Below are 288,358 nucleotides of genomic sequence, written 5' to 3' on the forward strand. Positions count from 1 at the left end.
GAAGAATGAACAAGTAGGCAGTCATTTAGCTAAGTATGTATTAAATATATTGAGTGAACTTTTATTTCTATAGCACGTGTTGAACTAAACTGAACATTTTTTTTCTAGAAAATTATATCCTAGTTTGTTTGCTTTTCTGTTTCGGATATCTTTGAATTTTCTAAAAAGCTACACAAGGGATATATACTCGTAACTGTTTCACGTTTTGAGCTCAATGATTAGAGGGAAGGCAGTTATTCAACAACACTTACCGCCAACTCTTTGGCTACTCTAATCGAAAATTTGGATTTGGTCATCATTTTATAAACTCTCCCAAGACAGTAAACTTTGGATCGCGATTTAGCAGCAACGGGACGCGAACATGTATCCCTCGGATTCACAGTCCAGCGCTGACTACTTTTGCTTTATCTTGATCTTATCCTGATTGATGAATCTTCAGTATATTTGCGAACGATGATTTAGATATTTAACTAATTTGATGAAATACAAGATCTATGGAACATAAAATATTTAAATACCAGCCTCGTTTGTTTTTCTCCCTTAGAGAGGGATCAATAATAGCATTGGAAGAACATAATATTATGAGTATCAGTTAATGAAAACTCACAACAGTTATTGTTGTCAATAACAGCAATAAAAGAACACAATATTATGAGAACCAGTTAGTGAAAAAATCACAGTAGGTATTGTTGTTGATAATAGCAATAAAAGAACACAATAGTGTGACTATCAATTAGTGAAAAATCACAATAGGCATTGTTGTCGATAATAGCAATAAAAGAACACAATATTATGAGTATCACTTAGTGAAAAAAATCACAGTAGGTATTGTTGTCAATAACAGCAATAAAAGAATACAATAGTGTGAGTATCAATTAGTGAAAAATCACAATAGGCATTGTTGTCAATAATAGCAATAAAAACACAATATTATGAGAATCAGTTAATGAAAAACCACAACAGGCATTATGCCAATAATAGCAATAAAAGACCAACAGTGAGTTGCTTACAACTGAAAAAAAATAGAATTAGAGGTAAAAAGTCAATGAGGAAAAGTGAACTAAAAACGTATTGTTGAAATAGTAGTCGATTATGATTCATTGTCCGAGGAAGCATTAGGGGAATACTCTAGCGTCCTCACTAGCCAATTAGTGTTGAGTGATAAATATAAGTTAGAAATCCAGTTAAAACTCAAATAGGTTTATTTTGACCGATAGTGTAATTCTATGTATATATTCGACAAACTAAGACAATTATATCTAATTGAGGCATTTAAACGAAGTACAAGTGACGACCTAAAAATTATTTGGATAAAAGAAAGTTGAAATATTATATATAGGAAGCAGCTGCTTTTTTCGATTATTATACTTTGACTCATAAGACCACTTCTATAAAAAGAAGTTCCTGCCATCTCAGCAAAAACCTGTATCTGTTCAATGCACAATTGAGGATTGAGGATTCTTATAAAACTCCAGTTGCACTTGTTCAATATCTTCAGACAGTCAGGATAAAACTTTATTTAAGTAATTAAGACCTGTCTGCTATTTTGTAAAAAATCTGGCCATGTAATGTCCAACTCTTCGAGTTTGAAAAAGAAGAGAAAAGTAGACAACACTTAGCGTGTTTTGTGTCAACTTATAGACGTGATTTTACCAGCTCGACAATGTTATTGATTTCACTACTGATAAAAAGGGTGAGGTAGTTAGGAAGTAGTTTAGATTTTTTTGTGTCTGCTGGTTCTATGCCTTTGACAAGACACTACTAGTCCAATACCCATACGTATTTCATATGATACTGGGATGACTCAATCATTGTTGTTAGAAGATATACTGCCTTTGGATTCTGATTTATACTACTGGTGAGTCTGTTATTGTTCAGGGTAATGAGGGCAGCTTTGTTAATGTTGTTCCTTATAACATTTATTTAACACCAAACTTACTTTCGAGACCAGTTGGAGTTGAAGTAAGACCTACTCTGGCAATTCAGAGCGCAGCATTATTGTTGGAAAACGAGTTGACCGGGGAAAAATTGTTGCCGAATCTAAAATGAGTAGCGAACCGATCACTGTCTTACCTAAGGAAGATATTTTTAGAGAGAATCCAAAAGTGTTTCACTCGTGTGCTGTGACTTGGGCTTAGACTAAGAAATTAAACCAAAAATAAATAACAGACGCGTGTTCAGAGAACGACATTAGATATTTGTCACAGATATTTTTGGGATCCAACAAGGATCTTGTGAATGAGTGTCTACCTGGAAAGCCTTTGATGAGTGACAATGATGGAATTGAGGAATCTAGTTCACCTGGTGAGGTTCCGTTTGCTAAAAACAAACTGATCCATGAGCAAGGAAAGGATCAACATATCCCTTTACTATTTAAATATACACTCTCAAAAGAGGAACTGGAGAAAGTTTCAAATGGTTTAACTGTGCAAAAATGGTGTGCTCATGAGAAAATGGACACCACCAAATGTACCAGCTTCAGATGGCAGGGCTGTAGTTTATCAAATCATTTATCAAACCCTAATTGTTCCAAAAGCATATCATTTGGAAATATTGTAAGCTTCCTTGAACTTTCCATGAGAAGCCATTTAGGTGTTGACAAGACGTGTGATAAAATTATGAGACATTTCCTTTTGGCAAACATTGGGCAAGATGTTTTCCTTTTTTGTAAAACTTGTCGTATATGTAAGTTAGCTAGAAAACCTAATATTAAAATTTATGTTTCTCCTTTAAAACCTATCCCATCGTTGAAAGAATATTTCAGCCATCTAATAGTTGGTCGTGTTAAGCCAAAAAGATAATATGTGTTACGTACTTTCACGTGCTGTACAATTTTGCAGAAGTTTGTTTGTCTGAATTTGCGCAAAGCTACACGAGGGCTCTCTGCGCTAGCCGTCCCTAATTTAGCAGTGCAAGGCTAGAGGAAAAGCAGCTAGTTATCACCACCCACCGCCAACTCTTGAACTACTCTTTTACCAACGAATAATAGGATTGACCAACACATTATAACACTCCCACTGCTGAAAAAACGAGTATGTTTGGTATAGGTAGGATTCGAACCCGCTATCCTTAGATTACGAATTGAGCGCCCTAATCACCATCTCATGCTTGGCCTATGAGTTATTTAAATTGTATAATTCTTTGACATTGTATTGCATTTTATGTAGTGTTATCAATATTTATGTATATATTTATTACGTTAGTTTAAATTTTTCTAACACTAATTTTTAATTCTCTAAAGAAGGGAGGTGTAATGGATTCACAGTTATATGTTTATTTCAATATCTACACTTGTTTGAGTATAGTTTGCGTTTTAGCATGTAAGGTATATTCTTGACTGTGTGTTGCGCAAGTCCCACCTGTTTTCTAAATTTGTAGAACTATTCACTAGAGTTTCACTATAAAATATATGTATAGAATATCAGATGGTGATTACTCAATTAATACAGCATGGCTGATGTTAGTGCATGGAAAACCTGGACCAACAATAGTTTTCACATATGAATGAATGAATGACTGCTAGAAATTCATAAATTCAGATGAAAGGTTTGCAGTCTTTGCTTTTTGAGCTACTGAGTTATTCTTTTTTAAGACAAAACATTTATAACATTTTCTGGTGATCACTTACCTATTCTATCAAGGTGGTGAGAACTCTACCACATGGTTCTGTCTTCATCTTTCCCCATACACTTGAAAAGTGTATAGCTTATCCATGTGTACTGATGAAGATGTGTATCATTCAGTGTATAGTATTATATACACTAGTATTTGTTTTGTTTTTTTTTTATTTCGCGCAAAGCTACTAGAGGGATATCTGCACTAGCCGTCCCTAATTTAGCAGGGTAAGACTCGAGGAAAGGTAGCTAGTTATCACCATCCACCACCAACTCTTGGGCTACTCTTTTATCAACGAATAGTGGGATTGACCATCATAATATAATGCCCCCACAGCTGAAAGGGCGAGCATGTTTGGTGCGACCGGGATTCGAACCCGCGACCCTCTGATTAGAGTCGAACGCCTTAACATACTGTAGTAACAGCACGAATATTAATTCTAATTTACAAAAGAATTTTAGTTTAGGTTAATTCTGTAGACAATTATTTATTTCCTGATGCCTGATTTAAATATCTTGAGATTTATGATTCCTAGATGGCAGCACATTACCATCCTGTCACAACTTTTTTTTTTTTTTTAAACACTGGATATGCAATCCGTGTGGTGTAAAAGGAGAAGGCAACCAAAGTAAATTAATTTCCAGGAACAGTTATTTTAAATTATATGTGGATCTTACAACAAAAGAATAAAAGTACAGGATTTAATCTGGATGCTAAGATATTGTAATATGAAGAACATTACCTGTGGTTACTGACCAGCAATGTATAATATATGTATGTGTATGTTTTTCTTATAGCAAAGCCACATCGGGCTATTCACCAAGTACGCTGAGGGAAATCGAGCTCTTGAATTTAGCGTTATAAATCCGTAGACTTATGCAAGGTATTATTAAGAGATACAATGCATATATATTTATTAACACTAGTGACAGAATATTTTAACTTCTACATTAAAATATTTGACAGGTAGTGAATGTTCTACAATAAGAGTAGCGAGAGACATTATGTTTGAGAGAAAATAATTTTACCTGTTAGTTTTTGAGAAAACTAGTGACAAATATCTCAATTTTATCAAATTGAAACATTCCTGACGGGGTTTAACTATCAGTACTAAATAAAATTAACAAACAGTAACTTTGTTGTCATAACAAACATAGACTTGGTGAACACAAGGATGGAATATTTTCAATCATGCTAGTTGTTGCACTACAACACATAAAACTACAGACTACACTTCATGGACAAGCAGCCCTGTTACATATATTGCTTACTACATGGAATGTCCTGGCATGACCAGGTCATTAGGGCACTCGACTCGCATTCTAATATTACAGTCAATTCTACGATTCGTTGGTAAAAGAATAGCCCAAGAGTTTGCGGTGGATACTGATGACTAGTTGAGACAGCTAGTCATCACTACTCACTGGCAAACCTTTGGCTACTATTTTGCCAACGAATAGTGAGATTAATCGTCACATTATAACGTTTTCACGGCTTAGAGTACAAGCGTATTTGGTGCGATGGGAATTCGAACTCCGATCCTCAGATTACAAGGCAAGAGCCCTAACCACCTAGACATCCGGGCCTGCAAGTATGTAGGGAGAATTCGTGGATGTTCGGTCAAATACAGTATTTTTGTGATGTGTAAATTATACTTAAATAGTTATAGCGCAGTTGCTTATAGTAATTAACATTTTCTACGTAGTTTACATTCCTTAAATGAAGCATTTTTTAACTTGAAATTGTTACAAACAATGGATTTTGTTGACACTTTGTAATTTGAAGTAGAAGACATATTGGTACTATCAGTTTTTATAGTTCAAGTTCTTTACGGTAGGTGTTTGTGATTTGTTAGCGATATTCTAAGTATTAAAAATAGAAAAAGGATGATGCATCAACACCATAAATTCTTTTTACAATCTTAAACACCCCAATCAAATCCCCCTAATTGAATCATTGTGCTGGCTTATAAAAACGACTTAAGAATAAGAGTTACTTCACTAGGCTATTAAAATAATGTACAGACAATGCGAGCGTTATGACACAGAGACGATCAGCAACAATATTCTGATATTTTTTTAGATATTATTCTAAAGAATCGGAAGGCCTAACCCGTGCCAGGACAACGTTCTCCGTGTTATTACACTACTCCAGAAATATCAGCCGTTCTTCTGTAGATGAATCAAGCAGAGTCTCAATAATGAACAAAATATAAATGGGTAGTAACTGAGGACTAATATGCAGAAGTAGAACAAATGGAAAGAATGATGGTTTGAAAGAATTATAACTTTCATCTTCAGGTCAACTTGCACTGGTTTTGTTCCATGTTAAGTATTTTGACTTGGGTAAACCAGCAATGTTCAAAGATCAATCGATCTCTCTTCATCTTGCTCATGGATTTAAAATATTACGGAAGATACTGATTGAAAAAAAATCAAGTAACTTAAATATTGTTTAATTAAAACAACTTCTGCAGAGAAATTAAAAAAAAAAAAAAATGTCGAATATGCCTGGATGCCATGGTTGAAGGAGACAGGATGTGTTTGGTGTTGTGCCTTCCCTGTTGGTTAGCTCTCTTCTAAAAAAAATAATAATATATAAACTAAATTTAAACCTCTTTTCAACAGGGATTGAAGTATCCAACTTAAAAGAAAGGGGATCGAGTGATCCAATACTCAAGAATGTACTGTGGACAAAAAAAAAGTGCTCTAAATAAAACCCACTTTTACTGGGTGGGTTTTAAATGTTCTATCCGACCAGTGCCCGAACTGTAAAGCTGAAATAGAAGAGAACGTTATTGTTAAATATAATTGATATATCACTTAATTACTTAAGCTGCTTACCATTTAAAAGAGATCGGTAAATGCTAGGGAAGGAAAAATAATGCTCATAATTTGAATTTTCATTGTTCCTTAAGACAGTCTTAGATGCCATAAGAGGCCATTGGGTTTAAAACCAACTTATGAATGAACTATCATTGGTACCTTCTGGAAGAAGCTTAGACTCATATGAAACTTCTCAGTCGATAACGTTTCTTGAGGAATTTCCATGAAATTTTGTCCTACATTACAATTTTTGGCTCTGAATTAATCAATCAATCTGAAGGTTTACTTATTTCTGTTTTTTGCCAGTCTAGTGACAGAGGGTTATCAGTGGATGTTCTTGTGTTATGTGTCTTTTGGGCGTTTATCTCTGCCAAACTGTTTGTCATTTATTCTTGTTGATTGTAAGTGTATGTGTGTGTGCTGATTTGCTATTTCTTTAACTTCGTCTGTTAGTATCTGTGTTTGTGGTCGTAATGTTGCTGGTATAAAGTTTTGGTTTTGTGTTTAATACCAGAAGTAATGTGTTGAACTTGTGTATGTAAGTCGTGGATTTCCTCTACTTCTTTATTCTACTTCTTTGAAAATGGTCGTTTAGCACAGAAGTGGAATCATTCCAAGAAACAACCAGACTGAAGTAGTCTGTCTTTTATCGAGCTGTAATTTACCTCTGCCTTTAATTTTGTAGGTTTTCTGCTTGTTCTTGATATTATTTTGTCTACAAAGTGGATATCCGTGAATAGTTCATTTTATAAAGCTTGCTTAAATTTTTCGATTTTGACTGAAAGATCATTTCTTTAAAAAATGTAGAACAAGCTACTGTTGCTGATGGGTTACACCTTACTTCTGGTTGTGAAGACCAGTAAACACAGGTACTTGTAACTGAATGAAAATTGGCTATGATAGTCACTTGATCTCTAAGCTCTTGAACAGGCAGTTGTTAAATAAGTACTGCAAAAGTAATCAGTAAATAAATGGCTATAGCTGAACCACAGTTATAATTTTCTGTTATCATAAAATAGAGACGACGAGACCTAGAATTTACAAACAGTTCATGATATAAAAAGATAATCCTAGAGTCACTAGTTTAAAGACTGGCTAAACAATGTGAAATAATGTTTAAAGCATTAAAGTGTAATTATGGAAAACATTGTAGAAGAATAATACTGAATTGCCTTAAACAATGTTACTGAAATAACACAAACAACAAATGGCTGAAACAAAAAAAAATGCAAATGTAGAGATAAAACATCAAAGTTTGAAAATAATTACAGTTGGTAAAATATAAACTGTTGAACTATATCATTGCTCACTATCTGAAGTTTAATTTTCTAAATTGCTTTAGTGTCATTGTACATCATGTAATAAATACAATTAAACTTCTCTCTCTGTATAGGTATTTGGGTATTGATTTTTATCTAGTCAAGAGGGTCAGGTTTCGTTAACCTCTTCCTCCTTCCTTCAAAGTTTGGTTTTACAACTGTCAGGTGTATTTATGTATTGTACACCAGGGCCAGAGTAACCCGTACTTATTCAGGCCCCTTTCAGGACAATGTCCATGTACAATCTATACACACACTTGGTGCAATTAAGACATTTCTCTTATAGTTCTATAGATTACTTGCACTTTAATCAGTTAGGTATTAACTATAAAATGTTTACATAAAAAACCCTTTCAATGTTTTGTAATTAATCCCTAGTGTAATGTGGGGTCTAGTTTATAGGTGGCCTTTTATTTATTTATTTTAATTTAGAAAATATATATTCATTGGGGAAAGGTGCTTAAGTCTATCATCATCATGTAAACAATACCTGTCAAATTCGCTTAGTAGTTCATTGTTTTTCCAATTTTTGTCAAAATAGTTTATTGTACTATGTAGAAGTCTATCTGCTATTGTTTCCATGTGTGCGTATTTATGCATGAATTCAGATGATGTTGTTCTAGATACTTTATAAGCTATTGTGAGTTGTGTATTTTTATTGTTTGTATTTTTTTGAAGTATTTTTGCTTACATTCATCCATGTAGGGGCTGCATAGTCAATGACGGGTCTAATGTGTGTTTTATATATTTTTATGATGTTGTCTGCCGTAACTTTACTGTTTTTGCCAGTTTAACTCACAGCACAGTTTATGTGGTTTATCCACGTAAGTTTTGAGTCAGATGTAAGTCCTAAAAATTTTGCTGATGTAGCAGTCTGGAGTAGTTCTCCATTAATATAGATCTGTGGTTGTCCTTTTTTATGTTTAGTTAACTTTAGTGAATACGACTAGTTCTATTTATTTTGATTCTATATTTCTGGCAATATTCACTTATTCTATTTAATTATAGTTGTATGTTTGTGGTTGCTATTGCTGGTGTTTGTGCACTTTTCCAGAGTGCTACATCGTCTGCAAACTGTAATGAGTATCCAGAAAGTATTGGGAAAGCAAGTGACAGTGCATTCTCGTTTACTAAAATTATCTAAAATTGCTTCTGTTAATCTGACTAGGTGGTCTGTTGTTTGTCTGAATTTTCTGAAACCATTTCGTTCTTCTGGTAATTTTGATGTTGTCTCCAGGAATTTGAAGAGTCTATTACTGATTACTTTCTCAAGAAGTTTGCCTACACAGCTGGTCAGGCTGATTGGTCAGTAGCTATTTGGGTTATTCGCTGGCTTTCCTTCTTTATGAAGCATTAATACATTTACATGCTTCCAAGAAACCAGGATATAACCAGAATATAATGATAAATTAAGAATTGTTGTAATATGTTCAAATAATTTCGGGGTGCCTTTTATTAGAAGAATTGCTTGTATACCATCTTCTCCTAGTGGCTTACTTTTGGTGTTTGTTATTGTTTCTATGAGTTCTTGTGCTGAAATTGTGTTTGTGTAGTTGATTTGATAGTTATTTAAGTCTCAGTTACACAAGGATTATCTGTCCTAGCCATCCATAATTTGGCAGCGTAGGATTAGAGGGACAGTAGCTAGTCATCACTACCCACCACCAATGACGGATTGACCGTCATTTTAAGGCTTTCATGTTCTGGAGAGGAGGTGATTCGATCCCGTAAACCTCACCACCTGTCCATGCCGGGTTTAGATATTAAAATCATTCTTCATTACTAATACAAATTAAATGAAACTGCAACTAAAAATTTGCAACGGGCCCGGCATAGCCAAGCGTGTTAAGGCGAGTGACTCGTAATCTGAGGGTCGCGGGTTCGCATCCCTGGCGCGCCAAACATGCTTGCCCTTTCAGCCGTGGGGGCGTTATAATGTGACGGTCAATCCCACTATTCGTTGGTAAAAGAGTAGCCCATGAGTTGGCGGTGGGCGGTGATGACTAGTTGTCTTTCCTCTAGTCTTACACTGTTAAATTAGGGACGGCTAGCACAGATAGTCCTCGAGTAGCATTGTGCGAAATTCAAAAACAAAGAAACAAACAAGATTTGCAACGTAAAGGTATTATACTCGCAAAGTGGAATGTATTCTGATTATGAAGCTTATTGTTCTCGTCCCACAAGCACGTTGTGGCATTGAATTAATGCAGGATAACTAGTAATAACTGTGTAGTATTCTCATATGTACTGATTTCCTTTAAAACAATCAGGTTTGTTAGGAAAATCAATTATAAGTTGAATAGGAAATGTATTATGAGAGAAACCCTAGCTTTATGTCTTTGATGAATGAAAGAGGCTTACCTGATGCGTGATAAAATTAAAGAGTCTATTCATAAAGGAAAACAATGAACGTTAGCGAATGCATATAAGAAATAGCACATTTTTTTTCTAAAGAGTCCAGAAATCTCTGTGAAGACTGAGAAAACGAAACATTATATATACATGAAACAATAATGGCATCGAAGTGCATGTATTACCCACAGGACTATTCATCCTCAAGATATCACCTAACCTACCAGTGAAAAATATCACTGTGTTCAACTTTATACAAATCTTTCTCACGAGTAAGTATGCGTGATACCATAAGTGAGTGACCGAACTAAAAAGATAAGTAGGGTAAAAGGCACTTAACTATTTCTCTTGACAACTGCTAAATTTTAAACTGCATGCATTGTACGTACGAAAATTCGGAAATATTTTTTCTTAACCTAACAAGGAATAGAATACACATACTTTACCTGCAAACAACATTGACTCTATACCAGGTTTTTAAAGTGCCAAATATATTAGGTGTCTATGATATGCTGGCTATAAATTCTAACAACAAATGGACAGCACACAATTCATTTGTTTCAAAATGTATATTAAAAACAAGTCAAACGTATGTAAAACAATTCATTACACTATTGGTTATCACAGTTGTATCCAGAGTTTTAAGTAACTGTTTCTTTTTTGTTAAAGTCCATACAGACGGTTTTAGTGACTTCAGAACACCCCTTGAGAAAATGAATAATTATTCTCTATATATGTTATTACAATACAAACTGCAGAACACACTTTAGAAATTGCTCCTTATGGCTGAACTGATAATAAAACACTTTAGCTTTACCATCGCTTCCACTAAACTACTTCTGTATTTGTACATACTTATAACACACAACAAAAATTTAGAAATATCTAGCCCTCTAATAACAATAATATGATACATAAAGAGAAAACTTAGGAAATTCGAGTAAGATTATGTCAACAATATCAGAAAAATACTGGTACAACAATTAAACTACATACACAACAAATGACTCACAAAGAGCTACATAACAAAACCTGTCACTGTTACCACTTTTATAATAATCAACTTTTAACACTCTTATTACGAAAAGTTAATCATTAAAGATTAAATACTAAATAAACTAGATAATGTCTCATAAACCATACAGTCTTGCATATCTAAGAATAAGCTTCTTTCAAAAATATTTACAATATTTATACACTTTATACAAAGATTGTTTTCAGGCTATGCACAAAGTCTACTCCTTCAGACTGAAGTCCCCTTATTGGTTTCAAGCCTCCAGTGGCACAGTAATATATCTGCGGACTTACAACGTAAGAAACTGGATTTCGATACTTGTGTGGGCAGATCACAAATAACCCATTTTGTAGCTTTGTGCTTAACTTCAAAGAAACAAGCGAATGGCTTCATTGCAGAACCGATAGATCTGAAGATACAACACCCACTTCATGTTCCTAGCATTGTCGGTTTTGCACCTCTAAATGTATGACAGGAGCTATTGATCCGTCTGGATGAGTAACTCCTTCACATATAGATAGTTTGGGAAATTGTGGATTGGAAATATGATGGCAAGATACTCTTGTTCGATTACAGAGTAGTCACTACTTGTCAGCTCTTTATTTATGTAAATTACTGGAAACAGTTCATCTCTATGTTCCTGTAAGAATACTGTTCCAATTTCAATATCTGAAGTATTGGCTTGGGCAATGAATAGTGTATTTAAATATGGTTTTTATGAAATTATAAACATCCCAACATGTTTCTTAACTTCTGAAATATCATCTGCTATGGATTTTCCCACTTTATTTTGTTGGATAGGCCTTTCTTGGTCAGTCAGTCAATGGGGCAGCCACTTCAGCATTGTTTTAGATGAAATTCCTAGGGTTTCCCACTGACCCTAAGAAGGAGTTGAATTGCTGCTTAATAGCTGAAGTATGTGTAAGTATCTGTTGGCCACCTATCTTGTGTCCAACAAAGTTCAGCACATAATATCCAAAATAACACTTAGTTGGCCTTATGGCTGAATTTTCGCCCTCACTTGCCTGAAAATCTCTATAAGATTCTTTGAATGGTCTTCCCATCTGGCTGAGCAGGTCAAAATGTCAATTACATAATGCTCAATGTTGGAGGTTCTATGCAACACTCTAGTTTTTGAATACAAATAAATCAATCTGTCTTATAAGAATTAAAATTAAATAAAGTGGAATGTAATTTTGATGTTCTGAACAGAAAGAAATCAAATTATGCTCTCAAATTTAATGTATAATATTTGTATTGTTCATTCATTCACCTGATTGACACCTTACACTTCAAATTTTGAACTGCATATACCAAAGGAAAGGCAATAAGTTGAAAGCATTCACTCGTCAATTTTGAAGGAAGCTACAGAGATCCTTTTTTGACACTCAGTGTAACAGTGCTATGTCTACATATTTACAAAGCTATAAACCGTGTTTTGATATAGAATACAGACAGCCCATTGTGTAGTTTTGTGTACAATTACAAACAAACAACCAATCTTCTTGTTTGAACCTGTATGAGTTTTGTGATATTTTTGTGTTGCCATCCATTTTGAGTTTTATATTAACCTTTCTATACATTTGATTAATTATGGATATATATATATATTTGAACAGAAATATTTTTGTTTTGTCTTTAAAAGAAGAAAAAATAATGTTTACAACTTTTAAAATTTTCCCTCGAAATGTTTTTAATATTGCAGAATTTTTAAATACATTTTATTTCTATTGTTCTCTGTAAAATAATGTTACGTTTAATAAAGCTTTTAAAATTACGCCCAAATTGAGTTATATTACACATACAAGTAATAAGGATAATGTTTAATAAAATGGAAGAAAAAGTGTTCAACTCTGCCTGTTACTGGTGTAAATCCTTCAGTTGCTAATCGTTACAAAAATGTGACTTTTTTTATACAGATTTACACATTTATAAAACTAGTTTGTTTACTTTTAATTATGTACAGCGAAAGACTTCTTCTTCATCCCCGTAATGTCTTGCAATATAGTTACGAAATTTATCTTTGCTATATTCGGGAAGGCTGATGTCTGACAGAAAAGCCTAAAGTATCTGCTAATAAGCAGCCTGTTCGGAATTATTAAACAAAGGATAAATACAGGCTGCAATGGAAAACAACTGAGCTTGAAAATATAAAATTCTTTATTTACATTCAAGTGTTTTTGCTACAAAACTCATAGACTTTCAATGTGTGTGTGTTTTCTTATAGCAAAGCCAAATCGGGCTATCTGCTGAGTCCACCGACGGGAATCAAGCCCTTGATTTTAGCGTTGTAAATCCAAAGACAATCTGTGTAACTACTGTCAGGTTGTTGAGGCTTATGGTAAGAATAAGAGGTGAGCTAGAATTAGACAAAAGACCAAAAAAGCATAAACGAAAGCCCAAATCAAGGGATAGAATTATGGAACTACTACATGTTTGTACTCAGGAATAATATTACCGTATAAAATAAGTCATTACGGTACTTATTTCAACATACAATTCTAAGACACACAAACTAGTTTGTACAAGTTTCTATATACCTCTATTACATACAGAATCACATACGTGTTACTTTGTGACTTAAAAGAATTAACACGTATTCATGACCTTGCGACATCCGCATAATGCGGTTATTATTGACTACGTGCTTAAACGCCAAAGACAGAAAAAATTTCTGAATTTACCGGAACAGAGATATATTCTGAACCAGTTATAAAGTTATTTGTTTCAGTTATATCCTTCATCCTATTATGCCATGTTAAGTGACAATCAAAAACCCCTTAAACCTATATGTTCACGTTTTTCTGTTAAAAACTTGTGATCGGACTTTCAATAATTCCTATCATTTTATTTGACATTAAATAGATGAGTAATGCCATTGTGTATTCAAATAAAGCATGCAAGTGTATCATATCTTATTAACGTATCACATTTTGTTGTAAAATGTCTAAACGTCGGTGGGTTATCTCCTAAACTGATAGCATTACTTGCAAATTTCACGGAATTGTAATAGAATTGCAAAACGTACAAGGAAAACTTTTACAAATACGGATGGGTGTTCACGAATCACACTATTTCTCGTATTTCGTAATTATACGCTTATTTCTTTTGTACAATTATATTTATTGGAAAGATATAAAGTTATCATGAAAACATCCTTTATAAATATTTCGTGAAAGAACAAATGCTACTATTTTAAAAATAACATTCATACAACTTAAACTATAATTTACGGAAGCCCACTTTGCTTTGTCGACAGGTTATGCGTTGAGCATGCGCAATATACATTACTAAAAAATCATAACAAGTTCAGTACCCTTCTGCCTAAGATAAAGTAAGTATTAAGTGGATTAAGAGGTTTTAAATGAAAGTGAGAAAGACAAGGGCGGAGTGAGGCCTTACTTATTTTTACTTGGCCGAATGAAGACATGAAACAAACAAGAACACTTTTAACATACTTCTGGATTTCTCTGTCTTTTATCAGTCCAGGTGAAAATGGTGAGTAATCGGGTTTTTCGTCATAACGATTAATGGTGGCAAAGTTAAGTGTGTTACTGCTGTACTGTTTGTTTTTTATACTTTATAGCTATACTGTTGTCATAAGTCTCAGTAGCAGTAATACAGCTGCCACATAAACAATAATGTTACACTGATTAATAATAATACTACATGTTTTAACAAATATGAACGTTAGGATAATTAATGTATCCGATAGGTAATACTAACTTTCTTAGGCTAAAGCTCTGTCTTTAGTTTAAATTTAATCTGTGTGATTTCATGAACCTCCTTTGTGAGTTTAAAATAAAAGTAATACTAATAAGAATACACACACACACATATACTTTCAGGTTTCATTACATAAATTAATCAAAAATAAATTGAATTATTTTATATTTTCTTATGGATATAAATAAATTATTTGTGAAAGTGTATATATAATTAAACTTCATCTTTACTAGTTTTAGGTTGTTTGCATGTCTAAATTTTAACTTTAGTTATTATGTCCAGTGGTTTGCAATTTCTAATCTTAAATAGTGATATTATAACTGAATAAGTTGGTTGTTTGTGTTGTTTTTTATTGCCAAAAGTTAATGTTATAATAACTTAAGCCTACAAATGTGACAATAACTGAATAAGCAACATTTGGAAGGAGGGAACAGTATTATGATAATGAAATTCAGTTGCATGGGGTGCTGTGCTACAGAGGTAGTAACCCATGGCATAATGTCTCCCACTGGAACAGCAGCAAGTCTTTGTATTTACAATTCTAAAATCAGAGGTTCTATTTCCCTCAGTGGACACAGCAGATAGCCCAATGTGGTTTGCTATAAGAAAAACACACACACATACACTCATGGTATAACTTTGAAAACAGGTGGGTTATTGAGTAATTTAGGTGTGCATCCCCATATATATATATAATTAAACAATGACCTCTTCAGTTAGTTGCAATTTTAATGGCTCAAATCAAGTGTCTCATGTAGGAAGAACTCGTAATGTAAGAGAGCTTGCTTTATGTTATTAAAATTTATGAACTGTGGTGCATAATAATATATTCTTGTTTTAAAGCAATTTTTCTACACACCATACATTTTAAGTTTGTGAAATTCCTTCTGTACCTAATAAAAATGCTTGTGTTTTAGTTATACATCCTTTTATATTTCTTTTAAGTTGTACACAGAGAAAACAAAAAAAACAACAGCTGAGCTAAAAGTTTGTTTGAAAGCAGTAATTGAAAAAAAAAGTATTGTATGCATATTTGATTTCAATTCTACTTTATCTGGAAGAGAATCATTAAAAAAAACACCTCTTCCACACTAATATAAAATATTTTGTGTACACAAAAACATACACGTTCTTAAATTTTTTCATAATAATCTACCAAATATAAATTTGGATTTTTGACTAGAATATTGTGCAAACTGTGAATAAATTGTTGGGAAAACTAAAATAACAAAGTGTATATTCACAATATTCATAAGTCTAATGAGGCTAAAAAAAAATATATTGTCCCTTAGAAACTTGCTTGTTTTTTGACAATTGTTTGTTTGTTAATGTCAAGTTATGGAACTATTTAAACCATGTCAGTAATTATGACATGATTATGACACGTAACCATCTTTTTTCAGGCATCTAAGAACCCTAGATATTGTTAATCTCTTAAATGGTATGTTGACTTTTTGTTCAGTGAAGTTCAAATGTGTTTCGTTCAATGATTCTGTTTTGCACTAATACTGTAGTTTAAATACCTATATTTTCTTAACCTCTTGAGTTGATTTTAAATGATACACTTATGTATTACATTTTAACATTATTTTGAAACTAAAAAAAAAGCTTATTTTTAGATTCATTTACTTTGAAACATGAAATATACCTTTCTTTGAAGTACATTTAATTTTAACAGTCTGGTTATTCCATATTAGAATACATATATTTGTAGGTATCGCCATAAGTCTTTTAAATTATTTTGTTATATATCCTGTTGACCTTCATCAGGATATGGGAGTTGGGTGGGTGGTATTGATGACTCATCAAAGTTAGGTAGTTTCCTGGAAACCAGAATTATGAATTTGTTGAATAAGACCATGTAAGTGGGTATATTATATGCAGTAGTACTCCATAAAAAAAATTGGTTGGATTTTAACCTGTTTTATATTTTATTCTTATTTATATGTATGTGAATGTAAAATAATGCTTCATTGGTCTGATTACTGCATTTAATTTCCATCAAAAGTATCCCTTATGAACACTATACTTTTGTATATTTATTGTACAGTACAAAGTTGATCCATATGAAATCTACACTCACACTGTAAGCATATAAGCATAAAATTAGTATGTTATTAGAACATAATTATTTACATGAAAAACTTCTGGAGATAGTACGTGTACTTATAAAATTTATTCTAGGCTTCAAAGTTCCTTTGGAGGATTAGATTTTCTCTTGTGTAAAAGGAAGGGAGAGTGTAAGAATAATAAATACGAGTGATGTGTAGGCTGTAACAGAATTATACATGTTTATAAATGACTGTTAAATGTGTGAAAATGTTTTTTGAGGTATAATCATTGGGAACTGTAACTTGGTTCATGGTTTGTTTACATTTTCATCATGGCTACTGTGAGAAACCTTGAGTTATTTTATTCATGTGCATGAGAGACCTGATTAAGTGAATAAATCTAAAGCATGTTAGATTAATTGCTATGGGCTTTTGTAAGTTTTAGTGTAAAGTTTGTAAAGGAAACAGGTTTACAGAAACTTTCAGCTTGGTTGTTAGAAATTAGGACTAAGGGATTTAATGTGTCAGAGACTTTGGAAAATAAAATCTGTAATACTATAATGTACAAGTTATGCCTGTAGTTATAAATTGCATGCATGATTTCATACTGATTAAAAGAGCTGAAACATGGAAATTTTGAGACATGTTTGAAGTTTTATTTATCACAAAATCAGCTGTTATGATCATACAGGTTAACTGGCTGAAGTACCCATAATTACAAGTTATGCCTGTAGTTACAAACTGCATGCATGATTTGACACTGATTTATAAGAGCTGAAATGTGGAAATTTTCTGAGATGTTTTGAGTTTAATTTATCACAAAATCAGCAACTGTGTTCATGTAGGTTAACTGGCTGAAGTACCTAATCACAAGTTTGTGTAGGTAAATACACCACTGTGTATTTTTTTTTAAGTTACATGTTATCCAGATTTGTTTGTAAGATTTGTATGTATAAGTGTTCTGGTTTTACCATTGTTCTGGTATTGTGAGAATTCATTGCTAATTTTGTATTTTAGGCATAGATTACACGTATGTGGACATGTGTTATAATGTTGTGGGTATACAGTTACAAGATTATAAGGCAATAAAACATTTTGGAAATGCAAGAACATTGGTGGAATATTCTTGTGTCATTGCTGTTTAACCTTCAACTGTAAGATCACTTATTTGTATAATTTTATTGTATTATTAACCCTTTTGTAGTTCATAGGATTGTCTTAATTTAAGGCTGTTGAGGTAAGAAACAAAATTTTTGTCCTGCACATACAACTGTATTTTAACTCTGAACGTAATGTACTTGTACTCATCATTGTAAGAATGAGTGTGAACTGAATTCAGCTGCTTAGATTTTTTGTGAATGTCAGGATATATTTTTATCTCTTCTTGGTGTGACATAAATTGTTGTCAACTGTTGTCATGACTCGGTTCATACAGTATCTAAAAGTGTAGAATGTTACATGTACATTTCAAGTTGTGCAATATTCTGTAGAATTACTTTATAGAGGTATTCTGTGATTGTGTGCCTACACATTCATACATCTTTGTGTATGCATTGCATATTTTAAGATTAAATATAATTAACTTGTATAGTTTGTTATAAGCTGCACAAATTTCTTAAATTATTTTATGTATCTTGTTAATGTAACCATCTCCAATTGTACAACTTTTGTATAGTACATTTCCAGGAATAAGAGAGAAGGATTATGTATTATATAAAATTTGTACCAATTTAGTAGTTTACAAGTTGTCAATTTGAAAATATTTTAGGAAGAAAATTTAAGATCTTTTGTAGCAATTTGGTTTCATTTTATAAAGAACTTAAGCATTTCATTCTCACTTTATATTGTTTTGTTACACAATAGAATATAAGAACCTGAAATATATTTTGTATATTTAATTGGATTTGTATATATGATTTTTGTGATTCAAAGCAAAAATTAGGAAAAAAGTGTATCTTTGTAAAGAATAATATATTAAGACATTAATATTTTATGAACTTAACTACCTTTTATTTCTAATACTTTTTTGAAACTCAAAACTTCATAAAAACAACTAAAAATTGAAATTTTTTTATTACTTAAGTAGTCATTTCTTAAAGCATCCACTTTATAATTCACATATTAATTCAGGCTTTTATTTGTAATTGTTATTTTTAAATTTGAAATCTTAATTACACTGTTTTGACAAATAATGTCACTGGAGTGTTCTAAAGTATGCAGTTGAATAAAGTAAACTCTTTAAAACCTGTGTTTAATTTCTTTAAGAAGAATAGTTTCATCAAATAATAATAATTTAATATTTTGAAATAATTAATTAAAAATTATCTGAATATACATTTTTATATTCAGTTGTTTTTTTTTGTCATTCAGTGTTTTCTAAACTTAACCTGAGAGCCACAATTGGGTCTTTCTGTAGAAAAGTTTTTATCGGTACACATTTATTTTGGGCCGAAACAAAATATAACTTTGAACATGCGTCTTTCAAAATACATTGCAAAGCTCAGTCAACTATATGTTAATCTCAAATTGTGTTACAATTTTTCTTTCTAACTTTATAATTTTTGCATTTTCAATATTTTTCACTTTATACAAGTCTATTGGTAGAATATCCAATTATGAGTTTGTTTGTTTATGAACTCGTAAAATACATGTAATTTTCATTTTATTTGGAATCTAAAAAGTTTCAGTCATTTAAGTAATTACACAAGTAAATTGTTTAATGTCTTTCTTTTTATATGCAGCTAATCAGCTTAATGAATACATCCAGCACTATGAACCACTTTCCTACAATCCAGAAGAGATACATAGAAATCATCTGCGTGACAAACGCTCTCTCCATAGTTCTCTTGTATCAATACGTTTTCATGCACATGGGAGGTAAGTTCATATATACATATTTGCCAAAAGTAAGTTTGCCTATTTTTAAATATTACAAAAGCTGAGATGTCTTTCATAGATAAGTACTTGAGCAGTGTATGATTTGTATTGACAGTGATGAAGTGTTTCAGCCATGATGTGTAGTTTGTAATTAATATAAATGTTTTGTAAACTGTAAATGTTACAAAACTGTTTTCATTTTTTTTGTAAACATCCTGTTGTAGGAACATATAATCAGCTTTTCATGTTATAAGTAAATATAAGATTATTCTTTATCATAAACTGCACAAGTACTCAAAACTAAAAGTTAAACTCATTGTCATAACTTTTAAAGTTCATTTTGCTTTCATTATGCAACTAATCAGTAGGGCGAGGCTTAATGTTCCTGAAAGGAAATGAGTAGTGTTGACTCATGACCTTTGAGGCAGGTGGGGCAAATGTAAAGTTTAGAGGCTATTTTTAATTTATCATTTTAGAAGTAATATGTATATAGAGTATGTTATATCAGAGATTTTTGCTGTAAATACAATATAACGAAAATTCATAGACCTTATAGACTTGCATATCGGTTTAACTATATTAGGAAAAGATTTTAATGATGTTGACATTTCTGAGTAATGTTATATTGAATATTTGCTTCTAAAAGTATTCTCATGATTTATTATTTTGTGCAGCAGAAAGGTCGATAACCTTAGTGATAATACTCTTGATTAGTTTTTTATGAATGGATAAAATGTCAATTGTATTCAGTACATCTCGAAACATTGAATTCCAAAAAGAAAGTTTAAACTCTCTTGAGAGTGTTGAAGCATTGCTTCAATGCTGCAGTGGCCACTGGAGTTACTGTTTTGATTTGTAACATCTTCGAAGTTTCTGGTTATGTGTTGACTAATCTATTGTTATTCAAAATAAAAACCAAGAGGTCATGAAGGTTCTTGGAGTGCCTGAAGGTTTCATTTATGTTAATAATTTTCAGTTTTGTAACCATGTTGTAATATCCATAAATAGGGCTTACATCTTCCTCTGGATAGTCATCTTTATACAAGCAAAACTTTGAGGAATCAATTAAGGCAAGTTAGAAAACTTGAATTTTAAAAATGGATCTTCATTTGGCTTGAATCTTTAGCATCTTGCTCCAGTTTCTTTCATAGATCACGTCAGGCTCAGTTACTGACCTGAGTATCTGTGCTTCAACTTGAGACAATGAATTTGTAACCTTTATTCTATTTGAGCTTCAAGCCTGTATGTTGTTGTACAATGCATCTGTATGTTTTAACTCATCATAAAAAAACCTAACAAGTAATTGTGTTGTCATAAAGCCAATTTCAAAAGTCACTTGTATCTCTTATGTTGTGATCATTTTTTATTATTCATAATTCCCTCTAATGCATCAGTCAGTTTCTTATTTTCAAAAACAGAGATAACAGTTATTTCATAAATTCTATTTGGTGTCATCTGCACTTTGAATAGTGTGTCCACACGCTTCACATGACTGTCCCTTCATTTAGGTCCCAGTTTGTTGCTATTTTGTACTACATAAAAGAAGGTTAACAGGTTGAAAGGTTCACCTCATTTGTCAAGGTTAGTGACAGAACCAAAACTATGTTATGTACAATCAGGCACAAGCATTTTCAATAGTATAAAGCTGAGGGAAAGCTCATTGCAAGGATGAGTGCCTACTCTTATGACAGAACATTATCTTAATGCAGTTCACGTACACTGTTACGCTCATTAACCAAGCTTATTTTTAAAGAAAGTTTTCTCTTCAATCAAATACAATTTTTATTTGCTAGCATTTCCAAGTTTAGATTTTTTTTGTAAGCTCTCTCAAGTGCAGTAGCATCTGGTGTGAAGCATGTGGACACACTATTTAAAGTGCAGATGACACCAAATAGAATTTATGAATAGTGTGTCCACATGCTTCACACCAGATGCTACTGCACTTGAGAGAACTTACAAAAAAAATCTAAACTTGGAAATGCTAGCAAATAAAAATTGTATTTGATTGAAGAGAAAACTTTCTTTAAAAATAAGCTTGGTTAATGAGCTTATCAGTGGACGTGAACTGCATTAAGATAATGTTCTGTCATAAGAGTAGGCACTCATCCTTGCAATGAGCTTTCCCTCAGCTTTATACTATTGAAAATGCTTGTGCCTGATTGTACATAACATAGTTTTGGTTCTGTCACTAACCTTGACAAATGAGGTGAACCTTTCAACCTGTTAACCTTCTTTTATGTAGCACAAAATAGCAACAAACTGGGACCTAAATGAAGGGACAGTCATTTTATCTGCGTGAACTGATGCGTAACTTACATTAGAAATTCTCTAATTTCATTTGAAGCTTAAACTTTAGTTTCTCATTTTGGATGGTCTTTAATGTGTGTGTTTTCAGTAGAGGCATTTTTTTAAATGGTATTCTAAAAGGCTCTCTAGCTGAGTATTTTTCTCCAACAGCTCTAAGAATATTTTAAGATGATAATTCATCCTTCATAATGCAAGTTCATGTGTCCCACAAAATGATGTTTCACTGATACATTTTAATATGCACCTCTTTTTGTCTACAAATTGATTTTGCTTTAGGACTGACACACAACAGTCTGAGTCTAATTGAGCCAAATATTCACTGAACCAAACGATTTATAAAGAACTGAATTATCAATAAGCTTTCAGCCTTTTACATGTTTGCTGGTTCTGTCTGATAAATGTTTGAGATCCAACAAGTCAGTCTTGGTCCATGAGCTTTTGCCTTCAAAAAACAAGTAATAAAAGCAAAACAGTCTTTTCTTTTTCTTCATTAATAGTAATCTCTAGCTCTATTGAACCAGTAAAGAGCAAATAATCTCTTATTTTGGCTTATGAAGAAATCTCTGGATTTAGAAGAGGCCCTAAATTTTTAACAAGCATCTTCTATTTTATTTTCACTTTAGAAAAGAGAGTTTTGAATATTTTTTTTGCAGTATTCATTATAGTAAGGACAAAGGTTGTCTTTTATCATATTTTGTAGAAATAGGTCTAATGTCTAAATACACAAACTTAGTTACTAGCACACAAAAGTTAGGTTTTGATTATTTTTATTTGTCAAACAATTACACTGTCCATTGTAATATACTTTAATGATTTATCTCAAAACTCTAACAATCACAAAATGCAAGTTACTGCACCTATTCAACTCAGCAATGAAAACAAAATGCACTTTTTGGCATTGCAGCTCTGCCAGTGACTATTTTTTAGAATTGAAGAATTTCAATTTCAATTTAACATTTTATTTTCTTCATTAAATCAAAGTTAATTGGAGAACTAAGATTTTTCAACCACAATTTTTGCTAAACAAGCATAACATCTAAAGTTTAGCAACATTTATTTTAGAAAATGATTTGTTTTTATCTTATTCAGAGTTAAGATATTTTTACTATCCCCTTGTAAAACTGCCCCACTTATAGCAAAGTAGTAGAAAATATTGTATTTTCTATAATGTGATGAACAGGAGTTTGGCATGCATTGTGCTATAAGCTCATAATGGTATTTACTATTTATGTAATTAAGATTTTTTATTTTAAAACATACATTTTAATTGTCATTATAAAATGAGTTCATAGCAATAGCAAAATCAAACATGTTGTCAACATTACAAAAATGGCCAGAGGATTAGAGCACTCAACTCATAATCCCAAGGGTCAGAGGCTCAACTCCTTATCACTACCACACAAAGATGCCTGCCCTTTTTTCTGCTGGGGCATTAAAATGTAACAGCCAACCCTACTAACTGATGGTAAAAGAGTAGCCCAAGAGTTGGCAGTGGGTGGTGATGACTGGTTGCCTTCCCTTTAGTCTTACACTGCTAAATTAGGGATGGCTAGCACAGCTAGACCTCATGTAGCTTTGCATTAATTTCAAAAACAAAAAAAATTGATTAATCCAGTTTTTACAGGTGGGGCACTGCTCCTATGGATGGGCTGCTACTGGAAATGAGTAATTGTCTTTTAATAATATTTTACACCTGATAAATTTTAGGTAATTTTACATGATGTAGTGCATATTAATTATTAACAAAAAATGTGTACAAATTTTAAATGCATACATGAAAGTCGAAATAAACGTCAATGTTTTTAATTATGATGATCATTATTTGTAGTAATTAGAAATACTACTATATCAGAAAGTGAACTAGACAACTCCTAAAAAGGATTTCATTTGACTTTTAGTGTACTATTTATATCTTTTTGTTTTAATTTCATTCTTAACAGCAAGTAGTGGGGATTGACTTACTAGGAACAAATTAGGAAAATAATGGGGTGTAAGTCCATTTTTAGAATTCAGTCAACTCTATGAAATTCACTATAAAAAAACTTGAATATATAAATCTGTATTTATAAGAGAATAAGAGTTTTGGAATTAAAGGGCTGAAACAGGAAGTATACATTTACTAAAGTGCAACTGAACTCATTGTGACTAGCCAGTCTGTCTGAAACAACAACAAAAATATTAAGGCCGTCATACAAGATGCACTTGTATAGTATATTACAAAAGAAACTTTAATGATATTTTTTCAAGGAAGCATTTTGAGAAGAATTGGTAGATAGGTTAATGTTATATATCCAAAGTGGTAGCAGTATTACTATTTACTATTTCCTTACAGACACATGGTTTACTGTTGGAATTTTCAATAATTTTCTTTGTGTTTTATTTCTTGTATGTGTCAATTAATAAAACACACTTATATTGTGTGTTGGCTCTTTAACAACACTTATGAAATGGAACACAGATTCTGTACTATAAATTAGCTTTTCTAAGCTTTGATTCCAATGAGGCTATTTTAAAAATATTTTGTAAACACAGCATATAATAGCATCATATACTATATCTTGATTGATTTCATCAGATAGCTGTCTTTAATTAACAGAATTTGAATTGTAGGCACAAATGTGCATTTGAGGGAAAAATGTAACATATAAATGTTTGTTTGTTTTTTCATGATTAAGGATGGTATATGTAAAGAATTTAATTGTAAAATAACATTGGGAGCATTAACTATGTAATTGTACTTTTAAGCCTGTATGCAAAGGAAAACAAAACAAACAAACAAACCAATAATCAGAGGTGGACTATTATTGAGGCTGAAGCATCAGGCCCAATGCTTGAGGGAGTGTCCCAAGTGAGCCCAGAAAGAAAAAAAAATCAAACTTCTTATAAATATATAGGGAATGTAATATTAAAATATCAAATGTGGAATAATCACAAAAAACATATTCAATATATGTATTACTTTTTATTTTCTAATTTTAAATATTTTATCTCCATATTTGTTCTTATTTCAGCCTGTACACTGTGTTACTGACAAGTAACATCAACACCAGTGTTGAGTTTCTTTTATGTTTGTTTCTCATTTAACCTAAGTATTTTACATGTAAATTGTGTAAATGTACTATGTATTGAAAATGTATTGCTAATGAAAAATATATGAAAAAGAGCCCCAAATAAAATTAGCCTCAGGCCCCAAGTTTAGTTAATCTACCCCTACCATAACCTGAGTGCTTTCAAAAGGTGGGCCTGTTTTCTTCAAGTTATATGGTATTGTATTTTTGTATTAAATTATATTTCTTGAACTTGTGTGTTTTTCTAATATTAATGCAAATGAACAAATTTATTACAAAAACAAAACCTTTATTAATAACTTGATAAATCTATTGTAGCATTTAACTGGAAGTTACAACAGATTACTTTCCTACATTTTTTTTTGTATCAGCTCATACAGTAACATGATAGTGGACAATTCTCCATAACCATCTATATTTACATAAGAATACTATGATTAAGTGTAGAGTAAGATAAAAACCATTACAGCAAAGCAACTTATTGAACAGGGTAGTCCCAAATTATCTCTCCTATCTTAAGATTTAATACTTTGAGTAACTAAGGATATAAAATCATGCAGTTTGGATCATCTTGTACCCCCTCTCAAACAGTTTTTCTGGTCTTTTTTAAAAACATTCCAGTGAGTATTGTCACCCTGTAAAATAGCAACTGGGGTGGATTGGTCAGAGTGAGCCAATTTCATGTTCTCAAAATTTACCAGACATCACTCCACAAAATATTTTATATTGGGGGCATGTTAAGGACATTGTGTATCATCATACTTGTAGCAAACATCACGGAGCTAAAGACCAGGATAACAGATGCCATTGCTACTATAACTGAGGCTATAGAGGTTTTGCGTGAACCTATTAGTGTCACGTGACCACAACGAGGTTTGTAAACATACCGCCATATTGGGTGGCAAGTGTCCCGCATGACTGAACGAGTTAACAACTGCTGTATTCAGTACTATTCACATGTAAATGGCTGCCGCTGACTTTTCATCACTTGTAGCACACCTGACAGGTGCTGAAAAGTCCAGGTATGAGGAAAAGGTGAAGGAACTTGGTGTAGGAGACCCGTATATGCTCCCGCGCCACGTGTATTTACGCCAGTAATATCCAGCCAAGACAAAGGTGCTCAGAGTCAGACTGTTGCCGAAGTAGATCTGCCAAATATTACATATGGTGACATTTATATATATTTGATAAACAGGACTTCCACCTATACAAATGAAAGTCTAAAAGGTTACAAAAGCCTTGATGTGTACAAGTACTTTGTGACAGGATTTGTACAGAATATCCAGATAACCAGGGCAACGCCGGATAAAGTCATCATTACAGCAAAGGTTTGTACATCATGTTATATTACATACATGTATCATGTACTCTGTATGATAGATTTAACTACATTTGAGACGAAGACTAGATACTGAAGTAAAGTAGGGCCCCATTTTAATAAATGGTTCAATATTATTGTACTACATGTGTACTGACTGTTGTCAAAGCTCTAGTCTAGGAGCACTTCTATACATGTTTGTATAATGATATTAAGACACCTAATTGTCTAGGCTGTTTCAAAACTTAATTTTTGATTTATGTCTCAGTTGTATATTGTGATGTACACAAGTCAAAATTATCACATGTAGCTTCAAGTTTATCAGCAATATCAGTACAGCTGCTATCAGTGGCAGCAGTGCCAGCAGATTCTATGAAAGCAAGGCCAAGCAGCCCAGCAGCAGCTTCATGTCTCTTTTGTTGTTCTTTTCTCCTTTTGGTCACTTCTTTCCTGTTTTCATATTTACACAATTCAGCAGCTTTCCTTCTCTTCAGGGGAGAACATGTAAAATGAAATATGGAAGGTACATAGTCAAGTGATAGGGGATCATCACTCTTCGTCCCTGAAACAGAGTACAATAATTTAGTTAAGATATAGATCTACAGGCATCATCAGATAATATTTATATATATAACAGATACACTGTACACTTTTAACTGAATAATATATATATATAACTGAATAAGTTGAACATTGTTTAACAACTGAATGTACAGCCAACAAGGTAATCATTTGCACACTTTTTAATCTTGTGCCAGTTGTGGTTTTCTGATGAATCACTTAAATTGGTCCTTTAAGAGATATTAACATTTTGTCTTAATGTACAAATGGCTATATAAACTATTCATCATGAATGATATTGTTCCTTCAGTAAATTTACTATTCAGTTATTTAAAAGTAAAAGAAAAGTGTGCAAAAAAAATTATTTGACTGGTGCTGCAGTGTGTTCTGCTATACATATATCATGCATGTGAGTTTCAATTTATTCAGCCTGGCTATAGATGAATTATACATACCTGACACAAAATGTTTACTACAAAGTCTGGTGTGCTCTGTGGGTGTCCAGTTTTTTCCTATTGACAGCTGCAATCCATCATCTTCTTTGGTCGGGATCTTTAGGAAATCTGTAGTATGACAAATTTTCCCCCTGTCCATGTCGATTTGAACAGTTAAATGCACAACACGAGTATACCATCGCACACTTTTGACTATGAATCACCCTTGTGTTGGAATATAAACACGCCGAGCGTGCCACCCATCATGGCGGTCAGCAGTAACTAGGCCAAGAGTGACGTCACACGCAAAAACTCTATATTACAATGAATATGGACTGGAAAGGAATATCGGTTAAATGTGCTGAGAGCCACTAATGTGCATATGTAAAGTCTACTGACATGTCAATAAACACTGTTTGAATTATGTTTCAAAATGTTGTAAAATACAAAGTTCTATTTCATTAGTTATTTAATCATCACATTTTAAAATTGGAAAGATAATTTTGGACCATCCTGCATTTCTTATTGTAGTATGTTTACATACCACAGATTTGTTTTTGTCATTTTTGTACTTTCATAAAAATAATTTGTTATTTCTGTGAAAATTTTACTCTTTCTTGTTTGTTTCGGACTCTCTAGAAATAACCTTTTTTTTCTTTGTGTTTTTTTAAGCTAGTTTTTATTGTAGCCCAGAACCAAAATTATTATTATCTTTTATGAAGTTTTTGCATGAGTTCAGTTAACTGTGTAAATTAAATTTACAATATATATTTTATCACCAGGGTGAGTAAGAAGAAAAATATTTTTGGATTTCTGTTTATTTTTATGAATTGTAATTTTTCTTTCAGAAACATCCTCCAAGCAACTTAGTGCTAAAGATGTTTTTCTTCATGTTTCTTTGTGCATAACAACAACAATAATTTTGTTCTGAATATTGTATTGTTATGTGCTGTCTTTTGTATTATTATTACCATTAAAATGTATTATATATCTTTTTATTGTGTGAAATTCATCACTATTCTTTACTCCAGGAATTTTCAGTTGAGATTAAAAAGAGACACTGAAGTGTTTTCACCAGATATTATATTTGAGACAGCAGATGGTAATCATGAAGAATTAGACACATCACATTTGTATAATGGAATCTTGTTTGGTGAGTTATGATTTCATTGTGCTTACAGAAAGAATGCAGAGATTCATCTTTTGTCTTGTTCAGTTCAACTCTTTTTATATATATGTATATTAGAGTACATATACATGTCTGATGAATGTAATTTTTCATACATTTACCATGAGTAATTCAAAAATGGTTTCACACTAGATGTTACTTTGTTTTAAAGCATTTGTAAAGCCACTTGAATGTTCACTTTAGTTGTTAAGTAAATTTTGGATACTTGTTTTGTCAATCAAGAAAGTTCAACTTTAGCTAATTTCATTCATTGGATTCCCAAAAGCAGTCTTAATATATTAAATAGAAGTAGGAGGTAGAATCAAAATAAATGAGAAAGTTCTTTAAAAAGTACATAGAGAAATTGGGAACTTGTGTGAGTAACTAAAAGATGCATATCTGGATAAAACATGTCCAGAAATTGATAAACAATAGATAAAACATAGCATAAAATCAAGAAAAGGACAAAAGTTGAATAGGAGACCTACTCTGTTTTTAGAGAAGCCATCAAAAATAAGGACAACAAAATGCGTTTTGAAATTCGTAATGTTAAAGAAAGACGTGGGAACGAGAGAGAATTGTATAACAATGCCAGGAAGAGGAATCGGCTATAGAAGTGGTAGAAGTAGTTACAAAACTATCCAGCACTTCTGGAAAGTGAAAATGTGGTACTCAAACCAGTTAGTAATTTAGAAATGGAAGAATGTTTGCCACAGGTCAGATTCCAGCAGAATTATTAAAGAAAAGAGACATTTTAAGAATTTAATATGAAAAGGGACAATTTATGGAGAACAGTCCCAACAGACTTTAGAAAACTGTTTTTGTTCCAGTTTCCCCAAAACCAAAAGCTTTGTTGAAGTACAGCCAGTATAGGACAACAGATTGATCAGCCATGCTTGAAAGATCCTCAGTAGAATTAAACATAAGATTTGAAAATCTCAGAAAAATAAAATGAGCTTAAAATATGTTTGAGCATGCAAAAGAGTTTAGTTTGCCTCAGGATGTTTAGTAACAGAATTGCAGAAGGCTATAGAAATATTTGTTTATTGCAGCATTAACCATGAGAAGTTAATGTTTTGTGCACTTGGTTGAAGTAGATTTAACAGATACCAGAATTCTGAAGATTTTATATTGGAGGTAAGAAAGCAGCATTTCAGATGGATTGAGGACTAAACTGTTGATTTGAACTTGCATATAGCAAAGATGTTTGTTCTCATTTTATGAAATGTGTGTAGACTGGTTGATCTGAGAGGTACTGATACAAAAGGGAAGAACAGAGAGAAATAGAACTTTTAAAAGTAGAAATTTTGATCATTAACTCTTATGGATGAATCTTGGAAAGTGATGCACAAGTTACATGCTATGTTTGTTGATAAAGACTGCACTCAGAATAAAACCTCAACAAAATTATGACAGTAGTACTTTCATGACTTGAGAAATCTTCTATAATATGCATCAAAGTAGAAGGTAAAGATTTGGAACAAACAAAGAAGTTTGTTTTTTGGAATAAGGGAAATAACAGTAGTGATGACAAGTGTGAAAAACAGATTAAGTGTAGGATAGGAAAGGCACAAACAACATTTTTCAGTCTCGGAGAATTGTTTTGGAGAACTGAAGGAGAGACAACTACATAGTTGAATATTGTCTGTGTTACTTTAATAGGGTAGATACATGTTATCTGTCTTCTGAAACAAAATTAAAGTTGGAAGCATCTTAAATGTATTGTTATAGATAAATGATAAAGATCACCTCTGTAGAAAGAAAATTTAATGAGTAAATTTTGGTACATGTCAAGGTAAAGACAGTTGCTATATATATGAAGAATGTGTAAAATTCATTACTTTTGGCATGGGATTAGATTTCGAAGAAGGTTAGCAGAGATTCTGATGGATAAAACTGTAGGAAGAAGAGCAAGTTCTTGGCAGGTAGACTAACTTGGTTTGATGATGCTAGAAAACAGGTTGGAAATCAAAAGCTTTTATTAGGGAAGCTGGTTTATAAAGTAAGGAAGAGAAAACAATGGAAAACCGTAGTCACCAAACTGAGTAGAACACCAGGATTAATTAATTATCATTCTTCGTGCTATTTTTGTCTGGACATTAGCATGCATGTGTACATTTGTACTTTATTTATCCATATTTTAAAAAAAACAATATGGGCATAAGGTTTGTATACCAACTGTATTTGGGCAGTTTCTTAACTGTATTAGTTTTGTTTTGAAATAGTTTTTTTGTAACATTTGTAATCTCATGAGAATAACTGTAATATATAAATTGTTTTAATTTATTTGCAATCGCATATATACATTATTTTTTGTGATATTATTTAAAGTTAAAAATATTTTGTGCATTATTCTTTTTAAGGCTGTTAGGAACCTAAAACTAATATTCTGTTAAAACATGAATTGCAAGCTAAGAATTCATGCTACACTAATTAGTATAACATAAACAAAAAGTAATTTAGCAAAGTTTTGAACATGAGGCATTCAAACATTCATTAATACATAGTAAAGGATACCTGTGTTGAAAGAATTAATAGCAATATTTGCATATATGTAACTATTTTTTTACAGTTGATACTGTGGAGTATGTCTATTTCCAACTGGTCATAATAATAAAAAATATGACCACTGCAAAAAATGAAATAACAAATGGAAACAGTCTTAAAGTTTGATTCAAAGTATTTGTGTTGTATTAAGGGTTAAGAACAAAAACATTCCATATTGTGTCCCTGGCTTAGCAGTATTGAAGTCTATGGATGTAAGATACCAAAAAATTGGGTTTTTTACCCTTGTGCAACTTTGTGCTTAACAGCATCCAAATTTAATACTGTATTTCTTGTGTTTTGTTTATTTTTAGGTATTTCAAGGAACCTAAATATATGGAATAAATTAAAAAAACAGGTTTTTTTTTGTCATCTTTGCTCTCTACCAGTTTAGTTTAGTTAATTGTAACTGACATGTTTAGAAAACACAAACATGCAGATAAATAAGATTATTATCTAACCCTGGTATTTTTAAACAAAAAGCAATTACAGTACTGTAGAAAACTGAAAACATTGTATGTTGTAGGTTCTTGCCTCACAGATTTGTTTTAAAACTGAGTGTTATGTGCTGATATCTATACATATTTTTATTGTATATTTAAATACATTTTTGTTCTGTTTCTAATGAACAGGAGAACCTAACACAACTGTATATGGTTCAATAAGAAAAGGAGTATTTGAGGGAAAAATTCACACACGAAATAAAACATATTATGTTGAGCGAGCACATAAATATTTTGGGAACAGCACAAGACCATTTCATTCCATCATTTACACAGCCAATGATGTTAAAGATCCTTTTGCTGCTAAAAGAAAAGGAATTGCTGGTTGTGGTGTTACAGAAAGTGTACTTCAGTGGATGCAAGATGTTAGTAATTCTGCTGATCCAGAAGTAGAAGAAGCTAACTCATTATTAGTAAGTTTGTAAAAAGGAATTATTTAAATTTTAAAATATTTGGTGAATTCTGACACCTATATGTAAGTGTACAAGTTAAATACCTGCTGGAATTACTCTGCCATTTCTTGAACACATATTTTAGTTTGAATGTTTTGTACAGTACCAACAATGAAGAGTTTTTTGTCCTTTATTACTTCTATGTGAACTAGAAATCAGTCCCAAAAATATATATATAAAGCTGAAAATTATGTGAAGAATTGTTGAAGGCTGTGTCATTAAAAGTGTACAAAACTTTTAACATCTTTTTAGGTAATTTGAAGTTGGACTGTTTTTTGCTTATAAGTCAGAAGGTAAAATCACAATCTGGCACAACTTAAGCTGTGCAGGCAAATTTCTTCAGGACTGCAAAGGACACATTAAAATGTCCAACTAATTTTCTTTTCTTAGTATTAATATTTATTTCACAAGTGATTTTGTTAATTTATGTAACAAATATGGTGTTATGTATTTTATAATAGTAAAGGACTATAGTTAGAGAAAGCTGGTTTCTTAGAGAATAATTTTGGTGTTCTTGGGTAAAAATGTATAATAAACTTTCTAAACTGGCAGTTTCAACATTTCACTCACATTGCCAGTTTGTGAGATTATTTTAAATAGAATTGTCACCCTTACTTGTATAATACTTGTTAATTCTCACTAGCTTAGTATGATTTTTTTCCTGCTAGTTTTGAGTGCATTGCATTCTTACAATTTGAATAAATCTTTGTAAATATTTCTGTATCCTGAGGGATGAAGCAATCATTATGTGTGTGATTAAAAATTAAAAGCAAGGATAGATGTGGTATAATGGTTAGCATGTTTAGATTTTTAAACTGGCTTCATGGTTCATGACCTGTTGCCATAAAAACATACTCTATGCTATAACTCTCACAGTAAACTTCCATTGTTTGATCAAACAAGAGCAGTCCAAAATTTATCAATGGGTTCTGTTGACTGACTGCTTTTTTTCTAGTTTATCAGTTCAAAGTTGGGGCTTGCTGTTCACAGATAACCTTTGTATAGCTTTATGTGAAATTTTGAAATATACTAAAAAACCAAATGATGTGTGGAATTTAAAAGCTTGAAAAGGTTTCATCAGTAAAATGTAAATAGGGAGGTAAAATACAATGTAAAATTGAACAGGTGTGAAACTAATCCAGAATGGAGAAACCAGATGAATACTACAATTAACACAGGAAAACCAAGAAAACGTAATTCAGCAAAAATAGAAACACCAGAAATTTGACTTTTGGCTTTTATTAGGAAGATGCTTATTTTGTTATGTATAAGTAGTTTCTACAGTTCTTATGAGAAGTTTTAATCACTGGACTGACTTCTTATTGTAGAAGGAATGTTGACTGTAATTCGAATTTACTTCATGTGTCTGCACATATTGTCTTCATATTTTAGTAAAATACACTTGTCTGTTGTACATAAAAATCAGATGTCACAAAAGTATTTGTACTCAAGATATTTCTGTGAATTAATCAATTTATTCTGATTCAAATTCCCCTTGGTGTGGATTCCTGTACTTGGCAAAGGGACCTCCAAGAGAAGGTTCTGTTCTTTCAGTTTACCTCCTCTGGGATCTAAACATCCACTCATGTTTGCCATGTGTGGTGATCTATGAAGGGCAGGAGAGGATCCTGGTAGTCAATCAGAGAAGCCATTCTCAAGCAACATGTTGTGTTTGTATTCTTTGACCTTGAAGCCTTAAGTACTACATGGAGGTATGGCATTTTGCAAGATCTCCACTCGTATGGACTGGCAATTCTAAGTTTGTGTATGTTCGACACTTTCCAGTTCTTTCCTACAGAAACTGGGAGTCCTCAGTTTTGTGTTTTGTGTTACACTTTTCAGTATAATAGTTAATGCCATCACTGCACAACCCCCTCACTGTTGCAAATGGGCTCTATATCTGGTCAGTCGTTGAACATGAGGTTTATTAAGGGGCAGCTACAGATTGTCCTCAAGCATTTACTTAAATGGACTACAGCAAATGGTTTTACTTTTCTCTCTCTAAAACTGTTTGCATGCACTTTTACCACCAATGAGGAATATCTCCACTCACAAAGTGATGCTGACCAATGTCCTCATTCTGACATTTACATCACTGCCACCAAGGCAGGTTATCTTAATTGCAGAGTATGGCCATACATTCCAGACCCTATCATATGTTTCCAGTGTCAGTGGTGCGGTCACTCGAAGACATCATGTCATGATTTCTTGATGTGTGCTCATTGTGGTGGCAAGGACCATGATGCCTGTGAGCATGAAACTGACCCTTATTGCATCAGTTGCAATGGCTCTCACCCATCCTACTTTCGTTCTTGCTCTAAATGGTTGAAAGGAAAAGAGGTGCAGCATTTGAAAATGATTCAAAATATTTGCCCTGAGGCTCAAAAGTTGCTGTCCACGACTTCATTTTGGAGGCATGCTACTGCACTTCATTCCACTATTATGGTGGGAGTACAGTCAGATCTCTCTGTGCCTCTAAAAGAATTGTTCTCAAACCAAATGAAAAGTCTTTTGATTTCCATCTCTGTTCCTAACATATATTCCAGCAAATCCCAAGATCCACTTCTTTTGGTTTTGGGTATGGGCATTTCTTCAGGTACATCTTTTTTTCCCACCCAATTTCATGTGGGTTTGATACTTTCCCATTCTTTTCTACAGGAACTTGGAGTCCCTCAGGGCAGTGTTTTGAGTGTCACACTTTTCAGTAGAAAGATTAAAGTTATCAATGAACAACTCCCTCCTACTGTTGTAAATGGGCTCTATGTCGATGACTTTCACATCTCATGTCAGTCGTCAAACATGAGGTATATTGAGTAGCAGCTACGGACTACCCTCAGTCGTTTAATGAAGTGGACCACAGCAAATGGCTTTAACTTTTCTCTCTCTAAAACCGTTTTCATGCACTTTTGCTGCTAATGGGGTATTCACCCTGATCCTGAACTCCATATTCATGAAGTTGTGCTGCCTGTGGTCCCTGAGATAAAGTTCTTGAGACTTTGACTGTAAGCTGAACTTTATACCACACATCAAGAAGCTACAGGTCAAATGTGCAAGGCACTGCACTGGGACTTTCTGAACTTCCCCATTTCAGAGCTTATACACATAGTCTCCTGAACTATCTTTGCACCTCCTCCATATGCAACTCTCTTTTTATATGCTTTGAAACTTTGTTCCTTACCAGAGCACCTCACCTGGAATTGTGTTTGCTTTCCTCGGTGGGCCATACTTTTCAGAACAGATGATCTGTCATTGCTCCATTTGGCTTTCATATCCAGATGCATTTGGATGAATTGGATCTGTCCTTGGATAATGTTGCTGTATCCCCTGGTCAGCCCATCCCACCATGGCTTTTTACAGTCCCCAAATGGACCTATCTTTAAGTCATCTGAGAAAAGCAGACACTTCTGATCGAAAATACTGTCTGTTATTTGTTGAACATCTTTCAAACCATCCTTTCATTCCTATTTATATAGATGGTTTGAAATCAGGTGATTGTGTGGGCTCTGCCATGGTCTGTTGTGGTTCAGTGGTTGTTTGCAGAATCCCCTCTACAGCGTCTGTGTTCACTGCTGAACTGTATGCCATTTCTCTTGCCCTGGATCACATAGAAGCTAAGCAGTACTCAAATTGCACTAGTTATACTGACTCACTTAGTTCTCTACTGTCCCTGGAATTGCTTCATGTTAGTTCACACTCTGTTCTCACTGATATTCAAAACCAACTGGCCCATGTCTCTTTAACATCGACTTCTATCCAGTTTTTCTTGATACAGGACCACATTGGTATTCACGGGAACAAGCTTGCCAGACACCGCATCTATTTGCTCTGGCACTATCACTGCTGTGCCTGTTCCATACATGGACTATGGTCCTGTATTTAAGGCTCAGCTCCATGCCAGTTGGCAGTCGACTTGGAGTGAGCAACGTAAAAACAAGCTTTTCCAAATAAAACCCTATATTAAACTGTGGCCATCTTGCTTTCATAAGGATCGGAAAGAGTAAGTTGTTCTCTCTCAACTACATTGGTCACAGTTTTTTTTAACTGATCGTTTTTCTTTTTTCTGAGACTGATGCACCAGTGTGTTGTCTGTGAAACACTTGGGTCACAATGAACCACATTTTACTGTCTTGCTGTCATTATGACTCTCAACGATGGCACCATTTTAAACATGTTTTGACCTAAGGTTTATCTGTAACGTTAGTGTTATTGGCAATGGTGATACTGTCCACCTTAGAAATGTTTTTAGTTTCTTAAAGGCCATTGACTTTTTTAATGTCAGTTAAGTTTTTCAATTTATACATTAGACCTTTTTTAATATGATTCCCTTTTAAGAATCACTGTCCATCTGGTTCAATTTGAAATTAGAAAATGGCAGTAAAATCAAATAACTCGAAACCAGGACTGGAAAGGCCAACTTCAGGTGACTAACACCGCTGTTTGAACTACCCATTCATCATTCTGGCAAGTCAATTAAAATTTTGCGACAAGTCTTCTAAAACTTTTATTACTTTCCAAAAAACAGCCATAATGTCAAATAATTTGGAACCAGGACTGGAAAGGCTAACTTCAAATGACTAATGTTGGTTTTTGAACTTACCTGTTAGTTTTCCTGGTGAGTTATGATAATTACAATTATGCTACAAAAAGTCCTTTACAACTTGTATTACTGTAGTTTTTCTCTTACCACTGTAGACAAGATGTAAACATTGGTTTTAATGCTATTTGCTTTTTAATTCAAATATTAAACTTTGTTTTGCCTTAATTTCCCTTTATGAATTTTACTAATTTTACTTTAATTTTAACTTTTTACTGGATGTTTGGTGCAGATAGCCTAGTTGCTTTGCACCATAAAACATCAAACCAACCAACCAACCAGTCCACCTCATGGGGAGCAGATTGATGTTCTATGCTGAAGATATATTGTGCCTTCATTTGATAAAAACTGGATTGTGGGTCTCTGATCTATGGCTCTGCCAGGACTTCATCCTTGAAGATGCTGGACCCTGTTCACCATTAGGTGCTTTGTCTCTGCATTGGGGCTTTCCTCACTTCCCCAGTCCAGAGTTTCTACACAGTATCATGAACCTCCTCTACCGTCCATCATTTACAGTTGTCTCTACTGTATGCTTCTAAACTTCAATCCTTACCACAGTATCCCAACTAGTGTTGTGTTTTCCTTCCTCAGTGGGCCATGCTTTTCCAGAACAGTTGGTCTGCTATTGGCTTTTTTTGCCTATGTATCCAGGTGCAGTTGGATGAATTGAGTCTTTCCTTGGACAACATTGCTATATCCACTGGTTAGCCCATCCCACCATGGCTTATTACTGTCCTCAAGTGTGACCTTTTTTGAGTCTTCTGAGGAAGGTGGATATTCCCGATTTTGAAGTACTATCTTCTGTTTGCCAAACATCTTTCGAATCATTCTTCCATTCCCATTTATACGGATGGTTCAAAATCAGATAACTCTGTGGGCTATGCCATGGTTTGTTGTGGTTCAGTGGTTGTACACAGAATCTCCTCTACAATTTCTGTATTCACTGCTGAACTGTATGCCATTTTTCTTGCCCTGGATCACAAAGATGTTAAGCAGTACTCAAATTGCCCTATTTATACTAACTTGCTTATTTCTCTACTGGCCCTGGAATTGCTTCATGCTCATTCTCATCCTGTTATCACTGATATTCAAAACCAACTGGTCCATTTCTCTTTAACATCTACTTCTTTCCAGTTTTTCTTAATACCAGGCCATGAAATGGGCTCTTGACACCACAACTAAATCTGTCTGCTCTGGCACTATCACTGCTGTGCCTGTTTCATACATAGTTTTTAACTCTTCATTTTCTTTTATCTGGGAGTGATACATCAATGTGTGACACTCAGATTACAGTAGTTCACATTTTACTGTAATGACTGAATGACGGCACCATTTTGGACATGTTTTTGCCCACAGGTTTACCGCTGATGCTTGACAGCATCATTGGTGATAGTGACACTGTCCACCTTAGTAATGTTTTTTATTTTTTATGACCATTGGCCTTTTTAATGCTATTTACATTTTTGATGCAAAATTTGGATTTTTTCTTAACACAATTCTTTTTTACAAATTTTAATAATTTTACTTTATTTTTAATATTTTACTGGTGTTTGGTACAGATAACTAGTTGCTTTGTGCCAAAAAATGCAACCAACTGATCAAAATTCTGATGCATTAAAGTCAAGATGATGTTAATGTGAGGAATAAAATGTTTTGTTTATTGTACAATGTAAATTGGCAGAACATCTGAGAGGTATACATAGATTTTTTGTTTGTTTTCAGTATCCTTGATTTTTGGTATTTTCTATAACGTGAACAGTTGCAACATGAGTAATGCAAAGTTAAATGAATAGTTAATAACTCTTAAACCAAATATAATACCATGTTGAGTGAGACTCTTGAAAAGGTTATGGCTTGTGCACTTTTTGAATCTTATCTGTCCGCATAAGGTCAGTAAGAATTTTAACAGTATACATACTTATTTTAAAAGTGATTAATCCTACATTTCTGTCATATTTACTTGCAAGTTTATTCTTGGATTTTTGAAACTGGGAGTCATTCTAAGGGTTCCTCAAAAATATATTTTGGGTTTATTTAATTTTGAATTTGTTTCTTTTCAACATGACATTTTATGCTCTAAATATTTAGAGAATTTACACTTTTTTACCTTCTTCAGCATACTGTTAAAGCCAAAGATAACAAAAGACCTAAAAGGTCTGTGTTTGAAGAGAATAATTATCACAACTTGTATACTAGAGAAGTTCAGTGGAGGTCACCTCCTCGTTCCCAGCCCACAAGAACCCCAGATAGAAGAGCGTGTTCTTTGTATATTCAGACAGACTCTTTTCTATGGGAGCACGTGAAACGTCACGAATCAAGTGATACAAAAGTTAAAGAGGAAATTATTTCGCTTGTAGCACAGCACATCAATGCAGTAAATCGTATATATGAAGATACAAATTTTAATGGATATACTGGAATAAAGTTTGTTGTTCAGAGAGTAAAGGTAAGATATGCTTAATTTTCTTAATACAGTCATTTCTGAAAATAAACTAGATAGTTATCAGAAAATTAGTCTTAATTTATTTTTAAATAAATAATTACTGTTTGATGTAGAAACAATTTTACATAAAGTTTGTGAAATAAAAGTTTCAAGTGTGATTAATGACAAAATAATTTTCAATGATAAGAGACATTTGTTCTGTATTTACAAATTTTTACCATGCTTTTATAAGTAGGGCTCTAGTTTTATTGGTTTTAACTTGCAATAAATGCTGAAAATGGCTATTCAATTTCCCTTAACTTCACCCTCTTCTCATTGCAATTGTTTGTCTCTCCTTCTAGACTTACATTTAGCATTGTTTTATTCTGATTAGTTTAAATGCATCATTTTTGTTGCCTGTCAGCACTTATGATGCATTGTTTTATTCTGATTAGTTTAAATGCATCATAAGTGCTGACAGGTAACAAAAATTAATCACACCTGGAGGTAATTTTATACACATAATGAATTATAGCAGACCTTGCACAGAGAACTGTGGGATAAAGCTGAAAAATAACTTATTTTGCAAATCAGGATAAGCTACCTGGTTTTGATAATTAATAAAATGAAAATAACTAAAAATAAATGTCTAAAAGAAAAGATTAATAAACATCATGAAACAAAAAGTTAGTGTAAATCCCATGTCAGGCTCACATTACAATTCTCCACTCAAAAATTGCATAAAATGTTCTTTTACGAGTTGCTCTGATAAAACCACAGTGGCAAAATGTTGGCTAAAATAAAAGTTTAATTTTTATGCAGAAAGTAAAAATGTATTATATATACATCTTTTATTATATTGACTGTATTTTAAGGTATTAATACATCCATTTCAGTGACTTGTTTGATATGCTGTTTATTCTCTTTTTTGTTCAGATATCACTTTAACTTGTCTGAAATAGTCAGTCAATATGTAGAAACTGGTAATTGGTTTAGGTTGGTGTTTTAACATTTATATATTTTCATGTAGGACATTTTATCTGCATTCAGTATTTGCTTGGGAATATGTACTTTTTTATTCTAAATTTATATATTTAGATATTAGTAGAAGTTTTCTGTCAGTTTAAGACTGAGTAGCCTTTAGATATATAAATAAATGAGTTTGCTCTCTGAATATTTTGTAATATTTAGTGTTTATATGTACATATATTTTTAAGTTTGTAGTAATAATTATTTTGCATTTCAGGTGTATAATTTTCCTTTCACAAACACTGAACAGTCATTAATTCTTACACAGTTGTTTCTACTAGAGTAGAGTGAAATGCACAGTGTGACAGTGACTTTTATTTAATTGTCATGTTTATTTTCTTTATTCTAAACTTGTACCTTAGTAAAATAATATTCTATAAATCGTTGTCATTAGTTTGCACTACACTAGTCACCCTATAGAATAATGCTGAGAACACAAAGTAGTCGTAGTAGTACGTTTTGTCCCAGTTATCTTAAATGTGTAAAAATGCTTGTAATTGTAAGGATAAGAAAAAATCAACAAAAATCTTTAGGTGAGAAAAGTGATAAAGGTAACTGTTTCTAGATTTTTGAAATAAATTTATGTTAGCAACTACCCTTTCATTGCTTTATAACAGGAATTAAAATAATAGAAATCAAAATATATGAATATTTGCAACATGTTTTGTTATCTTGGTTTGGTGTTGGGGTAAATCAACTTGCTAATTGCTGCACTAAAACATAACATAGTTTGTTCTTCATATTCTTAAGAAAAAAAAATTCTTGTAGGTAAATAGAGAGTGTCTTGAATTAAAAGATAGAGCACTGGCCTTGTTAGCTAGAGAGTCTGGGATCAAACGTGGTTCCAGTTTCTTTTTAATTAACAGCATTACCTCTCCACCAACAGAAGAGCACTACTATTATGTGACTCCTTCCATGTGCACTACAGAACTATCACTTCTGTGATTTGGCAGCTGACAATTTCAGACATTCTTTTTTACATTGTGCAATTACCTTGGAATGGTTTACTGATAGATTGAGCAGCATGTAGGCCAGCTTCTCTCATGTACTTTTGTCCCACTTCCTCCTGAACCTTTCAGGTTGGGCAAGGCTGAAATCAAATTATTCTGGCCATCTTACCTGAGCTCAATTTTATTGCCCTAGCCTCACCTTCATGACCATATAAAGGTACTTTTCTTCTATTTTCCTTTAGTGGTTCTGCACAGGAGCCCTGAGGAATTTTCTGCTAAAACCCTCTCCATCCTTACTTCTTGTTGGCTTGTCTGTCCTCTTTGGCTCTTACCCTTCAAACATGGTTTCTTTTTAGGCTATTGAAACTTCTTGGGTCTTGACCCATCTCCAGACTCCTCATTTGAGGGACCTCTGCATGGCAGTATTTTGCAGCATTATTGTTGGATTCATTTCCTGAGTCTGTGGGGTTATGGGTGGCATAGCCCATCAACATTTTACCTTTACTAACTTGGTAGCTCATTATTCAGTTAGAACTGAATGCAGCATCAATTCCTGTCCCCCAACTTTTCTCTTTCTGTACTACCCTTCTGTGGTGTTATGGTTCAATGATTATCTCAATGATGCATAATCTACTAACAACAGTACAGCTGACTGTGGTCAGTTCAGTCCCAGGGGTAGGCTCGTTTTTTCAATTTCATACGTCAGTGATGACCTTTTCTTGTTGATGTTAAGGTTCACAATATGCTTTTGGAAGGAAACACTATTTCCTTTCTCTTTTTTCTCCATTATTAGTGTTCCCATTACCTTCTCTTCTCCTCAGTATTTCTTGACACACCAGCATCTGTCAGATGCAGTACAGGACCTTATTACACAACAACCTATTGAGCCTGATTCACTGGGGTTTTACTCCTGCCTGTTTATGGTTCCAAAGAAAATCAGGGACTGATGTTCTGTCACTGATTGATCCTATCTTAGTCAGTATGTTTACACTCCTCACTTTACCATGGAGACATAGCATTTTTTTCAGTAAGCATTTTCTTTAGGTTTTTAGATGATCAAAGTGGATATTTCCAGTGCTTACTTGCAGTTTCCTGTTCTGGAGCATTCACATTCATATATTTGGTTTATCTATCGGGGTTGTGTACCAGTTACACACCTTACTATTGGGCATAGCTTCAGCACCAAATGTATTTTGTTGTGTTGTTCTCTCCTTTGCTCAGTATTTTTTTGCTGTGGGGTTATGCTTCCATGTTTATACCAGACAAGAACTGGCCTGTCTCATCCATGCTCCTGACTAAAGCTGCATGGATGGACTGGTTGTTCCAGTTGGAGAAATATTTCCTTTATCCTACTTAATACCTTATCCATTTGAGTGGTTTCTTCAACACCTGTCTCAGTCAGGCCTAACCTTCTTCTCTCTGGTTCCAATCATTTGAACGGGCCATTCAGAAAGCCCTCATTTACAGCTCACAAGGTTCTATCACTTTTGGAGATGTGATTCTCCATGACCCCTCACATATTCCTGTGTGGGGCCCATATTATTTAGTGGGTCTTTCATGATCAATAATCCCTTGGATATTTCTATACATCCCTTCCTGCATCCCTTATATAAATTCATCATAAGGAAATTTACAATTAAAGTAAAGAGTCTGACTCTGATATTATGATTAAAATAATGAAACTGTTCTAATGCACCATTATTCACAATATTCTGTTACAATCAACTTGTAAAATAACTTGGAATAAATCGACAAACTCTTTCAGTGCAAATAACTAAGCATTCCTCAGTTATGCTTCCAATAACATTAATAAATCATTTATTTTGTATCATTTTCATCATATTTTAACCATGTTATTCAATGCTAGGAAAGATTGCAATAAATTACTTGTAGAAAACTTAAGTGAGAAACAGACAGTTCTATCATAAAGGTAGTAGTGTAACTCCTATAGCCCTTGGAGATTCTGCTGGCAGTGATGGCTGCTTTTTTTTTTTTTTTTTATTGTGTGCTTTCTACTTCTATTGACTTCATTCTTCAGCTGTTGTCTTTTCTTGACTTCTTGATCTCTTTATAGCTTCAAAAATGGATTTTTTTATAGTCTTTCTGGCATTCTTACAATCTTCCAAATGGTGGATACAACTACCCTCAAGTAGATCTGATATTTGATTATTTGTTTTTCTTTGATTGTTTTGTAATTCTCAAAACCATAACAAAAACTTGTTCATTTGTTGCAGATAGTCAGTAAATCATCACTCTTTTTACTTGTATCTGTAAACACCCTTTTGATATAAATGTTGTATCAAAGTTTCAACTTATTACTTTGTTGGAAATTTTGTTTGATATAATGCAAATATTTCCTGTAGCAGTACCAATTCGAAGATAATGATCTAATTTCCAGTCTCTTTAATGGTGCTTTCATAACTTCAGTAGCATCACTTGAAGATAACATAAACAAAATTTTTTTTGACATATTTCCATTCTTGGTCAATGACCATTATATAATAGTTTTTTATGCCTTTGGGAGCTTGTATCACACTTCTCTTTACTTCATATACTTGCTCAATACCTGGAACATTTGAAATGCCCAGAAATGTCACAAAGGCTTTTCTTGCTACCAGTGCTTCATCCTGTGCCATCTGTCCTCTTTCTTCATGTCTGGCTTTTGTCAGATCCTTCGCGAGGAATTCCAGGTTCACTCACAGAGTAGCTTCGCATTTAGTCCATTCCATTCACCCTTCTTCTTTCATTGTCTATGAACACAAATGGAATATTTATCACTTCTTCTACTCTATCCTTTATCTAGATTGTACTTTCCTCCCTGAGACCTCTGTGGCTTGAGAAGATAAGTCCTCCTTGTCCCCTGTTTGCCTATCCTCATCCTGATTCAGATAGACAGGATTCCATCCTGTTCATGCTCACCATTGCTGTATTGCTTGCACAGCTTCCTTCTGGGTCCTTGTTCCCATTTTTTTTATCCTTTGGTAACTTGCATTGTCCCATGATTATTTGCCAATTACCCTAACCAGTTGGGTTTGACATTTCATCCAGTTGGTTTGTTTCTCCTTGTCTCCTTCCCAACCTGATCTTTCATGTTTCATCACACCCAATTCATCACTTTCCCTTCTCCCTTGCATCTCATTTTTGTGAGCCATTGGAAAAGATTCATCTCACACTACATACAATACATAGCTGTTTCTGCTTCCTTCTGGTATTGCCTGCTGCCTGTAGATATTTTACAGGCTTTGGTAACATAAGTCCTTACTAATGTTTTTTTTTTTTTTCCAGGAACCCCTGCTTCAGCATCACATTGGGTCCACACTGTTTGGCAAGTGGTGCCTGACTAAATATTTTGTCTGTACTTGGATTGGGTTCCACTTAGTTTATAACCATTTGGAGACACTGTAAGCCATGTTGATTCATGTACAATTTCCATAGCTAGATACAATCACCCTTGAGATAGGGTGTTTCACAAGATTACTAGAGTGTAAATTCCTTGTGATAATTGCATCGTAACATGCCTTTCCCTGACTATACCACACATGGATGACATGACTAAAGCAAAATGGGACTGCTGTTCTTCCCTGCCATGCCTAGATTGAATAAATTGGTGTGGTCTGTTTGTAAAAACAAGGTTTTGTGATCACCAATTGTACTGTCTCAGATGTTGCAATCCCTCCAGACTCTCCACTGGAATTTTCTCCCCCTTCCTCCCAGTGATGCACAGGAGTTCTTACCACTTACCTGTTTCAAACCAGTGGGGTGGTTATCCATTGAGGCAGTCGGCTGTATGGGTTCTACAAAGATGGCTATAACCATTCAGTTTAGAGTAGGGCAGTGGTGTTATGCTAGTGTTGAGGGAGTTGCAAAATTCTCTGGATTAGTAACTAATTCCCAGAGTTTTGATGCCTAAATGCAGCTCATTTTGATTTGAGTGCTTTTCTCCAACCCTCCTGGAGGGGATGTTTGTACCAAGCAAGAGAAGTTTTGGAGACCAAGTGTGAACCAATCACATAAGCTCTCAACAGGTTTTGGGTTGTTCATCTTCTCAACTTGTGTTGTGGGTCACAAAGTGTCTACATGGCATCTCTTTGCTTCTGTCCTGGATTTCTCATTGTTTGGTATTAAAGTTGTTACTGGTTTGAAGTCACTTTGGCTGAGTACATGTGTTGAACTTCCTTCAAATTCTTGATGACACATTTCTGGATTTAGGCTATCCCATGAATTCTTTGAGTTGAATATTAGGTTCCCTCCTGACTCTTGGACTTGAGGTGAAAAATAGTATGATCCTTGTCCTACCCTTGTGCGTATGTTGAACTCAGTAAGTGAGGTTTTGGATGTAGTTGATTTACTGAGTATGGTCAATCATGATCTAACCAATCTGTACCAAAGGACACTTCCTTGGAAGCCCACTTTTCATCATGGAATTGAGTTATTCTGCTTTATATTTAAGATCATATTGCTAAAATATCCTTTTCCATACATATGTGCTGCCTTCATGTTCCACCATATCTTATTCTCCAAATAGTGTTTATCTTCCTGACAAAGAGATGCGTGGCTCAGGACTCTTTTGGAGGGGATATGCCTGTACTTTTTTCACATAGGTCCCTCCTTCATTTCAATGTGAGATTCAAGTTAATTTTGTGAGTTGAGGGAGTATAGCTTATTCAAAGTTATAATTTTCCTAAATAAAAATATAATTCTGGTAGATACTCCCTCCACTCATATTTCCCACCCATCAACCTCAGAATTTTATGGTACTTGTGTCTTCTACCAAACTTCAAAGTAGTAGTTCAGTAGTGACATGTAGAGGGAGTCACATGCCTTGTGTGACATTAGTACTCTCCTGTTGGTGAAAAGGTGATGCATGATGATTTCCGTGAGAGACATATTGAACCTTTGAATTCCAACAGAGGGATAATGAAGACTTGTGGAATGCATTTCAGAAAACGTTCATGTACAGAGGACAGCAAAAAATGAGAAAAGTTAATTTTTTGAATAAAGTACTGATTAAAAATACATTTTCATTTAGGATAATTTTAACTTTTATGTAAACTTTATTATCAAAAATTAGTTTAAATGTATCCCTTTTTTTAGCTATAGAAAAATCTTGGTTTTTCTACATGTACATTATTTTTCCAATGTTGGAATTTTTTGGCCCTCTTACTATAAGTGAACCATGGCTTATATATATGTAAAAACAGCTCATTTGGGTTGAGAAAATTTATTAAGTAGAGGAGCGAACAACATTTCGACCTTCTTTGGTCATCGTCAGGTTCACAAAGAAAGGAAGAGGTAACTGACCGGAAGCTGATCACATGTTTGAAAGGGGTTGTGTAACTGAATGTCAGAATGTAGAGGGCATGCTTAGATGTTCAAATATATAATTTTATATTATTTATTTTATTATTATTATTTATTATATTTTTAAATAGGTATAAAGGTGTTCCTTTGTATTGGTTTATTTTGGGCTTGAGTTCTATAAGTAAAGCTTTTTCCAATTTTGCATTAGTTTATGTTTGTTTCTTTATTTAGTATTTGGGTGTTTTCTATGGTTGTGTTATGTTTATTTGATTTGCAGTGTTTGAAAACGTGTGAAGGTGACTTTTTTGTGTTTTTTTAATCTGGTTTCCATTTTTCTACTTGTTTCTCCAATATAGAAGTTGTGGCAGTTATCACATTGTATTTTATAAATAATGTTGGTGTGGTGTTTGTCAGTGTAGTTTTTACATAGTATAGACCTCAGTTTTGTGCTTGGTTTTTGAATAAATTTGGTATTAACTGGAATGTCATATGCTGTATACCATATATTCCAGACATCAGCAGAAAAATAACCAACATTTGGCCAAAACTAGTGACAAAATGTGTGGTAAATACATAATTAAACCATCATACAACAATTTAAACATCTATAATATATAATAAAAGTATAAAAAAATTGCAAAACAAATCCATTGAATAACAGTGCTTCACACTGAGTGTTTTAAATGGTGAAAACCTAAATTACTGAATAGTATGAGGCTAAACAGTGATTCCACTGGTACTATGAAAATAAGTCATTCATTTCAAAGGTAATATTGTTTTGTGTAATTACAAGTATAAATATGTGCCTTTTGTTTTTTTTTCATTATAGATTAATGATTCCTCTGCTTGTGATACTTCTATTAAGAGAAGAAGCAATCCCTATTGTGTTCCCAACATTGATGTGTCCAACTTCCTGAATCTAAACTCTCAGACTAATCATGATGAATTCTGCCTTGCATATGTTTTTACATATAGAGATTTTTCTGGAGGTACTCTAGGTTTGGCATGGGTTGCTTCAGCTTCAGGTATGAATGTTCTTACTTTACACGTTTTCTCACAAATATGTTTAATTTTTAACTGTTGAATACATTTCGTTTGCAAGTTCTAAAGAAAAGGAAAAGAACATTAGAACACAAAAGTAATGGGCCCAGCATGGTCAGTTAGTTAAGGCGCTTGACTCGTAATCTAAAGGTCGTGGGTGTAAACCATCGTCACACCAAACATGCTCGCCCTTTCAGCCATGGGGCATTATACTGTGACAGTCAATCCCACTATTCATTGGTAAAAGGGTAGCCTAAAAGTTGGCAATGGGTGGTGTTGACTAGCTGGTTTTCCTCTAGTCTTACACTGCTGAATTAGGGATGGCTAGGTCAGATAGCCCTTGTATAAATTTGAACGAAATTCAAAAAAACAAAGTAATGTATGTATATGTAATTTATTTTGCTAAAACTTCAGTAAGTAATTTACAGTATGTATTTCTTTTCACAAAGATTAACATTAATTCAATTTCTTACTTTTATATTTCCTGGTTTATTCTTACTTTTTATACATGCAGGTATATTTTTTTTTGTTTAACTTAATTGATTGTTAAATTTTTCATAAGTAGACTTACAAAAATATTGGCAAATTCTTATATATTTAATGGAACCTCACAGTGGTATGTTTGTGGACTTGCAATGCTAGAAATTGGGTTTTGATACTACTGGTAGGTAGAGCACAGGAAGCCCATTGTGTAGCTTTGCAAATATTCAATGCTTAACATATATCTTATTTATTGTAACAGTACTATAACATTTAATTTACAACATGTAACATGTAAAGTGTAACTTGTGTTTAATGTATGACATGGAATGTGAAATAAAACAAGTTTAATAATGTCATTTTCTACATTATTCTGATTTAGATATTTATGTAAAATGATATAATTAAATTTTTGTTTAGTTACAGAATTTTTTATTTATTTAAGGTACAATTGTATTTAAATTGTACCTGAAAGAATGTCTTGTTGTTATTAGCTGTGTAATTTTTTCCCAGTTTCTTTACTCTTAGTATAGCTTAATGGTTAGTGTGTGCTGGACTGTGGAGCTAAGGTTTACATCTCATTAGCACCAAAAACAGTCTTAATCTACACTTTGTGGTTATGGATGCACTATAAGAGTGATGGTCAAAACCCACTATTTTCTCTGACAGTATCAGCCCCACAATTGATAGTGGACTAGCTGTCTTCCTCTTTGCCTATAATTTCAAAACTATAACTAGTTAGCACAGGTAGCCCTCGTAGCTTTTAGTAAAGTGTAACAAACACACAACCCGATTTTTCTAGCAACAACAGCTTTAATATTACTTTTGTCTTGAAGTTTCAGTTTATTTCTGATAGTATTACTACATTATTTTAATATTTTTTTATTGTTACAATATCGATTAAGTTTGATTTAATTGACACTATTTGCATTGGTACTTTTTTCCCTGCAAACTGCATTAGCAATATTACATACATATTGTGAAAAATGAAATGGTTCAATTATATACACATAACATGCTCAACCAATGTTTTTATTTGTTCTGAACAGGAGCTTCAGGAGGGATCTGTGAAAAATATAAATCTTATACAGAAAACATTGGAGGCCGACAAGTGCAGAACAAAAGAAGTCTCAACACAGGAGTTATTACATTTGTCAACTACAACAGTAGAGTGCCTCCCAAAGTTTCTGAATTGACTTTAGCACATGAAATAGGGCACAATTTTGGGTCACCAGTAAGTAGTTCATAGGTTTTTTGTTTTGTTTTTCAAATTGACACACACACACACACACACACACACACACACAAATGCCAGTGGTATATATCAGCATTCTGCTTTCTGGGACTTAGAAGGAATATACAATATTTAGAGCAATCTGTGTTATGTTTCAACTTTTATATGAGGCTGTATAACTGGTGCATTTCGATTGTAGACAAAGTTGAAGGAAAATTATTTAATATTTTAGAATTCCTATTAAATGAGTGCATAACATTATTGTGAAGCAACATCTGACTATGTCTTATTGAGCATTGGTCATCACAAATTGTGCTCAGTTAGTTCTTTCTCCCAGGTCCATTCCAACCCACAACAATTGTTAGAAATATACCTGCTCTCAAAACACTAGTCCTGCATAGGTTGTGCTACATATAAATGTACAAAGCAGAAAGCAGTTAACAGATAGACACTGTTGGACACACTCTCTAAGTTTTAGAGGACTGTTCTATTTTCAGATGAATCTCGCATTTAAGAATGCATTTAAGTAGGCACAGTTTGGTGTGGAAGAAAGCTAGGAATGATTTACAGAATTACTAAAAGGCAGTCCCAAAATATAGTCACTGCAGCATCGTGATTTGTAGTGCAGTTTGGTGCAATAGAAATACTAAATTGGGGTCAATTGATTTTCAGTTTGGAGCTTTATAATTTTATTTTTTGAATCAACTTATTTCATTATTCTGCTTAGGATTTGTGTGGTATATATTGCTTTAACTACTGATAGACTGAGCCACATGCCAGACATCTCGAATCACCACTATCTAGAAAAGACATTTGAGGCTTACCACTTCTTCTCTGGATTCCACAGAGTGCTGTCATGAACCTTATTAATTAAACATGCCAGCAAACACTTCAATTCACATTTGTGATGTACTTGATCTCTGCCTGCAAATCTGAATGAGCTGAGGATAAAATATAAAGTCTGGACTAGATTTTAACATAATCTCATTGATTCCATACTTGTATGGGTTAAGGCTCTATGTGTTACAGATGATTAAGCTATCAGATACTGACGAGTGTATCAGCTCAGTTTAGTGCTTAGTTTGTTGAAACTTGTTATAGATGTCATCTTTGTTTCAAAGTGCTCATGTGAGTATGGTAGAGCACTGCACTTTTAATATATAGTATTGTGCAAGAATGTTAGAACAAAGTGAAAAATTAAATTTCTGGCTACTTCCAAAGAATAATGGATAGCAAACCAGAAATGGAATATCAAAACTTTATTAATTTTCATATTTAGTACAACAGGAATTTGATAGAGGTACTTGAGTTCAACAAATAGTTAATATTTTGTATCCTACTCCCTTTTAATTTAATAACTACAGACAGTTTTCTTATTTAATCAAAGTGTCCTTTGGGATTTTACTCAAATAGCTCTTAACACGCTCCCATAAAGTTTTTTTTTTGAAGTAGCTTTTGATTTGTCAAGTTTTTAATCTATCAAATCCCAGATCTGCTTAATTGAGTTGATATCAGAGCTCTGTTAGGGTCATTGCATAATTTGAATGACTCCAGTTGTTTATTTCTTAGCTGTGTAATTTCTGCATAGGCTGGAAGAGATTTTTCTGGTCATTATATTTTTTGGTAGTAGAATCCTTTACCAACAATATGTAAACTACTGGGTATGGCATGATGTATTGGTATCTTATGGTACTTGTGATAGTCTATTGTTCCATCTGTTTTGCAAATATCACCTGTTGCCTTAGCAGAAAAACACCCCAGACTATCACATTGCCTCTTCTGTGCTTCATGGTAAGTGTTATGCTGAATGAAACAAATATATTAAGCTTGGACTCATCTGTTCATAACACCCTTTTTCATCATCAACAATCTAGTTTTTGTACTTTTTAGTTAACTTCAGTTTCTTGGCAACATATGCAGATCAAAATAATGGTTTTCTTAACTGCTTGATGGCTCCATCATCATTGAGTCTTCTTGATAAAGTAGATCTGGACACTTTGATGCCCTTAGGTACATGGTCATTTATGTCATAATTGAGATCAGTGGTAAGCTTCCTTCTGTCCTGAAAGCTTTATAAACAAATATTTTCAAATTTTCTTAACCCTGTCTCACAATCTAGCACGTACTTGATAGCATGTGGGGAATGTTTCAAATCTGTAGCAATTTGTCGGAGAGCCGAAACAGCATCACATAAAGCTTTTATTGGAATTCTCTGCTCTACTGACAATTCATTTACATTTTTTGGACTGTGGCATGAAATCAAAACTTAACATACAGTGTTAAACACTCTTTTTATCAAGGTTTATTTGTGGCATGCTGTTAAATTTATTCCTTCTTGCAAATACCAGTATCATATGCTATCAAGGAATTAGCTTCTTTCGATATAGTTAAGAAAGTGCATGTGGTACCCTAAATTTGTTCAGTTTGTTCACTCATGCTGAACTCTTATGCCATGCTCTTGATATGGGAATTCAGAAGAATGACAAGTATTCTCACTCTGGCTCATTCAGTTGTCAGTGTGGATCAGTGAAGCATTACCATAGTGAAATTTAGATTCTGTAATGGAAAAATTAGCTGTATAAAATGGAAAGAATGGCAAAATATTCTTTTATCCTAACACTTTTGCAAAGTAGTGTATCTTGTAATTTTACAAAATGAAGATGTAACACTTATTACGAGCATCTTTTTCTGTACATGTCATGAAGTATTAATAAGTTAAATTTAAAATTTAATCAAACAGCTTTCTTATCATGATAAATAATTTTGAATAAAATCATGGGTAATAATGCAAATTTTAATATTATATAAAAAAGTTCTTAATTTTATAAGGCAGGTGTCAAAATATCTAGAATTTCCTCTGGTATGAGAATTGTAAAATTGATATTTTTAGGTATCTCATCTTTAGTTTATTTAGCACCTGTCTGAGAAGTATGAGATTTAATGTAAATTGCTTATTATAATGTCACTGTCTCTCAGGCAAAGCATAATTTTTATAGCTTTCAATCATTTTTTTACAGTCATAAACGAAAAACATTGAACACCTCTTGCCGTGCCCACCTGTCACATTTTCTTTTTCAGAAATTACCAGCTCTGTATTAATACTCTATTTATAACAGATAGAAAGCCAAGTCTTAAATCTATTTAATGACATATTATACCACCTTGTTTACCACATAGTGAATTGGTTATTTTGCTTCTAGTTTAAACTATTTTCACAGGAAACGCATCAATGATTTAAGTTGAAATTTAACTTCTTTTGTTGCATTGTTAGAAAACCAAAAGAATTGATAGTTATAGGACATTGTCTGCTTTTCACATGTTATTAGTCAGTGTATTTAGGTGCAGTATTATATTTAATAAAAAAAAAAATATTTACTGCAGTAGTACTATTAGTGTAAAAGAGAAATTAGGGTTAACTATCATTGAAAACGAAAGGAAAGAAGACCTAGCCTGATACTTTATTTCATGTTTTTCATGTGTATTCTTTTTATATTACTCTAAAATATAAAATTAGGAAATTTTTGGTTATATAAGGTTAGATTGGTAAAGTAAATAATTTTTCATGAGATATGCTCTTGAGTAGCCCATTCTTTATGCCAAGTGATGTAATACACTATAGAATAATTTTTTTTTATTTAGAAAAACAGCTGAATTAAGGCAATCCATTCACAACCTGTATAATATGTTAAGTAATTTTTGATGTAGAAGGGTTACAATAATGGATATTGTGGAGACTCCTCCATTGTAAATTTGAACCTGTAATATGAAAATTAATATTTATTTCATCTTATTTAAAACTGTTTTATATTGTGTATGTAATGTAATTTGCAAACTACACTTGAATGTATTTTGAACAACAATAACATTGTGTAGCCTCTATTTTTACCACTGAATGTGATTGAGGTTTAATACATAGGCCTGCAGTGGTTTTATTTTCTTAATTTTTACATGTTCTACAATAATTCCTGAACACTGAATCTGAATATTAATATTCATTTTCCTCTATCACTTACAGAATGTTCCATTTTCTTTTGCATAAATTAATCATCTTTGAGGTCAGGGCACATGTTCTTTTGCTTAAAATGGTGACACCCACTAGCTATTGATTTCACTAGACCAATTGCAATGAGAGAGTCTTATTGATAGTTCTAGAACCCATGAGAAATATAATAATAAAAATTGTTTATGATGATAAAAATAATAGTAACCTGATCTAAGTAACAGTTTTTTCCTTTCCAAGGTGTTAAAAATTGTTACGTGATAGAAAAAAAATATTTATTTTCAATAATCTATGTATCTGAATTATGAAAAATGCCTTCATGAAGTTTAAATTTGCAGGACTGTGTAATTTTAGAATATATAGTTTAAGTTTGATTGATTCACAAGACAACTGCCATACAAATTTATTTGTCAAATATAAGTTGCTAATGTTTGTAGAGATGGATCATTAGTGATATTTGCTAATTAACTGACACAGTGGCTATCATGTTTGAAATATTTTGCATGCTTGGATAGTGGAATAATTGGAAATTATAATTTTATTATTTTTGTAACAATCTTTTGATTCATAATTTTATTTTGTTGGTTATTGGAATAAGGAAAACATAATAAAAACAATAATTCTCATTAGTTGATTACTTTCATGGTAATCATTATAATTAAAACTAATTACTCAGATTTTGGAATACTTAACACTAATTTTGATTAATGGATTTAATCATAATTTCCATTGATTAGTTCTTTAATGACACTAATCAGGATAATCACTTTTCATTTGAATCAACCAGATCAAATGATATAACTATTTTTTGTGAAATAATTTGTAATGATGTTTTTCAAAATATAATTGTGAAGTTATTGATTTTAAAGTGAAATAATTACAATTACAAATTTATCAAAAGTAAGGTTAATGGGTGATTCAGGTGGTATTATATATCCTTCTCTGCGTGATTTTATCTTTTTAAGCATGACTATCCTGAGGAATGTCGCCCTGGTGGTAGTAGAGGGAACTACATCATGTATGCTAGTGCAACATCCGGGGATCGATTCAACAACAATAAATTTTCTCCTTGTAGTGTTAGAAATATCAGTGCTGTTTTGCAAGCTGTTTATACCAATAATGGAAAAGAAAATTGTTTCTTGGGTAAGTTCATTTTTTTCTGATTTATGAATGAATAATTGTAGTTATAAAAATATTTTATAAAATACATATAGGTTATTTTTCATAACTAAAACCAGAATATTTGTATACATGATAGTGGCAAGTACTTCTGGTGTCTGTTTATGAAACAAATGCTATGTACAAGAGTATAACTACAAGCCTAAACTTTATTTTTTCTTGGCATTCTCCTGATTATTTCTCCTCATTTGTTTACAGTTTATGATTGAAATTGCTTAGATTTTAGTTTACCTAAGAGTGATTGGTGTTGTAAAATTCGAACCAACTGTTTATGCTGGCAAAAAATTGTAAGTCAATTATAACTCATTGTTTTGTGTTAACACCCACTTAATTACATATCACTATGAAATCACCTATGGCTGCCTGTTGAGTTTTGTGTAAAACATGAATATATTAATAATAATTAGATTCAAAACTAGGAGAGATAAGCACAGAATTTGGCCAGGTTATTTGTTGATGTCGTCATTTCCTGTAGTTAAAATTAGTTCATTGTGAGCTAATTACTGTTGCTTTCTGCATAAATATTAGGTTGTCTCCATGATCTGTTTAAAATGACTGAATGGTTTTGCTCTATATGCAAAAATACATGAAATAGCATGTTTCAAAATGCTACTTTAATAAAAGGAGCTATTTAATTTTGGGACATCTTTTGATACTATTTTTAAAAACTGAGTACAGGTTTTATGTTCAGTGAGTGTACTTTGGACAAGTGAATTGTTTTAGAAATGTAAACAAAATGCCACGTTGTTTACGGTTTTCACTATGTTAAGTGTAATACATTATCAAGAAATTAAGATAATTTGGAAAAAAAGTATTGTATGAAAAATTTAAACACTAATTTACTTGGTGCATGTAGGTGTTGTTCTCAGCAATAAATATTGCAAACTGCAAAAGTAACAGTGCTAATGTTTCACATGCTTTGTTGCTTTTAGTGCTAATAAGTGTGTGTGTGTGCACATTTTTTGTTTGTTTTTTTAAATCAAAAGCATGGTAACAAAAGTGGAATATATGATAATTACTATTGCTGCCAGAGTAAGCTATAGAAAAATTACAATAATTGTAGAGAGGGCATTAATTAGGGACAGTACAGTACACACATTTTTTAAACTTTTTTTGTTTTGAAAATATCTGACAAAATAAGGAAACTTGTTAAATATAATGGGTGTGATTAAAAAAAAAATTTCCTATGTATGCATCTGGGGCCCAAAGTGTACATACCCTGAGCTTGTATAGTGTCATTCAACATGATATTATGAACTTGGCTTCAAGAATTTTCAGTATTATATGAATTCTACACAGTTGGTTTCCTAAAAGTTTGTGTTGGAGAGTAGAGATATATATATATATATATATATATGGATAATAAGTAAAACTTTAGATATGTCCTTATTAGGCTGTATAGGTTATGTCAATCAGTTTGCTAACTTAACATGAACATCACCTTGCACTTTGATTTGTCTGAATCAGATTAACTTTGGCATTTGACAGACACCTCTTTAGTGCAGAAACTTAAGTAACCATCTGATTTTTTCCAATAAAAACTTGCCATGTTTTGAAGCAGTATTCTTCATAATTTTGGAATTATAGTTTACATTATTTCTATGATACAAGATCAATCCAGTTGACTGATCCTATGCACATTGAGTTAATTACAAGTATGTTTTTAATCCTGTTATCATAAGTACGATACAAGATCAGTCCAGTTGGCTGATCCTATACATGTTTAGTTAACTACAAATATGTTTTTAACACTGTTATATTAATTTACTTTATATTTTTTTCAATGCTACTTTTGTGGGACATGATCTTCATCACATTTGTTTGGTTCAATGTGGTTCCTTAAGTCTTTTAATTATTTTACATTTTGTTTACTAATAGTATTTTGTGAGACTTTTGGTCACCATATATCTGATTTTTATTGTGAATTCTGCTATTGAGCAAAATTCGTGTAAAATGATCATTTTTTTTACACATCTGATATTGCATCTGGATTTCACAGGTGTGTAAAAATAGCATTTTACATGTTCTTTTTCTCAGTTGCAGAATAATATGGTTAAAAATTTCCACTTCAGTAGTGTTTTCATGTTTGTTGGCTTTTTTTGTTTATGTTAGTGCATTTTTGGTTAAAACTAATTATTTGTTATTTGTAAGGATAAGTAAAATTACTGGATTTATTCTGTAATGCTATTTTAAGCTGTGTAAAAAAGTTTTGAAATAACTTCACAAATATTAACTCTGTTTAATGAAAGGAGTGATAGACTGTTTTTTAGTGAAAATTAATTCAGTGCAAATTAAGAATAATTATTTTTATTTTGAAGTTAGATTAGCAGTTTTGATTGGTTTTATAACTTCATCCAAAATATTTCAATAAGATTCTCAATCAGAACACTTCTATTGTAACTTTATATTTAAGGTGATTTGAGAATACAAGATCAAAATTATTTAAACTGTATTTTCATGAGTTGATGGAGATACTGGACAGGAAATTGTTTAAAATCTATCAGGTGTGGAATAAGTAACTTCAAGCCATGTAACCTCAGGAGCTCATTTTGTTTATAAGGTATTGTCAGGTCTTTTATTCATCATAGAAGAGTTATGAAAAGTCTTTTATTCTCACTTGGCAATATGGAAACCTAACTTTTGGTCATCATAGAAATCTCCTCTTATTTATTTATTTAAATACAGAGATGTGGAAAATACCTACAAAAATATTGATTCTTCCATAGCAAGTGGCTGTATATTTCTTTTGGGATTATGTTCTGTATTTTCATTTTGTGACATCACATAAGTTGGTTGTTAGGAAATGAAATACTTTATTAAGCATTATGATACATCCTGTTTATATTCAGTTTAAATGCAAATTAGAATAGCACAAACAATAACTAATAACATTATAGTTTCTGTTGTAGATTATTTCAATTTAGCCTTTTTTTACAGTGACATCATATAACTATTAGGAATTATAATTGCATGAATAAGAACATATCACTATTTAACACTTTGGAGGTACCAAAAGAAATTTTATAAATAAATATCTATATTCCATCGTAAAAATCCTTTAAAAAAGTTTTTAACATTTTATCTTAGTTTTATTTAAATCTCCAAAACTTTTAAGTTGCCAAAACTTTTTCTAAAATTGTCAGTTATCAAAACTGATTTTTTTTCTGTTTTGGTCATAATAACAAGGGCAAGAACAGATTTTAATTTTCCTATTGTGTGATTATGTATGCATATATATCATGACTTTTGCCCTTTGTTTGAAACTTGATTTTGTTTTTGCATAAAACATGTACTACAGTAATTTCTTTCATTCAGTGATGTCGAGAAAACCCACTTGTAGAGAAATATGTATGCAAAAACAGCTCATTTGAGTTGAGAAAATATTTTACGTAGAAAAGCGAACAACGTTTCGACCTTCTACGTAAATTATTTTCTCAACCCAAACAAGCCATTTTTGCATATAAATTTCTTTCATTGTCCATTTGTTAGAGTAATTTTCTCCTTTGTTTTCTGAAGAGGATGGAGGACCTTTCTGTGGTAATAAAATAGTTGAGGAAGGAGAGGAATGTGACTGTGGCTGGGACATCAATGAGTGCAGTGAAATTTGTTGTTATCCAAAAGAAGTGGAACCATACAAAAACCAAGATCCAAGAGCAAAACCTTGTACTCGACGCCCAGGCACTCAGTGCAGGTTAGTTATAATAGGATTGTAACATACATGTACCAAGAAATATATTCATTTAGACATCCTGTTAGTGGATGAAGTTTTTTAAGAGGGGGAGAATTTATTTTAACTGCCTTTGGGTCTTTATTATGTCTCCAGTAATTATCAAGGTATTTTTCTCACTTTAACTGGACAGAAATAATTATAAAAGTGTATGTAAGGATCATACATAATATTTAAATTTCAATAAGTGAAATTGGGCACACTCAGATGATTTCATATATAACAGCTGCTTCAGGTTTTTTTAAATGATATTTGCAGTAACATTTTGGCAGTGTAACAAATGTATTATTTTTGCATCTGTAATTAATTAAACAATTACTATTCTTTTCAATTATTTGGAAAATGTGATATCAAGGTTGAGATAAGTGTTAATGTTCAGTTTACATTTAGCATTTGTAGTCAACGATTTTAGAGAGTAAACAAATATTTTTAACAGGTTGTGTAAACAATAGTTAACTAATTGTATATGGGCTTAAATAACTATGAAAGTACACATACTGTACTTTTTAATATAGTCAGTAAATCTTCATGAAGTGTGAGAAGCTTTTAGTTCACAACAAATGAGATTTTTTTTAATTGAGTGTTTTTTCTAAAGATTTCTCAGTAAATATTTGTAGTCAAAGGCCAACTTGGACTAGTCTTAAGTGCAAGATGATTTTCACATAAAGATTAAATACTCTTTCTGACCTTACAGTTTTCAACTTCCATTTGCCTAATCCTTAGAACCTTGTAAATGAGCATTAAAAGTTTTGTCAATTTGGTAAAACTGTGAACTTGACCCACTTGATTGACCTTTTAACCATCACAAAACACAAAATATGTTACTCCTTTTTTAGTGTAACTGTACATTTCAACTTACACACTATATTTTAACAACTGGAGTTAATAGTTTAATTTATTTTGATTTTTTCACAGTTGCACTTAGATTCTCCAGGACTATAGCTGTTCATTGCACTGAATAGATTTATGTAAATAATTGATACAGATAGTTATCATCATGCCCATGTCAACTACACAACCATTCTTACATGTGCTCCCATTGATCATGAGCATTTTGTTTATTTAATTTCACTTAAGTTTTTTTATTTAACCAAATTTTAATTTTTACACTTAAGTTACTTTTATAACAATGAATAAATGTGCACAAAATTCACGAAATTTAGTACTTATTTCAGATATTTTTTTTCTAAGCTTTTGTACGCATGTGATAAAGTCAATGTCAGAGTTTAACCCTAAATTTTAGTAAGGATAATATGGTTTTATAAATTCATATTTGTAATTTGGAATATAAAACATTTTCACACATATAAAATAGACTATCCTAAAACTAATATAATCCTAGTTTTCTAACTGGTCAAGAAGCACAAGAACAGTGACTGGCAAAGAAAATGACACAAAAATGCTCAGGTTAGTTTATTCCAAGAGCTTAGTGCCCTGTAGCTGTCAGGAACTTGAAGTCTTCACTTTTTGTTGGTTACAAATGATCCAAAAGTTGTCATAAATTCTCACTATCAGTGACATGGCATGTGGCTTTTACTTTAATGCTTGTATTTCCATAAAGCTTGAGAATATACCTGAAAAGTTAGGAGGTCATGTAGGAGGTAGAAGAAAATCAAAAATGGGAAATTGAAAGCAAAAAGTGACATATGGTAACAGACAAGTGAAGATTGAGAACTTATTTAAATATCTTCCTTATAGTAAAATTATTATTGTAAACAATGTTATGGTGCTAAGTTTACTGATATTTATAATACAGTTCTAATAAAGCTGACTAATTAATTTTATATATAAAATTAATGTAAAAATGGCATGAACTTTGACTGCCTCATTTTAGATGGTAAAGCATTGCAGAAAAGTAACACCGTATTTCTTTTTTGAGCTGGGAAGCTTTTAATGTGTGTTTATTTTGAGATAAGTGTTGTTTAAGATTTTTTTTTCATTGATGTTTTTATCATTATTTTGTCTGATGTAAATATATTTTTCATGTTTATAAGAAAATAATCTTTTTAATGGAAGAGATTAACTAATGATGTTGACAATATACTTACAGAAAATGTAAATGTTAACTTGTGTAAATCTTCCTTTCTTTTAGCCCAAGTCAGGGGCCTTGTTGTACAGAGGATTGTCTCTTTGAAAACAGCAAAAAGTTGTGTCGGGAGAACTCTGATTGCAGCTATAAGTCTGTGTGCAAATATCCTTTTCAAATGCTGATGTAGTTGTCGTTTTAAGTACTGCATTGCAAATAAATAATGCACCTTACCAGCACTAGATAACTTTTCTTTATGAAAGAAGTGTAAAGTTTTAATCTTAGAACATTCATGTAGTTTACTGTTATCAAAGTTTTATGATTATGAATAATCGTTCAACTTAATGTTATCACGTTTTCTAGTAAAACAAGAATTCATTATGCAAGTCTAATGTTTTTTTTTTGGTTTTAATAACTATAAAGCATTGTCAGTATTTTTTGTTTACCTTGACTGAGATTTACTGGTGGGAGTGCATTGTGTCCTACACCACCTCCTAAACCAAATAAGACTGAATGTAATGAAGGCACCCAGGTATGTTGGATTGGAGAATGTAGTGGATCTATCTGTGAGAAGTATGATTTGGAAGAATGCTTTCTGTCTAGTGACCATGGAGTAAAACCAGAAAAGATGTGTGAGGTTGCCTGCCAGGAGCACAGTAAGTGTTCAGTATTTGATATTTTTATCAGGATGCATTTTTTTTCAGTACTCAATAAGTCATTGATGGGTAGCTTTAACAAATAGTGGGGTAGCATGGATTTTTGTGTATTTACTTTTCATATTTTAACTAATACATTTAAAAATGTACGTGCAGAATATTCTATTTTTGAAGTAAGAATGACACATAGCTTATGAAAATACATTACCTTGTTTTATTGTGTAAATACATGTTTAAAACATTTTAGTATTTGTGCACACATAAACAGTATTAGAAATTATCATTTAAATAGTGAACAAACAACATATAAAAACCGAATACATAGAGGAATGTCACCCCTTTATTATGTAAAAATTAATTGTACCAGAGTACAGTCACAAGTTCATAGCTCTAGTAAACTGACTTACTTTCATCCAACCAATCGGAAAATAACACACTAGCATAAAACTCTTAAAAGTGTAGGCATTCGTACTATGTCTAATAGTAACAGTGTTAATCCAGTCATGGTTTCCAATTACTGCCATCTACAGTTTATTTGATTTTGTATTTTCTGTGGTAATATTTAAACCATTAATAAATTAACTATCTAGTAGCTGTTGTTTGCAGCTCTATTACATATATGTTGGGCATATTAACTAAATTTTCTTACATGATAATAAAGAAAGAAAGAAAAAAACGTTTACAGAGAATTATAAGAGAACTTGTAACCTGTTTCATCTTTGTGGATTTTTCAGAGCTAGTACATAAATTTTTGGTTTTTTAACTTTTATTATCAAAATATTCTCACATGAGATTAATTTTCATATTTTTAAGCTTCATTTTTTAAAATTACTTTGAACAACTCTATTTAATATGACAGAATTCTTCAAGTATAACAGATATGTATAAGTTGCCTTTTTAATTCTAAACTGTCATACATGAAAATGTATCACTTATACAGCAAGTATGAAACTTGTGACAAGTTGAAAATGTAATTAATACCATTTAATAGTTTTCTCTCTATGAATAATGTAGTACTTTTCTGTCTTTAATGGTTTTCCATCTGAAGAAATCTGGTGGAAGTGTGTAAAATTAAGAAAACAAATGGCATTGGTAGTGTTGTGAAAAAAAAATATCTGTAAACAGGTTGTACACACAGTAGGTATGGAAAACTGACATTCCTAAACAGTGGTTTTAGAATTGTTTGTAACCACTGTCCAAATTATGGAAATAGCAGAAATTTTCATCATAATCACCATATGAAAAACAGCACATTTAATTATTTTCAGCATGACTGAATAACAAACCCTTCCAGGTTCTGAGCCAGCTGTAGGAAGGATAGGCAGAACAGGTCATGTGGCAGACATCGAATTATTAATCTATATGTTGTTAGTGAACACTGTTGTTTACCATGATTTTTTATCATGATTTCTACAAGCGAGTCTTGGAAGACAAAGAAGTACACAGTAAAGGGCACAAGTCAAGGATATATGGAACATATTCTTACTACATGTAGAATTATAGTTACTACTAACTTGTATAACTGGGCTTGCTACTTTTTGGTATTTATCTCTGTTCCCCCTTTCCTGCCTCTGAAGCTGTAACTATCATTGTTAATCCATTTCCATGACTGAATTAAGATGATGAAGCAAGCTTAATTTTTGAATTAAATAAACAAAACATTCTGCTCTAACTGTAAGTGTACAGTAAGTACACTACACTCTTGAGTAAGGAAGCACGTTATGCTAATATAATAATAGGTAGGCAAATGATGTATTTATACCACATGTTGTTTTGACAGAACATTGGTCTCCCTTCTTTAGTTGTAATCATTATTTACATGTCATTACAAAGACAAAAGGCACAAGGTTTAAATGCCATGGAAATGATATCTGCAGGTAACAGGTTATTGGTAGAGACCAAGACTGGCCATATGTACAAACAATGAGAAGACCTTGCCAAGTAAGACTGACCTTTAATTAAACCATGATAATGGCTGTAGCAATATCTGAGAGCGAGTTGTGTTCTATCAATGTCTGCCTTTCAAAATATTGCTAAAAGTCTATGGTTTCTCATTCGTTTGGCAGTCTGTAATTCAGCTGGTTTCTCATTCGTTTGGCAGTCTGTAATTCAGCTGTAATCCAAAAGAGAGAAAATGAGTGATGGTAGAGGCATTATTGAGAGGGAATGCATGTGTGAATCTCCAACATTATTGAGAGGGAATGCATGTGTGAATCTCCAACATGTGTGAATCATGTGTGAATCCAACATTATTGAGAGGGAATGCATGTGTGAATCTCCAACATTATTGAGAGGGAATGCATGTGTGAATCTCCAACATTATTGAGAGGGAATGCATGTGTGAATCTCAACAACATTGAGAGGGAATTGAGAGGAAATGCATGTGTGAATCTCCAACATTATTGAGAGGGAATGCATGTGTGAATCTCCAACATTATTGAGAGGGAATGCATGTGTGAATCTCCAACATTATTGAGAGGGAATGCATGTGTGAATCTCCAACATTATTGAGAGGGAATGCATGTGTGAATCTCCAACATTATTGAGAGGGAATGCATGTGTGAATCTCCAACATTATTGAGAGGGAATGCATGTGTGAATCTCCAACATTATTGAGAGGGAATGCATGTGTGAATCTCAACAACATGTGAATCTTGATTGAGGGAATGCATGTGTGAATCTCCAACATTATTGAGAGGGAATGCATGTGTGAATCTCCAACATTATTGAGAGGGAATGCATGTGTGAATCTCCAACATTATTGAGAGGGAATGCATGTGTGAATCTCAACATTATTGAGAGGGAATGCATGTGTGAATCTCCAACATTATTGAGAGGGAATGCATGTGTGAATCTCCAACATTATTGAGAGGGAATGCATGTGTGAATCTCCAACACCCATCTACCTGATTATCAAAAATTCTGTGTTACAAAAGATTTCTTCAGGTGCCTTTGTCTTGAAATTCCATCTGAACCTCTCAATTATGATGCCACGTCAGAGAAGCTCAGAGAGGACTACAAGGAAGCACTGTAGACAGTTCAACATGTGAATGTGATAAACAACAGTGTTGGAAGATGACAACCTGTAGTTTCCTTGTAGACCACTGAAACTTCTCACCATTTTAATTTATTCCTGAAGTTTAATTCTGGCAGCAAATTGATTAAAATGCTTATTTGAAGCTTAATAATTTTGTAGTAACCATTGAGATGTAAAGTATGAAATATAAAATATTGTACATTCAATTCTCCATTTTCTAGAATTATATTGGTTTTGTTATTGCAGTTACTTAAATCCTGTTCTATTTCAACATATGTAAAAACATTAGATAAAACTAATTTCTGAGTATGATTGATCTCTGCTGTTTTAATCCTTGTCTTCACCAACGGAAAAGAATTTTGTAAACCTTTATATTTGACTTTCAAAAGTATCAGTACTTGTAAATTAATAAATGTTTTTTTGTTATTTTTTTCATCTATATAGATCAACCTCTAACTTGTAAGAGCACATATGAAATTGAAAAAATGAAAGATATTAAGGGAATCAAATTACGACCTGGATCTCCGTGTAATGATTTCAAAGGATACTGTGATGTCTTTCAGAAGTGTCGAGCTGTAGATGCAGAAGGTCCTCTAGCTCGATTAAAAAATCTTCTATTTAACCAAAAGACACTCATGGATATTAGGCAGTGGGTTACGGTAAGCTGTCTTTTTAGAGACATCTAAAATATCACATGGTGAAATAAATATCTATTTGATGTATTTCACCTTTTTTTTCTCCTTTTTATTGCATTTCATACTAGTCGTGGCACAGCCAGGTGGTCAGGTTGCTTGACTCTTAGTCTGAGAGTTATGGGGTTCGTATCCCTATCCCACCAAACATACTTGTCTTTTTAGTCATGAAGACATTGTAAAATGACAGTCAATCCCACTATTCATTGGTAAAAGAGTAGCCTAAGAATTGGCAGTGGGTGGTAATAACTAGCTGTCTTCCTTCTGTTAAATTAGGAATGGCTGGGGCAGATAGCCCTAGTGTAACTTTGCATGAACTTCAAAAAAAAACAAACCCAAACAAAGCATTTGATACTATAAATAAGATTAAAGGCAAACATAGTAAAGATATTGAAAAGCTACAGTTGAACATAGTACATATTGTGATAAGAAGTTAGGAAGCGACATTTTTGGAATAAAATAGAATTTAAAAAAGAATGTTTGGATATAATATTTTGGAACATTTTAGTGGTTAAGTAACTTTGATCATATAGACTAACTTGACTTAGTTATTCCTCTGTATCTAAATTTTATAATTTCTGAAACTCTGAAATCAGGATATTTTATGTAAACCACACTTAAAATCTGTCTGTTTTTTCTTTGTTTCAGAAATGCTGTATAGACATTTTTGTACAGTGTAAAACATTTAACCACAGGACTGTCCCTATTAACATACTGCTTAGTGTTAGGACATTGTTGTTTGTAGTGTCAGTTGTGTTTTAATATTTTGGCCTCAGTGCTATGATAGGCAAATTGAAACCACTTCCATTGTTAATGTCTGTAGACTGCTCAGTTAACTTAAACTATAGTCTGTTATAAGTATTATACTATGCAACAAAATGTTTACTTGTTCCTGGGCAGAAAATGTTATTTCCCAATTGCTTATGCCTAAATTAAATGGAAAAGACCTATTTTTCTTTTCAAACTTTGCTTTTGTGACCTGGGAGCATATAACGAAAACATGATGGGACACTATATTTGGGGGCTGATACGTGAAAGTGATTTATATTACAGTCACAAATCTCAAACTACTCACTTATAAACATTTTTGTATAACTTTGGTGTAAATACATGTAAATCTTGATTCATATGTTGTTTTATTCATACCTTATGTAAACAAAAATGTGTGAATTTGCCTGTTTTTGCGTAGAAAATAAGTTAATTTCTAAACTTCATAATCCAGGTCACAAAAGCAAAGTTTGAAGGGAATAATGGTCATTTTCTGTACTTTTACAACATAATATATATATTTTCCTTCTCTGCTGAAATCAGCATCCTCCATAGAGTATGCATGATCAGTTCTTTACAATACTTGCCAGAATCCTCATCACAACATGGTAGGATGGGAGTTAGAAAACCATTGGTTGAAATGTTATGTTTATATTGAAAAAAAAATATTGTGCTAAATGTATGGCAATGAATACTTTGCATCGAGTCACACTCTAAACTCTCTACAAATAAGTCACTTATATTGTTAACATTACACACTTTTACTTAGTTAAGTACTGATTGCCATCTTTATGTTAACAATTCTAAGAAAAAATGTGAAATAATTCATGAAAATATTTTTAGATAATTTCCTTTTTTGCTGAATCTATGAGAATTTTGAAAACTGTTCATTGAAAAAATATTATGTAAAACTGGTTTTCATAAAATGAACTGTAATGCATGTACACTGAGATGCAAACTACCTCATACTTTGAAATTTATCATTTAAACCTTATAATCACAGAGGTTAGAGTTTCATTGAACCTCTGTTAGTTACAGCAGATAGCATGCTTCATGTATTGAACAGTTGGTAAAGTTGAGTATCAATTAGATATCTGTGTAAACTTACCTGTATCAGGTATCATGTTTATTGAATACTGTTAACCTACTAGCTTGGACAATATTGTTTCTAATAATTAGTTCACAGTTTGTTTTTGTGCATGCATAAAAATTCACATGCTTGGGAGTTTAAGATTAATATAGTTTGTTTACATTCAAGTTATTAACTTGCACATATTTATGTCTGTGGAAATTCTTATCTTAATATTTAATTATATGTACTAACTTGTTCAATCTTATTAAAAGTAATTTGATTTGTCTTAACAATTCCTCCCCCATGTGGTACAATGGTGTATCTGTAGGCTTACAATGCTAAAAATTGAGTTTCAATACTTGCAATACTTTGCTTAACTTCAAGCAAAATTTACTGTTTATGTTTTTAGGGGGTGATATTTTTTAACAGTTCATAAATAACAACATTACCAAAAGTCAAAGTTGCTTTCACCTGCAATAATTTTTGTGAATATGATAGTAAAATTATTTTTAACTTTGTGTGGTTTCATTTATTAGCTTCTTAAATTTATATAAATACAGCTTGAGATAAAAGTTTTTGTTACTAATACTTTTAAGCTGATATTTTACTCTTTACAGACCTATTGGTGGGGTGTTATGATGATGCTGATTGGATTAGCTATCTTCATGGGTCTGTTTATCAAATGTTGTGCTGTTCATACACCAAGCAGTAATCCGAGAAAACCTCCTGCACTTCGTATCACAGACACCCTTAGGAGACCAGCAGACACACTCAGAAGAAAGGTAAGTGTTTAAGTGGTCTTATATAAGTGAAATTGTGCAGTGCAAGTCAAAAGTTTTTACTGGTTTGTTTTTTGGAATAACCTGATAGAAGTAAAAATGATCATTGAAAATGTTTGTAAATTTTAAGTTGGGAGGGTATTAAATTGATAGTTTTTGGTTTTTTTAAATTCTGGAAATAAAGAATATAAATCTAATTTCGTAGTTAATTTGAGAGCATACTATTAACTAAGAAATGTGATTGCTTCTAGTTTGACATGTTAACACAAAATCTTCAATTTGGTTTTCACATAAGTGCACAAACACCTTTAGTCAGTAAGGCTGTTTTGTTCATGATTGTTTTGTTTTTTTATATATTCTCTTTTCACCAGTTGATTTTTATGTTATTGTTACCTTAATTAAGTCTATAAGCAGTAACATTATTTTATATAAAAAAAATTCTTGCAACTGATGGTCAGTAAGTTGTATTATTTAATCAAGTATAATGTATACTGCTGTCTTGTAGTGTCAAATTAATTTTTTTCTCAATGATGAATTCTTCGTCACAAACAAGTATTGCGACTTTTTATCTTGTTCTTATAGACTGTATGTATGACGAACTGCACTAGCACTGGTTTTGTCGGTACTAGTGTGTAAAACAGTAAATAAGCTGTTTAACATCTATTTTAACTGAAAGTAAGTGAAATACCTCATACTTATACAATAAAAGGTGTCATTGAATTTTTTTTTGAATTATCAAAAATGCTTAATGGTAAATACAGACCTGTGTTCACATTTATTGAATAGTGTAGTGCACATGGCATTTAAAAAGGTGGTTACCATAGATTCAGTGTCTATACATGGTTACAGAATAAGCTCAGAATGTTAATATTCCAAGAATGACGAAGTATCTTTAAATTTTCGATTGAGGATATATTATCTGTAGAAAAAATATAATATTTGGATTTACTTGTTTAACTGGTATGATTGATTATCATTTATATAATTTAAAAACCAAATAAATAATTGAAATGAACACTTCACATGAGTTGAGTTAGATATATTTTGAATTTAACAAGTGTATTGAAAACCTCTTTTTGTTGTTGTTGTTTTTTCCAAGTTAACCAAATGTATTACAAACAAAAGAGAAAGATTAACTGTGCATTCCTCCCTGTCATTTCTCTTGTATGACATTTGCAGGGATGTCTTTAAAACTGAATCATTGAGTACAAAGAACTTCAAATAAATATTACAAACATAAAGGTTAATTAAATAATATTGCAACAAGACATGTACAGAAGACGTAACATAATTTATGGGCTAAAACTATAGTTATAAATATTCAAGAATCAATAAGAATAATAAGATTTAAAAAAACTAAAGTAGTATTAGATGGAGATGAATTTCCATCTAGTTATAGTATTAGTATATAGCATGACCATCATAAATTTTGACCAGTAAGATATGATGTAATATTATGACTTGTAACAAGTTTTTAGCTACTGAAACTGTAATTTTGTAGATTAATTCTGAAAATGACAGAAGAATTGCAAAGCATACTGTGGCAGCTACTGACATAATCATTAAATGTATTTTGTGTACATGTAAATGTTGTATTTTTATTATGTAATTAAATTTACTTGATTCATTGTTGCATGTGTGCAAAGTAAGTTTTTGTGAAATTTATTCTTTAGTAAATGCTGTGTATCTATCAGAGGAGTTAGCTAATAGTATCTGTGTTTCAGAGACGTCACTCAGCTCATCAGCCGGGAAGAGCTGCACAGGGTCGATCAGTCACCCAGGCTGCACCTCTTCAACAAGCTCCTCCCAGTGAACCACCACCACCTTACTCTGGACCAAGTCCATCTGCCCCACCTTCGATTCCTGGACCTTCCTGGGGTTATGGAGAAGGAAGAGGCCATTACAATAGAAAAGAAAAAAATTGCCCCAAGCCTAGTGTCCCCAGTACCCACATAGAAGAAAATATGTATGCTCCTGCACGACCTGGACGAAGTAACGTAATGGAGATGAGGTCCAAAAATCGTGCCTGACCTTGGTCAACCCATAGGCGTTAACTTATCATAAAATATCCAAATATTGGAATATGAAAACCAGACAAATTAAGAAGCATGCCTCCAGTTCATGGGTGGAATGCATCTAAAAAGATAACAGGTCCTCACATTTATCCAATGTTGGAGGGAGTGTTTTTACCTGGTATCACCCAACTGCATGGCATTTATGTCACTGTCCATCAACACAGACCTATCCAGCAGACTTGAGTCTTCATTATTGTACATCGACTAACAAAGTTTTATTTTCACACTGATAGAAGAACAGCACCAAGGAGCTTTATGGTTTGTCAGTTTTTCCTTTGCATCAGGTTTCTACACTGAACTTAGCTTACATTTTGGTGATAAGATTGCTTAGTCAAGCTAAAATGCAAATGACTTAGTAAATAATTTATGCTTTACACTTTGGGTGATTTTAACTAAAGTTTCACTGGTTTACAAATACCTAGAACAAAATACAAGTTCCGTGTTTTGGACATTGTATTTTGAACATTTTTTTTTTAGCATTGGATTTTATTGATTACAATTGTGTATTAATTTCATTTTTGTGTATTTGACTGTTTGTATTCACATTTTTTAGGGATCTCGGAAAGTTCAGTAATTTGTGCAATTTTGAGGTATACTTTTGTGAGCTTGGTTTCTAAATTCATCTGGGAACATTTTATCAGTTCATATAGTCCTGATAAAAAGGAAAATTAATTGCATTGTTGTTCAATAGAAATTACTTTTAATAAATTTATTTTAATGTTAAGTTTGGTAAATATAAAGTTGAATACAGTATGTTTAGAAATCTTATTTTGCTCTTTTAAATTTCTGAAGTTAAAAGACATTACTACTTACAACATGTAGCTTAGTTTAATATGATGATTTATCTTCATGGATATTGTGTTGCAGTTTTAAGTGACCATCAATTCTTTCATTTTATTATCTTTATTCTTAGTTTTTGTGTGTATTGGTAATTGAAAAATATAAATAGTTTTTCCCTTTTCATCAGACAGTTTGTGCTATTTGGTGAAAATGCACTTGAAAACAAAATATATAATTTGTCTTGTAGCTTCACTTTACAATGGAATAAATTATCTTTTCTAATCAAATACTGTATTTACACATAGGTGTTTAAGTAATAGAGTATAATTATAATATGTTTCTTAGGATGTTTTGAAATAGTTTTGAGAATCTACATTTTTGGAACATGTAATACCTTCCAATGATGGCTGTATTTTTAAGGTAATGATGGCCATTAAGGGCTTCATTTGAACTGCAAAGAAACTGTTTTGCTTGTCCATATGTGTAATATCCATTTCTTGTACTGTTAAAACATATCCAGACTTTTGTAAAAAGTTTAATAAAATTTTAAAATATCCTAATTTTTCTTGCCATCGTAAAGGGCATACAGATTAATTATATTGGTATTAAACCTATTTTTATTATTGCAAGTCATGGTGTAAAGTGCATGTTGCAAAAATAAACTAAGAGTGAAAAATTAGTGTCTCAGAAGAAAAAATAAATAATTTATCTTATGTGTTTTCTCTGTGCAACTTCTAGTGGTTTTCTGCTTACATGTTGTATGTTACAGGATATTTCTTCCATACATCCAAGCTTTTCAACACATGATAAAGTTAATATTTCTTGTACAGTTAATTTTTCCTTTGATTTTCTTGACCTGTTTAACTATTATGAATCCCTGAGTAATCTATACTGAACTAGTTATGAAGTATAGAAATGGGTGTTATATAAAGTTACATATTAGCTTTAAAGATTTGTTAAGATACAGTATCTGAATATGTTCATAAATAAGCAATGTACATAATGAACATCAAGACTAGTTCATGAAATGATAAATATTGAACAACCTATAATTTTGTCTTTTTTATTTTGTGTAAAAAGAATTTCTAGTTGTCTGTAAGTAGTATTTTTTAACATAGCAACATTGTAAGAAAGCTGGACTATCCATTAACTTTTGCACCTTCTCAGGTGACAATTTGTTTGAGGGTTCTTTCCTATGCTCATCATTCTATTAAAAAAATTATGGAAAGGTGACTTTTTTTCAAAGAGTTAATTTAGAATATTAAGACAATATTTTTCACCAAGTATTTTTATAGGTGGTTATTGTATATGGAATTGACATATGATGAAAATGCACATCAAAGGTTATTTGTAGATGTTTACACTAAAAATAGCTTGTTTAGTGAACCATATTATAGATCCATCTTGTGAAAATGCACTGTTGGTTGGTAGTTAACTGAATATTTCTACATATATCAGTTAAAAATGTGAGTTGTAACATTTTGCTTGAGATTCAAAAATTAAAAATTTCAAATGCATATTTATATTTCTTAATTTAACGTAAGAATGTTTGGTAGTTACTGTAGATTGATATTTTTAAGTCAACTGCATATTATTTTAAAGCATCTTAACTGAGGAAATCATCAAATAATTAGCCCAGAGAAGAATATATAGGGATAAAATTATGCTGTAGTTTTGTAAGTCATCTTCCATCTTGCGTGTTTGTTATTTTTGATATTAACTGTACCAAGAATTGGTATGATTCACATTTTTCAAGTCCACTTGTGTATTAATACTTGTATGTATAACACAAGAGTTTGTAAATGATGCATCAGGTGGGATGGTAAAACATTTTGTGTTTTGGGTTTCTGTGGTTCTCAATAGTGAAGCAAACAGTATTTCTTAAGATACAACTTTATGTGGTACTTTCCTCATTCTCAACAGCTCCATTGTGTTATTCTTCTGAGTAGTGTGAATGTACCACTGACGTCAGTGTAATATAAAAGGTAATTTCTTAGTTGAGAGTGAATGGTAAATATTTTGGGTAAATGTTTTAGCATTAGAAAATAGACTGAGGTTTGAAATGTTTCTTCTTGGTTATGTTACGCAATACACAGCTCTGACACGTATGTTTCTAAACAGTTTTAAATGTAATATTTTCTAGTTTAATAAAAAAATAAATAGTAATCATAAATGTTTCAGAATTTTACAAATATGTTCAATTGTTTATTGTGAATATCCCATATTCTTGATCAAATGGAATTAGACTGAAAGAAATTTAAAGTTACCTGTGATTTTGTCAGCATTATTTATAAAGATAAACCAACTACTTTTACTTTCATTTTTATTTCTTGAACTCGGAGATAAATAATCTACTTTTTTCAAGGAGATATTATTTTTTAAACTTCATTTTTTCTTATTGTTCCATATTGAGATATGGATTAATCAGCTGTTGTTTTCCTTAGAGTTAACATAATGTCAAGTAATATTTTCAAAATAGCTAGTTTATAGTTTTGTGTAATCTAAGTATTAAGAATTCTCTACTTTAAGAATTATATATGTGCAGTCTTTTTTATTAATGTTTTTATTCTCCATTTACAGGATTCACTTTATGTTTTTGTAATAGCATTTTTGTCCCAAGGTCTTAAGGTATCTATAATATTATTCAAATAATTTCTACATTTCTTTATTTTAAGAATCAGTAGGATAAGAAGGATCTCTTTTTAACATACAAAATATAATTATACAGGCTGTTGTACCACACAGGAGCTGTTTTTAATATACAAAATATAATTATACAGGCTGTTGTACCACACAGGAACTGTCTATAACATACAAAATATAATTATAAAATACTGGTTGTTGTACCACGTTGTTCCTCTAAGGCCAACACTCAACTTTTCAGCAGTGTTCCAATTGTCTTTTCAAACAGTTGAATTTAGGAACTTTTTATGAAAAACGAAAATGTACAAGTCACATTTAAAATAACATTTTGTTATTCAAGAAATTAGGGGAGTTTTGTATGTAGGTTTTAAACAACTCTAATCTTCCAAAACCTAAAGATCCTACTTTGTAAATAGTGTTGAAGGCCACTAACTTTAATTAAAATAAAACAAAAGATCACCACTAATCTAGTAGAAAGAATAACATTCAGACATTTTGTTTTATTATTTACAGTATAATAAAGGTTACTTTACAGCACTATGGTTCTGAAGGTTTCATCTTTTTATTTCTAGTTAAATTGTTCAGTCTATTCAATGTAACTCAAGTGTTTTTATATAAATGCTCACAAACTGATGTATAGGTTGCAACAGCTGTATGAAGATTGAAAATTGACAATTGGTATATTAACATGTCTCAGATTTGTACTTTATAGTCCTGTATATTTGTGAGTTTAAACAATAATCATTATAATTTATAAATGTCGAGTAATAAGTGTGCAGATTTAGTGAATTATTTTGTAGTGAGTAGAGTTTTCACAGATTAGGATATGAATGAAAACCTTGTATTCTAAGGATATTGCTGCATGAGTAATATTGTTATTTTTCTCATGTTGTTTGTATTTAAAACTTCCCTGACTTCTCTTGTGGTGCTGATGAAATTATAAACTATGGATAAAAACTTCTTTGCAGAGAAACATCACGTAACAAAGTCTGCAGCACTTTAGTTAGGCCTACATTTCATTGGCTTTAATTTAGTTATAAGATAGTCAAGTTTTGTTTTGTTTTTAAGTGTTAGAATTTTATGCTTTTGATTTAAGTTTTCATTGATTCAAGGGTCTGTCTTATGCTCTCAAATGTCATGTAGTACAATGGCTCCAAACTTTACTCACTCCACAAAAAAAAAAAAACTTGGATCATGAGCCAACCAGCAGTGAGAGTGAAGAGATGTTTGCAGTGTGTGGTTAGAGATCAGTAGAGTTGTTGTTTCCTAATGTAGCTTATTTTACAGTGAACTAAGAAAACTACTTTCCACCTATTCTTCACACATGTAGAATTTGTAAATTTCACAAAAAAAGGGCTAGATGTTCCACAAAAGTTTTTTTTTAAGCTTTGTTTTCATTTTTGAATTAAACGTATTGCTTTTTAGGTTTTGTGAATTGGATTTTAATGAATGTTCCAGCATGGAAACTTCTCAAAGTGGATTGTGTTTTCAATACTTGGTAACATACTCAGACAGGAGTAAGTTTTATGTTCCACATACATACTGCCACACAACTTGCATTGATAAACCTAGTTTTGTGTTGTGCAACAAAACATAATTATTTTCCTTTCTTGTAACATTAAATAAAACATTCTTTAAAAGATTTACAGTAATATTCTTATGCTGATAATTGGATGTTCTCTCTCTGTTTTTAATGTCATCAGTAATACTGTTTTTTCAAGGTATTTTTATGGAGTGAAAATTGATTGTTTTTTCTTGTGCTGTTTGGTTTATACTAAGTGGGATTTCTTTCTTCAAAGATCTGTATTCATAGGAAAATAATTCTTTTTTTGAATTAAAAGTATTGCCTTTTAGGTTTTGTTTTTAACTATAGTTAACAGAACTCTGTGATAACCACTTTCTTTGTAGTATCTTACATATAATGTATGGAAAAGGTATAGTATATTTTTTTCAGTCATATCACTAGGATATGGCATATGTTCATAAAAATGTATCAGCATAAGTATTCTTTGTCATGGTTGTAGAGCCAGGTGGTGATAAGCTAAAATTACTGTGCGAGGTCATGAGTAGCAGTTAAATATTTTATTTCATAATCTGTAATCAGTAATTCATTCTTTTGGGAAACAAATAGTGCATTCATTGTCAGTTTTGCTTGGGCCAGAATGCTGTCTTAGCAAAATAATATTAAACATACCATTTTTATAGCTTTCAGAAGTATTTATATTTTAATATTTAAAAATAAATTATAGAATTTGCTCATAAAAAGAGAAAAATAAGATTTCCTTGTGTTTTGCACAAGCCTAACCTCGTAATTTACAAATACATGTGGACATAAAATATATAAATGTTTGTTACATTCAGATCTACAAATAACACCATAAGTGACCTTTATCTGATGCTGTGTCCACATTCATTTTCCATGTTCTGTATCATAGGACAAAACATTAAAGAGCATACTTCTCTTATGGAGTATGGATTTACTAAAGAAATAAAAACTATGTAGGTGGTATTTTCATTGTTTCCAGACTTGGTAATGCTAAGTCATAACTACATAAAAATATTTTTGTACATTTTCCATAATATAAAACTTGTAGCGATTTCAGATGGGATTATAGAATGTTTAAGTTTCATAAAGTTAGTGTATCTTTGAAAAGTCCTTTGAGACCTTTGTTTTGCTGTTTGTTCTTTGATTTTCAAATTTTTTTATTGAAAATGAAATAGAAACCTTCAGTTTGCTCCTGAATAAGAAAGGTCCACCTTTCGAAAGTGCTCGGATTATATGGTTTATATTTTGTTTTCATCAAGACTTCTTGGACCTATGTATTTTTAGAACATCAAAAACTGTTAGTAATTACTAATTGCTGTATAAATGCCTATTCCATTTTACAGTTCCATCTGTTCCATAGGTTAAAGGTTTTACTCCCACAAAGATGGGAAAGTGTTCACCTTTTTAAGAGCACTTCCAAGCTGGATTTTCTACTGCCAAGTTGAAATCTGATTGGTTTAAGGTACCACTTTGTAAAATATATCCCAAAATACTGATATTCTTATGTTAGGATAATATTGTTATAATGTCAAGAAATTCATGCACAGAAACTAAGCATATGATCATAGTTACAACAGCAGTTGAGTGATATTGTGTTCCATATTTGTTGGTGCTCAACAGTTTGTTGAAATATGGTTAAGTAAGGTACTGTAAGCTCTTCCTTAGATAGTTAACTGGAGACTAAATTCAATGGAAACTAAGTCTCCCAACTGTATGTTGTTTAATGTTTGGGTAGTTCATTTTCAAAATATTAAATATTGTATGCAATCATAAAATTGTACTGGTGTAGACATTTGTTGAATCAGATTTTCATTGAATAAGGTGATGTTATGTAACTTAATATTAATGGTTTGTTTGGTACTAAATCATTATTTTGAAGCCACCTTGGTTTATATCAGGAATTGGCCTATGTAGCTCAGATAATGGTTTTAAATACCAGCTTTCTAATTGGCCAGTAAAGTTGACATTGAAGATTTCTTTGAATTTTATTGTTGGTTATCCAATAGATTTGATGTAATGTTCAATTTACAACTTGATTTTAATAAAGTAAAATCAACAAGCATTTCATTCAATAAAAATTCCTAATGCTAATCCTTAGAAACCTGGCCAGTAGTTAGCTTGATTTGCAATATTTTTGTCTTATTATTAAAATCAACTGACATTTCACCGAGATAGAATTTTCATAAACATGCTTAATATTTAACTTATAATAACTCTTATGAAATTTCTTTTCCCTTCTATACAATTTTTTTACTGAGTACTTGGTTTAAAAAATTTAAATGTAACTTTTTTGTGTGTAAACTTTTATGGGTTTTTAACTGCCACACCTGTATTTTTAAAATGTAGTGGGATATACAGTTGTTGTTGTACAGTTGTTTAGGATGGTAAACTTGTTCTTTTTTAAATGCTAAAAAGAAAAGGTATTTCAGTGACCAATGAGTGGCTCAAAATGGCATTTTAATAAAGATGTTTTTCTATTGGTTTACTTGTTTTTATTTACTTTGTAAAATTATCCACAGTAAAATATCATTTGAAGACTGGTTCAGACAAGAATGTACGAGGCTGGAGGAAGCATTGTAAATGTTATACGTAGTAATTGGAAATGCAATTCTAAAAGGTCCATGAATTTGAAAATATTGATATGTAAACTGACGCAGATGGTGAAAAGTTATTAAATACAAATCAGTATTAATTAGTGTTCAGTTTATTAACTTGCACAAAAGATGTTCAGCTGAAAAATATGTTGTTGCTCCTGAGGGGAGAAAATTACTTGAAAAACTTGTATGTGAATGTTTGGGCCAACAGTAAATCTACATGTTCGTTGTTGCAGTATCACGTTTTGTTAACTGCCATGTTCTTACAGTGACGTTGTTCTGCACCATGAAATCAATATATTCTATCATAAACAGTCCATGTGTGCATAGTTTGAAAAATAAAATTAGATAATATAGTTGCCAGCAATCACATTTAATAAATTTCATTTAAATACGTAATGTTTCAGTCTTAGTCCTGTGTACCATTAACGGAAAGATTAGGCCCTGCACCCGGAGTCATCAGGGGTGCAAAAGCTTGATTAATTGTCTTATTAAAGTGCATTAAAAACTTCCCATGAAAAATTCTATGGAAAGTTGGATGTTATCGTTAACTGGTATTATGGGGCTCCATAGGTACGTAATTACGCTCTGGTTCGGAATTACTCTCAGCCAATCTGTTAGGCTTGCATTAGATGCTATACGCAGAGGTAAGGAAAATACAGTGATAATTTGAAATGACGATGCCGAACATTAATGTCATAAAAGTATGTAAGCCAGTAGGAGGGAAGCCACGCATTACATCCGTTTTATTGGATTCGTGTAGTGGCTAATGGTTTTAGTCTCGGAAAGTGTGATATAAAAGGTTTATGTTAATACATCCAGTTATTACGTCCACAAGTGTATGGGACTTTTCCGTAATAATAGATTTGAGATGAAATTACACAGTTTTAAAGATATTTGTTGTATTTTAAGGTCATCACGAGAGAATGGAGTATTCTCATAAAGTATATGGATACGATAGGATAAGTACAGGAAATTATGGCTGGTGACGTTCCTGAGGTGATTCTGGAGATTTTAGGAGTAACCAGTAATACTTCAGGCCGAATCTATCATCCGTAATGTGTCATAAAGTAACTATGGGTTCTGCTTAACCAGCCTTAAGGGTCTCTGGTACTGCTAGATGCCCTCGGTCACTAAAGATGTTAATGTCTGTTAGCAATAGCCTTTATGGTCCAAGGTAACTTTTTTCAGTTTTATATGTAGCACAAATAAAGTTATTCAAAACCGGATAGCTGAAAAGAAGGGTTAAGAAGTTAATCTAAACTGAAAGTATTGGGATTGAAAGGTAAAGTCAAACTTATAGTTGGCCTAAAATCCTGGTTAAAAATGTGGGCTAAACTTGTAATGTTGTCCCGTTTCTCGGTTCTAAAACAATTACCATGATAAAGTTGCATTTCTATATCATTGCGTATTGGTTGTCCTCGTCAATACAGGTTTCATTTGGTCTCGTATACATATAGAAGCCAGTGCGAGTTGCACATTTATTTTCTTTCATTTGAAAACGGCCCGGCATGGCCAAGCGTGTTAAGGCGTGCGACTCGTAATCTGAGGGTCGCAGGTTCGCATTCCGGTCGCGCCAAACATGCTCCCCTCCCAGCTGTGGGAGCATTATAATGTTACGGTCAATCCCACTATTCGTTGGTAAAAGAGTAGCCCAAGAGTTGGCGGTTGGTGGTGATGACTAGCTGCCTTCCCTCTAGTCTTACACTGTTGAATTAGGGATGGCTAGCACAGATAGCCCTCGAGTAGCTTTGTGCGAAATTCAAAACAAACAAAATTACATGTGTATGTATATAGATACTGAAGAGAGGGTACATCTTTATATCGTAAAAAACAGAGGGGTTGGTGTCAAGATTGTTGTCAAATGCAACGAAAATCCGACAAACGTAAATTATGTCCGTCTGTTATCATTTTCATTAAATACATGAGAAGAGTTTAGCTCATACAACTTATAAATACCCCTGTACCGCTCTTTCACTTGGTAAAGATATAGTGAACTGAACAAAATTCTGATCCAAAGTTTAAAGACTTGACAGCAAAAATATCAAGAAAACTCATGTTCATCACACAAATAAGGTTGTAAAGCACATTTTGAAATATTTTTAAAAGAAGTTATGTCGTCCGCATACATTAGCACTTTGTTAGCATCGGGTACATGACACACGAACAAAAATAAAACTGTAGTGTTCAGTGCATACAAAAACACTGAAGAGGGTAAGTAAAACCTACACTGTTAATAATGAAACAGGTATAGGTAGAAAACTGAAATTATCCATTAGTGATTCCAAATGTCTCAGGAGTGAGTCTTTATGAGATAGAGAAAAATCAGGAGCAGATCTTGTCAATGATTATGCTGTAAATATAGGTATGGATGGCATCAACAGAATAAACAGTTAGAACAAAAAATCATTTAGTTGCTCAATATCCCCTGCTTAGAGGAGGTAAGTAAACCATAAAGTTGGTAGACATCACGAAGTTGAATTATTTAACAATATTCAACAATAAGTTGTTCGTCAGATAAATGGTTTGTTTACTTATTTTGAATTTCGCGCAAAGCGAAATGAGGGCTATCTGCGCAAGCCATCCTTAATTTAGCAGTGTAAGACTAGAAGGAAGGCAGCTAGTCATCATTACCCACCGCCAACTCTTGGGCTACTCTTTTACCAACGAATAGTTGGATTGATTGTAACATTATAACGCCATCACGGCTGAAAGGGTGTGCATGTTTGGTGCAACGGGGATTCGAACCCGCGATCCTCGGATTACGAGTCCAGTGCCTTTATTACCTGACCACGCCGGGCCCAGAGGAATGGACACATACACACAGAGATGCTACAATAATGTTCAAACACATGACATAACGTCTATTTCACCTTTAGAACGTATAAGTGATGTTGTTTTGATCAATTTATCTTACATATATTGTGATCCGTGGTTTCTGTCTGAGCGTCCACTGTCTGTCGTTTATGACACCCGCTTCCCTCAGTGTGTTTGGAATGTTGCACACCCAGACAAAACTCAACATTCACTTTAGAAGTAGGAGGAGAAGAGGAATGAATAATGTTAATGATAAATTTTAATTTGTTTGTTTGTTTTGGAATTTCGCACAAAGCTACTCGAGGGCTATCTGTGCTAGCCGTCCCTAATTTAGCAGTGTAAGACTAGAGGGAAGGCAGCTAGTCATCACCACCCACCGCCAACTCTTGGGCTACTCTTTACCAACGAATAGTGGGATTGACCGTCACATTATACACCCCCACGGCTGGGAGGGCGAGCATGTTTAGCGCGACGGGGGCGCGAACCCGCGACCCTCGGATTACGAGTCGCACGCCTTACGCGCTAGGCCATGCCGGGCCATAATAAATTTTTTTTTTTTTTTAATTCAATAAATATTCTACACTAAACTGTTAATAATTAATCACACTGTTATTCACATTTCTAAATCTGATATAACTCAGATATTAGAAATGTTGATTTACCATATGTCATTGTTAAATGGCTCTTAGCATGACCGAATTGTTTAATAATTACTTTACGCGGTCAGCGGTATAAGCAGGTCAGAGCTTTAGATCTGAGTGAAACCAAGAGTGCAACACAGTTAACCTTTTTAAAGTTCGGGAAATAATTTAAATTGATAGATCAGCTTAAACATTTCTTGTCACTGGGGTGGATACCTAGGCTAGAGTAACTTACAGTTTCTCTTCACTACATATTTTTTCTTCCAATTTATAATTCCGTCAAAAACACCTCGTTTATTCTGCCATTTTGACCTGATAATCAGTGTTGACACATATGAATGGTTGGACTAAAGACCAGTAAGTTGAGATACTTTGTTAAAATAAACTGTGTAATTAAAAAACAAAACAAAACTGTATTTAATATGAATAAATAGCATTTATCTTAATTTACTTTATGCATAAAATGTTATCATGCGTACAGTACTACCCAAAAGTGTTAAAACAAGATATGGGCTAATTCTCACATGCCATTACACAATATAAATTTCAACACTATGGTAATTCTTCGCTCATCCCTATTGACAATTGAATGAGCCAGGGTGAGAATACTTATCAATTTTGGCATTCTCATATACTTGTACCAAGGGCTTATCATAAGGGTTTAGCTTGAATGAACATACTGATCAATTTTAGGGTCTCAAATAGCTATCATGGTACCCTATGCAGTGTCTTAACTATACAGAAAGAAGCTACTATTATAGTAGTATATACTAAATGAAATCAATTTAATAGCACTCCACAAATAAACCTTGGTAAAAACAATGTTTAACATTATTTATTAATTTCTGTTGGTATACCACGACCCGAAAAACGAAGATTATTCTCAGTGGAGCAGAAAGTTGCCATAAAAGCTTTACGTGATGTTAGTTGGACTCTTTGATAAATTACTGCAGACTTGAAATGCTCTCAAAACACTCGAGATCGAGATAGGTTAGTTTGAAAATAGGAAAGGAAGAGGTAGAACACCTAAAGTTAATGATACTGATGTTAAGCTCCTTCGTTTATGCAGCCTTCAGAACAGAAGGAAGACTGCTACTGATCTCAGGCAAGAGATATACGACCCAATGAGAGAGAAGTGCCCAGATCTACAGTATCAAGAAAACTCAACGAAAATGGAATATTTGGTCTGTATCAGTTAAAAAAAAACACTTTTACTTCGATTTCTAAATAGCGCCAATAACGCTAAAACGTTTAACAACTGTACTGTTGATGACTGTAAAACATTTGGTTCAAAAAGTAGATTGTACATCCAGCAAGAGAAAGTTGAAAAATACTCACCTCAATGCATAGCACTTAACATGAAGCATGGGGAAGGCATTGTGATGGTTTGTGGGTATTTTTCTGCTGACGCAACAGAAGATATTTGCAAAAGAGATGGAACAATGGACCAGAGCAAGTACCATCAGACACTTATCCCAGTAGTTTGGGTATTATTAATAAAAGATTCTACTACCAAGAAGATAATATCCCCAAACACTCAACCAATCTATGCAGAAATAACGTGACTAATAAAGAACCTACTGATGTAATCAAAATGATAAAATGATCCCCACAGAACCTTGATCTCAAGCCAATTAAGCAGATATGGATTTAATGGACCAAAACCTAACACGTCGAAAGTTATTTCCAAAGAAGCTTTATGGAAGTGTATTAGAGAAGACATTTAGAGTAACATCCCAAAGGGAACTTGATTAAATATGTTAAAACAATGCCTGTAGTTATTAAAACAAAAGGGGGAACACACAAAATATTAACTGTTTATTCAACTGAAGCGCTTCCACCGAGCTTCTGTTGTATTAAACATGAAGATGAATAAAACTTTGATGTTTCATGTCTGGTTCCATTATTTTTTTAAAGTAGTCTGAAATCAAATTATTGACTTTCTTTTGACACTTTTGCACAGTGCTTGCTGTACATATCTAATACGTTTTCCAGCTGTTGTTCAAAAATTGTAACGAAGCCGTTTAAGTTACGTTTATAAGAATGTTCACACAATATTGCCGCCAATCAAAATGAATGGATATAACCAGCTTCCGGTGACATCAGTTAGGAACTTCCTATTGCAGTTAATTTTTGATTACTTGAAATTTGGTCATTTTCATTATGTAAATACTTGATGCAATGTCTGGTGATCAGAACACTCAACTTGCAACCTAAGGGTTGCGGGATCGATACCCGTAACCAAACATGTTTACCCTGTCACCTGTGAAAGAGCATAATGTGATAATTGTTCCCATCATTCGTTGATAAAGAGCTGTCCAAGAGTTGGCCGTAGGTTACGTACAGTATTTGCCTTTTCTTTAGCCCATCACGTCCAAATTATATACGGTCAACGCAGACAGCCGTCGACTAGTTTTACGCGAAATTCAAGAAACAATCAAATTATAACAACACGGATAGATAGCGAGATAGGCAGACGGAAAGAAGCGTTTACATTTAGATTTTTGCCTAATTTTCAAAACCACGAAAACTGAAAGCTATACATTAAACAAATACACACATGCATCTATATATATATATATATTGTATTACTCATTGTATTCACTGGGACACCGAGCTAAAATTCTTGCGTTACAGGTTCTGTTGCTAGGAAAATATTCGGTGACCTAGCTTTATCATGTAGAAATATACAGGAACTTTTCTTTACTTTAAAATATTTTTATTTGCGAAAAGAGGCCGTGTATAATTCTACATATTAATTTACGTACATTATGAGTCTTAACACGCCCCTTCCCCAGAGGCACAGCGGCATATCTGCGGACTCACACTGCTAAAATCCGGGTTCCGATACGCGTGGTGGGCAGAACACAGATAGCCCATTGCGTAGCTTTGTACTTAATTTAAAGCAATCAATAAAGTTAAACAACAATTAAATTCAGTCCCCTGCTGGTACAACGGTACGTCTACGGATTTACAGCGCTAAAATCAGTGGTTCGATTCTCCTTGTTGGACCCAGCAGATACATCGATGTGGCTTTGTTGTAAGAAAACACACCTTCATTCATTAAATTCACCATGTTATTAACGAAAATAAACGAATACTAGATTAAGGTACTCGATTCGTAATATGAGCGTCGCGGGTTCGAAACCCTGTCACACCAAACATGCTTGCATTTTCAGTTGTGGAGGCATTATAATGAAACTGTCAATCCCACTATTCGTTGGTAAAAGAGTAGCTCAAGACTAGCTGCCTTCCCTCTAGTATTACACTGCTAAATTAGGGACGGCTAGCGCAGATAATCTAGCTTTGCGCGAAATTAAATAAAACAAACCTATAATAGGAGGTTGCATAAACATAAGTAAGAAATAAAGAAAAAACAATAACTAGAGATCAACATGAAATATAAAACAATGCAAATATATATATAGAATTTAAAATGAATTAAATTGTCCATGTCTTTTGTATGATGAACAATTGTTGTTATTGATCCCTTAAGAACATAATTAAAAAATATTTACAAGAGAATTTACATAAACCACTTAATTTTTAGACTTTTTATTTTAACTTTTGGCTCGACATGGCCAGGTTGTCAAGGAACTTGAGTCGTAATTTGAGGGTCGCGAGTCCGAATCCTCGTCACACCAAATATGTTCGCTCTTTCAACCATGGGGGAGTTATAATGTGATGGTCAATCCCATTATTCGTTGGTAAAAGAGTAGCATAAGAGCTATCGATGAGTTGTGATGACTAGCTGCCTTCCCTCTAGTCTTACCCTGCTAAATTAAGGACGGCTAGCGCAGATAGCCCTCGTGTAGCTCTGCGTGAAATTTAAAACAAACCAAACTTATTAGGCATCAGACTGTGTCTCAATAAATCAATTATTTCAACACCTTCAACCAATAGGAAAGCATACATTGTTAAAATTGTCACATGACGGCAACGAACAGCGCAAGTGTTAGCTCTCAAGTAAGAAAGAGTGGTTTCACGTTTAGAACATAAACTGTATGCAATGAATGGTGGAGTGTATGTGTTATAATAAGTACATAACATCTCGTACTTTATGTAATGATAGTAGAATGAAACATGGAGAGAGCCACACGTGGTTTCGACGACACAGTAATGAAATAAATGGTGAAAAGTTCACAAAACAAAGTGAGACAAAATTTTAAATCGGTTTTTTACCACTGTCTGTTCGCCCTTTCAAATACAAAGAATGACGAATTGATAAACTCTCCTTGACTCGAACATCCAACCATATTGTACATGAATCTAATGTTCCAATGGACGTACAGGTAAGAATATTCCAAAGCCTAAAGTAATTACTACTAATAATGTTAAACATACTATTAAGTTAATTTTACTGGCATTTTTAAGTTCTAAGCGACTCTGGTTACTGTGCTAGAAAACATTCAGTAAGGAATTTTCCCTAAGTGGCAATCTAATTTAGTTATCCCGCTCTGATATGATTTGATGACTGGTTAACGTTCTCGTTTTACGGTTTAGTATAGGCACTATCGACCAGGAAAGTAACATCAGATGAACAATTTTTGTTTACTTCAGATAATCGAGTAAAGCTACACGAGGACTATCTGCACCAGCCGTCCTGAATTTTGCACTGATACGCTAGAGGGAAAGCACTTAATCAACAACATCTATCGAATAGTGGATGTTGTTCACTGTCATTCTTATAACGTGACCACGATTCCAAAGTGCAGAACGTGGTATATGTATGTACTTTTTTTTTTTCTATAACAGGGAGCGAACCATAAACTACTGTGCTGCAGCAAAATAAATAAACCACGATCATCAGATTAAATACATTTATGTTTTTCGTCATCAGAAAAAGTTTAAAGCTCAACCCTTTCTCTTCTATTAAGTATCATATATACTCACACTTGTACTATAGACATTTATGTAATTGAAAGGGAGCACTTTTTTATCCGTTCTGTAAAACAAAAATAAAGTTTCTTATTTACTTTAAGTGTCCAGGCGCGGTCTACTGGTTAGTATGTTTGGTCAGTTGACATACACACACAAAAGGACGTTTTGGGTGGCTCTGTTGATTAGTTAGTTGCTTTATCTGCAGACTGTCAATTTAAAAGTAAGGAATGCTATGCGTCGGCACGTGTTTATATGGTTTTTGCTCAACAATTCTGAAGCAAAATAAAAAAACAAAAACACCATGCACACTTCCTCATAAAAGACTATCTAAACTTGGAAATAAAACGAATTATATGTTACTATTTAGAGAGTTCCAAACGACGCTTGTTATAACTTCTTTTTTGTCTAGCTTTATACGTTTAGTTAGTGACACCTCTACCTGAGGACTGCAAACAGACTTACAAAAATCGATATATATCTGTCTAGCTTTATACGTTTAGTTAGTGACACCTCTACCTGAGGACTGCAAACAGACTTACAAAAATCGATATATATCTGTCTAGCTTTATACGTTTAGTTAGTGACACCTCTACCTGAGGACTGCAAACAGACTTACAAAAATCGATATATATCTGTCTAGCTTTATACGTTTAGTTAGTGACACCTCTACCTGAGGACTGCAAACAGACTTACAAAAATCGATATATATCTTACAAGTACACATATTACCAGCAATTGATAAGTTTTGTTTATCTTGATTTCCAGTGGATTTTAGGGTAAAAAGTTAAATAAGCAACTTCTAAGTATTAATTTTTAACAAAACTAGTACTTAATATTATATGTTCCTGATTTTAACAATATGTGAGAAAAATATTCACGTTCGGCATGATTAGACAATCAATGTTCGTTCTGAGGTTAAGAAAGAGAATATTTAAATAGACTGATCTGAACAATTTAAACTAAATACTGATGAACATTTCCAAACATAACCAAATTGGCCCGGCATGGCTAGGTGTAGAGGCACTGATTCGTAATCAGAGGGTCGCGGGTTCAAATCCCCGCCACAGCAAACATGCTCACCCTTTCAGCCGTGGAGGCGTTATAATGTTACGGTCAATCCCACTATTCGTTGGTAAAAGAGTAGCCCAAGGTGGCGGGTGGTGATGACTAGCTGCCTTCCCTCTAGTCTTTCACTGCTAAATTAGGGATGGCTAGCGCAGATAGCCCTCGAGTAGCTTTGCGTGAAATTCATAATAAACCAAACATAACCTAGTTACTTACACAATGCGATTTAAACGCTTTCCAAACGTAACATTGTTCTTACTTTGTTTTTTTATTAGGTTTACTATTTCAATTTGTTCAGTGTGTGTAACATGAAACGAACGTTACCCAATGGGATCTTTTACAGAGTGTGTTGGTCTCGAAAGTAATTTATCAGGGAAAAACCCCAGTGCTGCTGCGCGCCAATTTTAATAACCTCTGCGGCATTCTCGAACATCCAGATAACACTTTTTGTATTTGTGACGTAGATTGAAAAAAAGATAAAAGATAATTAGCTTTCGAAATTAAGTACATTTGCGAATAATACATATCACAGTTGTGCCGTATACTGTTTATAATTTAATTAGACTTTAAAAAAGAAAACATCTTTAGAAAAAATAATTGCTGACTAATGAAAAAAAAATCATATTTTCCAGATGTACATGATCTGTGATGAAATTTGTTTTTTGTTTATTTCGCATATTCGCACAACAACTATCTGCAAGTCTACCACTGGATCAGCAGTGATTTGACGAACTTACAGCTCTAAAATAAGAGGTTCGATTCATCGCAATGGACATTTACAATTGGACTATTTTCATCAAATAGCGAGGTCTGATCACCATTCTTTTAATGTGTCGGAGAGAGGAACGGACCAACAGGACGTGAACTATGAGTCCTCAGATCCACAGCCCGGTACGCTAACAACTATCCAGTGTGATATAGCGAGTTATTAATTATAGTAAAACAATTTAAAATTTCCATTATTTTGATAAATATATATATTTTTTACAGAACAGCTTAATACATTATTTACTCGTTGAAGGAATGGAACATGACGCACAAACAAAATCGACCTACTTAGAAGATAATATATACATAATAGAAATGTGGATCTTAAGGCTCAAGGTTCGAGTCCGCGGTATACAGCTGGGTAGAATCAAATACCTTCATTTGTGAGCGCACTATGAAAACATTGCAGCATAGATAATGGGTATTGTGGCTGTGTCTCTTCTCAATATCAGTAATTCTAACTTGAAGACAGTTATGACCAGACCTTAGGGTTTTTGATATGATTGTTTAATCCATATGTCAAATAAACAAGGTACCATTGAGAAACATGAAAATAACAAGTACTTTCAGCTCAGAGCCTCAGAATATACTGTGCAAAATAATAACTAACTCATCTAAAATAATGTATTTATTCTTGCAATTACCTTTCCAAACTTAAATAAAATATGAAAAAAAAACCTTTTACAGCGAATGAAAACGTTGTACCTGATAGGAAGAAGCAAATAAAATTATATTTTGGATGACGAATGTCAGTCAATAAGTCTGACAGAAAACTGTAATTACAGCTCACAAGACTCGACGCAGTAGATAAAAAAGGAATGATTTTTAGTACTCTTTTTTATTATTTAAATAACAAATAAGCTATTCACCTATATAGATGACTCACAAACTGTGTCATGTTGTAAAGGTGGGTTCTCCCCATTCATTATGATTTCGCCAACTCATCTGTTTCTGAGAAAGAGATTCAAGCCATGTTTAGGTTTAATACATTCACTTTGAGCTGAGAAAATTGGATATTTTTTTCGGTTCGTATTACAGGTAGACATTTTTTTAAATTATTACACATAGTCATGCTAAATCCGAAAACTTGGCCACGAAACAACACGGTTGATATGCTTATATATTTTTTTGTTTTATAGAAAAGCGTTTTGTTATATGCTTATTTTTTATATATTACGGAACTGTGACGTGAGGAAATTATTATTAGTTATGATTACCGTTCTGTGTCATACGAATGCAAGCTTACGATTTTACTGCATATCTAGTTAAGACATTAAAACTTGATTGCCTTATTAGAGTTTGCCATGGTTGTTACATTTAAAATACAGTAGGTCATTTCTCGGCAGTGGTCGTGGTTATGTCATTCGAAATTGACTGCACAGTTGTTATGGCCACGACATGTAAGACTGGCTGTTTCTTAACATGAATAAATCATAAACATCAATGACTTTTTAAGTTCCAATATAGGTATTAGGTGTGAGCAGAATATATCTCAACACACGAGACAAATGAAAGAAACGTTACAGAAATTCAGAGCTTAATATATAGCAACGTTCAACTCCTTAATACAGGATAGAGTTTAATATTTTAATAGCGTTTGTTTTAATATTAGCGTCTATTACCTGTTGTTTTATAGTGTGTGAACTGTGTTTATAGAGATTCCTTTAAAGAAGCACTGATACAAGACATGTCTTGCCTTAAATGGACTATTAAAGTGGAGTGACTTACACTGAAACTTTAAATTGACGCTTCACTGACTGTTTGTTTTGTTGTTAAACACAAAGATACATAACAGACTATCTATGTTTTGCTCACAACTGTATCAAAACTCTAACGTTATGAGCCTTCAGATCTACCACTGAGCTGCTAGATGGCTCTTTATTAATAACTGATCTATTGTGATTTTCATTCCTGATTGCCAACGTGTTTCACTAGACCATTAGTGAAAGGCGTGGCTGAAAATTCCTTACGTGAAACTAGCAATATTAACAACCTTGCTCACTGGAACAGGTGAAAAAAAAGAAAAAAGCTAACAGTACGACCGGTTCTTTATTATTAATTTTCAGTTGTTTCCAAATTTCTCGGAAATCTGCACAAGCATTACATGCGCGTAACCGTCCCTACGTTTGTACCGATACACTATAGTGAACGTAACTAGCCAATCATCAACTCGTGAGCCGCTCTGTCTTTAAATCAGCCACAGCCTCAAAGTGTTGAATGAGTGTGTATTCGCGGAAACTGAACTGCGAACCAGTGAATCGTCGGATTCATCGTCTAGAGACGCTTAGCCACTCCTGGCCCTTTTATTGAAAATGCAACTAACGCTATGTATTTAGTACATTTTGTTTAACAGAATCCTTATGCGTTTGAATTAAATCTGATACAAAGTTTAAGTATGTCACATTAAATGTATTTTGAAGCCTGCCTTGTGTAGTTACAGTCCTTGTCGCAACAGCCGATCATAATCTATCTCGGAACAATGCATCTTGACGGGCCCGGCATGGCCAAGCGCGTAAGGCGTGCGACTCGTAATCCGAGGGTCGAGGGTTCGTGTCGCGCCAAACATGCTCGCCCTCCCAGCCGTGGGGGCGTTATAATGTGACGGTCAATCCCACTATTCGTTGGTAAAAGAGTAGCCCAAGAGTTGGCGGTGGGTGGTGATGACTAGCTGCCTTCCCTCTAGTCTTACACTGCTAAATTAGGGACAGCTAGCCCTCGAGTAGCTTTGTGCGAAATTCAAAAACAAACAAAGCATCTTGACAATATTTTTAATTGTAAAAGACTTTATCCTAGGGCAGTCATGTTCAAAGAACACCATAGTTCCATGAAGCTTTCCATAATTCATGCAGTTTTAACGTTCCGATTGCACAGAAGGCGCTGTCTTGCGGTGTGATCAGTATGTCTTCACATGGAATTGCATGAATTACCGATTCAGTCTCAAGCTGAATTTACACGTGACTTGTCTCTGCGGAGAAATTTCTCAATTATATTGCGTACTTTTGCCTGTGGCATGTGGACAGCTTTTGCTATTGATATTTATATCATCGATTTGAACATACCTTTACGAACTCAGTGTAAGAACATGTCACGTTGAATAGTGCTGTTATATACACTTTCCCGAATCGATCAGTTTTTGTGATATCACACTACCTACAAAATGTCAATTGATGTCAAAATGTAGTTCTCATACATACTATTCCACCTTGATTTTTGTACCGGCTATGGTTTTCACATTACTTACCGATTTGATAATTGCACATCGTTTTAATTTAGTGTATTCAATTTTTTCTAGGCTTTATTTTTCACATTTTAATAATGGTGAGATTTTTAACTGCTTTAAATTATGTGATTGAATGTTATTAAAGATGCCCACCATTTTGGGATTTCCACTAACACAGTGCGATTTTTTTAAAATGTTGCTTTTTTACTAAAATTTCGCTCTACACTTTCGAGAAAAACTAAGGTTTATAATACTTGTTTTTATGCTTACACAAATATTGTAAGTCAGTTTTAGTTTCTTGTTACCTTATATTTGTAGTTTATGTTTTGCTGACTTGTGTTTTTATGAATAACTAAAACATCGCTGGGTCGTGTTTAATATTTGGACTCATGTCAGAAATAAATTGGGTGATAAAAAATTAACATCTTACTTTTATGCACAAACTGCAAACATAAGAAATAAGAAAGCTAATGTAATGGTTTATTTTATAACTTTTCATATAACAAGGGCTACTTGCTGAAGCTTGTTTGTTTGTTTTTGAATTTTGCGCAAAGCCACACGAGGGCTATCTGCGCTAGCCGTCCCTAATTTAGCAGTGTAAGACTAGAGGGAAGGCAACTAGTCATCACCACCCACCGCCAACTCTTGGGCTACTCGTTTACCAACGAATAGTGGTATTGATTGCACTTATAACGCCACCACGGCTGAAAGGGCGAGCATGTTTACACTACTAAATTAGGAACGACTAGCACAGATCGCCCTCGAGTAGCTTTGTGCGAAATTCAAAAAACAAACAAACGTATACTTTAACATCGCCCTCTATCTGAGATAGTAGTCACGCCCTGCAATAAAGTTTTAAAGACATGAATTTGTAAGCAGGACATCAAGTTGTGACCTAAAATAACTAAATAGGAATACAATGTTTCACAAATAAGCTTTCTGTTTGTTTGTAGTTAAGCATAAAGCTACACAATGGGTTACTGGTGACATGCCGCTGTATCACTGTTTGTTTGTAGTTAAGCATAAAGCTACACAATGGGTTACTGATGTCATGCCGCTGTGCCACTGTGGAGGGAGGACAAAGTCAGCTCTAGGAATCACTTTTAAAAATAGAAATAATTTTTAAAATTTAAATTCGAGCAACAAGTGTCAGCACGTTCAACTGAACACGCGGAACTGAGCTAATTTGATTTACAATTAACCTTAGTTTCAATTGTACCTAAAAGACAAGCACAGGTGTTTAAAATTAAAGATATATCTTACTAAAACGAGCTGTCAAAATAAGTGAGTAATTTAACAAGACTCGAATGTTAGCAGCTTTGGTTGAAGATCCGAATATTCACTGGATTTGTCTGATGATAATATGATTTGTTTGTTTTTGAATTTCGCGCAAAGCCACACAAAGGCAATCTGCGTTAGACTAATTTAGCAGTGTAAGACTAGAGGGAAGGCAGCTAGTCATCACCACCCACCGCCAACTCTTGGGCTACTCTTTTACCAACTAATAGTGGGATTGACCGTCAAATTATAACGCCCCTACGGCTGAAAGGGCGAGCATATTTGGTGCGAGTAGGATTCGAACCCGCGACTCTCAGATTACGAGTCGAACGCCTTAACCCAGCTGGTCATGCCGGGCCGACAAGAGGTTTAAATATAAACCTGAAAACTGGCTAATGCTTTCTGCTTTGTTGAAAGGTAAGAGAGCAACAGATAAGAGCTTCATGCTTAATGATTTTACTGTGAAATTAGCCAACAAGAATCCAACCACATGAGTTTGTTTATTTGTTGTTAAATATCAAGTTACACAATGGGGCATCAGTGCTGTGCTTTCTGCTGGATTAAACTCTGAAATTTGACGTTATGAACAATCATCACACTCGTCGTTGTCCTACGGGCAAACGATCAATCAATATGATTTCTTAAACATCCGAAAGAGAGTCGAAAGAGACCATGTGTTTTCAGCATACTGTTAAATGTATTGTGATTGCAGTTATGTGAAGGTGAACCATCCATGCCAAAGTAAGTTCATGTAAAAAAAATATTTAACTTACCACATTTAGATTTAAGGATAATAATGGCACTTGGTGTTTTAGAGTACGTTTATATATATGTATATATATGATAACTTATTATGTTAAGTACAACTTCTAACTGACCATGGTAAGTACAAGTGAAAACAAATAAGTACAAGTAAGTTGAAAACACTTTTAGAAATATCCTTACTAATGATACGAAATTTGAGAGTTACTTATGACAAATTCCAACTGCAATCTGTCAGACTAAAAGTATAACTTAGAGGCCTTAATAACTTTCTTAAACTAATGGAAATTTGACATTTCCTTAGAATTACATCTATTCAATTTTTTTTCTTCACATAATAACAAAACAAAATGTACTGTTTTTCTGAGTTGTATTGTTTTGGTACAATTCTGAACATGTTGTAGTCCACAATTTGATTTTAATATACATATTTTAAACACATTTTAAACAATTATCTTGTTAATGCAGTAGGAATACTGTGGGGAAAAAATCGAAATGCTACCTTCCTAGATATCATGTCGCGCATATAAAGAATCTTATTTACATGCAATTTATTTGCAATTATTCAGAATTTAATTATAACAAAAACTTAAATAATTCATTCAATCATCATATTAACTGTGGTCAAAATAAGAAAAAAAATACTAGTTAATACAATTTAAATTGGTTTATATGAAATTAATTTCTTTTTGTAATTCATTGACGCATAATGTTTTAAACGTAAGTAGAATCTGTCTTGTTGCAGTACCAGTATTTAAGTGATGTCTGTAATATTCATGTGATATTTGCCCAACAACTTCTAAATGTTAGGGAATTGCTAAGCCTTGCGCTGGCGCAGAGACAACAATCTGCATCTCCAAGCGTATTATCGAAGAAGCAGCACTTTATACGTAGGTTGACGTGAATCACGAAGCCGTTGCGTCCAGCCGGCGACAGCACGGCATTTTTTATAGGATGATATAACGTTGATTTAGTACCATAGGCAAATGAACTTCAGTTATTTAATATTGTAGCGTAAGATTCGCCATATAAAGTTACATGAATATCTGCACATCCTTCTGTCCTCGTAAGTTATCATAATATTCAACTGATTAAACTCATGTTTTCTGTGCCGAGGAATCTCCAGAGACATGTGTGGATTTTACAAAGATTTGAGGTACAACGACAGAAACTGGTATGTTTTAAGTCATCCATCAGAAAATTAATTAGAAAAATAAGAGACAGTATGATAAGAAAAGAAAAATCCTTAAAATATGTGCAAGGAAAATACTGCATTAGACTTATTGACCGAAAGAAAGAGTTGTTATAAGAAATAAATATAAGCGAAACAAGATCCTGGAATAAGAAATACAAGATCAAAAGTACAAATCATTTAGTTTTGGCGAGAAAATCTTGGCCTGATATACACGTATTACAAATGTAAGTATTATACAGTAGAATGTATTAAAAATTGTGCTTAACCAGAATATGATTGGTAAGATAAATTCAACATACTTTTTACCACAATGATATACTTTAACACGTGGAAAATATCTTGTTACTTCTGTGTCATGATGACTGAATAATACCGACGCCTTATCAATAGCTTTGAGTCAACATAAAGAAATTTATCGTTTTTTGTGGGTTTTTTACAGGTAGATGCAAAAAATTGTTTGTTTGTAAGAGCTTTCGTGTAAAGCCACATAAAGGGCTATTTACACATATCTCCAACGTTAAACTTATGTATAAGACAGGAGGTAGCTAGTCAAGAGCACCCTCCGCCAACTCTTGAGTTAGTCTTGTTTGGTCAAATGATGGGATTCGTACATTATTTTTTATAGAGCACTAACTACTTCAGAGATCAGAATCTGAGCAACTTAAGCACTTGTTCGCGCCTAACCCTAAAAGTGAATTGTTTCTTTTTACAAATCTATTGTGTTGAAGTATCTCAGTGAAAAACAGATTAATAATAGATTTAGCAAGATCAGTCAACACGAGAACGTTCAATAAATTATTATACACAGCATTTCTTTAATAATTAATTTATTTTAGCGAGTGTCTCATTCCAGTCAACATTTTTTTTAACTTTCAAAATCGGAAGAACAAATATTTGCATTTGAGACGAATTTTGAGAGCATTTAAAACATGGTTTTCGTCGCAGTAACTGATAATATTAATAATGTTTAATATTCTCAAAGTAGTAACAAATATAAGTTTATTGATATAAATCGTTTTAATCAACAAATACATATATTGCGCAAGTAAATATTTTATTATTTGTATTATTTCGTTATTTGATCCAAGTAATTCGTCCCGGCATGGCCAGGTGGCTAAGGCACTCGACTCATACCGTAACCCTCGGGTTACGGTTTCGAGTCACGGTTACACCAGATATGCAGGTGATGACTACCTGCCTTCCCTCTAGACTTACACTGCTACATTAAGGGACGCCTAGCGCAGATAGCCCTCGTGTAGCTTTGTGCGAAATTCAAAACAAACTAAACCAAGTAATTCTCACATAACGAATTTTGTATGTGTTTTTTTTGTCTTGTTCAGCATCCTAGTAGCTCAGCGATACATTTTCAGACTTATCCTAAAAATCTGGTTTCGATACCCTTTGTGGGTAGAGTACGGATAGCCCATTGCGCAGCATAGTGATTAACAACAATCAAATTTAAATTTTTGTTTCAACTTATTGTTTTCTCTGTTTATTTGTCCTTAAAAGAAGGCATACTAAAAGTAACTTTCTGGATTTATTTTTTCTGTAAATAAACGACCCTTATTTCAAGATTTATTTTACTAACACCCAGACGTTTCGTTTTTAATTTTTTATCAAAATTACTGCTGCTGACGAGGAGCGTGAATCTTTCGTTTCGGCATTTTACACTGTCGCATAGTTAGTTATCACCATTAGATTCCATCTAGGAACATAGGGCCGCAATCGCTTGCGGATTCTTCAACAACTATTTAACTGAGTAGGTTGTTAGCCCACTGCACCGAGCCGTCCCTAATTTAGCTGTGTAAGACTAGAGGGACGGCATCTAGTCATCACCACCTACCGCCAACTCTGTGGCTACTTTTTTTGCCAACGAATAGTGGGATTGACTGTTACATTATAACGCCCCCACGGCTGGGAGGGCTAGCATGTTTGGCGCGACGCGGGCGCGAACCCGCGATCCTCGGATTACGAGTCACACGCCTTACGCGCTTGGCCATGCCGGGCCACTATTGCATAAGATGAATAATATTTTTGGGTATACTGCTCTGTCGTATGTACTGTATAATATTTTTGAATAGTCTAATCTGTCATATATGATGTATTAAATTTTGGGGTATGCTACTCTGTCTAATATGCTGTATAATACTTTTGGGTAGTTTAATCTGTCACGCATACTGTATAAAGTTTTGGTTAGTGTAATCTGCCACATATAATGTATAATATTTTGGAATAGTTTAATTTGTTACATATGATGTATAATATTTTTTTGACAGGTTACACTGCAATGCATGCTGTATAATATTTTTGGGCATGTTACTCTGTCACATGTGCTGTATAATATTTTCGAGTAGTTTAATCTGTCACATATGATGTATGACATTGTATGGTAGTCTGACCTGTCACATATGATGTATAATATTTTTTGATAGGTTACACTGTAAAACATGCTGTATAATATTTTTGGGTATGCTACTCTGTCACTTATGACGTATAATATTTTTTGATAGGTTACACTGTAAAACATGCTGTATAATATTTTTGGGTATGCTACTCTGTCACTTATGACGTATAATATTTTCAAGTAGTCTAATCTGTCACATATGATATACAATATTTTGGTGTATGTTACTCTGTAATATATGCTGAATAATATTTTTGGGTAATCTAATCTGTCACACATGCTGTATAATATTTTTGGGTAGGTTACACTGTTGCACATGCTGTATAATATTTTTGGGTATACTACTCTATCATATGTACTATGTAATATTTTTGAGTAGTCTTATCTGTCACATATAATGTATAATATTTTTGGGTAGTTTAATCTGTCACATATGATGTATAATATTTTTTGATAGATTACACTGTAATACATTCTGTATAATATTTTTTGATAGATTACACTGTAATACATTCTGTATAATATTTTTGGGTATGTTACTCTGTCACATATGCTGTATAATATTTTCGAGTAGTTTAACCTGTCACATATGATGTATAATATTTTGGGGTATGTTACTCTGTCATATATGCTGTATAATATTTTGGGGTAGATTACACTGATACACATGCTGTATAATATTTCTGAGTTGGTAAAAATAAGAATCACTCTGTAAGGAATATTTATTTGGAAAGACTGTTTGGTTGTTTACAACAGACGTTCAATGGGGTTGCTCCTTGGGGTGGGATCATGGACGAACTATCTTTCTTCACCCATTTGGGGAGGCTGAGCTTTCCCAAGCTTTTTGTATGCACCAACCTGTGTTCAGTTAACATCACTGTGGACTTCGTTTTGTTTTGTCATCTTCACATATGATAGACAAACACACATACACTAAATGAAGAACCCATTTGCAGCACATGAAGTCCAAAGGGACCCATGGGGGGTTGGGGGTAATATAGAGGATCAGATCAAAATGCCGACCTACTATGTCACTCCTCCGAGAGGCCCTGAGAGTACGTACAATGTTTAGTGGAATAAATGTGCTACATTCTCTAAAATTTAGGACTTACAAGTAATGTCTAATGGTGCAAGAACGGCCCAATGTTAGAATCCTGAACTGTGTGAAAAAAATCTCACTTCGGACATTGTGTTTATTATAAGAGTGACTTTGAAATCCTATTACTCGGTAAGAGTAAAGATGCTGACCAGCTACCTTCCATATAGTCTATCACTACAACATTAGGGACGGCGAGCACATATGATTTTCTATTAGCTTTGTGCGAAAACATTCAACAAAACAAACATATTTTCCTGTATATAACCCCTTATAAAAAACAACTGTAATAAGTTATTAACTACAAATATTAACAACTGTAATAAGTTATTAACTACAAATATTAACAACTGTAATAAGTTATTAACTACAAATATTAACAACTGTAATGAGTTATTAACTACAAATATTAACAACTGTAACGAGTTATTAACTAAAATATTAACAACTGTAATAAGTTATTAACTACAACTATTAACAACTGTGATAAGTTATTAACTGCAAATATTAACAACTGTAATAAGTTATTAACTACAAAAATTAACTGTAATATGTTATTAACTACAAATATTAACAACTGTAATAAGTTATTAACTAGAAATATTAACAACTGTAATAAGTTATTAACTAGAAATATTAACAACTGTAATATGTTATTAACTACAAATATTAACAACTGTAATAAGTTATTAACTAGAAATATTAACAATTGTAATAAGTTATTAACTAGAAATATTAACAACTGTAATAAGTTATTAACTAGAAATATTAACAACTGTAATAAGTTATTAACTACAAATATTAACAACTGTAATAAGTTATTAACTACAAATATTAACAACTGTAATAAGTTATTAACTACAAATATTAACAACTGTAATGAGTTATTAACTACAAATATTAACAACTGTAACGAGTTATTAACTAAAATATTAACAACTGTAATGAGTTATTAACTTCAAATATTAACAACTGTAATAAGTTATTAACTACAACTATTAACAACTGTGATAAGTTATTAACTGCAAATATTAACAACTGTAATAAGTTATTAACTACCAAAATTAACTGTAATAAGTTATTAACTAGAAATATTAACAATTGTAATAAGTTATTAACTAGAAATATTAACAACTGTAATATGTTATTAACTACAAATATTAACAACTGTAATAAGTTATTAACTAGAAATATTAACAATTGTAATAAGTTATTAACTAGAAATATTAACAACTGTAATAAGTTATTAACTAGAAATATTAACAACTGTAATAAGTTATTAACTGCAAATATTACCGTTCATGTTATTCTTCACATTTTCCATCTGTTCATAATAAATTTTTAAATATATTACAAATTAACATTTATAACATACATGATAAAGCTGAGTTAGACACTGAGCACACAATACAGAACTATACATTTTATAAAATAAACATCAATATCAAATGGTACTTTGTTTTGTGGCCACAAAAAAAACATTCTACAGGACAATCTGTATGTTTTTACAGAGTGATAGTTCAGTGAGTTCCCTCATTCTGTATCTCGGACTGTGGAGATCCAAACTATTACGTGCTATACTGAAACATTCTACAGGACAATCTGTATGTTTTTACAGAGTGATAGTTCAGTGAGTTCCCTCATTCTGTACCTCGGACTGTGGAGATCCAAACTATTACGTGCTATACTGGACTCTCACTTATCTTCCTTTCTTTATTTTTTTTTGCACTAAAACTACAGAACTAACTTTATATGATGGTAAAATATAACTTTCTGTGTGCGTTTTGTTTTTCAAATTTTGTGCACTCACAGACCTTTATAAACTCCAATATAAGCCATAGGTGGGTGTAAAGTTATTTAAAACATGTTTTTTGCACATGCCTGTGGAAGAAGTCACGTGAGGTATCAGTCTAACGTTTTTAATACAGTTTAACCTAAGAGTAAAAATGAACGTTTTCAGTTTTGTCATTCGGATTAAGAACGGCTGGTTTAGAGCAACAAAACTATAAAATGAAGGACGTACGGATACATAAGTAGTGATTAGGCCGAGCAAACTACATTAGCAGTTTCAAGTCTTCAAAAATAATCGTAAGAGTTGATTGTTATCATTTGCTATTCATTGCTAATTTGTGATACGTATTTACAGATTTTATGAAATTCTTATAATTAAATAGTGTTTAAAGCCGCGTGATATAAGCTTAAATCAATTAGAGTAAATAATGATGCTTTACACGGCTCTATCTCTTGCATGAGGCGATAACAAGAAACTGTTAGATTAAATTCCAAGGCGTTACTATAAAGAAAGTTATTATGACTGTTTTAGATAGGAAAACTACCATAATGTATTTTAAAGAATCTGGTTGATCGTGTGAAGTTATGTCTGTTCCGCATACCAGGGCGGCGAACCTAAAGCTATGGCTGGCTGCTATTGAGTATCACTTTCTTACTTGGTGTGTACTGACAAAACGTCGTGAATTCTAACGAAAAACATCTTATGTTTAGAAAGAAGGTGCGGACAAAAGGATTTAGTGTGCGACTTAAAGAAATGAAATCAAAACTGTCAGCCAAACTAGTAGCTATAAATATTAATTCATTACTTATCGAGCCCGTGTATTTTATTTTACCCTTCATCATGCCTAAAGTTGAACAAACAATGTAGTCTGACTAACTAATAAATGAATATTTACTGTAAATGTAACATCAGTCTTATAAGTGTAGCTGTCAGTTTAGCCGCCAACTTTGATTTAATTTTTTTAAGTCGCGGCCCCGCATGGGCAGGTGGTTAAGGTACTCTGCTCCTAATGCGAGGGTCGCGGGTTTGAATCCTTGTGGCATCAAACATGCTCGCCCTTTCAGCCGTAGGGGCGTTATAATGTGACGGTCAATTCCACTATTCGTTGGTAAAAGAGTAGCCTAAAAGTTGGCGGTGGGTGGTGATGACTAGCTGACTTCCTTCCCTTTAGGTTTACACTGCTAAATTGGTGACGGCTAGCGCAGATAGCCCTTGAGTAGCTTTGCACGAAAAAAAACAAAACACAATGCGTTTGTTGTTCCATCTAGAGGCAAAAGAAGCAACTATTTTTATGAGAAATCAATAAGTCTGCGTGCGGAAAGAATAGGTCTAAGAACATCAAACAAACTTACAGACGTAGGTTTTGAAATACCTTTGTTTAATTTTAATTTTCTTAGTCTCTGTCAATTAGACATTACGTGAAATAAAATAGTTGTTAGTAATCATCTGGTATTTTAGGACTACTAATCTTTTGTTTAAAATTTTCCAAAAAAGTGCCATTTGTTGTGTGTTATTTCTTCCTGTTCTCCTTCGAAAATATTGTCTCTATAATATTTCTACTCATACCGAACTCTTATTTTCGGTTGTTCTGACATTACAATAAGTTATCTTAAAGTCAAAGATTCATGCTTAAATTTTCTGAAATAAATAGCGAAGGCTTCTTAAAGTTATATAGCTTTAAAATATGTGTGGAGTATAACGTTTTTTTTTCCTTTTTTTGTTAAGATTTACTTAATTCAACCTCATGTCTGTACCCTACTTTTGCGATTTGAGTGACTTCGATGTTTTTGTTAGAAAGACAATCAAAAGCACTCTTTTACGTCAGACAGAGAATTATTCATTATGAAAACAAATATGAACCTGAAGTGGCTACAAGTGGTTAAATGTGCTTCAAATTTCGTTAAAACTACAGCTATCAGGTATTGTTGAAGCTTCTATTATCAGTTATTGTTGAAACTGCATTTGTCAGATATTGTTGAAATTGACGACTATCAATTATTGTTGAAATTGACAATTATCAATTATTGTTAAAACTGCATTTGTCAGTTATTGTTGAAATTGACAATTATCAATTATTGTTGAAACTACAGTTACCCCTTATTGTTTGGAGTTTTAACTTCCGATGGACAACTGAAACTTTATTATCTATTCAAAAATAGAAGTAACAGAAATAAACTTTGTGTTATAGAATGTTTTTGTACATAATTATACGACAGTGTCATAACCCTCTTGTTTTTCTTTAAATTCACTGTTATCCTTACAACGAAAGTGTAAGCTCGACCAAAACTACCACATTTTTCTTCCACTTCAAGGCTATTCAGTTTTGTGAAGTGTGTGTGTATGTTTTCTTACAGCAAAGCCACATCGGGCTATCTGCTGAGTCCACCGGTTATGTGAGGAGATTGATTGCTTCTTCATTCATTAAAGTTCATTCTAGGGAAACAAATGAAAGGAAACTGGTTAACCTTCTTCTACGTAAATTTATTTTAAAGCATTGTTACTTTCACATATTACATTTATTGTCACCATACTGCATTATATTTCAGCTTGAAGCAGGGATAATCATATATTAAGTGCTGGATAAAACCATATTTATGTTTCAGTACTGGGGTGTATATTATAGACGAATCTGTTTCGGTGGTTTTTCTTTGGAATTTCGAACAAAGTTGCACAAGGGCTAACTGCGTTAGTCGTCCCTAATTTAGCAGTGTAAGACTAGAGGGAAGGCAGCTAGTCATCAACACCCACCGCCAACTCTTGGGTTACTATTTTACCAACGAATAGTGGGATTGACCGTCACATTATAACCCCCCCACACGGCTGAAAGTGCGAGCATGTTTGGTGCGACGGGGATTCGAACCCACGACCTTCAGATTAGAGTCGAACGCCTTAACCTACCGGGCCTAGTGTAGTTTTGCGCGAAATTCCAAACAAACCGATCGAAAATAGTATGCCTCAGTGATTAGTGTGCTGAATTATGGACATGAGAATCCGATGCTCGCGTCTCGTTATCTCCCCAGAAACGAATTCGTGTTCCACACTTTGAAGATGTGGGTGCATTATAAGAGTGACGGTCAAACTCCACTATTCCATTGGAGTAACCTACGAATCGGCTAGCTCTCGTCTCTCTAATTTATCACTTTACAATTACGTGCGGATAACGTAGATAGTTCTCGTTAATTTGCCCTACCAGCAAATACCGCACAGCGGTATGTCTGCGGGCCACAGCACGCATAGCCCTCTGTGTAGCTTTGTGCTTAATAACAAACAAGAACTTTCTCATTAATTTTGTACGAATTAAAATAAACAACAAATAAGCGTTTAAGATTCATTTTCTCAAAAGGATAGTAGATGTTTTGTATTAAACAAATTTAGCGTCAAAAGATAGAAGAAAGACATAATGATTTTATATAACTTTGCTATTGATTTTAAAGATAGAAGAAATACATAATGATTTTATATTACTTTGCTATTGATTTTAAAGATAGAAGAAATACATAATGATTTTATATAACTTTGCTATTGATTTTAAAGATAGAAGAAATACATAATGATTTTATATAACTTTGCTATTGATTTTAAAGATAGAAGAAAGACATAATGATTTTATATTACTTTGCTATTGATTTTAAAGATAGAAGAAATACATAATGATTTTATATAACTTTGCTATTGATTTTAAAGATAGAAGAAATGCATAATGATTTTATATAACTTTGCTATTGATTTTAAGTACCCATTTTAATGTCACGAGTTCTTCCAACCTTTTTCAAGCTGTAAATTTGTAGTTGATTCTGAAGGTAGGATTTTGTTCATAATATTTTGCAAAGCTATTTCAATAATTTGTTTATATGTAACTTGTAGAACTTAAGTACATTTTTAAACAAGTATCTTTTTTTTTTCTCACAGCCTACTTCTTCTTTGCTCATCAGCGACCTCTTTCAGAAAAAAAATCAGTATTTTTGACAAATGTTATATTTTAGAATAGCTGTTAAACGAGTTCAAAATGCCAGATAAAATTGCTTTGTTTAGTCTACTTGCTCTTACAATTGTGTGCGTACAAAGCTACAGTGAGGAATTTCGCTGTGATTATCCTATTCCTCTGGTAGCCTATGTAGCCTTTCAAAACAGAGGTAAAACTGGCCTAACTTTACGAGGCACCACCACCAGAATGTCTCTCACTCTTGGACAAACTGTATGCTTTAGCTTATCGACTCGCAATACATCCGATCATTCTAATTCAGTTGAGGCAGAATTCCGGAAAAATATATTTTACGTTTTCCGCCTAGAAGAAGTGAGAAACGAGTATCCTGTACAAAACAGTTATACATTCACCCAGGCAGATCTTGAAGTATCCTGTCTATGTGACTGTCCAGGGGGAGCTGACAGATGTGCCCCTGAATATGAAAATTCCGACTGTGATAACTCAGAAGATTCGGCTGCTTGCTATACGTTTTATCAGAGAACCTCTTCCACCGGTTGTTTTCTGAGCATTTTTGATTCTACTGCTGAAATATGTTGTAAAGGCTGGATAATGCCACATATGAAAAACGGGATATACGTGGCCCTTCAACTCGGCACACCAAGCACAAAGCTACGAGTAAGAAAAATGTCATTTAACGACAAAGGGGAGCCAGTGGGACCGTCAGATGTACTTGAAACTGATAGTAAAGAAGGCCGATTTTCTTCAGAGACGTTCGAAGTGGAACTTACAAGTACGATCCAGAAAGAATTTTTAAGACCAGGTATGTACTTTGTAAACTCGGCTGGAGATCTGTTTCAGCCCTCCCATGTTTCTTTGAACTATCCTGGAACATACGAGATGGAGAGACTCGGTTGGCTCAAACATCAAAATAAATGGTACATCCCCGCTAAAAGTACAGTAAAATCAAAATTAGAAATAAGGACCCGAAGTTGTGCTGAAGAGAATTTCGACATGATCCATTCTTACACCACAGATAGACCAGAAGATGTGTCGTCTCGTGTGATGGATCTGTACTCAGGTAAAATCCAGAAGATGTTCTATAATAGAAAGGAGCGACGTGTGGAAGAGATATTATCAGCCATACATCGTATGGATTTCACTTTTCATATTCAGGAGGACGTTGATGTCTTGTTTTATTATCAACCGTCAACCCTGTACGACTTTAATGCTGAAATATTATTGGATAGATACTCGAACGAGTTCTTGAATATCTCTTTGAAGGGAGTGTCTGGTAATATTTTTTGAATGTTTCGAGTAAGAATATTTGTAAATTGTGAAATTAAATAACAAAACACATTTTCATAGTTCTCTCCAAAAATCATCATGTGTACTCGTATGCTGCATAACACTTGAAAATAACTTACCGAATGAGATATTAAAAAAAAATGAAAATATAATGTAGATAGTAATTAATGGTTTACTTTGTTAATTTTCCAGTCCTTGAATATAACAACGAATTACATTTTTTTAAGCTTAAGTTGAAAACTATTTAATATGCAACCCATAATATGTTTCTGTTTTGTGTTATCTTTCTTCTCTTTATTGCAGGAACTGTACTCGGGTGGGTGAGGCATCAGAGCCGAAAGTTTGCTTTTTCAATCATTAGTAAGTCTATGGAACCAACTACGAAAACGGTTTACAAACCAACCAGTTTTTGCGCAAACGACACCCAAATTTGTCTACGACCAGTTTCCACAAAACAACCTATCTGCAAAATCATTTCATGCAGGAAAGAATCGCTAGAGGGAGTAATTAGGGAAGATGGAACATTTTTAGAGGTTGGAGAGTTGGAAGAAGAAACGTGGAGTGAGAAAGTGTACAGCGTTTTGTGGGATCTTCTAAATCCAAAAAATTGGTTCGAAAGTTGGACTGGGTTAGCTGCAGTTGTGTTCTATGCTATTATAGCAATTTTCACACTAATGGTTGCCAGTCAGCTGTTTGTTTGTGTGAACTCCGTGGCAAAGCTCGGTAGAAACTGCAGAAGACAGGCTAATGATGAAACTACTACTAGACGTGTGACATCCTGTAAGTGTGACAAGAGTAAGTCGTTGCAGGATGGTACTGCAGTCTGAAAAGAAAAACGTGAAACACGCACTAAAACATTGCAGGATAGTGCTGAAATCTGAAAACAAAAACATGTAACACATACTGATTTTATTTTGCAATTTTCATGTTCCCCAAGTCAATTTTACTCTACAAAAAGTAAAAGTCTTTAGTATTCTTGTCGAGATAGTACAGTTAATGTTCTTACTGAGTTATCAGAATATACTGTAGCGTTCCGTTAATGTTCCCACTGAGTTATCAGAATATACTATGGAATTCCGTTTTATTTTATGTAAAACATTGAAAAAAGAGTTAACGAGGCGTACACAAGCAATTCCGTTAGAGTTTGGTTAACTAAATATCGGTTTTAAAATATTGTTTTACTTGTTTGTTTTTCAGGGGAATTTAAAGTACAAAAACTCATGTTTACTTATATCACAGGCCCGGCATGGCCAGCTGGTTAAGATGCTCGACTCGTAACCCGAGGGTCGCGGGTTCGAATCCCCGTCACAACAAACATTCTCGCCTTTCCAGCCGTGAGGGCGTTATAATGTTACGGTCAATCCAACTATTCGTTGGTAAAAGAGTAGCCCAAGAGTGCTAAATTAGGGACGGCTAGCGCAGATAGCTCTCGTAGCTTTGCGCGAAATTTAAAACAAACCAAACCACTTATATCACACATGTTATTGTTATAAATGTGCAAAGTCTTACCCGTTAATGGAGGGATTTTGTAGAAATAGCGTTTTCTGGTTCGTTCTTCTAGTAACATTTGGATTGAGCATTATAACCTTTTTTCAATTCGTTCATTTAAAGATACAGAATAACTTAAACTTATAATTACTTGTGTTATCGTATAACAACTGTTGTTTTGCTTCAGCTAGTCTTAACTGCCTTTAGAGTGTTACTTCTGCAAAAAATTCTTAAAAGTCCTTAAATATAACCAGCCTACGTCATTTTAACATTTCTCCTTTTGGAGTATACAAACACATATTTCCTATAGATCTTTAACGCAATCCAAAACATAATGATCCACACGTAACGTAACAAGTGATTTGAAAACTTAATTTCGGAAATAGTTCGTCACGTTACTGTATAGTTAGTTTTTCCTTCTTGTAAAATAATTATATTTGAAGATTTTGATGCTTGACTAAATATCAGAGATTCATGGGATGAATCAGTTTCATGTGTTAGGGATAATTCTATTATAAACAGACAATATTTGTTAAAAACATTGGGTGATGCAACTTCTCTCGATAACATTAAATCAAATTGTTGACATCCAAACTAATTTTCTTTATTTTTAGTGGGCCAGACATGGCCAGGTGTCTAAGGCACTCGACTCGTGATCCGAGGGTTGCTGGTTCGAATCCCCGTCACATCAAATATACTCGCTTTTTTAGCCGTTGGGGCATTATAATGTAAGAGTCAATCCTTCTATTCGTTGGTAAAAGAGTAGCCCAAGAGTTTGGCGGTGATGACTAGCTGCCTTCCCTCTAGTCTTACACTGCTAAATTAGGGACGGCTAGCGCAGATAGCCCTCGTGTAGCTCTGCGCGAAATTAAAAAAAGCAACAATTATTTTTGGTTTTCATTGAAACGTATCTTGAAAAAACGATTGGCAATAATTCTTTTAGTAGAATCAAAATCAAACCTTGACATCAAAATCAAAGTTCTATTCGATTCTTATTGTTGAATCTTTCTCTCGTTTTATTGGTTAGAAATTGTTTTTGATCTTTCAAAATTGTTTAATCTAAAGTTTTAATTGAAATTACACTGAAGTGTAATAAATTCGTTTTTCAATCCAAGGTATAAACGAATTTCACCTACTAACACCAAGACGACTTCATGGAGTTTTCTTTAGTTGTTTTGATTTTAGAAACGTTCTATAAAAAAATTAGTGAAATGGAATCTTGGATACTCGCGCTGGAACACACACACACACACACATTTGTATTTCAGATTCTTTTTGTTCGTATTTTTAGCATAAAGCACACATTTGTTTGAAATTTGGAATGTTGGACTCGATTTAAGTATTTACAGATAATATTTATTTAGAAAAACCAAAACATTTTGATTGTGCGTATGCACAGTCGTGTTTTCTCATGTTTGTATGTTGACCAGATAATACAATTTTGTGCATGGTATATCCCTATTATGTTAACAGTAGAGCCGGACTAAGCAATAACAGAAGCAGTGTGTCGATTCCTTATGAAAATCGATACCACTGTTAGGTAAATTAATATATGATTTTTTTATAACAAAACAAATGCTATACTATATATTTTAATAAGATACTTGTACTAGGGTTAGCACGGAAGTGTGATTTGTTTGTTTGTTTGTTTTTTGAATTTCGCACAAAGCTACTTGAGGGCTATCTGTGCTAGCCATCCCTAATTTAGCAGTGTAAGACAAGAGGGAAGGCAGCTAGTCATCACCACCCACCGCCAACTTTTGGGCTACTCTTTTACCAACGAATAGTGGGATTGACCGTAAGTTTATAACGCCCCCACGGCTTAAAGGACGAGCATGTTTGGCGCGAAGGGGATTACGAGTCGCGCGCCTTAACACGCTTGGCCATGCCGGGCCCGGAAGTGTGAAGCAACAGTATAATTCCTGATAGTACCAGTTAATAAGATGATTATAACATAAACATGGTGATCAAACTGAAAGATTTATGGGCTTTTAAAATCAGTTGTTAGGTTATCTTATACAATAATATGGCTTTTAAATATCTTAATAATTCGTGTTATCATATAACTTTTTGACAAGCGTTTCAATCAGTATCATTACAGAAATGCTTAAATGTTATCTCGATCTCGTAACATCATAACGAGAGTCTTTCGAGTTAACATACATGTACACATTTGTAAAATTGAATTCACACAAAACCACACAGATAGTTCAGAGAAATTATGCTGGTTGCAAAACACTAAGAAAGAGTATAATTCCAGAAGTGTAACAACAGGTGGTGACAGCACTAGAAAGATCGTTGGGAGTCCTCACTTCTCTCGTTGTGTCTCAAATTTACGTGAGAAATTAATCGCGAAAAAACATCTAAATATTTAAGTCCATAAAGTTCTAGATTTTGGCTACCATATACTTTTTGCGACCAAGTTTGGGTATGTTAAAAATTTCATTTTTAGAATTGCAAAAATCAATATTTAGCACTATGGTGTGCGTGTGTGTTTCCTTATATCAAAGCCACATCGAGCTATTTGCGTGTCCATAAAGGGAAATCAAATGCCTGATTTTAGCGTTCTAAATCCGTTGACTTACCGCTGTCCCAGCGGCGGCAGCACTATAATAATAATCTTTCTGTGTAAAATACGATGAAATTCAGTAAATTTTCCCATCTATAACCAGTAAATATCTTATATTTCTCAGACTTGTATATTTACATTGGAAAAAAATTTAAAGAAATAAAACTGTGTTAGACTTATATATATTTACACATGATTCGCTGAAATGCAGGGTAATCAACCAACCACCATTCTTAAAAGTTACCTACTTGGTTCAAGTTGCAAAATAACCAATGTTTAAAAATAAGTCGAGCAAACTAAGACTAGCTTAGATACTTGGTGTTTGATTTCTTCCTTCAACAGTAATATCTGTTTGTAGTAATCTGCGGTACCTATTATAAAAAGTATGGATTTAGTGAACTTTGCACGATACTCTATAATAGAGAATCATATAGTGGAGTTTTGAGCTTTTTAGTCAATTCTAAAACAAAATGGTAGGATATAGGAATATTACCATCATTTCCATTACCTCTTATATGGTAGTTAAAACCTTTGACATTACAGATACAAGTATCTATGTCTCCCTCTTATTCTCCTGTTGTTGTTTTTGTCATACCAAATTTTTAATCTGCCTTTGAGAGATAATTTGGGAGACGGATATCCGCAACGGTTTGGTGTTTCTATTACTGCAAATATTTTTCTCGAAGAACACTCTTCCTGAAGTTTTACAATTGGTGTAACATCTATTTGTATCTATTTGAGTTTTGTTGAAGGAACACGGGTCAAGTCTATTTTTCTTCATCGATTTTTGACGTTGAAAGTTAATGATAATTTATTTTGTGTTTTTTACATTTAAAGTTTATCTGGTTAACACGTGTTTGTACAGAGATACTGATTTATATATATATAATGACAATATATATGCATATAGAACATTTTTACACGTAATGTTACGTGTATACTTTCCTCTAAATAGTAGAACTGCTTGGTTGACCATTTTGTGAAGTGTATTTAAAAGAGCTTAAGAATAGAAAGGGCTAAAATAAGACACAGTATTCGGGAATCCACAATACTGGGAAACTTGAGACCAAGTTGATAACAAGTTTTATAACTAGTGTATACAGATATGCAGTAGGAATGTTTCTATTTACCAGAAATTATGATATTTGAGGATTTATATGAGCACATCATTCAAACTGCCTGTAAAAAACGTGTACTTATCTCTTAATTCAGGGATTTTAAATTTAACACTCCTACGAAAAGACGTTTCTAGTCCTGATTTCTCCAAGCCCGTTCCCCTGGCTGTGGTTTCGCTAGATAGTAGATAGGGACAGTGGGAATCTCGTTAATCCATTCATTAATGGATTTAAATGGCAATTTCATTTAAATACAAAATTATTAGCTTAATATTAATAACCTTTCAAGTTGCTCTAGGGCCTATTAGGCCCCACTTTTCGTAGGAGTGTTAATAAAACTATATGTCTCAGATTATTGAGTTTGTATATTGCTTTAAGAAACATATTTTAAACCAGTTTGAGTTTTATATTTATAATATTTATATTCATTAAAACGTAGACTCCATTAAGAAGTGTGTCATTGTGATTTAAACTTAAAACATTTAGTTATAGAACTTGCGAGTAGATGGCGCGTAATTATGTTGTCTATTTAATTAAAGGTCTAAAAGATGTTAAAAGTTTTTTTTTTTAAGACAGCTTTAAACATGTTATAAAATAATCGACTGCCAGAACATTCAAAACAAAATAATAAGAAAATGTGTGTAAATATGATGAAACTAATCAATAACATTTGGAATATATGACCCCCCTAAAGAAAAACAAACAAACAACATTATTTGTTAGGAGATTGCAAATTTAAGTATCTCATATCTATACATGTCATAGGGTAATACCAATAAAACATATTTACGATTTTAAAAACAAGGGTCAATAATGAGGAAAATATTTCCAATCAATATTTATATATAAAACATTACACATAATTTAAAAACAGACGCATAAACACTTATGTGTAGGAAAAGCATCATAATATTATTAGAAATTGAACTGTTATTTTATATAAGTATATAAGTACAAACATTTAAACGTTTTACTCAATAGGAATGAATAAAAACGTTTTGTTATGTCTAGAAACAAAAGTGTATCTTTATATTTAGAAATACAAAATATATCTATGTCTGTCTATTTAACATCGAGGTCAATAGTGAAAGGCAATTTTTGGATAAGCTTCAAATGAATTGAAAATAACTGCAAAAATATAACCATGAAATTCTGTTGTCAGTAAATAAAGATCTTTCATGCTTGCTTTTTTGAACTACAAGTCTTGGTTTTGAATGAATATTTTTACCAAAGGGTAATGTCAGTGCTACGGTTACATGGCTATTATACAATAATCAGGTCGGGCACAGGCTAGTTGATGTCAGGCTTAAACTATGGATCCAAGGGTTCAAAGTTCGCGACCAATTGCTATGGGTGAAACACGTTCCGCACTTAGAGACCATGGGTGCGCTACAAGAGTGACAGCAAAATCCCACAATTTGGCCAGAGTAGTCCAAGTGTTGAGGTTGAGAGGGTACTGTTGAATAGCTGTCTTTCTTTTAGTCTGTCAGTTCAAATTAGAGACCTATATGCAAAGATGACCTTTATGTAGCTTTACGCTAAATTCTGAAACAAACGAGGAGATCATAATAATATATGAAAAGGCATCATCTCTCACGTGACTTACATTTTCTACTGGGTTTCTACTAGGGAGAGAGTGTACATTTTATTTGCTTGGATTCACAGCTACTAGGTTTTCTTTTGCTCAATGCCAAAGATTATCACTCTATCTAAGTTTTAATAGTTATCTTGAGTTTAAGCAGTTTTTAGATCAGTTTTTTTTTAATGTATAGTAATAAATGTTTTAACTAATACTTGTTACCTGTATCTTATCCAGCTACATAAGCTTTGGCATTATGCAAAAGACCTCTTCGGCAGCGACCTGCAATATAATGTGTTAACATTGTGTAATATTCTCACATTTATAAAAAAAATTATTTAAAACAAAGCATTACGAAGAGGGAGATATGGTGTTTATTATGTAATGTTCTATGTATATACCATACATTTAACAAGATATTATAATCTTCCTAAACCACAAACAAACTGGATGCCATTAATAGAATTTAAACGTTGATTACGTTCATTGGAAATTATTGGAATTGCAATAAAATAATAGTACTCATCTAATAGATAAATTATTTTAAGTAAGATGTCATTTCGCTCAGTTTGACCACGTGGAACTATTTGATAGAGTTCTCAAAGACGAAAGTTAAAAAAGTGAATGATAAAAGGAAAAAACAAACAAACGAAAAATTGAAAATAAAACAGAAGTTAGCGGAATGAAAAGCAACAACGTTTAGCATCTTGAAGTTCGGTCAGAAACATGAGTCAATTCAATGTATAGAACGAACGTGACTTTTTTATTAGTGAAATAAAACCAATATCAAGTATTGCGTTTGATAAAATAATGATATCTTGTCTGCACTTACTCTATTTTAAACTGTAAGCATTATTTACACACCACATAACAACGACTACAGATTACTGATGTGTTAGACCTTCAAACCTAGAGCTTTGTAAGCCTTTATTGTATATTCTATCCCATACGGCAAACGATGCCTCAGGACAAAAAAATAACTGTAGATAAACAAACGGAGAAAAGCCTTGAACTTAGCTAGAGCAGTATAAAAATTCACAGTAAACGCAATCTCTTACAGTGTTGCCTCAGGAGTACAAAAATAACACACTCTCTCTACTTCCCAGTCCTACAGGTGGCTGTGTGTAAAACTGTATATTTACACGTAGAGTATTTAGAAATGACGCAAAACAACATAGCGACCTTTTAGTTTTGGTTTTGTTGAGTAAAACTGCTCTCTTTGAGAATGAGAAATGCGATTTTGCTCATGAAATCCTGTTCTCCATGATTTAACTAAGATAGATAAACATGTGATTCAAGACTCAGTGGATTGCAGTAACCAAGTATGACACAAGACACAAAACTGTTTATGTTACAGTAACTGAGTATTATAGTTAAACCTAAGATGTAAAGCTGTCTGGATTATGGTAACTCAACATGAGGATTAAACATAAAATTCAAATATGTCTGAATTACAGTATATGGTTAACACAGTTTGGATTATTGTAATTAGAAATCACATTTAAACATAATACACAAGACTGTCTGGACTACATTAATTAGGTATGACTGTTAAACGTAAGATACGAGACAGTTTGGATTATAGTAATCGGACATGACATTTAAACATAATACACAAGACTGTCTGGACTACATTAATTGGGTATGACTGTTAAACTAAGATATAAGACAGTTTGGATTATAGTTACTGGAGATGACATTTAAACATAAGAAAAATGATTGAAGTAAGTACTAAGAATTTTACACCAACAATTGAACCCATAAACAGTATAAAACAAATTAAACAACACGCTTCTCGAACTAAGAAACATACTGTAAGTTACATAATATTTACCAAGATATTGAAGTGTTAGATAAAATTAATTTTAATTTTTGTTAGGTAGTTTGGTTTTAGTTATTGTTTACCAGTGAACCGTCATTTGTTATTTCCTTGTAGTTTTTATTTTGTACCTGAAAGATATAACACATCGGGTTCTTACTGTAACTACCTGAGATTTTACACTATTATTGTGAAGGTTTATCATGATACATCACATGAATCAAAGAGCAAACTGTGTGATCTTAATATCGGAGAGTCGAAGAAATGATGTTGATTTATGTTAGCACATTTTGTGGTTCAAGTCCAAACTGGAAGATGATGACTATTTTGCGTATATTTTGGTGAGAACCAGAGCCGACCTTAGTGCGAGGCCACTGAGGTACCCTCTCAGTAGTCGAGCCGATTTTATACTACTAGTATCCAAACTCGAGAACTCTGAATACTCGCCTCAGGCCTCTCACTCTCCTGAGGCTGTCCCTGGTGAGAGTTAGACAAATTTTAATTTAACATTCCTACGAAAAGACGTTTCTAGTCCTGATTTCTCCAAGCCCGTTCCCCTGGCTGTGGTTTCGCTAGATAGTAGATAGGGACAGTGGGAATCTCGTTAATCCATTCATTAATGGATTTAAATGGCAATTTCATTTAAATACAAAATTATTAGCCTAATATTAATAACTTTTCAAGTTGCTCTGGGGCCTATTAGGCCCCACTTTTCGTAGGAGTGTTAAAGGTCATAGGTGGTTATTTATCTGAAACGACACAAAAGTTTATTATTTTTAATAGCTGAATCATGTTGACAATTTTCTGATTAAGTACGATGATACAACTGAGAACCTTTCAGTCCAGCAAACGAAAACACATACATCGTACATAAGAAGCATGTCTCACTTATTAAATAGTTGTCTAATAAGTACTAGAACGTCAGTATTTTGTAATTTGATGCAAGAATTATCAGAAAATAATCATACAGTTAACCGAGCTAGACACAATTTAGCTAGTAAGATGCTTATAGTACATACAATACATTTACACCTTTTAAAATTAGTTATCTCTCAGACAAAGTCAAAAATCTATCTGTTAAGACTAAGTCGGAAGTAATACAGTTCCTTATTAAATTTGAGCTTTGAATTAGATAATAAAATATTAACTTATTTATAAACAAGGTAACGATGATGATTCATTCTTTCATCATATTCGTCATCCATATGCTTGAAAGTTAACAAGCATACGCTATGTCTTCAGGATGTAAGTAGAGAAACCTTATAATTGGAACATCGGAGCATCAGGAAACTGACGAAGACGATGGATCCTGGTATTCATTTTAACTTTATACTTTTAACCACTAGATGGTGCTTACCTCTCCACATTGAAACTTTTCAGTTGATCGACCAACCAAACTTTTGACACATTTTTCAAGAATAACATTATTGTACTGGTTTGACACCTTTCTCCAACAATTACGGTATTAAAATGGCTTACAGCGAAATATTTTGTTTGAACCTTTAGAGTGACAACATATTTTACATCCTTTAGTGTAAGGTATTCAAATCCAAGGTTTACAGTCTTGCTTCTGGAAAATAGAAATTTGGCGGTGCAACTGGAAGTGTGAACTTTAACTTCAAGAGGTAAACGTTCTAAAGTTGCAAGTTACAATAATGTAAGACCCACCACACCAAAATCCAAATATTCTCCGGGGTTGTTGATATAGCGCTGCTTGAATTTGCTGTAAAAAGAAAAGTAGCTAATTGGAGTTTTTACAGACTTTTATACTTACGTGAAAACATGTTTTCAAAAGCTGTGAAAAGTAAAAATAATATTTTGAGAAATAGAAAAGAAAGAGATTCAAGCTGAAAGTTTTAAAACGAAAAAAATCAGACATTTTTAATCAACCCATGGAGAACATTTAACCAGAAGTTGTAAATACGATAATAGATACGTTTCGCTCAGTATCTCCTCTCTTTAGCTGCGGAGTCCTATCGCAGTACGTTTGTTAGTGCGTAGTCCAAGTGTTCAATGCAGAATGTATGCTTAAATATTTTTATCTTAGTAAAAAATGGTTATGAAATCTCTAAACAGTTTTAATTAAACTGTTAAAAACGTTTTATCTTTCGACTAGAACAATTCTTGCGCAAACTCAACGGCCACAAAAAGCTCACATTTTGTGCTCCACCAAAGGCCAAATATCCAAATGAACTACATGAATAGTTTTGTTTACTGTGATCCAAATATTTATATGTATAGATATATTTATACCATTGTTTGTATACCATCAATAATCCAAAAAATTACTAATTTTACTACAGCCAATTTTACTATTATATCCACTCAACATAGTATATTAAATGTCAAAATAAACAAGAACTTTTATTATTAACAGAGGAACAAAACCTAAATACAAATACAATTGTTGCATGTGCTCGTCACTAATCGCATGACGTGTTTCAAGGTGATCTAGTTTCAGTACATCAGATTAGATAAACTTGCACACAGTGTTGATAGTTACAATATATCGGATCAGATAAACTTGCAAACGGTGATGATAATTTCAGCAATTCAGATTAAATAAACTTGCACACGGTGTTCATAGTTTTAGTATATCAGATTGGATAAACTTGCACACGGTGTTCATAGTTTCAGTGTATCAGATTAGATAAACTTGAAAACGGTGTTCATAGTTTCAGTGTATCAGATTAGATAAACTTGAAAACGGTGTTGTTAGTTTCAGTATATCTGATTAGATAAACTTGCACACGGTGTTCATAGTTTCAGTGTATCAGATTAGATAAACTTGAACACGGTGTTCATAGTTTCAGTGTATCAGATTAGATAAACTTGAAAACGGTGTTGTTAGTTTCAGTATATAAGATTAGATAAACTTGCACACGATGTTCATAGTTTCAGTACATCAGATTAGATAAAGTTGAAAACGGTGTTCATAGTTTCAGTATATCAGATTAGATAAACTTGCACACGGTATCGGTGTTCATAGTTTGAGTATATCAGATTAGATAAACTTCCACACGGTGTTCATAGTTTCAGTATATCAGATTAGATAAACTTGCACACGATGTTCATAGTTTCACTGTATCAGATTAGATAAACATATGAGAGAAGGAAAATAAACTATTATATTTGTATTTTTACAGTGATTTCTAATATTGTATGTGTTTAATATACTTACAACTGTTAAGCGCAACGTCAGATAGTTGAGTTGTTTTTCCATCTTCAACACCCTTAGTCATCTTAACTGACCCTTCGAGACTGTCCGCACTTCCTTTCACCTCTGTAAGTAAAAATATTAAGAAAGATATTTGATGGTTCTCTATGAAAATTTGAGATGACACTAATTTATTCCATTTAATCGTTTTCCTCTTAATTTTTTAACCACAAATAATATAAGAATAAGATGTTCTCGTAGTTAAAACAGTAAACTAAAAAGTAAGTGTATTCTTTCCAATGCTAAACTTGCCTGCCACACTGACAATAATAATAGCACATTCACATCTTAATCAATATTAACAATGTTTCCTGAAACATTTCAAGTCATTTTACTCTGAGTGTGAGGAAATACTTGCGAAAAATTTAGTCTCGAACATTAAACTTTTTGTACCTTTGACTTTTGTAGCTTTCATATTTATCTGCACGTTATTTTTTGATGGAGGTTGAAAGGTGTGTTAAAAATAAAAAGTCGTCTTGTTTGTTTTTGAATTTCGCGCAAAGCTACACGAGGACTATCTGCGCTAGCCGTCCCTAATTTAGCAGCGTAAGACTAGAGAAAAGGCAGCTAGTCATCAACACCTACCGCCAACTCTTGGATTACTCTTTTACCAACAAATTGTGGAATTGATCATTACATTACAAAGCTCTAACGGCTGAAAGGGCAAGCATGTTTGATGTGACGGAGATTCAAACCCGCGACCTTGGGGTTACCAGTCGAGTGCCTTAACCACCTAGCCATTCCGGGCCGTAAATATTGAAGTAGATATCTTGTTTTAAGAAAAGGTTTAGATGGAGGATTGTAGATCACCAGGAAGACAGTCTGTGATGAAGCCTTGTCCAAATAGGAAAAAAAAAGTTGTACAACAGTGAAGTACATTAAAACTTTTCACGGTGTTAGAAAAACACAAAGATTCAGGAAGTCTTGATAGAAATGAATAAAAACCGTGTAATAACCCGAGCACTTTTGAAAGGTTGTCTTTTCTTCTTCATTTCGAAAGCTATCGAGTTGTATCTTAAAAGTTCCTCGCTGGTACAGCGGTACGTCTTTGGATTTACAACGCTAAAATTAGGGGTTCGATTTCCCTCGGTGGACTAAGCAGATAGTCCAATGTGGCTTTGCTATAAAAAAAAAACACACACACACAGTATATCTTAAAAAAACTTTCAAAATTGTTAGGTATCACTTTTTGTTTCGATACCCGTAGTGGGCAGAGCACAGATAGCCCATTCTGTAGTTTTGTGCTTAACTTCAAACAAACAATAAAACAGTACATTTTAGCTTACATTTTTACAGTGTATTCATTCATTGATTTTAATTTTGAAAATACGGTGTAAAAATAGAATGAAATCAACCTTTGTCTGACGAAAACAAACGAGATTTGTCTGTCAAAGAGTTGGTTGTTGGCACGTTCGGAATCATCTGGCTGGGCAAGCTGTCTTTCTTCGGTCCGTGTAAATCTGCAAGAGACAAAAGTAATGTAGTCCATGAAGCCAACATATTGGACATATGTGATATGTTCTTAGATGAAGTTAATTGTTATGTTATAAACACTGTTAAAATTAAGTGAAAGACGCTTTCTAAACAGACATGTTACATGTAAAAGTTGATACATAAGGGGTTACTTTAGGATCAGGACCTGAACCGTGGTCTAGGAGGCAAAAAATGGTCATATAAATATCAAAAGGGGAGAAGGTAAAGCTAAGCACGCGCTCTTTGAAGGCTCCAATATATATTTGCTTAGTTTTTTATATAAGAACTCTATTTAAAATGATACAGGTATCACTGAAGTTGTCAGTGGTTTACCAGGAATATTCCTCTTCAGGAATATCCTCTGATGTTGTCTGTATGGAAGAAAACCAAGGGAGTTTTGTTTTTGCTAATAGTTGAGGCAACTAGTTTGTCTTTTTGTTTATATAAGTAAAATTTTAAATTCTGCTGGGATAAGAGAAGTAACTCTTTTAAACTTAAAATGTCACCTACAAAAGCCGATCTGAGAAAGATAACTGTAGGACAGAAACATGAATCCAGGATCTCTAAATAACAGGCACGGTGCTCTGTCGCGTGAAATCTTTAGACAACTTCAGCTATGGGTTAGTTGATCCCCTCAGTGGCACCGCGGTATAACTGAGAACTTACAACGCTAGAAAAAGGGTTTCGATGCCCATAGTGGATAGCCCATTCTGTAGTTTTGTGCTTAATTTTAAACAAACAAACAAACAAGTTCAGTGATGAAGCATCAGCTGTGCTAACTACCGACTATAGGTAGTTTCGACATTAAACAAACCATTTTTTATTTAAAAAATAAAATTATTTGTTTCAAAAGCGGCACATTATGATTCACACAGCTAATAGTTTCAAGTAATTCAACTTATAATTAACACTTCCAGAATTTAGGTACAACATTATTAATAAAGCCAGAAGTTTAAACTAATTTAAATCACTATTTACTATGAAACATTTTCACCGCGGGGAATCGAACCTTGAATTTTATCGACGTGTGTCCGAAAACATATTATCATCAGGTGGTTAGGTTAGGGCGCTGCACTTGTAACCTGCGAGTCAGGACCCGGCATCGCCAAGTATGTTAAGGCGTTCGACTCGTAATCTGAGGGTCGCGGGTTTGAATCCCGGTCGCACCAAACATGCTCGCCCTTTTAGCCGTGGGAGCGTTATAATGTTACGATCAATCCCACTATTCGTTGGTAAAGTAGTAGCCCAAAAGTTGGCGGTGGGTGGTGATGACTAGCTGCTTTCACTCTAGTCTTACACTGCTAAATTATGGACGGCCAACGCAGATATTCCTCGAGTATCTTTGTGCAAAATTCAAAACAAACCAAACCAAACCAAACCTGCGGGAAGCGTGTGAAAATCCCCATCACTAAATATACACGCCTTGGTAAAAAGAGTAGCGCAAGAGTTGGCGGTGGGTAGTGTTGATAGCTCCTTTCCATTTATCCTATAGTTGCAAAATTAAGGATAGCTAGCGCAGATAGCCCTCAAGTAGCTTTGCGCGAAATGCAAAATAAAACCTACCTTATCGCCGATTTAATATGGGTCTGTTGAATTTATTGATGAATATTGTACATGCATAATTTGGGTTTTCCAATGTTTATTATTAAATTACCAAAACAAGGTTTGTTTTTTTTTCTATTGAAATACTTACTTGAATGAAAGTTACTAGAACACTCCGAGCATGTTGTCTAATTTAAATCAATATAAACTATTGTCCTAAACCAGGTACTTACTTTTATCGGCTAAACTGAAACACGTGTTGTTTTTCTCAGAAGTATGCCTTTTGCTAATAATAAATTATGTATACAGTTTCTTTGACAAATAGTGACCATAGACAACTAAGCATACGTTTAAAATAGTTTAATAACGGTATGCATTATTTTTACGTGTTATCAAGTGAAATAACATTAATCGAAGCTTCTGAAAATATAAAATAATACAAAAAATTAGGTTTAGTTATGCCTTTAAGTTCTTATTATTATTAAGTTTTCATATAAACAATATTATATGCCATGAGTTTATAGAAATTTTCTGAACAGAAAATATAGGAAGACACTCTGATGTTAATAATTCAGCTGTTTTGTACAGGGCTGTAGTTGTGAGAGAAACAACTTTGAAAGTATCGTTGACGTAAATGGATAAACATTTAATTAGAAACTGCACACACCATATCTGTGTAGACAGTACGCTTATATTAAAGTCTGAAAGGGCATTTGGACAGTGTGTACGACGAATTGTGAGAATTTGTTTGCGTGTGCGTGTAGATCGAATCATCAAAATTACATGCTTCTGTCTTCGTGAAATAACGTTTGGGGCGCCACTATAGTGCCTGTTCATTACTGTCACCTTTATATTATATTACTGCCTCCATCTTAATACTCCTATTGTATATCATAACAGTTTGACTCCTCCATCTTGATACTCTTATTGTATACTGTAACAGTATGACTGCCTCCAATTTTGATACTATTATTGTATACTATAACGGTATGACTGCCCCCATTTTGATACTCTTATTGTATACTGTAACGGTATGACTGCCTCCAATTTTGATACTATTATTGTATATTGTAACGGTATGACTGCCCCCATTTTGATACTCTTATTGTATACTGTAACGGTATGACTGCCTCCAATTTTGATACTATTATTGTATATTGTAACGGTATGACTGCCTCCCATTTTGATACTCTTACTGTATACTGTAACGGTATGAGTTCTTCCATCTTGTTGTTCATATTGTATATTGTAACGGTATGGCTCAGTACAAAGTGTCTTAATGATAGCTGTGTTACTTGTCAAACCAGTGAACCATGACGAGAAGCTCTTTGCAGAAAAAGGGGAATAACACTAAAACAAGATAAGATAATTTAATCTCTCATTCACTAAAATAATAATCTGGAACAATAATTTATTCTTCTTTCCAAATCAGTTCTCAAAACTATAATGTCCTGAGAAGTGCAATACTTTTTAAATTTTGTATTAGGCTAATTAGAAGGATACAATGGTTCTTACGATTTTGGACTGAACTAATTAAAAAATTCAGTAAAGCTTACCTTTTGGACTGAGTTACGTAATTTTCTTTAGTAAACCTTACCTTCTGCACTGAGCGGATGAGAATTATACCCATCTGTGTCTTTCCTCGTGTTCTGTACAGGTGCCAAAGCTGCGGAAATATATTCATATGAAACTAACCTTATAGTTTTAATTTAAGTTATCTTGAATAATATACATGCTATTTTCGAAAACGTCTCTCATTTAAGCCCCTTTAGTGATGACAAATTGGACGAAACAATTCATTGCTTCCTTTAGAGCTTAGAATTTATGTATATATATATATATATACATAAATATTTGCTGTAATTCTCATTGTAAGGCACAAATAATTCCAAAAAACTAGTACTGGTTAAATAGAAATTTGAAACACCAGAAGGATATACAGAAGGACAGGTACAGAGCGTTGAGTAGTTTTGTTAAAACGAATTTGAAGCCCCATCACGTCTTTATAGTCTGTGTCACAGTTTTCGGTTATTATTTCACTATAATTTTGTTGCTTTCACAAAAGCTTCCATCATAAGGTTGTTTACATGTTCAAATACACATGCTCTTCCATTTGCTTTTCATAATTCAATTCATGTGCAAAGAAGACGGTTTCTCAACTCCCATTTCAACAATCGGATCGCACAGAAATCTATAGACGGTGTGTTCTATTACCGGTATGTCTTCGTATGGAACAACATGAATGCTCTCAAGATCTTTAAAGTATGCAACATTTCAGCTGGAGGTATGACTGGAAGCCTCATCTTGACGAACCAGTTCTTGTTGGCCTCATCACTAAAACAATGATCCTTCTTGATTATGCTGAAAACTTTTGACTGGAATATTCGAATGGTCTTTGCCACTGACATTAGTATGCACGGATATTCATCTGTTACAGGACGTCTGACTTTGATTAACATGGCTGTGTACGACTTGTTGCAGGTGTCTTTCTGGGTGGTACTTCTTTCCCAAATTGATTCGCATTTCTTTGTTTTCTAATACCATTAAGTAAAATAGATATTTCCGTCCTGGAAATCTTAAATATTCAATTCGAATATATGTTTTTAATTTGAGTGTATGAAGATATTGCGGTGTAAAGAGTTTTGATTCAACAAATTGTTTATTAAAATGATAAACTTTCCTGTAGCATCACACCCAAGCAATTTCATGTTTTGTAATTTTGACCAAGACATTTTATAATATGTGATTGTCACGTGACTTGATAAGTTGCTTATTAGAAACCACTTTGACATAACGTACACAAACCTGTAGGACGCAATTCAGAAATATATTAAAATTTTGTCATACTCGCTGTGCATCCTAAAGAGGCCAGAGCATGCATGGCCAGGTGATTAAGGCGCTCGATTCGTAATCCGAGGGGCGCGGGTTCGAATCCCTGTCACACCAAACATGGTTACGGTCAATCCCACTATTCGTTGGTAAAAGAGTAGTTCAAGAGTTTGCGGTAGGTGGTGATGACTAGCTACTTTCCCTTTAGTCTTACACTGCTAAATTGGGGACGGCTAGTGCAAACAGCCCTTGTGTAGTTTTGTGCGAAATTAAAAGAAACAAACATCTTAAAGGAATTAGTCGTAGTTACTACAATGCAGACATTTTACTTTTGATTTTCACATACCCAAGAAGAGAAGTGTCTAAACGTTTTTAAATAAACGTATCCAATTTTTTTGTTTAATGAAACCTAATTTATTACAAGAAATAGTAATTGTTCTCCAGGATACAGATTCAAGGTGTTTCATAATTAAGTTACTAGACGTAGTAGAGACCGACAAATTATTTACATTCTTTACAAATAATGTTTTTAAAACAACAATCGTCGTTTACGAACAATATTTTCAACAATTACATATCTTTTTAATCTAAGTGGGATACGATTAGCTGTATATTTCTCCAAATGGAATTATTATACGAGATAAACTAATAGGAATTGCAGATTAAAACATTTAAATATGTAAATATATATATCCTGTTATTACTACACCTGTACGTTATTCAGTCCGATCTACCCCCATACTCCACGTGTACAAACCGTTGTTGTTACTGTAGTTTTAGAACTCAACTGTTGGAAAATACTTTTTACAATAAAGGCGCTGGTGCCATTTGTTGTACATTACAACGCTAGAACCCGGGTTTCGATACCCGTGGTGCACAAAACCAAGCTAGCTAATTATGTAGCTTCGCGCTTATTTTCAAACAAACCAATCGAAGCGGGGATGTTTTTATTACATTTCCAGCTGATAGTGTCTAATAAAGTTTTAAAAACGTATCATAATTTGAATTTTTGGAACCGACTGTAAATTTTATCAAAAGAGATCTTTCGGCTTGCTCTTTGTCAGCGACAGCCTATATCCACATCAATAACTTTCAATTGATTGAGCCAAGCTGGAAGTATTTGAACTAGTTAGATTCTAGAAAAAAAAAACACATAAAGCTGGTAGAAACTATTTAATTAAATCTCCAATGAACGTTCTGACAATAGAGCCTTAGTAAATATCTCTACAACGGAGCCATAGTGATAGCTCTTCATGTTATAAGCAGTCAATGCTGTTAGCTGTATACTCTGTATCAAAGTATAAACTACAAAGATTCAAGGAAAAAGATTGTATTTTTCAGCAAAAAAATATATTAGTAGTAGCCTTCGTTGGTGTTACAATAACCTGTTTCTCGTGACGAAAAACCCAAAGTTAAAGTGTATCTCAGGACGGCTGTATCCTGAGGATGACCTTAGGAGATCGAAACGTTGCTCTCTGCTTTAATTTGGAAAAGTGTTAATAACCATACCAGTCGTCCTGAGATACACTGATCTATTTCTGGTAAGACAAAATATGTTAAATAACTTTATTATCTCCTGTTTTGATCTATACCGGTTCTAAATATTATTATACTTTTTGGGAAATCCAGAGATTAAAAATAATCCATAATTTCAGGATTTAGGGTAAAATAACTTAATAAATCATCAACTCGATAAATTTTATAACTTGTGTAGCTTTATGGTAATCAAGCTTGTAAAAGCCGCCAATGAAAATGTATTGAAACAGATAATATATTTACACAGTTCAATAACTTATAAAAATATGTTACTAAATTTAATATATAGTTCAAAAATAAAGTTTTAGTACACGCATCTGTTATATAAAGTGTTGTGTGAAACTTCAAATTTAATGCTCGTTAGATGTATAATACTAACTGTGTTTTCCACGCCTATCAAAATATTTCATTAAAACATGTTTCACATCTGATTTATGAAGAATATTTGTGTTAATATATCCTGCCATGTATTAAATTCTATAGAAAATTAATTTAAGAAACATAAATACATACGTTTTTCCTTCCCTCTCTCTTTCGTAACTATGGAAACAAATATATCTTAAGTCTCCCTAATGTAACTACTGTATAACATATTAAAACGATTTCTAAACCCCTAAACTGTTTCTTTTGACTATAGAGCAATATATTTCTACAAACTTGTTTAATTTACTTGAATTCAGAATTTTTAGCATAAGTTCAAAGTTAAATTGCTAAGTCAATTTCAAACTACGATAAAAAAAGAGAAATATGTAATGATTTGTGAGCCTTCTACAAACTGGCGAAGAATTAATACAGCTACTGTATACTTATCGTAAGACATTAGTACTAGGCCTATTAGATTTTTTAAAACTGCATTCTTTATTTAGTCTCTTAGATATTTTCAAGAATTAGAAGCTTATATAATAGTATCAAATAGCTTACATAAATAGTGGTGTGGTTTCTTTTACTGTGTTTATTGTATCCCAGACGTCTCAAGAGGCTTTTGATTGAGTGAAATGTGTTGTTTGCAATAAATACGAAAAATATTGTTTGGTTGGAATATTATTATCATATACTCTTCTAATTTTTGAAAATTACCAAAAGAGTAGATAAAACAGGTAGTGTTTTAAAATGTAGTAGGCCTAAGACTAATGTCTTATGATAAGTGTAATAGAAACACAAACTTGCTTCAAAGTTAACTACACTAAAAACACTAATTAATGTTTTGATGTTTAAGCAACTAAAACTAGAAAAATGATTTCTTCGTATATATGCAACATCACAATTTTCTAAATAACAAATTTATCCTATTTGTTTGTTTTAAATTTTGCGCAAAGCCACACAGTTCTATCTGCGCTAGCCGTCCCTAATTTAGCAGTCTAAGACTAGAGGAAAGGCATCTAGTCATCACCACCCACCGCCAACTCTTGGGCTACTTTTTTACCAACGAATAGTGGGATTGACCGTCACATTATAACATCCTCACAACTGTAAGGGCGAGCATGTTTCGTGTGACGGGAATTCGAACCCGCGATTCCCATATTACAAACCGAGTGCCTTAACCACCTGGCCATGCCGAGCCTAGTCGTTTCGTAGTTAGCATTTAAAAAATACTTATAAATCATAAGTTTCACGAAATTTCACAAAACTTACTCACGCGCTCACATGAGAAAATTGTGTTAGAAGATGTTTTAAAAAATCTCACAAATTCATAAATATGTGAGATATAATAGGGGATTAATATTAATATTCCACAGAATTATTTTTATTTTGGGTAACCTAGATAACCTGTGCCAGCGTCATGTCAAGTACTGTATATTATTTTCCGAGGAAATGATTGATTTCTTTCCACTCTCTCTCTTTATCTTTTTTTTTTTCCTTTTGCAGTTCTTTACGATAGTGTAAAAGGCAGTGTTCCAAAATTTTGAGTAACAACTATTCACAGGATCATTTTTATTATATTTTTAAGTTTGAATATACTGATATAATAACAAATAAACTATATAAACAATTGAGAGTAATGTTACTTGGAAAATTCAGAGTGCATGTTGAATACCATGAAGTATTTTCCCACCCTAAGTTGTTTGTCAATATAATATTGTGTCAAAAGTTGTAAACCCAGATAAATACGTGTGTACCTTATTTATCCAAATATGAAGACGATTTGCAAAGCATTTTTACAATTGTTCAGTAAGAAGAAATACTCTTTAATAACGAATACGTTCACTGATGCCTTGAAAATGTATGAAACATATCAACTTTCATCTGTAATTATGGTTGTATTTTCATTTCATTTGATTACACTCCCTTTGTGTAATCGAAGACAAACTTATTAAAGAAAAAATACTATTTTTATATATGCGAAAGACCGACATGTTAAGCATCAAAGTCGAAATGGTTAAACGTGTTACACACACTTGTTTTCTTTAACTGTTTCCAGTAGTAGATTTCGTTTCTTTTGCACGTCTTCCGAACATAATATTATTTAAAAAAATCAAGATATTTGAATAAAATGCTTATGTATATTTATAGTGGTCAAATACATTCAAATCACTTTTTATACTGATTTTATTTGCATATCCAAAAATCGTTCTTGGACAAAATCTAAATTTATACTATTTAGTTTTTGTTGACTCCGTTAACCAGAAACTGGTTGAACATTCTGTCTGTAATAAGATAATATTTACTCTGGTACTGACGTTTGGCCATTAATGCTGCCAGTTTTCCTGGGTGGTGTCAGTGATAAATACAAGTTACTTTAAATAATTCGAAGTATTATTGTATCACATTCAGAACAACTAGGTTTAGCGAGAACATTAAAGATTAAGAGAACTCACCGTGCAGACGAATGAACCCTTCTTTTTCACCAAACGAATTTTTGGCTCCACATTTGTAAGAACTAAAATCTTCTCTTTGAAGATTATTTATTTTTAACTTCATTTCGACATTATATGAATCGTACACTTCAGTAAGTTGATATTTCTTGCTCGCTAGTAAAAGAGTGTCTTCGTTTCTCACCCAAGAGGTCATAGGTCGTGGCCAGGCTTGAACTTTACATTGCAATATTACGTCGTTTCCTGGAATGGCTCCTATAACTTGATTGGGCACCCGGATTTGAGGAGGAACTGGGTAAAGTATGTCAGACATTATTCACACATATTACACTTTATAGAACTTTACATTTATTTGGCCTGAAACCTGCTGCTCTCAATCATAAATACACATTCTATAAAATAGTTAGAAGTGTGAAATATTGTAATATCACACAAGATAGATTACGTATTGCAAATTTTATAGAATTTTATAAATTGACATGATTGACAATAAGAGTTTAATTCATATCACTTTACTTGGAAAGAACTTAAATCAATTATTATGATACTCACTGTAAATTCATCAAGTTATACGTTCTTGTGCTATCGATATGTAAGTTGACTTATGAACACCTAGGCATTTGAAATTGAATGTAATTTTACTTTCTGGAGAATCATTCCCAGTAACAGCTAAATACATACTAAGATACGAATGCGGGTTCACAAAGCAGGTAATATACGTTTACACTAACACACGAGTCATGTGTAACTGGAAACATCACACATTCTGTATAGGTTATAGTTTCTCACTAATGGACATTCAAACACTAAAAAAAAATCAAAGGCTCGATTATCGATGTTAAGGTTCTATTTTTTTTTAAAATCCCTTTTTCCTTATTTCCAAGAAGCAGATTAAGGAAATGTTAATTGATATCGATGCATAAAGATAAATGATATACCATTATTACCACTACGGATTCGAATGTATTTACTCACTATCGTATCTTTTTATAGGAACATAATTCTTCAGTTATCTATTATTACAGACGCCACTTATAAAGTATGTTTTTGAAGTGGGTAAAACGACTGTTCATTGAATGTCAAATTTTAACGTTGTAAAGGTGTAATACTTAACGCTGTACCTTAAGGAATGGGTTGACGCAACCTTAGAAATTACGTTTTGTAATACCGTATAGCGTAAAAATGGTGAGTATAAAAAAGTCGACCAATAACAGAATTATATTCCTCTTTCATAAAATTGACCTATCTTTTACGACTGGTTTCTAGATAACCAAACACAGACATTTACATATAGATGTACACAGAGAACGTGACGGCTATACTTACAATTTACATCCAGTATAATACGCTTGCTTACTGAAGGAGGGATTCCATTGGAGGCAATACACAAGTAAGCTCCCATATGTATCCTGATAACATGAGTCAAGTTCAAGAAGTTCCCTTTAACCTTGGCCGCTGAATAAAGTATAAGACTCCAATATCAGTAACAACAAAATAAAAAGATAAGTAGTCAGAGTTAAGGAACACGTTATTTAGTGATACGATGATATAAAAAATGTTTACACATCACTGCACTGTAGCAAGAAAAATAATAGTAAAATGAATTCGATGTAAAATAATTTCTATTTTGGTTTGAATTTCGCGCAAAGCTACTCAAGGGCTATATGCGTTAGCCGTCCCTAATTTAGCAGTGTAAGACTAGAGGGAAGGCAGCTAGTCACCACCACCACCCGCCTACTCTTAGGCTACTCTTTTACCAACGAATAGTAGGGTTAACCGTCACATTATAACGCCCCCACGGCTGAAAGGGTGAGCATGTTTGGTGCGACTGGGATTCGAACCCGCGTCCCTCAGATTACGAGTCGAACGCCTTACCCACCTGACCATGCCGAGCCTTTCTATTTTGAATCTTATGAATGTTTGTTTTGTAATTATTTTAGAAATTTATAGGATTCTAAACATTCTGTTGAGTTTTGGAGAAAACAGATGGCAAAACATAAGATGAAAACAAGGAAATAAACAGTGCGAATAAACTATTTTAACCGAAGAATTTGGTTAAGCTTGAAATAGTAGTCCATTCGTAGTTGACTGAATTGTTTTAAAATTTGCTAAATTTATATAGGGTTACAATACTTAACTAAGGTGTTTTGTTGCAATACCATATAAAGATCTTTTTGTTGAATAACGCCCAAATATACACGATGAGTACCTGCGAAAGCAAACCAATCCTAATTTAGAAGTGATAGACAAGAGGAATGACAACTAGTCAGTATCACCTTCCGCCAACTATTGGGTTACACTACCGAATAGTGGGATTGACTGTAACATTATAGCGCCGCAGCGGTGTTGAAGAGATTCGAACTCACGACCCACAGAGTGCGAGTACCCTAAGCACCAGGCCATGTCAAGTTCACTATGAATAAAAATAGTTTATTATTTTTACATTATTCAAAAGTATATTAATTTGCCACTAGAAGATAAAACACTGGGTAAAAAGTTCTTGATTGTATAAATAGTTATAAAAACACAAGCGATTTTCAATATTTTGTGGTGCTTTGGTTTAGAATTCTTGTTCAGTTCGATTCAGAGGATTTGTTCCATAAGTATATCACGAAAAAGTAGTTTAACTGTGAACGTTGGTAGTAATATTTAATTAATTAAAGTATTTAAGTTACGTAAACATTGTGTTTCTACTCTACTCTTTGTTTTTCTTCGTGTGTTTTTTATACTTCATGGAGAAAACCCATAACTCGAATCAACGAAAGAAGCGTTTTTGCAGTTTTGGAGACTTTAAGGACGGATACCATCCAGTGAATTGGAGAGAGCTAGAAAATTTTGAAAAGAAAGAAAATGCACGAATCCTAACCTAGTATTTTAAAAAGTAACCAATGATATGGCTTGTTCTGTTTCTAATTTCGCGCAAAGCTGCTCGAGAGTTTCTAAGCTAGCAGTGATAGACCAGGGGAAAGACAGCTAGTCATCAACACCCACTGTCAACTCTTGGGTTACTTTTTTAGCAACGAATACTGGGATTACCCTTGAAATTAGAACGTCTCCACAGCTAAGAGGGCAAGCATATTCGAGCTCGCGACCAGCAGGTAACTGTCATGTCTCAACGCAATTAAAACACAGAAAATGTAAAGTAACTGTCATGTTTCGACGCGATATAAAACACGGTAATTCCAAAGTTGGACAATAAATTATGGAAGTTTTAACATAGATCCTCTGTCACGGTTAAATACTCCTCTTGTTGCATGCACGTTACTGTTAAATGGTGTGTGTAGCATCCGTGTGTGTAATTCTGATGTCTTCTTGGGGTAGTAATTTTAATATTATGGAAAGTGATGTGAGAAGTCTGGAAATTTATGGAATTTCACAGTTTTCCCATATTTCCTTTAGTTGTCACCTTTGCTCGTTTACTTGCCTGAATATGATTTTGTGCCGAACGATCCTAGGTTGATATCTCTCCCATCTTCCCGCCTCCAAAATATTTTAGGTTGGGGATAACCAGAAGCAGTGCAGTGAAGACTGACCGATGACCTTTCGTTCACCATAACATCGGAACTTGTTCCATTTTCTTGGATTGTCGGTGGAACTAAAAATAAAATAATAACGTTGGAGAAATAAATGTAATAATATTCGAAATATTAGGCATAATTACACGTGCTAAAAGATAAATCCTAAACAACCAAAGGCGATGTCAGTAATTGGTGGAAAAAATCTTTGGTTTTCAGCTAATTGTCTCAATTTTACACACACACACACACAAAATCGTCAAGGCTGTTTACAATTAGTGTTTCGGAGTTGTTGTTTTTTTAAAGTACGAAGAAGGTACATGAACTAGAAAAATAATCGTATTATTGTACTAAATTAGTCGTTAAAAGATATCTTAGGAACAAGAGAATTGATGCTATGGAATAGCCAGATCATTCATCTGATATCAATCAGATTTAAAATTTATGGGCTGATTTAAATAGATTAACGAAAAATCACAAGGCAAACACGGAAGATGAACTTTTTGAAGTACTCAAAGAAGGATGGCAGTCCATAATTCAGAAATATCTGTACAAACTTATTTAAATCCATAATTGAGGAACATCTTTACAAACTCATTGAAAGCAGACCACGTCGATGTGAAGCAGCACTGAAATCCTAGGGAATGTTGACAAAATATTAACTTGTTAAAGTTGTTTGTGTTATTTTGAGTTTCAACTTTACGTTCGATTATTGCAGAGAAACTTGTTTGATCATTTGTAGGCTAATTGAAATAAGAAGATCTAAAAACCTACATCAGTTGCACAACACTTTTTATGAGAATATGTAACTAAAATAATGAAAAGTTCAGGCACTTACGAAAGCCAGTGTTAAAATTAGTATTTGAGATCATACTTCAACAGATCTTGTCAAATGCGTTCTAAAAAACATATGGTTATAAATATTTTACTGTTACCTAATAAGATATATAATAAATTAACAACATTTTCAAAGGGGTGGAACTTTTTGTTCTCCCTCTGTGAATCTACGTTCCGTTAAAAATAAACGTGTGATGAACCTGCTATTAGGTCATTATGCTCAAGAAAGTTCTGTACTTAAATTATGGTAAATTATGTACGGTGGTAATGAAATCAACCGAAAAAAACACACAACATTCCTTGTATAATATGATTGGAAAAGTGGAGTAAAGTATATTTAAATTGACATATTTACAGCTTGTTTTTAAGTTTTTCGATTATTTCTAATTTAAAATTTCACAGTGCCATTACGAAAATAAATATCTTTTTTATTTGAAAAAAATCGTATAACATTTTACTCTTATAGATTATTGCTTTTAAGTTTTTTCTGTATGCTGTTAATTTGTTTTGGAATTTCATGGGAAGCTACATGAGGGCTATCTGTTCTAGCCGTCCCTAATTTAGTGTAAGGCTAGAGGGAAGGTAGTTAATCATCACCACCCGCTGTCAACCCTTGAGCTATTCTTTTACCAGACAATATTAGGATTGACTGCACTTTATAACTCCCCCACGACTGAGCATGTTTGGTGTGACGGGGATTCAAACCCGCAAACCTCAGATTACGAGTCGAGCATCTTAACCACCTTGCCATTCCAGGGCCTCTGTATGCTCTTATAAAAATATAATTCTGACATGCATTGTAGTTATAATCACCTTAAAGCTTATATAGTCAGCTTGCACATATGATACACGAAATAAATGACATGTATATAAACAAAATTTAGAATAGATTCGCAACAACAACAAAATACTGAAGTTACATATTACGTAAAACAATATTCTAAAAAATAGTGACACTTTGTTAAAAATACAAACGGTTATAATAGACAATTTAATCTATATGCTAAAAAAGAAAAATTGTCGATACGTTTTATACAAGACATAAGAAAGACTCATGACTAAAATGTCATGAACGGAAAACTAAATCTCACACAGCACATCAAGGAATCCTCTCACGCTTATCATGGGTTCAGTGTTGATTTGACACATGTAATACCCACGGTCGTCCTCCTGGACGTCACGGATATGTAAATACCACTGGCGGAAGTTGTTGTTAGTAGAACGGATCCGGTTATCTCGAGTGATCACCTTTGTGTCGATCGTCAGTAAGGTCTGGGTATCCAGTTTAATCCAGGCAACCTACATGGTGTCACAAATATGAGACAAACTTATTCATTCACGTAATAGCTCCATATTTTACCCGCCAAACGTCAATTCGTGACATTTCGTTTCTCACTTCGTCACGCAAGTGACTTTAAATGGAGACATCATATCCACTTTACAGAATCAATAATCCCTTTTCTGGTTGGTGGAACTCAATAAGAAGTAAAACTACTATTCACACACACACACATATATATACTTTACATGGAGTAAAATGCTCTATGCAGTTAATTCTATCATTCGGCATCCAAGAGACGTAGTTATGAGCTCAGAGTAACCAGTTTTTACTCTTACTAAAGTGTTGTTACTAATATAAATAATCTCATTATTTATCTTGGTCACATTAGCGATTGGATTTATTTGGTAATGAAATATATATTTACTCAAACAAAATGATACTCTCCACGTAATCAGTTAAAGTCAGTAATTCAATCAATTTTTGCTAATCCAGTTGTGAAATGATGGAACTTTAATTACCAGTCTAAAATCAACATCTGAAACCGTTGGTACTTAGTGAGGCTCCATAAAGGTAATATGGAACACTATACAATTGCACAACTATTTCATTATTACGATCACGGTTTCTCCAGTAAAGGCATTATCAGGTACAGATGGAAACAACGTGTAAATAGGTAGGAGTATACTTGTGTATGGAAGCACATTATGCTAATATAATAGTAAATTGACAAACAAAGATTTGTTTAAATAATGAACTAGAAGTAACTTGTTTATTTGGCTTTTATAGCCACATTAGGGTAATTGCTGTGATTATCGCGAGGAATCGAACCCCAGGTTTAAGGGTTATAGTTCTGTAAACTTACTGCTGTTCTCTCGACGAACCCTGGAAGTAACTCTGACAGTAGTCCCTGAGCCAAGTAGGATGAGAAGGTAAAGAAGTGAAGTTGGTCATTTAAAACTTTGTTTGGGTTCGTTTTTATACTTCTATTATTATTTTTTTAATTTCCAGTTTATTTAGCTTATCTTTGTTTTTATTATATTCTTCACAGACATGTAGAATGCTTCATTGTTTTCCGTTTGAAAATTGTGTTCCACAACAAAATTCAGCCACAGTAGTGTTTACCAATTTGCGCGTCAAAACCGAAATAATGTATATATATATATAGGTCAGCCATGACGTTCCATAGATATAAGAGTTAAATAATATTTAAGAAGCTAAAAATTTGGGGAAATGGACACAACTTATGCACTCTCACGTTATCAAAATTAAACACCAATTTTGTGTGAAAAAATGAAACCATTTATTTGGGAATTGGGAAAAACGGACTCAACTTGTGGATCCCACCTCATGGAAGCTAAACACCTACCTTATGCGGAAAAAAATGGAGTGTGTGTGCGTTTTCTTATAGCAAAGTCACATCGGGCTATCTGCTGAGCCAACAGAAGGGAAAGAAACCTCTGATTTTATCACTGTAAATCCGTTGACTAACTGCTGTACCAGCAGGATACAGGAAACAAATAGAAATTCCAAGTGTTTGTGGAGATGGTAAAAAAACAGTTAACCTGGATGTTTCAACTTAAATTCCTTCCCATGTGCCTCAGAGTAAATACCAAGGTTATTTCCGTTTCTTTGGTTAAACATCTATTTGTATACATATATATCAGTCTAGCACTAATAATGTTTTTGCTAGCAGTATCACGAAATATTTGGGAAACATAGTGCCTTTGTTTTTGTCCATTATTTAATTCTGCAACAAAAAAATGTCTAACGTTAGACTGTAAATTAGCAGTAAATCTGTAAGTCTAATAAATTTCTCGAGGGTATGTGCGATACATGTCTCTAATTTTAACGTGATAAACTAGGGAAAGATAACTAATTACATCATCAACTGCCCAATGTCATAAATGAAGTGTAGAATTGATTGTTACACTATGAAGTATCCCACAACTAAGAAGATGGGCGTATTCGGCGATGGAATTTTATCCTTTGATTCGAGCGCTCTAAATATAAGGTCATTTAGGTCAACAGAAAATAAATGTACGTACAGAATTAGGGCATTTTAATGATTTGGTGTGGAAACGAAAAACTAGCTGCAGGGCAATACAAAAAAAAAACATAAGTTACAAAGTCTCTTTTAGAAAGTCACTGATTTAAGAAACTAGCTATAGGACGATACAGGTGGCGTTAGGTTTGTTTGTTTGGTTTTTGAATTTCGCGCAAAGCTACTCAAAGGCTATCTGCGCTAGCCGTCCATAATTTAGTAGTGTAAGACTAGAGAGAAGGAAGCTAGTCATCACCACCCACCGCCAACTCTTGAGCTACTCCTTTATCAACGAATAGTGGGATTGTCTGTAACTTATAACGCTCAGACAGCTGAAAGGGCGAGCATGTTTGGTGCGAGCGGGATTCGAACCCGCGACACTCAGATTACGATTCGAACGCTTTAACACGCTTGGCCATGCCGGGCCTATGGCGTTAAGTAAAATATATCTTTGAAATTCAATGATCTAAGAAACCGGCTCTAAATGAACACAGACGAACCGCATAAAATCAAAAGAATATTCTGTTGAACTGTCTTGAAAGAAACTGACTACAGATCAAAGCATATAGATCTTGCAAACTGAAAAGTCTTTTGTATTTCAATTCATTGATCTGAGAGAAGTATACATCAATTATTCTGATATATACTTGATGAACGAGCCAGAAATCATTTGTATAGAATTCGTTAAAAGAAATACTGACGGACTGTTGCTTGTTTGTTTTGTAAAACACACCAAAAGTAAAACATTCACATTTACAGTTATATTACGTCTGAGCTACTCTGTAAGGACAAAGAAAAGTTCGTTAGAATAATGTTTTACTGGCAGTTCGTAAACGCAGTACCGCGCAGACACCAAAATGTTCTAACAAGGTTTTGCATCATTATGATGGGAAAGGAAAGCTTTGCCCATTACTTATACACCAAAATTCAACCAGTCCCAAACCACACGTAAAACTAATTACGCAGAACAATAATGAAATATATAAAAATGTCATATTTCAATAGCTGTTTAGAGAATAATTCATTATTAGCTCTAATATTTAATATATTTCAACTGAGCGAACCTAAAATAACTGTTGTTTTGTTAACAGGTTATTGGTTGTAATAGACTACTCTCTTTGTGAATTACAGACACCAAGAAAAGAAAAACGTATCTCTATAATATCAAACCATTAAGTGAGTTGAGTACAAACTCTTACCTTGTAATTTCCTAGATTATCCACGGTACATACCAAGCAAGCTTCGCGTCCAACCGGTACCGTAACATTCGGCACACTGTCAGCAAACTGTGGTGTCTTTTCTGTAAAGAAAGAATAACGGGAAGAGTATATACTTGTTTGTATTTCTTATATAAACCAGTGTATTGTATCTAACACAATACCCTTCCTTATGTAATAAAGTAGTAACTCATGATGTTAACTGATTTGTCTATTAAGACCTATAAAACCGACGCACTCTGTTGCGCATTTTTCGTAAGATGTTTATAAATTCCACTACATTTTGGGCTGGCTACATCTTTAGACTTTGTGTCATGGATTACGTATTATGGTTCAACAACTTTGGTGATATTTTAAAAAATAAACACCACTTCTTGACCTCATGTGTTCTTAATTGAGCAACAGCATTATAAACCTACATAGTGAACTAAAGTTACCAATATATTCTATGTGGTTTTAGGTCTTGGCCATCCTAGTCACTTATTCGTACTTTCAAAGAAACATATATATATATATACAGGTCTCCTCTGTTGAATACGTATCCGTTGTTCTTCGTTACTTTTGGTTATTATATTTTGAACTTGGACAAGATTACCATGCCTTACAGCTGTAAGAAAAATTGCATCTTATCAAACATTCTTCCTAACAATGACGTTTGTCCTCTGATGTATAACTGTGTTAAGAATGTTTGCACTGCTCTTTTGTTTTCTAGTTTTTTTATGTTTCCCCTAAGAGTTGTCTCGAACTGTCTCTATTTCAGCTTGTTGATTATATTACAATTGCGGTGATCGTGGTGTCTGAGGTTTTTCATCACAGAGGTAGAGCTCTGCCCTTCAATTATACCTTGATTGATATTTCACATCTCACTGTATGGAGGTTCTATGTGTAGTTTTTCTCCATAACCCATCTGCAAAGTTTTGCGTCATCTTTTAAACGGGTTTGTGTGTTTGTATTGGCTCAGTATTTCAAGAACAAGTGGCATAAGTAAATTTGTTTTATAGCTTCTTACCTGTATGATATATTTATTGGTACGAGTCATTCCTGATTGTTCTGGTAGCCTAAAGAGTTGTTGTCAAGTTTTCTTGCTAGGTTTATTACAGTTTTATTTTTCTAGAGTGTAAATGGTTAAGCATAATCCAGCTTGTAAAGTGATTGTGATTAAAATAGTGAACTATAGTGCTGATTTTCTGATTGGTATACACTGCTTTTTTGGTTTTCCTGATTATTCGTTGCTGGACTCCAGAGATGCCATGAAATTCCCAGAGCTTCGGTGTGAAGATCTTATAATTTTATACATTCCATGTTATTTGAAGTATAATAAAATACACGTGCTATGCTGAGAAGCTCAAAAGCCCCCTCCTGGTTCACAAAGGCTCCGATGTACTGAACAAGTTACTCTATTGTTCACAATTACGTCCATATCCGAAAAAAACACAACTGTTGGAACGCACAAAGGTGATATTTAAGGATATGTACCACGTTTGACCTCGCTAGCTTGTGAGAAATAACACATTTTCAAAAATTGTATACACAGGATCCAGAGGAGATCCACTAACACAAAATGTTATGTCATACTTGGGCTTAGCGATCATGAAAACGTAATGTCAGATGTCAACCATTCTTTAGTAATCATCTGAGCTTTTTTTGTAACCCAAGTTTATGCCTTCTTGGTATATAAATAAAAACATTCCACTGGTCACTGCTTGCCAAGTTTAATCGTACTAGTTCCAAAATAACTTTATAAAAACACAAACACACAACGTGAATTACTATAAAATGTGGGCATTCGAAAAAAAAGATGTTCCTCATACATACCATCCAATTTCTTGATTAAACAACAAATTCGATGGGTAGTTATCTGAGAAAATATCTAAGCACTTAAGCAAGATTTTAAATCTAACTAGAGTTCACTCTATTATAGTTGAAGTGAGCGTCAGTGAATCGATTTGAATGTTCAGTTGCAAAAACACTTCGAAAGTCACACTACATCGGGTGATTACACATCTAGATGATATCATATCTGAAGATAAGAAACAAAAGGAGATTTTGTTTACTGCATTGTGCTGTCTCATAATGTTTTGGACTGGCTAATCAACATTTTGTTTCGTACACGAAATTGTCAACAATGTTTTATTTCGTACAACTTAAGTAATCATTGAAAAAAAAAATTAAAACCGCAATCATTTTCTGTTATACTATACTACCATTAAATACAAGTGTTTGATTTTGTCATATTTACTATCAAATCTTGGTTTAAAAAGGGGCACAAGTGACTTTATTTTGACTTGTTTACTAACAAATCGTTGGTAAAAAAATGAACAAATTATTGACTTTGTTTTGTCTTATTTGCTATTAAATCGTGGCTTAAAAAGGCACATAGAAGTGACTTTTTATTTTGTCTAGTTTGTTATAAAATCGTGGTTTGGAAAAAGACAGGTTATTGCATTTTTATTTTCTACAGTAAACTGATAATTCTTATTAAATAAAATCTCCAACAGTAATATAGAAATAATTAAACAAAACTCCAAGGAATGCTACTGCCAATAAATTTCTTCAACCTCTTAACATCACATTAAATTACAAGCAAATCTATTCGTTTTCCTTTTTAAATTTCTCATGAAAGAGAGAGTATTAGATGTCTCGGATAAAATGTAGTTTCAAGTTATTGGTTCAAACAGGAATACCTGAGTGAAAAACCAACATAACAGAAGTTTGTGAATAGAACCCGAAGTTATAACTTAACTTCATAGATGTCATATAAACAGGACCCCAATAGTTCCTCTAAATCAGTATTTTATTAATAAATACATATATTGTAAGAGTATGGAAATTACTGTCTACTTGTAGTTATCTTACGGATACAGTGTACATATTATGAATGTAGTTATAACGATAGATCGATTCAGTTTTTCAGTTTATTACATACGTGTGTGGTTTACAGCTTTTGTTTACTAACTTTCTTTTTTTTTCATACTTATATATGAATCTCTAATTTGTTTGTTTGGTAAAAATAAAAGTAAAACATAAAGTATGTTTGTTCACTTTATTTTTTCTCCCTTAATCTATCTTAGTTCGTGTTCAATAAATTTATGCATAACTATTCTACCATGACAAGAGCTGGTGATGTATACGTGTGTGTATTAGTACACTTGGCCCAGACACTTCCGATACATGTATTAGTACACTTGGTCCAGACACTTTCGATACATGTATTAGTACACTTGGTCCAGACACTTTCGATACATGTATTAGTACACTTGGCCCAGACACTTCCCATACACGTATTAGTACACTTGGCCCAGACACTTCCGATACATGTATTAGTACACTTGGTCCAGACACTTCTGATACATGTATTAGTACACTTGGTCCAGACTCTTCCCATACACATATTAGTACACTTGGTCCAGACACTTCCGATACATGTATTAGTACACTTGGTCCAGACTCTTCCCATACACATATTAGTACACTTGGTCCAGACACTTCCGATACATGTATTAGTATACTTGGTCCAGACTCTTCCCATACACATATTAATACACTTGGTCCAGACACTTCCGATACATGTATTAGTACACTTGGTCCAGACTCTTCCCATACACATATTAGTACACTTGGTCCAGACACTTTCGATACATGTATTAGTACACTTGGTCCAGACACTTCCCATACATGTATTAGTATACTTGGTCCGGGCACTTCCGATACATGTATTAGTACACTTTGCCCAGACACTTTCGATACATGTATTAGTACACTTGGCCCAGACACTTCCCATACACGTATTAGTACACTTGGCCCAGACACTTCCGATACATGTATTAGTACACTTGGTCCAGACACTTCTGATACATGTATTAGTACACTTGGTCCAGACTCTTCCCATACACATATTAGTACACTTGGTCCAGACACTTCCGATACATGTATTAGTATACTTGGTCCAGACTCTTCCCATACACATATTAATACACTTGGTCCAGACACTTCCGATACATGTATTAGTACACTTGGTCCAGACTCTTCCCATACACATATTAGTACACTTGGTCCAGACACTTTCGATACATGTATTAGTACACTTGGTCCAGACACTTTCCATACATGTATTAGTATACTTGGTCCGGACACTTCCGATACATGTATTAGTACACTTTGCCCAGACACTTTCGATACATGTATTAGTACACTTGGTCCAGACACTTTCGATACATGTATTAGTACACTTGGTCCAGACACTTCCAATACATGTATTAGTATACTTGGTCCAGACTCTCCCCATACACATATTAGTACACTTGGTCCAGACGCTTCTTCCTGTAGAACTAGCAATGAATGTCTCGAGTCCACGAATCCTATCAGCAGGAAACTCGGTATCGAAAATCGTATAACTGAATACAACGGTAGTGAGATAGAATGTATAGTTCTGACTTCTAAAGGGAACAACAAAACCATTTTAATGTGTCTGCCAATTCTCCATTCGACATAAGCATAAACTAACATTTAACAGGATTAACCTAAAGGCCGCTGTCTTTGTTAAACATCTATTCTGATCATCTGTTTTAATACTTTTATTCCAAACCTGGCCAGAAAAATAACAATTTTTCGACTACCGTGGATTATCTAAGTTTTAAAATCGGTTAAAAAAGCAATTATAAAGAACATTAAGAATTGCACTAACTTACTTTCTGAATAGAAACTCAGTTTGCATGTTTTCATTTCGAAAGGTTCATGTGATAGTTCCTACTACCAGTGTTTAAAATTGTTCTGTAACAGAAGCAAAATAACGCCTCTTTCGCTTGATAGTTCTACACTGCACAGTGGTATGTCTGTGGACTTATTCTGCTAGAAACCGGGTTTCAATACCCATGATGGGCAGAACACAGAAATTCCTATGTGTAAGTTTATGTTTAATAACCGATAACACCTTTCTTGATTTATACTATAACCTTTAATGTTAGCCTATAGAATGTTTTGTGTTCTGTTACAGAGGGTTAATCGTCTTTCGTGTCGACTGGTGGTGTGGACATCGCTGCAGCTTTTGGACCACTATCTTTGTGTCGCGGCAAATATTAGGCTTCGTAAACAATGTGATGATGAACACAATATATTAAAGAAGGAAAGCTTCAGTGCTTCCCGAGAAAACAGATCACATCCGTTTTCCTTGCCTGATATACACGTTGTTGTGTTCACATAAAAGAGAATCTTCCAGCCCCTTAAACTAAATTTCTATATATATATATATTACGATGAAAGTAAAATATCTCCTGTTACCATTAACTACATAATAAAAATTATGGAGTGAATTAAGAACTACAAGCTAACAGTTCCAGCCACACTTCCAGTTCAGTAGTTGTTTTCTGAAGGAAAACTACTGAAGAAACTGTAATCACAGAAATCATTTATTCTGGTCGAATTTGTTCTTAGAAACCACATACAGTGAATAGGCTATAGAAAGTATGTCAAGGTGTGTGGTTAAGATTGATCATGTCATTTTTTGCAGAAACGTATTAAAAAGGAAATTACTACACTAGGCAATAGCATGTAATCATGGTTATCAGAATAATTTTGACTGAATACAAAAGCGTATGTGTGTGTTTTCTCATAGTAAAGCTTGAATGGGCAATCTGCTGAGTCCATTGAGGGGAATCTAACCCCTGATTTTAGCGTTGTAAATCCGTAGACTTACCGCTGTATCAGAGGGAGACAAGACGAAAGAAGTAACTCCAAGGAAAGCACGAATTACGTAATCTCATTTCCGTAAGAAGCTATTAACCCTCAGTAAATTAGTTGTTTTAGAAATATCTGTATATATTTGACATAAAAGTTAACTTGATAGTAAGTCTAATTTGAGATAGATTTGTTCATATCCGGATTACTTGCAATTGAAGTGCCTAAGAATTGAAGTGAACGATATCAAACAATTTTATAAGATATTTTTGTCAGCTATAAGAAAATAGTAACACAACAGGGAAAAAAAAAAGAGATGAAATAAACTAAGACGAAAATGCGATAAAATCGAGACGTTTGTACAGGAAACAAAAAAAATTAATATATTTTTTTTAAGTTTTGTTGTGGGTTACTGATAACAGAGCAATATTCACTACCCTTGAGGAAAGATAAAAGAAAAATATATGTGCTGAGAACCAAGAACCACTGACAAGTAAATTGTTACATACAAGTTATTGCAGAATTACGCCTAAAATAGAGCATATATAAATTATTTCTCAAACTATCAAATCACGAGCCTTCCAGTTGTACAGCGGAATGTCTGTAGACTTCAAACGCTAGAAGGCGAGTATTGATACCTTTGGTAGGCAAACCACAGGTATCACATTGTTTTTAACTTCAACATAGAAATCAAACCACGATTAGTATAATTTACGAAACACAAAGTAAAATAGAAACATATAATTAAAAACACAATTTAAGGTTGAAAATATTACATGTTTCGGACAACCAACCAGTCTTCTTTAGACGTTGGACTTCATCAATGATTTTTTTCTTTTTATATTAATTCTGTTAAAACCTACCCTTCTCTATAAAACACCTTATAAATTACCCTACTTTAAAGAAATTATTTCTATATATTCTCCAGTTTTCCAGAAAGGAAGCAAAACACCTCCTGGAGGGTCACACGTTTTAACCCCTCGTACCACTACACAGTAATGTATTATCTGTTACTTAACCAATAGACACTACAATAGTGTTACATAAGGCGCTAACGTTGCAATTTGTACTGTCGTAGCGTCAGTAGAACGTGCACTTATCATGAATCACGAGAAGCATTATGCACTCTGTAAGCTACAACACAGCATGACTTAAGAACTTCAAGAGCAAGATATAAAAGTATTTGTTACACTTAATTTTGCTTTTATTCACTCTTGAAACAGAGAGCAATTTCCGGACCATAACAAGTACATCTACCATGTTTCTTTGTTTATGTTTCTGAGGTTAAGCAATAATTTAACGCTTATACTAAAGCATTTTATGGAATATTTCAAATACGTATTTTATAGTATCTGGTTTTTTGCAAGTTTGTCTTCTAGCGTTTTATATTAATAACAGTTATTTTGAATTTAAGGAAACCTTTACGAAGAAAAACATGGATTGAGTGTGGTTAACCATATATTCCCTGTCCTAGCAGATATGTTCATATAGAATCATCAGAGAAAGACATATTAGAAAGATGTAAAATTAAATCATCAGGGTATGACAGATACATAGACTGTTTGCTTATGTTCTTACCGGATGAAGAAATATGCTATTTTTATGCTATATGAAACATGAAGTTCACTCAAGAAGTTTAACTACCTTTATCCTCGATGAAAATGTTTATAGAATTTCTTGTTTGTTTGTTTTTTGAATTTCGCACACAGCTACTCGAGGGTTATCTACGCTAGCCGTCCCTAATTTAGCAGTGTAAGACTAGAGGGAAGGCAGATAGTCATCACCACCCACCGCCAAATCTTGGGCTACTCTTTTACCAACGAATAGTGGGATTGACCGTCAAATTATAACGCCCCCACGGCTGGGAGGGCAAGCATGTTTGGCGCGAAGGGGATGCGAACCAGTGACCCTCATATTACGAGTCGCACGCCTCAACACGCTTGGCCATGTCGGGCGGACAATTCTGATAGAATACACAATATACAATAAAATACTTTGATATAATCTAAAACTAGTAAATGTTAGATCATCTATAGAAATAATTAAGAAACGTAAAAAATAACGCAAGTCACGAGAATTGAATTTATGTGAATAAGAATATCAGTAGCAATAAGTACAATTTGATATTCTTAGAGCAGAATGACTCAGCTGTTAAAAATAGGTATGAGTGGAACCACTATTTTTGTGATCTAAAAAAATTATGTTTATATAGTTATAGTAGAGTGGAGTTAGTTGTGGTGGTTAACGCTTCCTACATTCTCTACGTTGTTGTGATGTAACATTTAGCTTTTTTGTTTTGGTTATTTTGGAAGATATTCAACGCAGTGACGCTTTGTAAATGGAAGCGAAAACCGTATTCCTACTGTCAGGTTTAGTAGGCCGAATTCTTTACAGTAGGTGTCTGTGATTTGTTGGTGAAAAATCTCAGCAATAAACAAACAACAATGCAGTTCACGTGTTTTAAAACAATGTATTGAATTACTTCAACCGTATATACAAATGCTGATCGCACTGTTGGTTATTATTCTTGTATCCAGAGGTTTAAATAATTTAATTCTAAAGATAGCCTGAAGATTTCTTAAAAGATACAAGATGTTGTTCTGTACTTTACTTTAATTAAAGTTTTAATATCCATACCATTCGTCTTTAGAATACATTTTTACTTCAAGTATGTTTCTTGTTTAAATAATTGTCTCTTTTATCGTCAAAGCTGACGTAGGCTGGTTCAATTACTTTAGAACAGAATTGATAATACGAATTATTCTTTTCTCCTCTGTTATTTGTAATACAGTCTGTGACAATTTCACATTGAAAATCGCCGTTATACTGATTCACATTACCTAGTCTACATCTAAATAATAATCTTTCGACGAGTATATTTATACCCGACAGAAGCCTAGAACATTCCACATAATATCAGGTATTTTGTGGCAATAATGACCAATTAAAGATCAATGCTATAACTTATTTAAAAATACTCGAATCATTTCAATTCATTGTTTTTTGTTAACAACTTCACAACGCTCCCATTACTATTTGAAAGAAACGTCCATAAATATAAAATGTCCAAACCAAGACATTGTTTCTGTTGTTTCCCTAATGTAAACTTACTTCACTAAGGATGAACGTTATTTACGTCGTATCTGCAAGCACAGCAGTAATATTGCAAGTAAATCTAACATTAATGTTAACATGCCACGAGCTAGACAACGACAGGCCCAATGTTCAAATGTAGAATATAGTTCCGTGGAGGGTTACTTTAATGAAACAGTGACAATTCTTTTCTTTTAACCACATTACCGGTAATCTTTCCTCCATATTTGACGGACATGTAAAGCAAACAGCATCAGATCAAGATCTTATGCCATCAAAACTCACACGAGAGTTTCCTGTCTATGATATCACATAGGTTATAGATTTATACAGCGATAGATTTGTCAAATGCTGATATTTTTGACGAATAATTTCGTTAATGGAAGACCAGATGTCTTCCTGTACCTCTCCAGGAAAACCAGATATTTTTCTTCACCTCTGAAGGAATACCAGATGTCTTTCTGTACCTCTTCAGGAAAACCAAATACCTTTCTGTGCCTCTCCAGGAAAACTAGATGTTTTTCTTTACCTCTGAAGGAATACCAGATGTCTTTTTGTACCTCTCCAGGAAGACCAAATACCTTTCTGTGCCTCTCCAGGAAACCCAGATGTTTTTCTTTACCTCTGAAGGAATACCAGATGTCTTTCTGTACCTCTTCAGGAAGACCAAATACCTTTCTGTGCCTCTCCAGGAAAACTAGATGTTTTCTTTACCTCTGAAGGAATACCAGATGTCTTTCTGTACCTCTTCAGGAAGACCAAATACCTTTCTGTGCCTCCAGGAAAACTAGATGTTTTTCTTTACCTCTGAAGGAATACCAGATGTCTTTCTGTACTTCTTCAGGAAGACCAAATACCTTTCTGTGCCTCTCCAGGAAAACTATATGTTTTTCTTTACCTCTGAAGGAATACCAGATGTCTTTCTGTACCTCTTCAGGAAGACCAAATACCTTTCTGTGCCTCTCCAGGAAAACTAGATGTTTTTCTTTACCTCTGAAGGAATACCAGATGTCTTTCTGTACCTCTTCAGGAAGACCAAATACCTTTCTGTGCCTCTCCAGGAAACCCAGATGTTTTTCTTTACCTCTGAAGGAATACCAGATGTCTTTCTGTACCTCTTCAGGAAGACCAAATACCTTTCTGTGCCTCTCCAGGAAAACTATATGTTTTTCTTTACCTCTGAAGGAATACCAGATGTCTTTCTGTACCTCTCCAGGAAGACCAAATACCTTTCTGTGCCTCTCCAGGAAACCCAGATGTTTTTCTTTACCTCTGAAGGAATACCAGATGTCTTTCTGTACCTTTCCAGAACAGATACTGGCTGATTGCTGAAAATTGTGTTTCAGTGTGCACAGTATTTTTGTGTTTCTGATAATTTTTGTCACACTGGCACTACGTTCAGGTTCATGTGAACATCTAGCAACTGCTCTCTACCCATTGATTAATTACCTGAGTTGTACATAAACTGAAGAAAGACTGAATGTTATAGCTTTCACAGTTGTTATGACACTACATCAAAGCTGAAACTGTACGTAAATTATTTATGGAAAAGTACCCTGAAAGAATGAAGTGCACTAACTTGTTATTTCAATAGTGCATGCATATGCATATATGATAGTCAATGAGTGAAATAGCTAATATACTATAGTTGTAGAGAGTTATTTAAATTAATAACATAATTTCATAATTAATAACTATTCTGTATGGAAGTATTACAGTACTTTACTATAACAAAACATACATATTTATGTTAATTGAGCTCTAGTTCTTCACGTGGTGTTTTACAACATAATTATGATTTGTTGACTTTTTCACTGGATGTTTGTGGATTTTATCTGAACGATCATGCTATTGTTTAAGTTATATTTCGTGTGAACTTGCTTCCAGATTTCATTTCTTAGTGCCCCGGCATGGCCAGGTGGTTAAGGCACTCGATTCGTAATCTGAGGGTTACGGGTTCAAATCCCTGTCACACCAAACATGCTTGCTCTTTTATCTGTGGGGAGGTTATAAAGTTACGGTCAATCTCATTATTCGTTGGTAAAACAGTAGCTTAAGAGTTGGCGGCCCGGCATGGCCAAGCGCGTTAAGGCGTGCGAGTCGTAATCTGAGGGTCGCGGGTTCGCGTCCGCGTCGCGCCAAACATGCTCGCCCTCCCAGCCGTGGGGCGTTAGATGACGGTCAATCCCACTATTCGTTGGTAAGAGTAGCCAAGAGTTGGCGGTGGGTGATGATGACTAGCTGCCTTCCCTCTAGTCTTACACTGCTAAATTAGGGACGGCTAGCACAGATAGCTCTCGTGTAGCTTTGCGCAAAATTCAAAACAAACGAATTCAAATCTTCTGGCAACAGAAAGCGTTGGGCTACTCTTTTAACAACGAATAGTGGGATTGACCGTCACATTATAACGCCCCCACGGCTGAAAGGGCGAGCATGTTTGGCGCGACGGGGATGTGAACCCGCGACCCTCAAATTACGAGTCGCACGCCTTAACACGCTTGGCCATGCCGGGCCGATGAGAAATCTAGTCTGGTAGAGTCGACCTCATTCTATTAACTATGTAGTGATTGGTTTGGTTTGTTTTGAATTTCGCGCAAAGCTACACGAGAGCTATCTGCGCTAGCCGTCCCTAATTTAGCAGTGTAAGACTAGAGGGAGGGCAGTTAGTCATCACCACCTACCGCCAGCTCTTGGGCTAGTCTTTAACCCACGAATAGTGAGATTGACCGTACATTACAACGCCCCATTGGTGTTGAAGTCACTACGATATAAAATTTTGTTATGTGTACTCACCCTTCATGTGCATAATTGGATATTTGCTTTATACTATAAAGGTATTTGCTTTCCATATTGTTTCCGAACCCATTCCTCCAACTCATTTAAGTTAGAATATCTTTTAACCTCCCAATATTCATTCTTCCGGATAGTCAGTTAAAACGGTCACTATTTGTCCCCGAAGTTGATTACGTCTCACAATTTCAAACATTTTTCTATTATTTCTTGTTGAATGTTTAATCAGCATAGATCCATATTTTATAATGACGATGATGTACCAATAGTTTGGTGCCCCCTGGTAAGACAGGATAAGTTTCCACATTTACAATGCTAAAATCCGGGATTTGATTCCCTGTGGTGGACATAGAAGATATTGCAATTTGTTGATGACGAGAAACCCATTTGAAATAAAAATGTATCTCAAAACGGCTGGCTTGTATGAGTATTAACATTTTTACTTTGTTAACCTGAAGATGACCTAGGAAGGTCGAACCGTTGTTTTCTGCTTTATTAGTAAAGGTGTTAATATATATACCAACCAATTTGAGACACATAGTCCAGTTTGGTTTCGTAGTATTATCATAAAACAAAGAGACCAACAGTTTAAGTAAGAAAGCGAAAGTACATTTGATAAAAATAACTAAGAAACACTTTCTGAATATAGATAAATGCAAAATAATTACCTCAAGTCTGTTTCGCTTTCTGTGAGCCATTAAACCATTAAAGTTAGTTTCTGGTCACTAGTTTCTTTATATCGTTTGAGTACAAATAGCGGAAGTTAAGAAGAAAAAAGTAATTTATTCGTCTTTGTGTCAAAATATTTATTGTATCTTGAATAACACAAGACTTAATGCAGTCACTTGCCCAGAAATTAGTTTTCATTATCTACCTAAACTCTCAACGGGACTTTCTCAGAAGAGATTTTTTTCATGATTTATAAATTAGTAGAATATTAATGCTTAAACTAAAGAAATGAACTCCACAGATATTCCATTATTTTTCTAAGAGGCTCTACAAAATACTGTTATAACGAATAATTATTTATACTGAAGTATTCCCTCGGAATCAATAATGTTATATACATATTTTGTAACTTAAAAACTCGTTTGTACGTTCCATTTCTATGTTCTAGACAAGCTTGGTAAAATTATATATCTTAATTATACAAATCCAGAATAAAATTTGTTCTTTTCGCGAATGCAAAGTGGATAATAAAAGTTATGTATCCTTTTGCTGTTAATATTTTCAAACTTGCAACTTTTACGATTCCAGTTTTTTCCTAATAGTACATTATTACTTTATCTTTCCCATTTCATCTTGTTTTTATGTTAATAGGGCAAAGTGATCGTAATAGAAGAAGATTACAGCTACAGCTATAAGAATCTACTTTGTCAGAAATATCTCACATATTTTTAATTTACTATCAGTATAATTAACAAAAGATAAAGTAGAATAAAAATAAAACTATAGATTCAGGCCTATACACAGAATGTTTGAAAAGGGGGTTCTAACTTGTGAGATCAAAAGCCAAGACATATTGTACAAATCAAAATCAACATGCAATATATACTAATGCTACAGGGGTTTGGAGGAATGCCCCCTTTCGAAACTTTGTAATAAATAGGTGCTATGAAATAATTTGTTTTATTTTAATTTCGTGCAAAGCTACACGAGAGCTCTCTGCGCTAGCTGTCCCTAATTTAGCAGTGTAAGACTCGAGAGAAGGCTCCTAGTCATCACCACCCACGGCCAACTCTTGGTCTACACTTTTACCAACAAATATTGGGATTGATCGTCACATTATAAAGCCTTCACGGCTGAAAGGGCATTCATATGGATGTGCATAATAGTTTATATCACCACATTATATATACAAGCAGTTTTCTTTTATTCCTACCTGTAGTTCTGTACACATGAATGCCTTTTACTATATAGAAAGTTTGTGTTTAAATCGAAAATTAGTGTTTGATATATAATATATTAACTTTTAAAACTAATCGTAATAGTATTTTATAGGCTCGTTCTATAATTTTCCTGCAGATCCACGAAAAAAATACCTATACGTAATTTTTAAATAATACTATCTGGAAATACGGTTCATGACCAACACTCACCATGAATTCTTGATACTGGTATTTTATTTACTAGTTGGAATTGAACGTCTGTCTTTTAGCGCACTCACATACCCAAACTGTGAAGCGCATTTTTACAGTCACGGAAGAACGGGGAGTGTGAATTTTGGGTTTCACGCTCCTTGCGTGTTAACCACATGGTCACGCTCAAACATACCATGAGTAAGTCATTTTAATTTATTTCTTCTGAGAAATGTATTCTCTGTGAAAATTAGTCGTCTCACAAACCTGGTATATTAATGGAATACAATCCAGATAAAATGGGGAATAGGTACAATATGTCCTTTTTAACCATCCAAAGAAAATTATTTGTAAAAGTTATGAAACTAGAGATATTAAACCTGTTTTAATCATTGTTAAATTCAATGATTAGATTTAGTGATGTATGACTACACTTTCTGTTGAATTTATGTGAGTTTTAGTTGAATATAAACAAATATATACGTATTAAAGGTAAGCACGGACTACCTGATAAATATTCGAGAAAAACTACCACACACAAAAAACTAAAAAATTAGAACATTAAGGTTAGCTGTGGAAAATCTAAAAACAAATGATCATAATGTAGAACATGTTTGAAGCGTATTGCCAAGTTAAATAAAACTACACGATTTATTTACCTTTATTGTGAACTAGTTTTTTTCATAAGTTGTTACAAAAGAGATCAGTAGTTTATAGTGGGCGGTAATGACTAGCGCCCTTCCCTCTAGCTTCTCAGTGCTAAATTAGGGATGGCTAGTGTAAATAGTCTTTATGTAGCTTTGCGCGAAAGTCAAACAATCAAGCGATGGAAGAGAGACTATATTTCTCACTTTCGAGACTTATTCTGTAAATGTCTCTTACAGTTTTATACCTCTCACAGGAGCAACTGTTGTTTATTATATATATATATATATATAAAGGTATTTGGTCTGAATATTTCTGTTCTCATTCACACTTCTCAATATGTTTATGTTATTTTATGTGTACGATGGAAACAGATGGAAGATACATAGTTGATCACAGACAAACACTGTATTAAGAGGGTAACATCAGTGTTTCAGTGTGACACTAATTTTTAAAATTCCCAATCTAGAAGTAGGGAAATAAAATGGTTTAAATAATCTCCTTGAGAAACAAAAGTTAGACTGTGATAGTCTTACAACCTTTATTAATAGCTAGGCTGTGATAGTCTTACAACCTTTATTAATAGCTAGGCTGTGATAGTCTTACAACCTTTATTAATAGCTAGACTCTTGATGATAAGAAACCCACTTTGTTAACCTGAAAATGACCTAAGTAGGTCGAAATGTTATTCTCTGCTTTATTAGTAAAATTATTAATACCCATACCAGCCGTTCTGAGATACATTAATAGCTAGACTGTGATAGGGTTACATCGTTTGTTAACAGGTAGACTGCGATAGGATTCATTTATTAATACCTAGACTGTGATAAGGTTACAACGTCTATTAACAGCAACGCTGTGATAAGGTTACAACGTTTATTAATAGTTCTTTTCATGAGCCAATTGTAGGTTTGCGGACTTCCAACGGTAAGATACTGAGTTCGATTCCTCATGATAGATAAGATATATTTAGCCAACTATGTAACGTTGCTCTAAAAATAACAATTACATCATAAGTATTCCACAACTATTCGTTATTCTAATTTATCAACATTTTTGCTCTGTCGTTACTTCAGTTTGTGAATATCCTTTCCAATTTCGTTATTACTATATGTCGATCCTCTTCGCGATCCCTTTCATAAGTCACCAATGTTTTCATTTTGTTAGCTTGATGTATTTTTTTACTTGAATGTAAAATTATATATTGATGCAGTTAGATATAAATCCACAATTGTCTGATCTAAGCCCATGAAATTTAGTAAACACTAATGTACACAGTCGTTTTAAATTTTCAGCTTTGTTGTTGTTGTTTGTATTTAAGAACAAAGTTACACAATGGGCTATTTGTGCTCCGCCCACCACGGGTATCGAAATCCGGTTAGTAGCATTGTAAATACATGTACAATCCTCTGTGCAACTAGGGGAGACTTTTAGTTTTGAATTTTATACCAAAAGACTCGACAGGCAAAATTGATAGACTTAACTGTTTAGATACGCCAGAAACTTGAAAACTATAATAATTTCAAGAATTAGAAGAAATTCCATTGAAAAATACTTTCTCGGCGCACCACAAATAAAAAAAAAAAAGTCATAGACGTTCTAAATTGATTATTTGAATTTACAGACAAAGCATCCTAAACAAATATGCCAACGATAACTCGAAAAGATTACATGGAAATGTTTTGATCACGAGAGGATATAAGCATTAAAATCATTTAAATAAACTAACTTCCACTGTAGGACGTTGGACTCACTTCCATATTTAAAAACAAATTCGAAATATTCAAAGGTATGTTTTGAGATTCTTCGGTCCAACAACTAGCGACGCGTACCGAAGACGCTAAAAATTCTTACATGATAAGAAACGTTGAGTTTGTGTGAGTGTGTGAATTTATTTAGAGCGTATAGTGTATGACATAATACAAATGATTGTTAAGAATGTTTTCTTTTGTTTTCAGTGCAAATAGTTCAGAAAAGTATACACTAATTCTAAGCAGCACAAGACCTCAGCTCATTATTTTTATAGCATCTAGATTAACTATCGCAACCGACAGATTTTATGTATATAGATATATTATTTACATATGATAAGAAAATTCCGAGACTAAAACATCTCATTTGTGCATAGTAGCGGGTTAAAATACATAATTTATTTACGAATCAGAACAAAGTATTTGTAACACCAGTATTTTTAAGTGTAGGCTTTGTCTACGTGCACTTGAATCTAATAGTAAGAAATGAATTATTTCACGCATTTATAGAAACACGTGGCTTATAAAAATTCAAACACTACGTGCCAAAGTAAGGCGGCATTTAATCACATTTCATGTTTCTATTACAGTTACAAGTGGAGAAATCTTCGATTTTTAACTGGTAGTAAAACAATAGAACAGGTAATAAAAGGATATATGGTTCTGGATTATTGTATGTCGAACAACCATTGAACAGGTAAAAATATAAAAAAGATATCTTGGACTGTGTAGAGTAAAGCTAATCAAACTGCCAAGAATAATACGCCTTCTCAGCGTTTTTGTTTGATTAGGAGCAAATACCTTTTCCACAACCAGTCGCTGAATGTTGTTTCTAAACATGGAACATTGTGATCTTTCAACACATTTTACTACTCTTAATTATCTTAGTTCTAATTTTATTTCAGACGTAAGATAAAGGTTAAATAAATCAAATAAACTTTATAGTTTCTACACTTTCATATATACCCTAATTTTATTTTTTACATAAATGAGCAAATTATATGGTACATCTTACCGTTTCCACACTTTTATATACACCCTAACATTAATGTTTACACAAATGAGCGAATATATGGTACATTTTACCGTTTCCAAACTGTGGTATACATACCACTTTCATTTTTTACATATATAAATGAATACATTTAGGTTTACATGTCTGCGTGGTGATAGTGAACCCCAACTTGAATTTATGCGTGATGTTAGTACCGAAACTAAAAGAAAAATGGGATACATACGAAAGCGCTTAGGGTTAGCGAAACCTTATTTTTTACTGTTAAAAATAAATATGATAACAATATCTTCTGTATAAATTAATTATTTCTTCTTGAACGTTTTAAGTTCTTGGTAAAGCCATTTCTTCAAGTTTACCGCCAAATAATTCGAAATGATCGTTAAATATCTGGGTATATCTGTAGAGATGACCTCTAGTTTTGAAACAAACGTATAATTCTGTATTTTTAAAGCTGCCGTGAATCATTTAAACTGAAATTGTAGTAGATAATATGAAAAAATACTGAACAGAGATATTTCCCAGTTGAAAGCTTAAGAATATAAAGCAATGTGACGCTTTGTTGACAGGGTAATACACATTATACGAAGAAATATTTGAATCACGTGGCAACAAAATAGATTCAAACTACTTATTGTTTCTTTTTGTACTCGTGAGTGTCTTGTTTAAGAAGGTTATGAATTTTTGGTGCTTTCCAGAACACAGGAGCAGTTCCTTTCCCTCTAAACATTTCCCTTGAAACTCCTTTAATGAATAGAAACACTGCTTTCCAGAAGCTAGTCTCAACAAACCAAAATATAAACATCTAGTGTTGGTAAAGTTAAAGACATCACGAATTAATTATCGTTGAATTTATGTTACGTAATTCTTGTACTTCTGTGTGAAGCCAGTAGTTAACATAGTAATATTTCATATCGTTCGTGACTTATCTGTATAAACCATATCTGTACAATGTTATTAATTAATTATTACATGATTTATTTTTGTATTTATTTTCCTATTTAACATAATTTTCCAACTACATGATTCCGGTTCATTTTTCTGCTTAAACAACCATTTGATAATGACAATTTTTGATGTGCAAATCCAATAACAGGTGGCCATGATATTTATTCGTCTGATTGTTTGTTTTTTTTATTTCGCGCAAAGCTATTCGAGGGCTATCTGCACTAGCCGTCCCTAATTTTGCAGTGTAAGACTAGAGGGATGGCAGCTAGTCTTTACCACCCACCGCCAACTCTTGGGCTACTCTTTCACCAACGAATAGTGAGATTGACCGTCACATTACAACGCCAGCACGGCTGAGAGGGAGAGTATGTTTGGTGCGACCGGGATTCGAACCCCGACCCTCAGATTGCGAGTCGAACGCCTTAACCCACCTGGCCATGCTGGGCCTTATTCGTCTGAATAAGACGTCCTTCTGTTCTTGTTTGAATTTTGCGCAAAGCTACACGAGAGTTATTTGCGTTATCCGTCCCTAATTTTGCAGTGTAAGACTAGAGGGAAGGCAGCTAGTCGTCACCGCCCACCGCCAACTCTTGGGCTACTTTTTTACAAACGAATAGTGGGATTGATCGTCACATGACAACGTCCCCATGGCTGAAAGAACGAGTACGTGTGACGGTGATTCGAACCCGCGACCCTCAGATTACGAGTCGAGTGCCTCAACCATCTCGCCATGCCGGGCTTCCTTCTGTTCTTGCTTTTAGTATCTTTCAAGTAAAATATATTTAGAAGGCAGCCTCTGAACTTGACTATTGTTATTTTTTTCTTATTAGGACTCCTTTGCGGTTATTTTACTTATGGTATTTGATAATCATTTGAATACATCATATTTATTGTTTTAGAATATAAGTAACGTTCTTCGTCTACACACAAACATCAAAAAATTGAATTACAGCAACTAGGATATCCGAAAATAAAAATTGTTTACAAAATCGAAGAGGAAGAAAACTTGGTTGTCAGTTTTCTCGAATGTTCTCTTAATGCTTTAAGAAAAAAAGGAGCGAAATGTGAATTGGCGATAAGCTAACTGGATTTTAGTGAAATAAAAAGAGATCTGAGTGGAATCGTATCTGTAACAGATATGAGAAGACAGAAAGAGAATTTTGTTGTTGTTAGCAAGAAATCAATAATAAGTGAAGTGAATAAATAAGAACTAAATTATATGAAAAAATAACAAGTAAAGAAAAGAGGTAAATAGACATGACTGAAAAATAAAAAAGTGAACTAGTTTGTTTTTGAATTTCGCGCAAATCTGCACGAGGGATATCTGTGCTAGCCGTCCCTAATTTAGCAGTGTATGGCTAGAGGAAAAGCAGCTAGTCATCACCACTCACCGCCAACTCTTGGGCTACTCTTTTAACAACGAATAGTGGGATTGACCGTAACATTACAACGCCCTCACGGCTGAGGACGACATTTTCGGTGCGACAGTGATTCGGACCCGCGACCCTCCGATTACGAGTCGATCGCATCAACCAACCCGGCCATGTGAGGCCAAAAGTGAAATAACTAGTATATAAAAAGGATTCAGGATTTCAAACGAAATGCTTTCTATTGTGTAAAGAGTGACTTCCATGGGAGAAAGCATTTTTACCTTCTCGCTGAAAGCTATATTGTCTATCATTTATCAGAGTACAATCTCATATATATATACAAGCGGTGGGCAAATAGAAGTGGTCTCCATGAAAAAGTTGTTTTAATTTCTTATATTATTAATTGGATAACAAAAAATATGTTTTTAGAACGAACTCGATGTGATCTGTTCAAATATTATATTAAATCCAAATTTTAACACTGACTTTCGTAAATACCTGGATGTATCAGCGGTGTGTCAACGGATAATTGGATAACAAAAAATATGTTTTTAGAACGAACTCGATGTGATCTGTTCAAATATTATATTAAATCCAAATTTTAACACTGACTTTCGTAAATACCTGGATGTATCAGCGGTGTGTCAGCGGATAATTGGATAACAAAAAATATGTTTTTAGAACGAACTCGATGTGATCTGTTCAAATATTATATTAAATCCAAATTTTAACACTGACTTTCGTAAATACCTGGATGTATCAGCGGTGTGTCAGCGGATAATTGGATAACAAAAAATATGTTTTTAGAACGAACTCGATGTGATCTGTTCAAATATTATATTAAATCCAAATTTTAACACTGACTTTCGTAAATACCTGGATGTATCAGCGGTGTGTCAGCGGATAATTGGATAACAAAAAATATGTTTCAGAACGAACTCGATGTGATCTGTTCAAATATTATATTAAATCCAAATTTTAACATTGACTTTCGTAAATACCTGGATGTATCAGCGGTGTGTCAGCGGATAATTGGATAACAAAAAATATGTTTTTAGAACGAACTCGATGTGATCTGTTCAAATATTATATTAAATCCAAATTTTAACACTGACTTTCGTAAATACCTGGATGTATCAGCGGTGTGTCAGCGGATAATTGGATAACAAAAAATATGTTTTTAGAACGAACTCGATGTGATCTGTTCAAATATTATATTAAATCCAAATTTTAACACTGACTTTCGTGAATACCTGTACTTTTATTATTTTTGTTACATTTTTTTTCATGAAACGTGTTAAGCACTTGTTGCAGTTCCTAAGATTTCTTACTTCGTGGGTGACCCGGCATGGCCAGTTGGGTTAAGGCGTTCGACACGTAATCTGAGGGTCGCAGGTTCAAATCCCGATCGCACCAAATTTGCTCGCCCTTTCAACCGTGGGGGCGTTGTAAAGTTACGGTCAATCCTATTATTTGTTGGTAAAAGAGTAGCCCAAGAGCTGGCGGTGAATGGTGATGACTAGCAGCCTTCCTTTTAGTCTTACACTGATAAATTAGGGACGGCTAGCTCAGATAGCCCTCGAGTAGCTTTGCGCGAAATTCTAAAAAAACAAGCAAACTAACTGAACTAAATCACCCACCCCAGTTACAAAGCGGTGTGTCAGCGGACTCACATAGCTAGAAACCGGGTTTTGATACTCGTGGTGTGCAGAGCACAAATAGCCCGTTGTTTTTTTTATATTTTTGGTTCGTTTTAAATTTCGCGCAAAGATACAAGAGAGCTATCTGCACTAGCCTTCTGTAATTTAGCAACGCAAGACCGGAGGGAAAGTAGCTAGTCATCACCACCCACTGCTAATTATCGAGCTACTTTTTTACCAGCGAATAGTGGGATTGACCGTAAAAGCCTATCAAGATATCAAGAGGTTTAAACTGTTACACAAAGGACAATACTGCTCAGAAAAGAATGATAGGAAGTGCATATCGTATGAGGAATGTGTGCCAGATCACAACTTATGGAAAAACATGTATAAGGATAAGTTGTTAGTCACAAGAGAAAATGAGGTGTAATGAGCCTCGAAAAAAATGAACACGTTTTTAAATGAAGCCTTAGTTGTTTCGTTGACATACTGTAGAGGAAGAGGACAACAGTTATTAATTATAGTACACTGACATCTGAATGGAGCAAACAGGTTATTCTGCCTGCGGTTTACTCTTACAAATACTGTTTTTAATGCATTAAATACAATAATCTTACAGGGTAAGACGGAGAAAATCAACGACATTGTTAAATATTTTATGACTTCAGGCGAGTGCAGACCGATAAAATGACAACTTCAGCTTATCAATATTTAAGTGAATTGTAATATGCGAAATGTTAAAGACAACACAGTACTGGGCTTATATGATGGATTCCGATAAAAAAGGTCATTATTTCGTTTTTTTAAAGCAAGCTGGATCAGAAAATGCAAGTTGAAGGAAGTAGAATATTAGATATAACGTTAACTCAGAACTTTTACCTAAAGTAGACGAGTTTTATATTAGATATAGATCGGTGATAGAAGTCGCAACCGTCAAATATAAAATTTCGACTAAAGAAAGGTTGGAAGTCCCTAATTAAGCAGAGACAAGTAATAAAAATATTTTGTAAATATAAAATGATGTAGCAATGGCAGTGCCAAAAATAATACAAACAAGAATATAAGGATGATACAGCTACAATAGATCATTCCTACCTTAACTTTCAGCATTAAAATATATGAGTGCTAAATGGTTATGAGGTCGTTCAATTCAACCGACCCCAAAGTAAGGAATTGTAATTGTCTTGTTTTTCCTTGTACATAAGTCCTATACTTTTAGTTACAACACATTGATGTATTACCTGACATGACCATGACATTATGATAAACAAACTACATGCTGATAGGGCAAGCGTGCTCACTGACTGGATTTCAAACCAGTAATTGCAAGTCGAGTGCCTTAGCCACCAGACCATGCCAGGCCTCAAATAATGGGAGTTTCCACATTTACGTCAGAAGCTTAATAAATCTCATTGTAAAAGAAATATTTAAAAGAGGAGTCTTAATGATGTCAGATAACATTTATAAGAAGCAGAGTTAACAGCTAGATTACTTGAAAGATAGATTTGTAATCCTCTTTTATTGTCCTTAAAATATGGGTGATCCTTTCATCTGACAATAAAAATGACCAATTTGTTTTTTATATATATGTATGTGTGTGTGTTATATAGAGAATCCGCAGAAAACTTGTTAGAAGCTCTTGTTTGTTTTGAACTTCGCGCAAAGCTATACAAGAGCTAACTGCGCCAACCATCTCTAATTTAGCAGTGTAAGACCAGAAGAAAGACAGCTAGTCATCATCATCAATCGCCAGCTCCCGGGCTACTCATTTTGTCGTTACATTTGTACGGTTGAAAGGGCGAGCATGTTTTGTGTGACGGGGATTCGAACCTGCGACTCTCGGATTACGAGTAGAGTGCCTTAATCACCTGGCAATACCGGGCCCTACATAGATTCAAAAAGGTAGAATAACCATTTAATTTTTCTTACTTTTAATGCACAGTTCAGAATGGAATAAAATCGATAATTTATTTTTTCTGTAAACTCAAAATGAAATTGTGACGAGAGTAGTGGCTGTGAGTGACATCTCTTGAGCGAGAATGCAGAATTGCTTTTAGTTTTTAAAGTACTAATCGAATCGAGATTTTGGTATTAAATAATAGTATAAATTACATTTCAATGATTATTTTGATAATCGGAAATTCCATTGACAATTCATCTATCTCTGATTGGTGTATAAACGGTATTAACGAAACAAGCTGAAATGGTTAAAGAGAGACGTTTTCAGGTGCTTTAATATCTACAGTTGGATTTAGCTTTAAGTGTGCCTAGTACTGTCTCAAAATTTTAAGATATATCTAGTAGCATTTTCTGTTATTCTTCGAAATCAACTAAACTATGTTAGTTTGTTTTTGAATTTCGCACAAATCTACTCGAGGGCTATCTACGCTAGCCGTCCCTAATTTAGCAGTGTAAGACTAGAGGGAAGGCAGCTAGTCATCACCACCCACCGCCAACTCTTGGGCTACTATTTTACCAACGAATAGTGGGATTGACCGTCACATTATAACGCCCCCACGGCTGAAAGGGCAAGCATGTTTGACACGACGGGGATGCGAACCTGCGACCCTCAGATTACGAGTCGCACGCCTTAACACGCTTGGCCATGCCGGGCCATGTATTTGAGAAATATCTTCACAACTTATATGAGATTCGCGCTTTTACATTAAAAAAATTAGGACGTTTTTTGCAGAAAATTTTTGTTTCGCTGATCACGGATAACGACTTAAATTGTCACATGAAGAGAAGGTTTGTCAATTAGTAATCTGGGTCTTACGAAACCATAATGAATGAAGCTCAAAATTATAGTGACCCAGTCTTTACTCTGAGACCGCATATTAAACTATCCAAAGATCAATGTAAGGTTTTTTTTCTTGTTTTCCGTTTATTGTGAAGCACAAGAAGCTAGTTTTGCTTAACAACAGCGGGTGTCGAAAACCGATTTTTATCCTTATTAGTCCTTTAACTTACCCCTCTGCCGATGGGGTAACTGTTTATGTAAATAACTGGTATAATCTTTGTTTGTTTGTTGCAAAGCTACTCACGGGAAACTAAACATCAGGTTTTAGCGTTGGAAAGTCTGTTGATTTCCTGCTGCTAGAGAACCTGATAGAGTTACCCTCTGATAATTATTTAAAACAAACAGAATAAATGTGCGTAATGGTAAACAGCAGGCCAAATAAGTCTAAATACTGAATGTTTACGTTTTATTAATGTTTAGTCATAAGATAGTCCTTGATCTGTTCAAGATATACTAAAATAACAATCAGATGAGTTATCGTATATGTTTGTGAAAATATAAATAATAATCAGAATAATGTTTCATCGTGTAGTTGTTAGATGAAACTTCATCAGAATAAGGATCAAATGCAAGGTATTAACAAAAACGTTGGGAAATGTGGTTCAAACCAGAAGATGAACGATACGTAACATTAGGACAGACATCACAAAATTTGTCTTTCTTGATCAGTCATGGTAGGTTTTGTCCTCTCAGAAGATCTAAAAGTATTTGAAAAGAAAGAGTCAATTAAATTAAACCATACTGACGACAAAAATTAAAAATCGCGAGCTCATTTACAGCCAATTGAGTAGCATTACTATACTTTGAATCCGTTAATTCAAGTTCGTCATAAAAATACAAAAAACAAAAAAATACGCTTTTCAATTCGGAATCGTGGTTAGTCTGTAGAAGATTGTCAAACTCCACTATATGACTGTTGGTGGATGCTGTAGACTAGAATTAAGGCAGCCGGTCTACAATACCTACCAACAATGTAAAATTAAGGACGGATGGCGCAGGTATCCATTGTGTAGCTAGTGTTGTAAGCTAGATTCCTAGCGTTGTAAGTCCACAGACTTACCATTTTGCCACTGTGGGGCAATTAATTAATTAGTAACATACACGATTATGTACATAATAGGGGTAGGTTGATGCCGTTAAGTTAGTCCCCGTGGTCAGTGGTTCGAAACTGTGATAGCATACTGACAGACGTGGTGAAATAGTGACCCATGATTTATGAGAGGAGAGCCAGTTTAAAAAAATCTTCTGACGTGTAATCATGCCCAAAACCATTCAGTAAACAAATAAACTATGTAAGACTTTATTGAATATTAATATACATAGGTTTGCCCTAAACGACATAACAAATCGAAATACAATAAAACATTGGTTCTCAGTTTGTGAAGTGGCCCATTCTTGGTTCGAGGAAGAGCTGCACTGTTACAGAAAAGAAACGGTGGAACAACGTACGTACATTCCACTATGATCAGCAGAGAGGAAAAATTATATATTTCGCAAACAATAACAATCAACAGAAAGAAAACAAAGTTTGATAATCATTACATTATTTAGAGTTTTGTTTTAAGTCTGAAACTTTTCAATGACAGGCGAAACAATCGAGAAAGATTAAAAATCTATGATAAGTATACTTTAAAGATCTTGAAAGAAATTTTACAAATTTTATGAACTACAAAAAAAAAAAATAAACCTGATAGTCCGAGCGCTTCCGGTAGATCGAATTTTGAGATCCTAGGCTTTGGCTAGCATGGTATAATGGTTAAGACACTTGATTCGAAACCTGACAGCAGGTTCCAATCACCAATTCTATCACCGAAATGTGCTTGTTCTTTCAGCTGTAGGTGTGTTATAATGTGACGTTAAATCCTACTATTAGGATACACTAGCCTCACACGTGGCGATTGGTGTGGTTAATTAACTTCTCTTTAGTTTATTATTTTTATGTCAGATAGGGTCAGTTAGAAGCTAACACGAGAACAGTACAAGACGATTTCTGTCGAATAGGCCCGGCATGGCCAGGAGGCTAGAACGCTGAATTCATAATCTAAGGGTCGTGGGTTCGATTCCCCTCACACTCAACATGCTCGCCCTTTCACCCGTACAAAGGCAACTAATTATCATCACCCACCGCCAACTCTTGGACTACTCTTTTACAAACAAATAGTAGGATTTATCATCACCTTATTACGGCTGAAAGGGCGAACATTTTGGGTGTTACAGAGATTTGAACCCTCACCCATCGTTTACGAGTCGAGCACCCCTACCACCTGGTCATGCTGGGCCAATTTGTACAGACATATAAATAAATGTACACACAAACTGTTTCGAAATAAAGTTAAAAAAGACATTATTTTTTAACTTTTTAATAAAAAATCTCCGCTTCAGATACCTATTCTTTTTAGTGAGTTAATGGACACCACGTCAACTGTTATTAACTGTTATTTCTTGTATTATTTGTGGGGTTAACGAACACCACGTCAACTGTTGTTAACTATTCTTTCATGTGTTATCTACTGAGTTAATGACTACAAAGTTGGTTATTAAAATGTTTATTATTTCTCTGTCTTTTGTCCAACTGCTTTGTGTTTTCTAAAAATAATTGAACTAGAATAACAGACAGTCATAAAAGGAATTATTTTCAAATGTCGAATGGACAATCGAATCCACTTGCAAAGTTAATAATTGCGGCAGTACTTTAAACCGAAATCTTTCCTACATTTATATCATAAATAAAATCTATACAATTGTTGTTTTTTTCTCACAATCAAATTAATTGTGTATCATAATTCTGACACTTCCACCCAAAATTCATGATAAGGTGTTAAAATTTACATTTATTATGCAGCTACTATGATTTACCAACTGCCACCCACAAGACTATTCTGAACGAAACAGAGAGGTCAATTCTTATTTTTATAACAAGGCCACATCTGAAAGTGAGGAACGTGTTCAGTATAACACGGAATCAATTCTTGGGCTTACAATCCGCAGCCCGACACGTTAACTACCAGGCAACCACTCGGCCTACTATAATTAATAAGAAGAGTGATATTTTAAAGAGATATAACATTTTTTATTCATAGTAACGATTTGCTTCTAAGATAAAGTGTAATTACAAAATAGTTCAATAACAAATTGGAAATTTATTTGATTACTTTTAAGATTTGATTTTACTTTTGGGTTATATTGGAATTTTACTAGAATAAAAAAAAATAATCTTTTTTTTGATTGATGTTCCTAATCAACATTTTCTTTCTAAACAGTAGTCATTGTTGTCAAAACGACCAAAAACTGATTGATTATAAGGGTTTTTAGATAACATACTAGGGAAGCAATGAATTTAGATGAAAACCGCACTTCAAAATTATAATGAGAAATCAATGCTTTTATTAAAATAGTTTTAGTTTTTAAAAGAATTCATTTTACGTTATTATGACCAAAAATTAAGTATTGTATAAGGAGATAGACAGAAATTGTAAGCATGCGGAGTTACGCCACTAAAATCCGAGTTTCGATACCCGTAGTGAACACAGCGCAGATAACCCATTGTGTAGCTTTGTGTATAATTATGAACAAACATAAGGAAGTGTAAGTGACAGAGTAGTGAACTGACTGATTATGAAACGGTTTTGTACCAAAAACGAACCTGACGACTTCTTATCAATTTTTAAAGAAGATAAAAAACTATTGATATGAAATTCTGTACATAAAACGTACCTTGTGAGAAACGAGATATAAAACACTGTATAACAAGTATTAACAAATAATACGACAGAAATCGCAACAAGACTTTTGACGCATGCGTACTCTTATAATTTAGAGGTCTGATGGACGACAGTTCCTATGTTCGAAATAACGATGAATACAAAGTGTTGTCTCGAGCTAGGACAGCGGTAAATCTTCGGATTTACAACGCTAAAATCAGGGTTTCAGTTCCACTCGATAGACACAGCAGATCACGTGATGTAGCTTTGGTATGAGGAAGCACACACACAGACACACACAAGTAAAAATTTGTATTTTTGAAACTGTGCTTTCCTGTCTAAACAGCTCATTGAGCACCTAAACTAATGTTTTCAACGTATGCATTAATATTCTCTTATATTTGGAATATTGTGAAGGAACGGTGGTGACATACATCATAATAACGTGGTGATGAAGGCTTTTCCTGTTTCACATATTTATTAAAAATGATAAAAAAACGTATCTTTTGGTTTAAAAATTCTAGGTTCTTTAAACATAACTCTAATGCGAGACTATTTTAGCTGTTTTTATTGTTTTTTCGCGAGAACCCTAAGCTCCGCTTTTGGAGGCAGCTGAAAAATTCTTACAATAATATAATTTAGAAAAACTAGTGTATGACCGTTAGGGCTGCGCTTAGCTGAACCAATTTTTTTTCTTACTGTCAGGTCCACATAACTGTCTATCCAGGGTAACTGTCTCTCGGTCAGTTAAAAATTTGTGGCCCTGAAACTGTCAATATTAAAAATATTGTTTGCAGTAAAATCCTGTAAGCAACTTTTCAAATATGAACTCGATCGCTTTTAGTTTTAAACAGTGGTGGTTTCAAAAATTAGAGCTATGTATAATTATGTCGAATTTTGACGAGTTCTACAAGCAGAACAATATAATTTGGGAAAACAGTTGTCTTTCCGTCTGTTGTGCATGAATACAATTTGTTTGTTTGTTTTAGAGCAAAGCCACATTGGGCTATCTCCTATTTCCATCCGTTGGGAATGGAACCCCAGATTTTAGTATTGTAAATCCGTATACTCATGCGGATAAACATAAAAAATAATAATATCCAAAACAATTATATGTACAGGTGTAAGGCCTACCAAGAGTGACTCTTGGTAGGGTCATACATTTTTATATGTATGCGTTGCTAAAATTTAGCAAAAAATAATTTTTTTTCTGTTCCAACATTCTTAACTTCAACGTTTCATGTAATAGCCTCCCTGGCACAGCGGAATATGTGCAGATTCACACCGCAAAAACCAGGTTTCGATACCCTTGGTAGGCAGAGCACAGATATTCCTTTGTGTAACAGTGCTTAATTCCAAACTATCAATCAAGTCAAGCAATACTGAAACTTCAGTTTTAAAGCCAGTTTTCAGAGTGTTGTTTACGTAGTTTTATGCTAATGAATGTGTTGCTTTTTTATATCCTAAAGAAATCCACGTGCATGTATAGTACAACACCAAGCGAAACGTTTAACAAGTAAGGAAACTTACGCACTATATTAAACATTCATAACAACTTTCTAGTATAAGTAGGGTCATATATGGGCTTTTGTTCAATTATTCTACATTCTATCTTTAATTTTACCCTAAAATTATGTTTAACATATCCCACTGTAGTTGCATCACGTAACCCAGTTCTCTTGAACAAAAAAGGAGCAGTTAGATAGCTGCAAAGGTTGGCATCTGTTATCAAGCGCAATGCTATTATATAATAGACTATCCTTGCTCTGCATACTACAGGTATCGAAACCAATATTTTGCCGTTATTAGCTCCCATGCTTACTGTCGAGCTATTGGAGGGGGTGTTGATATTTCTTCTTTACTATAGCCTTTAGTAGTGAGTACTCAATAATTAACCTGCAAGAAAAAATGATTCGTCTAAATTGCGTGCCGACCCACACTTTCTTGTAATCACTGAATTAAATACAATTGGTCTCAGTGAAGGTGTCGATGAAATCAATAAACCAGTGTGAACGTGGCTTTCTGTTGTCGTCACAGTCTAGCAACTTTAATAAATGATTCTTGTCAGTGTAGATAATTACTCGTGGTAACAGCTTGTAATTTGAGCCACAAATTTAATTGGACTTTAGATAACACCAGGAGACAGTCATGTCTGTCGGATACTAAACAGAGAATGTAAGCTGAGGATGTAATGGTTATCAACTTGTCACACATTAAATGGGTGTTCCGATACCACTTGGTTATTTTATAATCAGTAAACGAATTGTACCTTGTTCTGTTATAATCTATTAAGTTATTGTATCTGGTTATAAGTTATTAATAGAATTACAATTATTATAAGTTATCTAATTTTAGAGTATCTTATTATACTATAGTTAAATATTATTCGATATTTTCATATTAATTAATTATTATTAAATAAATAATTTATATTGGAGAGATAACAAAAACGGTGATTTTTTCCCATTTATGTAACAGAATGCTTTATGTAACAGAATGCTAAGCTTTATTATAAACCCTGGAACAAAAACAACCACTACCTTGTAAACTACAAATCCATAAGGTAGAATTCCGAATTAAAAACTATATATATATATAAATAAGGCGGATATATTTAACGCTATAAACAGCTGATACAGATCGGAAAACAACAAAACCACATATGATGTATTTTTTTTTAAATGTAACTCTTTAATCATAAACACAGCTATTTGTAATCTCGGAATAAAAATGAGTTTTCCGATGAAAAATATCGATACGAAATATATAAATAAGAATGTGCGACAGACATACATAACATATGAAACTCACCAGATGTTTTTCCAGCATACTTAACGTTTATTAAACTGATAATTTGCATCTATATTATGTGGAATGATGTGTGGGTGTCGGAATTCCAGAAGAAGGCTATTTTACTTATATAATAACGTTCAGAACATGCTATACCCTCTTTGCACTATAGCTGACAATATTAATGATCTTATGGTTCATCTGACCACGAGTTTATTTGGAACCAAATGTATCCGATAATATCAATGAGTCGCTTTTTGTTCTTCCAAGAGTAATTTTTTTTGTTTACTATTTTTATGAAACATTTACACAATGTTTACACTGCGCTCTTTTCACTGCAGGGTTCAAACCTCAGGTTACAATTCTACAAGCTTTTAATCACTTAGCCACCGGGATCGCAAATATTTTAATAAACAAATCACTTTCGTAATCTTTTTTTATGATCACTGATTTAAAAAGGACAATTATAGTCGTCCTAATCTATAGTTTCCATGGCTGATAATTATTATCGTCCTAATCTATAGTTTCCATGGAAAGACATTAAATTGTTGGAAATGATTCAGAAAAGGGTTACTATAATGGTGTTTGGGATAAACGGGTTGTCATATGAGGAAAGGCTGAAATATCTGGTTAAAACTGTGTCAAGAATTCGGTTTTATAAAGGGGTGAACATAGGTTTCACAAACTCCTTTTAACCGGAAGTGCTGGGGAACATCTGTTCCTGCTCAAATCTCTCGATATAGAATAGTGAGGTCTGATTGAAGTGTTTAAAATTGTAAAGGGAGTTAATAATATTGAAAAAATCATCCTTTTCATATTTAACAGTGATAATAGTAGGACTAAGGAACACAACTATAAATTTTGGTAGGGCAGAAGCCATCTTCGGCTAAGACAGTTTTAATTTTCTAACAAAATGATTGGTCTTTGGAATGGGTATTCTTCGGATGTTATAGAGGAAGTAAATTTAAATCAGTTTAATAAAAAGCTTATGAATGATAAGGACTAGTTTTAGGATTTTTTAATCTACCTTTTTAATTATTTTACTTTGATTTAGAGGATGGAAAAGCCACGATGGACCAAAAGGTCTTATGTTGTTTGTTCTCTTATATAGTCTAATAATACGATAACTGAACGATTTATACAGAGTTGTTTAAAACTGATGAAACGGCAGAAACGAAACTTTTTCCACTCCTGTTGTGTTTCTTATTATTTTTACTCTATGTTATTGATTTGTAAATGTTGTTCGGTTTATTTCAATCAAAATGATGCTTATAATAAAAATGAAAATAAAACCGAAGCTCAAATATTATAACTTCTTACTTTATTTACACAACCCCTGTACCTTTTGGCGAACTCTAATAAATCAACACATTCCCCATGCGTATGTAATTTTTTCTTACGTCTGGTACGTACATACATATGTATGTAAGGTTTGCATTCAGTCTTTAGTAGCCATATCGTTTCATTTACTCCACAAAAGACAAAAAAAGGAGAAAAAAGCTACAACACCATGTAACACAAACGTTGTTCCTGGATAGTATGTGTTATTTCTTAATTGCTTATGTTGTAAAAGTACAGAAAATGGACATTATTCCCTCCAAACTTTGCTTTTGTAACCTGGATAATGAAATTTAGAAATTAGCCTATTTTCTATGTAAAAAGGGCAAATTTGCACATTTTAATTTACATAAGGTCTGAGTAAAACAACATATGAATCAAGATTTATACCAAAGTTATACAAAAATGTTTAGAAGTGAGTAGTTTATCGAGATAAGCGACTGTAATGTAAATCACTTTCACGTATTAGCCTCCAAACACAGTTTCCCATGTTTTCGTTATACGCTCTCAGGTCACAAAAGCAAAGTTTGAAGAGAAAAATAGGTCTTTTCCATTTACTTTAGGCATAAGTAATTTGGAAATAACACTTTCTGCCCAGGAACAAGAAAAAATAAAAGTTTTGTTACATAGTGTGATTGACGGAGATGGATTCACTGTATTGACGAGAAAAATATAACAAATAATGGATTAGTTTAATATTCACATTTTGTGGAACACTTTCGAAAGCTAAGCATTGTAATAATGCATTACTTTGTAGTTAGAAAAGTGTTCATGGTTGTTAGAAACGCTACAGTCTATGAATCATTAAATAATATAATATATCACTAGACGATGTAAAAAACAAAAAAACACCAATTGTGTGCATTTTTTTACTGCAGAAATTGTGCCTAACAAAATTACAGATACCTAAGTGCAAATTAAACACAAAACAAACTTTAAATGTAAACTCGAGTAAAAAACCTTACCATAGTTTTGGTTATGCTTTGACTAACTTTCACGTAGACCGGACAATAACATGTTTCACTCATTGCTGTTTTAGGGTCGATACTGTGGGACTAGTGGGACGTAATTAGCTTTAAGCGCAATATTTCTGTGCAGCAGTGTCACGTTTGAAAGGCAAAGTCCATAACTAATTTAGTTATGTGCCAACATGCGAATACTATATTTTCCCAAAGTAAAACTATGAAGCAAATTTCTTCCTTCCCCTCACGCGATGTTCCAAACCCCAAAGTGTGTTACTGCATGAAGAATGTCTTTGTTATTCTTCACACTCTAATAAAATAACTTTGTAATCCTCTTGACAACAACGCCCAGAACCTTCTGTAAACAACAAAGGTGTAACAATAAATGTTTATAGGTAAAGTGAAAATAAAAGACAAACAAAGATATTAAAATATAAGTATCTAACAAACAGTAAAGTTCAATATTCTTTAGGTAGAGGCATTCGTTTTCTAGTCAAGGAAATTCAGTTTTGTCAACTTGGAAAATCTGATGACGGAAATATGCCTTAATGATATGGAATCTCGATATATTTTATTGTGATGATCGCAATAAAAACGTATGTATTACAACGGGTTTTACAGTTGATTGAGCAAATGTTATTTCAGTTATATAATATTGGTAATAAAAATAAACTGTACAGCGCAATTAACCATAGAGTTTATGCCGCGAGACTATAGTTGAAAGCTAGCTTCCGTATTGGGCCCGGCGTTCGACTCGTAATCCGAGGGTCGCGGGTTCGAATCCCAGTCGCACCAAACATGCTCGCACTTTCAGCTGTGGGGGCGTTATAATGTGACGGTCAATCCCACTATTCGTTGGTATAAATGTAACTCAAGAGTTGGCGGTGGGTGATGATGACTAGCTGCCTTCCCTCTAATCTTACAATACTAAATTATGGACAGCTAGCGCAGATAGCCCTCGAGTAGCTTTGCGCGAAATTCAAAACAAACAAGCATCCGTATCTGATGACAGTTATTATAGCGAACAGCTGTCAATTACGTAATTAGCACAAAAATTCAATAATTCAGGAGTCACAAGTCATAAAACTTTGTTCGAATGTTCATTGCGTTGAAGAGAATGTGGCGAACATTATCAGTGAGATTATCTTCAGCTTAAGTGATGCCAGAGTCTCTGATATTTTTAATACTAACGCGATCGAATTCATTGACTGGTGCAGCATTATGTATCTCAATAACAGCAGTTTGCGTTTGATAATTTATTTCATTTGTTTCCTAGTGACTGCTTCTCTGTTCACGCTATGCATCTACCTTATATATATCTTGTAATATAGACATAGTGAATATTTACACTTGTAGAAGTGCCTTCCTAAAGAACATTAATGACCACAATTTCTGATACAATTTCCGATTCGACTAAAACATGTTTTTTTTTGTCTTCAGTTATATCATGAAGCTATGCTGTTCGCGGTGACCATATTTCACATTACAGCAAAATGTTATGACTGTAAATATTTTATACCATTTTTATTGAAAGAATAACTAATCGTTTGCATATTACATCATAAAATGGACCACGATTTGTGTAATGAAAGGGTAGATAATAGATACATTAATTTATGATATTGGTTAAAACACTGTAAATTTCAATTATTCGCAGTAGTTTTGTGTGATACATTCTTTGACCCAAACTATATTTTATATAGAACTATACTTATGCCACCGTTTTTGGAATGAAACAATATTGATCTTTAATCACAAGGGTGACATCAAATGGAGATTCACAGATCCTTTGTCTCTTTAATTTCCAAAAAAATGGTGGTCTGTCTGTACTCGTCTTCCCTAATTAGTCAATACCATCCATCGCCACCTCTGGGGCTAGTCTTTACCAACAAATAGTGAGATTAGCCGTCACATAATAATGCATCTACGGCTGAAAGGGAGAGCATATTCGATGAGAGAATTTGGTCCCAGGAATCGCACATTGCAAGTAGAGCATCCTAACCACAAGGCCATACCAAGTCAAAGTTCTACAGACAGAAACGTATTTTCTAAGAAAAGCCTAATTTTTTCAAAACTATGACTGAACTAATAATTAGTACTTTATCGTATTCGACCCTCGGTGGTACAGCGGTAAGTCTTCGGATTTATAATGCTAAAATCAGGGGCTCGCTTTCCCTCAGTAGATACAGCAAATATCCCGATGTAGTTTCGCTATAAAAACACTGTTGTATTCAGTAAGTGTATGAAACCACAACAAGATTATTAATATTATTATGAAAACGAGACTTGTCTAATAATAAAATAAGAGTGTTAAGGTTATGCATGCACGTTAGTTCAAACTATCATTCATGTGTAACAATACGCAGGTAACAACTCAAAAAGCAGCTTGCGTATTGTTACATAATATTATTATTATAAAAACGAGACTTGCCTAATAATAAAATAAAAGTGTTAAGTTTGTACATGCACGTTAATTCAAACTATCATTTATGTGTAACATTACACAAGCAACAGCTTTCCAAGCACCTTATATTTAATGTTCTGCTATCAGTACAGAAAGCAAATTATTATTATATGTCACCCAACATCATTGAAACATAAGCAGTGAAACATGTTTTAATGGGTTTAAGTTGTTGAAATGTTGTCAGGGAAACTGGTTCAAACAATATTTTGAACACGAAAAGCAAAAAACAAGTTTTATATGAATCGCTTTTAAAACAAAAACTAAACAGATGCTATTAATTTTCATCAACTTGAACACAAACATGCTTGTACGATTTTCAAATAACAGGCGAACAATTAATTATATTTCAAACTGATTTTTAAATAGACTTAATAGAACTACTCGTACTTTTATAGTGATGTTGTTGTTAATCAAATTGTTTTATTTGATTGCAGCACAAGATATGTTAAATACAGTAAACCCTCATATTATCACTAGACATACGAATTTGGTAGTTTTGAAAAAAACAACAACCTGAAAATATGTTTGTTTTATCGTGTTTATATCTTACAATAAATATGTTTGTTTTATCGTGTTTATATCTTACAATCAAACTAATTTGTTTTATTATTTTATATTTTGGCCTCAGCGACACAGTGGTATATCTGCGAGCCTACGATACTAGAAACCGGGTTTCGATACCCGTAGTGAGCATAGCACAGATAGCCCATTGTGTAGCTTTGTGCTTAACTACAAACAAATTTTTACTTTTTTAATCATTTAAAAGGCAATTAGATTAAAATAATTTTTATGAGATTTTGTAAGTATTATAAGATCAGTTAAAAAGACCTTTATTTCTTTATGAGAAACAGTATTTAATCTCGAATTGCAAAATAATGATTTTATATGAGAAAAATAAAAAAGGGGACCTACTTCGTTTAAAAATAAAGTATAATTTCTTCACTCCTAGTTGTTTATAATTTATTTGAAACAATTTCGTTTCTAACATTTATAAAAATGACCTGGCATGGCCTAGCGCGTTAAGGCGTGCGCTTCGTAATCTGAGGGTCGCGGGTTCGCGCCCGAGTCGCGCCAAACATGCTCGCCCTCTCAGCCGTGGGGGCGTTATAATGTGACGGTTAATCCCACTTTTTGTTGGTAAAAGAGTAGCCCAAGAGTTGGCGGGGGGTGGTGATGACTAGCTGCCTTCTCTCTAGTCTTACACTGCTGAATTAGGGACGGCTAGCAGACATAGCCCTCGAGTAGCTTTGTGCGAAATTCCAAAACAAACATTTATAAAATATAAACGTATGTATAATCCCCTATTGAAAGGAATTGTTGAAGCTTACATTCCAATGGGAACAACCAAAGTCGCTCGCCACCCAGGAATTCCCGCTTTTATATCATCATTAACTTTATAAACTCGAAGTTTCAAGTACATCCACGTCGTATTTAAAACAGTTAAAAAGCAGACATGATTATAAATATTCACTAAGTCTTTGTATACGAGCAGACATAACGGTAAAAGTATGATAAGTATTCAGGATTTATTAAGTAACATATTGAACAATATTCAATAAATTAGGCCCACAATTTTGGTAAAATTAGATAATTACAAGGTTGAAAGCTTTTTTTTTTTTTTAAACACTCACTAATGACTCCCACGGAGCGAAACGTTTAAAACGCAGGTACACCATTTTTTTATTTTAACAATATACCGAAACCCGAACTCCCAAATCTTATTTTTAGAACTGTTCTAATGACAGAATATTAAACACTCAGACGTAAAAAATTCCACAATCTGAATGACGATCAGATAAGACCTGAAAATACTTATTCAACGTTTAATGGTTTTGTACAATAAATTTTGCTCAAAGCTATCTTCACATGGTCGTCCCTAATTTTGAAATAATAAACCTGAAGGAAAGCAGCTAATCAATAGCCCTGCACCATCAACCACACACTGACCAAGTAGCGGAAGTTGGCGGTAGTTCTCACGGTGCATCGATAACCCTTAGATGCGCGTACTTGAGGCTTACACTATGAATTCCATTTCAATAAGAATATTTTCTCACCATGTAGGTGACGATTACTTTGAAAAAGAGCTGTTTTAAGATCAACTGTACGCCTCTTAACGCTTACCTAGTTACACATTACTTGCTAGTGATGTCTTTTCCTAGTTTTCCTGCAACGCTTCTATTTTGAGTTTTATTCTATAATTAAAATTCCGTATCACAATTTCAAATCATTGTTTCATCCTCGATTAATAAGTTGAAATAAAGGATTTTTTAAAAAAAGAACTACTTTATAATTATTGGAATACCCCAGGCCCAACATAAAAAATCGTGTCAGAAATGAGCTGACGAATTTTTTACGTAGCTCTTTTGTAACAAACATATGAATAAACATGTCTTTCTTCGTAGTAATTTCGTCAGGAAAAATTAAATAAAGAAAGCCTGTTGAAAATAGAAAATGTCAAAGTCCATATCACTTGATAGACATTGAGAAGTAATAAAAGACATCAGTATTACAAAATAATAATAATAACGGCTTAACAAAATGTTTCATATTTCAGCTGAAATTACATGTACTCGTGTAACTTTTGTTTATGTTTGTTTGTTTGAATTTCGCGCAAAGCCTACATGAAGGCTTTCTGCGCTTTCTGTAAGGCCAGAGGGAATACAGCTAATCATCACCACCCTCCGCCAACTTTTGGGCTACTCTTTCACCAACGAATAGTGGAATTGACCATTACATTACAACGCGCCCACGGCTGAAAGGGCGAGCATGTTTGGTGTACCGGAGATTCGAACCCGCGACCCTCAGATTACGAGTCGAGTGCCTTAGCCATCTGGCCGTACTGGACCTGAATGTTCATCTTATTTATTTGGTTAAAAATCAAATCTATACTCTATTTATTGGGTAACGAAAGAAAATGCCTTACACTGAAAGTACAGGAGAAACCAATGATTCGACATCTACTAAAAATGTTAGAAACAAAATTGTTTCAATAAGATTACCTAATTATAACAACTAGGGTTAAATAAATTAATTTTAAGTTAAGCACAAAGCAACACAATGGGCTATCTATGCTCATCGCGGGTATCGAAATTCTGATTCTAACGTTGTAAGTCCGCAGACATACTGCTGTGCCACTGGGAGGCCGATATAAAGTGACATTTTCTTAAATACTGTCATCTGAACAAGTTAAAATATTTAATCAGATGCAAATTACTTTGAGCATAGCTTGATTTTAGTCGCGTGAGTTTATAAATAAATCATATATCTCATCTGAACAAAAATTCTCGGGAAAAAAGTCATGTAGAAGCATATCCAACCATCAAAGAACCAAATACATTTGTCATCGTAGCTTGAAAGAACACAGCGGATAATAGAGTTAAAATAAAACAGTTATTTTAGTTTAATACAGCCAGTTCATTTTTATTCACGTTATCGTACCTGATTAAAAAGATATATAGCCATCTTCAGAACTAAACCTCAGCTGGATAGCATTCAGTTCGAAATATCCAACTCAAAAGGGCACATGCAGTCGTTGTATGCCACAATTACACGTTTCCTAAAGAAACTGGCTGGTGTAAGACACTAATTACGTGTAAACAATGTACTAGTAGACAAAGAACATGCCAGTTTTCAATATCATTAAATAAAAACTCCGAATGGAGTCAAAGAATCGGGCTTTCTACTCTTCACAAATTATGATAATTATAAGGTTGAAATATTTAATAAAGAGCTTCGGATGTTTGCTACAGAGCGAAGATTGTAATATTTAGTTACATTTTAAATGTTGTTACAGTGTGTGTGTGTGTTTTAAATAATTGGCAACACGTTGTGAAGCGTATCGAAATCTGATCTTCAGGTCTATTCTTCTAGTGACAAAATAAAAGTTATGTTAAACGTACAGATGTAAAAATGCTAACTTGCAGCCCTAATCTACGACAATTTATTTGTTGGTTTATATTCCATCTTGTCACACTTCTTTCGCGTACTGTACTTGATGAAACACAGTATTACTTCCACGTGTAATAATTATTAATCCAACAGTTATCCAGCCTTCGTGTTGCTATTAATATGGTTTTATTAGTCCTGGAAACCAGAATAAATTAAAAAAAAACAGGAATTTGTTTCACCTTATTTCTAAGTTTTCCTTCTAACCGTTTATATAACTAGACGAAGAAAGACATTTTTGTATGTTTGTTCAGCTGGAGAAGAGTTACGCTATTTTTAACATGTTTTAAATCACCGCTGAACCTCGATACTATAGTAGGCCTAACAACTATCGGCAAACTGTGCTATCAGTTGTATTGTACATAAATATGTATCTTACATTTAGTACAAATTGTTCTACTATTTCTAAGTTTGGGTAATGACTACTAGTCATGAAAACTTATATTGTAAATGTTTATAATACAAACCTGAAGCATGAAGTTTCTCACAATGCACTATGATCCACTAAATTAGCATTTAAGTTTTATATAATCACTTTGAAATGCATTTCAAGACCTCTAGGTATGAATGTAACGACGAGATATACGATGGTCGACGAAAATTCAATAACCCTGCTTAAGTGATATCTATATATTTATTTGATTAGTTTTGTTAAGCTTTGGGAATTTCGAAACCCGATTTTTTAAATTTACAAGCTATCCAACACACTGCTGAGCTACAAGAATGAGGGTAAATATTTCTACATAAACCCAATCATTTTAATATATGGTATTTCGGTAATTATAAATATTTTAATAATTCTAAGTGAACTCACTTTGTGATTAGTACTTTGCTTCATACCTTTGAAATAGGGGATAAAAAATATTTAGTCTCTGTTCAGTGCACATAGAGACTACTTTTCTAAAGATTGTATGTATTTGCGGCTTAATTATATGGCGATCTAATTGTCGATTTGCAAAACAAATGTAAACTTTATTATAGTTAAAGCATCTTTCACTTCATCAGTGGGTTGTTTCGAATATGTACTAATATGTAAGGTGCTTATAACGTTATTAGATATTATTATTATTTTCAGTTTGACGATAAAATGGATTTACGTCAATGCCAGTCAAAGCATCAACCATGGTTATGTTTTTTACGTATGACATCATTACCTCTAAACTCTAAAACGCGGAGACTTGAACTATTTTCTTGTTACAAAAAAATATGTTATAATAGTGTGGAATATCATAATTATGTACAGTTTGAAATTACGTACAAAGCCACACAATGGGCAATATTTTCTCTGCCCACCACGGGTATCGAAATTCGGTTTTTTAGAGTTGTACGCCCGCAGACATACTGCTGTGCCACAGGGGGAAGCGTTATTTAAAGTATTGTTTAGAAAAATAGAGCATTTTCGAATTTTTAGAAGACATTCCAATCATAATGTCATCCGGTAACTTGGTTGTACACAGAGGGATTAAAATACTAAAATAATTAGGTGTTTGGCACTGGACTCATAATCTATTGTTCAAATTTGCACTTAAAAACTAATTAATGATATAGAAATGAATATTTTTTAATGTTTTGAGATTTTGCAGTAATTTCTTTCATTTTTAATATCACTACAAATTATTATCAAAATATATATTGTTCGGAATACGCTTGAAAAACCTATAACGACGCACATGGATGCTAAATACCCCAGTAATGATTTTTGTGTGGTCATTCAAAAATGTATTTGCAAACAGCTGCAAAAAACTGGTTTCTGTAAGGTGATAGATTCGTGGACACACTGTTCAGTAGGAGAGATACAGTGATTTGTGACACGTGGGAGACATGAGGCCTAGTAACGAGTTCGGTCAATACATTATGACCATAATGCGTCCTTGACATCATGTGATTTAAAACTATATTGTAAGTAATTGACTTGTTAGGCAAAGTATTGCACCAGTATATTATGGCCTGCCACAAGCAGCACTTTATACATACATGGGCCGAAAGACCAGGTCAGAGAGACTAAGGTGACGGTGTAGTTATTCTTAATTTTGAGTTACTAACCATATAGAAGGTAGCTAGACAAAATATCACATGTTTAGTTTTGAACCTAATGTAGTACTGACTGTCTCTCTTATAACATACTCCCAGTTGAATGTTCGGAGCGTTTTAAGCAGCAGTCCTAAACAATCCAATCAGTAGAAATATAACCATTAAACCATGCTCGCCCCACGTTGTAATTAAAATTTTATATTTAATGGTTAGTTGTTTTGCACGAATACCTGTGAATCATAAATTTTGAAAGAAATTCGACTTCATACAATTAGATTTTTTGTTGGTTAATATCAGTAATTCAGTATATTCGCTACTTCTGTTACGAAGGTATTAAGTGATTAAAACAAACCTTTTGAACTGTCTCTACTTAGAAGTTATTCTTAATTTCCATATATTATTATTTAATTATTGAAACCTACTTCAAATATTGTTAGAGGTCAATGTGAGGTAGTCTTGACCCAAACTACTCTTTTAGAACTGAAAATAAGCATTGCGTGTTTAAATTCCTGAGTAAGTTATTGTACGTGGTACATGATAATGAGGTAGTCTTGACCCAAACTACTCTTTTAGAACTGAAAATAAGCATTGCCTGTTTAAATTCCTGAGTAAGTTATTGTACGTGGTACATGATAATGACGGAATCAGTAATGATGTAAAATGGGAAGAAATGCCTAAAAAATGATAAATATACATATTTTTCTTGTCTTCCCTTTTGCAAAAAAATTGTGTTACTTTTAGAGTGCGCGTTTTAGATTCTGAGTTCTTGGCTTGTTTGTTTTGAATTTCGCGCAAAGCTACACGAGAGCTATCTACGCTAGCCGTCCCTAATTTAGTAGTGTAAGGCAGCTAGCTAGTCATCACCACTCGCCACCAACTCTTGGGCTACTCTCTTACCAACGAATAGTGGGATTGACTGTCACATTATAACGCTCCCAAGTCTGAAAGAGCGTGCATGTTTGGTGCGACCGGGATTCGAACCTGCGACCCTCAGATTACGAGTCGAATGTCTTAACCACGTGGCCATGCCGGGCCCTGAGTTCTTACTGGTGCCATTTTTGCATATATTCATTACACAGAGTTCAAACACATCAAATGGTGTCAACAGCACTGTTTAATATTGAGGATTGAAAGTTATACATTTTGATTTTTCTATATCAATTTATCGTTAAAAATGTCAAGTAGTACTAATAAAAATTTACAAAGAAAATTGAAAAAAATGGAATTATTTGAACGATTGTTTTGAGTCCTTTTGTCATTTTTTCTGAAACACTTCATGATTTCTATTTAATACCCTAAGAGAAAGAACTGACAGAAACACTTTCTGTGATTACACAATACGTCTAAGATTTATAGAATCAGTTCTACAGTAATTCTTTTCTGACAGCTTTTCAGAGTCCATTATGTTCCGTAATCACCCTTTTCTCAAAGAACTGTCAAGCAACTGAAAACCATGTTAGTCCACAAATGATACATCAGGTTAGTCATTACACAAAAACCAAAGGAAGCAAAAGTTTGATTCTAGTCTGATCTTTACGAAGATTGGGATATGAAGACTGAATGTGGTGTTTCAACGCTGTTGCAGATGTAAAAAAACTATTGGTGTATAAAATGTGTTCCTCTTCCAAGAAAACTAAATTCAATTTATTTCATGATGGTACTAAATTTTGACGCTGACAGTTGAAGAACGTTTCTCATTTCCAACATTTTAACAAATCCTAAATATTGTAAACGCGTTTAAAAAAATAAAGTATTTTTTTTAATCAGATAGTTGTTTTTTGTAATGATTTGTATTTAGTGATGTGAGAGCGAGACTTTCATGAAACATTTTAAAGACCTTCTGAAGTGGCACTGAATTTATATAGTTTTTCATGAAATCTTCAATATATTTATGTCCCTATTTCCTTAAAGAACATCTTTTCGGTTGTTTATAATGAACAATATTGTTTAGTTGTATGTGCGTCAACTCTCAGTTGACCATTTATCGTTTTTTTGGGGGGGAGGGATTCGCTTTTGAACTTTAATAAAGGTGGTCAGTTTTTGAGAGGAATACGACAGTTTCATCCCTTGACATTTTATTCTATCTTTTACTGACACATGGATTTTAGTAACATATTATTATTGTGTATGGAAAATACTTCATGGTACTCGTTATGAATTAACAACGTAATTTAACACATAACAACAATCTTAAAATGACCGTCCCTACTAGCACAGTGTTATGACTGTGGTCTTATGCTGCTAGGGTTTCAATACCTGTGATGGGCAGAGCACAGATAGCCCGTTGTGTAGCTTTGCGCTTGATTTCTAACAAACTAAACTAACTTAAAATGTCTGCGACAATGACAAAGTACATGAATCATAAGACACACAAAACATCGAATATATGATGAATTTATGTTTGCACTGAAATTTTGCAGGTTATCAAAACCTTTCCATATTTTCACTCTAGTCCTTGTCAGATCCTTTTCGAAGTTGTCCTTTCTGTATCAATAAGTGTGTATTTATGTTTGAATGATAAATTTATCAGACGGAAATTGATTTTCCTATTCTCGTGTGTTATGTTAGAATACGTTATTTGAATAATTTTTTTAAAATAAATTGTCTGTCACTGCTCGTTTGAAATCAAACATCCTTCATAATTTATCATCCTTAGAAGAGAATTAACAAAAAATGACCTTTGCCTTTTCAAAGATCGATTAGAAATTAAAGAAATTACACACTTTTGAAGACGGTAACAAAACTTAAAAGAAGTAATGAGACAGATGTAATGAATAACATTAAAACGAGAAAACGTTTTATTACAGATTTTGAGGGATAATACTCCAGACTGACAGTTAAAATTCGACAGATTACTAAAACAAATAACAGAAAAATTGGTGGGTTTAAAGAAGTGTCTTGCAATCAACATAAACACATTCATGAATGCTATTCGTATGTTTCTCTTGTGAGAAGTAACAGCATTACATAGGAGACGCGGTCGACTTGTTCTGTTTTTTCATTGTAGCAATTATACGAGCCACAAAAACTGAGTGAATGAAGGTGAAAGGTTAAACGTGGCTTGAATGACCGTGTTATGATTGTTCGTTTTTGATCTACCGATCCACTAAATACGAGCTTGTTTACTGAAAAAATAGTTAATATATCCTACTTTTAATTTAGATTATATATACATACACCGTTTGTTTGCTTGGAACTAAGCACAAAAAGATACACAATGGGGTGCTTGTGCTGTACTCACTACGGGTACCGAAACCGTCTTTTGAACCTTAGAAGATGTACGGTGTTATTTATTATAATTTATCTCAGTCTAGTTTCCGATTTATTATGTTAGTTATTACAATTTGAATTAGCCTGAAACTGATGTATCTTGTAATTTAAATTCAAAAGTAAAATAAATGTCAGTATGTATGAAATTTATGGTATTTGCCAACAAAGTTTGATACACACAATTTTCTTTCTTAACACAAACATGTTTCAATATACAAACAACAATACAATGAATAATAAAGGTTATTACAAATAGCTATTAAAAATAACGGTTTATATACAAGAAGTTTAAAATTTACAAACAATACTGAGTCTTCTATCTGGTCTGAACTGAATCTTTTATCGATGGTTCATGAGAAGCGAGTTACTTCTACGTTGATGCACAGATACACTTCACATGGCGGGAATACTAGCTAGCTCTATTCTTGGCTGGCCTCACGTGGTTTACAAGCTTACTTTTCACCGTGAGTTTGTTTTTTTTTCTTTTTGAATTTCGTGTAAAGCTATATGAGCGCTAGAGTGAAAGCAGTTAGTCATCACTATCCACCATCAACTCTTGGGCTACTCTTTTACCAACGAATAGTCTGATTCACCGTCATATTGTAATGCTCCCACGGCTGAAAGAGCGAGCATGTTTGGTGTGACGGGGATTCGAACCCTCGAACCACGGATTACGAGTCGAGTACCTTAACCACCTGGCCATGCAGAGCCCTTCACCAAGAGAGATATATCTTGTCCTCATAGAAATACTAAAGTCCAAAGTTAATTCTCTGAAACTGAATGGTTTGTAATGTTTAAACTCTATAAATGTTCCTGGTCAAATATCTGTAGTTTTCGAATTAATAAGCGTTTATCGCAGTTATGGCTTCCGAAGATTATAGTACACTGACTGCAACAAACCAACAATATTATACTGCCTTACCGTGTGATGCTATTTATAAATTTTAAGGCTAGGTTCTCAAAGTTCAGTTTGCAAAAATAATGGCATTTTACATACACACACATAGTGCATTCTTGATTTTTACGTTCGAGAATCCTCTATAAATCTATAGAATAGGTGGGACTTTCGCAATACTTACTTGACAATATAAGTTACGTGCATTTCACAATGGATTTTAAATAAATATATATTATTGAATCCGTTAGACCTTCCTCCTTAGAGAATTAAAAAACTGGTGTTAGACAATGCTTAACTATACATCGATAACAATACCTTCAAATTAATACATTCTCAAAGAATTATAACTTCAAAAATAGTGATAGTATATGGCATAATCAGTACAAATAATATCACGATCATAAGGTTACACAGCACATAAAAGTGTGTAAACATAAGTAACATATTTTAGGCTTAACAAAGTAAATAATCACAAGACTGAAGAGTTCTCCAAAAGTTTCGATGGACTTCTAAGGAGTTAACAGAAATTTTCTGGGTTACCATGCTTCCCAGCAAATTTCAATATTTCAGAACGATATGCCTTTGGAACAACGATTTAACAAATTACACTCCATTTCTTTGAAGTTGACACATTTGGTGGTCTCAATTTTCCCATGAGACAGTATTTTTGAGAAAAAAAATAACCATATGCTACTTTCTTCATATCATCTTTTGAGAGTGTATATTTAAATAGTGAAGAGATCAGTGGATTCTTTTCTTGCTCGGTGATCACTTTAATTTTAACAAATGAAATTTCACTGGATGAACCAGATCCCTCACGCTCATCATTGTTCAATGAATTGTCAGTAAGACAAGATTCACAAGGTATTTATTGAATAAAAAAAAAATGTCTGAGTTTAATTTATAATATTACCCTCTGAATACGTGTCCATCTTTTCCTTTTGGCGAAATTTCTTAACCTGAACTCGAGTCACAGGACACTAGGAAATATATAGAGATTCTAAGGTTTTACTATACATGTAGCTGTAGGATCACAGTGTAAACACATTTCAATGTTTTACTGTACACACAGCTTGTAAACACATTTGAATGTTTTACTGTACACACAGCTTGTAAACACATTTGAATGTTTTACTGTGCATATAGCCATAGGAACACAATGTGAACACATTTGAATGTTTTGCTGTTCATATAGTTATAGGAACACAACGTAAACACGTTTCAATGTTTTACTGTTCATATACCTATAGGAACACAACGTAAACACATTTCAATGTTTTACTGTACATACAGCTATAGGAACACAATGTAAACACATATCAATGTTTTACTGTGCATATAGCCATAGGAACACAATGTGAACACATTTGAATGTTTTGCTGTTCATATAGTTATAGGAACACAACGTAAACACGTTTCAATGTATTACTGTTCATATACCTATAGGAACACAACGTAAACACATTTCAATGTTTTACTGTACATACAGCTATAGGAACACAATGTAAACACATTTCAATGTTTTACTGTACATACAGCTATAGGAACACAATGTAAACACATTTCAATGTTTTACTGTACATACAGCTATAGGAACACAATGTAAACACATATCAATGTTTTACTGTACATACAGCTATAGGAACACAATGTAAACACATATCAATGTTTTATTGTACATACAGCTATAGGAACACAATGTAAATTCATTTCCCAGCTTTTAGATCTTCCTATCACTTTGTGTTTATGTTTTTCCCGCAATCCCGGCCTTTACGTAACTTCGGTCATACTTGTGCCATGCAACAATGGAAAGTGTTGTCGAAACAGCAGAACTTTTATACACAGGACAGTGTTATCTGATTTCATGTTATTTTTTTGCGCAGAAAATTATTAAAGTTGTTAGGGAAAACTTATTATAAGTTTAAGTGTACAAGGCCACTCACAAGTCACTAGTAAGTAAAACATGTAATTTAGATTTTTATTTTAATTATGCGAGCACAATCATTCATAAGACGAAATTTCTAGGAACAGTTTATTAACGTTAAAACTGACTATCATGTCCATTAACGACTAATTAATAGAAAATACTTGAAACTGACCAGGTCTGCGAAATGCAGTAAAATCGTATTAAGGAGATTCGGTTTTAATTTAGAAAAGATGTTTTTGAATGTCCGTGTTAATTGTGAAGTAGTTAGTAAAAGTACAATTAAAACAGCGATTTTATTCTTGAAGTAAAATACTGACCACATTACAAAAAACATATGAATATCCATATTTTTGAAGGAAATAAACAATGCAAATAAGTTAATAGTTTTATCTTTACATAGAAACACATCATAAAGGATCTTATCTCTATTTACAAACACCACGTGATAAGTGATATTCTAAAATGAAAAATACGGTTTAAATTAAAGCATATGTTTCCATAGATGGAAACAACAACATATGTTTACGTTTCTTGAGGAACTTCCGTACACGTGCTGTTGTTTTTTGCTTTCATGTTCCAACTGGTTGTCATGGTCTGAGGGTGAGGTTACTAGAAAGCATTAACAATATTTCCAGATCCAAACACTGTTACACTTTAAAATATGTAAATCACATATTGATAAGTAGTTTAGTTTAAAATTCCTTCTTTACATATACATCCCTATAAATCATAAGATGCTAATTTGTCTCCAAGAGGTATGCCATCCGCTAATACAGCGTTAAGTCTAGAAATTTAAACGCTAAAATCAGGGATTCGATTCCCCTCGGTAGTCTCAGCAGATAGCCCGATGTGGCTTTGCTATAAGAAAACACAAACACACCCAAGAGATGTGGTTTGAAAGCTTATAATACACTCTCGGGAGTCGATCCCTGTGATCAACAACTTACAGGCAGCTAATTGTATAGTTTCGTGTTCAAACACAAACAGAAAAAGTGTTTAACCTATTCTAAATCAAGAAATATATTTTATAGTTATTTTTAATCATTTCAACTGTTGCTTTGGAAAACAGAAAAATTTTAATATCTTGTCATCGAAGACATCTTTTGTGGTCTTTTTGACCAAGTTTTTAAAATGATTTGTTGACTTTTCCGAAGCTTCTTTTTGCTGTTTAAAATAATAAAACGGCCCAGCATGGCCAGGTGGGTTAAGGCGTTCGACTCGCAATCTGAGGGTCGTTGGTTTGAATCTCCATCCCATCAAACATATTCGACCTTTCAACCGTTACAGTGTTGTGGACAGTACTACTATTCGTTGATAAAAAAAAATATCCCAAGAGTTGGCGGTGGATAGTGGTGACTAATTACCTACCCTACTAACTACTACATGCGGAATTGTGGAGAGCGGAGACAGCTCTCGTGCAACTGTGTCACGAGTTCAAAACAAACCAAACCTCTATACTGAAAAGAAGTTCACGTTTCTTTGAGTAAAGAGATAAGTGAGCTGCAAACCAGAAATGGTTACACATGTAATACTCGATGTATGTCTTGGAAAATATGAAGTTTACAATTGAAAGTGAACTTGATGGACTATGGACTTTATATATATATAAAGATTTTTGTATATCAGGAAGCAAGTTAAGTTTAGGTTAAGTTCAAAACATACCAAAGAGATAATGTTAGGAATTAGGTGACAAGAGATACGTTATCATAACAAACATAGCCCAAAAAATAATCTCAATAAACTACACTAAAACGGAGAAACCGAGTTCTTGATAGAAATGACTAATACAAGCTTGAAGCAACAACAGACGCAATGCACTTAAACTAAACGCTGTTTATGTGAAGGATGAATCTATTACATAAAGTGAGGACATCATCGAATCAAGTATATGGCCAGTACCAGAATACATATGTTTTGTTTTTTTTATATTTTAGCCTTGGTAAACGTTGAAAGAGCAAATACCATTCTAATAAATAATGTTATATTATTGAAGATACTGGCAAGTTTGGTATCAAACACGGATGTAGTGTTGAATCAGCTTCGTTTCAATTTCTTAATTCGAACAACGATATTAGATTAATCTGTTTAAAAGCTAAAAGTTTGCTTTGGGTTGTATGGCTTCTTTATTATTGCTCCAATTAAACTAATGCATTACTTTATTATAAAACATAGTACGTTATCTGTTGCGCCTTGTTTTATTTTAATCGTATTTTTACACTTCTTTGTGATTGCACAATTGGTAACTCTTTTTAATATTATTGAGAATTATAGCCGAAAACACCGGTGAAAAACTAAAAGTCAAGACTATGGTTGGTTTAGTTTACTGTTAGGGATAAAACTACACATTGAGCTGTCGGGTTTTGCCGCCAGGGGCATCAAAACCCGATTTTAAGAGGCAATGAACTTATTTGTTGTTTCCATTACAAGTTTTTAACACACCAAATGACTCATGCTGTAATCATATGGGCGTTACATTCATTTTTATTTTGACTTTGATCATTTACCTTTAAAGTATTCAAATAACGTATTAAGTATTAGCTAACTACTCTATTATGAGAGTATCTTATTTAAGCTAATTTAATCAGTTTTTTTTTAAATATAGTTTTGCACCGAAGCATTTATACGGTCAACACAAATCAATTTTAATTTTGGTTTTGTCTTCTTGAAGCAACTTGCTAAAAATTACACGTAGCGCAACTCAAACGTTGGTGTCAGGTCAGGGTTCACCAACTTATTCTGTCTACTCTTCCAACAGTTTACATAATATCTGTTCACACAGAACGCCCATCTGTCGGGTTTTATCATATATAATTACAATAGAAAATCATTGTACTCAAAGATAATTGTCAAATAAACAAACAAGGGATAATAAAGATTTTAGTTTAGGTTTGTACAATCCATAACATGACTAACACACGTCGACATTTATCAGCCCACCACTGATTATATAATTAAGTCTTAAAGGATATCTATAGGTCCTATAGATCTGAGGGAGCATTTAATTAACATAAAAATAATATGACTGAAAAGAAACAATGGAGTACGAATTTCTGTTTATTATGACGGAAGGGGCGTTCGTGAAAATAAATTTACTGCATACTTTGATTTGAAACAGAGAAGACTATACTGGAATATATATATAATAAACAAGCAAATTAAAAGGGCATAGAAAGCTTAAGTACTCTAGAAGGAAAACAAATTGTGATAGAGTAGTGCTGTCTCATAATAGTACCATAATGTTACCAGCTAAAATAAGCAAATGAGAATCGATCGTCCTCATGAGTTTTAATATTAAGTCTCTATTAAACAGTTAGCAATATTTCGTAATTTTAAACTAACAACCGCAGTGTTTTAAAACTATTTTAATGCTTTACAACAAATAATGCCGATTTCAACTGATAGAAGCTGTTAATCTGCCAAATCAGTTTTGAATGTGGTATAAAAGAGTTAAATATGGTAGTTAAAAATATTTATTTTTTTTATAGAGAAACTTAGATCTAATTCGAGTGTTTCATTGTTCGATTTTTTTTCGTTACAATAATATAGCACTTAGCAATGAATTTCTTCTAAAAACAACAAAGAAATAGATGTGAAAGAGATTTCATTTCAACACATCTAAACGTGACAAAGTGAAACAAGTCTCCACACAATAAGCTGGAAAATAATCACAGTACGAACACTTGCATGGTACTGGATACTTCTGCTATTAATCCGAGGGTCGGGGGGAACGGTTTTTTTTTAATGTCAAGCAAAGATACACGAGAGCTGTCTACACCACCCGTTCCTACTTTAGAAGTGTAAGACTAGAGGGAAGGCAGCTAGTCATCACCACCCACCGCCAACTCTTGGGCTACTCTTTTACCAACGAATAGTGGGATTGACCGTCACATTATAACGCCCCCACGGTTGAAAGGGCGAGCATGTTTAGTGTGACGGGGATTCGAACCCGCGACCCTCAGATTATGCCTCGAACGCCTTAACCACCTCGCCATGTCGGGCCGGATGCTTAGGCATAAAGTTTTATAAAACACAATATCTGAAATTGTTTAAGTTTATCATAATTTAGCAAGCTTACAAACGATAAAATTATTTGTTGGAAACGTTAAATTTGGAAATTGAAAATGTTTCGTTTATCAAAATAACAAATAATTTCCCATTTACAATTTAAAATATTTATATCTAAATAATTAAACTCCAATATAATCATTATTACATATCTTACACGTTCAGTTAAAGCTATCAACTACACGACCACCAAATCTGTCAGATTCCTTGGGAGATTAGTAATATAATATTTAAAACGAAATTAAATCTTTAACGTTCGAAATTGCACATATGATAGACTGATGTTATGCAGAATTCCAGGATTTATGTATATGTGTGTGTGTGTGTATATATATATATATATACTGTAATCATCTTTTAAATTGGCTAAATCGTTTAAATTATGTAAATAGAGTAGTTTCTAAGATGCCTGTTCAAATGATAACATAACGTATGTTTATGTTAGAGATTAGCTGGAGTACTTAATTTGTTCATTTTGATAAACAGTAATTGTTATTGTAGTTCATACAAACGAAAGAAATTCGTACCTTTTGTAACCACAGAGCGTAAATGTACAATATAAAGCTTATTGTAAAATGCGTTTACTCAAATGCGTACTTTTCCAGGTTTTGATAATTGAACTCGCAAACCTACAATTCGCAACGGTTTTTGTTTGTTTTGAATTTTGCGCACAATTACAAGAGGGATATCTGCGTTAACCGTCCCTAATTTAGTAGTGTAAGGCTAGAGGGAAGGCAGCTAGTCATCACCAGCCACCTCTAACTCTTGGACTACTCCATTACCAACGAATAGTAAGATTTTCCGAATATTATAATGTCCTTACGGCTGAAAGGGCGAGCATTTTGGTGTGACCGGGATTCGAACCCTCAGGTTACGTATCGAGTGCCTTAGCCACCTGATCATACATGACAGTATCATTACTGAAACGTTAGTCACGAAAACTATAGTCAAGACAGGTTTGCTGGGCTTAGCAGTCTTTTAAGAGGCAAAAAAACAAAACAAAATATAAGCTCTTTAAGAATTCGTTATAAATCTTTAACAAAACTTCATAACTGTTATTAACTGACACAGTTTTGTTCGAAAAAAAACCCTGTTATTTTCTGCTTACGGAAAGAAACGTGTAATCACAGTTTTATGTCTGTTCGTTAGGATAAGCGGACATATTTACAAGACCAGGAATTACAACTTGTAGGTCACCAGGGTTATGAGAGTTTGTAGCTGCCAGCGAAAAGAATCTAATAATTACTAATGGATTTCTCTCTCTCTCTCTCTCTCTGTGTGTGTTTTCTTATAGCAAAGTCACATCGAGCTATCTACTGAGCCCACTGAGGGGAATCAAACCCCTGATTTTAGCGTTGTAAATTCGGAGACTTAACGCTGTACTAGCGGGGGACAATGGATTTCTACTTGCCATTGTTTCGTCACTCTAAAAGCTTGTTTCGTTTTCATTGTTATGTATAGTGTTCAGCATATTTTTCGTATCGTCTTATCATTGTAATGAACATAATTAATAGTCTTTATTTTAGGAGCAAAGTATTATATGTTTAAAATCACCCGTTTTTAATGGCAGACAAACATTTAAACAATAAATTGAAATCAATTCTACCACTTTTCAAATTCAAATAACAATAACTGATAATACAGCTTTCGCCTCAGAAATAACATGGAATTAGCTCCTTGAAAATTTGTCCCGACATGGGCAGCTGGCTGAGGCACTCGACTCGTAATCTTAGGATTGCAGGTTCGAATCTCCGTCACACCAAACATGCTCGCCCTTTCAGTCGCTGGGGCGTTATAAAGTGACGGCCAATCCCACTATTCATTAGTAAAAGGGTAGCCCAAGAGTTTGCGGTGGGTGGTGAAACCTAGCTGCCTTCCTTCTAGTCTTACGCTACTAAATTAGGGACAGCTTGCGCAGATAGCCCTCGTGTAGCTTTGCGCAAAATTCTAAGACAAAAACAGTAATGATACGTTCGTATACATGATATTTGCGTCATTTTCTTACACCTTAACCTTATCGTTTGGAGCTGAAAATGACCTACCTGGTGGCTAGACTATTGAAGCTAGGGTCTAAAATTCAGGACATTTGGCTACCAAACATTTAGTACTGTCAGTACTTTCAGCTGGGGTTGCGTTATGAGAAATGCAGCCAGTCCTGCTACTTAGATAAGCGTTTCTAGCTGTTTTTCTACCTAGCGTCTGATTCAAAATTAAGGACAACTACGTCTGGACCCGACGGGTCTCTGACATAGCTTTAGCCCATCAGGTATCGTATAATTGAATAAACAAGATTTGTCATAAACGTAAAAAATATTATGCTATAATTGTTGATAACCTTTATTTTTGTCTAAAATTAGTTGAATACTAAAGAATACCGAACACAATAATGCAGGACAGTGTCTACAATAATGCAGGACAGTGTCTAGAGACTCATAGTAAAGAATACCGAACACAATAATGCAGGACAGTGTCTACAATAATGCAGGACAGTGTCTAGAGACTCATAGTAAAGAATACCGAACACAATAATGCAGGACAGTGTCTAGAGACTCATAGTAAAGAATACCGAACACAATAATGCAGGACAGTGTCTACAATAATGCAGGACAGTGTCTAGAGACTCATAGTAAAGAATACCGAACACAATAATGCAGGACAGTGTCTAGAGACTCATAGTAAAGAATACCGAACACAATAATGCAGGACAGTGTCTACAATAATGCAGGACAGTGTCTAGAGACTCATAGTAAAGAATACCGAACACAATAATGCAGGACAGTGTCTAGAGACTCATAGTTTTGAGAGGCGTAATGTAACAGAATTATTTCATATTCAATACTTAAAAATCTTCCCGAACAAAAACCAAATGTAATATAAAGCTTCACATCAGTTTTGTTATAAATTTGTCCGAGATAAAGCAACAACAGCTAGAAGCAATATAATACTTCACATCAATTATGTTGTTAATCTGTCCGAGGAAAAGCAACAACAACTAGAAGCAATATAATGCTTCACATCAATTATGTTGTTAATCTGTCCGAAATAAAGCAACAACAACTAGAAGTAATATAATGCTTCACATCCATTATGTTGTTAATCTGTCCGAGGAAAAGCAACAACAACTAGAAGCAATATAATGCTTCACATCAATTATGTTGTTAATCTGTCCGAGGAAAAGCAACAGCAACTAGAAGCAATATAATGTTTCACATCAATTATGTTGTTAATCTGTCCGAGGGAAAGCAACAACAACTAGAAGCAATATAATGCTTCACATCAATTATGTTGTTAATCTGTCCGAAATAAAGCAACAACAACTAGAAGTAATATAATGCTTCACATCAATTATGTTGTTAATCTGTCCGAGGAAAAGCAACAACAACTAGAAGCAATATAATGCTTCACATCAATTATGTTGTTAATCTGTCCGAGGAAAAGCAACAACAACTAGAAGCAATATAATGTTTCACATCAATTATGTTGTTAATCTGTCCGAGGAAAAGCAACAACAACTAGAAGCAATATAATGTTTCACATCAATTATGTTGTTAATCTGTCCGAGGGAAAGCAACAACAACTAGAAGCAATATAATGCTTCACATCAATTATGTTGTTAATATGTCCGAGGAAAAGCAACAACAACTAGAAGCAATATAATGCTTCACATCAATTATGTTGTTAATCTGTCCGAGGAAAAGCAACAACAACTAGAAGCAATATAATGCTTCACATCAATTATGTTGTTAATCTGTCCGAAATAAAGCAACAACAACTAGAAGTAATATAATGCTTCACATCAATTATGTTGTTAATCTGTCCAAGGAAAAGCAACAACAACTAGAAGCAATATAATGCTTTACATCAATTATGTTGTTAATCTGTCCGAGGAAAAGCAACAACAACTAGAAGCAATATAATGCTTCACATCAATTATGTTGTTAATCTGTCCGAGGAAAAGCAACAACAACTAGAAGCAATATAATGCTTCACATCAATTATGTTGTTAATCTGTCCGAGGAAAAGCAACAACAACTAGAAGCAATATAATGCTTCACATCAATTATGTTGTTAATCTGTCCGAGGAAAAGCAACAACAACTAGAAGCAATATAATGCTTCACATCAATTATGTTGTTAATCTGTCCGAAATAAAGCAACAACAACTAGAAGTAATATAATGCTTCACATCAATTATGTTGTTAATCTGTCCGAAATAAAGCAACAACAACTAGAAGTAATATAATGCTTCACATCAATTATGTTGTTAATCTGTCCAAGGAAAAGCAACAACAACTAGAAGCAATATAATGCTTTACATCAATTATGTTGTTAATCTGTCCGAGGAAAAGCAACAACAACTAGAAGCAATATAATGCTTCACATCAATTATGTTGTTAATCTGTCCGAGGAAAAGCAACAACAACTAGAAGCAATATAATGCTTCACATCAATTATGTTGTTAATCTGTCCGAGGAAAAGCAACAACAACTAGAAGCAATATAATGCTTCACATCAATTATGTTGTTAATCTGTCCGAGGAAAAGCAACAACAACTAGAAGCAATATAATGCTTCACATCAATTATGTTGTTAATCTGTCCGAAATAAAGCAACAACAACTAGAAGTAATATAATGCTTCACATCAATTATGTTGTTAATCTGTCCGAGGAAAAGCAACAACAACTAGAAGCAATATAATGCTTTACATCAATTATGTTGTTAATCTGTCCGAGGAAAAGCAACAACAACTAGAAGCAATATAATGCTTCACATCAATTATGTTGTTAATCTGTCCGAGGAAAAGCAACAACAACTAGAAGCAATATAATGCTTCACATCAATTATGTTGTTAATCTGTCCGAGGAAAAGCAACAACAACTAGAAGCAATATAATGCTTCACATCAATTATGTTGTTAATCTGTCCGAGGAAAAGCAACAACAACTAGAAGTAATATAATGCTTCATATAAATTTTGTTCTAAATTTTCCTAAGGAAAAGCAGCAACAGCAAAGCGCAACAGAATTCTTTTTATTTGATTTTTTTAATAGCTTTCTGGTAAAAAGCAACAACTCTGAGCTCTGCGAGGTCGGTGTGGATATCAAATACGTCACGTCGCTGTCTTGCCAGTCTTTTCCCCTGAATTCGAGTTGTTTCACGATCCATCGCTCAGCCATAGATACGTTCGTACCTTCTTCAAGCTCCTTTATCTTGAATCAGCCAAATGGAAAATAGACATTCACCAAACACCAGACATAATCTGGTTTGTTTGTTTTTTGAATTTCGCGCAAAGCTACTCGAGGGCTATTTTCGTTAGCCGTCCCTAATTTAGCAGTGCAAGACTAGAGGGAAGGCAGCTAGTCATCACCACCCACCGCCAACTCTTGGGCTACTCTTGGGCTACTCTTTTACCAACGAATAATGGAATTGACCGTCACATTATAACGCCCCCACGGCTGAAAAGGCGAGCATATTTGGTGCGAAGGGGATGCGAACCCGCGACCCTCAGATTACAAGTCGAATGCCTTAACCCACCTGGCCATGCCGGACCACTATAATCTGGTACTTTTGTGATTTAGTTTATGAAGCGAAGAAGTAGATGAACTAAAACTTACTAAAGAGTTTAGTTTTACAGTCATAATCCTTTTGTCCTTTGCTTATTTATGCAAAATAGTGTTAATAAGAACTGCAATAGAAATACGTTGCTTTCATTATTTTCCAAAAACTCGACGTAAACGCTGATGTGAACCCTGTTTTACATTCCTGTACCACTGAAACTAGAACCTGTTTTATGGAAAATTAATAGCACAAAAGTAACAGTATATGATAGTAACTAGATACATTTACGATGTGAGAAAAATGCGTAGGTTAAAGAAGTCTTAATACAAAACAATTAAAACCCTACGATCCAAACACTTTCGAAACGTAGGTTTTTCCTTTTCATTCCTGGTGATTCTCTGTTTACTCCTCAAAATGAAAGATCCACCTTTCGAAAGTGCTCGGATTACAGATTTTGATCGTTTTATAGTAATTGAATACGTACAGTAAAAAACTGATTGATACTATTTTTAAATAATTATTATCTTTATATTCAGGTGAAGATGGCCTAAGAAAATCGAAACATTGTTCTGTACTTTAATTTATTTAAAGTTTTAATACCCATACCCGTCTTGTGAATATATTTTAGCTTCAAGTGGGTTTCTCGTCATCAACAAAATTTATCTTTAATTAAAGCAAGCAGTGAAACTTAACTTTGTAAGCAAACTTCAATCACTTAGAAAAAGAAGGGCCTAAAACGCAACTAAACACAAAACTAAATTTCTCTAAAAACACTAAATAACTCTAAACTGATTACTAAGGCATCTTAGAAAGGAAGATGATATGAAACCGGATCTAATGTTCATTATTCTTTATTCAACTTCTACTTACAAATCTAGGTTTAGCAGCTACGCAAAAAGGTGTTCACGACATAAGACAGTTATTAAAGAACGAATTCCAAGAACTGTCATTTTATTGGCCCGCAACCGATGCTGTTCTATGTGATAACCCTAGTTAAGAACTTTTTATTTCAACGAAATTCCTACATGTCTTTTTAAAAGGTTAGCTTCAGTTAAAATTACATTGAATAAAACAGAGAAAAGTGTTGAAACAATGATGTACTGATTGAATGACAAGTTTTAATCACTTTGAAACATTTTAATAACACGGTGGTTAAGGAATATGACACAAATATCGTTTAGAAAGCATTCTTCAAGATATTTGTTTAATAAATTTGGAGAAAACTAATTTCATACTGATAGAAGATATATATTATTAATACTTATGAAAGCAAATATGTTAAATTTCGAACAGAATAATTTTCATTATAATAAAAAAGAAACTAAAATAACTACTGAAAAAACAAGTAAGTTATTATATCTAATTTTGATTTTGAATGCTTGGAGAAGAAAATCTAATACTAAGTTACTTCTTTCTTTGTTTAATATCGTAAAATTATAAATCAATGGTGGTTGATGTTGTTCACTTGCTTTCTTCTGATACTCGGGTATTTCTCGTTCAATCAAATATTTTCTTTCTTTTTCTGATAGTATTTTTTTTACGCCCAAAAACGTTTCTAGTAAGAAAGTGTAATCTGTAAATATTTTAATGAATTCTTGTTGAGGTAAATATTAGAAAACGTAAGAATGCTTGAGCCGTTACGGGCTGCATTTACTCTTGCGTGATCCAAGCGCCTCCGCATTCAAATTAATGGAAGGAACAATTTCTGTAAACATCGCAATTCCATACAATATGCACTTTTCTATTCTATTCTATTCTATTCTATTCTATTCTATTCTATTCTATTCTATTATATGGTGTTTTAAGAAAACGTTAAGTTCGCTGTAACTTTACATTCGACCACTTAAGTTTATTTCAGAATCGAGCTTTCCATTTTTAAGAACATCTTGAAGCAAAAATACATTTATTTATATTATTGATAATGTTCGATATTGTTATTGTTTTTCTCGAATTCCTGTCGCAGTATAATGAACTGTGATTTAGATAGGATTTAAAAATTAATTAAATAATTAGTCTTCACGCTTTATATTTTATATCGTGTTTATCACGAAGCGACAAAACCTATTTGTCCCAGTCCCTAATTTTACCTACTGTAACAAATCTAATAACGTATATTTATTTTTAATGTTCATGTTCGTTTCAGCTAAGTGCGTAGTCAGAAACGTAAAGAACTTATATTCTTAAATATGTGTTATGAAAGTCCTCAGTGGACTCAGCCTGATGTAGCTTTGCTACAAGAAACACCCACACACACATAAAAACCAACACTGTACTATGTGTATATATAAAATACTAGTGATTGTCAGTATTGTTACCAGTTGAACTTTGTAGAATTTTGCCTTAAAGTTTATAATTTACTATACACGGAGAGAGTGTAATATTGTTGGTCTACTATTTGTAGATTTCGAACATTATAAACCGTTCAAATTCAGAGGATTAAGTTCAGTCGTTAGAATTTCACCGAAAACATTAGATATCTTCCTCGGCAAAAAACGAGCTTATGAACCGCGTGAGGCCAGCCAAGAATAGAGTTAGTTCGCTTTTCCATCAAGAGAAGTGTACCTATGTATAAACATAGATTTAACTAGCTCTCTGTGAACAATTGATAAAAGATTCAGTTCCACCTCAAATAGAAGACTCAGTATTGTTTTCAAGTTTCTAAATTGATTGCATATTAACTACTATTTGTAATAACCGTTATTGTAAATTGTATTGTTGTTTGTATATTAAAGTGTGTTTCCGTTAAATAAAAAAAAATGTATCAATCTCTTTGACAAATATCACAAATGTGATACGTATTGACATTCAATTAACTTTTAAATTAAAATAAAAATTTCCGGCTATTTGAAATTATAATACTTACCTCTATTGACTAGAGAAAAGACAGATAGTTAACTGTGCCCTACCATCCACCATCCACCCTGAGGATGTCACTCTTATAACGCCACCACAGTTTAAAATACCGGAAATTTTTAAGGCATCGCACATATTTATATCCGGCTAGCCAGCTCCGAAATAAAGAGCTCCGTGTGATGTATAACCCGCGCCCCCTCTTTACGACGGGTTTCGATACCACGATAGGTTGAATGTAGTGCTTGAGCCATCAAACCATTGTTTAAATTAAAAGATGTAATAACTTTCCTAACTGCTTGTTTAAATAAGATGTGATAATTGTTTTATTCAAATATCAAAAAAGAACTCAAAACTGTATTCATTTGTTTGCATATTTATTTAAAACGTAATATTTAATAAATATTTTCATCAAGCCAAAAGAGTGAAGTATGAGGTTTTATGCTAAGTTTTGACTAGGTATGGCTATTCTAATACAATATATAAACCCAAAGTAATTTACAATGCAGGAATGTTTTGTTATGTTGCACACAAAGTATTTGCAGGTATTCATACAAAGGGTTTGTTTGTTTTGTTTTTGAATTTCGCGCAAAGTTACACGAGGGCTATCTGCTCTCGCCGTCCCTAAGTTAACAGTGTAAGACTAGAGGAAAAGCATCTAATCATCACCACCCACCGTCAACACTTGGGCTACTGTTTACCAAAGACTAGTGGGACATACCATAACGTAATAACACACGCATGGTTGAAAGGGTGAGCATGTTTGGTGTGATGGGGATTCGCGTACAAAGGAAATGGATAGTGTCTGTGGGTGGACCTAACAAAAAGTGATAAAGTCTAAATAGCAGTGTAAAAAATGTTAATTGCCGAATACACTAAACTTATATCTTATCATAAAGAATGGTTTGAGAAGTTACACCAATAAGACAAAATAGGTGTCGGAATAGAAGACCTTCATTATTCACTGCTGGCCAAATCTTAAGGCCAATGAACATAAAGAAAAAAATATGAATTTTGCGTTGTTAGACTCAACCACTTATTTGAGTAGATCTTCGAAAGATGAAAATAAGAAAAGAGAAAATAAAAATAAAAAACGTTTTTAGGATTTAATAGGGAAAACGTGAACACAATGAAATTACCAGCTGGTCAAAAGTTTAAGACAGTACTGAAACGAAGTGTTAATCGGTAAATACGTAATGAAATTTAGTCATTTTTGTTCAAGCATTAGCGTTGTCAACATCTCCCACTGACATCTCCTGTGTTGCATTGGGTAAAAACATGGCAAAGGCAAAAAAGTTGACAGAGTTGGAACGTGTCAGAATTTTCGAGCTGCAAAAGCAACGTCTCTCTCAACGTGCCATCGCTGGTGAGATTGGGCCTAGTAAAACTGCTGTTGCAAATTTTTAAAAGACCCTGAGGGATACGGAACGAGAATTTCAAATGGTCGGCCCAAGAAATTTTTGCTGGCGTTGAACAAAAGGATTCGACCGGTCATCCAGCAAGACATCAGCCGATCATCGAACCACATTAAGGCCCTTACGGACGGAGAATGCAGCTCAAGAACAATAAGACAGCATCTACGAGATTAAGGCTTTAAAAACCGTAAACGTCTTCAAATGCCACACCTCCTTCCACACCACGAAACAGCTTGGTTAAACTTTGCTGAGAAGCATTAAACATGGGACGTAAAAAATGGGATGAAGGTTTTGTTCTCTGATGAGAAAAAATTAACCTGGATGGTCCAGATAGCTTCCAACGTTACTGGCACGATAAGATATCACACCGAAGACATTTTCTACACGACACAATGGAAGAGGTTCCATCATGATCTGAGGTGCTTTCTCCTTCCACGGAACAATGGAGCTTCAGGTTATACAGGCGCGTCAAACAGCAGCTGGCTTTATTGGCATGTTGGAGAGAGCATCTTTATTGACTGAAGGCCCTCGTTTGTGTGGAAATGACTGGATCTTTCAGCAAGACAACGTTGAAATCCACAATGCCCGCAGAACAAAGGACTTTTTCATGGCGAAAACGTGATTCTTTTGGACCATCCAGCGTGTTCGCTCGAACTGAACCCCATTGAAAATGTTTAGGGGTGGATGGCAAGGGAAGTCTATAGAAATGGACATCAGTTCCAAACAGTGCATGATCTTCGTGAAGCCATCTTCACCACTTGGAATAACATTCCATCCAGCCTTCTGTAAACGCTTATATCGATCATGCCAAAGCGAATGTTTGCAATTTTTCGCAATGACGGCCGTGCAACTCACTACTGAGACCTCTTGTTGGGCATTTCCTACCCTGTTTAGGACTTCTTTTTGGTACGGACTTAAAATTTTGACCAGCTAGTATTTAGGCTAATTTTATAGTGTTCACATTTTCACTATTAAATGATAAAAAAGGTTTTTATTTTTATTTTCCCTTTTCTTATTTTCATCCTTCGAAGCTCTACTCAAATAAGTGGTTGAGTCTAACAACGCAAAATGCATATTTTTTCTTTATGTTCATTGGCCTTAAGATTTTGGCCAGCAGAGTATATATAATCTACATTAAAAATAAAACCTAATAATTATTGTATGAATAAACAAACCCTCATATTTAATGATTCGGTAGCTAAAAAATTCTGGTGACACGATGATTCAAGCTATCAATCTTTCAGTTACTGTAACTCGTATAATCTGACCTATATAAAAGCCAATGTGTGTCACGTCACGTCACATTTGCTTTCACGAAATAGAAGGAGTCATAAAAACTAAATGCATTTATTCAGATGGAATAGTTTGATTACTGTCTGTTATTTACCATGTCAGTGGTGGGGGCATGATTGTGTGTGTGTGTGTGTGTGCAGTGAACCAACGTTATACATGCCGTGAGAATTGGTATCATAAGCCAAAAATAAGCACGTAGTTTTCGATCACCTTGTCTAGATCCAAGTGTATATACGTTACCCTAAAAGTTAAAACATCAATTTGATTTTAAGCCTAAATCACTTCTGAATTAAACTATTTTCTGTTATATTACGAAAAAGTTTAATAAAAAACAAATCTCTTTGATCAATGGAGATACTAACTTAAGAAATCAACGAATATTTTCTTCTAATTTTGATGTCTATTTATTTCATTTTATTTTTTCAGTCTGTAGATTAACGAAAACATTAGGCTGTAACTTTCTTGCTAATTAATGAGACATAAAAGTCGTGGAACGTAGAGTCACCAAAACACACTGAATTGGCTATGTATTAAAAGTTGTTAATCTAACAGGCATGACCAGGTGATTAAGGCACTCGACTCGTAATCTGAGGATTACAGGTTCGAATCCCCGTCGCACCAAACATGCCTGCCCTTTCAGCCGTAGAGACGTTATTATGTGACGGTCAATCCCACTATTCGTTGGTAACAAAGTAGCCCAAGAGTTTGCATTGGGGGCGATGACTAGCTGCCTTCCCTCTAGTCTTCCACTGCTAAATTAGGGACGGCTAGCATAGATAGCCCTCGAGTAGCTTTGTGCGAAATTCAAAACCAAACAAACAAAAAAGCTACTTACTGCATTAAAGAACAGAGAAGGTTGATCGTGTCTCCTATGTACTGCTCGAGGTCCCAACATCAAAATATATGACGTAAAATTCATGGATTAATCTTTATCTGTTACAGTTATCTGTCTCCCAGTTTCTTTGTGTTTTCCAAGTTATCACATATCACTCTTTGCAGTAGTATTATCTAAGAAATGTTATAAAACGATATTATTGTGTTTTTTTCATTCATAAAATCCCTATTTTTGTTTTAATTTCGCACAAAGTTACTCGAGGGCTATCTGTGCTAGCCGCCCCTAATATGGTAGAGTAAGACTAGAGGGAAAGCAGCTAGTCATCACCACCTACCTCCAACGAATAGTGGTATTGACCGTCACATTATAACACCCCCACGGCTGAAAGGACGAACATGTGTGGTGCGACGGGAATTCGAACCCGCGATCCTCAAATCGAATGCCTTAAACAACCTGGCGATGCCGAGCCCATTAAAATGTGCTTTAATTTGTTATTTTTCGCTTTCAATTGATCGATTAAAGTGTCTTTTGTGTTTTTTAAAACCAGTTCGATAATGAAAGTCCCCCGCTGGTACAGCGTTAAGTCTAGGGATTTACGACAGTAAAATCAGGGGTTCGACTTCTCTCGGTGGATTCAGCAAATAGCCTTTGTGGCTTTACTGTAAGAAAACACCAAACATCACTAAGAATGAAAAACTATAAACAATATTCCTCTTAAAATAAACAGCGACATAGAAATTATTCTTAAATTTTTTTTATACAAATAACATATTCCAGCATGTCACACGGTATTAGGTTAATCTATTTCTATCTGATAACTGCGTTATTTTAAATACAAATACAAGGATATCGATTCCGACGTGGACCAGAGTTCATGGTTCTCGTCTAGACTCCGTACTTTGGATTTGGATGGTCAAATCTTATTATTTGGTCACAAAAGAGCAGTCTAAGAGGAAAGTGTAGTTGCACATTTTCCATTTTGACTATTCAATAAAATTTTCAACTTTGTTAAGTGGCTCTGCAAACATCTTTTGTCGTCATGTCTACACCTTTTTCCACACATGTTGCTAAACTTTTAGGTCTATAATTAGTGGGTGATGATATATTGTAAATGGTAGCTATTGGCTTCAACGTTATGTTATCACAATGATTCCTTAAAGTTAACTTAAAATTGCAATTTTTTTTTCTATAATTCAACATAGCAAAGTAATTTGAATGTATGCAGATGATTATTTTAGTACCTTCACCATGTCTTGCCAAGTAGTGTTCTAATGTATTAAATATTTGTACTCTGTTTATCACAAATACCGAAGGCCCGGCATGGCTAAGCGCGTTAAGGCGTGCGACTTGTAATCTAAGGGTCGCGGGTTCGCATCCGCGTCGCGCCAAACATGCTCGCCCTCCCAGCCGTGGGGGCGTTATAATGTGCCGGTCAATCCCACTATTCGTTGGTAAAAGAGTAGCCCAAGAGTTGGCGGTGGGTGGTGATGACTAGCTGCCTTCCCTCTAGTCTTACACTGCTAAATTAGGGATGGCTAGCACAGATAGCCTTCGAGTAGCTTTGTGCGAAATTCAAAAACAAACAAACAAAACAAATACCGAAAACGAGATTCTAACAGTGTGGGTCATCAAATGTAACTATGAGCCACAGGAGACCTCTATAAAGACTGTCATTTTATTAATTAAACAAACATGAAACAGAAGGTATAATATCCATCAGCATGTAGAGGAGCTGCCATTTGCAATATTTATGGCAAAAACGTCCAACCTATTCATCGTATTTACAAAGTCTGAAATTTCATCGTGTAGAATTCTTGTGAAAATCTTGGTTATTGGTGTCCATAGATGTTGATTGTTTGGATCGCTTGCACAAAAAACGATCAAGAATAAACACGCATGCTCAATATGGTTCACATCCGGAGAATGGGCTAGTAATGGGAGAGCACTCTGACATGTCTGGTAAGCTGGTAAATGTGGTATGCAGATAAAAGGTTTCTGATCGAGAACTATAATGTATCGATTAACAGTGATCCTCACCTCGCATACTATCATCTGTGCTCTTACTGTTTCAAGCATAACTAAACAATGAAACAGCAATACATCTGTATTTTGTCTTGTCATGTAGACGATTCAAAGAAATCTCCTGTTTGAACATTTGTCAAATATAATGGTGTCCACTGAACGAGAGAAGACTGATGTAGCATATCTTATACCATCTCTTCTCGATTTACCATATTTTCTGGCATGAAGGGTTATGAAAATAACTTCTGGTGGTACTGGGGCATATTTTCACTCGCCCTGCTACAGTAGAAACTGTTCAACGTGGGCACTTTTTCAACACTTCTCCTTAAAGAGTCTATTCTGTTGGTTTCAAACACGTTGCTTGGACAAAACCTATTGTTATCCGACGTGGCTGGAGCAGCAATGACCTTCTGTTTACTGTGAATAAAGGTACTACAATTGACCTGGCAACCTATTGCGTATTTTGACCGCCTTCTTGTCATCCTCGCGAAGATACTGTTATTTAAGGAATAAATTTGTTTGTGGCGTGGCCGTTTGTATTCTGTATCTATACGTTAGGACTGCTTGTATCTGACATTATGGAGATGGTGGACTTGTGTTATGAGGTGTCTCAGTGTTAAGCTTCAGGGTTTATAATGGTAAAATTTCGGTTCAATCCTTTTGGCGGATACAGTCCAGATAACCTCAAATGTAGGTTTGGGCTGAAATAAAAACCAATATAAATCTTTTCGGATTTGTAATTCTTGCAAAACTATATAGTTTGTGGATTTTTAACTTAACGCTGTTCTGGATGACTAGGATTATTATAATTGCTTTCTGCAGTTTGTATGCTACAGCCTACCTGACAAGACCTGTGCAGAATTCAATAGAAACATTCTTGTTTAATATACATTTGCTTATAATTTATAGCTTTAAGCAAATGAGAGAATATTCAGATTTACAAAAATAGTAAGGAACTATTTGCATAATAAACGTCAATTAATTTCCGGATTTAATGAACTTCAACGGAAGTGGAACGAAAATTGGTCGTTGCTATAAAATATGTTGTTAAACTTCTATGGGGAAGAACGTAAGTACAAGGAGAAGTTTATTAATAGATCCTTCTTAATTTATGTCTCTGTCTGTCCATATTTTGAACTTGTAATACATACTTCATACGTATGCTGCTTACCTGGTTAAAGTGATTGTGTTGTATCTATATTAGCTTTCTTGTAGTCAAGTGCTGTAAACTGAAATACCTTGTTAGATAATAATCTGTTCGTATAAATTAGAAAAACGTACGAGGTTCATGCGTGTAAGCACCTAACCATTAAAATCGAATGTGGGAAGTCTTTTAGATGTCGCGAAAGAAACGACTCTGGTCGAAAATGAGTTTGTGCTACACGATACGACCACAAATAGGGCATACTGTAAACTTATAATCGATTGTTTCTTTCCATGTAGAATATGTTTAAAATATACCAGTTATGTCGTATTTTATAATATTTTTATTCACTTCCTGAAAACAACAGTGGAAGAGAAAAAAAAGTAAGCTAAGAAATATTAGGTGTTGTACACATAATTCTTAAAGCGAATAACGAATACACGGCCGTTTCAGTTCTCTGCACTGAACGTTTTTGTTGTTGTTTTTTTAGCCATTTTCAGATATTTCTATGCATGTATGTCCATCGATGTTTTCCGGATAGCTGCTTTGAAAGCTAAGATAAGACGAGACACGTAAACTGCCAGGAAGTTCACTATAAGTATGTCCTTTTACGGCAAGCATGCGAGGGTGAAGACTGTTTCACGAAGATATAAAACGGTATAAACTATTGTGAAACCTTGGGACTTGGAGCAAAAACACACGCGAGGAAAAAAAGGAAAAAAGTCATAAAAATAAGTATGAAACCGTAAGTGGTTGTAAAACATTCTTACGTCAGAGGTTATTTAAGAACCGTGTGAATATTGAAGGATGCAAGATAATTTTTGATAACGATGTCGACTTTATCGTGTTGATGTCTGAGGTGAACTGTTTACGTATCTCACTTACTTCTTGAAATAAAACAGAATTTAGCCTTTCTTTTAAAATATAGAAACCCCTGAATGATTTACAGCAGTAATTTAATGTAAGTATGTTTAAGTATAGATGAGAGATACTGCATGTTTGTTTGTTTAGAATTAAGCACAAAGCTACACAATGGGCTATCTTTGCTCTGACGGTTTCTAGCGGTGAGTCCGTAGACGTACAGCTGTGCCAGTGGAGGATTGAGAAACATTGATTAATATAATACTATGTACCAGTGGAGGGCTGAAAAACTTTGATAAATATAATACTCTGTGCCAGTGGGGGGCTGAGAAACATTGATTAATATAATACTCTGTACCAGTGGAGGGCTGAGAAACATTGATTAGTGTAATACTCTCTACCAGTGGGAGGCTGAGAAACATTGATTAGTGTAATACTCTCTACCAGTGGGAGGCTGAGAAACATTGATTAATATCATACTCTGTGCCAGTGGAGGGCTGGGAAACATTGATTAATATAATACTCTGTATCAGTGGAGGGCTGAGAAACATTGATTAATATAATACTCTGTACCAGTGGAGAGCTGAGAAACATTGATTAATATAATACTCTGTATCAGTGGAGGGCTGATAAACATTGATTAATATAATACTCTCTAAAACATCTGTTGCTCGTTTGTTTTTATAAATTTTACTCAAATCTTCTCGAGGACCCGCATTCGCTGCATATGTTGGTAAATCCTACACTATTTGTCAAACAAGTTTCCCAGGAATTGGCGGTGGGTACAACCTTATCTAAAGTCTGTCAGTTCAAAATAGTTGTATAAATGTGTATGAAAATTCTGAGACATGCAAATCAATTTCACTTTATTTGGTGCAATTTTTTTTTTGTAATCAGCGGAGTATCCCTAAGGGACAGCGGTATATCTTTGTATTTCCAGTGTTAAAATCCACGATTCCATTCTCCGCTACCAACAAAACAAATAAAAACAACGCCAAAGCCAGCAGAAAAAAAAAAACAGCGTTGTTAAGGTACTGTTTAAAATAATCTAGTAAGGTAATGTCACTAAAACTATAAGTGATGTAATGTCACTAAAACTATAAGTGATGTAATGTTACTAAAACTATAAGTGATGTAATGTCACTAAAACTATAAGTGATGTAATGTAACTAAAACTATAAGTGATGTAATGTCACTAAAACTATAAGTGATGTAATGTCACTTAAACTATAAGTGATGTAATGTCACTAAAACTATAAGTGATGTAATGTCACTAAAACTATAAGTGATGTAATGTTACTAAAACTATAAGTGATGTAATGTCACTAAAACTATAAGTGATGTAATGTTACTAAAACTATAAGTGATGTAATGTCACTAAAACTATAAGTGATGTAATGTCACTAAAACTATAAGTGATGTAATGTCACTAAAACTATACGTGATGTAATGTCACTAAAACTATAAGTGATGTAATGTTACTAAAACTATAAGTGATGTAATGTCACTAAAACTATACGTGATGTAATGTCACTAAAACTATACGTGATGTAATGTCACTTAAACTATAAGTGATGTAATGTCACTAAAACTATAAGTGATGTAATGTCACTAAAACTATACGTGATGTAATGTCACTAAAACTATACGTGATGTAATGTTACATCTTTATTAATCACTAAAGGATTGCATAGTCTAAATTATGTGTGTGTGTGTGTATATATATATAAACGTAAACTGAACATCGATTTATCTTCACAAAAAAAAATCAACATTTTTTCCTGGCATGTTTAACAAAGTAAGTATTTAAGACACTACATCTTATATTTGTCTTTACAAATTTGTATTTATATTTATTGTATACTTTCGTGTGTTATATACGTGTATGTGTCTTATGCATATATCTCTTTACACATCGATGTTCCAAATACAAACATCAGAAGAAACCTTAAAGCGGTTGATATACAATAACAAATGTGAATTAAGACGATCACAACACAAATAACAACAGAAATATAATTGAAACTGCGTGTTTGCAGAAAATCAAAGAAAGTGAACCGGCTTTAATCTGTTCGTACGCCGTGAGCGTGTTTTGTGCTTAGTTACACAGCGGAAAACCCAATGAAAAGAGAAATTGCGTTTAGTCAAGAACCGTTTACACATCTTCATAACATTCTTCTATTTACATAAAAAGGTCGTCAAAACCTGCAGTGACCAAAGTGTATCCTACTCAGACTGTGCATTGCAGACTTCCCCACTGAGTAATTTAACATTCTCTGATGTGCGTAGTGACTTTTAACTTATGCATTTACAGTACACAATATTTATATGTGAGTAATACATACATGTCTATTTTATTATACACACATGGCAGGTCGTTTAGTAAATATTGGTTAAAACGGTTTTTCAACGTCTAAATATGTGTTTTTAAACATTGTCCAAATGGTCATTTACACGTGCATTTTTGTTCTCTTTGAAAGAAAGATTAATCGCGTTTATTTCAAAAAACAGTATAAGTTTCAATTTTAGAACCAGTTGACTGTATGGTGGTTATTCCCATTAGCAGTGAGGCTGTTAATAATTTTGTTTACTTTCTTCTAGCTTATTGATATGCCATAGAGAGTGTAGTGAAAGATTGGATACATTAAATGGAACACTATTAATCAGTACTCAGAATAAATAATTGAGAGTTAGAGTGTCATGCAGTGGAAATTATGCACATAAACCAATTTTAGTACGTATTATAAACTATATGTATCAATGTTCAGGTACCTTAGAATCATGAACAAGTAAGAGTAAGTCAGATCTTGGCTTACGTGTCACGTCATTTTGCTCACCCGAGTTGCTACGAAACTCTGTCCTAAGCCTATTCAATTCTTATTATTTTACTTTGCACCTTTATAATGATCATAGAAACTTTGATCAGTTATGAAATAGTCTTATAGAAGATTCGACTATTAATTGATATTTGACAATTTCCTGACGTATTTAAGACATAACCTGATTAGTTAAACGCTTCGTCAAGAAGAAAAAATCAAGTAATTTTCTTCGTTATGATATTCTAGGATATTGTAATAATTCTCTTTGTTCATACTTACTTTTTACTTAACTTGCTTAAATCAATAATTAATGAACTATTCGATGCGTTTCGTATTGTATGTCTGACGCAAACATACAAGAATCAATTTCAAAGACATTAACACTGTGTGAAGATTAAATTACATGTAAATAATAGATATTTATATTGTTCAGACGCATTCAAATCTCAAATAAGAGGCTGAACAGGTTTCATCTCTTGTTTATTTAGGCTTAACATATAGTTACTAATTACAATTAGTCTTATTTAAATCCACACCTTCACATTTTCAACACACATCGTGTACAGTTATTCATTACGGCTACTCGATTAATAATAACATTAATAATATTTTAAGTTTCCACAAAATGTATACATCATTCTAGAATTGATGAAATTGTTTACCATAAAATTTAAGTGTTTAATACATCCAAAACTATTATGTTTGTTTGTTTGTCTTTTGAATTTCGCGCAAAGCTACTCGAGAGCTATCTGCGTTAGCCTTCCCTAATTTAGCAGTGTAAGACTAGAGGGAAGGCAGCTAGTCATCACCACCCACCGCCAACTCTTGTGCCACTCTTTTACCAACGAATAGTGGGATTGACCGTAATATTATAACGCCTTCACGGCTGAAAGGGCGAGCATGTTTGATGCGATCAGGATTCGAACCTGTGACCCTCAGATTACGATCCGAACGCCTTAACCAACTTATCCATGCCGGGCCTGCTTGTTTGTAATAAGGTAACTTTCCTGAAAAAGAAGCGAAAAGGCTTCCTGTAGGGTGCATATGTTTCAGCTATTTGCATCAATGTACAGTAGTGTGTTGTTTGCAGTCAATAAGTATACACTAAAATGACCTCGCATAAGGGACATTTAAATTCCATTTTGTACCGTAGTAACGTCAATAATTCTTGCGCATGCCACGAATCACGAAAATAACTATGTATTCGGTAGGAAACAACACAGCATGACGTATGAACTTCAAAAGCAAGAAATAAAAATATTTGTTACTCCTAATTTTATTTTTAATTTCCTCTTGAAACAAAACACATTTGTGGACCCTGTGGAAGTACATGTAGTACATTACGGTACACACAAGTTTTTCTTGTCCATAAATTGCTTCAATTATACTCCCAACAAAATTAAAAACCAAAGAGGAGAAAAACTAAACTGAAAAGTTTTACTTGTAACATTTAAATTATCGGTGTCCAACCACGTTTTTGTTTCTACTCAAAAACACTCTATTTGTCACATGTAGTTATTTCTTGGTCAATTTTTTTTTTCTGTTACGACCTCAATTTCAACCTAGACTGAAATCGGCCGGTAGTTGATGAAAGAGAGTCAGCCTAATTTATGGTAAAATATGCACGTGCAACATACTTTTTATTGTTTAATTAATTTAATACGTTAAAATAAAAGTGTGTACAATATCAAGAGGTTACAGAGCGGCATTATAATCACAAGGACAAATTAACAACAAGTGTTTAGTAGCACTTGTAACACTATCTTATAACGTTTGCCGAGTTTGCCTCTGAATAAGAAAGGCCCACCTTTCGAAAGCACTTGGGTGTAGGGTTTTTATCTTTTTATAATATTAATTCATCTTTTAATTTACCTGCTGGTGTTAATATCGAAAGTCTCGAGGAAATCTATTACCTCTAAGATGGTTTGTTTGTTTACCTTTATCTTCATTCTGTCCACCACGGATAATTGAACGCCGGATCTTAGTGTTGTAAGTCCGTAAACGTGTCATTGATCCAGTAGGGTGTCTAATTCTTATAAAATATTCTATATTGTGTTTTTAAAAGAAAAAGTTATAATAACTACAACAAGTTTTAACACATAGACTTAATTACAGTTTAATATAAATTACACTATGAGTTTCTTTGTTTTTTTTAATTTCGCGCAAAGCTACACGAGGGCTATTTGACATAGCCGTCCCAAATTTAGCAGTGTAAGGCTAGAGAGAAGGCACTTAGTCATCACCACCAACAACCAACTCTTTGGTCATTCTTTTACCAACGAATAGTGGGATTGACCGTCATTTATAACGCCCTCACGGCTTAAAGGGCGAGAATGTTTGGTGCTACGGGGATTCAAGTCTGCGACCTTCAGATTACGAGTCGAGTACCTTAACCACTTGACCATGCCGGGTCCTATGGGCTTGTATACTAAAATACTGTATTATCGCTAAGTACATTCAACAGAGAAAATGTGAACACTAATTACTATACCTTCTACTTATGTACAAACTTTACCGTGACAACTTTGGTGTCATTCTCTTCACAAACTGTAAATACACCTTTAGTCCACAGTACCATTGTAAAATATATTAATTTCTACTTCTTCCACTTGCTTTATTGTAGTTATTTCTGAAAATATATCATCCAATATAATAATTTTTCTGTAAAGATATGACTCAATAACGTGAAGTTTACAAAACAGCTTCCCAAAGGAAATATCATAGCAAAATTAGAAAACAAATCAAGAACTATTTGCAGGTAAATAGGTCAAAGCTGTTTACATTGTACGAATCAAAATATCCAAACAGTATTTTTCTCTATTCATATCAGTTTCTTCATGATTTCCAACCAGTATCATTAACATATTTTTTAGACTAGAAAACAGATTCCAACATTATATTTGGAAATGCGTTACAAAAGCATCACTTCTGCCATATTTATTTCTGCCATATTTATTTATCAGGGGTGAGAAAGAAGTAAACTTTATACAAATTTGGTTTGATAAATCGACCAATGTAAACTCTTTTAACTTTCTTGACACAAAATGTCTATGGTATATACAACTGAAGCCTCTTCAATTTCAGAACGATAACTTCAACATCCCCTGATAGGACAGTGACTACCGCTTCCCGTTATGATGAGAAGTTTCTAAGAAATCATTAATCACTAGAGGCAGCACAGTATCCGTTCAGAATACCGCGTTATTATTAAACATCTGAATTACATGAAATCTGCTCGCAGTCTTCAATACCAGTTTAAAATGTTGTGTTCGTACTAAACATTAATTCTTTATGGTGACACTTGGCGTTCCTTTAACAATAATTAAGAAACACTACGGTTTCTATATGCTTTCAGTTGAAAAGTGATTTATCTTCTTAAATATCGTTGACTTCCGAACAAATTTCGCAGACTTTCATATTCTTAAGAAAAAAGCACTCCTCGAATTAGAAAATAAATTGTGCTATAAAAGAACAAAAATTAACAGTTATTGTTTTGTTTTCAACGTGGCTGATAGAGAACAAAGTAAAACACCCGTGATGTACATGGAACAGATTTTTAACGCTATTAACGTTTTTATTTTGTTACGGAAAATGTTGACACTATAGTAATTATGTGTCTCCTGTGTTGTCTGAATAGTTTGAATATTAGAGAAATGTCATACGTGAACCTGCAAAGGCGTATTGATAGTTTATCTAGCTGTATTTCTTATGATTTACTTTCTCTTTATTTAAATTCTACACCTTTTCAAATAAAATTTAATTTATTACAGTTGGATTATTAGTTCCTATTCCATATTTTATGTTAATAATATTTCTCTATCGAAGTTTGACAATATCTTAATACGAGTGAGCTTTAAGATATATATACTCTTCAAAAAAAGAAACGCAAAAGGCAAAATATGAGACAAATTGTTAACAAGTTTATTCCGGGTAGTTCTGTATGACATGTGTGAAACTTTGCACATTCACTGCTGAACATCCAAAGTCTGCAAAGGCGAAGTCCACGCGCACTAGGTGAAGTTTAACGTCACTCAACGTCAATAACTAGTATGCCCCCCGTGAGCATCAATAACTGCTTGGCGTCTCCTCCCCATGGAAGCGATGAGATGACGAATCACATCCTGTGGAATGGCTGTCCACTCAGCCGGCAAAGCTGCTGCAAGCTGAGGTAGAGTCTGCGGTTGAGGTTGTTGCCGTCGCAGACGTCGGTCCAACTCGTTCCAAAGATGTTCGATGGGGGTTAAATCTGATGATCTGGAGGGCCAGGGAAAAACGTTGATGTTGTGGTGTCTCAAGAAGACAGTGGTGAGTCGGGCTGTGTGAGGACGGGCGTTGTCATGTTGAAAACGTCATTGACGTTCACCATGATGGGTTGCACATGGGGCCTAAGAATCTCATCGACGTATCGTTGAGCCGTAAGATTCCCTCGAATGTGCAAAAGGTCTGTTCTGGCATTGTAGGTGATGGCAGCCCACATCTTGACGCTGCCACCACCAAATCTGTCAACATCCTGCACACAGTTTGCTGCAAAACGTTCACCTCGGCGACGGTAAACACGGGTCCTTCCATCCTGCCTACGAAGCATAAAACGTGATTCATCGCTGAACCAAACATGCCTCTATCGTCGATGAGGCCATACCCGATGAGCCCGAGTCCACTACAGCCGTGCTTGACGATGTTGCTGGACGTCGAGGTCGGATTCCTGCATCTCGTAGACAGTTGCGTACGGTCTGATCGGAAATCCTACGCAGCCCTGGTATGGTTGAGGCAGTAGACGTCGCATTGGTGGTCCTATACCGAAGGTGACGTAACCGGATGTAGCGATCTTGTGCGGGCGTGGTCACACGAGATCTGCCAGATCGTGGACGGTCACGAGTTGATCCATGTTGTTGGTGACGATTCCATAGCCTTGTGATGGTGCTTGGGTGGACATTCACAGCTCTGGCAATATCTAATTGAGATTCGCCTGCTTCCAAGCGACCAATGGCGTTGTTAGGTTGTGCTTCAGTCAGTCCTGGCGTAACTGTATTGCGTGTCGGTGGCTTAACACTGAGCCATGGAAACCGAGAACCCGTCACTTTTATAGGGATTTTGCACATGTAGCACTTGCAGAACATGCAGATCTCTCAAACAATTGGACACGCATGCGTTTTGGAGAAAAATCTGATGTTTTCCGCCGTTTTCAAAGTGCACAACTTTTATTGTCATTTTGGTCTGACAATCAGTGCCTTAACATGTGTAACATCACATACTCTGAGCTTGTAACGTTATTACATATATTTCTCTTTAAAATAACAAAAATATCCCTTTTGCATTTCTTGTTTTGAAGAGTATATTTTGAAGTAGTACATATTTTCCACAAGTATGAATTTAACCTCATTTAAGTGTTAAAACTAAATACAAAAGATTGTAAAAATTGTTTATTTGAATATTTGCATTATTAAGGTATTAGACATGAAGCATATTACTGGTTTTAAATATTATTTAAAGAAAATACATACGTTGCTTGTATAAATCTGTCTTGCTACATAGAATTTGCAGTACAAGCAATAAAAGCTTCTTTAGTGTTAACTTTCCAAAAAGCTTTAGTCACTAGAGCATGTCTACCATTTCCCAGCGATTCGTTACAATATTCATACACAAAGTATACGTTCTATACTGAATAACACTCTTGAATTAAATAAGTATGAATTTTCTATTTAATATAATTTTTTATTTTCACTTTCGCATTTTACATCTAGCGTCAAATTCTCGTCTGCTTATACATTTTAATTAATATTCACTGATACAAAGCAGTGTAGGAATAAAGAAACACTTGACAGTTAGGCTTAATCGAGAAAGCATGGGGGACAATCTAAAAATTGTCAAGGGAGATGTTTCCAGAAACATGTTATTAAAAACATCTTACTTTGCTACACAGGATGAATGGTAAATGATAAAACATTATCCATTTCGAACTAAAGCTTCTTAAGCAGCAAACGTAAACAAGAAATATTTTATTAGTATAAACGCAGTCTTGATACCATCCCACACGCACAAAAGCAATTCGTTTGTTCTTTAATGATAAAAGTATGCTGAGAAGAAGAACAGTGGCCTGTTCGAAATGATGTAATTTTCTGCTGTTGTCATTTTTCGACTTAGCATCCAATGTTTAATAAAAGTAATTTTAAATCACTTTTACTACATACCAAAGCTTGTCAGAAATAAGTAAAGACTAACAACCCTCAGATGTTCTAAACTATATTTATTACAATTTTGTCGTAAAGTCTCGGTGCCAGTAATAAAGCTAACCGTAGTATACTTTTAATATTGTCTCTCTGCTCGTACTTTGGTTACAGACGTAATGGGTTCTTGCAGTACGGCGTGTGTTAGCTCTAAAACCTAATGAAGGCGTGGAACTAAATCATCGAGCTAATAAGTGTTACATTATGGACTTGACAAACATTCCGGCACATTTTCTCTTTCATGACTTTCGCGATCCTTTAAAAAGAATCATTAACGTAATTTTGTAGCTGAGAGGTAATGTGTTTCTGGAGAAGCAACTAAAAAAGGGTGTGATTTTTAAATACGGTTTTTTAAAGCTCTTGAACAATTGAAGAAATAATTAATTATGGTGTTAATATGTTAACTAGTTTGTGAAATTTATGGGTTAACCTAGGTAATATTTCTTAAGTGTCTAGATTAAAGATTCGATTTGTTCTAATCAGGAAGGTCTCTCACTATTCAGTTAGGACCAACAACAAACCTTAGGCATTAACGATTAAACTTTGAAAATCACAAAAAAAGCAGGCCCGGCATGGTCAGGTGGCTAAGATATTCGACTCTTAAATTACGGTCGCGGGTTCGAATCCCCATCACACCAAACATGCTCGCCCTCCCAGCCGTGGGGGCGTTCTAATGTAACGATCAATCCCACTTTTCGTTGGTAAAAGAGTAACCCAAGAGTTGGCGGTTGGTGGTGCTAACTAGCTGCCTTCCCATCTTACACTGCTAAATTAGGGACGGCTAGCACAGATAGCCCTCGAGCAGCTTTGTGCGAAATTCAAAAACAAACTAACAAACTAACTAAATTACCCAAAAATAACAAAATTCGTATTACTTATGGGAACTCCATTTTGTCCTGCTTATCTATGATTTAATTCACTTCGATGCTATCACGCATTCTTTAAGATTAAATATCTTCCTATCATAACCAAGAATAAGTATTGTTTAGTTACATTCTTCTCTATACAAGAAATACGACACTAAGTGATTGTAGGTAAAACATCCTAGGCAGTCGAATTTAGATTAACTTTTTATTGTGATAAAAAAGTAATTATCGTTTTTTTCCTCTTGAGATGCCTGCTATGGTTCGTGAATAAATCTAGTGGACGGCTTAGAGTTCCACATTATATTTAAATATAAATGGCTTCTACATTCTTTTAAGTTTTTATAGTTTATTTCAACGTGGGTTTCCAACAGAATCAAAAGTTCCAGCTAACGGGCAACATAATAGAAATGATTAAAAAAAAAGCCTGGATAAAAATTCTTTTCATGCACGCAAAAGATACTGAACGTGCCATGTTTTTCGTCGATTATTTTCATGACCTTACACGGGAAGAGAGAAAAACGTGTGTTTGCTGTTTTCATGAACTTTCACAGTCACCTACCACAACTGAACTAAAAATACATGTTGCACCAAATGTATTCAAGCATACTGTTTAAAGAACTTAAAGCATGGCATTCTATGAGGCACGATATGCATATATGTATATCTTGTAAAGCAATTTGCAAATAAATATCTATTCACTTCGTATGTATCTAGCTTCCTACTTGTGGATTTTTTATCAACCTAGATGGTAACGTAAATGGTTGGTTCTGATTCTACGTACAACAAAATTCAAACATAAAAATACGGTTTTCAGTGAGATGTCAAAACTAATTCATTACATGATTTTGAAACGTAATAAACTATATAAAGCTTCATTTTTCAAGTTAAAGAAAAAAAAGAGGCCTAATCAAGAGTGGATTATAAAGGTAATGTGTTACGAAACATATGTCAAGTGTATTGTCTTTTTGGAAAACCTGTGTAATTTGTTAATGTATTACGTTGTGTAATTGGTTACGCCTGTATAATTTATATAGATCTAGTTATCACAGACAAAGCTCTCTAAGCACTAATAGTAAACTCTCTAAGATACGTTCGCGTCAAGAATACATTAATTAAGCAATGTCTCGATCATATTCATTGGGTACAATGAATATTATGAATATTTATGTCATAAAAAAAGGTAAAACCATTAAGCTAGGGTATCATGTAACATTATCAGTTACTTTTTATTAAGTGAATAATGAATAAATTAAATATATTAACAGACGATGACAAATGTGTATTAGATTGTTTATGGGATTTTCAGTCTGGTTTACTTCACCACATAATAACTTAAATTAATTTAGGTGTGTGAATAATGTTATCACTTTTTGTATAATAAATTGTCTATGAGATTTTGAGTCCATTTTGCCTCACCCTATGATAAACTAAATTTATTTAGGTATGTGACTAATATTATGTGTAATAAATTACTGGTTATATTGTTTACACACGGTTTTGAGTAAATACTGAACATATTAATTAGAATGTAAGTAACTAGTGAATTTAAACAATTTCATTATATATTTATATAAGTCATGAACTAAACAATTTTTACTTGTATAGCTATGTTTTATTTACAAACACGTGAGCTTGCATACAGCTCCAAGAATGCCAGCAATCTCTTTTTTTTTTCTATCATTCTAAAGTTAATAGCGAATAGAATTGCTAAGACATTCACCAGCCTTTCTGACATAACCCGGGCAAAAATGATAAAAATATTTACTCTTGATATATTTCTTAACATGAGCAAAACCACATTTTGTTGTCAACAATATTTTCGGTCGTAAACCCAATAATATCCCATGACGTTCGGCGGCAAACGTTGGAGATTTAGGCTAAATATGCACATTTCTACAATAAAAGTTTAATAATAATTAAAACAAATAAAATTTTAAATGAATTTGACATTATGATTCATAATGTTGTTATGTCCTTCACTTAATGAATTATTGGATACAGATATTAACGTTTTGGGATCGAACACCCTCAACTGCTCTTAATCATTACGTAGTAATGAGGTTTTCTAATAGATGTTACACCTGCTGTGTGGCACTTCTTTTTACTAAACCTATAAAACTGAGGAACGTAATATGAATATTAAGTTATGGATTTTATTTCTTTTTATTGCGAGTTCACGTTTACTACCGTTTCATCAAAGGTTTATATATATATATCAATGTGTGATATTAAGAGCTTATTTTTTCCCAAAAACATTTGGATTTTTTCGTATTTTCATTTTTATGAAAAGTGTATAAACCGAATTGCAAGTATCAGCCCATCAACAAACATCGTGTCAATCTTTGATGTTCAATAACAAACCTATATATATTTTTCGCAATAATATTTACTATCTTATTTATGGTACTCTCAGAATTATGATGCCACCTGTTGCTCTGTGGGAACCTTGAGAGCTTATAGTGCTAACATTCAGAGTTTGGTCCTGGTTTTAAACACAGCACAAAGTCCATTGTGCAACATTGCACTTAAACCAAAAAACAGAATAACTATCAATTACAACATATATTATAACAAATATCTAGTTAACCATTATCAAACATAGTTGATAGCAACTGTTACATTTGTTCAAACACTAAACCCGTAAAATATTTACTAATGGTTTTCAATAGTCTATAAAGTATAATATCTGAACCATAACAATGTTTTTCAGTTTGTATGATAATTATATTATTGGTTTTTTATTGTTTTTAGCTATAATAGTTGCAATTTACATCACACTTAAGGATATTTCAAGTCTTTAATAACGTATCTTAAATTCAAAAGATAAAATCAATGATAGTCTTTTATAGTACTCCGATGGGCTAGAAGCAAGCTTGCTGACATGCAACTCCTAGATCTGAGTTTCCAGTCCCCACGGTGGATAGAGCGCAGATAGCCCATTGTATAGCTCTGCTCTAAAAATGCAACGACATTAAAATTATGAAGTTGAAATCTTTAATTAAGCATTGTTTATTTCAATATAAGTACAAAGGCACACTGACTGTGTTCTGCCCAACACGGGTATCGAAACCCGGTTTCTATCAGCATAAGACCACGGACATACCGCTGTGCCATTGGAAGGCACTAATTAAACACTTTTACTTTGTAATATCGCACAAGTAATTGGAATAAAGTGTCAAATGAACCCCAAAAGCATATATACATAAACACATACACTAATGTATGTGAGAAGGTTCGCTTGTTGAACAGCAACAATGATAATTCGTCAGGTATGCTGTTAAAGGAACAATTACCAGACATAATAAAAATACAGGCAGAATAGAACATTCATAACAATAATAATAATACATGTAGACAAGGAATGTCTAGTGTTTTTTCTTGTTAGATACACTGTTAACAACTTATTACTAAACGTGTAGTTAAAAATACGCACAGGTAGAAGCATACATTTATAGCAATATACCTTTATAACAGTAACAGTCCATACAGACAAAGATTATCTATGAGTCGACAATGATTTTCACATATTCTAACATAAAATTCGTTCTCAAATTGTTCAAAATATGTTTCACATGCTGACTATTGAATTGTGCTTGTTAAATATTGTAACGGATTTACTATTATATATTTATTTTAATACTCGTGTTTCTTTCAGTTCAATATATATTTAGAATTGTGTGTAACTTATATTGCTAAATGTGTATTGCGAAAGACCCGCCTGTTCCATAAATTTATAAAAGATTCTCGAGCATAAGTATCAAAAATTTGTGTTTTATTGTTGCCAACTGAACTTTCCAGAATCTCGCCTAAAGTTCATAAACCGATGGTCCAAAAGGTAATTTCCAGAATTATGTTGGTTTGGCATACTTAGTACACCATAAATCTCAAAAGATATAACTGTGATAAGCGCTAATCAATCGGGAAATTACAGATATTTGACTATGAATGTTTATAGATTTTGAAGACTATAAACCGTTTAGCTTCAGTGAATTAATTTCAGACGTTAGTATTTCTACAAAGACATTGAATAACTTCGGCGGTGAAATATTCAAATGAACCAGTCTAAAATAGATAACCAGCTGCTACCCGTTAAGTGAACTGTACTAATGCCAACTCGAAATTAATTTGTTCTTCGTGAACCGTAGATAAAATATTCAGTTCCAGAAGAGATAGAAGACACTACATTGTTTGTAAGTTTGTAAAACTTTTGCAAATAAATCATTATTTGTAATAACAATTTGTATAATAATAGTTACTGCAAATTATACTATTATTTGTATATTAAAATACATTTGTGTTAAGAAAGAAAACTCTATGTATCAATCATGTTGGCATATATCATAAATTAGATGCATATTAAGATTTAATTAACTTCTAAAATAAAATTTCCGATTATTTAAAATATTAATACGTAACAATACCAAAAAATGTTATTCGTCTAAAGAGGAACGTCTTATTAGGTACTTATGAATGTTTACTTTTCTAGCCACCAGTCGATGTTACTTGCCAATGAATAGTGGGATTGACCGTGACATTATAATGCCTTCACGGCTAAAAGGGCGAGCATGTTTGGTGCGACGGGGATTCGAATCCGTGACCCTCAAATTACGAGTTGAGTGCCTTAACCACCTGGCCATGCTGGGGCCTATCTTGTTTTGTGGGAATAGATAGTCTCTAATAACTGCAAATTAACGTACTATTCCTCTTAGATTATCTTATTATTTTGTCTGCATGTAAATTCATCATCAAAATGCGTTGTAATACGAAACGAATATATATACTGTATAAACATATTTTATTTTTATGATATTCGTTACTTTGAATGTTGTTTCTTTACAGCAAAATGTTTGTAAAAATACTTACAAAAAACAGAAAACAGCAAAATACGTTCAGATGTAAATGTTCTTTCTTAACAATAGAAAGAGGATATACTAAAATAAATGTACCAAGTGAGTGTATTTAAACCAGTTTTTTGTGTCATCCTGTTAAAAACAATCAAAACCGGCAGGTTAGATAATAATTTGATTTAAAATTCTTCTGAGCTTCATGCGTCTATTGTCATAATTAAAAAGCTTTGTAAAAAGCAGTGTAATAAAAATTAATATTGGTGACAGTAGCTAAACGTGTTAAAGTAACTACCGAAAACATTACGGTTCTCACTTGTAACTTTTTTTACGAAAAAGTTCTCAAAAATATTTTTGCACAATTGACGATCAGTCTCAGTTCCACTATTTCAGAAACATTTCTTGAAAATGTAGAATTTGCACAACAATAAGTGAAAATGCATCGCAAAAAGGCCTCAAATTACATATGAAGATCTGGTATTGTATATTGTGTGTTAAACTGAAAAGAAACGTTTCAAGCATATGATAAACAACGTTTAGTTGATTGCCTCAGAAATTCGTAAAAAGAAATCTGCAAAAATTTGATCATATACTTTTTTCAGCCAAGGTTGGTTTAATGTTCAGTTATTTGTGACATAGTTAATTATCCAGTTATTGTTGTCAAATAAAACATGTGCGAATACGCACAAATGAAAAATGAAACTGTTACAGGGTTTGAATTGAAATCTGAATTAGTTCAGAACAGTAAAGGCAAAAAAATTAAAAAAACAATATGTGTGTGTGTATGTATGTATACAGAATTGGTAAAAAAATTATTTAAAATTGGAAACGTGTGTGTTTTTCTTATAGCAAAACCACATCGGGCTATCTGCTCAGCCCACCGAGGGAAATCGAATCCCTGATTTTAGCGTTGTAAATCCGGAGACATACCGCTGTAATAGCGGGGAGCCTGAAAGGGCGTGTATGTTTGGCGCGACCCGGATGCGAACCCGCGACCCTTAGATTACGAGACGCACGCCTTAACACGGTTGGCCATGCCGGGCCGAATATTGGAAACAGGAGTCGTCAACAAATTACAGAAACAAATTGAATCAAAATGCAAATATTATATTTTCAAGCCTTCAATTAGATTTCATAAGAAAGTAAGCAAGAAAAGCTAGAAATAGTTTGCTTATTATCTCTTTATTGACTCCACTAAAATTTATAAGTACAATGGACATGGAGTGAAAATACAGATTTTTAGGTTGCGAAAATAATGTAAACATTATATATATATATATATATATATATTTCAGTCTTGTTTATTTATTTTTTATATTGTCTAGTCGTAGACTCAAAAATGTAGTCTTTGCATTTTAATACAACTTGTTTCTGTACTTTTGATGATTCCTGTTTCTAATGTCTAAGTGCACAATTTTTACTAATTTCCTTATGTTTTATGCCAATTTATGGAGAATAAACAATTTTAAGTTATATATGTGCATATAAATTCAGTTGAATGTTATGTTTCTCAACTTACTGCCGGATTGACGTTTTATCCATCAAGCCACCAAATTGAATTTATTCAAAATAAATAATAAATGTACAAGAACGAAAAATGATGTTACGTACTGCAATTACTACAGATATGATTGTATAGTTGTTTTCAAAGTACATTCTTGAAAGTTAAGATAGTATCATTCAGATTAAATGACTGGCTTTTGTCAATGTCACAGTATAATGTAACATAAGGTGAGCAGCAACACAACAAACTCATGAGAACGAGATAATGTTCCTTCTAAGGTAGTCCAACACACATTAGTGCAGCGTAAACAGACGCAATAACATGCTTATTTTGTTAAGTCAACATAAAACGTGTATGTTTTGCAACAGCCTGCAATGCACAAATGTTTGCTACGATATGGCAACTCAAATAATGCATGCAAAATTGACAACAGCAAAACACTTAGCGCAAGTTGCAAATTATCAACAGCATTTACAACATTATCCTAACACCAACTATGTAAAACTAGCAATAGGTATATGAAATAGTGCAGTGGCGATAAACACTGAATACGTACTCACTATTTCAATTAAGTATAAGAAACAGTTGAACATTCTTTTGAACATCTATTACGGTAATCGTCCACTGTTAAGAGCTTGCTGAAATATAGCCACAGAAATCCATGTATAGACAGTAAACTCGAGTAAAGACGGACAATAAAAATTCGAGTAACGATACGAAACTTTTCACTTTGATAGTTTCTAATGAAAGCACTAGAAACTGCATCAGTTATAGTTTCCAGCTGATGAGCACGCTAGAAAAACACTGGACTTAGAAAATTTTACAAAATTCCTGTGCGATCATACACAATCGTAGATATCACTTTTAATAATTTTATATTGGAGTCATAATAGGGATTTGCAGCTTGAGCAAATTGTCAAAAATAAATCTTCAGTCTTGTGTAATTACTTTTCTTGCAATTCCGATTTTTAAATTTTAAGTTCTTGATTTTCAGTTATCTTGCACATTGGCTTTGTTAATGTGCCGCAATGGAAAAATGTGTGCCTAGAGTAAGACAGACTCCATTTTAAGCGCGTATAATATTTCATTAGTAGAAAAGTAGCCTTTTCAAATAGAACAAATATGTTTAAAAGGTCGCTTTAAATAGGACTTTCATGTTTCTTCAAGCAGTTAGTTACTGAATCAGGTGTCTTTATGTTCGAGGTTTCGTTTAAACAAGAGTATAACACGAGTAGAGTAAAAAAACAGCTGCTAAGAACAACATCGCATCTTTTATATACTTATAATCACGCAAATCGAAATTCAATGAAAAATAATCAGCTTTTAAATAAGGAATGAGCATTTGCAGCGTTTAATATGATATGTCTCTTTAGGGTTTGGTTAAAAATATCTAGTCGATTTTGCTGTATGCTTGTGTAATAATAATATTAACAGATGGGTATATTTTGATTTTGTCTATAATCGCGAAATAACTTATTTACTTATCATCAATGTTTAGGTAATCTTAACCTTTGAAAAGAAAGGTTCTAAGTGTTGTTTAGGTAATCTTAACCTTAGAAAAGGAAGGTTCTAAGTGTTATTTAGGTAATCTTAACCTTTCAAAAAGGAAGGTTCTAAATGTAGTTTAGATAATCTTAACCTTAAAAAAAGAAGGTTCTAAGTGTTGTTTAGATAATCTTAACCTTAGAAAAGGCAGGTTCTAAGTGTTGTTTAGGTAATTGTAACCTTTGAAAAGGCAGGTTCTAAGTAATGTTTAGGTAATCTTAACCTTAGAAAAAGGAGGTTCTAAGTGTTGTTTAGATAATCTTAACCTTAGAAAAGGCAGGTTCTAAGTGTTGTTTAGGTAATCTTAACTTTAGAAAAGGAAGGTTCTAAGTGTTATTTAGGTAATCTTGACCTTTTAAAAAGGAAGGTTCTAAGTGTAGTTTAGATAATCTTAACCTTAAAAAAGAAGGTTCTAAGTGTTGTTTAGGTAATCGTAACCTCAGAAAAGGAAGGTTCTAAGTGTTGTTTAGGTAATCTTAACCTTTGAAAAGGCAGGTTCTAAGTGTTGTTTAGGTAATCTTAACCTTAGAAAAGTAAGGTTCTAAGTGTTGTTTAGGTAATCTTAACCTTAGAAAAGGAAGGTTCTAAATGTAGTTTAGATAATCTTAACCTTAAAAAAAGAAGGTTCTAAGTGCTGTTTAGATAATCTTAACCTTAGAAAAGGCAGGTTCTAAGTGTTGTTTAGGTAATCGTAACCTTTGAAAAGGCAGGTTCTAAGTAATGTTTAGGTAATCTTAACCTTAGAAAAGGAGGTTCAAAGTGTTGTTTAGGTAATCTTAACTTTAGAAAAGGAAGGTTCTAAGTGTTATTTAGGTAATCTTGACCTTTTAAAAAGGAAGGTTCTAAGTGTAGTTTAGATAATCTTAACCTTAAAAAAGAAGGTTCTAAGTGTTGTTTAGGTAATCGTAACCTTAGAAAAGGAAGGTTCTAAGTGTTGTTTAGGTAATCTTAACCTTTGAAAAGGCAGGTTCTAAGTGTTGTTTAGGTAAACTTAACCTTAGAAAAGTAAGGTTCTAAGTGTTGTTTAGGTAATCTTAACCTTAGAAAAGGAAGGTTCTAAGTATTGTTTAGGTAATCTTAACCTTTGAAAAGGAAGGTTCTAAGTGTTGTTTAGGTAATCTTAACCTTTGAAAAGGAAGGTTCTAAGTGTTGTTTAGGTAATCTTAACCTTTGAAAAGGAAAATTCTAAGTGTTGTTTCAAAGCAGGTTTTACCCGAATGTTCGCAGATTTTTCTGTGATCCCTATTATTATTGAGGATTGTTTGTTTGTTTTGAATTTCGCGCAAAGCAACACGAGAATTATCTGCGCTAGCCATCTCTAATTTAACAGTGTAAGACAAGATGGAAGGCAGCTAGTCATCACCACCCACCGCCAACTCTTGGGCTACTCTTTTACCAACGAATAGTTGGACTGACCATAACATTATAATGCCCTCAACGCTGAAAGGGCAAACATGTTTAGTGCAACGGGAATCGAACACGCGACCCTCGGATTACAAGTCGAGCGCCTTAGTCAAGTGGGCAATTATCGAGATTCGTGAGAAATACTTCTTTACATCTGTCTTCCTGCTGATAATTGTTTTATTCTGGAGTCCCCTACATGTTTTTATTTCAAGAGTGTACCACAAATGCTTGTATGTCTATATATATATATATAAAGACTGAATATTAGAGCAATACACATTTTTACTTTTAATAAAAAATATGGTGTTTGGCATGCTCATTCATGAAGTGTATTTTATTTAATACTAATGAATGAGAAGGGTTCTCATTATACGTAATAACTAAGGCAGTGAATTCTTCCTTTACCCTCACAACGTCTGAGGCCTCGTTAGAAGCACGTGTAAGTTTTGATTGTGTTTCCTAGTCTAGTTTGTTTCTCTCTTATTTGTTTTTCTTTTTGTAACGTAAGAAGTTTAATTATCAGGCGAAGAACTATTTCTCTTCACAGAACACTAGCTTTGAAAAGATTAATCTTCTGTGCAATTCAGTATCTTTCACTTTTTTTTTGTTCGTAGAAAAACTGAAAAGAAAGAAGAAGGTATAGATTATCTCACTTCTTATGTCTGTAATCATGATATCGCATCATATGGGTTACAGTTGACTGAAAAGCAATATTGTCAGTAACCATTAGATAAAGTGGGAGTTGGGAATTAGTTCTGACAGCCTTTTCTATATCAGCGTGACTGTAACAGTGAACTTCGGTGCTGTTCTCGTTACATCTCCCTTTTATTCCACGTATAAATCTAAACTCACAACTAGTTTAAAATTAATATTTACAGTTGATTCTAATGTTAATGAGTTGTTATAAACTATGCAGTTTTCTTCAGTTTATTGTTAGTTCTTAATGTAAAAGTAAAGCTGTCTTTTGATAATCAAATAATTTTCTGAGAAGTTGTTAGGAAATGAGCAGCGTAAGCACTAGATGAACGATTCGTGTGCGTCGGTTCAGTCCAGTGAGAGAGGATGATAACCCATGCCGCTATGGTAACCCATGCCCCTATGATAACCCACGCCCCTATGATAACACATGCTCCTATTTACAACATTATTTTTTAATCCATTCGTTGCCAGCCTATACCTTTGCAGAGAGAGTAAACAGTGACACTGCTCTCTCGACATCGGCCCGTCATGGCCAGTTGGGTTAAGGCAGTGGTTCCCAACCTTTTTTATGCCCCGCACCCCTTAAAAAATTTAATATGTTCTCGCACTTCTCACAGTAATTATTTATTTAAGAATAAAGGTGAAGGTGGCCAAAACAAATTTTTATAATTAGTTTTTAATGATGTATAAACAAAAACTAAACATTCGGAAAAGAAAAAATATTACAACAAGCTAAAAGTTGCATAAACCCTACATGGTCCATTAAAAATAAATTTTCATCCATGTATGAAATGAAATCTTGCACCCCCTGGAACGCTATCTCGCACCCCTGGTTAGGAACCACTGGGGTAAGGCGTTCGAGTCGTAATCGGAAGGTCGCGGGTTCAAATACCCGTCGTAACAAACATGCTTACCCTTTCAGCCGTGGGGGCGTTATAATTTAACTATCAATCCCACTATTCATTGGTATAAGTGTAGCTCAAGAGTTGGCGGTGGGTGGTGATGACTAGCTGCTTTCCTTCTAGTCTTACACTGCTAAATTATGGACGGCTAGCGCAGATAGTCCTCGAGAAGTTTTGCGAAATTCAAAAACAAACAAACTGTCGACATTATTTGGTGTAACGAACGTAAGGCGGCTGTTGTTTTGTTTAGTGAAGAATAAAGAAAGTGCTACTATACATTTAGGAGATTCGATCCGTATATCTCGATAACTTGCGTTTCTAGTACTAAAAAGTTTTCCACGACAATTTTTGACTCAATTAATTTTTAAGTGATATCTCTTATGACTCAGACGTATCTCATTTACTTGAAAGTAATTCGATGGTGTATAAGTAAAAAATAGATTTTCGTTCCTTAGTACTCCTAAAATGAAGCTTTGTCTTCTTAATATATTGGTACTTCGATTTCAGGCCCGACATGGCCAGGTGGGTTAAGGCGTTCGATTCGTAATCTGAGGGTCGCGGGTTAGAATCCCTGTCGCATCAAACATGCTTGCCCTTTCAGCCGTGGGGGTGTTATAATGTGACGGTCAATCCCACTATTCATTAGTAAAAGAGTAGCCCAAGAGTTGGCGGTGGGTGGGGATGACTAGCTGCCTTCCCTCTAGTCTAAATTAGGGACGGATAGTGCAGATAGCCCTCGTGTGACTTTGCGCGAAATTCAAGAAACAAACAAACATACGTTGGGCTCAGTAGTTAGATTAGAATGAAGAAGTCACATGAAAATTTTTATAAACCCACTGAAGGCTCCCTAATCCAGGTTTTAATTTATTCCAAGGTAGTTCAAGAACCGACAGCTTTCATTAGCAAAACTGAAATAAGAACACATAATGATAGCCAAAATGTTTAAATTTCTTTTACCCAAATGAATTTTCCTATTTTTCTTTCCTGGTTATGTTCGTTAGGATTTATAACAATGTCTGTGATCACATATAAGATTCAAGCACACTAAATATAGTTTACTGTTTATGAGATGTAATGAAAGCAACAAGGCGTGTCCCCGGCTGTACAGACCAGGGTTGGGAGTTCAAATCCCCTTCCTCCCAAGCATACATTTTCTCTCTTTCAGCCTTGTTGATGTTATAATGTGACCGACATATTTATAAACCCATTACATTGAGCACTAACATCAAGGTTGTGGCGATGGAATATTAACCGTTGTCATATTCACCATCTTCTATTAAAACCTATGAAATAAATAATAATTTTTAATCCATTTTTTTTTTTTTCATATAACGAACCATCTTCGCATCACCGTACTATTTCTCCCTTTCATGTATGGAGGGCATTAATCTAAGTATTCGTTAATAAAAAAAAGTATCCCAAGATTTGGCGTTGTTGGTTATATTTTTTTCATCTGGTCTTTAACTGCAAAATTAGGGACGGCAAACGCAAAAAGTTCTCATGTAGCTTTGCGCGAAATTCAAAATAATCCGAATTTACAGCAAAATATGGCGCGTTTGGGCTTCGGGGATGATCGTTGTAAAATTTCTCCTTGCTGTTTGTTTTCATTATGACACTTCTATTTATGTTTCCACACTACATATGCTGAATTGTTCATTTCTTTGTTTGAGCAATTCTATAAAAGTAACGTGGATGCGACGTCGTTTAACTTCCTGCGTCACATGTAAACGTGTAGCATCCCTGACACGTTATCAATCTAAGATCTATATACACCTTCTAAATATATTCAGAGAACCACTTTGATGTCCATACACCAGTTTTGTTTTTGTCTCCGAATAAATGTATTACATTTACCAAAAGAAAAGAAAATATACCAGCATCTTCTGTATTTCCCGATAGGTGGCGTACAGTACCATTACAAAATGACCACTCTAAACGATCCTGGTCTTAAACAACGAGTTGTAATCAAGTTATTGATTAAAGAATGTTTATAGACTTGTCTTTATACGTCTGTTTATATCATTTTATCAAAGGTGTTTTGGGTGAACAGTATTTGAACATTAATTATTTTCTTAAAGTATTTCTACGAAATTGGTTACATAGCGTAATATATGCATTTTACTGAACACCATGTTGAATCTTGTATGGCAATGTGAAGAAAAAATGCACTGTTTTAACAAAGACTATGGTGAGAGATAGTTTTTTGCTGTTCACACAGAGAACATCGTAAGTGTACAATAAATAGAATCCCGTGTGCCACTAAACGCTGAGGTTTTCTTCAGAACATACGACTTATCGTCTTCTTTAAAAAAAAATAACAGTTGTCGCAGTACCAAACTTACGGATATTCGTTGAGTGAGAAGCATGTATACATACATACAGTCATGCGAAAAAGTTAGGACATCCTATGAAAGCCTGATTATTTTTGTAACATTTTTGGATATATAGATATTTAATCTCAATTTTAACAATACTGAGAGATTATAGGAATATAACTAAACAATTAAAACTGAAGAAAAGACTTTTTAAGATCTTCTGTAAATGTAATTCTACAAAAATGCATATTCTAACTGAGGAAAAAGTTAGGACACCCTCACATTTATTCCCACTTAAAATGGCTCAACTCACACACAGATGTATCACACCAGGTGCACATGATTAGAAGATCGTTACTCAGCATTGTGAATGAGGCTTACCCTATTTAAACCTCAGACATTTAGTTTGGTGTGCTCATGACTGTTGAAGTGAGAGTGAGCACCATGGTAAGAGCAAAAGAGCTGTTTGAGGCCTTCAGAAAGAAAATTATAGCAGCTTATGAGTCTGGTAAGGAATTTAAAAAGATCCCAAAAAATTTGAAATCAGCCATTCCACTGTCCGGAAAATAGTCAACAAGTAAAGGGTTTTCAAAACAACTGTCAATAAGCCCAGGTCTGGTCGTCCAAGCAAGTTCACTTCGAAAGCAGATCGCAAAATGCTTAAAGAGGTCTACAAACGCCCTACCAAGTCATCACGGGACCTACAGCAGGCTCTGGCTACTGTTGATGTGAAAGTGCATGCCTCTACAATCAGAAAGAGACTGCACAAGTTTAACTTGCATGGGAGGTGTGCAAGGAGAAAACCTTTGTTCTCTAAGAGAAACATCCAGACCAGACTGAAGTTTGCTATAGAGAATGTAGACAAAGACCAGGACTTCTGGAATAATATTCTTTGGACAGATGAGTCCAACATTGAATTATTTGGACACCAGAACAGAGGACATGTTTGGCGTAAACCAAATACAGCATTCCAGGAAAAGAACCTCATACCAACTGTGAAGCATGGAGGTGGAAGTGTCATGGTTTGGAGCTACTTTACTGCAGCAGGACCTGGACAGCTCACAATCATAGAATCCACCATGAATTCTACTGTGTATCAGAGGGTGCTTGAGGATCATGTGAAACCATCTGTACGAAAATTAAAGCTGAAGCGGAACTGGACCCTGCAACACGACAATGACCCAAAACATACCAGTAAATCCATCAAGGACTGGCTGAAAACTAAGAAATGGAGAGTCCTGGAATAACCGAGTCAAAGCCCAGATCGTAATCCCATTGAGATGCTGTGGGATGACTTCAAACGGGCTGTACATGCAAAAAAACCCTCAAACATCTCACAGCTGACAGAATTCTGCATTGAGGAGTGGGGCAAACTTTCTTCAGACTGATGTCAGAGACTGGTGGATGGCTACAAGAAGCGTCTCACTGCAGTTATTTCAGCCAAAGAGGGTAACACTTGTTATTATGGGGTAGGGTGTCCTAACTTTTTCCTCAGTTAGAATATGCATTTTTGTAGCATGACATTTACAGAAGATCTTGAAAAGTCTTTTCTTCAGTTTTAATTGTTTAGTTATATTCTTATAATCTCTCAGTATTGTTAAAATTGAGATTAAATATCTAATATCCAAAAATGTTACACAAATACACAGGCTTTCACAGGGTGTCCAAACTTTTTCACATGACTGTATATTCTTCTTTTTTATCAAAGTTATTTCACTTTTTAATGTAGCCAAAGGTACCTTAAAAATTTCTGTCGTCTCTTCTGCTAAACGAAATTCCAATTTTAATTTCTTATTATTGTAATATTTTTGAACACAGAACGTAAAATATAAAAAGAAAGAAACATTCATGTTGCAAAATGAAAACGTGTTTATTGAACTTTGTTAAGGTTGTGGCTCAAAATGTTTACTGTTTTTTCTGTTTTAACCTTATTTTTAATTTTTGCAATGCTAATTTATTATTTTTATCAGCTCATATATTTTTCCCCCATGGATATAGTTTCTCGATTTTAACTTTAAACAAAATAAATTTAGACCTAAAGAGTCACCGACATTAGTGATATACGAGGACTGTTCAAAAAATACGCGGACTGTTTGAATTGCGCGGCTCCAGTTGGTTCCAGGGGAATCCGCTTGGTGTCGCTAGGTTTGCACAGATCAGCTGATTACGACGCCATTTCCCGATTGCAAATATTTTCATTTGTGTATCAGCTACGCGGTTTTAAGTGAAGTGCGATTTTTTTCGTTTGGCGGATTTCAGAATGAATGACCTGAAGAAGCAACGACTTGCTGTGAAATTTTGTGTTAAACTTGGAAAATCTGCGACTGAAACTTTTGCTATGCTTAACACGGCTTACGGTGATGTTGCTATGAAGCGTACGGCATGTTTCAAGTGGCATGAACGTTTTAAGGATGGTCGACAGTCCATTGAAGATGATGAGCGTCCTAGACGTCCTTCCACGTCAACTGACGACCCACACGTCGACAAAATCAACACCCTGGTGCGGGAAAATCGACGTCTGACTGTCACGGAGCTTGCTGAAGAGGGTGGGATATCAGTTGGATCTTGTTAAGAGATTTTGACCGAAAAAATTGAAGATGCACCGCGTTGCTGAGAAATTCAGCCCTCAGAACTCGTGAGTTTTTGGACAAACACTCAATCACTGTTCTTCCCCACCCCCCCTACTCACCTGACCTTGCTCCTTGCGATTTTTTCTTGTTCCCCAAACTCAAAAGACCTTTGAAAGGAAGAAGATTTGAGACGATTCCCGAGATTAAGGCAAATGCGACGAAGGAGCTGGAGGACATTACAAAAGAAGCGTACCAGGACTGTTTCAACAAGTGGAAACACCGTTGGGATAAGTGTATGCGTTGGGGAGGAGAGTACTTTGAAGGGATCCCAGACCTGTAACTTCTAAATAAAGTACATTTTGTTTTATGACGTCAGTCCACGTATTTTTTGAACAGACCTCGTAGACAGCAGTAATAACTTTAATCGAAATCGGAAACTTCCAAGGAATCTTCTTAAGTTATGTTAAAAAGTTACTACTTCATAAATTAATTTAACTTTTCCTGAAATTTTGCAGTTCCGTGCGAATTGATTACTTCTTACCTCTTTCATTATCCCCCTGTACGACAGCGATAAGCCTTCGGATTTATAATACTAAAATTACAGGTTCGATTCCCTTTGGTAGAAACAGCAGATATCTCATGTGGTCTTGTGTTACTGCTTTACAGTTGCGCAATCCATTAAGTTCACTATACAGAGAACAGCCAGCACACGTGCTAGTTACACGAGTCTGATAATAAGGAGTTGGATTGACGATCGTTTTAGTTTTTTAAATTTTCTTTTGTAATGCCTTCAAAGTGCGTTTGCGTAGAAAATGCAGTGCTTTGTAACAAGAACATACATAACTGCAGTAATTATGCTTTACTAGCTACTCTTGAGAGACAGAGTGAACACATTTTTCAACATTACAGGACTATTCCCACAAACTGTTCTTTTGGAAAACACTGAATTGGCCGAGCGAATGAAAGCTTAGAGGCTCACGTGAAAGCAATTAACTCAATTTCAGCTATTGCGTTTTGCAACTAAAAAAGAGAAAAAAAAAACGAACAAAGAACCAAAGTTCCGGTTAAGAGAACGGCTATAGAGAAAAACGAAATTTGATAATGTTTATTCGATAAATTAGGAGTGAAAAAATTCCATCACTTTGTCAAATAAAAAAAAGATGTTTCAAAGTAATTATACGGTATTCATTTAAAAGTCGATTTTAACGGTGTTAGAGTAAAAAAGCTGTAATCCATTCGCTAGAGTAAAAAGCTGTAATCTATTCTAATACGTATACACAATTAACTCGTAGTTTATATTGATATTTCCATTCTTCACTTCAAAAAGAAACCTCAAGCTTCAGGTTTCAATTACCCTTCGTTGTCTAGTGATTAGCGCACTCAGACTACGAACTCGAGAGATCGTGGTTTGAAACTCATTGCCGCAAAACTGCTGTCGCAATATGGGTCCTTATCAGCGCCATAAAAGAAACGGCAAAACCCAATTATTCTGTGAGCCAAGTGTGGGGTTGGTGGTGAAAAGTTATGTATTCGATCAAACAGGAATGGAGTTGACTGTAGGTGTAACAGGAATGGAGTTGACTGTAGGTGTTGTAGATTAAGCTGCCTTCCTTCAAGTTGATTAAATGAAAATTAGGAGTATTTATGCATAGATAGCTCTTTGCATAACTTATATGCCAAAACACGAAACAAGTCTAAACCTGTAAACTTTGAGTTTGATGTCGATAGATTTCAGGAAATGTTTGATATGTAGTCTCAAAATTAATGATTTTTGGTTGGAGAATTGTTTCTGGAACTTTTATGAAAATTAAAGATTTGTAGCGCTTTTTTCTTGTAATTTATTGATTTGAGTCAAAACGTAACCTCAACTTACAGTTATTTCCAATGGATTTACTGTTATACATTTATTTTAATATTCGTTTTAGTCCGATGCATGTGGCGTATACTGTTCGATGTGTATTGCGCAAGTCTCGCCTGTTCTCTAAATTTGTAAAAGATTCTCGAGAGCAAGAATATATGGTTTATGAAAACACTAGCGTGTCTCGGAACATTGTTGAACGTTCGAGAATCTTGCCTAGTTAATATATACAATCAAGCCGTCACAAGACGCCAAGAGATTATAAACCTCGAAAAACATAATCGTGGTCAATGTTTATTAATCTGAGAATTACAGATTTTGAAAAAGGAACGTTTATAGATTTCGAACATTACAAATCGTTAAACTTCAGTATATTAACTTTGGACGTTAGTGTTTGTACAAGAACATTGAATATCTTTGTCGGTAAAACATCCAGCTTATAATGTCGTGAGGTTAACCAGAAAGCAGGCTTAAGCGATGGGAAATCTATTATCTCATGCCGAAAAAACACAGTTTTCTTACGTAAGACCTCACAATATGATGCATATTTATATTATTTAGTAAGACAAAATGTGTTAACGTTTTCGGAAAGTACATATTCGACAGAAAAGATGTTGCCTTTTGCGATATATCTGCTTAGTAGTTTTTAGTACATAATATTAACGAGCTAATAATGTATTGTTGTTGTTTTACAAACATTTTGAATATACGAGCGTTATCTTACCATGTAAGTATTGATTAAGCTTTCAGTTGCAGCCAGAATTCAAACTTAATTGTATCTCTAAAGCATTTTAAGATGACCCTCTGAGACATTTTTATCAAGAAATTACAAACATACTATATAATACCTTACATGCTGAATTTGTACAAACATACGATATAATACCTTTCATGTTGAATCAAATTCATTTATTGCCCCAAGTATATTATTTTTATATCTTTGCCGTAAAGTGTTTTCATATACTTGGTATTATGTAACAATACTTACGGACTAACATGCATCCACAGAGTTACAAAATAATTAAAAATAAAATTCCAAACGCCACTTGATCTTCCTTGTTTATTTTTTAAATACTTACTCTTGGCTTAATAAAACACGTGTATTACAATATTAATATTATTCTTCAAGGAACGCACAAACCAAAATTATGACGTACGAAAAAATTTAGCACTATTTTTTTCACACGTTGGGTTTCATAAAGAGATAGACGACGTAACTCTGTGATACGCATATAAACTTTGTAATAAATTATTATTCAAGACCTCTGAAAAAAAACATCATTTAAACTAAGTTGTTAGACACACGTTTAACTACATGGTTAAACCTGCTCACCTGGTGTCGAAATACTTGATGCTTTAGATAAACACAAGTAGGTTATTAGTGTAGCAAGCCAAGATGTTACGGTCATCTTCCAACTTTTGGTCAGTTTTCATGAGACAAGTGAACAGTTGTTGGTCACATAAACCAGTCAGTTTTTTTTTTTTTTTTCGTGGCAACAGCTTGGGTGAGCAAGAACTGAAAATAAAGTTACCTAAGGGTATCGTTGTAGTTGATTTCTTTTTTTTTAAATAAAGTGATCGTTTGAAACAGATATTAAGCGAGTCTCATGGAGGGAGAAATGAAGTATTACAAGGTAAAGTAATTCTGAGATACCTGCTGTATCATCGCTTCCAGAACTAGTGAAGAACTATTCTGTGCTGAGCACATTTAATAGGGCTGATTCTCAAAGACTACCGCGCGTGATCTCGAGCTATACAATCACACTCAAGGTTCGTGATCTATCATTTTGCGCATGCGCAGCACACAGTATCTTGTTTTAAATCATTAAACACCAAAATTACTATTTGTAAATTTCAAGCTACTTGGCAAAACATTATATTATTAGAAAAACAAGGCAAATTTCCTGTTTGGCCATTTACTGCGAACTTGATCTTGTACTGCAAAATATGTATGATGTGGAAGTCATAACGTAGCAAGACTGTGTGATCGTGTAAACTAGAAGGGATAGTTTACTGATAACAACGAAATAGCAAGTGCTGATGATGTTTATCACCACAAAACACGAAACACCTGTTTCCGTATTATAACATTAACATATGTTTTAAGTCGTTTCCGGCGTCGATAATCATTACAACAAAACCCAAGTCTCTGGATAATATATATATTACAAACATTCACTGAAGTATAACGTAGTCAGGCTAAACGACTTATTATAATTGAAACGCTTTGTTCTGTGGCTAATTATTTAATATAATGGAATGCGAGATGGCTTCAACCATAATGTGCTGTTTCACAGTGTAAATATCTGTGTTTTAAAACTTTATTAAAAAAACTTAGAAGGTAATGTGAGAAAATTGGTGCTGAGAGGTGTAAGGATTTGTGAATATTCTGAAGAACAGAATAAAATATTATTAGTGCGCAAACAACCATGGTTGTAAAGCCATACGTGTATTAGCTCACCAAAACTAAGTTAGAAGTGAAACATCATCAGATCTCTTCGAAACTAGCAAGATTAAACTGCGATACTGAACTGCTAGCAAATAAAACAGTTCTGGGCTGTTTAGTGGAAATTTCCACACAAAAGACACGAACTTTACTTTTCTTAGTAAGGATTGTAGCTTGATACGTGAAGCATGATGGAATTTGGAATCAAAGAAAGTTTATTCCTGCAAATAAAACCACGTGACATTGGGTTTCTTTCAGTCTATCTTTTTCTATACTGATTTGACAAAATTTAAAGTCTGAAGTCTATTTCAATGTTTTTTTTTAATATGTAGTCGTTGTACTGGCATAAAGTGGGTCACCATGTTTTGGTTTTGTTTAAGCGCAAAGCTACAGAAAATAAAATTATTGCATTATTTTTGCCTGGGGTATAGAACCCCGAATTTTGACGATTAGTCACCGGGCGAGGGAGATAGGCTAATTTTAACGTAAAATTTTCAAAAAAGTTTTGATATTTTTAGTACTATTTCAGTGAGGAATATATTATTGTAATGTATGATAACATTAACAACACCAGAAAGGAGTTAGATGCATATGTACATATAAATAAGCCCTCCAGTAGCAGACTTACAACGCTATAAACCGGATTTCAATACCCGTGATAAGCAGAACACAAATAGCCTATTGAGTGGCTCTGTGCACAACTTCAAAAACAGACAAAACGTATGCATGTTACTTAAATATATACTTCTTGAAGGAATATTTGTAAGCAATCTACAGGCTAGTAGAAAGTACATACAGTTTGTATAAAATATTTGAATTTTACAGGTTGCGGTTGTATCATTGTTAGATGTTGTTGTTGTTCTTTCGAATTAAGTACAAATCTACATAATGGGCTATCTATGCTGTGCCCACCACGGGTATCGAAACCCGGTTTTTAGCCCGCAGACATACCGCTGAGCCACTGGGGTGCGTTATTGTTAGAAAGGTAATAATAAAAAGTAAATTAGCTATGATTTTATTCTGTTATGTTTTCTGAATCTAATCTTAATGTGGAACGTGAAACGTACCAGGTGTTTGTTTTTGTTTATAAAAGGTGAACATTTATTACTCATCCAGATTTTCTTACCTTTCTGGTTCATATTTTGAGCGTATAGCATGGAAGTACCCACTTTTGGAGTGTGATGACCTTACTCTTTTACTATTAACACATTGTCAAAAATAATTCCCACTTTGGTATTTCTGAACTTTCCACAGGAGGTGACACCAAAGAATTCTTCAGGCTTGTACGAATGTGTTTTATTTCGTATCGATGGTCGTACAGAGGCTTAGAAATACCATTTAGATTAAGTTTACAGTGGTTGGCTTTTTTTCAGATCGTCTTTCGTCCCTGTACACACACACATAAACTGAACCGTATTTATTTGTCATCTTTAATTGTGTTATTTGAAACTTATGTTTCAAGTTCCTTTCCTGAGTTCAGTTTGATCAGAAATTCAGTTTAATCATTTCATGCATTTTTCTGCCGAATCTTTAAGAATTTGCCGTCTTAAAAAATTTCACAGCAATTAGATTGTCAAAATTTATTGTAGATTCCAAATAGGGTTTTGATACCTTCGATCGCTAAGTACAAATAGCCCATAGTGTAGCTTTGTACTTTACAATAAAGAAACCTTCATATTAAAAATATTTTCATATTTTTGCATATTTATTTTATAATCTGATGTTATATTCCATGTAATAATATAGTTTAAGAATACTGCTAGAAGAAAATGTTCTTGTACTGCAAAAATTTATTTCCACCCAAATATTAAACTTTCCTTTAAACATAATCCAAATACTTCTTGGACAGGTTAAAAATAGATGTACTTATAGAAAGAATTTCAAAAAAGCGTATTAGAAGATTCTTAATACCAAATAATGACTTTGGTTGACGTATGATGTGTTAAGACTCATATGTTATTATTCAATAACTTTTCTGTGATTCATTCAACTTAGAATATTCGTAATGAAAAGACTGGAAAGTTTATAAATAAGTAAAAAGGGTTTGTTTGTTTTTTATTTTGCCAACAATATGAAGTGAATTAAAAAATACATACCACAAATATTTTAAAAAATTGAAACCTTGGACTCAGACTGTGGTCGCAGAAATATTATGAGGGTAGCGCTTAACTACCAGTAAAAACGAAGTTTTTATATTTCAGTTTGATAGGTAAACATTTGTAAATTGGATTACGTCGGACATAATTTGTTCAGTCCACAAAATAATAGATTATCTATTGAACCCAGAAATAAAATTAAAATATTAGAAATTGACTTCCTTATCTGTTAATTAAAAAGCTTTGCTTTTGGTTTAGAACAGTACAGTGTTTATGTGTTGATAAAATAGGGAGTTTTTTTCATTTCCGATAGTTCTATTTTTGTGTTATATATAAATTTTAGAAACAACTAGTTGTGTTTATAAAGTATACTGAATTAGAAGTTAAAAAAATCGCTTGCATAGTTTACTTTTTCAGTTTCTTTGTGAACACATAAGGAACAAAAGATGTTTAAAAATGTTAAAGGTTATTCCTCACTAAATTTAGGATTGCGAACATTTCTTTATTGAATAGCTTTTAAACCTATAAAATATTCATATAAATCTCACAAAATTATTTTTCCAGTGCTGTGTCTCATAATATCTACTGAAACGCAATATATGAGTTTTAATAAAATATCATTCAATAAAAATATTTCTAAATTTTGTTCACATTACTTGTATTATCAATGGGAAACCACTCGATAGTATTGCTTATGAACTAAGTAAACATCACCTGTGAAAGCCAGAACTCCACGAATTTGCATTTGAGAAAAATATATTACTGTTTTGGAGCAAAGCTATACAATGAGCTAGCTATGTCTTATCTACCGTAGGGAATTTAACCTCGGATTTTAGCGTTTGTAAATTCGTAATCTTACTGGTGATTCATCAGGGGACAGAAAAATATTGGTTGAAAAGTATTCAATACATGTGGAAAAAAATATTTAAAAAATATTAAGATGACTTTAAACTGGTAGTTTTAAAAGCTTCTTAACGCCTAATGTCTCACACACAGTTTGTCTTGTGTGCTTAAATCATATCCAAACACTCCGATGTTGGAAGTACACAACACCAGATATTAAATTTCTTATAAATAAAACTTAAGCGGTAGGAAATAAAAGAACAATAAATTTAATTTATCTTTAATAACTAAATGAAAAGTAAATTGGCAGGTTTACAGTAAAATGTAGTATTATATCCTATCCCACTAATCATTTAGCAGCGAAAGTCATAGTCGAATGCTGAAGGTATACCTTGTTAGTTCATAATTACAACAAAAATTAAAGTTGGTTACATAATTTCTTCTATAAACCCTGGTTCTTAAGACCATATCTTATCCTGATTTAAAACTTCATTCACCGAATCTGATTTTATAAAGTTTTGCCCAGTTTAAAAAAGTTAAACGAAATTTCTTGAAATCGCTTTAACAGAAAAATAGAAATTCAATTAATTGGAAAAATATTACCTCAATGAGGTGAGAATCGAAACTTTCTTAATAAAATGTACCTTTTGACCTAGTCGAATCTCTAAAGCTAAAATGTTGGTATGTCTCTTAGCAGGAAATAACTCAAGAACGTGTTGACAGCTGAAAATGGAACAAAGTATACAATAGATACAACACTGTAAGATCCAAACAAAAAGTACTTGTAGCATATTTTTAATTATTTGTAATAAAAATATATTTGTTTCTAGGGCGTATATTTTCCGGAAGAAAATAATTTTAAAATAATATTTAAGTTGATTTAAGACATAACTACGAAATATGACATATAAAGAATAGGACAGAAAAGTATTCGTTCCCCGCTGGTCCAGAGGTAAGTCTAAGGATTTACAACGCTAATATCAGGGGGTTCGATTCCTCTCGGTGGACTCAGCAGATTGCCCCACGTGCATTTGATATAAGAAAAACATACATACATAAACATACATAGAAGAAATATTCTGTTTCTAAAATGTATTGTACTGTGTATGTTTCCTCATAGCAAAACCACATCGGGTTGTCTGCTGAGTCCACCGAAGGGAATCGAACCACTGATTTTAGCGTTGTAACTCCGTAGACTTACCGATGTATAAGCGGGAAACAGAAATAATTTCTATGTAAAACGTAGGAGCTTGGATTACAAAAGCACAAATTTTAAAATCACAAAGATAAAGTATTTTCCTTTGTACAACTATTATTACCTATTGTTAACTATGTTATTATGGAGATTTTATTATAAACATTAATGGTACGCATACCATGCGCATAAAAAATGTGTTGTGGATAATGTTTTTCGTTTACTTCTGTTTACAGGTAGAAAAGTATTTCTTTCCAACATTCTAATGTTTATCTCCATTACTTTTATGATCGTATTAAATTATTTTGCAGTTTATTTTTATTTTGCTTCATTTGAAACTACTATGAACACAGGTTACATAACATTTATGTATTTTGTTATGAATGTACTAAGTGATTTTGGCATGATGCACATTCGTCATATTGCATTATTCATTTGACTGTGCATACTGCACATTTCGAAGAAGCCAGTTCCTTAATTCTTAGGCCCGACATGGCCAGGTGGTTAAGGTACTCGCCACGTAATCCAAGGGTTTTGGGTTCGAATCCCCGTCACACCAAATATGTTCGACTACTCATTTACCAACGAATAGTAGAAATGATAGTCACGCTATAACGCTTCCACGGCTGAAATTGTGAGCACATTTGGTGTGACGGGTATTCGAACCGGGAAGCCTCAGACTGCGAGTCGAGCACGGTAATCACAAGGCTATGACAGGCCTAGGGCTTAGTGATTAGTGTATCAGATTCGGGATTCGAGAGTGTTAGGTTCGAAACATGGTGGTACTAAGGTACTGTCAGATTGCTGCGTTATAAGAGTAACATTAAACCAGCTCTTCGGTTAATGAATGAACCACAGGACTCCTTTATTTGGGGTTTTTATATTTGAAATATTTGAAAGTAATAGATAATTATGAATTTTTCCACAACGCTGCGCGAAAAAGGATATTGGCACAAAGCTGTCGTTATTTATAAATTGACAGAACTAAACGGAAGAAAAAATGAGCCAACATCCCTCTTTGTCAACAGAAAGTTTATCACCGCCATTCTTATAACACGCGCACACATGCACTGCCCCAAACTACGAAGCGCGTTTTTACGGATTCATAGTTCAGCACGTTAAACTCTTAGACACACTGAAACAAAGAAACAAATACTCACTGTAGTAACCAATAAAAATATGATTATATTCCCATCACTTCTTTAGTGAATAATGTTAACAAAACTTAGTAAAATATTGTGTTGAAACTTCTGTTTCTAATTAACGACTGCAAAATGCTCCTAAGTATGTTATATTGCTATTTATAGTTAATTTTTCAACAACATTCTTATTTAGCATTATTTTACTTAGTTTACGCTGATAGAACAATTATATGGAAAACAAGAAACTACTACGCATATACTAATATACATAACTTTGAAAATGGCGTCATAAATTAAAAAAACAACAACATATAAATTTAGACAGGTAAACCTGTTGTGGCATAATAGTTAACGTGCCGGGCTGTAGATCGAAATTGTGCAGGTTTCAGTAGTGATGTTGTTGAATATCACCATACTTTATATGATTTCGTTTGTTTGTTTTGAATTTTGTGCAAAACTACACGAGGACTAGCTACGCTAGCCGTCCCTCGATTCATAATAACATTAATAATATTTTATGTTTTCTCAAAATGTATACATAATTCTAGAACTGATAGAATTGTTTACTACACAATTTGAATATTTAACACATCCAAAACTATTATGTTTTTTTTAATTTTACGTAAAGCTACACGAGGGCTATCTTCGCTAGCCGTCCCTAATTTAGCAGCGTAAGATTAGAGGGAAAGTAGCTAGTCATCACAACCCACTGCCAACTCTTGAGCTACTCTTTTACTAACTAATAAAGGGATTGACCTTCACATTATAACGCCTCCACGGCTTTAAGGACGAGCATGTTTGGTGTGACGAGGATTGGAACTCGCGGTTTTCAATTACGAGTCGAGCGCACTAACCACCTGACCATGCAAAGCCACTTTTATCTAAGGAAGCATTATAAAAGTAAAACTCTATTCTGTTATCAAATCGAATTCTCGGTATACCAAACATGCTTGCCCCTTTAGCCGTGAGGGCATTATAATGCAACAGTTAAATCCACTATTCGTTGTTGAAAGAGTAACCAAGGAGTTGGCGGTGGGTGGTGATGATCAGCTCACTTTCCTCTAGCCTTACACTGCTAAATTCGGAATGGTTAGCGCAGACAGCTTTCGAACTTTGTCTCTTTACTCGAAATTCCAAAACACATAAACAAACTCTCCACAGTTTTAGATTGAATCGAAAACAGCGAGAACTTGCAGCGTAAAAACTGATAATAACGACCTGAGGTTTCTAGTAATGAAATTTTACTTTGTTCTATAACACATTTTAAATTACTATAGAGATAAAATATGCTAATTCAACTCCTTCTGTTTTCTGAAATAAGCTTCCATGAATAAATGTCTGTCCTTCATTGTGTCTCAGACTTGTTGTTCTTCTATTTATATCTTATAAAGAAAGCATGTTTCTCGTAAAACATCCACACTTGTTGTCTTTCGAAGTGCTCTTAACAACTCGAATCTAAGGTTACCTGTATTTTCTATTACAAACAAAGCATTTTTTCGTAAAAGATCCACACTTGTTGTTATCTTTCCAAATGAACTTAGCAACTCGAATCTAAGATGTACTTCTTTGTGAAAAAAAAACTAGACACTATTTCGAGGATCTTAACTCCGAAGCCAATTCTCGCTACCGCATTTCAACTCATATAATCACTTTCTGAAATCTCATTAATCACCCAAAAGAATTTTTCTGCATAATGATCAACCACCTGACTTGGGTAATGGAACTTGACAGGCTCCATTAAGTAAGAAAACGTTCTTTCGAGAAAGTTTTCACCTGATGTTATAACCACTGCATGCAACCACCTGAAATACTACATATAAGCTGAGGCAGTTGGATGTGTGCACATTATAAAGACTGTCTAAGCTTTTTATCTTTTACCTCCAAAACACGTGGGGAATTCATTGAAAAGGTTAGTGTGTTTGACTCTATTTCTGCTGCTAGACTAGACGCAAAACATCCAGACATTTTTATTTCATTTAACTTTTTTTTTGCAAGACTCAGCTGAGCACTACCTCGTTTATTAGGTCAAGTATGTTTCGGATTCTTATAAAACATAACTGTAATAAAACTGCAGAAATGTTTCTGTTTTCACGGTACTTATTACTCAACTATGTATGTTTCAAAAAGATGTCTATTTTTTAATATTTTCAATGGATGTATTTTCGTTTGAAGGGTGGAATTTGTGTGCAAATGATAGGCAAATTAGTTTTTAAAATTTTGAATCGAATTTTAAAGAAATGTAAATATTTAAGGCATAAAATTCATCAACTTGTATGCAAATGAGATTTATTTTAATGAGATACTTACATCACATTTTGCACATTCTTATTACAAATGTGCAGCGTTTCGAGTAGGATTTGACTGAAGATGTGCTGGATATGTTTATAATTAATTGGGATGTTTCTAAATAGATAAGAAACTACGATTGGTCAAACGTTTTAAAACTTTTCAGAAGTTACCATGAAAACGTTGCGACAGCTATCGCTGTAACCTATATGTGTTATCTACGTTTGGCGACGTAATAAAAAATATTTATACAAGCAATTTAGCTATCGAAATTGTACCAAACAACGCTTAAGAGTTAAAAATAGATTATTGATAATTTATGTTAAATATTGATAACATACATAACAATAGCAACTGTAAATGTTCTTAATTATAGTTTGATTAGTTTAGAATTTCGCGCAAAATTACTTGAGAGCTATCTTCGTTAGCTGCCCCTAATTTAGCAGTAACTGTAAAGGTAGAGAAGGCAGTAAACACCACACACCGCCAACCCTTGGGCTATTCTTTTACTAACGAAAAGTCCACCGCTGTTACAGCGGTAACTCTACAGAATTACCACGCTAAAATCAGGGGGTTCAATCCTCCTCGGTGGACTCAGCAGATAGCCCGATGTGGCTTTGCTATAAGAAAACAAACAAACTAACGAATACTGAGACTGATCGTAATATTATAACGCCGCCACAGCTGAAAGAGCAAACATTTCCGGAGACAAGGCTATGTCAAGATGTTCAGGCTCCACGTCTTTACTGGATGTTAGTATTATAAGTCTGTATACTATAGGACTTTAATTATAGAACCAATATTCTTCTTGTGAAGCGTTTTAAAATTATTAGCAAATCTTACATTTCTATGTCTATTATTATCAGTAGTTTATTACATGTTGGTTTCATACAAAGCAAAATTAGCTTACACAGCAGCTGTCTGTTTATTTTTTGTATTTCGCGCAAAGCTACTCGAGAGCTATCTGCGCTAGCCGTCCCTAATTTAGCAGTGTAAGACTAGAGGGAAGGCAACTAGTCATCACCACCCACCGCTGACTCTTGGGCTACTCTTTCACCAACAAATAATGGGATTGACCGTAACATTATAACGCCCCCACGGCTGAAAGGGCGAGCATGTTTGATGCGACCGGGAGTCGAACTTCTTAACACACTAGGCCATGCCGAACTAGCAGCAGTCAGTGACTAATTAGTTTTGACCTTTGAAAACCGTTCATAATGGTCAGAAATAATACCGTGTGAATGTTCTAACGCAGAATTTGTATGGACTTCCATGTTACCCGGACCAATATCTCTTTAGTCATAGCAGTCAATCTCATTCATTCAATTACTACGTTTGATTTTCATTGATATATGTTATTCCTTTTTTTTACTACATTTTTATTTTTAGATTTTCTGCTCTCGTAAACGAACGGTACTTCAAGCGATCACGATTTAAGAAAATTAATGTTATCTCGGGAATCGTATTCTGTAGAAGGTTTAATACTATCAATTCTTAAGCAATATGTGCTGTTTGATAAAACGTAAGAATAAAAATCCAAACTTGAAAGGAATTAATGAATTACTTTTCTAGAAAAAAAAAGCACGAATACAAACCTATACTTTTTAGCCCAAAGTTATAACAAAACGGTTCTTTGTAACCGTCAGACTTTAACATTCACAGGTTTTTAGACGAAATACATATGTATATTTACAAGACAAATGTTTCTTCTCTGTCAGAATATTCTTTAAGAGTCATAAGAAAAGAAGACGAAATAGTTAAGTTCTTATTATGTTATTATTACTTACATGACGAGCAACGTTTCGGAAATACCACAGAGTAATACATTAGAAACTAACGTTTCTCTTATTCATTTTAATACACTTCTTCTTCGATAACTAAGTTTTTATTTGTTCTTTAGATCAAAGCCACAAAGAGTTATCTGCTATGTCATCTGCGGGGAATCGAGCCCTGAATTTTAGCACAGTAAATCCGTACACTTACCGCTGTTCCATGGGGGAGTCGATAGCTAAGAATTCTTGTACAGTGACGAATAATGTGCCCAGAATTATTCTGTTCTGAAAAGAATGTTCAAGCAGATCTACATAGCATTTTCTTAACAGATTGAATGATAACAAATAATTGTTTCAAATCAAGGGAAGTAACAGAATACGTGGCATTTAGATTACGTCACACGTAAATAAAATTATTCAACAACTTTGTAGTTTGTATGAATAATAGTTAAAATAAAAGTAAACATAAATAACTGTTCTCAGGCTTTTAAATCGTATCATATTTCCATTTACATATCCCAGAATTTATACACATTCTTGTAATGAAGGCAGAGAAGTCAGTTGTATGTTTTCACTGGAATTCGATTGGCTTATAGTAAAGGCAGAGAAGTCAGTAGTATGTTTCTGGTGTTGCTTGTGTTTTTACTAAAGAAACTCGATTGGCTGGAGTAACACTACTTATAGAGCTCAAATTAATTCAGCAAATATTTCTGATCAGTTTCAGCTAATTGCAAAGGCTGTACAAACATATACATATTTGACAATTAGGTTTTTGGAAGTGTCATGGGAAAAATATTAATTTCGCTACTGGTATGCAACTTTCTCTCATATAATATAACAACTATTTTATATATATATAGTTAACGTACAGTTACTTATAAACTTCCTTCACTTTTACACTTCAACAGAAACAGAATAACAACTTGGGCACAGCTCGCCTTTTCTACACTATCTAATTATGATTTTTTTTGTAGAGTTTATCCTACGTGCTAATACACTGTATATTGTTTTAGTTTGTGTCTTTCTTCCTATCCTGTAGTCTTCAAGAAACCTCGACATGGCCAGGTGGTTAGGGAGGTCGACTCGTAATCTTAAGGTCGTGGGTTCTAATCTCCGTCACACTATATATGCTCGCTCTTTCAGCCGTGTGGGCGTTATAATATTTGATCAATCTCACTATTTGTTCGTAAAAGAATAGCCCACGGGTTGGCGTTGGGTGGTGATGACTAGTTACCTTCCCTCTGGTCTTATACTGCCAACTTAGAAACGGCTAGCGCAGATAGCCCTCGTGTAGCTTTGGGCTAAATTAGAAAACAAACAAACAATCTTTAACAATGGCTACTTCGATTATGGTTTCTTCGTATTTTTCTAATTAATTACCCCGCTGTGACGACCCCATAAATTATGAAGCTAGCGATACGACAAAGTATTCCCCCCATACTTTTAGCTATGGTAAGTTATAAGAATAATAAACTGGTGGGTAGTGGGTAATAAGGTGCTGTTTATTGTGTTCAGTAGTTTAGAATTAGGGATAACAACAGATAATCCTAGTAGTTTTGTCCTGTATACACAATATAACACATATAATTCTAACTGGTTATCCTGTTATTACGATAAAGAAACAAAAAATCCCATTTCTAAACTTTTTTTTCTAATGTGAATAATATATACATATGTACTTTCAGTTTCTATTATAGTATTTTTAGCTTATTACGATTGTGTATATTATAGTAAACAAATTATTAAAAATGTATATTCCACTAGAAATACTTCTTGTTTCATTATGTACTTCATGTACTTTATGATTTATATTTTTTGTCTTCAGTTTTAGAGAAGAAATAAACAGAATAAATACATTTTTTTGTTGTCAGTACAGATAATTTTAATTCGTTTTCTAATTAACTAAATATCTGACGGTTATTAAAGAAAGTTAATGCTTAAGTACTAAAGTGTTCTAAACTCTCCGGCGAAACGATGATAATTCATGTTACAGGCTAAATTTATACATATATAATAAAAGTAATATATATGCAAACCCCATATTTACAAAAATGTATAGGTGCTATTAACGTTATACTAAAACGATTTTCAATATGCCAACTAGCAAGCGCTATGATAGCCACAGATGATATACAGTCCCATTGGGACAAAATGTATCAGGACTATATTCTGACATCGACTGACGAAACGTAATTAATGTAGTACCACAGAAAATTGATTGCTTTTTAGAAAGATGTGTAAAAGCTTTTTCCGAACTGACATATTCGTGTACTTTGATGAAATTGATACGTTAAAATAACGGATTTAAAACTTTGAAGATAGAGTTATTCCATTGTTTTACAATGCTATTAAGCACAATGGACAGCCCTATCTTCAACCTTATGCAACTTTAGCTGTGGTAATCAAAGTACAGCCTCTCGTAAGGGGTGAGAAACTACGAGCAAAGGCGGTCCATTTGCTCTATGCAACATAATCAAAACAGATCCCTGTACAAAAAAGCGATACAAGTCACGTGTACAGGAGATTCTTCCATGGTGTATCACTTCAACGATCTCATAACTCAATCTAAAAAAAATGTAACTCGTGTTCATGCTATTGTATATCAAAGACATATTTTTCAAGTCACCAGTCCCATTACCGATAGAAGTTTGTACGATCGTATTGTTGAAATAGGTTCTACAGAGCTATTTTCAAGGTGTAAGATCGTCAGATAGGATGTCATCGAAAAAGGAGACACGGACTGTAACGACGTGGTAAGATCCAAAAATCGTTTTATTATAACGCACTCAATCTCTGTACAACGCAACTTATTAAACTTACATTTAACTTTAGTTTTATACACAGGATACATTTTAATTTTACAGCTTCTGTTATACTTATGACAGGGCAAGGTTAGTTGGTTAACAAGCCCGGAATGTGAGACGGGTGTGTATGTTTCGTGTATTGTAGCCCCAAAAATGCGCTCCGCACTTTGGGGCCGTGACTGCGCCATAAGGGAAATGGTCAATTCCGACATTTCGATCATACAAAAGTAGCCTAAAAGTGGCGGCAAGTGCTCTTAACTATCTGCCTTCTTTCTATTACATCAATTCAAATTTACTGACGGCTATACCTAGATAGTTCTCTGTGTAGGTCTGGGGAACAATAAACAAACAAACAGATTTGCTGACGTCAAGAATAGTAGAAACGTCCTCGTCACGTTTCTCAAATTATTATTATTATTCTCTTACTTTTCGTATATCTGCTAATTGTTACAGCTGCTTAGTTACGACTCTTTTACCGAAGAATTATCTGTACAAGACAGTCATCTGCAATAGTCTGTTTAAAAGACAACAGCAGACGACATTAACAAAGTTTTGGTGTAAATCTTCAGGTGAAAATTAACTATACACTTGCAAGAAATGTTGAAGTTAATAGCATAAAAACCAAATGAGGTCGCTATTTTTCTGAAACATAAAATCCATCTCTTCAATTTTTTTTTTTAGTTTAATCCACTTTTCTCTCCAATGTATCTATCGTATTGAAACGATAGCGTATATAGTACGAATACAGTCTTTACTTTCACACGTAAGGTCTTATAATTATTAATACTGTTTTCTTTACTTTCCACATAAGGCCTTACAAATGATGTTTGTTTGTTTTTTTAAATTTCGCGCAAAGCTACACGATGGCTATCTGCGCTAGCCGTCCCTAATTTAGTAGTGTAAGACTAGAGAGAAGGCAACTAGTCATCACCACCCACCGCCAACGCTTGGGCTACTCTTTTACCAACGAATAGTGGGATTGACCGTAAAATTATAACGCCCCTAGGACTAAAATGACGAACATGTTTGGTGCGACCGGAACTCGAACCCGCGATCCTCGGATTACAAGTCGAACGCCTTAACACACTTGGCCATGCCGGGCCCTACAAACGCCCCTCCAGTCTTCTTTACTTTCACACGTAAGGACTTAGAATTGTTAATGCAGTCTTCGCTTTCACACACAAGGTCTTAGAATTATTGATACGGTATTCTTTACTTTCACACATAAAGTCTTGGAAATACTAATACAGTTTTCTCCTGGGAACAAGATCGACTAGTTTACTGGTTTACAAATTCTTCTGATTGATTTATCAAGCTAATTCAAACAAAAATAAATCATAATAATACATAAATAATTTATGTTATATGAATAATGTTATGTTATTAAACTTAACCTAATAGTGATTTTTAAATGAATACATTAAACTTAATAAAAAGTACTCTTCGCCAACTTATTCCAGTTCTTAATATAACAGTCATTTTTTCGTATAATAACACAAATACTGTCTGGTGTATCCTACTTATACATTTCGTGCCCTGATGATTCCCGTATTGAGCGAAACATTTGGTAGGCATTAGTTGCACAACGTGATTGTTTTACTTATTTTTACATGTTCTTTTTTACTTGTTCTCACAGTTTTCTTTCCAGATTTTGTAGTTAATAGAACACTTATATCGAGTGTGAGAGAAATGCGGTGAAGGAAAGGGTTAGCAAAATAAATTATTTTCATTTAACAGTTTAACAAAAATTGTACTCAACAGTTTGTCTACGGCCTTACAACGCTAAAATCCGGGTTTCGGTACTTGTGGTGGGCAGAGCACAGACAGCCTATCGTGTAGCTTTGTGCTTAATTCTAAACAACAACATTAACAAAAAATTAGCTCCAGATGTAAGCTGAGAAGTGATTTTGAAACAGACGTTTAAAGATTGGTTTTCAGAGCTGATGACATTCTAGAGCGCACTGATTACTTGAACTTATGTAACAAAGGACGTGTTAATAAAAGAAACATTAAAAAAGTTTATTACGAAAGAGACTGAAGCACCTTCGAAATTAATAACAAAAGTGATGGATGTCCTCCTGTGCGGCAGGTTTGTTGATCAGCGTTATCGTATATCAACTACCACGAATTATTCTGCATCATATTAGCTGTATTACGAATCAACTATAACAGAAGGAATCGGTTTAATTTAGTAAAACGAAGCGATAATACAAAAGATGGTGGTAAACCCAGATAGTTGACTACACAAGTATCCTTGAGTTAGACAAATCTCTGTGGGACTACATCCATTATAAATCAATATTTAATCCTACTGTAAATGGTATTCTTACCAACTAATAACACAAGTAAAAAATTAACTTAAGTGTGTTTGTAGGTAGTTTAATCAATTAAGTAAAGGCAATAAACTTAGTTTTTAAGAAAATATTTTTTAATATTGGTAAGGTACAGAAATGTTAACTGTGTCCAAATACTGAATGGAATATAAGACAACACACCAAATTTTAGTGTCAGTATTAGTTACTTTTGGAAGCTAATCTAGAAAGTATTTTTCAAAAGTTATTATTGACTTGGAAAAGTAAATAAATTTGTTCTGTTTTTGTTTTCTTGTGACTTAGTCTCTTTACATCTCAACTGAACTTTCTCAGGTTGGCTGTCTATTTTAAAAGACTGTATCGTCTTGGTCTTATAAACAAATATTATACGTAAATGATTTGTTACTCTGCAGTGAAACAACTTGTTCCAGTATACAATTTAAGAATGTAAATTAATTCTAAGAACTTATGAGTGAAAACAAAACCGAATGTATAGTATCATGTCAATTAAGTATTCATTTGGTGTTCATGTTACGCATGCTCACGTAAAATGTGTCGTGAAAAGGAAAAATACAAGACATTTGTGATAAAAGAAGAAACTAAACACACATTTCTCAACCGTTTATGTTTGTGTACGTAATATTTTTATACAAAAAGACTATGTACTTTCTGGAAGATTGAATATATATATATATATACTTGTATGCACATGTGTGTGTGTATATATATACAGTTCTTCAAATATCCATTTGTCCATTCCTTACATGCCTCACCATTCATTCAACAAATACCCATTTGTCCATTTGTACATTACAAATACCCATTTGTCCATTCTTTCCATGTCTCAACATTACAATTATCCATTTGTCCATTCCTTCCATGCCTTTATAATCGGAAACTAGGGAAACAACTTTACTTCCAAAAGTCCTATATTTTATGAAAATCTCCAGAAAAGACTGATTCTAGTCGCCATTTATTCTTTCAAACCAAAGCTTCAACTAATTTGCAACAAGAAAATTGGAACTTTTAATCTTTCTAATAATTAATTATGATCATTTGTAAGAGACAAGTTGATTGAATATGCAAAACGTTTAGTCAAGATTCTAGACATCTCCATAGAGAGTGGCCCAAAAGTAATAAATAGTAGTTGTAAAGGAGCACAGGAGAAACGCGTTTCCTGAAACAAACTCGAAATAATGTTTTGTAAACACGCAGTTTAGAATTGAATAGCGCAATTAAAGAGGTTTATTTCACTCTTCCTGTACACATTCAAAGAGACACGTGATGTTTGTGATGCATCAGAATCCTGTTAATTTTTGATCATCCTCTAAGTTGGACATTGATCATCTTTGAACCCTCTAGTACTTAGAATAGCTGTTCTCAGATAAATGAGTACAGGCATACGTGGCTTATAATTGTGTTATATGATAAATGGCAAATATAATCGAAAAATACGATCCCATAAGATATTCCAATACCTTTAAGTACGAAATGCGCATTCTGGATAGAATCAGGAACTCTGTAATAAATTATGTTAATATTGGTAATTAAATTACAATTCAACCGAGCTGTAAGTTTATAGACATTCCACTTTAATTCACTGTATTTAACTTAGAATGTCCAACGGCTACTATCAACGTATCCATTTTAAGTTTGTTCGGATGAGATATATTCTCTTCCTAGTCTTGAATACTTGTGCTGCTAAAGTCATGTAAAACTTTACTCCCACTCTTTATCCAAAAATAAATAAAATGACGCCACCACTATTTTTTTTTAGTGGTATGAATATGAAGAGTTTGTTTGTTTAGAATTTTGTGCAGAGCTATACAAGGGCTATCTGCGCTAGCCATCCTTAGTTTAGCAGTGAAAGACAAGGTGAAAGGCTGCTAACTAGTCATCACCACCCACCACCCACTCTTTGGCTACTCTCTTAACAACAAGTAGTGGGATTGAGCGTTACATTACAACATCCCTCGGCTGAAAAAGCGAGGTGGATGTGGCGGAGATTCAAACCCGCGACCCGTAGATTACGAGCCAAACGCCCTAACTATCTGGTCATGCCGGGCCTGAATATGAAGAGAAAAATTATGTATGAATATTATTGAAAATTTTGATTGTCCAAATTGTAAATTGTAATTGTCTTCTTGAAAATGGCTTTTGAAGTAGCCTGCGTTATTCACCGCTGAAGGAAGAAGCTTTAAAAGTAAACAAACCAAGTTTTTTAGCGAACTTTAGACTGCGCAGTTACAATACAAACAACGTAGCGACTGCGACCACACATCCTCACGTTATCTCTAATAAATTTGCAAATTTTATGATATCGAATAACCTTAAAGCAATGAATCCAATTTGCGTCTGCCTTATCCTGTTTATAAGATTTCTTTCATTGTTTGAGCTAATTTAGAATTTTGACTTTTGTTTTGTTCAAATGTCTTTGGGTGGATACACCGATGAGTTTAAAGCCGATGATAAAAACATAAAAAAAGACTGCGTTATAATGTAACGGTCAATCCCACTGTTCGTTGGTAAAAGAGTAGCCCAAGAGTTGGCGGTGGATGGTGATGATTAGCTGCCTTCCCTCTAGTCTCCCACTGCTAAATTAGATGACTAGCGCAGATAGCCCTCGTGTAACTTTACGCGAAATTTAAAACAAACCAAACCAGACTACAGTGGTGACTCGGGGTAGAGGCCCTCGGTTCTGACTCTACTAATCGATATGGCAAGTTAGTTGTTTGAAAATCGAGGAGGCGTAGTTTAACTCATCTTATTAAGCCTCAGCAGACTCTATTTCCCAATCCCACTTCATTATACAGTCGTTTCATAAATTGTATTGATTTGAGAAAAACCTACATTAACAGGTCAAAATGTCATATATAAAACGTGCTGGGTGTGACATGATTGGGGGTTACCGAATTTAAATTGTTAATACAAAAAATTTCTGATCGGTGAACCGTGACCAAAAAAGCTCATCCTGAAACTTGAAAGCATGAATGCGCTAAACGAGTGATGCTTCAATCTATCCCACTGATCGATTGAACACAACAAAACTCAACCGGTGGGTGGTAATAATTGGCTACTTTCCCTCAGTTCATTATTTGGAACGGTTCTGAACAGAAAGCCCACGTGTAAATTTGCACGAAAATGCGAAATAAACCAGATAAGTTAAAACCAATGGAAGAAGGAAGCCCTTTGAACTTTTCTATAGCATATCCTTAGAATCCATTATATCCCCACGAACATTCTGTTCCTCCAAAAAAGACAAATCGTTAAAAAAAATTGATATACAACTCAAAATAATATTTTCACTATCGGGGTGGTTTCTAAAAGATATCTTACTAACAGTCAATAAAAAATTTACCAATAAACGTTTTGATGCTTACTGGACGATTAAAACAATTCTGCAGAAAAACTATGTGCACAAACAACCTTTGAAAACTTTACTGATTCAAAAGAAAACTACCAATAAATACCATACTAATCAATTGTATTTTACAAACACTTCATAGCTATAGAAAGTTTGTTTGTTTTTGAAATTCGCACAAAGCTACTCGAGGGCTATTTGTGCTAGCCGTCCCTAATTTAGCAGTGTAAGACTAGAGGGAAGGCAACTCTTGAGCTACTCTTTTACAAACGAATAGTGGGATTGACCGTCACATTATAGCGCCCCCACGGCTGAAAGGACGAGCATGTTTGGCGCGACGATTACGAGTCGCACGCCTAAATACGCTTGGCCATCCCGGGCCAGCTGTAAAAAGATCTCTGTGATCAGTAATATATTGAAGTTTGATGACAACTTTTATATTTTCCTAATAAATATTTTCTATAACTAGTGTTTATTGTTTGTTTTTTTTACCAACTTTTACCAATAAATTGGGCCCGGCATGGACAAGCGCGTTAAGGCGTGCGACTCGTAATCCGAGGGTCGCGGGTTCGCGCCCGCGTTGCGTTAAACATGTTCGCCCTCCCAGCCGTAGGGGCGTATAATGTGACGGTCAATCCAACTATTCGTTGGTACAAGAGTAGCCCAAGAGTTGGCGGTGGGTGGTGATGACTAGCTGCCTTTCCTCTAGTCTTACACTGCTAAATTAGGGACGGCTAGCACATATAACCCTCGAGTAGCTTTGTGCGAAATTCCAAAACAAACATATTACCAATAATTTATTAATCCATACTTTCCGTTTACTACAAATTTTAATAATTTTTTTTCAATTATTCAAATTTTGTCGTCACGATGTCTGTAACAATAAGTTTTGTTCAACAAATTGTGCTAACCTCTCATTCACATGAAATTTCACATGAGTTGTCGTTTTGCGAAAACAAATAAGCTTATAACTACAGTGAAAAAATAATTATTGTGGGGAAATAAGCTAAGGGAAAATTGTATGCACACAGTAACAACTTGCGATCAGAGTAAACAATGTATTAGAACAAGGCTAAGAATTAATGTGACAATGAATATAGTTAATTAATTACACTTTTCTCACGTTTTTAATTATAAAGTTTACAATGCATTTTTTATCAGTTACATACCCTCGCTTTTAAACATATTTTCGGTCGTAAATCCAGTAAGAACTTAAGAGATTTGGCCATCCCAAGAGAACTATGTTAGTCCTAAATATATATATGTATATATACCAAACTACCAGCCCGGCATGGCCAGGTGGTTAAAGCACTCTACTCGTAATATGAGGGTCGTGGGTTTGAATTCCCGTCACAACAAACATGCTCGCCCTTTCAGCCGTGGGGCGTAATAATGTGACGGTGAATCCCACTATTCGTTGGTAAAAGAGTAGCCCAAGAGTTGGCGGTGGTTGGTGATGACTAGTTGCCCTGCCTCTAGTCTTTTACCTCTAAATTTGGGATAGCCCTCTTGTAGCTTTGCTCGAAATTCAAAACAAACAAACTAACAATGCAAAACAGTCTTAATAACTAATACTGTTAAAAATAAAGCTAAAAAAGCATAGATATTAAGCATTTCATTTAATACTGTTGATAAAGTAACTACAAAGAAATAACATAGTTTATATTTTCTAAAGAAAAAAAACACTGCATTCAGCCCATGGTAGTGCCGATGTCTACAGACGTCTACACCTGTAAAGATAACTACAAAAATTACCTGTTACTATGGCTCCTTTTCCTTATCCCCTGATTCATCAGACATGTTTTAAGCAGGACTTTAATCACAGTTTTGATCGTTCAGGCTAACAGCACTAGTATTCTCTCAATATTTTATCGTGATGAAAGGGTGCAAGTAAGAAAACCATCTTGTATTTCTACTTATTCATTGATCACGAAAAGTATTTATTACGAGTAAAATTAGGCGCGATGAAATTGAGGATTTAAGTATTTCTAAATTTGTATTTCTCGATGTATTCCTGGTATAGTCCTGGTAATAAATATGAACGTAATTATCACTACGAAATGTTCTCCATATGAAAAGTTGTTTAGATAATGCTAAAGGCCAGGTGATTAGGGCGCTCAACACGCAATCTGAGAGTAACGAAATTCAAAACACACCAGGCCTCAGAGTCTCTAAATGCCGCGCCTTTGTGGTAAAATAGATCTTCACAATTTGGGACCGGAATGCCTCATAAGTGTTATAAGCTACAAAAGTACTAATGTGTAAGTAATCTTTAATTAACTATCGCTTCACCAGGTTGAGCAAAACTGTGTAATTTCGCAATTAATATGTTACTTCATCTGGTTCAGAATATATCAAACACTTGATTGATTATCTGGACAGTCTGTATCAAAACCAGATTTCTAGTAGTGTGAGTCCATAGACATTCGCTATGTTGCTGGGGTAGGGGGACATTTCACACAATTATCCATGTTGGAATATGCAAACATAAAAATAGAACTTGTTATAGCTCCGAATCATTATAGATTATTCACATGTACAAAATATTATTATTATTTCAATATTTCACCAGTTACGTTGAACTTACCAAGAAGTAAGTCTATTAATTCACTGAACTTTGCTACAAATGATTGTACATACACAGAAATTGACTGATGTTTGTACTAGTTGAAAACATACATTAACATGCCTCATTTGTTTTAATAAAGATAATCCTGTAATACAAAGTAATTATTAATCTCTATTTTCTCTCGGCTAATCAGCGTTATATTTTTAGGAATTACAACCCTAAATTCCGAAGTTCGATCCCCAGCGCTAGATGAATAGCAGATAGACTGTTTTATAGCTTTACACTATGACAGCAACTTTACCTGAATATTATCTTTGAGTTGAAAAAGAATGGTGTTTATTTTAATGAGCGAAAAGGAAGTTGTTATAAATATTTTAATAATTTATATTTTTTTATTTTACTAGACGAATAAGGGTCCATTACCTCGTGTTTTGGGAAATGAAACATTTATTAAATCATATTTCATCTTTACCAATAATCTTATGAGACTATGAATATCAGAGTGAACCTCCAGAAACAAAAACAATGAAGAAAGATGCGAATGTGTTCATGGAGGTGAATTCCCCATAAGGACGAAATGAGTTTTGTTCAAACAGTAATGGTGAGGGTATGATCTTTCGATGAAATAAATTATTTGCAGTGATTTCGAAGTTTACTAGTAGTGTTAATACGTGAAACAGTATCATACTCTAAGCCTATATAAGTACTAGAGAACGTTTTTCACAACATAATTTCAAACCACCTGTTATTTATATAAAAGATGTAATCATACTCTTTAAGAAGAAACTGAGAAATCTCCTTTTTCTCCTGCAACATATAGTTTTCTTTAAATGCACGGAATTAACTGGAAAATCTTTACACTTGTCATACATCTACAAGCGATACAATACAGGAACACTTTAAAATACATAAGCCATTATACTATAATGGAAATCCTGCTCATATGATACAAGAAAAGTGTTTTTATTACGCGATGTTCAATTACCAACTTCGAGAATTTTTTTATCCTGGGTGCATGTAGATTTGCAATAAGGGTCACGACTTTCTCGTTTCTCCTCTGTTTCCCTTCACGGAGAGTTTTATTTTCCCCCATTCTCAGAGTGCAAATATGATGTCATGAATACGTCACACGCGGATCTAATGCACTAACGCCATTTATTTAAATATAATAGTACTGTCTGTTGTATGTTCATGTAAGTACTTCGCAGGGTGTAAATGGATCTTCACGAAAGCTGGTATGGAAGTTGATTACGTCCATGGGAATATACACACAAATTTTTAATTTTGCATTTTGCAGTTTTTATGAGTGCTTTTGCGTTTTTTTACCACTACTTCGCCCCTCTTTGTGGATTTAAACCAAATTTGGCAAGAAGGTTTGTTAGGGCAATGAGAAAGTACATGCAAATTTGCAGTTTCACATTTTATGTTTTTATGGGCGTTTTAGTTGTTTTTTATTATACATGTTCATCTCTTAAGATAACCTTTTATTAATTATGAATTTACTAATATCCATCCAGGGTATGGGTGCCCCAGCTAGTTTAGGATAATTTAATTTAACTAATTTAATTTGCAGTTTCACATTTTATGTTTTTATGGGCGTTTTAGTTGTTTTTTATTATACATGTTCATCTCTTAAGATAACCTTTTATTAATTATGAATTTACTAATATCTATCTAGGGTATGGGTGCCCCAGCTAGTTTAGGATAATTTAATTTAACTAAAACGAAAATTTCGAATAAAACTGAAAGCAAAAATCGACAAAAAATAAAACAATCGAGTAATCATAACTACAAAGTATCTCTACAAACTATTACAGCCATGGGGTCATGTTGACATCACATTTTTGGCGACTGATATTCCAAAGTAGATATATAATAAACCTATAATCATATCCTTTTTCTATTTAATGCTAATGTTGAAGGTGTTATTCTAAGAGGATCAAGTATCATAACAACAACCGTAATGTAATGAACGTACATCTAATATCATCAAGAAAAACCCCTTCCTTTTAGCCCCTCCAGAGTATGGATAGTACATGGCGAAGCTTTGTGTCTAATTCCACACAAAACTAATCTGTCTAAAAAAGTGCTCAGGACGAAAACCAATCTTCTTTCGTAATTTATTTTTAAGATTAGTGACACCTTGTATGTGCATTCAATACATATTTGTTTGTAGTAGTATCTGATGAAAACTTTAATTGGGAATACATCGAATACATTAAAAACTGAGATCCATTTCACACGACTGAGATAAAAATCAATAGAGTGCGTGATAGAACGACAGAAGGGATTATTTCTAGTAATCATAAACTTCATATACTGTGTGATATTGAGCCTATTTAAAGGAATTAACAGATAAAATTGGAATTTCTTGGAATATTAATCTTATAACGAGAGTAAAAAATATTTCGATTCCGATATTATTGTAATAAGGTTTACATTTGGGGTCAACAAATACTCGTACATCCAGTTCATTTTAGGATTGTCGTGGCAATTACCTTTGGGGACCAAATAATAATTACGTACCCAGTTAGCCTCAGGATTGTTATGGCAGGATTAATTCTCGGAATAGCTTAGTAGTTATTCAGAGATTGAGTACGTTATGCTAAAAGTGTTTTGGAGCCTCACATAGTCTTTACAGTTCATGTCACTACGTCCAAATTATGCAATTTCTCTATGATATTTCCTATCTATTGTACCAATACAACGGCCTTTCAGTGCCTGTTTCAAGCAGTGTGTTTTTATATGGAATATCACAAATATCCCTTCCACTCTCTAGATACTTGAAGTATGCAAGGTGAACACATACTATACTGCCATCGTTTCTAGGGAGACATCATTCTTGGTTGTGTTGCATACTTTGCCAATGGTCTTTTTTATTCGTGAATTATTGTGTATTTCAAGATATAGCACTTTGTTTACCACAGTTGGGGTACTATTTCTAGATTGTCCTAAAGGCATAAATTGATCCATATTATTTTGTTTCCATTGTCGTTAAGTAAAATGAATATTCCTCTCTTAATATTTCTAGATAGCCGATTTGAACATATTTTTATGACCATAGTGTGTGAATATATTGTGTCGGGAAAAGCCGTTAAAATACCTTTCCTAAATCAGTTCTTGGTGCCATCACACTACCTATAAAACGCCAAGTAATGTCAAAAAGTAGTTTTGATACATTCCATTTTATTGTAACATTATATTGGTTACAGTCGTCTCATGACTTAAGATTCTATATTCCAAATCAGTTTAATGTACCCAACTCAACTCTAAGTACACATAGTTCGTCTTACAATTATTTTAGTTGAAACCCCCAGCGGTACACTGGTATGTCTGTGGACTTACAACACAATCAACCGGTTTCCTGCCTGTTACTTGCTTTGTGCTTCACAACAGGCAACAACCTGTAACAAAATTATCTTTAAAAATTAATTAATAGTTATATGCCCAGTTAATCCAAAAGTGATTCATGTGTGAGAATATTGAGTACTCGAAATCTTGTTTAAGCCTTTTGTCAATTAATTATCTGACAAAACAGCTTAATTAATCCAAAAATTACACATATGAGTAATGAATATATAAGGTGCTGTTCTTATTGTTATTTTATAAATTTGTTTTATTTTCTTCTAAGAACGAATAACCAATTTTGAAGAAATAAGTCTTATTAAAAAATTTAGCATACTTGTAACATATCATGTTAATCATAATTTAAGAGAAACAAAAAATTAAAATTGTGAGAGTAATATAATATACTGAGCGAACAAATGCATTCCTACTGATTGAAACTTAACATTTTTTCAAAGCGTCTTTTAATTGCATTTCTTTGAACATGTTTCCTTATCAAATAAAATGCTTTCTTTGCAACATTTCGCTGATTTCTCTAGTTTATCTTAAAAATGCAAGACTACATTTTTTCTTTTCTTTTAAGCTGTTACGTATTACAATTTCAAATAGTCAGAAGTGTCAGTTTGCGTTTAGAAATTAATTTAATGTAAGGATGTGTCAAATTTATATTTGCCAAAAAGATTGATATACACAATTTTAATATAATACAAACAATAATACAATTAATAAAAACGATTATTGCAAATAATGATTACAAATAATAATTTATATAAAACAGTTTTACAAAGTATACTAAGTCTTACAATTGGTTTAAAACTGAATATTTTATTGACGGTTTACGATGAGCGAATTAATTCTATGTTGATACACGGGTACACTCCATTTGACGAGAAGCTAGCGAGCTTCTTCACAGGTGAGTTTTTTTCCCTATGAAAATATCTATTGTCCTCGAAGAAATACTAACGTCCGAAGTTAATTTACTAAAAATAAACGGTTTGTAATGTTCGAAACCTATAAACGTTCCTGATCAAATATCTGTAGTTTTCCAATTAATAAGCATTTACCACAGTTATAGTTTCCCGCATTTATAGTATACTAATTGTAGCAAGCCAACAATGTACAAAACTGTCTCTTGGCACTTTGATTTGCAAAATTTAGGCGAGGTTCTTAAAAGTTCAGTGGACTAAAATATTTTACTTCCACACATGCTACATTGTTGATTGTTACACTCGAGAATCTTCTGCAGATTCAGAAAACAGGCGGGAATTTCGCAGCTCATATTTAACAATATAAGTTGCATGCACTTCTAAATATATATTAAACTAAAACAATTTTTGTTGTTGTTTTGAATTAGGCACAAAGCTACACAATAGGCTATCTCCGCTCTGCCCCCTACGGGTATCCAAACCCGGTTTTTAGCGTTGTAAGTCCGCAGACATACCGCTGAGCCACTGGGGGCAACTGAAACAAACATCTATATTATACTAAATAGATAATAGTAAATCCGTTATAAAGGACAATTCAAGACAACAAGCTGTCCAGTTTTTAGCTTTATAAACCCGCAGACATAACGACGAGCTGCAAGAGAGTCTGGATTTTTCAAACATTTTCAACTCGGCAGATATGCTCGACATATAACCACTTGTTTAGCAACTACAAATATCTTATTTCTTCACAGTGCCTAACTGCTATCTAACAACTGAAATGTCGTTTACGTCTCTAAGCGAGATATATTTAATTTCACTTCATTGGAATGAATGATTTAAAACGAACACAACTATATTTGACAGGTCGCTTCACTCACAATTAATCATTTATCGTTTCTGCTCCGTTTATTCGTTTAATTTTTACTTGTACACTTTTCGGAATTACTTTGTATTTTTACTGCATGTATTAACCTTACCTATAAGTTTACATGGACGGCTAACTACATAAGCTCAAAAGTTTGCCTTAGGGACAAACTCCGCAGCCATAACGGTAAGCTGTGGTTTCTCGTGGTTTGTAGCTCATTCATCTTGACCAAACAGTCTAAAACAACAATATTACTGGAGAGGCGTATTACAGCCCAGTAGGACGTGCAAGAAATAAAACCCAAATTAGAGTGATGCACAAAATGAGGTCGTTTATAGACAAACCATCGAAAAGGTTACATCACAATAGAAAACATAGAGAATATGACTGTTCCTACATTTACTAAACATCATCGAGTGATAAAAAGTTACAAGGCTTACAAATATACAACAATAAGACATTATCGAATTGAAATATGTATCTTATTCAAGGCAACTGTGACCAAAGTTAAAATAAATTCTTTTTTTAATATAACAAAAAAGGGAAAGAAACTATAAAGTTTGTACAAACAAATGTTAGAAATTATTAAAAACTATCTTCATATTCAAGTTAAAAAGTACTTGAAAGGCGCCAAAACATCATATATGATATATTTTCATCAACACCGTGAACTGTAAAAGTAGGTACAAAATAAAATATTATCAAAGTAAAAAGCCTTATTTTCCTTTACTAGGCGGATATAGCTTCAACTGAAATCACATTATTACCTCAAATAATCCTGTTGTATTACATTAATATATCATATAGTCCAACTATGCATAAACTTTTTACGATATATATTAACTGAATAAATTTTCAAACTGCTATCTTCCCTTACTGCTATCCTTACAAATGTTTTCTGCTATTCTTGTTGTACTTGTTTACTTCTCAATGGAAACTACAAAATTACTCTTTGTTAGTTCTTAGTGAAATTAAGAACTGTTTTGTTATAATGTCATCTGTAAACACATTTATATAACTAGACAATTAAAAATTCTGTGCAAACAACAACAGTTATTCTGAACTGACACAATCTTATCTGAAAGAGCTGAGACATTGTTCGTGAAGATGACAAATAACTTGAAATATCATTTAGTAAAATAACTTTTATCTCAGCTCCAGTTAAATTATTACCAGTTAACTAATGTAAATTTAAGGCAGTAGACATATTCCAATATTTAAAGGAAATCATTGATTTGAAATAGGCATCTATAATTATTGGATAAATATAGCTTCACTTTTTCTTGCATAACTATTGTTTTGTACGAATTCAACTGTATTTGAGTGTTTTTTTTAAATAAGAAAGATCAAGCACTATAACCATAGGAAACGAAGTTTTTTATGATTTTTATCACATAAATTATACCTTTTTCTTTTGAATAGTATAAAATAAAATGTTACGATTGCCTCGACAGGGGCTGAATGCCGCCTAGAGAGGTCATCTGTTTTAACCATTCGCACCATTTACGGTAATGTGTAGTCTGTCTGTCAGACAGTCAGTTGACACGAAAATGACTTCACATTTTGGATGCTTAACGTTGCAAAGTTTTCTGTCGTGACATAAATAAAATGAGAGTTTGCCATGAATCATGAGAAGAATTATGCGCTCTGTAAGCTACAACTCAGCATGACATATTAACTTCAAAATAAAATAAGAACATATTTGTTACTTTTAAGTTTGGTTTTATTTACTCTTAAAGCAAAACACTTTCGGGGATAATGCGGAGGTTCCTCATGTATATTTTGCCTCGTTTTCATAATTAGTAGGCCCAGCATGGCCAGGTAGGTTAAAGCGTTCGTCGCGGGTTCGAATCCCCGTCGCACCGAACATGCTCGCCCTTTCAGCCGTGAGGCGTTATAATTTTCGGTCAATCCCACAATTCGTTGGTAAAAGAGTAGCCCAAGAGTTGGCGGTGGGTGGTGATACTCTAGCATTACACTGCTAAATTAGGGACGGCTAGCAGAGAAGGCCTCGTGTAGCTTTGCGCGAAATTTGAAAGAAAGAAACAAATCATAACAAGTATATAATTGAAATTTTCAAATAATAAAAATCGTACTTTGAAAATTAGAGCAAAACAAATTACTGTGAAAGTTATTCCTGTTCGTTAACAAAACATGTGATTCAGTTAGGACTGTTTGGAAAAGATGCACAGAAAAAAGTAATTTGGCTGCCAATCGAAACGTATCGACATTGCCGTATTGTCAGATCTGAGCCGAATAGCTAAGACGTACTATAAAGTACATCATAAAAAATATACATTAAGTACATTCAGTTTTCCGTGGACTTCATTAACGTGTCTGTATTATTGACTTGTTTGTTTTGGGACAAATGCACAAAATAGACTACCAGTACTGAGTCAACCACGTAGTATCGAATCTTGAGTTTTAGTTTAAACAACCCACTACATGATACATTGTGTTTATATCTATATACAACAATAAGACATTATCGAATTGAAATATGTATCTTATTCAAGGCAACTGTGACCAAAGTTATCAGAAGTTCCATCAGGAAGTAGACTATGTAACAGATGTACAAGTGCCGAACACTGAAACTAATGTATTTTTGCAAATTTTCACCTTTGGGAACGTTATTGCTTTGACAGTCAATATCGCTATTCGGTTAAGAGAAGCTTCACAAGTGCTGGATGCTACTGGCTAATTACTCTCCGTCTGAGTAATAGTCCTAAATTAAAGTTGGCTATGCTTCAGCCCTAGAGATCATTCGCCCGTTAATTTTATCCATGTGTCTCATAAGGTGCTGTTCAAGTTAAAATATCTGACATCTGGTATCTATACCAGGGTCGTAGAACCTGGGGAGATACATCCCCCCTTCATTTTAGGTGGGGGGTATAGTGCATACAATCATCCCCCCTACAGTTTGGTCTGTTGAATTGTTTTATTGCATCACAGGCCTACAAATTGTGTGTTTGTTCTTGTGATTCTCGTGTTCTTACCAATCGAATTACATAATTAGGCCTAGATGTACGCTTTTTCAGTAGCCGAAATGTACATCTTTAATATAGGCGTGCTTCTAAGCTTTTCGATCTAAGCGATAGTTCGTAAGTATTAGTCAGTAGGTCTAATTATACATGCAAGGCTTGCAAGCACTATCACAGAATCTACTTACGTCTTGTACATAGTGTAAGATTAAGTAAAATTTTCATCACAACAGATTGAACAGAGCAAGAAATTCGAAAATATTACTCCCAAGCGTAAACTCCTGTGATCTAGATCTGGCGTGTTATTTGTAGCTTGTAGCTGCATCAATCTTATATGTATATTGTGCGGTTTTTCTACGCCATTTGTTCTTATGCATGTCTAGCCGGTTTTATTGTGAAACACCTTACTCTTCTCAGCTACCGAAGCCGATTACCATAGTGTACAGTGAACGACAGGTTCGAGCCGCTCGGATCCAGACGCGCCCTACATCACCCCTCCGCTCCCTTTAGACTGAGCCTCGATTTTACAACATGGCTCATTAGACCAGTGTTTGTGGCCCTCATTAATCCATGAAATTTCAGATTATCACCGCCCTCTAATAAAGTGCTGGTGCTTTATGGTAAAAGAACAATATATTCTCTTATTATAGATAGTAAAAATATTGTATTTTCTTGTATAATTAGAACACAAAAGGAGCGATTTCAACGGCCTGAAGCCTCTACTCGAATTGTATTGTTAGTTTTTGTTTCGGTGTTTTTATTTAATAGACGTGCTTATAGACATTATATCACAACGTGTTTGATGAGCTTCAACAGGAATATAATATATTTGTGATTGTTGAAGTATTTTCAAGAAACTTGCAATTACTTGTGTTGTAACTATCACACATTATTGTCCCAGTGATGCCCAGGCGGTCAGTCGGCTCGGTAGTCACTGTGAGGTTCGCGCGTTCGACTTAAATACATTGTACAGTTCAGAATTACTTCCATAATGAAAAATAAAATAAATTGAAATAAGAATGAAAGGAAGCATTCTCAAGGTTTTTGGAAAAAAACCAAAAAAATTATCACAACAAATTATTTTAAAATCAAGAACAAAAGCATCAATATATATCAGTGACATCCATCCAGCCCAGAAAGGGTTAGTTTCAATTAATAAGAGTTGGTCACAGAACCAGAATATACTGCAAAATAACAAATTTACAGATATAACGTTAAAATAATTTTTAAACTAATTTTAATACATGCATAGCTCTTCAAAACCTGCATACTGATAAGAATGATCTACATAAAGTAAACTAGCATATTTTTATAAATTAACCACATATTTATCAAACCTTTAATAAAAGTTGTTGCTTACCATACTCCCAATCCCTTCATTTGAGATGTTCACATAATCATAATCAACATGTTTAGAACTAGAGAGGATATACACTGCTTGTATGTAGGAAAACTAACACATGAATACACCCTTCCATACACCCAAGCGAAATCAAATGCGCCATCGAAAACCAAACAAAGTCCGAGATGAACGCCGTCCACCGAATCTTCTCGAAATCCACCACACAAGCTACTAACTTCGTGAAAACAGTCACAACCTCCAAACGTATTGCCGACACCATTCTACGTAATGGGTGCTTTTATCACATTTTTCACTTTAGTGCCGAACGCCCCCGACGCCATCCAACCAAACCAAGGACACCCAAGCAACCTGAACCTGTCTTGCAACCCAACGTAATATCCACTCCGCCCATCGACCCTCCGCGAGTTATAAATCAATCATCCGACAAGTTTACCGAAACAGATTCCTGTAACAAAATAACTCAGAGCACCCAAACTACCACTCAAGAGACTAAAACTCGTGAAGCCACAGCTTCGACCGATCATTTCCAAACAGTAGACGATGATTCTCAAACAAACACAGCCATGACACACCAAAAAACCCAAGCTCTTGGAAACATGCGACTCACGAGAGCATCCAGCAAGTTAGTACAGGAAGAAGTTCAGCCTACTCCTTCAGCCAAGTCATCCATGGATCCAGACTCTTTCCTCCGTCACCCTTTTCACCCAGGAAGAATTTCATTGTCACTCCTCCTCTGCCCAAGCTGGAATCAGACCCATGCATCCCAGATGATCCGTCATGTCCTTTCTAACATTAGTCTTATTTCTTTAAATTGCACCATAGTTGCAATCCATGTTTATTATTATCATTTGCAAATCTCTTTGCTATTGATATTGTTACCGTATGTCTCTATTAATTAATCCTTGTATTTTTCTTTCCTTACAGCTCTTCTTCCGGGCACGGTCAGGGCCTTTTATTTGGCGCCCTGATCGTGAAAGTGGGTTTTCTCGGGGTACTCCCGTTTCCTACCCCCCCACAGCAAAAGTTCCGTTTTATAGGATCTATAGATCCCAGCCCTGAAAAGAGATCTGTCCCTTTAGAGCCTAAATTTAAGTGTTTAAATTCCAGTTAATCAATGTCATGTGTCTTAATTATGTCGGCGAACTGTGTTTGCATCTCTCTGCTCCCTTAACTTTGACAATATTTACGCTTGTGAATGGTGTGCTGTACCTTTTCCTTTCGTTCTTCGTTTTCTCTCCGGCTCGTCGGCCCGATTCTCAGCTGTTTCCCGACGCTCCTCAACTAGATACATAAAACTGTCAACTCCTCATGGTCATTTGTGACTATCACTCTAGATTAACAATCAACGTGCCACTATAATTCAGTTAACTATTTTCGAGATCAGGCGACTAATGTATTCTTGCCTCGTGTGGGGTGAAAAGAAACAACAGTTTCTGACCGCCCCCGGTTATTTTTCGTTCCCCTTCGGGGAATGGAATAACAAGTTAACCCAAATACCTACCCAGAATAAATACAAATTCTACTTCCATTCTGTTCTATCTTCGTTCGTTGTACGTTAGAGTTTTTCAATAAAGACTGTATTTTAGCCTGTTGAGTCATCTGGGAAACAGATTCCAATTATGACAAGCAAGCTTCTGAAACTTTCTGATATTAGACAGTTCTGCAAACCAGTTCCTAGTACTACAAGTGACAATGCAGATGTAGATAATCCAACAACCTCAAGCAAAGGAATAGAAACTTGTTATACAGAGGAAATACCATGTTCATCAGAGGACGAGTGTGAAAATGCTTGTTCAACTATTGCATATCATGAACCACCAGATAGTTGTGAAACAAGTTTGTGCAGTAATGAAAAATCTTTCACTCCACAGATACAGTGTGGAAAGCCATATCATCCAGACGCACAAGTAATACCACGACAGAAAGCAAAATCTCAAAATATCAATTTCCAGGGCAAGTGGTCTCATGAGTTCCCATAGCTGCACTTCGACAATCAGACTCAAAAAGTCATATGCTTCATTGTGCCAATACGGAAAATAGAGGCCATTTTACAGGGAAATTGGAGAGGTCAGTGGAGTATACCTTCATATCCACCGGTTTTTGCAACTGGAAAAAGACAAAACAGAAATTCAACGAACACCAATTCTCCTCTCAGCACAGATTCACTATATCTCCAGAAGGTTCACTTGATGTAACTACAGTAGCTGTCCAGGTACATGATGGAAAAAAGAAGCAGCAGGAAGAATGCAAAAGAAGTCTAGCCAAAATATTCAGAAGTTTATGTTTCTTACTGCGTCAAGGTTTAGCATTACGTGAACATACTGATACGGAGGGGAATTTCCTGCAGTTAATGAAGCTCCTGGAAGAAGAAGATCTTAAGTTGACGGCCTACTTGTCAAAGAAAACCACATTCACATCACCCCATGCTCAGAATGAAATAATGGAGATGTTCAGCCATCAAATACTGAGGAACATAGCACACGAAGTGCAGCAATGTAAAATCTTTGCATTAATGGTTGATGGCACTCAAGATGTTACAGATGCCGAACAGGAAGCAACATGTGTGCGATACGTAGATGAGAACCTTGATGTCCATGAGACATTTATTGGTTTGTACAGTGTTTCCAACACAACTGGTGAAACAATATCCTCGACTATACTTGATGTACTGACTAGACTCAATTTACCACTGTCAGGATTAAGAGCTCAAACTTATGATGGAGCCGCTAACATAAGTTGTGCGTACAGTGGATGCCAGGCGAAAATAAAAGAGAATTAACAGTCACCTTTGTTTTTTCACTGCGGAGTACACAAGGCTAATTTAATAATGCAACATGCAGTTGAAGCTTGTGAATGTGTTCGAGATTCTATCCAGTGGGTACATGATCTTGGTGTCTTGCTTCAGAAGTCAGGCAAATACAAGACGATTTTGAAAATATTGTATCGTCAGACAGCCATAATGGTCCAGTTAAATACATCCGCCCACTGTGTCCAACACGCTGGTTGTGCCGCCTATCTGTAATTACATGTGCTAATGATCACTACAGTGACATTGTTGATTCTTTGTCTGAATTAGAAAATGAAAAATGAGATGTAACAGTGAAAGCACGAGGTCTGCTGGACAGATTTGACAAAGGAAAGACAGTTTTAGGATTGTTGATGGCTCAGCATCCATAAGCTGCATTAGAGGAACTAAACCGTGCATTCCAAGCCAAATCAGCGACAGCATCTGGCATGATTGAAGCATCTGCAGTGACAGTTGAGCAATTGCGGGTATTGCGAACAGAGGAAAATTACAACATGATATTTGATGAAGCTGAGAAAAAGGTAACTTCCCTATATCTGGTGCCTATTGAACTACCACACGCATTCGCAGACCCCCTAGAAGGATCACTGGTGATGTCTCAGTACACCATTCTACAACAACCAGAGACTATTACAGAAGCCAATATTTTGAATTTGTGGACACAGTCATAGAACATCTGACCACTAGAGTCAATGCAGACAACAATGACTTGAGGCAATATCTGACACTTGAGAACATGATCACATCTGGCAAGATTGACAACTTGGTCTGTCCAGAAATCTCTGCACAACGGCTCGAGTTTCAGTTGCCCATGTTCAAAGGAACAACAAAAGTAGTATCTCTGAAAGGTACGAAGGATGCTTACTGTAAAATGCATGAAACAAGCCAGCAGATATTTAGTGAAGTGTTTCTTCTCATGAAAATTTTGCTTCTATACATTAAGACGGTTGAAGACGTGGTTAAGGTCAACTATGTCTCAGTGCCGCCTCAACCATGTGGCAGTTACAAAGATGAGGTCGACAAAATAAATATAGAAGAGCTTATGAAAGAATTCATAAACAGATCATCACAAAGGAGGTCTACGTTTGGGGACATGTAGACTAGAGGACTAAATGAATCTTACTTCAATGAAAAGTATGAATAATTATGTGCTAAATTGTATTGATGTGTAATTTTCAAGAATTCGCAAAGACATTTTAATTATTTTTATCAAACAACATGAACAGTTTTTCAGTGGATATAAACTTATTAAGGGTAATTACTAATTTTATTAATATTTGAAAACGTACTTCATGCAATGAAAGTTATTAGTAACCTTGTCAAGTATAATGGCCATTTTTTATACTGTGCAGTGTGCAGGAATAATGTGGCAGTTAATCTGTGACACATTTGTCTTTATTTTATTAACATTTTGAAAACTGTTCACAACACCTCACTTATACAAACCTACATGGAAATCTTGAAGTATCGTGGCAACAAGATTACTCTGTGACTGTATGTTTACAGCTTTCAGGTTCACGTAATCAGAGATTACCAATTTTCAAATTGAACAGTCCACATAAGTAATTGCAAAAATCATTCCCCCAATCGGGTGTAAAAAATCTACGCCCCTGGTTGAATATTACGAGTGGAAAAAGATAAAGTGTAAATATTTGGGGATAAACAGTTTGCAGTATGACTGTAAGAATGTTAATCTAAAGCACAAGAAATTTCATTTTGCTTTGCATGTTTTTACTTCTTAAGTGTTTTAACATATAATAACATCACCTCGCAAGTCACACATATTCGAACTCAAAATCATATTATTAATTGCAGTTTTACGTCCAAACCACACCAGTCAGTTGCTGTTGCTTTATAATTAAATATAGTTTACTGATTTCAATACTGATTCTGAGCCTGTGTACTGAAACTTTTATTTGTTATTGGATGATAATTGAATGTATTTTGTCTTCCACTCTCTTTCTATACATTCTCTTTGGCTGACTTCAGTTATTTTATCTAACAAGCAGGAATACTTGAAAAGCTGTTTGATGTACTAAAATGTCTGTTTTAATGTGATTTTTGTTACAAATAAAATATTACTAGGTATAAGATTTTATGGCTATTGAAGCTAAAAATTTTTAGACCAAATTGCGATACAAGAACGTATTTTAGACCACATCCATGATTTATTTTTAGTGTTTATTATACTGATACGACATATCCAAAAACTCTTTGTTATTAAAAATAGGTTTCCCGCTAGTACAGCGGTAAGTCTACGGTTCGATTCCCCTCAGTAGGCTCAGCTGTTAGCCTGACCTAGCTTTGCTATAAGAAACACACACACATTGAAAATAGGGTTTCTGAAAGCTATTACCTTCCAAGTCTTCAGACAATTTTAAAGATAACAATAATTATATTTGATTAAAAATTTAAAACCGCTAATTTTGTTTAGTTACTTCCTCGTGCATTTATTTATTTTTACGCATAAAATATCTTAAATTCAAACTAAATACCTGATTGATACTTTAGTTATTGAATTACTACAAGAAAAATGAGCTCCAAAGAAATGAAATAGATCACATAACTTATATAATAATAATAATATATAATAATAATAATAAATTTATTAAGCAATAAATTAGACACAAAAAATCAAATATCAGAAACAAATATATTTTTAATATTAAATATCGAACAGCTCTTTTCAACAATTGTTTTTCTTAAAAGATTGATTGGAAATCCTTAAGATTATAAATGTGTTACAGCATCTTAAACTTTCCTTGAAAAATCCTTTTCACAAACGTTGATTTCAGGTTTCCTCCACGCTTTCTTCATATGTTCACTTCTGTTTCAAACGGCCTGGTATGGCCAAGCTCGTAAGGCATGCGACTCGTAATCCGAGGGTCGCGGGTTCGCGCCCGCGTCGCGCTAAATATGCTCGCCCTCCCAGCCGTGGGGGCGTATAATGTGACGGTCAATCCCACTATTCGTTGGTAAAAGAGTAGCCCAAGAGTTGGTGGTGGATGGTGATGACTAGCTGCCTTCCCTCTAGTCTTACACTGCTAAATTAGAGATGGATAGAGCAGATAGCTCTCGTGTAGCTTTGGTCAAAATTCAAAACAAACGAAACGTTATTAACGAATGATCCTTTAGAGTGTGTGATGACGCATGTGCATGTAGTATAACCAAAGCTTAAACAGAATACGCTAAATTCACTCATATATTTTACCCACGTTATCTTTCTTTCGCGTTTCAGTACAGTTACCTTAACGTAATATGAAAAGAAGTTTGTTTGCATCCAGCTCCAACATTAAACTGATTATTTCTGTTCGTTAGGCTCTCTTGTAACGTCTTTAGTTCATATCTACAACTATAATATTATTTAAATATCAAACCCAGTTGCCTAAATTTACAGTGAGTGCAAACAGTATATTGCCGACGTGTTAAGTTCACATAGTGGTTACCATAGTCACCACTGATGTAATTATTGATCTGAATTCATATAACTTTTAAATTTCAGATATTTTATACTTGCCACATATACCCAAATATGTGGTAGACGTAATGTATTTAAAATATTATTATAGAATGTTCTTTGTTGAAAAAAAACCTAAGGAACAGACCAAATAATGCGTTTTTGAAATATAATAAGCCAAATTAATGATTATGCCATATGACATATATATAATTTATTACTTCCTGTGTGGAATTTCATAACGTTAGGTTATTGATATTTAGTAGTCCATCAAATTCTTATTATTTTTTGTAATATGATTTGTCAGGTTTTGGCAAAATATTTGAAAACTTGCACTAACTAAAACCTAGTAAGCCAGTAAAAGTTCTACTACACTTCGCTGCCGGTCTAATAACACTATGTGACAAAATTTTTACTTTTTCTTGTTTCTGGGCAGAAAGTGTTATTTCCCAATTGCTTATGCCTAAAGTAAATGAAAAAGACCTATTTTTCTCTTCAAACTTTGCTTTTGTGACGTATGTAATGAAATTTTCAAATTTACCCATTTTCCAGAACATTCCAGGAAGATTCAGTGCTGAGTGTAGAGAATTTTCTTGAACTTACAAGAACTTTCTAGAATGTTGTAGAACTTACGAGGATTTTCAAGAACCTTTTAAAATTTTCTAGAACTTTCCATAGTAATATATATATACAGGGGCTCACCACTCACTACTTCAGTTTAATTCTAGCTACCTAAGTGAACACATAGACCTATCTGATTTTATCAGAGATGGCATCAGGAAGCTGCAAACATTCTGCAGACACATTCTGCTATGTATGTGGCCACATTATCAAGACAAGAGCGAAAAAGTACTTTGTGACAGCATCTGCTAAAATGTGTGAAGCCTATAAGGAATATTTTGGTATGACTGTCGTGGATCAAGACAAACCCTGGGCACCTCACTTTACCTGCGGGAATTGTAAAAAATTTTAGAATGTAATAACGACAATTTTTGCTTGCTTGAATAGTAAAATTTTATATTATACAAATTTTAGACTTTTTAAGATTTGGTGCACCTCAAAGAGGAATACAACGGCGTGATGACCTTGCTAGAAGCCTTGAAGTATGATGAGTATGGCTGGGAGGTTATAGGAGACTTCAGGATAGTGGCATTCCTGATGGGTCTCTAAGGAATCTTTACCAAGTTTCCCTATTATCTTTGCCTTAGGGACAGCAGAGACACCGCAGCGCACTCCAACAGGAAGCACTGGTCACAACGGACCGAGTTTTCTGTGGGGAGGCACAATGTCAAGTGTGAGCCACTAGTGGACCTCCAGAAGGTGTTGTTCCCACCATTGCACATAAAATTGAGTCTTATGAAACAATTTGTCACAGCTCTTGATAAGGAGTCTGCAACTTCCAAGTACCTTCGAGACTTTTTCCCTAAGATGTCTGAGGAAAAGGTCAAAACTGGTGTCTTCGTTGGACCACAAATAAAGAAGATCCTGGAGTGCACAGCATTCCCCAAAAAGCTCAGTTGGGAGGAAAATAAAGCTTGAGACAGCTTTATCGCTGCAGTTTGGGGATTCTTGGGCAATCACAAGGCCGAAACTTATGTAGAAGTGGTTGAGGCTCTAGTAAAGAACTATGACAAAATGGGCTGCAGGATGTCCCTGAAAGCCCATATTCTTTATGTTCATGTTGATAAATTCAAGAAGAATATAGGAGCATACTCAGAGGAGCAAGACAAGCGCTTCCACCAAGATATACTGGACTTTGAACGTCGCTACCAATGAGCGCATAACAAAATCATGATGGGAGACTACATTTGAGGACTGATACGTGAAAGCAATTTACATTACAGTCGCAAATCTCAAAAAACAAATACTCATTTCTAAACATTTTTGTATAACTTTAGTATAAATACATGTAAATCTTGATTCATATGTTATATTATTCAGACCTTATGTAAAAGAAAATTTGCAAGTTTGCCCGTCTTTACACAGAAAATAGGTTAATTTCTAAATTTCATTATCCAGGTCGCAGAAGCAAAGTTTGAAGGGAATAATGGCCAATTTCTGTACTTTTACAACATAAGCAATTAAAAAATAACACATACTATTCAGGAACAAAATTTGTGTTACATAGCGTAATTGCCGTGATATTTTACAGTCATAATAAATGAGTGCTGGTGCAATAAACTGACCGTTGTTAAAATGTCGTGATAACACCAGTAGGTCATATCAGTAGTTTATCTTGTTGGAAGATTAATTGCACTTTGTTTTTCTTATCAGCTGAGAATTAGTTTGTCAAAATTCACTGTGACCAATTAAAAAGTTTCCCATCTACATCAATTATTGAAGACTGAGATATGCTAAAAACGTCTTTTTTTTTCTTTGAAAACGTGATGGTGAATTCTTACAAGTCGTGAACGTAAATTTTTGGAGTCGTATCAAAAAATAGTTAATCTTTTTTTTATAACACTAAATCTTATTATGCCCTATAAAATAAAACTCTAACAACACTAAAATAAGGGGTTCGATTCCCCTTGGTGGACTCAGCAGATGGCCAGATGCGGCTTTGCTATAAGAAAACACACACACAAATAAAAGTCGACTCTAAACGTACAGAAGTTCTCGAACCTTTAAACATTTATTTTTATTTTTCTTAGTCTAATTTCTTTAACTCATATACCGTCTGGCTAAGATGATTTTTAATGCGAAAAGAAAGTCCACATCTAGTATCTTATAAGCCCATAAAAAAATAGTTCTCCCCTACCACGAAGTTCCATTATTGAAAACTCCGTTGTCGTTTTGGATCCTTTTACGTGTTATCATCATATCTCTACTGCTTCATTGTTTTATAAATATCAATACCATAATTTACTATTCATGGAAAGCCCCCAGGAAAACCTCTTCTTTCAGCTTTATGAAAACAAACTATGGAAGTACTACTGTGTAATACTGTCGTGGTGATCGTTTTAAGTCCATTTTCAGGGAACATCTGTGTAGTGTTTTAAAGCAAATTGAAATGATAAAAATACTTATTCTCATAGTGATGTTCGTGAGAAGGAAACAAATGTTTAATAAGTTTACGCATAACAGTCCATCTACACGTAAAATGTCAAATGCAAATTTACATAGCAATTTATGAAGTATAAAAACCACATAAAAGTTTCCTCATTTCACGTGTTAACGTACTGATGACAGCTGTAAAGGATGATATAACCCTGGTTCAAGCATAGTCATCATCACACTTTCGGCTTAGCCTGAACCATGCGCAGCTCTCTAGAGACTTCGATTGATTTACTAAAATGATACTGTAATATATCAATAATTTAGATAGAAACATTACATGTCTTCCGTTGCTTATTAAGCCTTTAGCGACGAGCTAATCCAAGTTGCATCTTTCATGTTTTACTGTCTTTCTTAAACTAAGTTGCATCTTTCATGTTTCATTATTGGTCTTAAACTAAGTTGCATCTTTCATGTTTCATTATTGGTTTTAAACTAAGTTGTATCTCTCCCGTTTCACTAATGCTCTTAAACTGAATCATATCTTTTATGTTTCACTGCTACTTTATCAACATGATTTATTATGCATATCAATCCTGTTCTCTATGTCGCTTTTGTAACTTTGTTGCACTTTAATGTTGAGGCAAATCAAAGATTAGTATCAGGAAAAAAAAAATGTAAATGGTAAACATTTTTTCCGGTGAAATCTGAGCTATCACAATTAAATTTCTTTTTACTTCTAAGCAATTTTTTTCGTATAATCGAATTTGCAGTTTAAAAAATACAATAATAAGATGATATAGCAGTTTTACTAGTAACGAATTTTGTTCCTCTTTTTATATTTTCGCTTTTCAAACAAATACAAGAGCATTTCTTTTTCATTCAACTTTGACTTTGAGTAATATTAGATACCCAATACATTATTTATTTTATAAAATGCCATACAGAGTATTTTACCCTTAGAAAATAACGTTAACGTGAGACATTACCACATTTGCATTTATTCTTCAAAACATTATTTATGAAATGCTCCAGAATATAAAAAAAATTCAGAAAGTTTTGATTTTTGTTGGTTTTTTATACGAAGAAGTTTTGTAACTTATTGATGTTTTTGAGCCTAGCATTGCTAAAATATAGGTAACACAAGCTAGTTGACGGATTTCTTTTATAGTTTCGATCAACAGAACGAAGATTTAAAGCTAAATAGGTGAAAAGAAAACTGCTCATTCTAGATCTAGCATTCACTCAGAGAGAGAGAGAGACCTTAGGAATTCATGAATTCACACACTGCCTTCTAGTCCGTATTCCTGGACACAATTCACAAATGCATTGAGCTGTAGGAGGTAAATGAGATTCACGGACGCGAACGACAGGACTGATCAGTTGTCACCAATATCCAGGCTGGAATTTAATTCCACTGTTCGTCAAGCTTACCAAGGATTGAGAAACAGCACTGGAGGGAATCCAGTGAAGAACAAGTTTATGTGAAAAACTACATTACAGACATATCAACTGAAATTACCCGTAAATAATAATTGGTACATGAATCATTCTAAATAAAACCATTACTATAATGTGTGTACTAGCACGTGTATGAGGTAAGGTAACATTACTGAAAAGGAAAGAATTATTTTTTTTTTCAAAAAACACTTCTTGGGATAGTACTTACAACATTTGTTTTACCTCATTAAACATTATAGAAAATGCTACTGTTTTCAGTGGACCCTTACATTTCATAAACGTAATACTTTGTACGTTAAAGCTGCAGAATATTTTGCGAGTAGTCCTTTCTTAACAATGACGCAACAGATATTTTTTTTTCTCTTTGGTTGATATTATTAATTTCATCCGTAGATTAGCCGCAGGTGGCTAACGCGAGTTTCTGAAAGTAGGTAGACGCTCACTCGTCATGTCCAGTTAAAGTGTTGTTTATATACTTCGGACAATAATGAGAACAATTAATCTTTCTTCCGACAAAACAAATGATAACATCAACGTAAAGGTTGAGCAAAAAATGGGTATAAGTTGTTTTTTTTAATTAATTAAATATCATTTGCTGGGTCTGATCTCGATGTGCTAGACATTTTTGAGCTGAAACTGTCCAACAATATAACCCGCATATACTTACTTTTGCATAACTAGCATAACAGCTTTTCATTTTTATAACTTTTGTGGTTATATTTCTACAGCGTATTTTCTACAATCCAAACCTGAGGTGCGTATCGATAGAAGACCACATTTTTGTAAATCGTCTCTGATAAAACCAGTGAAACTATATTTTATTGGTAAAAAGCATAAGTATTTCTATACGATAAGATAGCACGTGCCGTATTCAGTGGTTCCCAACTTACCATAAATACATATGATAGAACTGAACTGCTGGTCGGTAAACCAAAACCAGTCCGCAGACGTATTTTTTACTGATCTGGTCCGTACAAAATATCAAGTGGAAAAATAAAAAGAGAGAAAAAGAAACATTTAATAACAACAATTAAAATGTAAATAATGCTTTCTGAAAAAGTGTTCATGTTATTAATGTTCTAAATCTTTTCAAGTTTATTTCTGCAACCTATTGTATAACTTTGCATTCAGTGCAGTCATATGTTGTATATTACTAAAGCTTTGTAGGTTTTTCACAAACATTATCCCATTTCAGAAAAAGTTTGGAAAACACTTTTTTAATGTAAGATATGAATTAAAGTGTGACTCTAAAACTAATGACACATGGTTTTGTAATATATGAACTGCAGATAAAAATAAGGTCAAAGAAAAGTTCATATTTGTGAGTCGTCGATGCTTTCAATTCTATATAAAAGTCACTAAGTTTTTCGCAAGTTTTATGAGTTTGTCATACGGAAATCCCTTATAAGTGGAGAAATACATTAATATTCGTCGACTACTTTCTGTTTTACTGAAGCCAAAAACGAGTTAGTTGACCCATTTGTACTTGAATGCTGAAATCCATTTAAACTTTAACTATCAATGCTAAAATTATTCACAATTTAAGATCACTGAACCGTAATGTTGTGTAATACCCACGATAGCTGTTTTATCACAGCTTCAGAGCTCTAAGTGTTCACCGTACTTTGCTGTTGTTTATAGCTCCACAGAATTTAGGAGTTGGAGAGAATCTCGATTATGAAACATCTATCGCTATTATAGAACACAATGAAAGAGTCATCTGCTATTGTTCGAAACATAACAACTAACGTAAGTTCTCCCTTGTTTCAACTAAGTTATGTATTTCAAGCACGTCTCATTTGTCTGCTACATTTCATATAGAACAGACAGAGCAAACTGATGAAAAATAATGAAGAAACTTCTTGCCAATGTTAAAGTGAAAAACTACAGATTGGTATTGGAGTGTATTGTGTTCAGGTTTTATAATCCCTGTGTATTGTGTTTAGGTTTTATTATCCCTGTGTACTGTGTTCAGGTTTACTATTCATCTCAATAGCAAGTCACATGATTTAAGAAAACGACGACCGAAAGAAAATTAGCACAACATTTCAAAATCTAAAATAAAGCCAACTCGAAAACAAGTCGTTCTTTTAAGCCAAATGAAATGTTACCAGTAGCTCAGCGATAAGTTTAAGATCTTATAATACTAGTGTCTGGCTAGGTCCTTGTGGTGGATTTATAACAGACATTCTTGTGTTTAAAGTTTGCTTTCAGACCAGGAACTACATCCTTTTATATTCATTAACTCGTATGCTAATTTCATCGTATATGTTTACTAAAAACTTTTATCCAGTATTCTAACTGACCTTAGAGCAACTTAGAGTATTTTTTTTCATTTCATATAAGTGGTTCATTGTGGATCAGCATTACATTGTCGAACCTACTCGCTAAAATCCGGTGCAGACAACTGTTTAGGTAGCTTTGTATCCGGTGCAGACAACTGTCCAGGTAGCTTTGTACAAAAAGAAAAAAAACTAATATAATTGAGTATCTAATACATAATATTTAATACGAAAAAAAGGAAGATTTTTCTTCTGTTCTTTTTGGGTCACCATGAAATATTTAAGAAAGCTGTTTTTAATTGCGCTGAATCTTTCGTTAGCATATTCTGATTAATTATGTTTCTAAAGATATATTTTGAATACGAAGGAGAGAAAATGTATAAAGTAAACAATATAAACCGGATTTTATTTACTACACAATTCACTTACTAGAGTACTGTTTTGAATATTTTTATATGTTTTTATAAATATTTAAAATGTGATGAATGTCAAAACATGCCGTCCTTGACGACATATTTTATCATCTTGTAGCATCTTTTTTTAGCTTCACTGCTTTAGAAAATTCAAAAAAAAACTTTTGTTGCAGTGAAAATCAGATTAAAATTAAATAAAAAAAATACAAAAGTTAAATACCTGCTATAAAAATGTCTCCAAGCTTTTGATATGTACTCAGTTGATATCATCCATCACAACATATGACATAGAGTGATGGCGCTGGCTAAATCAGAAACGGTAACAGTTGTTTTTCCCTACGCAATAGGTCAACCACTTCCTCGTGCACTCAGCTTATAAGCTGTCACCACAACGGGTGCCTCATGTTCAAGCTTTTCAACTCAAGTTTTCGGCTGGAAGAAAATCCCTGATAAGCAAGTGTCATAGGGCCATAGGAACACTTTAAATACGGTGCATTGTTACTTTGACGTTTTGTGATTTTTTTTCCCTGTTTGCTTTTTTTGTGGCTTCTGTTTATCTCTTTCCTTTGCGTAGCTCTCTTTTTCGTCAGCCTTTCTTTCTGGAATTTCCAAGTCTAGCGTCATCCTTTTCAAGTAAGGTCTCCTTGTTAAAACTTCTCGCCAAAGATAAATAAAATACGGACGAAATCGATTTATCTATGTAAAACCTTTCACCCAAATGACCCTCATTGGATCACGAACAAGGTTGAGAAACCGAAATCTTGACCGTTTTATTTCTTCTAAATGGTTAATTGTTTCCAGTAGCATCTCTTCACAAATGTTAGAGCAGGAAGCGTGCCTTGTGACAATTTCAGTTTGGAGTCACTTATTATACATGTGTTTTCAAACACCACTCTCTCTTTATCCAATTCTAGGCGTTCTCCAAAGATTTCTTTTTTTACAACCTAGATTCTTTTTCATGCCTCCTTCGACTATATTCGCTTTAATGTATAGAAAAGCGAAAGTAAAAATTTCCTTATCTCAATAACCTTGATAATAAGCCATAAGGTACAACAATAACATAAATCAGTAGTTACAAAAATAATGTGTTTATGATGTACCGAATCTTGTATTTCAACTTAAGCTCACAAACATTCATGTAAACGGTGGTGACCATTGTTACAGCGATCTATTTCGCGAAAGACAACTGAAAATGTTTTGTTGTATAATGTTGTTACCATTTACATTTGTATCCACCTACAAAAATTATATATTTATATTTCACACATAATTTCATTTTCGTATTGCCACTCATCCAGTAAAAATAATTATTTTCTATCAGAACTGTTGCTTTATAGTTTATCATAACACATATTTTGCTAATTGACTTTGTTTTGGAATTTCGCACAAAGCTACTCGAGGACTATCTGTGCTAGCCGTCCCTAATTTAGCAGTGTAAGACTAGAGGGAAGGCAGCTAGTCATCACCACCCACCGCCAACTCTTGGGCTACACTTTTACCAACGAATAGTGGGATTAACCGTCACATTATAACGCCCCCACGGCTGAAAGGGCGAGCATGTTTGGCGCGATGGGGATGCGAATCCGCGACCCTGAGATTACGAGTCGCAATCCTTACGCGCTTGGCCATGCCAGGCCCTGCTAATTGACAAATAAATTTAAATGAACTGTGTTACTTTTGTGAATAAATGTATTAATGCCGTGTCCTATTGAGAATAAACATGTATAAAGAAATTAAATCACCTGCTTGTTTTTTTTTTGTGTTTTGAATTTCGCACAAAGCTACTCGAAGGCTATCGGTGCTAGCCGTCCCTAATTTAGCAGTGTAAGACTAGAGGAAAGGCAGCTAGTCATCACCACCCACCGCCAACTCTTGGGCTACTCTTTTACCAACGAAAAGTGGGATTGACCGTAACATTATAACGCCCCCACGGCTGGGAGGGCGAGCATGTATTGGCGCGACTCGGGCGCGAACCCGCGACCCTCAGATTACGAGTCGCACGCCTTAACACGCTTGGCCATGCTGGGCCAAACCAGCTGCACTTGTTGTCTATATGTTATGTACACAGTTATATATATATATGTATATTAGATTAATTACTTAAACTAAAATTTGAGAAACAACACTAAAAACCATGACAACCGTGATTTATATATCGTCACATTAATTGAGGTCCAGGTTAAAATGATATCCTAAGTGTAAAATTATGAATCTGTGTTATGAAATAGTTGTATCTGGAGAACATAAAATTACCGTCCATTTGATAATAAAAATGAGAAGTACTAAACAGTAAAAACGATGATTAATGTATCGTTGCAGCTACGTTTGGAGAAAACTAATGGCACTTGTTAAAAGCGAAACAAAGGAAGTACAATGGAGGAAGACTGTGGATACGTAATACGCTTGTGACCATATAAAACTAACTCAAATTTTACTAAAATTGAAATAATAATCAATAGACAATATTTGCGAATTTTGGTAAACACTCTCATAGAATTTGAAGGTTTGCAAATGGATTTACAAACCAAGTTAAAGTTGAATAATAACTCAAGATTTTCTAAATAATCAATTATATTTCCCTATAGATTACAGTGTTCCGATAAGTCACTAAATGTTTGTTTTTGAATTTAGCGCTAGCCGTCCCTAATTTAGCAGTGTAAGATTGGTGGGAAGGCAGCTAGTTATCACCACCCACCGCCGACTCTTGGGCTACGTTTTTACCAACGAATAGTGGAATTGACTGTCACATTATAATGCCTCCACGGCTGAAGAAACAAACATGTTTGGTGTGACGAAGATTCGAACCCGTGACCCTCGGATTACAAGTCGAGTGCCTTAACCACCTGGCCATGCCGGGCTGTCACTAAAAGTACTCACCTGTGTTTTTGCTGCAGAACCAATAACACTGTTAAATCATTAAAAGTACCTCATAGTGTTTTTGTTGTAGAACCAATAACACAGTTAAATCGCTGAAAGACTTTTAAACTATAGTGTTTTGTCATATAATACACACAACGGTTAAATTATTAGTACAGATTAATCACCTCATTCATCAAGATCACGTAGTTTTTCCCAACCCCCATATTAAACAGTTCTGTTATTAAATACGATTTTTTCTGTTCCATTATTTTTGTTTACAAATTTGTGCATGTGACAAGCTATTCTGTACCTGCCGAGGAGACTGAACCCTGAATGTCATTATTATAAGTATTCTAGCTTATCGCTGACCCACTGTACATGGTGGGGGTTCTATTATAAAGCCGACACCCAGTACACTATATCAAAGCAAATATTTCATACAGACTAACATATTCTTAATTTTTGCAACATTTAGCAGATTTTATTAACCCATTGGTTAGGAAATACTTCGTGTAATTAGTGCCTTTAATTTGGTAATATTTGTTTCTCAGATGTCACACTGAAAAATACAAAGAAGCTTGTAATTCATCAAAGGAAATTTATTAATACATATTTCATGTCTGCCCGGGTATTTTTTCAGGAAGGATTTCTATAGATCTTACATCAAAGATCTTAAATTCTACTGTTATGGCCCCCCAGTGGCTCAGCGGTACGTCTGTGGACTTACAACCCTAAAAACCGGGTTTCGATACCTGTGGTGGGCAAAGCACAGATTGCCCATTGTGTAGCTTCATTGTGCTTGATTCAAAACAACAAAACAACATCTATTGTTATGAGGCTCGACATGACCAGCTTGTCAGGGCACTCGACTCGTAAATCGAGAAGCGCGGGTTCGAACGCTCGGCACTAAATATGCTCGCCCTCTCAACCGTGGGATTAAATAAAGTTGCGATCAATCCTACTTTTCGTTGATAAAGAGTAGCCTAAGAACTGGCAGTGGTTGGTTTTGACTAACATTTTTCCCTCTAGTCAACCAGTGCTAAATTAGTTACGCTTAGCCCAGATATCTCTCGTGTAGTTTCGCGCAAAATTTAAACCAATACAACTTGACCTGGACTTTTTTTGCGTTACTAGAATATGAATGAGGAATAATTCTAGAACGTTTTACAGTATGAAAAGAGAAAATATAAAACTCATAAACGAGCAGTAAACAAGTGTAAAAAGATGATAATTTTGAAGGTCAAAAATAGGATTTGTTTGTTTGTTTTTTTAATTTCGCGCAAAGCTACTTGAGGGCTATCTGCGCTAGCCGTCCCTAATTTAGAAGTGTAAGACTAGAGGGAAGGCAACTAGTCATCACCACCCACCGCCAACTCTTGAGCTACTCTTTTACTAACGACTAGTTGGATTGACCGTCACATTATAAAGCCCCCACGGCTGAAAGGGCAAGCATGTTTGGTGCGATCGGGATTCGAACCCGCGACCCTCGGATTACGAATCGAACGCCTTAACACGCCTAGCCGTGCAGGGCCATGTGACGAATGACACAAAATATGAAGAATATTCTAGTAAATACATTTATTTACTTACTCTGGGATGGAATTTTATAATCTTAGATACGTTGTTTTTTTAATATTTATATACTTGAACTTTCTTATATCGATGAATTTTCAACTGTACAAATAATTTTACTAGTGTACAATTTGTGAATAATTACACACGGGCCCGGGCATGGCCAGGTGGTTAAGGCATTTGACTCGTAATCTGAAGCTCTCGGGTTTGAATTCCCATTAGACTAAACATGCTCGCTCTTTTACCCGTGAGGGCAAGTCAAGCGCCCTAACCACCTGCCATACCAGGCTATCTGCACTTTGCTAACCCTAAATTGAAACTGACAGACTACAGATAAGACAACTGTCAACGGCGCTCACTGCTATTTCTTGAGCTACTCTTCTTTGATCAAACAGTTGGATTTGATCACTCCTTGTATAGCACTTTTACGACCCAACGTAAAAGTGGGATTTTTGTTTTGGAATAACCCCCATCACAGACAAAATGAATAATACACGATACACTAACTAGCATGTACAACTATGCCATCCACAGACAATACTTGTTTTTGATTATATGATTATACAGATATGTATATATATGGCACAAAAATCTGTGAGTCAGTCCGTTACCAAACTATTTCTCGGTCGCTGGACCAATTTCAATAAAATTTATGAGTTGATAACTTGGATCAAGAAGTATATTGCAGTTGGGTTCTTAACCACTCCACCTTATTATTGCTGTATTTGAGCACTTATTATTTCTGACATTAGTTAAAGTTAGCTATATTTATAGATGGCGCTACGTCCTTGCACCAAACAACTTTATAAAATTTTCTATTGCACAACATACACACTGTATGGAAGAGGGCACACTCTCCATGGAGGAATGCAACGAAAAAACGGCTATCCTTTGTGCAACAATACATAAACTCAGTTGAAGTCGCAACTCCAATAGCCACCATAGGACTGATATGAAGAACCATTTCTTGAGCTATACCCACTTCCAACTTGTGACTTTTTAACTTCGGCCTGTAAGATACTTCTGCGGTCAATGACTGGTAATTAATAAATCCTCTCTGTGTGGATTCCTGTACGTGCTGAGGGGACCTCCCAGGGAAGGTTCTGTTCATTCAGTTTACCTCCTCTAGGATCTAAACAACCACCCACGTGTTTGCCGTGCGTGACGACCAGTGAAGAAGAGGACAGGATCCTGGTGGTTGACGGGTCCAACCTTAACACACCACTTTGGCCTTAAATTCCTGTAGACGGGCGTCACCCCTTGGATAAATTGGCTGGTCCACTTGGGTTATGGTCAACCAAGTACCAGTGTTGGATGTTCTCAACAGGTGTTATGAACATTGTATCTGATGCTGGTGTTTGGGTATAATGCTCACAAAACCCTGGCATTGCTGCAGTGTCAAACAAGACAAAAAGGAAATTTATTATGGATCTTCCAAATAAAAATTTAAATAAAATAGTGAGAAACAGTCCATAGGTAAACGACCACGTATTCAAGATTCTGAGCAGCATCTTTTAACATCTGTAACATCTGTTGTACCTCATTTTCTTATACTACATTCTCTTTCAGACAAACCTTTAAGACAAATATCTGTTTTTCATTCAAAAGGGACAAGAGAGAAGTTCTGGCTCTCCAAAATCAATAAAGAAGCTTCGATCTGGTAACATTAGTGGAAACATCCACATCTCAACACAGTGAACTCCTCTTGCATTCAAAGGCGATTGGGGATATACCTATTGAGGTTACATTTCATGCTACTTTGAATTCATCACGAGGAGTTATTGTTGAGAGGGAATGCAATGGCTTTCACCCGTTCTACTTTCTTTCTTGCCCTAAATGGTTGGAAGAAGAGGTGGAGCGCTTGAAAACGATTCATAACATTACTTGTTCTGAGGCTTGAAATTTGCTGTCCATCACTTCATCTTGGACTATGCTGCTGCACTTCGTTTCACAACTAAAGTGGGAGTGCAGACAGATCTTTCTGTGCCTCAAAAAAGAATCATTCTCAAAACAAATGAAAAGTATTTTGACCTCTATGGTTAAAAAATTAATGAATCAACTTCAACACCCATCTCTGTTTCTTGCATACATTCCAACAAATCCCAAGATTCACGTTCTTTGGTTCCAGGTACAGGTATTCCCTTGGATACAACTCCAACCCTAAGATGCAAAACGATAATTTGTTCACGGTCTCAGTTACTGGAATCCCCTTCCAACAAAAAGACCTGCCCAATCGACCCAGGGCAGGATCCATGGAGGTCGATAGACCTTCTTCGAATAAAGACACTAAAATATAAGACGTGGTCGTAAACAGAAGGATTCTACTCCCAATTCACCTACACGTAAGTAAAAATGGCCTCCTTAATATACAATGGAGCTGTCGAGGCTTACGTTTTAATCTGGATGCTATCAAAACACTGATTGCTTCCTACCATCCTGTATGTCTCTCCTTATAGGAAACATTTTAAATCCTTCCGACACAGTCACTTTTCAACAGTTTTCTTTGTACAGAAATGACAGGCTGTGTGATGGACGAGTGCATGGAGGGGTGGCACTGTTGGTTGATCAGCATGTGCCCAGCCTGTCTTTGCCACTCGACACACACTTGGAGACCGTAGCCATCCGTGTTTCCTTGTGTCATACCATTACTGTTTGTTCTCTCTATCTGTCACCTGGAAAGACATATGATCAATCAGACCTTCATCCTCTCATAAAACAATTGTCATCCCCCTTTTTAATCCTGGGGGACTTTAATGGACATCATCCTCTCTTGGGAAGTTCTGATGTTGATGGGAGGGATTGCTCTGTAGTGCGCTTGCTCTCTGATCACAACCTTTCTCTTTTCAATACTGATTCTTCTACTCATTTTCATAAAACTAGTCAGTCCTTTACTGCTCTCAATTTGCTCCCCTTCATTATTCTCCCATTTTTCATGGAGGATTAATAATAATTCACGAGACAGTGATCATTTCCTATAATTTTAAGAAAAACTGGCCGTAGTCAATGCCACCCGACCCGCGTTCCCTGGTGAAAGCTGGATGACACAAAGTGGCTCTCTTTCACTGCTCTCGCAGAACTTGATTCAGCTATCGTCTGTTAGCCATCAATAGACGACTGTGTGGCAGCAGTATCTGATTGTATTATACAAGCAGCTGCTCAATGTATTCCTAAAACCTCGACACGTTTTCCACTATGTCCTCATCTGTGATGGAATCCTGCCTGCCACATGGTACGGCAGGCTCAAAAATGAGCCTGGGATACTTTCCCTATATATCTACACTGTCGAACCACATCGCTATCCAGCAGACCCTGCTCGTGCTCGGTGTGTAAGACGTCAAAGACAGAAGGAATCTTGGATTAGGTCTACAATCAGCATATCTTCTAACACTAGTTCCAAATCATGTGGGACAAGATTCGAAAGGTCAGTGGGCAATATAATTCTGTCCTCCTCTCGATCTTGCTCTCTGATGGCCAGGAAGTAGCTGATACCTAGAGCATCGCCGAAACTCTAGGTGAAAACTTTTGTCGGGTATCTAGCACTTCTTGTTCTTCTTTCACCGTTTTAGTCATCAAGACTCTGGCAGAGTGATCATCTCTTTCCTTTTAAGTTGATTGTTTTGTCTCTATGACTATAATCGTCTCTTTATACTGGTGGAACTCAAACTGGCCCTTCATTGGTCTGACAGTACATGAGTTGGACCTGATGACGTACATGTACACTATGAGATGCTGCGCCATTTATCTCCCGCATCTCTTGCTATTCTTCTGATTGTTTTTAACTGGATCTGGCAGGAGAATGTTTTTCCTGATGCCTGGCCCCAGGCTATTGTCCTACCTTTCTCTAAGCCTGGGAAGGATCTCAAAATTCCTTCAAACTACGAGTCCAATTGCTTTGACGAACTGTCTCTGTAAGACCTTGGAGAGGATGGATAATGCTCTTGTTGTTTGGTTCCTCGAACCGAACATCTTTCTCTCGCTCACCTAGTGTGGATTTCGACAACAGCATTCCACCGTGGACCATCTGATTCGACTTGAAACGTTAATCATAGAAGCATTTCTCAAATGACAACATCTTGTATTAATATTATTTGACATTGAGAAGGCTTATGACACAACACAGAGGTATTGAATTTTTCGAGACCTCCATATATATGGGTTACGTGGTCATTTGCCCATTTTTATTAACAATTTTTCTAATTTTATTAACAATTTTTCTAGGAGATTCCAAGTCGTGTCGGTTCGACACTTTCCCATTGTTTTCTACAGGAACTTGGAGTCCCTCAGAGCTGTGTTTTGAGTGTTACATTTTTCAATATAAAGATTAATGCTATCACTGAACAACTCTCTTGCACTGTTGCAAATGGGCTCTATGTCGACGACTTTCACATCTCATGTCAGTCGTCGAATATGAGATATATTGAGCAGCAGCTACAGACTGCCCTCAATCGTTTAATAAAGTGGACCACAGCAAACGGCATTAACTTCTCTCTCTCTAAAGCCGTTTGCATGCACTTTTGCTGTCAACGGGTTATTCACTCTGATCTTGGACTCTGTATAGTTGAAGTTGTTCTGCCTTTGGTCCCTGAGACAAAGTTATTGGAGCGTATGTTTGACAGTAAGATGACCTTTATACCACACATCAAGCAGCTACGGGTAAAATGTACAAGAGCACTGAATATCCTCCACGTCCTATCTTCCACCACTTGGGGAGCAGATCGATGTTCTATGCTAACGATATATCATGCTATTATTCGATCGAAACTTGACTATGGATCATTGGTCTATGGCTCAGCCTTAAAGATGCTGGATCCCATTCATCATCAAGAATGTTGACTCTGCACTGGGGCTTTCTACACTTCCCCAGTTCAGAGCTTATATATAGAGCCTCATGAACCTTCTTTGCACCTCTGCCATTTGCAACTGTTTTTACCATATGCTTCAAACTTCTTTTCTTACAAAAGCACCCGACCTGGAGTTGTGTTTTCCTTTCTCGGTGGGCCATACTTTTTCAGAACAGACGATCTGCTATTACTCCTTTTGGCCTTCGTTTCCAGGCGATTAATTGGATTAAGTGGGCCTGTTCTTGGACAACATTGCTGTATATACTGGTCAGCCCATCCCACCATGGCTTCTTACAGTCTCCTAGTGTTACCTATCTCTAAGTCATTTGAAAAAGGCAGACGTTCCAGATTGGAAACACTGTCTGCTATTTGCTGAACATTTTTCGAACCATCCTTCCATTCATATTTACAAAGATGGTTCGAAATCAGGTGACTGTGTGGACTCTGCCATGGTTTGTTTCGTTCGGAGATTAAATGAAGAATCCTCTCTACAGCTTCTGTGTTCACTGCTGAACTGTACGCCATTTCTCTTGTCCTGGATCACATAAAAGCTAAGCAGTAGTCAAACTGCACTATTTACACTGACTTGCTTAGTTCTCTACTGGCTCTGGAATCGCTTCACGTTAGTTCACACCCTGTTCTCGCCGATATTTAAAACCGACTGGCCCATTTCTCTTTAACATGTACTTGTATCCAGTTTTTCTGGATATCGGGCCACATTGGTATTCGCGGGAACGAGCTCGCCGACACCACAGCTAAGTCTATTTGCTCTGACACTATTACCGCTGTGCCTGTCCCATACATGGACTATAGTTCTTATTCAAGGTTTGGCTCCATGCCAGCTGGCAGTCGACTTGGAGTGAGCAATGCGAAAACAAGCTTTTCCAAATAAAATCCTATATTGGACTTTGGCCGTCTTGCTTCCGTAAGGATCGGAAAGAGGAAGTTGTTTTAACTAGACTACGCGTTGGCCATATATATGCAAAAACGGCTCGTTTGGGTTGAGAAAATATTTGTGTCAGGTTTGTGAACCTGACGATGACCGAAGAAGGTCGAAACTTTGTTCGCTCTTCTATGTAAAATATTTTCTCAACCCAAACGAGCCGTTTTTGCATATATACTTCTTTATACAAGTGGGTTTTCTCGACATCACTGATTACGCGTTGGTCAGTTTTTAACTCATCGTTTTCTTGTATCTGGAACTGATGCACCAGTGTGTAGTTTGTGTAACACTCAGATCACAATAAGCCACATTTTACTTTCTTGTCGTTGTTATGACTCTCAACGACGGCACCATTTTAAACATGTTCTGTCCGAATGTTTATCCATAACGTTAGACAGTGTTATTAGTGATGGTGACCCTGTCCACCTTGATAAAGTTTATAGTTTTTTAAAGGCCATTAATCTTTTTAATGCCATTTAAGTTTTTTAATTTATACATTACACCTTTTTAATGTGCCTTTTTTTAAAAAAAATCAGAGTTCATCTAGTTCGATTTGAAATTAGAAACTGTCCGTAACATTAAATAGCTCGAAACCATGACTGGAAAGACCAACTTCAGGTGACTAACGCTGCTGTTTGAACTACCCACAAGTCATCCTGGCGAGTTATTATTATAATTTTGCTAAACGTCTTTTAAAACCTTTTTATTACTTTCCTTTTTTAAAATGGCCATAACGTCAAAGAATTCGGAACCAGAACTGGAAAGACCAACTTGAGGTGACTGATGGTGGTTTTTGTACTTACCTGTTAGTCTTCCTGGCTGGTTATGATAATTACAGTCACAATACAGAAAATCCTTTACAACTTGAATTGCTATAGCTTTTCTCTTAATGTTGTAGTCCAGATGTAAACATTAGTTTTATGCTATTTATGTTTTTTTTCAACTTTGTTTTGTTTTACCTTAATTTTCTTTTATGAATTTTACTAAGTTTACTTTAATCTTAACTTTTCACTGAATATTTGGCAAAGATAGCCTAGCTGCTTTGTGCCATAAAACACTAGATCAACCACTTAATTAATCACGTGAAACACTTTGAAAGGACAGTAAGAGTTGAGTGTTGAAAGTGGGTAACAGAAAGCACCCCTTCCCACTACCTTCTCCTACAGCCACCCTGACCATTGCACATTGTATCACCTGTTTTAACTATTACATACTTAGTTCCTAAAGCTTATATAAAAACCTTTTGTATATGTTATGTTACGAATAAATTGTGTGAAAGTTAAGATATCTGTATTATTTATCATAGCTCCCACCCCACATTTTTTTTAACTTTCATAACCAGGATAAAGGACTGGCACATCAGCTTAAAGCGAAGTATCAACTTTTATTGGTTACGCAACTTATCCTGACGGGTCAGTGGCATTAGAATACTAAAAATCCGAGTTTTAATATCCGTGATAGGCGTCGTATAGACATTACATCGTATAGCTTTGAGCTTAACAACAAACACGAGGTTGTTTGTATGTCTATGACAAGAACCAAAACTTCTATCTAAAACTGATTGTATGAAGGTGCTAAAATATTATATGTTTATATATAAATAATAAATAAATCATGTTTCTTTATAACCATTTTGTTTTGTTTTTTCATAGCAAAGCCACATCGTGCTGTCTGCTGTGTCCACCACCGGAAATCTTACTGCGCGATTTAACGTTTATGTCAGTAAATTTATCATTGTCCCACCAAGGTACAACATTATGGTGTGTGTTACACTGAGGAAAAAGTTAAATGTGACACATGATTACGATAATTAATTTTTCATTGAACTCAGCTATGCAATATGTCTATTTTAATACAAGATTTGGTTATAAAGGTGTATGTTTTTCTTATAACAGAGCCATATCGAACTGTCTGCTGTGTCTACCGAACACCTAATTCTAGCGTGTTTTTCCGAAGAATTATTTACCATTACCCTTCCAAAGTTTACACTTATAATAGTACACAGTTCTAGTTTTTTAATTTAAGAGACAATAACAAACAATAGGAAATTCTCAATAGCCACGACATTTGAAATTATTTTAGACAGGATTAAAATAAATTAGATAATCGATGAGACATTTATTTATTTATTTTCCTTTTTATTAGTTATATTTTTGTGCATCAGTGATACCAAACATATGGCACGCATATCCCATGTTCGATTTTATTACTCATCAGGAAGTCTACCAGCCTAACCATCAAACTGAAATTATTTTCGGCAAGATTAAAGCAAATTATTCTATGAGACCTTGGGCGTGCTGATATACATCAGTCGAAAAGGTTTCATCTCCTGAGTCAAAAAGTGTAATTAGATCTCATATCGCTCAAGCGATGACGGAGCTACAAACACTAGAAAATTTTAGGAACAAACAAATACTCAGACTCATTACTTTTTTTTTTTGAATTTCGCGCAAAGCTACTCGAGGCCTATCTCCTCTAGCTGTCCCTAATTTAGCAGTCTAAGACTAGAGGGAAGGTAGATAGTCATCACCACCCACCGCCAACTCTTGGGCTACTTTATTGCCAACGAATAGTGGGATTGACCGTCACATTATAACGCCCCCACGGCTGAAAGGGCGAGCATGTTTGGTGCGACCGGGATTCGAACCCGCGACCCTCGGATTACGAGTCAAACGCCTTAACACGCTTGGCCATGCCAGGCCAAACTCATTACAAACATGATTCTATGTCGCAGCTAAAAAGAAAAAAAAACTGTATTAATTTATGGTATGTCAGTGTCATCTACTGGTGTCACTTTATATCACGAAAATGAATCTTCCCGTAATACTAGTTGCAAATGTATGTTTTGTTTTACGAGATTCTTCCAAGTCGTGTTTTAAATTTTGTATTGCATAACTAAATGTGGTTGCTTCATTCCGGTGATGAC

The 288,358-nt window shown here is 34.0% G+C and overlaps 4 protein-coding genes across 6 annotated transcripts; 2 read left to right on the top strand and 2 right to left on the bottom strand.

Moving 5' to 3' along the window:
- Positions 1–14,342: 14,342 nt before the first annotated feature.
- On the top strand, positions 14,343–76,648 carry LOC143225650 (disintegrin and metalloproteinase domain-containing protein 10-like). The gene is made up of 14 exons (XM_076455446.1): positions 14,343–14,624; positions 19,645–19,780; positions 28,500–28,621; positions 31,813–32,096; positions 38,846–39,175; positions 47,261–47,456; positions 49,002–49,186; positions 54,152–54,329; positions 57,882–58,056; positions 60,185–60,283; positions 60,581–60,774; positions 64,256–64,470; positions 66,961–67,125; positions 68,847–76,648. The coding sequence occupies exons 1-14, from the start codon at positions 14,555–14,557 to the stop codon at positions 69,150–69,152; spliced, it is 2,655 nt and encodes an 884-aa protein (XP_076311561.1). The 5' UTR covers positions 14,343–14,554; the 3' UTR covers positions 69,153–76,648.
- Positions 26,650–27,660, bottom strand: LOC143225652 (uncharacterized). Its single transcript, XM_076455447.1, has 2 exons — positions 27,490–27,660; positions 26,650–27,035 (listed from the first exon to the last, which is right to left on the bottom strand). Exons 1-2 carry the CDS (start codon positions 27,626–27,628, stop codon positions 26,731–26,733), a joined length of 444 nt encoding a protein of 147 aa, XP_076311562.1. The 5' UTR covers positions 27,629–27,660; the 3' UTR covers positions 26,650–26,730.
- A 9,431-nt stretch (positions 76,649–86,079) lies between the features above and the next one.
- LOC143225653 (cell fusion protein aff-1-like) lies at positions 86,080–104,889 on the top strand. Of its 2 annotated transcripts, none has more exons than XM_076455448.1 (3): positions 86,080–87,055; positions 102,589–103,895; positions 104,213–104,889. In XM_076455448.1, the coding sequence occupies exons 2-3, from the start codon at positions 102,686–102,688 to the stop codon at positions 104,734–104,736; spliced, it is 1,734 nt and encodes a 577-aa protein (XP_076311563.1). In that variant the 5' UTR covers positions 86,080–87,055; positions 102,589–102,685; the 3' UTR covers positions 104,737–104,889. The 2 variants fall into 2 exon arrangements, with proteins under 2 accessions (XP_076311563.1, XP_076311564.1); XM_076455449.1 differs by lacking the exon at positions 86,080–87,055 and adding an exon at positions 93,098–93,366.
- Positions 104,890–111,404: 6,515 nt separating this feature from the next.
- Positions 111,405–231,180, bottom strand: LOC143225654 (lachesin-like). 2 transcript variants are annotated; one of them, XM_076455450.1, is made up of 10 exons: positions 230,832–231,180; positions 134,764–134,864; positions 131,333–131,540; positions 129,314–129,484; positions 127,216–127,344; positions 125,893–126,180; positions 120,309–120,377; positions 117,052–117,156; positions 115,661–115,762; positions 111,405–114,202 (listed from the first exon to the last, which is right to left on the bottom strand). In XM_076455450.1, the coding sequence occupies exons 1-10, from the start codon at positions 230,905–230,907 to the stop codon at positions 114,114–114,116; spliced, it is 1,338 nt and encodes a 445-aa protein (XP_076311565.1). In that variant the 5' UTR covers positions 230,908–231,180; the 3' UTR covers positions 111,405–114,113. The 2 variants fall into 2 exon arrangements, with proteins under 2 accessions (XP_076311565.1, XP_076311566.1); XM_076455451.1 differs by lacking the exon at positions 120,309–120,377.
- Between the last annotated feature and the right edge of the window lie 57,178 nt (positions 231,181–288,358).

Source organism: Tachypleus tridentatus, chromosome 9 (assembly GCF_004210375.1).
Source record: "Tachypleus tridentatus isolate NWPU-2018 chromosome 9, ASM421037v1, whole genome shotgun sequence".
Lineage (NCBI taxonomy): Eukaryota > Metazoa > Arthropoda > Merostomata > Xiphosura > Limulidae > Tachypleus > Tachypleus tridentatus.

What these genes read in the sequence shown, in the direction of transcription:
- LOC143225650 (XM_076455446.1), top strand. Translation starts at nt 14,555, where the DNA reads ATGAAACAAACAAGAACACTTTTAACATACTTCTGGATTTCTCTGTCT. An exon ending in GGCACAATTTTGGGTCACCA is followed by an intron (nt 49,187 to 54,151) that starts GTAAGTAGTTCA and finishes TATCTTTTTAAG; the next exon opens with CATGACTATCCTGAGGAATG. An exon ending in CGCCCAGGCACTCAGTGCAG is followed by an intron (nt 58,057 to 60,184) that starts GTTAGTTATAAT and finishes CCTTTCTTTTAG; the next exon opens with CCCAAGTCAGGGGCCTTGTT.
- LOC143225652 (XM_076455447.1), bottom strand. Translation starts at nt 27,628, where the DNA reads ATGGACAGGGGGAAAATTTGTCATACTACAGATTTCCTAAAGATCCCG. An exon ending in TAGTAAACATTTTGTGTCAG is followed by an intron (nt 27,036 to 27,489) that starts GTATGTATAATT and finishes ACTCTGTTTCAG; the next exon opens with GGACGAAGAGTGATGATCCC.
- LOC143225653 (XM_076455448.1), top strand. Translation starts at nt 102,686, where the DNA reads ATGCCAGATAAAATTGCTTTGTTTAGTCTACTTGCTCTTACAATTGTG. An exon ending in CTCTTTGAAGGGAGTGTCTG is followed by an intron (nt 103,896 to 104,212) that starts GTAATATTTTTT and finishes TCTTTATTGCAG; the next exon opens with GAACTGTACTCGGGTGGGTG.
- LOC143225654 (XM_076455450.1), bottom strand. Translation starts at nt 230,907, where the DNA reads ATGACCGTAACATCTTGGCTTGCTACACTAATAACCTACTTGTGTTTA. An exon ending in ATCAAGTATTTCGACACCAG is followed by an intron (nt 134,865 to 230,831) that starts GTGAGCAGGTTT and finishes CTTTCTTTACAG; the next exon opens with AAAAGACACCACAGTTTGCT. An exon ending in CGGCACAAAATCATATTCAG is followed by an intron (nt 127,345 to 129,313) that starts GCAAGTAAACGA and finishes TACTTTATTCAG; the next exon opens with CGGCCAAGGTTAAAGGGAAC.